This window comes from Sarcophilus harrisii, chromosome 1, assembly GCF_902635505.1.
Source record: "Sarcophilus harrisii chromosome 1, mSarHar1.11, whole genome shotgun sequence".
Taxonomy (NCBI): domain Eukaryota; kingdom Metazoa; phylum Chordata; class Mammalia; order Dasyuromorphia; family Dasyuridae; genus Sarcophilus; species Sarcophilus harrisii.
Window position 1 is genome coordinate 496,339,655 of NC_045426.1, and position 288,358 is coordinate 496,628,012.

Below are 288,358 nucleotides of genomic sequence, written 5' to 3' on the forward strand. Positions count from 1 at the left end.
ACTAAGTACATGTTCTGAAATAGAGAACTATCAATTCCATTGACTTAACACCTTGTAAGAAGCCTTGTTTCAAGTTCAGAGTTCTAACCCATAACAGATACCTAAACTAGGAAAGACAAAAACAGAGAAAGAAAATTATAGCCAATCTCCCTAATATATATTGATGGAAAAATCTTCAATAAAATATTAGCAAAGAGAATAAAGAAAATCATCTCCCCAGGACAATACTCCATGACCAAGTAGGTGTATACCAGGAATGCAGGCTGGTTCAATATTAGGAAAACTATTAGCATAATTGACTTTATCAATAACCAAATTAACAAAAAATATTATATGATTATCTCAATAGATGCAAAAAATATTTGATAAAATCCAACACCCATTCCTATTAAAAACACTAGAGAGTATAGGAATAAATGGAGTTTTCCTTAAAATAGTGAGTAGCAAGTATCATATGTAATGGGAATAAATTGGAACAATTCCCTATAAGATTAGGGGTGAAACAAGGCTGCACACTATCGCCATTACTACTCAATATTGTATTAGAAATGTTAGCTTTGGCAAAGAGAAGAAAAAGAGATTAAAGGAAGTAGAGTAAGTAATGAGGAAACCAAATTATCACTCTTTGCAGATGATATGATGGTATACTTAGAGAGCCCTAGAGAATCAACTAAAAAAATCTATTAGAAATAATCCACAACTTTAGCAAAGTTTCAGGATACAAAATAAATCCACATAAATCATCAGCATTTATATATATATATATATATATATATATATATATATATCACAAACAAAATCCAACAACAAAAGATACAAAGAGAAATTTCATTTAAAATAACTGTAAATGGTATAAAATATTTGGGAATCTATCTGCCAACAGAAAGTCAAGAACTATATAAACAAAACTAAAAAATCCTTTCCACACACAGTCAGATCTAAACAATTGGAAAAATATCAAATGCTCTTGGATAGGTCTCACAAATATAATAAAAATGGCAAGAATTTCGAGGGAATTAATGAAAAGAAAAGCAAATGAAGGTGGCCTAGCTGTACCAGATCTAAAATTATATTATAAAGCAGCGGTCATCAAAACCATTTGGTACTGGCTAAGAAATAGAGCAGTTGATCAATGGAATAAGCAAGGTTCACAGAACAAAATATTCAATGACTATAATAATAGAGTGTTTGACAAACCCAAAGATCCCAGATTTTGGGATAAGAATTCACTATTTGACAAAACCTTCTGGGAAAATTGGAAAGTAGTACAGCAGAAACTAGGCATTGATCCACACATAACACCATATACTAAGAGAAGGTTGAAATGGGTTTATGATGTAGACATAAAGAATGATATTATAAGGAACAGAGAATAGTTTATCTCTTAGATCTGTGGAGGAAGAAGGAATGTGTGACCAAAGAAGAATTAGAGATCATTATTGATCACAACATAAATAATTTTGATTATATTAAGTTAAAAAGTTTTTGTACAAATAAATCTAGTGCAGACAAGATTAGAAGGGAAGCAATAAACTGGGAAAACATTTTTACATTCAATGGCTCTGATAAAGTCCTCATTTCTAAAATATATAGAGAATTGACTCAAATTTATAAGAATTCAAATCATTCTCCAATTGATAAATGGTCAAAGGATATGAACAATTTTCAGAAGAAATTGAAACTATATGAAAAGGTGCTCTAAATCACTATTGATCAGAGAAATGCAAATTAAGACAATTCTGAGGTACCACTACACACCTCTCAGATAATGATGAGTAATAGAAGGCATGTGAGAAAACTGGGACACTGATACATTGCAGGTGGAACTATGAACATATCCAACTATTCTAGGGTAAAATTTGGAACTATGTTCAAAAAGTTATCAAACTGTGCATCCCTTTGATCCAGCAGTGTTTCTATCTATAAAGAGATATTAAAGAAGGGAAAGGGACCCATATGTGCAAAAATATTTGTGGCAGCCCTTTTTGTAGTGGCAAGAAACTGGAAACTGAATGAATGCCCATCAATTGGAGAATGGCTGAATAAATTATGTTATATCAATGTTATAAAATATTATTGTTCTGTGAGAAAGAAGCAGCAGGATGATTTCAGAGAGGCCTGGAGAGACTTAATGAACTAATGCTAAGTGAAATGAGCAAAACCAGAAGATCATTATACATGGCAACAAGAAGACTATATGATGATCAATTCTGATGGACATGGTTCTCTTTAACAAGGAGATGATTCAAATCAATTCCAAATTGTTCAGTGATGAAGAGAGCCATCTATACCCAGAGAAAGGACCATGGGAACTGAGTGAGGACCACAGCATAGCATTCATACTCTTTCTGTTGTTGTTTGCTTGCATTTTGTTTTTTTTCCCAGTTTTTTTCTTCATTCTTGATCCATTTTGGGGGTAGCAAGATAACTGTATAAATATGCATACATATATTGGATTTAACATATATTTTAACATATTTAACTTGTATCAGACTCCCTGCCATCTAGGTGAGAAGGTTTGGGAAAGGAGGGGACAATTTAGAACAAAAGGTTTTACAAATGTCAATGTTGAAAAATTATTCATGCATTTCTTTTGTAAATAAAAAGCTTTAAAAAATGAAAATAAAATATGGACTGGGGCCAAATTATGAGGGCTTTAAACACCAATAAAGGAGATTAAATTTTCCTAGAAGTAATATGGTATATCCACATATTTTAACATCATAGTCAGATCTGTGCATTTGGAACAGGCCAGATTGAGGAGAGACATGAAGAAGAGAAACCAAATTATTAAATGTGCAATAGTCTAGGTGATAGGTGATAAGTTCTGAACTATGTGGGCATTATAAGAGAAATAATACAAGAGATAATTGATGTAGAATCAGTAATAATTTTTAAATTATTAGTTATAGGGAGTAAGACAGGGTGATAAGAAAAAGATACTTCAGGATATGAACCTGAATAATTGGTAGGTTATGCCCTTAGCTTAAAAAAAAAGAGTAAACTAATGAAAAAAGAGATTTGGGAGAATTAAAATTAGGTCTAGTTTGGATATCTAGAGTTTGAGGTCTCTATGGCACATCCAATTGGAATGACTAATAGGCAGTCGGATTTTTAGGCCTAGAACTCAGGAGAAAGATTTGGGATACAAATACAGATGTCTGACTGATCTGCAGAGATGAAAATTGAACCAATAGGAACTTTAATAACTCTAAGAGAAAGTATACAGAAAGAAAAAGAAGTTATTTTCTTGATTCTCACAAGAGTTTTGTGTGAGGTAGGTGCTATTTTATCCTTATTTTGCAGAAAAATATACTAAGAATGTAAAAGGTTAACTGGCTTATCCAGGGTTACAAAGCTGGAAAGTATCTGTGGCAGGATTGAAGCCCAGTCTGGAGTCATGTTTAAATCTTTAAACAGAAGCGTCTATGTGCACACCAACTTGATTCTCTAAATGAAATTGCCTCAATATCTTGACACTCCTTCATAATAGGAAAAGGTGCACATAAAAATTGGAAAGGCTTTGAGAATACCACTACCACTCTGTAACTCATAGACCTCCTGATTAAAAAAAAAGTTATGAAATGGAAAATTTCCCTGGTTACAAACAAATTACATGAGACAGAATTAAATTTTTTCATCTACAGAAATGGTACAGAATTTATAACCAGTTTTACAGGTATTATGACAGTTCTACAGCATATTCTTAGAATTTTCAAGGGTGGTTTTCCAGTATAAAGAAAATTCCTTTATTTATAACATGGTCAGTAAAGCTCTTCTCCAGTTATCTTACCCTGACTTGAAACCTTAGTCGCAGCAACCTGGATGCAACAAAAAATTACGTTTTCGTCAAAAGTCAGGCCTTGAAAAATCACTCACTCATATAGAATCCAGAAACTTGCAAGGAAAGAAAAAATGTCAGACTTTTATAATACAATTTTTACCTTGCAAAATATTGCTTGGAAGTGATTCTTATAACTGGTGATGAGAATATGAATTTTTTGTAGTTGATCATTTTAAAAAATATAGCATTAAGATTGGAAGCAAGCAGATAGAAATAAGTATACATAATATTATTTTTGTTTTCATTTTGAGAAATGAAAAAAATTGAGTTATTCTTAAAAATGAGCACTATCTATGGAAGGAGGATGTTGCTATATTATTTTATTATTACAAAGTATTGTTACCTAAGAGGAGCCAAAGCAGGGTAGTGAAAAGAATATTTACCTGTTGCTAAGAGACCTGACTTCTTGTTCTAAATCTGTGAACTTTCACAAGTCATTTTCTTTTTCTTGAGTCTACATTGCTTCATCTACAAATTGAATGGTAGAATTCTGATCAGTAACCACAAAATTCAATTGGTGAGACTTCTGGAAAATACAGGAAAGAAAGAAAAACTAATGATATTCTGACTTGATGCTTTTAAACAAAATTGTTAATTTGGCTGCTAAAAAGTGAGAATTTGGAGAAAATATTATCAATAAGATGGGATGGGGGAAAAGGTACAGTTCTGATAAAGGTTAGTTTTACAATCAACCGATTTTGTTTCTGTTATTTCCATCAATTCATCATTCCTTCTGAGAGAGGGAGAGAGGAGAAGGAGATAGGAGGGGGAGAGAAAGAGAGGCAGAGAGGAAATGAGAGAGGGGGAGAGAAAGAGAGGCAGAGAGGAAATGAGAGAGGGGGAGAGAAAGAGAGGCAGAGAGGAAGGAGAGAGGGAGAGAGAAAGGATGGGAGGGAGAGAGAAAGGATGAGAGAGAGAGAGAGAGAGAGAGAGAGAGAGAGAGAGAGAGAGAGAGAGAGAGAGAGAGAGAGAGGAGGAAGGGAGGGTAGAGGGAAAGGGAGAGAGTGTCTAAAGACAAGCAAAAGAGGAATCAGAACCATTCGGAATCAATTTGAGTAAATTTGATTCAAGGGTCATCATAAACCGCCAGAAAAACTTAAGTCTGGAAAACTCCTACTCTATTCAACTGAACAAAATTTGTCTCAGAATGAGGATAGAAACCGTAGTTTTAAAAAAGAAAAGAATGGGTCTCACTATGTTCTCACCATGTATAATCATTCAACAGGCATTAAGCCAAGAATTGTGATAGGCTCCTGGGGATAAGAATACAAAAGAGAGAGAGATTCTTTCCTCAAAGAGCCTACATTCTACTGGGTAGAGAAAACACTCAGAACTAAGTGAGTATAGGATAGACAGATATACTCATGTATGACACACAGATCATGCTTATGTAATTACATACATGGATAATTTACCAGCCCATGCCAGAAAACTGAACAGCTTTTATTTGAATTGTGAGGATCATTTACAGATTAGGAGATCAAATTAAGCAGTTCTCTTGAGCTAAACTACCAAGTATTCAAACTGTTCTACAGAGATCACAAGTCCAATGTGCTGGCTGGCCATCTTATTCAAATGACAAAAGTATAAAAGATTATTTTTACCAAGAACTCAACACAAGGCAAGTATTCACACAGAAGGCAGAAGAAGTGAAGCAAGGACATTCTCAAAGTCTCTGAAGAACTTTGGTATCAACTGTGACCTATAAAAGACAATGGCATAGAATCATCCTGCAAAATGTGCCTGCATCAAATAAGGTACTATGCTCTATAAGTAAAGCAGAATTGAAGTAGCTCAAAAAAAAGGTGAGATGTACAAATTTAGAGACATCTCCATCCCAAATGTTCATATGGATTATTTGTGCCCAACTGTGGTTGAGTCTTCTGAATGTGTATTTGGTCTGATCAGTCATAGTCAGGCACATTGTATCTTGGCTATAACATTGTGATGTGATTGTGGTCCTGTTTAAACACAGATGACGACATAGACATAGACATATACACAGAGAGACTGGAAAGAGTGAACTAACAACTGGGAGTATCTAAAAAGGCTTCTTAAAGAAGGAAGTATTTGAACTGAACCTTGAAGAGAATTATCAGGGTTTCCAACCAAGGGTAAGTAGGGAGACCATTGACACCTGGGCCAAAAAAGCCTGTACAAAAGCATGGAAATCAAAGGTAGAATATTGATAATGGAAACTACTAAATAAGCCAATTTGACTGGAGTATATAGCATGTTCATTGTAGAGGAATGTGTAATCAAGCTGAAAATAAAAGCTGAAGCCAGATTGTGTGCCAATCATAGGGGTTAAAGGAATGAGATATAAAAAAATTCTTGACCTAGGGTCAGACGAGCCTCAGGAAAAGCATTTTAGTGAAAGATCAATTGTACTAGGGAGAGAGACTAGATGCAGGGAATCCAAGGTGAAAAGGGTGCAGAAGCAAGAGAGGGTGAAGAAAGAAATAAACTTGCCAAAGAATATGAATTAGAAATTGTTTTTTTTTTAACTTTATAAAATTTCCGTATGTGTGTGTGTGTTTTGCTAGGGAAAGACCCAGAAACTATCTAAAAGCTTTCATGTATCTGTTCGCATATAGAGATAACCTGGAACTTCAAGTACATAAAATTGCACAGTGACATTTAAGAGCTAAATAACACTGGAGTTTTGGTTGTGTGGGCGAATATGATGAGGACAGTAAAGCTATTTACCCAGAAATGAGCTCTTTCTCTCTCTTTCCTCTAAAATAGTCTTGAATTTTCTATAAAACAGCAAGCTGCCAAACAGTTTAAATGAATATGTGTACTCTTCAACTGAGAGCTGGAAAAGAAATTTTTACAATCCGCGTTACATTCCTAATTAGTCCCAATTGCTTAATTTGTAGCACTTATTTGAACTTTAAGATGAGGGAGAATAAATTATTTTTGCTGCCTTCACCCCTGTTACATGGATGCAGGATCTTTTAAAACCACCAGGGGAAAGAGTTGATTAGCATGTTTCTCAGATGCTCCCCTGTAGGTACAACCAACACCATTCATCACAGGTCATAATAGTCTAGTGTCAGAGGCAACAGATGCCCTAAATTCGGAGCAAGCTCCTTTCAAACACTTAAAAAGAGGTTTCCATATAGCATCTAGCTGACATATATTGTCTTCTTTCTTACTGTCACCTGAAAAATATGTTTAAAAAATCCCTCAAATATTGTTCAGGAAAAGCAGCAAAGCAAAAAATTGCATGTCATCTGTGGGAGTGAGAGAAATAGAATTAGCTAAGGAAAGAGAAGAGAATAGGATAAAGCAAGATGTAGGACATATGCCTTTCACACTTTCATTGTTAGCATAAAAGTCAAGGGCTTTGTTTTCCAATCAGTTCTAAAGAATCACATTTTCCCTCAATAATATGGGGAGGCTATATTAATAATGGCAATTACAAGGAAGTCAATTTGACTAGAATTCAAAGCAAAGGAATGTGTAATCAGCCTGTAAATAAAAGCTTTAGCCAGATTGTGAAAAGCTTTGTTTTACCAAAATCATAGTTATGAGAAAAATCAGTTTAACTTAATTCAAATCAGCTGGGGCTTAGGTTGGAGAGAGCAGGAAAGCTATTTGTGCTTCTCTTTGTGCTTCTCTCACCTCTTTCACCTTAAAACATCTAAAAAAATCCTAACTAAAAAAACAGGACCTTTTCTTTGACTGCTCTTCCAGGTGCAATGAATCTAGGACTGAAAATGGGGCAAATGATACTTTGACAAACTATCCTGGCTGAGACCAAAGAGCCAATCTGTTATAGAATTGGAATGTTTGTTAACAGAGTAAAAATTCTTTCCTGAAGCTGACTGCTTGCTGTTCCTCATAAAGATGTCTTCTTCCTACCTTGATCCAACAACAACCCCTTGAGTAAAAGTGGCTATTTATTCATTGTAATTCTACCATCAAAATTTGTTACTCTTCAGGACTTTAAAGATCTTCAGGGAAAGGAATACTGAACTTATTGTTGGTCAATCAATGAGAGCTAGAGTGGTTTGGATTTCAGGCATGGGTCCTAGCTCATAAACCCCAAGATATCTTTTAAGGTTTCAGCAATCAAAATTTAAACTTCTTTGGATAGAGCACCTGCAGGAAAAGGAACAATGCTCTGTGTGAAAAGAAGAAAGGGAAGGGAAAAAATAAAAAGATGAAATGAAAATAATGAGATTGTTAGAGTTTTAAAATGAAATGAAATTAAAATGTTTTTCCAACTATCCAGTTTCAGTTGGATTCCCAGTGGAGCACCACCTACTCCTACTCACAGACCTTGTTTGTCCCTCATTCTCTAAGAGAACTGTAACATTAAAGACCTAGATGATACCTAGAAGTGGAGAAATCAGAGCATCTCACCTAATTTATAACAGGTTTCTAAATTAAATCTATCCAAATATATGAGAAATAAGCATTGCAAGCAATATTATTCTTTCTCCTTGATAAAATTTTTTTTTAATTTTAAGCATTTATAATCTAATACTTACTAAATATTTAATGTGAAGTCTCTTTCATTTTGCTGATATAGATTTTAATTTACCCTATGCAGAATTTATTGGTATTTACCAATATATTTCACAAGAATTACTTTTTGCTAATTGTAATAACCATTTAAAAGTAATTTACATGAAATATGGATAATAATGATAGTAAACTGAGTGACAGGTTAAGTGAAAAATTGCTTGTTTACTCTGTAAAAACACAATAGGACTTTAATGTTACTATCAAGTTGAGGCGGCTGTGCATATATATATTTAAATTTGATTCCAAAAAGAACTTGCAGAGGACTTACTTGAGCCCAGTTAAAATAAACCAAAGTAGTGATTTCATGTGGAATGGTGACTGCTGTATAGCATAGCCAGGAGAGCATTAGGCCCACAGTTAAGAAACCTAAGTTCAAATACAGTTTCAGATACTTACTACCTGTGTGACCTAAACAATTCACTTGACCTTTCCTAATCTGCAAAATGGATTTAAAATAATAACACATACTTCCAAGGTTTGTTGTAAGAATCAAATGGGATATAATACTCATAAAACATTTAGTATAATATCTGACATATATAATGTGCTATATAAATAATAGTATTTATTATTGTTGCCTAGTCATTTCAGTCATGTCCAACTCGTCATGACCCCATTTGAAGTTTTGTTTGCAAAGATACTGTAGTAGGGTTTGAAATTTCCTTTCTTCGGTTCATTTTACAAATGAAGAACTAAGGCAAACAGGATCACATGACTTTCCCAGGTCACATTATCTGTGTAAGTGGCTGAGACTGGATTTGCACTCATGAAGATGGGCCTTTCTGATTCCAAGCTCAATGCTTTATCCACTGTGCTACTTAGTTGTCCTTCATTATTGTTATTGTTGTGGATAATGAAGGAGAAACTGAGGCAAGATAGAGATTAGAGAGTATTTAATAATTTATTAAATGGGAGAGATTTACTGGGACCAAATGGATCTATGGTTTGATCCCCGGGCTGAATGAGACTGTCGTCTCCAAGAATCCAGCAAGCAATGTGAGTTCTCAATGACCTATATACACGTGGTTCAGACTCGGGGTAGACTGAGGCAGGGGCGGAATCAGGGTGCTGAGGGGTCTGACAGGGTGGGGTGAGCCTATGGAGAGGGATGACATAATAGGGGGTGGCATCTCAGACATGGGGAGAGGCATCTTGATAAGAAGTTATCTGACATTCCTATAGCTTGGGATGGGGAGAGGCATTCTGATATTCTAAAACATAAGATCTTTTATCCTTATCAAATATTCTGATAAAGAGGGAGAGGAGATTTTGCAGGACTGAGCTTTGAGAAGCAGAGAAACTGAGTCAGAACTGGGTCAGGATAATTAGAGGAACTGAGAACTGTGGCATAACATTTGTTGTTGTTATATGGAAGAAAAGGAACCCCACAAGAATAAAATTAAAGCCTGTTTCACTTTAACCAAAGCCAGTTAGAATCTCTCCTCTTTATCCATGTAATGGGTTATTAGATTGGAAAAATTCCTTACTCTCAATTTTTTGGGTCCATAAAGACAAAGATGTGTGCTCTGGCTTCCTCCTAAAGGTGTATATATGATCAGAGACTACTGAATGGTTCCTTGATCTTCATGATGGAGATGCGGGAAAGGAGAAACTGCCAAAGATGATTTGTAGAGTTACCAGGAATAGATACACCCAGTCCTTAAGCCTTAATGATTTAAGAAATGACTTTTGGTCTCTTCTGAGATGACCTCTCTTTGGGTATACAACCAATGCCAAATCTCTTGTATTTTTTGAGAATAAGAGGAAGGGATTTTTCCCCATTCTTATCCTTAGTAAGCGCAAGGAACATGAGCTTATCTACATAAGACAAAGACTGGATCTCAAATCCAAGACTAATCCCTTCTACTTCAGTATACTTGTTCCTAAAGCCAAGTAACTAAACAGTTGCTAATTGTTGTTATTTAATTGTTAAATATGCATTGTTTAATGTAGTAAATATTTATTATTTAAATACCTTTTCTTATTTCCTTCTTTCTTGTCCTATTTCTTTGTAATATCTATGATAATTAGATTCTATCACTTCCCATTCCCATTCCCATTCCCATTCAAACAGCTAGAAATAGTCAGAGGTTAATTATATAATTTAATACAAAAAGTATTTATTAAACATCTACTATGAGCAAAGTATGTTAGTAGGTCCTGAAAAATAAAACTAAATTAAATCAATTAAAGTCCTTGCCCTTTAGGGACTTTATTATCTACTTAAAGGTTAGGCATGAAAACAAATAAAATATATAAGATCACTTGAAAAGGAGCATAAAAATTATAAATGCAGATGGGAGAAGAGGCAGGAAAATCTTATAGGAAATTATGTCTAGGCTGAGCCTTGAAGGAAGCTAGAAAGTCTCAGAGGCTGATATGAGGAAACAAAAGTATAGAAGTAAGGAATGAAGTCTGGGAGAATTACAAGTAAATTTGTTTGGCTGAAATATAGAGTATGGGCCAGAAGGAGTAAAATAGAAATGTTTATTAATACAGAAAGGGTAGGACAGAGAGAGATTTTTACAGCGCTCTAAATACCAAGTTAATGAGTCCATGGTTTTTCCCCAATACATAAAGAAGGCTTGTGAAGAGGATATTAACATGATAAGGCTTTAGGAAAACTATCATAGCAGTGGTATAAAAATATGCATTGGAGAGAGGAGAGAGAGAATGTAAGCCAGAAGACCTTTTAGGAGAATGTTGCAATAGTTACAGTTATGATGCACTAAAGACCTAAACTGGTCATGGTGGCCACATAAGTGAAAAGTTAAAGGATGAACTTAGTCAATATGCATTTTTTAAAAACATACTTTGCGCAAGGCATTATTCTAAGCATGGGGGATACAAAGAAAAGCCAAAGATAGTCCCTGTCCCTGAGAGGAGCTCACAATCTAATAGGAGCAACATTCAAATAACTACATGCAACCTGTATAGCATATGAATGAGAAATAATCAACAGAGGGAAAGCACCAGAATTAGGAGGGAATGGAAAAGAATTCCTATAGAAAGTCGAATTTTAAGTGGGACTTAAAGCCAAGAAAGCAAGTAGATGAAGATGAGGGAGAAGATTTCAAGTATGGGAGAAAGGAAGTAAAAATGCCTAGCACTGAGAGATTGAATAGCTTGTTTGAGGCACAATAAATTCAGTATCATGGGAACTAAAAGTATGTAGAAGATAGGGGAGGGATCGTGTAAAGTGTGTCAGCTAGACAAGAACTAGTCTCTAATCTGTGAGTTGCAAGTGCCAAAGTAGGCTATAGGCAGGCGAATCAGGAATCAAAGAGAAGTTTGATTTCTAAATGAGGGAGTTTCAGGGATGGGGCCAAAATGGCAGAGTAAAGCCCGGAAGCTGCTCGACTTCTACCAGTTTCCCTGAAAACCACATGAAACCGGCCTCTGAACACAGTCTAATGGGGAATGAAATCATTCTCCAGCTCAAAATAGACTGGAAAGACTTCACAAAAGGTGAGTCTCTCTGGGACAAAAGGGTATTCAGCCCAGCTCAGATAGACTCTGGGGTCTTAATCACAGCAAATGAGCAACTAAGCCCCTCAGTCTTAACTGTGCTCAGCTCAGCAGAGGAGCCAATCAGTGGGGCAGCTTCCAGTTCCAGCTCAGAAGGCAAACTCTGGGAAACCTACAATAAGATGTTTACAAGAACCACATTTGACACAGATAGGCACATACTGAGTAAAGATAAAAGATGGGAACATAATTTATTATGATTCAGCTGAAGTAAAAAAAAAAAGGGGGGTTAGCAATTCTGATCTCAGAGGAAGCAAAGGTAAAAAACTAGATCTTAATAAGAGACACAAGGAAAGAAAGTACATCTTGATAAAGACTATCATAAATAATGAAGTAGTAATGATACTAAATGTGCATCACTAAGTGATAGTGTAGGCAAATTCCTAAAGATTTTAAGTCAGTTACATGGAGCCAAAGACAGCAAAACTATACAGTGGGAAACCTCAACCTTCCCCTCTCAGAATCAAATAAATCTAACTACAAAATAAGCAGGAAAGAAACAAGAAAATTTTAATAGAATCCTAGAAAACCTAGATATAATAGACCTTTTGAAAAAAATGAATAGGACAGAAAGGAATACATCTATTTCTCAGAAGAACATGGAACCTACATGAATAGTGACCATGTATTGGGCAATACAAACCTCACAATCAAATGCAAAAAGGCAGAAATAGTAAAGGCTTCCCTTTCAGACTACAATGCAATAAATATTATATTCAATAAAGGGGTGGGTAAAAAAAGCCTATTGGGAAGTAAATAATCTAATTCTAAAAATGAATGGGTCAAACAACAAATCAAAGAAACAATCCATAATTTCATTGAAGAGAATGACAATAGTGAGATAATGTACTAAAACCTATTCATGTATAACTAAATGAATAAAATAGAGAAAGTGAAGATCAATAAATTGGATATGATACTAAAAAAAACTAGAAAAAGAACACATAAAACCCCCTCACTTAAATACCAAATTAGAAATTCTGAACCGCAAAGGAGAGATTAATAAAATCGAAACTAAGAAAACCATTGAACTAATTAATAAAATTGAATTGGTTTTATGAAAAAATACATAAACCTTTGCTTACTTTGATTAAAAGAAGGAAAGAAATAACCAAGTCACCAGTATCAAAAATGAAAAGGGTGATCTTACCATCAATGAAAAACAAAGCTATAATTAGGAGTTATTTTGCCCAATTGAATGGCAGCAAGTGTGACAATCTAATAAAATAGATGAATATTTATAAAAGTACAAATTGCACAGATATACAGAAAAGGAAATAATTTAAATAGTCCCATTTTAGAAAAAGAAATTGAACAAGTCATCAATAAACTCCCTAAGAAAATATCTCCAGGACAAGATGGATTAACAAGTGAATTCTACCAAAATTTAATGAAAAATTAATTCCAATACTATGTAAACTATTTGGAAAAATAGGTAAATAAGGAACACTACCAAATTCATTTTATAACTCAAATGTGGTACAGATACCCAAGAGTAAAAATAGAAAGAAAATTACAGACCAAACTTCCTAATGAATATTGGTGAAAAAAATATAAAATAAAATACTAACAAAGAGATTACAGCAATTTATCAGTATGATAATACACTATCACCAACTAGTATTCATACCAGGAATGCAGGGCTGGTTCAATAACAGAAGAACTATTACCATAATCAATCATATTAATAATAGAACAACAAAAATCATATGATAATCTCAGGAGATGCTGAAAAAGCTTTTGTCAAAATACAGCACATTTCCTATTAAAAACACTAGAGAGCATAGGGATAAAGGGAACTTTCATTAAAATAATAGGCATTATCTAAAACCAACAGCAAGCATAATTTGTAAAGGAGACATTATCAATAAGATTAGGTGTGATACAAGAATGCTCATTATCACTACTATTATTCAACATTTTACTAGAAATTCTGGCTTTTGCAATAAGAAAAGAAAAAGAACTTGAATTAGAAAAGGCAAAGAGGAAATAAAACTATCACTCTTTGCAGATAATATGATGACATACTTAAAGAATCCTAGAAAATCATCTAAAGGCCTATTGGAAACAACTTTAGCAAAGTAGCAGTATATAAAATAAACCCATACAAACAATCAACATTTCTAAATATGACTAATAAGAGACAGAAAGAGAAATTCCATTTAAAAATAATTGTAGACAAAATAAAATATTTGGGGATCTACTTGCCAAGATAAATCCAAGAACTATATGAATACAATTACAAAACACTTATCACATAAAGTCATACCTAAGCAATTAGAAAAATATCAATTATTCATGGCTAGGCGGAGCTAATATAATAAAAATGATAAGTCTGCCTATATTGGTTTAGTTGTTCAATGTCATACCAATCAAACTGCCTAAAGATTATTTTATAGAATCAGAAAAAATATAATAACAAAATTCATCTAGAAAAACAAAAGGTCAAGAATATCAAGGGAATTAATGAAAAAAATACAAATGATGATAGCTTAGCAGTAACAAACCTAAAACCATATTATAAAGCAGCAATTGTAAAAACCACTTGGTAGTGGTTAAGAAATATAGTAGTGGATCAGTGGTGGTTAAGAAATACAGTAATGAATCAGTGGTACAATTAGATTCACACAACACAATAATCAAGACCTACAGCAATCTAGTATTTGACAAATCCCCAAACTCTAGCTTCTGGAAGAATAACTTCCTATTTCACAAAAATTGCTGTGAAAATGAGAAAATAATATGTTAGAAGCTTAACATAGAACTATATCTCACACTCCTACCAAAATAAGGTCAAAAAATGGGTCCATGATTAGGGCAGAAAGGAAGATACCCTAAGCAAATTAGGAGAACAAGGAATAATTTACCTGTCAGATATTTGGAGAAGGGAGGAATTTATGACCAAAGAAGAACTAGAGAATATTATGAAAGGCAAAGTGGACAACTTTGATTACATTAAATTAAAATATTTTTTGCACAAACAAAACTAACAGAAACAAGATTAAAAGGGAAGTACAAAGCTGGGAAAATATCTTTACAGCTAGTGTTTCTGATAAAGGTTTCATTTCTAAAATGTATAAAGAACTGTGTCAAATTTATAAAAATACAAGTCATTCCACAGTTGATAAATGGTCAAAAGATATGAACAGACAATTTTTAGATGAAATTAAAGGCATCTCTAGTTATATGAAAAAATGCTCTAAATCACTATGGATTAGAGAAAAGCAAATTAAAACAATTCTGAGGTACCACTTCACACCTTTCAGATTGGCTAAAATGACAGGAAAAGATCATGATAAATATTGAAGAGGATATGGGAAAACTGGGACACTAATACATTATTGGTAGAATTGTAAACTGATCCAACCATTCTGAAGAACAATTTGGGACAATGGCCAAAGGGCTTTAAAACTGTGCATATCCTTTGACCACTAAGTCTGTGTCCCAAGGAAATCATAAAGAAGGGAAAAGAACTTACATGTGTAAAAATGTCTGCAGCAGCTCTTTTTGTGAAATGAGTAGATTCCCTTCAATCGAGTAATGGCTGAACTTGAATGGTTTCAAGTTGTGGTATACAAAGGTAATGGAACTCTTTGGTGAGCACTTGATGCTGGTCAAAGCCATACATTTTGTCACAGTATAAGTGCAATAGACTGTTGTTATCTTAAGCTCAGGGCATAATCTGCTTGCTGGGCCTTAGCTCTGGAAAACAGAGTGACTCAAAATAACTTGACAAATATAAGAACACTGGACAGATATGGGGGATAGTAAACATGTTTTAGAAGTGAAGGTGTCAATCAACAAATATTTATTAAGTGACTACTTAATATGCTGCAATGCATTATGCTGGACATTGGAAAAATAGATATAAAGATATAAAATAGATATAAAATCATTGAATACAAAAATAGTTTGAGAGGGATAATACTAGTAGTTAATGTGCATACCCTTTGATCCAGCAGTTTCACTACTCAGCCTATATCTCAAAGGGATCATAAAAGAGGGGAAAAAATGTTTTAAGTATCTCTTTCTGTGATGCCATTCAATTTATTGGATACCCCTCAATTGGGGAATGACTGAATAAGTTATGATATATGAATGTAATAGAATATTATTGTTTTATAAGAAATAATGAGCAGGCCAATTTCACAAAAGTCCAAAAAAGACTTACATGAACTGATGCTGAATGTATTGAGCAGAATCAGATAATGTTGTACCCAGTAACAATAAGATTACGTGATGATCAACTTTGTTAGACTTAGTTCTTCTCAGGAATACATTGATCCAAAACAATTCCAATACACTTGGAATGGAAAATGGCATCTGCATCCAAAAAGAGAACTATGGTGATTGCTGACTAATATGTTTAAAATAATTGTATATATAGAATCTGTATCAGATTGTTTGATGTCTTGAGGGGGGGGGGGAGGTAATGGAGAGAGAGAGGAAAAAACTTGGAACTCAAAATTCTACAAAAGTAAATGTTGAAAACTGTCTTTACATGTAATTGGAAAAATAAAATACTATTTTAAAAGAGCAATCCAATCTCAGACACTTACTACTTATGACTCTGGGCAAGTCATTTCAACTCAGTTTACTTCACTTTTCTCATCTGTAAAATAAGGATTTAATGAGATGATAATTGCAAAACACTATGCAAATCTTAAAGCAATACATAAATTCTAAAACAAAAATACAGTTAGGAGGTGAAAGGCTTCACAGATAAATTCCATAAAATGGGATTTTATAAACTAGAAGTAAGAAAATAATGAATTCTAATTCTGTGGGGCAATCAGTGTAAAAACCTAGAGAGGAGACATAAAGTGTTGTGTATGAAAAACAGAGAAAAGATAAGTTTGACTAAATCAGGAAAAGAGAAGTGTACAATAAATGCAGAGAGATAGATTGGGGGCAGGATTATAAAAGGGTTTAAATGCTAAATGCAAGTTTATATTTGCTTCTAAATGCAATAGGAAACCTCTGGATTTTATTAAATAGTAACATGAAATCATCAGATTATGCTTAAGAAAAATAATTTTTGCAGGAATGTACAATAAATGGAAAACAATAAGGAGATCAGGAGACCAATTAAAACATTGTTTTAATAATGCAGGCAAGAGGTTACAAGTTACTGAAGTATGTAAGCAAAAATGATTGGAAATGTTGGAGAGAGAGAAAAAACCAAGACTTGGTACCTGATTAGATATGTGATGTGAGGCAGAGAGAAGTATAATCAAGTCTATGAATAATAAGGAATGGTTGAAAGAAATGAGCATTTTTAGCCTAAAGAAACTATGACTCAAGGGGTCTTGCTAGCTATTTTTGAGCAGTTAAAGTACTTTCATAAGGAAGAGGGAAGAAAAATTAATTCTGTTTGGTCCCAGAAGGTAGGACTGCTGTTGTTTTATCATTTCAGTTGTGTCTGACTCTTCATGAATATATTAGAACAAATTTGATCATGGCTTCCTTTTAGATAATCTCACCTCAGTCACTTTTCTGGATAAATTTCTCTTGGTTGTCCTCTTATTTATCTGACTAACCTTTATTATTCTTCTTTGCTGGATTATTATCTATGTCTACCTCTGTCTATTTCTTCATTTGTAAAATGGAGACACACTCGAGAAGGAAATGGCAAATCATTCCAGTATCTTTACCAAGAATAACTCTCAGCCATCTAGCCAAACTCATACATGAAGACTATTCCCTTGTTCAGCTTTTGCACAAAGATGACTAAAGATGGGAGACCTGGCACCTTTGCAGCTCATTCTACTTTTTAAAAATTCTAATTGTTAGGGAATATCTAATTGGCTTATTTTTAAAGAGCACCTAAAAACAAAGATTATAGTTGTTACTCATTCAGTCAAGCCTGATTCTATATGACCCATAGCAAAGTCATGTAGAGTCAGATATGACTGAATGATTGAACAATATTCCTTGGTATTAAGACTCAGTCCTAGAATATATTCTCTTCTCTCTATATACTCTTTTTTTATCTTTTCAGCTTTCATAAGATCAATTATTATCATCTCCAAATCCTGATACCTATCATATTCCATTATTAAATGCTTGCTTCATAGCTCCAATTCAAGGTATCCTAGCATCTCAAAACTAACTTTTATCAGAAAATCTTCTTTCTTATTTTTAATCTCCTCCAAAGTTATCAAGTCACAAAATCTGAGAGATGGAAGGATTCTTATTAGCCACTGAGTCAATTCCCTAAATGAAAGGATTATCCACTTATCCAGCTTCTCTTTGAAAGTAGTTAAGGAGAGGAAATCTGTCACCTCTTTGTGCAGCTCATTCTACTTTTGGAAGGCTCTTATTTTTATGGGCAGCACATAGATGACACTGTGAATAAAGTGTCAGCCCTGAAGTCAGAAAGACCTGAGTCCAAATCAGATACCTACTAGCTGTGTGATTCTAGACAAGTCACTTAATCCTGTTTATTCCTCATTCCTTTAAAATGTAATGAACAAGGAAATAGCAAATCATTCCAGTGTCTTTGCTAAGAAAATGTCAAATGGGGTCAGGAAGATCAGAGCTGACTGAATCACAAATCATTAAAAATTGTTCTTTTAAATGTCTGATCTATATGATGCTGACTAGTTCATGATGCTAAATTTATTTCAAATAATATATTACTATGTCTATACTATACATAGTTAATTTTATTAACAGATATAATCACCTTAAACAATTTAGAAACAATACAATTACTTTTCTTTACCTTGGTATTCCAGCATATATAGAAAATAAATGCCTTTCAGAGGGACTTAATCATTGGTAGGTGGAGCAGAGCTTAAACAATATTGCAGAGGCCAATAAAGTTCAATGGGAAAAAAGTCAATAATTAGAGAATTATACTTGGAGCTATAACTTGAGTATGCCCACCAGAGAGTTGTCCTTGGGTGCCAACATCTAGTGGGTACATCCTACTTGCAGTCATCCACAGATCTTTATCCTTTTATTTTAAGGTCCTTTCCAATTGTTAGAATACTTTCTCTCTTAATACTACTTTATTGCTTTCCCTTTCATCACCTCTACAAGGACTATAATTCTAAGATGTCAAATTCATAATAGGACCCTCAAAACTCCCAAGTGTAGCCCAAATCAGATGAAAATGTAATTGAGAAATGTTTAACAAGATGAATAAAAATGATATAATGTAAATAATGTTAATTGTTGGGTTAAGTCAATATATGACCGCCCAGAAATCTGTTTCTTTTTGAGTTTTCCACAAATCCTCTCTCTTTTAAATCAATGCTAGCCCAGTTACTCAATCCTCCTTGATTCTAGTTTTAGTTCTCATCATGCTTAGTTAACTCCACCGTTGAATAGCAACAATCTGTAATCTATAAAATCCAATATATTTGGGAACAGTTCTAGTAATGTTTCCAGAAATATTCTTTTTTTTACATTGTCTTTGTTATCACAACTTGAAAAATGAAGGTAATTTTCTTGTCTGCAGACTTCTAAGGTCAGTTCTACTCCTCCACTTGCTTTCTCCAAAGAATTCTACTAATAATGATCTCTAACTTCAGGCAAAACAGCACACATTTTACATATGTTACTTTTTCACTCTTATTCTAAAGAATTTATGTGTGTGTTTGAAATGATGATCATTAGCTTATTTATTTAAAGGAAGAAAATATTAAGATCATTTCAAGCCTCTGATTTAAGGATACTGCAGTCAGACAGGGCAAGTGATTTGCTCAAGATTATGCAGATGATATCAGATCCAAAACCTGAACTTGGGTTCTCTGACTCAAAATCCAACACTTTTGTTTTCACAGAACTACACTAAGATGATTTGTGTATATGTGTATTATACAAATATGTGTGTGTATATATATGTAAATGAAATTAATAATCATATTAATAATAAGTAGCATTTATATTTTGCTTTAAGTTTACAAAATCCCTCACATATGTTACCTCATTTTTTTCTTCACAATAACCCAGGGAAGCTATTTTTATTACTAATTTACAGATGAGGAAAATAAAGAATTGATTTGCTCAAGGTTTCACAATAGTATGTGTCTGAGGTCAACTTTGAACTCAGTTCTTCTTGATTCCAGGTTCAATCCTCTATCCATTTAGCTGTCTTGGTTTCTATATTTATTAAAATAAATAGGAAATTTGGCCTAGAATAAATAATTATTTGAGTAGGTAAAGCTATTCTTATTTAAAGGTCACAGTATGGAACTTTCTTTTTCTTTTTCTTTTATTGTCATCCTGTCCATTCACACTATGTGTTTTCATCAATACATTGACAGGACAGCTTGGATTTCATCAGCTTGGTAAATTTTTAATTGTAATGTAAATTGAAACAGCTTCTCTAAATTGCATCATACTTCATCTTTTCTTTACCCTTTAAGATGCCTTAATAATAATAAAAATGACTTATATTACTGTATTCCTAAAGTAGGTTACACTTCTCAATGGGATTTCATATGCATTATTTGATTTAAAGGTAGGCAATCAGATTATATCTACACAATACTAAGGGGAAAGGATGCCAAATTCAGTTAAGACATTATAGGGAGATGTCCACACCACCACCACACCCCCCAAAAAAAGTGGTCATTTTGTGTCATCCAATTGACAAGTTTTTTTTTTTTCTTCAAGAATTTCCCAGGATTGTACTGTTAACTTTGAGGGGATACCTCCCACTACACCTGTTACAAGAGCAGACAAAACAGATATAAGTGATTTGCTTAGAATCACAATGTCTGAGACCAGATCTGAACTTAAGTCTTTGACCCCTGGTCTAGTCCTCTGTCTACTGAACAAATTAACCACATATAAAGTATATGCTTAATTTGTCTCCAAAGTTTAAGTAAAATAATGTTTTAGAGGATAGGCACCAGCAACTAGAAAAAGCCACATGAAAAGAAGACATTTGAGCTGAGCTAAGAATACTAGGGATTCTAAGAGGTATATGTGAACAGGGAGGGTATTCCAACAATGAAGTTGGTGTAGATGTAGGTAGAGTCAGCAAATTCTTAAATTATATAAACTAAATACCAAACTGGCTAATTGCTTTTAAGAAAAGTGTTGGCAGATTGCAAAAAGAAATTTTAATAATGCAAAAATAGCAGGCAATTTTAATATCCCTCTCTCAGAACAAGATAAATCTAACATGAAAATAAACAATATCAAAAATAATTAGGTAAATTGTTGGAAAAACTAAACATTACCAGCTTGTGAGAATTTCTGAATGAAAATGTTAAAGAAACACCACACCAAAATTTAGGATGTCTTGTTGAACAGTTGTCTGGGGTAAATTTGCATTTCAGAATACTTAAATTAACAAAATGGAAAAGAAAAGATAAATGAAATAAGCATGAAATTAAGAACACTAGAAAATTTAAATTGCCAACCCTAAAATAAGTACAAACTTTGAAATCTGGAAAATGGAGGAGACATAAAAAAGCTTGAAAATAAAAGGAGTGCAGAGATAATATATATATATATATATATATATATATATATATATATATATATACACAAAAGCAGTCAATAGGAGAGAAGAAAAAAAAGGAGATAAAGGAATTATCAGAAACCACTCTGCATAGTTACATACCAGTACATATATATATACCATTTGTAACATACATATAGTTACATACCAACTGAAAAGCCAAAAAAAGTGATACCCAATAAAAATAGAAACCTTAAAAAAACTGTCATTTAAAAAAACTCATAAATGAATCTCTGGGGTCAAGGGAGAATCTGTGACAGCAAGATTTACAAGTGAATTCTATTAGATATGTAAAGAGCAACTTTTCCATCTCACTTGAAGCTGAAATTCCTCATGTGATTGTCTCTGCCATTAAAATGTGAGCCTTTTAGAAACAAGAATCTGCCAAACTTTTATTTCTATCTGCAGCACTTAGGACAGTGTTCTGCACATGGTAATTACTTATTCATTCATTCAATGTAATAAATATGCACCAAAATGGTAACAGAATGTCCATTATAAAACTACTTTTATAAGACAAATTATCTCCTGGTAACCAAACCAAGAAAAGAAAGAAGAAACAAAGAAATTAAAGGCAAATCTCATTATAAAATATTGATGTACAAATGTTAAATAAAATTCTCACAATGCGCCTCCAAGAAATATATTTTAAAAATCATATAGTATGACAATTAGTGCTATGAATTAAAAGATGATTCACCATTAGTAAGATTTAGAAACCAATATGTTATTTCATTAAATTTAGGAAATCTCTGAAAGAGATAACCCTTATTGGTGCTAAAACCCCTAATAACATAAATACAGAAGGTCTGAAATAAAAATATTTTTGTTGTTGTTTTTCATTTATTTGTCTTCAGTTCTTTGTCACCCCATTGACCATAAAATGCCAGGCCTTTCTGTCCTCCACTATACCTGAAATCTGTCCAAATTAATATTTGTTGCTTCCTTGACACTTTATATCATGGGTCCTCAAACTATGGCCTGCGGGACGTTCATCCCCCTCACCCAGGGCTATGAAGTTTCTTTATTTAAAGGCCCACAAAACAAAGTTATTGTTTTTACTATAGCCCGGCCCTCCAACAGTCTTGAGGGACAGTGAACTGGCCCTTATTTAAAAAGTTTGAGGACTCCTGGCTCTAAAGCTTTATATATTTGAGAAGAAAGAACAAATAACAATTTACTTTGGATTTAATCTCCTGAGTCTCTGACCCTTGTTTTTCATTCTATATGAAGCAACAAAGATAATCTCACTTTGGTGGCCTAGACTATCCCATTGCTTTACATCGAGGATGATGGGGAATCCCCTTAGTGCCTATATCAGCCCTTGTTGTCAAAATGCTACTTTAGTTTATGCCCTGAGTGATTTAGGGCTCTTAGATAGGAGGAAATATTTCGCTCTTATTTGTAAGCAAGGTCTACAAGGCAAGAAAAAGTGGGAGGTAAGGGTCCCACCGGGGCTGCTCCCCAAAGATGGAGGAGGAAAGCCAGGAAGCTGCTGCAACTCTCCCAGGTTTCCCTGAAAGCCACATGAAACCGGGCCTCCGACCAGAGAGATAGAGTGAAAACATTCTCCAGCTCAGACAGACTGGCAGGACTTTGTGAAAGGTGAGTCTTTCTGGGAGAACAGGGTGTTCAGCCCCGCTCAGGCTGACTCAGAGAAAGCCGGTGAGAGGGTCTTAATCACAGCAAATCAGCAACGGAGACCCTGGGTCCTGGCTCAGCAGGAGCACAGCGTGCGGGCAGCCTCCAGTCCCAGAGCCAAAGGCAAACTCTGGGAAACCAGGCAGCTTCCTGAACACCGCAGGCAAAGCTACTTCCTGCAGACACTCAAAAGGAAAGTCTCAGAACTGCCCAGGAAGTGTGGGACAGAGCACCCTTTACCCCAGGAGGCAGAGCTCCACCTTCAAAGTAAATAACAAAGAAAATACCCAAAGAAAAGGAAAGAAAATGAACAAGAAACAGAAAAAAATTTTGACCATAGAAAGCTACTATGGTGAAAGGGCAGACCAAAACACAAACTCAGACAAGGACAGAGTATCCACAAAAAAAATCTCAAAGAGGGAGATAAATTGTTCTTAAGTCCAAAGAGACTTCTTGTAAATGCTCATAAAAGACTTCAAAAGGCAAATAAGAGAGGCAGAAAAATAAATAAATAAATAAATAAAAAGATATACAAAAGATAACTGAATTTATTATGCTTCAGCTGAAGTATAAAAAGCAGGGGTAGCAATTCTGATTTCAGATAAAGCAGAAGTAAAAATAGATCTTATTAAAAGTGATGGGGCGAAATACATTTTGATAAAGGGTACCAAAACAATGAAGTAGTAATGATACTGAATATGTATGCAACAAGTGGTAGAGCAGGATAATTCTTAGAGATTTTAATCCAGTTACAGGAAGAAATAGATAGCGAAACTATTCTAGTGTAAGATGTCAACATTCCCTGCTCAGAATCAGACAAATCTAACCATAAAATAAACAAGAAAATAGGGAGGTTAATAGGATCCTAGAAAACTTAGGATAGATCTCGGAAGAAAATTGAATAGAGACAGAAAGGAATCTCAGCAGTACATATTACCTACACAAAAACTGACCATGTATTCTCAGGGCATAAAATCTTACAATCAAATGCAGAAATAGTAAGTGCTTTCCTTTCAGACCGCAAGACCATAAAAATTATATTCAATAAAGAGCCAAGGAAAGATAGATTAAAAAGCAATGGGAAATTTATAAATCCAATTCTAAAGAATGAGTGGATCAAACAACAACTCACAGAAACAATCTATAATCTCATCCAAGAAAATGATAAAACATCATACTAAAACCTATGGGATGCAGCCAAAGCAGTTTTTAGGTGAAATTTTATATCTCAAAATAATTAAATAAATAAGAGAAGATTAATGAATTAGACAAGCAACCAAAAAAGTTAGGGAAAAAAAAAACAAATTAACTCTCTCCAATTAAATACCAAATTAGAAATGTTGAAACACAAAGGAGAGATTTATAAAATAGAAACAAACAACAAAAAAAATCCATTGAACTAATAGATAAAACTAAGAATTGGTTTTACGAAAAGAACAAAATAGATAAACCTTTAGTTAATTTGATCAGAAAAAGGAAAAGAAAAAAAAATCACCAGCATCAAACATGAAAGGAATAAATTTACGTCCAATGAAAAAGAAATTAAAACAATAAATAGGAGCTATTTTGCCCAATTCTATGGCAAAAAGTCTGAAAATCTAACACAATGGATGAATATTTACAATACAAATTGCCCAGGTTAACAGAAGAGGAAATAAAATACTTAATTCATTCCATTTTAGTAAAAGAAATTGAATGAGTCATCAATGAAGTTCTTAAGAAAAAAACCTCCAGGGTCAATGGATTCACAAGTGAATTCTACTAAATATTTAAAGAACAATTAATTCCTATAGTATGTAAATTATTTAAATAGGTAAAGAAAGAATACTGCCAAATTCGTAATATGACACAAATATGGCACTGATACTCAAAATAGGAATATACAAAAAAAGAGAAAATTACATACCAATCTTCCTAATGAATATTGATGCTAAAACTTTAAATAAAATATTAACAAAAAGATTTCAGCAATTTTTCAGCAGAATAATATATCATGACAGAGTTGCATTTGTACCAGGAATGCAGACCTAGTTCATGATCAGGAAAACTATTATCATAATCAACCATATCAATAACAAAAACAACAGACATCATATGATAATCTCAATAGATGCACAAAAATCTTTTGACAAAATACAGTATCCATTCCTATTAAAAACACTAGAGAGCAGAGGGATAAAGGGAGCCTTCCTTGAATAAGCAATATTTATCTAAAATCTGCAGCAAACATTATTTGTAATAGAAACGGGACACACTCCCAGTAAGATCAGGAGTGAAACAAGGATGCCCATTATCAGCACTGTTAATCAACATTGTAATAGAAATGTTGACTTGAGCAATAAGAAAAGAAAAAGAAATTAAAGGAATTAGAATAAGCAATGAGAAAATAAAACTATCACTCTTTGCAGATTATATGATGATATACTGAGTGAATCCTAGAAAATCATCAAAAAACCTACTGAAATCAATTCACAGCTTTAGCAAAGTTTCAGAATATAAAATAAATCCATACAAATTACTAGCATTCCCAGGCGTTACTGACAAAGCACATCAGCAAGAGATACAAAAAGAAATTCCATTTAAAAATAATTGTAGACAAAATAAATTTCTTAGTTGTCTACCTGCCAAGACAAACCCAAAAACTATATGAAAACAATTACAAAATACTTCTCACACAAATAAAATCATATCTAAATAACTGGGTTCTTCATGGCTAGGTTGAGTTAATCCAATAAAAATGACAATTCTACTTAAATTGGTCCACTTGTTCAGTGTTGTTCAGTGCCATACCAATCAAATTGCCAAAACATTATTTTATAGAAGTAGAAAAAATAACAATTCATCTGGAAGAAAAAAGTCAAGAATATCAAGAATATCAATAAAAAGAATACAAAGAATAATTACTTAGTTACAAACCTAAAACTATATTCTAAAGCATCAGTCATCAAAATTATTTAGTATTTCCTAAGAAATAGAGTTGTGGATCAGTGGAATAAATTAGATACACATGACAACAAAAGTCAAGGTCTATAACAATCTACTATTTGATAAACTCCCAAACTCCAGCTCCTGCAGTAAGAACTCACTATTTTACAAAAATTGCTGGGAAAACTGGAAAATATGTCAGAAACTCAGAATAGATCTACATCTCACATCCCATACCAAAATAAAATCAAAATGGATACATGATTTGGACATAAAAGATATCATAAACAAATTAGGAGAAAAGGGGATAATTTAGCCTAAGAGATCTTTTGAGAAGGGAGGAATTTATGACCAAAGAAAAACTAAAGAATAGTATGAAAGGCAAAATGGACAACTTTGATTATATTAAATTAAAAGTTTGCACAAACCAAACCAACAAACAAGATTAAAAGAAAAGTACAAAGCTGGGGAAAATCTTTACAGCCAATATTAGTTTATTTTTATTATTATTAAAGTTTATTATTTTTATTTATATTTATTTTTTTTATTTTTATTATTTTTAAAATATTTTTTATTATTTATTATTATTTATAATAATTTTATTATTATTTTTATTTATTTTATTATTATTATTTTATAATAATATTTATTATTATTTTTGTTATTTATTTATTATTAAAGTTTATTATTATTAAAGGGCTTATTTTTAAAATATATTAAGAACTATGTCAAATTTGTAAGAATATAATTCATTCCCCAATAGATGAATGATCAAAGGATATGAACAGATAATTTTCAGAGGACAAAATTAAAGCCATCTGTAGTTATATGAAAAAATTTTCTAAGTCACTATTGATTAGAGAAATGCAAATTAAAACAACTCAGGTACCATCTCACACCTCTCAGATTTGCTAAAATGACAGGAAAAAATAATGATAAATGTTGGAGGGGATGTCGGAAAATTGGAACTTTAATGTATTGTTGGTGAAATTATGAAAGGATCTAACCATTCTGGAAAGCAATCTGGTACTGTGCCCAAAGGGCTATAACTGTGCATATATCTTTTGATCCAGTAGTGCCCCTACTGAGACTATATCCCAAGGAAATCATAAGGGAGGGAAAAGGACCCACATGTGCAAAAATGTTTGTAGCAGCTCTTTTTGTGGTAGCAAAGAATTGGAAAAGAAGTAGATGCCCATCAATTGGGAACAGCTGAACAAGATGTGGTACATGAAGATAATAGAATATCATTCTATAAAAATGATGAATAAGCTGATTTTAGAAAGACCTGGAAAGATTTAGATGAATTATTGCTGAGCAAAACAAGCAGAACCAGGAATACACAATAATAGCAAGAATAATCAATAATCAACTATGAAAGCCTTGGTTCTTCTCAGTAGTTCACTGACCCAAAGCAATCCTAATAGACTTCGGACAGAAAATGACATCTGCATTCAGGAAAAAAAAAAACTAAGGAGAATGAATATAAATCAACACATGTTATATTCACTTCTTTTTTTGTATTCTTAATCTCTCCTATATTTTTTTTCTCTTCTGCACTGATTTTTCTCTCCCAACAAGAAAGTACAGAAAGAAAAAAATGCTGCTCTCCTTTTTTATTATCTTTTCTCATTAGTTCTTTCCCTGTGTCACACTGTCCCTCCTTAGGAACAGTTTTCTTCCTTTTTTCCAATGTTTAAATAAAACAGTCAAGAGAGAGAAATAATAGAAAACAGTATCTCAATGTCTGATCAACCCATGAACATATAATACCCAGGGAAGGCATATCTTTTGAGAAAAATTGCTGGGTAATAGGCAAACATAAACATCTTACATTGTAAGCTAAAATATGTTCGGAATTGATATGTAACCAAAATAGAAAAGATGAATTATTAAGAAAAATTTGAAGACAACAAAGAAAATTACAACTCTAATCAGTAAGGAAATTAAATAAAGCATAGGGGAGAGAATAAAACGATAAAATTATTGGCAATGTTGACTATGTAAAATTCTAAAGGATAATCCAAAAGAATAATATCAAATAAGACAAAATTAGAATAGAAATAGCACTATGATTTAAAATATTTGCATAACTAATAGCAATAAAATGTTAATATTTGAAATATATAGAAAAAAATATCATTATGCAATATCAAGAGCCGTTTCTTAAGAGATACATAATCAAAGGCAATGAAGAAGCATTTTTAAAAAGAAAAATTTTACTTTTAATTCTAGGGTTGCATCCTAGAATTGTTGCCCCCCATCAATCATTCAATTAATTAGCCAATTATTTGATGGATCTGATGAGTTCTAAATTTTAAGAAGATTTACAACCTGTGGTCTGTTTCTGAAGTGTGAATGTCTTTGACTGCGATTGATCCTAAAAAGATCATCACATTTTTGAGCCTGTGCATATATTAATTTTTTAGCCTGAATTTGTTAACCAATAGCATCCTATACATCTATAAGCTTTGTGTCATTTACAGATTTCACAAACGTGGTATAATTTAAATGTCTATGTTAAATGGCACAAAATAAACATAGTTCTCTTGAATATACCATTAGAGATAATCTTCCAAACTGACATCAAAATTTTAATTCCTATATTTTTGTCATCTAGTCATTAAAAAATTTTGAAATTCATCCAAATTTATGTGATATGTTTTCACTTTATGTGCAAGAGAGATAGTCAAATATTTTGTTAAAATCCATATAAGTAAACTATATCTATACTCCTCTGATCTAGTAATTTCTCTGCCCCGAAAAAAAGAGTTTATTTTAGTATGATTTGTTCTTGAAGTCATGCTGGCTCTTAGTGATCAGTGCTTCCCCTAGTTTTATTTTAGTCATTAATATCTTCTAAAACACATAGAAATATGATAGCTTTGATTTAATGTTCACTTGTCTAGGTAAGAAAATGTGAGTTTGTGGTGACCCATTGTAAATGAAGTCATCGAAACTGTTATTGGATGACCAGTTGGCTGACTGTTTACCTTTCTCCAGAGTTCTCCAAAGAATTGTATTATATGTTATATTATTATGATTCAAAAAGACTGAATGGGTTATTGGATTTGGGAACCAAAGACATGTAAATATATTATTTTAATTTTTTTTAAATTAACAGCTGAAAAATGTTCATGAAACAAAGAACTTGTCTGCATGTGGAACAAACAGAATGGATCTTTTAAATCTGCCTATATATAACTTCATATGGAGCTGAACATTCTCAGTTCAATTTTAGCCTCTTAATCAATTTCAAAGATGAATCTCTTTTCCCCTTGATTGTAAAATACTTCATTCTAACCAAGCAGTTCAAATTCCTTTCACCCTATTACCACGTTTGCAGAACTCTCTTCAAAATTGGCATTTGCTACTCTACAAGTCTTTGAGGAGGTTAGAGAAATGAATTCAGAAAAAAAGAATTTATCAGTCTAATCAATAATTAGAGCTATCCTCTTGTGAACTTGTGGGGGATACTTAGGATGATAATGAGTTCTTCCTTTTGACAGGTGATGATTTATTTAATTTTAAAGGGTACTTGAAAAATCTATATTCTTTAGCAAAATTCCTTAATAAGCTTTCTTAAAGACAGTGCCCAATTAGACTAATAGTATCCCAAATGGTCCAATTCTACTGTTCTCTCAGGCCAAAATCACTTTTAAAAAGCAGAGTTCCAATTCATGTTGCATATTTTGTTTATTCAGAATAAAAAGCATTTCCTACAATTGAGATAGTTGCTTTCTCATTTTTCCTCTCCTGCAAAGCAGACCAACTTGAGCAAAAAATCAAAATGCCTGAACATCTTCCTGAATTTCTCTAAAGAAACTCATTATCTTCAAAGTTAGAAATTTTCCTTCAATTTTCCTTCAGAACAATCAATGCTTAAGTGAAGTACTGCTATGGATCTATAGAGCCTCAAGCACTATGCAATATTATTGTGTTGTATGGTGTTGTTTTTTTGTGAAGAGTTTAATGATATTATGCCATCAAATCTGTAGAAGTCAGTTTTTATTGGATAAGCACTCTTCTAGTTCACACTAATTGTAGCCCTTTCCTCAAGGCAGACACAGAGTTACAGATCTGGGGGGTAAATTGTAGTCATTGAATCAGACATTAGAGATGGAAAGAATCTTATAGTCAACTTAGTCTATTTGTAGAGAAGAAAACAGTCCAAATATCACTAGGTGACATGTCTAAAGTCTGGGTTTTTTAAAAAATGTTTATTAATCACTTTCTATGATCAATACTGAGCACTGACTTAGGCTCTGGAAATACAGTTATACATAACATTAACCTGCTTTCAAGGACTTGAAGTTCAATATAAGGTAAAGACACACAAAGGAATAACTATAGTACAAATGAGAATGAAATAATGCATGAGAGAAGTACAGAAACCACAAGATCATAGATTTAGAACAAAGGACATTTGAAATTTAATCCAGGCATCTCATTTTACAGAAAAGTAAACTGAGACCTGTTCAATGTTAAATGACTAGTCCAAATTCACAAAGTGATAAAGTAAGTGATAAAATTGACATTTGAACCCAGGTCCTCTGACTCCAAATCCAGAATTCTTTCAACCACTCCATAAAGAGAAATTACTTTCAGTTGAGGGTAAAGGGTAGCCTGAAGTGAAGAAGAATTAGGGAAGACTTCATGAAGGAGCTAACACTGGAATGGGCCAAGAAAAAAAGGGAGGGTGGGCCAGGATTTTTATAATTACTTTCTAAAAACCACTTCCATGTTCTGACTGATCATTTCTCTTTGGCCATTTATAGTTAATTTTTGAATATTGTACATGCACTAAACTTTTAGTGTAATACCAACTAATAATCCATCTGTATTTATACTAATGTGATTAAAATCAAATACAGAAGCACACCAATTGAAACTACTCTGATGTGTAAACTGTGGGTGATCCAACTGATGTCATTCATTTCCATAGTTATATGAGTGCAGCATCCATTTTCCAGGTTTCTGACAATTGTAATGTTTGTGCTTATTTTTTGTTTATTTTACCTTGGAAGGGGGGGTATTGAGGTAGAGACAGGAAACTATTAAGTATGAGCTTAATGGAAATTATGGCTAAATTATCAGATTTTTTTCATCTAATACTATGAATGTGGGTAGACACTAAATTTGATGCTATTTATTGAAAGACACCTAAGGTATAGGTTCTGGCTTGCTATAGAAAACTGTTAGCTAAATCATATCAATTCAATTATAAACACTTATATAGTGTCTAGTATATTCCAAAAACTGGAAATTAAAGCAAATACTAAACAGCTCCTACTGTCAAAGAGTCCATATTTTATGGACATAAATGAGAGATACTCCACATGTACACAAGTAAATAAATATATCTAAATAATAATAATGTATAAAGTAATGCAAAATCCTTTTGAAATGAAGCTAATGAAGGAGTACAGGGAATCAGGAAAAACTTCTAATAGAACCCATCATCTTAGCTGAGCTTTGAAAGCACCTAAAGATTCTGAGAGGTCAAAGTGAGAAGAGCATTCCAGGAATGAAAAAAAGCATTTGTCCATAGACAAGAAGGCAACAGTTGGAGTGCTTTGTACAAAGAGGAATCAAACTTGTTTGAATAGAATAGCAGGCACTGAAAATAGAGCAAGAGGAAATAATATTGGAAAGGTGCAATAAAAACCAATATTCTACTTTTCAGAGAACATCAAGATGCTGATGAAGTATTGAGAAGAATTTAATATGTTGGGTATCACAGGAGATAAAAAGAGAGTTAAATGAAAATAATATATAATGAGTATCTTCAGCAAAATTAATCCTTAGTGATACAAAGGTATCGGGCATGATTTTAGGAAAAGGAACTATTTCATCACAAAACTCTATCCTTCTAAATTATATATTCATTCCATTGAAATAAATGCTAGTTTCCTCTATCTACATTTGCATTTGTAAAATGATCATTTCAACTTGGTGGTCCTTTTTGTGTTATCTAATGAAATATCCTTCAGAAACAAAAATCATCATGTTTACTTCTAGTCCTTTTATTGTACATCTTGAGCACCTTTACGAGGGTGATAAAAACAAATGAAACTAGCTCAATTTCTGCCCTTTGGGGTTGCAAAGTAACAGTAATTAATATGGACTCTTTTTCTCCCAAGCCTGTAGTATTGTCTGTATAGGACTCTACTCAGTGAAATCTGAAATTAAGGTTGCAATACAATCTGACAGTCTTGACTGTCTATCTGAGGTTATTCCTGTGTAAGAAAAGGAAAATTTCTTTTGGCAAAAAACAGGAAAGAATAACCTTCTCAAAACCCAAGGAATGATATTTCCAGCTATTCCCGGTACATCAATATGTCAAGAAGAGTAGGACATTGCATGATCCAGAAGAAGATAACCAGTGTTATGGAAGCTTTGGAAACTATGCTATGTGAGATAAAGAAAAAAGAAATGGGGATGGATGTTTCTCCTGAAGAAAGAGAATACTGAAGGAGTGAATCATAGTTGGACAATTATAGTTTTTTTTTCAAATATTTAAAGGGTGATTATTTTAAAAAGAGATTGGATTTATTCTGCTTAGTTCTGAAGGGAAGACATGCAAAAATGTATCATGGTCTTAGAAGCACAGCAATAGGCCAATTCTAGCTCAGAATGACCTGAGACTTGCAGAGGAAACTAAAGATAGCAAAAAAAAAGTTTTGGGGGTTATTTGTAGCTATATTGGGGAACAGAGGAGAATCAAATAAAGAATCAGAAAGAGGCAACTGGATGATGAGAAAATACTCTTGAATAAACCTGAAAAAGCAACCTTCTTATTTTATTTTGCTTCTATTTCATTTGCCAAGATGAGTGATATCTGCACAGGAAAATAAAGAACAATAAAACTAACTGGATATTGTTTAACCCAAAAATAAACCCTTGAAAGCTACATATTGATTTGCAAAATCACAAATCAATCTTATCTGTGTTGTATTGTGTTTTATTTTATTAAACATCTCCTAATTATATTTTAATGTGGTTCCTCAGCACTCCAGAGTTTTGAGGACAGCTTACTGCTAGTGGTCTAAGAATCTGATATTTTGGGACTAGATGATTATACAGTTACATTAATTCAGAACTTATTAAATGTATGGACCTCAAAAAGTTATCATTAATATTTTGATGTCTCATATAGAATTCTCCAGAAAGATGTGTTTGATCTTGTGCTGTTTAACATTGTCACTGATAAACTTGCAAACTATATATCAGATGTACAAATAATAGACAACTGAAAGCTGCTAACACACTGCATGACAGATACAATACAAAATTATCGTGAAAATCAAAAAAATGTTATTTAGAACATAAGATATGAAATTTAACAGAGGTAAATCTAAAGTCTAATACTTAGGTTTGAAAAATGAACTCCAGTTCTAAGATGTACTATTAAACATATTCCTCAAGCAATAAACTGGGAAAACATTTTTATATTCAAAATTTCTAATAAAGGCCTTATTTACAAAATATATAGAGAATTGACTAATTTATAAGAAATCAAGCCGTTCTCTGATTGATAAATAGTCAAAGGATATGAACAGATAATTCTGAGATGAAGAAATTGAAATTATTTCTAGCCATATGAAAAGATGCTCCAAGTCATTATTAATCAGAGAAATGCAAATTAAGACAACTCTGAGATACCATTACACACCTGTCAGATTGGCTAGCATGACAGGGAAAGATAATGCGGAATGTTGGAAGGGATGTGGGAAAACAGGGACACTGATACATTGTTGGTGGAATTGTGAATACATCCAGCCATTCTGGAGAGCAATTTGGAATTATGCTCAAAAAGTTATCAAATCTATTCCCCCAGCCCTCTCCCTAGCTCAGACCCTCATTATTTTAACAGTATTTCAGCAATAGTTTCTAAATTTATCTTTCTGTCTCAGCTTTCTTCCTTATACACACAGCTATTAGATTAATCTTCCTAATGTGTAGTTATCATCATGACTTTCCCCTAGACAAAAATATTTAATAGCCTCCTCTCTCTGCCAAATAAAACCCAAACTCTAGCCTGGTATTTAAGAAGCTCTTTCAATAGCATACCCCCAACCTATCTTTTCTAGTCTTACTATACACTATGTCCCTCATTTCATTTACACAATTCAAACAACTATTTTATTACTCTCAAAGTAGATCAAATTTGACCAAGAAACACTGTGGCTCATGCTTGAGATACCCTCTTTTTCTATACAAGGTGAATTCATGCCTAGTCATCAAAATTCAATTCATATAATACCAGTCAATCTTTCATCATTTCTTTCACCAAAACTGAGCCTTCCCGGTTCTGAATTTTCAAAGCATATTGTCCATCTGTCATTATACATATCAGTCCTAGCATATATAAAATTATTTGTATAATTCTTTTCTTCTTGACCATACTGAAAGGAAGACTTCTTTGAATCCCCTTCTAAACAGATGAATGGCTTTTTACTTAGCAAAAAAGAGATAACTTGACTGACTAGATTAGTAAAAAATTCCTTTTCCCTTTTTTTAATTTTATTTTTCTGGCTATAAATGTACCTTCATTTTTTTAAGCACATTGTGTTGGGAGAGAAAAATCAGAACAAAAGGGAAAATCCATGAGACAAAAAAATAAACAGAATAAAAAGAAACAATGAACATAATATGTGTTGATTTATATTCAGTTTCCATATTTTCTCTCTGGATGCTAATGGCATTTTCCAGCAAACTTTATTGGGATTATCTTGGATCTCTGAATAGCTGAGAAAAAGTCTTTTATAGTTGATCAAAGTGCAATCTTTCTGTTATTGTGTACAGTGTATTGCTGTTTCTTCTTGTTTCACTCAGCATCTGTTCATGTAAATCTTTCCAAATTTTTCCAAAATCACCTTGTTTATCAATAAATTCTTGGTTAATACTAAGAATTATTTAATGAGCATGTTCCAATGTTACATTTGCATTTTTCTACTCAATTTTATATTATTACATATTAGGCAAACATTCTAGGCTATTAATAATTTTTATATTTTTATGCAATACATTATCTATGCCACTTTGCTTTATAATGCCTGAAATTTGATAAGCATGCCATTTATGCCTTTATTCGAGACATTCATAAAGACAAAAATCCCTCTAGATTTCTATCAGTTTTTCTTGTAAGTTGATATCCAATAATTAATGACTACTTCTTTCATTTGGTTGTTCAACCAATATGAAATTCATCTAAGTGTTTTGTCATATATGTACTATATCTCAACCTGGTTCAGAAAAAAAATGGCAAGAGAAATTTCATCAAAAGCTTTGGTAAATTCTATAAAAGCATTTATATTTATTGAAGATATTCCTCTGATCTTCCATTATAGCAATAGTGTCTGTCACACACAAAATCTGGGTTTATCTGTCCTTCAATGTAATATCCCTGAAAGACATTCTAGTATTTTTCCATGAATTGAAGTTAATGGTCTATAGTTTTCAGATTCCATTCTCTCTGCTTTTTAAAAAAAAAAAATGGAACATGTGTCCTTAGAGAACCCTGGGGCAACATTTAACTGCACAGCAATTATCCAGTCCTGTAGTATCTCTCCTATTCGCTACAGAATTCCAAAAATCATTGATAATAATTCCACAATTTCATCTATTTCTTTAATTTGTTTATATCTCTCTAATTTATCTACTCTCTATGTCACATGGGTTTCAATGTTCTACTGGTCATTTTTGTTTTCACCTTTTATACAAAAAGTCTTACTTCTTGGAAGAGAAAATGAAAGCAAAATATGAATTGAGTAACTGAATCTATTTTCAGTCATCAGTTGCCCTTTTCTTACGCAAACTAAAGAACTGTTCCATTTCTTCTAATTTAAGGCTCTTTTCATATACATTTTGATATAGTTATAGAAATATATGGTATGTGAAAACATGTATACACACACACACACACACACACACACACACACACAAAGAGAGAGATGAACTCCCTCTTGTTGGAATTGCTGCTTCTTCTATCTTCAGAACTTCATTCTTGGGATTCATTCCTCTCAAACTGATTTCCATTGCTATATTTCTTTTGTAAGATGCTCTCTAAATATGCAAACTGCATCTCAAACTATACTATTTTCTTCTCCTCTGTCACAAATCCTCAGATGAAGTGGAAATATTCATTCAAATTTCTCATCATTTCTATCAATTGTGTTTCTTCCCCCATCTGTGGAGATTATATTCATAACAATCATTCTATCCCTACATATTTTGGGAGATTGAAATTATCATTGGGGCAAGATAACATTAACTTTGCAGTTTGGGACAAAGGGGGTATTTCAGCTAATGTTTGGAGAATGTGTGTTACCTCAGAATTACTGTATAATGCCTTTTTAATTTATTCATTTATTTTTAACACACATTGCTTTATGAATCATGTTGGGAGAAAAAAGTCAAAACAAAACGAAAAACCATGGAAGAGATAAAAACAAAAAAGAGCCCAACATAGCATGTGTTGATTTATAGTTAGTCTCCTTAATTCTTTTTCTGGATGCAAATGGCATTTTCTGTTCAAAGTCTGTTGTGATTGCTTTAGAACACAGACCCACTGAAAAGAACCAAATCTTTCATAGTTAATCATCACACGTTCTTACTGTTATTGTGTGCATATATTAGGCCTTAATGTCAGTTTTACAATGTTTCCCAAATTTGTCACATATTTCTCTCTTTTTTCTATGTGGTCTCAAGATGTCAAATACAGGATCCTCTGGCTACATGCCTTTCTGGCAACATTCTTGATTATGACTGAACCAGATTAAAATATATTTGGGAAATATTTAATAAAATAAATAAAATATAAATAATGGTAATATATGCTTTTTTAAGTCATTATATGATCCACAAATATTTTTATGTATGGTTTAGAGACCCTTATTTCTATCTGAATTTGACAAATTGTTTTATATTACATTCTGCTGATAATATTACTTCCCTCCTCATCTTTCTTGGTCTTCAACACAACTCTCCAGAATATTTCTCTCCTCTTGGTTTGAGTTAACCTGTTGCTTTTTTGTTGTAATTGTTTTCTTTTTTCCTGTTTTGTTTTTCTTGTTGTTTTTGGCAAGGCAATTAGAATTCAGTGATTTGCCCAAGGTCACACAGCTACTGGCAGCATTTGAATAACCTGTTGCTTTTGAAGAAGAAAGCCATATTTTAATGATGGATTTCACATACTTTGTATGAGTTTAAATGACTCCCTTCTGAAACATCTTTAGTTCTTGATTGTCATTCATAGATTTGAGTCCACAGATTTGTTTCTGGATTCTTATTTGAATCCTGTGTTATGAATTTCTGTATATCTTTACTACTCTACTACTTTTCTCATTATATTATAGTTCCTTTTTTAAAATGTAGTTTGATGGTTTGACATAACTATTCCTTGGAGAACACACCTTCCTCTTTGACTTGCAACACTTTTAATAGATTGCCAATGATGTGTCTAGCTTTTGAGGTCCTCCACAATTGACCACCATTCTAACTTTCAACCTAATTTATTCCCTCCTACTATATACCATATGAACCAGCCAAATCAAACTATTTGCTTTTCCCCATAGAAATCTTATGATTTCCTATGCCATTCCTCTCTTTACAATATTCAGTTGCTGAAAATATGTTTACCTTTATCTCAGCCTTGTTAAAGTCTTACTGATTGCACAAGATTCAATTCATAATTTGTTTCCTCCACAACATTTTCTTCCTCCTTTCCTCAAGTTGGACAGAAGCATCACAAATCACCAAAGTAAACTCCTCATTGGAAACTGAGTAACTCTCTAACTCAGAATCACTGTTGTAGTATCAACCATTCTCTTCTTAAAGACTTCTAGTTTTGGAGTAGTGTAATACCTGCTAAGGCATTTTATTTCATCTTTTCTCTCGTCTAATCTAGCAGAATATTTTATCTGTATTTTTCTTGGGTACTTATTATATATTATCTCATATCCTAGTTGTTTGTGTTCATGTGATATTCAACTGATATATTTGTACTTTCTTGAGGCTGAAAGGGACTTTGTCTTATTTATCTTTTATGTCTTCCCTAGAACCAAACAAAGTGTTCTCCACACAGGAGTTATTCGATAAATGTTTTAAGTTGAACTGAATTGTGCTAAGCTTATTTTAAATTGAAACTGACAGACTGCCTGATTTTGAGATTCACAAAGTAGGTTTTGATTGATTAATAAAGTGATTTAAAGTAAAAATAGATAGAAATTATTTCTATTTTGGTCAGAAATGCAAAGGGCTTTCCCTTACCAGACTGATTTTTTTGACTAGATAAGAGAAGCCATTCTCTACTGAAAGCTATTAATGTTTACAATAAAAGCATCTAAAATGAGAGGAATGAAATTATTGAAATTTCTGGGAAAATTCCCAAATATGTTGTTCCAGATTGTTCTCTTCTTTCTTATTATCAGTATTTCTTTTACAATTTAGTTATTAAGAATAAAACCTGTACTTGGTTCAGTAGCACATGTGATAAAATTGGAATGATACAGAGAAGATTAAGAAGAATAAAATTTTTAGTTCCTTTGCTCACCTATTTCTTGGTCAAAAACCATCTGGATAATTGGCATGATTGCTTAATAAATTGATAGGTTTGGAAGTTCGAACCTTTGTTTCCTCAGTCATTTTCTTTTACCTATCATATAAAGTACTTTAAATATATTGTTTAATTTGATTCCCTAACTTTCTGGCATAGGTGCTATTATCCTCCCCCATTTTACAGATGAGGAAACTGAGTTTAGCATAGATAAAATGACTTGCCCTGAATCGTATAACTAGTAAAATATCTGAAGCAGAATTTAGACTTAAGACTTTCTAAATCCAGTGCTCTTCTTTCTATATGATCTAACTGTCCTTAGGAAGAATGTATGTAAGAAGGCTATGCAGTATTTCTATAAATCAGCTCAGTAAAGACACCTAACACACCTATTCAGATGAAACAATTTAGGCTTCAAAAGACTTAACGACTTGCACAAGTCACAAAGATAACAAATAGAAGAATTGGATTTGAAGACAAATCCTGTGTCTCAAAATCCAGAATATTGTTCTATACATAATATACTTTTACCATCTTGTTTCCCGATACAGAGGTAAGATTAGAAACCCTATTGTTGTTTTTATTTTGTTTTGTTTTGCTTTTGTATTTTGCCCTAGGCCTAGGTACCTTTTTTCCTTAACCTCCACTGATTTGGTAGTCATAGGGACTAATGCAGTCAGTTAATGTCTCTGAAATCTAATTCTCCATATATACAGCCTTTGCATTCAGTAGAAAAGACAGAAAAATGCCCTTTCTCATGATAATCATCTATGTTCATATATTTCTTATAATCAAGTCTTAAGATAGTATTCATTAATTCATTTCTCTTCATAGAAAAAGGTTTACTCAAAGAAAAAAAATGCAAATACCCAATAACAAGTGGGGAAAATATATTCTATGGGCCTTGTGGGGAATCATTTTAAGCCTCAAAAGTGCAAAGGCATGAAGGCATGAAGTGAAAGATGTCCTCCCACCAGGTTGTTGAAATTCAAATGCCCATTAAACACTAAGCAATGTGAAGGGGGGGAAAGTGCTTCTTTTCCATTTTTCTATTGTAGCAGCTGGTGTTATCAGGAAATATGTTTATGGACAATGTACCAGATGAGTCACTCCTGTTCTAACTTTTTGGTTTCAGGATTAACAACTTCCTTTCCTGAACCCACTGGGAGAAATGTTTTCAGGGTGATTTTCTCATTCAGGTGTTAATGATATATCCCCTCATCTCCCAGTATTCCCCCATACCACATTCCCATGCTGCCTTCTCCCATCTCTGCACATTGTTCATCCAATCCCTCATCCCTAGAATGGATTTTCTCCAATATTCCTAAAGTATTGTGCTCAGTTCTAGTGGTACCATTTAGAGGAGGAAAAATAAATGCATGAAGAAGATGGAAAACATCGGGAAAAATAAACAGTAATTATAATAGTGGGGAGAGAGCTAACATTTATGGAGTACTTTAAAATTTACAAAGATAACATGTGCTATCTTATTTGATCCTCACAACAATCTTGTGAGAGATGTTTTATTTTCACTAATTTTACCAAAATATAACTGAGCTAAGCAAAGTTAGGTGACTTGTGCAGAATCACACAGCTTTTATGTGTAAGAAGCAAGATTTAAATTGCTTATTTCTGACTCCCAAGTCCCACACTCTATTCTATCTACTCTGCTACTTAGCTCTCTCAACCAAGATGGCAAAGTCCATTTCATGTGAAATTAGTTGAAGGAACTGTGGATTAGCCTAAAGAAAATAATCAAAAGGGATCTTATGACTGTCATCAAATATTTTAAGAATCGTCATGTGGAAATAAGTTGTGAGTGGAAGTTATAAAGAGAGAAATGTTATTATATCAAGAAAATCTCAATGACAATTTTTTTTTGTTCATTCATTTTTTGATCATGTCTAATTCCTTGTGAATCCATTTGGGTTTTCTTGGCAAAAATACTAGTTTCCTTCTCCAGCTTATTTTGCAGATGAGGAAACTGAGGCAAACAACTTTTGTCACCCAAAAAATACAGGGTCACAAAGAGCTAGTATCTTAAACTCAGAAAGATATCTTATTGATTCCAGGTGTGGTACTCTCCATCTATGTGCCCTTCAGTAACAATTAGACTTAGGTGAATGTGGACAAAGCAGTCTCAGAAAGTAGTGGGTTTCCTCTCACTGGTGAATTTCAGTTAAAGGCTAGTTGAAACTTGACAGATATGTGGAAATTTGTACTGTCATGGATATAAGTTAAACTAGAAAGACCATAACAAATTTTGGACAAATCATTGCAACCCAGCTAGAGAAATCAAGAAAGTTATGTAAAGCATGTGGTATTTTTAATTCTTAAAGGAAGCCAGAGATTCTAAGAGCATCAAGAAGATCACTATGTCTGGATCATAAAAGATATAGAAAGATGTAAAGTGTAAGGGTATTGGAAACAAAGAATATTTAGGTTGTAAAGAGCTTTAAATAGCAAAGGAGTTTATATTTAGTCCAGGGGAGGGGGGTAATATAACCATTATAATTACTCATTGAGGTGAGTGTGACATTTTCAAATTCATACTTTAAGAAAATCACCAGCAACTACATGGAGGGTAGATAGGAATGAAAGAGACATGAAGAGGGAAACCCAATTAGAAGACTATTGGAAAAATCCAGGCAAAGTGTTGATGAGGTATTGAATTTGAGTATGTATGGGAATAGAGAAAATGAAAGATAGGCAAGAAATATTTGGGAAAATAAGTGTCAAGATTTGGCAACTGTGTTAGATGTGTAGAGTTAACAAAACTGAAGAATCAAGGATACAAAAATTGTAGCTTAGGTGACTCAAAGGGTGTTGGTGATTGTGACAACAAAAGGAAAATTCTAAAGGGAAAAAGAAAATAGAGTTTCATTTTGAGCTTGAGGTATTTATAAAACACTCCATTTGAAATGTCCAATAGTCTCTTGACTTCACCAGATTTGTGTTCAGTGGAGTCATTAAGGAGATAGATAGCTATACATAAAGTTATAGACATAGTTATAGATATAAGTATGTACTATATACATACATACATACATATAATGCAAACATATAAATGGGAATTACCTGGAAAAATGCAAAGTTTAGGAAAAGTATTATCTTGTGTGCTCATGTATAACAGTGTAATAATAGTAGTAGAGGTTGATCCTCAAGAGACAGTAATTCATCTATCATTATCTTGTACTATCAATCATATGAACCTTCTTCATATGGTCAAAAAAATTACATGGCATATATGCATATATATAAATGTATATGAAGGCTTGCACCAATTCATTGTCTATCCGTACTGTCTGTCCTGGCTATAATGCTAACAAGTTCAGAACAAGGTATCTCAAAAGGTATATTAGAGTTTTAAGCAAAAATCCATTTTTATATTACCAAATTTCTACTGATGGTATTATGTGGAGCCATGAAATAAAATATAATAATCTCCAAAGAACTGAAAGCTAATACCACTCAGTTAGCAATGGATAAATTCATAGTGGCTTGGTACATACTGTAATATAGAACCAATGATGAATTCTAAAAAAAAAAAAAATAGGAATAAGAAAAGGGGAGCTTAAAGGATTACATAATAAGAAAATCAGCCTTATGAAAAGAGATGACAAAACAAAAAGTTCCACTGAATCTTTGTGTTATCAGAAATGAAGGACTGCCTTCAGCACGTTTACTAGACCTTGTGTGATAAATGTATGGGAAAATACAGTTAAGAATTGCCTAGGATGGGCAGGCATTGACAGATAACTTAAACTTTGAAAGAAAATTTTCAAAATGACGAAATTAACATTTCACTTGAATATGCTTCTTGTACAGGTTCTTACAGATGTGATTAAGTAATATAAGTTCCTACTTTCTGTATGAGAAACAAACATGGAAATTGGGTATGGAAGAGCCTTTATTTCATCTCCAATATTATCCTGCATAAAAAATTTAAATAAAGTACTCATTCATAGTATTTCTTAAATAAATATAAAGAAAATGAAGACTCAAAACATTCACCAGAGTACATAAGCAGACAGAAAAAAACATATAAAGCCTATCTTCAGAACCTGTGATCTCTGAAACACAAGTGGCCAAAAACGTATGTCTCTGGACCTTGTATCCATTACTTGTCAGACTGTAGTTAACATAAATCATCATTGTTTCCCTGAAGAATCAATTGGTCATTGCTTAGGTCAGAATTATTAAATATTTCAAAGTTGATTTTCTATACAATGTCATTTTCAAATAAACTATTCTTCTGGTTCTGCACACTTTGCTTCACTGCTCAGTATCTCTGAAATATCGTCTCTTTCATAATTTCTTTTGATATACTAATATTATATATATATGTAAAGTAGTTTTTTTCCTCCCATTTTCATAATCGCAAGTCTTGCTCATTATATTTGTTCTTTTTAACTACGGAAGAAGCTTATATTTTACAGTCTGCTCTATAAACTTTATGTTCCTACAAATCATATAAATACAGTAATATTTAGGTCCTAGTAATAAAGTACTTGTGACACACATGGATGATAGATATGGTCAATTGCCCGTTACCCTAAAAACTAAGTTTTGCATGGTGCTCTGTTCAGATATCACATTTATTAAGAGATACATGTATCTTTTCACCTGGAAGAAGCCTTGGGAACTCCAAAAATACTAGTCACTCTATACCAAGTCATAAAATATACCTGATCTAAAACCTCTAGAGGCTTTTCATTAATTGAACAATCATTAAACAAACATTTGTTGGTAAAATACAGTAAGAAAAACAGCCTTTAAGGATGCAATAGCAACTTTCTCTCTCTTTTATGAATTAAGTTTAATACCTAATTTCTTTAGGTGTGTAGTTTAATTTTGTGGGTTTTTGTTTTTAAGTTATAACAAGAAAGCAGAAATTCATGAGTAAAGTGTGTCTGAGTGGAAAAAAAAAATCCTTTAGTTCTTTTCTTATCCTTTTGAATAGTGTATAGCCTGGTCAATTGAAATGTCATGAAACCAACTTCTTTTAATTTTTTTAAATTTTATTTAAAAATTAATAGAAAAAGAAAAAAATCCTCATGTACACAGTAGAACCTAGGATTGAAAATATGAAATTTCCATTTCAAGAAAGCATTTATAATAATAGAAGACTTGTATTCAGAATTGTCCAGTCTTGATTCCTTATAGGTTTTTGTTATTATTCTTGTTCTTTGCTGTGCACTATTTGCTTTATTCTTTTTTCCCCTCCTTCCCTCCATATACACATATATACATATATACACATGCATACATACATGTGTATAGACATATATTTATAAATTTGCATATCTACATGTGCACATCTAAATATGCATATCTACATGCATATATATATATATACACATATACATACACATACACAGTTCTGTCTTCAACCCATTCCCAATATTAGTGGGATTTCAGAACTACTAACCCTCTTCCTCCAACTTATTGATCTATGTTGGTTCTTACTATCATACCTCATTCATATAGCATGATTGTTTTTACCTTTTGCTACACAATTTTCCTTTTTAGAATCACATCATATTCAATCTTAGCTCAATATTTCTTTTGTACAACCAATTACAAATGATAGTCTTAGACATATGGTTTACATTACCATGTATAAAACATAAAGTTTGTCCTTATTGACTACCTTGAAATTAGTCTTTGATATTGATTCTTATATGTCAGATTTTCTCTTGAGTCCAGATTTGTTTACAACAAAATCCTGAAAATCTAACAGTTCACTGAATGTTCTTTTGTTTCCATTCAATGCCATACTTAATTTCATAGATCTAATATTTTTTGACAACAACCCTAAATTTTTTGATAGTTAATATATAGTATTCCAGGATCTGTAGTCTTTTATGGTAGCTGCTGAAAGCTTTTCTGTAATTCTAATTCTAACTCCAGCAAATTTCAATTTTTGTTGTTGTTGCTTGTAAAATTTGCTCTTTGATCTGTGAATTTCAAAATTTAGCAATGATGTTCCTGAAGGTTTTCTTTCAGATAGTGATTAATGATTTTTTTTTTCTATTTCTATATTTCCCTCTTACTCTATCACTTTAGGACAATCAAGGTTCTTTTTGTGGTCATTGCTTTCTTGTAGTTCAACTATTCTTATGTTTTTTCTCTTCTTGGTTTGTTTTCCAGATCTGTTGTTTTTCTTAAGAAGTTTCACATTCTCTTCTATTTTTTTTTCCATTCTTTATATTTTGTTTTATTATTTCTTAGTCTCTTATAGCTTCACTGATTTCCCCTTGCCCAATTCCAATTTTACAAAAAAATCGTTTTCTTGGTGTTACGACTTAATGTCGGCCCCGCGCAGACACTGACTGGGCCGGAAAGCGGAGGCGCCTCGGGGTCGGAATCGGAGCGCGTGGGCACGGCTGGAGCAGCCCGGGGCCCACGTTCCGGCAGGTGGCCTAGCGGGTCCCGGCCCCAGAACCTCTGCCCCGCGGGCGGCGGGTCTCTGCCAGAGGCCCAGACAGACGGATTGGAGAAAGTTTCCGGGCCGGGCATGGCCGCGATCTGGCAGCAGGTGCTGGCCGTGGATGCAAGGTACAACGCATACCGCACGCCCACCTTCCCCCAGTTCCGAACACAATACATACGGCGCCGGAGTCAGCTGCTGAGAGAAAATGCCAAGGCAGGGCACGAACCGGCCTTTCGAAGGCAGTACCTAAAGCTGAGGGCCCAGCTGCTGGGGCACCGCTACGGGCCTCTGACAGAGCCCGGGAGCTTCCGAGCCTTCAGCAACAGTGTTGTCCGAAGCAGTCGGACCACCCTGGACCGAATGGAGGACTTCGACGAGGACCCTCGTTCACTTGGTGCCCGTGGCCACCGGCGCTCCGTTAGTCGCGGATCCTATCAGTTGCAGGCCCAGATGAATCGGGTCATCTACGATGAGAGGACGCTCGGCAGTGTCGTGCCCACGTCGGTAGCCGAGGCCAGCCGGGCCATGGCGGGGGACACTTCGCTGAGTGAAAACTATGCTTTTGCTGGGATGTACCACGTCTTTGACCAACATGTGGATGAGGCTGTTCCCAAAGTCCAATTTGCCAATGATGATCGCCACCTGCTAGCCTGTTGCTCCCTGGATGGCAGCATCTCCGTGTGCCAGCTGGTACCCGCCCCCCCTGTGGTACTGCGTGTGCTCCGTGGGCATTCGCGTGGCGTGTCCGACTTTGCCTGGTCCCTTTCCAATGACGTCCTCGTCTCCACGTCGCTGGATGCCACCATGCGCATCTGGGCCACGGAAGATGGCCGCTGCATCCGAGAGATCCCTGACCCGGATGGGGCAGAACTGCTGTGCTGCACTTTCCAGCCGATCAACAACAATCTCACTGTGGTGGGCAACGGGAAGCACAACGTGCACGTGATGAACATCTCCACGGGCAAGAAAGTGAAGGGCGGCTCCAGCAAGCTGACTGGCCGCGTGCTGGCTCTGTCCTTTGATTCCCCCGGACACATCTTATGGGCTGGGGACGATCGCGGCAGAGTCTTTTCCTTCCTTTTTGACGTGGCTACAGGGAAGCTGACCAAGGCCAAGCGGTTGCTGGTACACGAAGGCAGCTCCATCACTAGCATCAGTGCGCGTTCCTGGATCAGCCGGGAAGCGCGAGACCCGTCTCTGCTCATTAACGCCTGCATCAACAAACTGCTTCTCTACCGGGTAGTGGATAACCAGGGCACTCTGCAGCTGAAGAGGAGCTTCCCCATTGATCAGAGCCAGCATCCCATTCGAAGTATCTTCTGCCCTCTCATGTCCTTCCGCCAGGGAGCCTGTGTGGTCACAGGCAGCGAGGACATGTGTGTCTATTTCTTTGATGTGGAACGGACCTCCAAAGCCATCGTCAATAAACTGCAGGGCCATAGCGCCGCCGTGTTGGATGTCAGTTTCAACTGTGACGAGAGCCTTCTGGCCTCGAGCGATGCAGTTGGGATGGTCATCGTGTGGCGACGCGAACAAGAATAACCATCGCCTAACCTGAAGCAAGGTCCCGGCCGAGGCCCAGCGTCTGGTCTCAGGGAACTGAGGACGGGCATAGCGATAGCGGGGAGGGATGGAGAAGATTGGGGAGGCCCAGGATGAGCTACCCTAGGCATGGAATTTTGTAAATAATAAAAATCCATGTCTGGTGGGGGGAAAAAAAAAGACTCCGGATCCCCTTTTCTAGTTAGTTGACTTTCTTTTTGTAATCAACTTATTTTAGATTGTTCCTTTTTTTGGTTTTTGTTTTGTTTTTCCTGAGCCTCATTTGAATTTTAAAGTATTTTTGAGTTCTTCAATATATATTTTTTGGTCAGGTAACCATTTAACATTAACTTTTGGAATGGGAGAGGATTTTTTAAAATTAAGTATTCTTCTGTAAAGATAAACTTTACATAATAACTTTCTATATTTGGGTTATTTCTCCCTTTACCTGCTGTTTTTTTTTTTTTTTTTTTTTTTTTAAGAACTTGTTAGTATTATCACATCTAGTCCTGAGGGTGGTAGGAAATGGTGTCTCTAGCTTCTGGTCTTTCTTTAGTTCTTTCCTCTGGCCTAGAACCCTATAAGTGCCCACAGCCAGTAGCTTCCTTGTCCCACTGCTTTTGTACTCATCAGGTGTGTGCTGGTTCCTTCTCATCCAGGGCCTTGTCTTAGCAGCACAGCTGAGCCTGTGCTTATCAGAAAAGGTTCCCTCAGTATTCCTAGACTCCAAACCCAGACTCTCCATGCTTAAACAGCTGACTCCACAAACTGTCTGGGAGATGAAAGCTTCTGTGATTGGGGCTGAGACTACTCCAAACCCAAATCTCCCTGGGGCTCTCCACTTGTTACTTAAGTAGAACTAGCTGGAGGTGTTTACATTTCACATGGACCAAACTTCCGTCTTGGGGTTTTTCTTCAGATCTCCAGTTGCCCCAGGAGGACCAACTCATTTCTGCCTCAACAGTTACTTGTTTTTCTTTGTCTTTCTTTGTCTACATTTGCTCCAAATACATAATTTTATTTTGTTTGTGGTGATAATGTGGATGGTTTAGAATTTTCTGACCTACTAGCTTCCCAAAATCCTATTGCTATGAGCACTTACCAATAATAAGAGGACAGAACCTACAGAAAGTTTGGCTTGGATATGGAAAGAAGATGAGGAACAAAGGCAGTTTTTTTTTTTTTTACTCAAAATGAAAATAGAAAGTGACCAAACAAAAATCAGAAAATACCAAATCATATCCCTCCTTTTTTATTTGTTAAATATTAATGAGATATGTACATCAAGGCACTGAGGACATCTCTGATGAAAACATGACGAGAAAAGAAAGGTTTCCATAGACAATGTTTTATAGAACATTTTTTAATAGGCACACAAGTGACTGAGAAAAAATAGGAAATCCTGCTGTGTCTATTATTTATTGATATAAAATACACACAAACACACAATTTCAACAGAACAAAATGAAAATTTAAAAGATTCTTCTCAATCAAGACATCTCTGTGTCTTGATTCTGTGACAGATGTGATTAGTAAGCTTTGTTAAATAACTTGCCAAATATTAACTAGTGAGGTATAAGATAAGATGTGCTTACCTAAGTGTTTTATAAGATGTCCTTTGCAAAATGTAAACAAATGAGAGATTATTAATAGTGAAATTTTCTAAATATTCTAATTTGTTAATCAAATCTTTATTAAGGGCCTACTACATATCAGGCATTGAGCTAGGCATTTGGGATACACATACAAAACTGAAAAAGTCCCTGCATGCAAGAAGTTTGCATTATAATTTGTGGATGTCTTTTTAATAATGGTATCAACTATCATAACACCACACTACCGCCCCAACTTAAAAAATAAAAATAGCAATAAGAATGTTATAACTCTCCCAAATGGAAAAACTTTAATGAAAAATGAATGATGCTCAGATTGATGTGCTGCTAGCTGAGTATACAATCTAATTAGTCTGTCAATGTTTACATCCTAGATAGGCACACCTAGATAAGTAACAAGCAAATTAATTGCAACTTTCTCCATAAGCCAAGAGAGGAAGGAATCTAACTTCATGAATTAATAGCAATGAAAACTAATGTGTAATCTCTGCTAGGTTCACATTGTACCCTCTCCCTTACCTTTCTTACATCATGCTGTAGTTGGCTGCACAACTCAAATGATCATTTCCTTGATAGGTTTGTTATGGTGGAATCTTTGTCAATGTATCCTATCCCTACCTTCACTTTGTTATTATATGCCAATACTCACTTTATTATAATGTGACAATAAGCGGTAAATTTTCACACTACCCACTAAGTTGTAAAGAAAGCAGAGATATAAAATGGAAAATAATGCTTTGTTTAAAAAGAAAACACACTGTAGCACTGCTCATCCAGAGAAATAAGGAACAAAGGGAAATCAAGTAGCAAGCAGTGGCTATATCAAACCTAAAGGAAAAGGGACTGAAACACAACTGCTGCCAGCACTTCACTACCAGAAGTCTCTTAGGATAAGAATTTAGATAAGTTATTAGTAATTCCCCCCAAATGGAATAAGGCTAAATCAACTTTAATATTAGCAAGTTAATCTACCATTAATGAGTCAGAAAGTGAACAAGAATGCTGAACAAAAACTAGTCCAGATTGCATACAGGAAAAGGACCATATACTAAAAACTCCAAAACCATATTAAATTTTAAAATTGCAATAACAATAATTGACCAGGAGAATGACCATTAAATATAAAAAAGTAATTCAAATAATGTGAGACTATTCTGCAGAAGTCACAAAGGTAAATAATATTCAAAGAGCAAAGAAGCTCAAAAACCAAAATCAAAATGCAAATGTGAATCTGATTATATATGAAAAAGATGTTCAATAAAGGAGAAATATTTGGTGCATTTATAAAAAAAATACATGAGCATGTTATTTAGTTTGCAAACATTACAAAACTTGTATGCTGTAAAGTTAAATATAATTACCAAGGAAAACACAAGCACTGACATGTATTAGCTCATCTTTAGAATTAATTAAAAGATAAGAAAAGCATCTATGGGATTGATTTTTTTTTTGCATTTTCTATTCAAAGTTTATTGGGGACGGCTTAGATCATGCAAAGATGCATGTCTTCCATAATCATTGAGCAAACTTGCTGTTACTGTGAACAATGTTTTCCTGGTTCTGATTTTTTCGCTTAGCATCAATGCATGTAAATCTTTCCCAGGTCTTTCTAAAATTAGCTTATTTTTATAGAAAATTAATAATCCATTACCTTCATAAACAACTTATTCAGCCATTACCCAGTTTATGGGCATCTACTCATTCTCCAATTCTTTGCTATCATAAAAATGCTACAAGCATTTTTGGACATGTGGGTCCTTAACCTCCCTAATGATTTCCTTGGGATACAGAACCAGTAATGGCACTGCTGGGTCAAAGGGTATGCACAGTTTCTTTGGGGAATCATTCCAAATTGCTCTCCAGAATGGTTGGATTATTTCACAATTCCACCAACAATGTATTAGGTATCCCAATTTATATTTTAAAAATCAGGCCTTTATCAGAAACTGTAAAGAAACTGGCTGTAAATGTTTCCCCTAGCATTCTGCTTCCCTTCTAATCTTGGCTGTGTTGGTTTTGTTTGTGCAAAACCTTTTTGATTTAATGTAATTAAAATTGTCAATTTTACATTTCATAATGTATGTCATAAATTCCTCCCTTCTCCAAAGATCTGATAGGTAAGTTACCCCTTGCTCTCTTAAATTGCTTAAAGGTTTTCACCTTTTATCCCAAATCATGTACCTATTTTGACCTTATCTTGGTATGGGGTGTGAGATGTAGATTTAGGCTGAGTTTCTGACATATTATTTTCCAGTTTTCCCCTCAGTTTTTGTGAAAGAGTGAGTTCCTATCCCAGAGTTTGCGAGGTCATCAATTACTGTAGTCATTGATTATTAATTTCTTTTCTTTTCTTATTTCTAAAGCCAACATTTCTACTATAATATTGAATAATAGGGGTGATAATGAGCATCCTTGTTACACTGTTGATCCTATTGGAAATGCTTCTAGCTTCTTTTCATTACAAATAATGTTTGGTGTTGGTGTAAGGTACTTATTATTTTAAGAAAAACTCCATTTATCCTCATGCCCTCTAGTGTTTTTAATAAGTACTATATTTTGTCTAAAGTTGTTTTTGCATTTATTGAGATTATCAAATGATTTCTATTGGTTTTAGTATTGATATGGTCAATTATGATAATAGTTTTCTTGAAATTAAACCAGCCATGCATTCCTGATATAAATCCCACTTGGTCATAGCGTATTATCTTGCTGATAAATTGCTATAGTCTCTTTGCTAATGTTCTATTTGAATTTTTTACATCAATGTTCATTAGGGAGGTTGATCTCTAATTTTCTTTCTCTTTTTTGACTCTTCCCAGGTTTAGGTATCACTACCATATTTGTGTTATAGAAGGAATTTGGGAGGACTCCTTTACCTATTTTTCTAAATAGTTTGTATAATACTGGAATTAATTGTTCTTTAAATATTTGGGAGAAATAATTTGTAAATCCCTCTGGCACTGGAAAATTTTTTTATGAAGGAGTTTGTTAGAATCCTTACAAAGTGTTAACTGACTGGAATTGATAGAAACAATGCTTATGTATTTAAGTTTACACCTTTGAGAGTTCACACATTAGTTCACACATTAGAGTTCACAAGTCCTAGAGATTCACAAGTCAGAAACCCACAATCCCACTCTCTTGAAATAGGAGTCAACCTTTGAGTTCACAGCTTTAAGAGATCATATATAAGGAGTTCCTGGAGTCAGGTGAGGAGACTGAAAAGCCAGAGACTGCAGTTGGGCAGAACGAAGAATTCAGAAGAGGAGAGGCTGAAGCTGGCAGTGGCAGAGGCAAAAGACAAACTGCAAGAGCTCTTGGAACCAAGCAGAGAGATAGACCTCTAAAAAAGCTAAACAGGCTATTTTGAAGGAAACAATAAAGGACTGTACTTTTAACAGCTGGCTGCCTTTGAGGTGATTATTACTTTGAACTGAAACTAAGGCTCCCCAAGAAACCTGCTTCCAGAGAACGATCATATTTTTAGAAAAGAATATCGCAGGAGTTCCTTGATGGCTTGTTCAAACTCTTTTTCTAAAATAGGACTATGTAATTTACTTCCTCTTCTGTTAATCTGGGCAGTTTATATTTTTGTAAACATTCATCCATTTTGATTAGCTTGCCAGACTTACTGGCAAATGGTTGAGCAAAACAGCTCCTAATTATTGCTTCAATTTCTTTTTTATTGGTGGTAAGTTCACCCTTTTAAATTTTACTGCTGGCGATTTGATTTCTCTCAACCAAATCGAAGTTTTATCTATTTTGTTGGGGTTTTTTCATAAAAATCAATTTATTTTTATTATTTAGTTCAATAGTTTTCTTAGTTTCTATTAGTCTCTCCTTTGAGTTTCAGAATTTCTAATTTGGCATATAATTGGCTATTTTAGTTTGTTCTTTTTTTTAGCTTTTTTAGTTGCATGCTGAATGCATTGATCTCTTCTTTTCTATTTTATTCATGTAACTCTTTAGAGATATAAAATTTCTTCTAAGAATTGCTTTGGCTGCATCCCACAGATTTTGGCATGTTGTCACATTAATTTCATATCTTGGATGAAGTTATTCATTGTTTCTGTGATTTATTGTTTGAATCACTTATTATTTAAGATTAGATTATTTAATTGGTTTTTAGTCTGTCTTTCCCTAGCCCTTTATTGAATATAATTTTTATTGCATTATACTCTGAAAAGGAAGAACTTACTATTTCTTCCATTCTACATTTGATTGTGAGAGGTTTATGTCTCAATACATGGTCAATTTTTGTGTAGATACATGTAATGCTGAGAAAAAACAAGTGTATGACTTTCTGTCCCTATTCAAATAATCTCCAGAGAGCTATCATATCTAATTTTTCTAGGGTTCTATTAACCTCCCTAGTTTCTTGTTTGTTTATGTTGTGGTTAGATTTGTCTAATTCTGAGAGGGGAAGATTGTGGTCCCTCTTTAATATAGTTTTGCTATCTATTTGTTCCCGTAACTCGCATATCTTCTCTAAGAATTTGGATGCCCTAATACTTAGGACATATACATTTAGTTTTGTTACTACTTCATGGTTTATGGTGCTCTTTAACAAGATATAGTTTCATTCCTTAACTCTTTTAATTATATCTATTATTACTTTTGCTTTATCTGAAATCAGAATTGCTATACCTTCTTTATTTTCTTCAGCTGAAGCATAATAAATTCTGATGCAGCCATTTATCCTTACTCTGAATGTATGTCTCTGTTTCAAATGTGTTTTGTTGTAAACAACATACTATAGTATTTTGTTTTTCAATCCACTCTGCTATTCACTTCCATTTTATTGGAGAGTTCATCCCAATACATTCACAGTTATGATTACCAGGTCTGTATTTTCTCCCCTATATATGTTTTGTTTTGATTTTCCACCCCATCCCTCTTTACTAATGTTTTGTTTTTAACCACCCCATCTTCTACCTGTTCTGCCTTCTGTCACTGCCCCTCCCTTCTCTTTCCCCTTTTTCCTCCTACTTCTTTATAAGGTATGATAAATTTCTATACCCAACTGAATGATTGTTATTCCCTCTTTGAGTCAAAACTGTGGTGAGATCAAGCTTCAGACAATGCTCATCCTCCTCCCTTCTTTCCCTCTATTGTAATAGGCATTTTGTGCCCCTTGTGATCTAACTTGTCTCATTATAACTCCCTCTCTTCTTTTCAAGTCTTTTTCCACCCCTTAATTTCTTTTTCTTTGATATCATCACATCAGTGTCCATTCACAACCAAACCCCCATCCATGTGATGCCCCTCTAACTGCCCCAATACTAGATGCAATTGTCAAGAATTATAGCTAACATTTCCCCTTTGGAATGCTTCTCTTGAGTTTTGTTTTTGAAAAATCAAATCTTCTTTTTAGTTCTGGTTCTTTTTTCAATAGAAATGATTGAAAGTTTATTACTTCATTAAAGATTTTTCTCCTTCCCTGAGAGATAATGCTCAGCCGCACTGGGTAATTAATTCTTGATTGTTACCCCAGGTCCTTTGCCTTCTGGAATATGGTATTCCAGGCCCTCTGATTCTTTATTGTAAAGATAGATCCCAAGTAAACCTGTTACTCCTTGATATTTGAATTGCTTTTGTCTGGCAGCTTGCAGTATTTTTTCCTTAAAATTATATTATGGGCCAGAACTTGAAAGGAAAGCTGCCTCCAGAAGCCCTCCAAGAAACCTGTCCCAGAGAACATTGCATTTGAGAGAAGAACATTACAAAATTATATTTCTGAAGTTTTGCAACAAAGTTCCTTATGGTTTTCTTTATGAAATCTCTTTTCAGAAGTGATCAATAGATTCTTTCAATAACTATTACTCCCTCTGGTTCTAGTATATCAGGCAGTTCTCCTTGACAATCTCTTGAAAAATGCTGTTTAGGTTCCTTTTTTGATCATGGACTTCAGGTATAGCAATAATTTTTAAATTGTCTCTCCTTGATCTCTTTTCCTGGTTGGCTGTTTTTCCATTAAGATAGCTTACATTTTCTTACATTTTTTTCATTCTTTTTAGTTTGTTTGATTGATTCTTGATGTGTCCTGGAGTTATTAACTTCCATATTCCCCATTCTGGTTTTGAATGTGTGATTTTTCTTCGGTTATCTTTGGTATATTCAGTGAGGAAAAAAAAGATCAAAAAGCAACCCAAACTAGTGTACCCTACAAATATGAATCTAGCCATCAATGAAAAAGACAGATGTTCAATAAAGGAGAAATATATATGGCTCATTCCCACAAAAAAATACACAAGCATGTTATTTAGTTTTTAAACATTACAAAACATGTATGCTATAAAGTTAAATAAATATAGCTAACATGAATAACACAAACAACAAAATATATAATGCTTCATCTCTAGAATTTGTTAAAAGAAAAAAAAAGACACCTTTGGTATTTTCAAAAACCACAGAAATAGCAATATACTTCAGAAGAACACTACTCTAGACATTTCTACTCCCAAGAAATTAAAAGAACAAGAGGAAGATTATTAATATGTTAAGTTGAAACTGCTATGAAGCATCTACTGAAAGATAAGAAATATACAGGTTAAGATGGTATGAAGGAACTGTGGTGGATTTTTTTTTTCCTGAGGCAATTGGGGTTAAGTGACTTGCCCAGGGTCACAGAGCTGGGAAGTGTTAAGTGTTTGAGACCAGATTTGAACTCAGATCTTCCTGACTTCAGGGATGGTGCTCTATCCACTGAGCCACCTAGCTGCCCGCGTTGTGGTGAAAATTCTGAATGAACTAACCCAAACTTTAAGAAAATGTCATATCCATAAAGTCAAAGTGTATTTGAATGAAATTAATTCATTATCCTATTTCCTTAGTAATGAGAAATTTTCATATAGTATCTGAACATGAAAGTTAGGACACCTTGTAAAATTTATGTCATTTTCAGCAAGATATCTAAAAACAAATTTAGGGAGTAATCACTTTCAGAATATAAATATAGAATAGTGATAATGAACCCATTTAAAGACCAATTTAGACCTTCCCAGAGTTAAGGAAAATAGTTGGGAGAACAAAATAAGTGGTCTTCTAGAACATAAGGATTAAATGCTATTTCTTGAGTAGGTAAAAAGTAAGGAAGAAGCATGGGAAAAGGAAATCCAGGGGGTACAGAAATTATACATGTTTTAAAATATGAAGTTTACTTTTCTGATTCCTGAGAATATGGGGACCACAGATTTATGCATGTAACCATTTAAACCTATCAGGAAAACTCTAAAAGAGATGGATTAAAAGGGCAATGGAGATAATATTATTTTATACTGATGTTCATTATAATTGTCATAGTATTGGAGAGAAGTAAAGAACTCTTGACCTCTATCCTCCTAAGTAGAATCTTTCAATTCAGTGGCTTAGGTTTTATCAAATAAGAAGTGATTTTCCTGTGTTTATAAAAAAAAGGTAACTTTAAGTCTATGATCATCAAAACCTCTCAAGGTTTTGATATGCATAAAAAACCACATTGAAGTAAATACTTATGGGCTTTGTGAAATAATAACCTAGTGTGTTCCCCAAACTATACCTGAAGCTTATTTATATAGAAAGTCCAATAGCACTTGCCTTGTTCCTACTTATACTGCCTACTCTTTAGATAAAAGGTTTCACAATTACCAATAGAATATTATTCTTAAGATAGGAATTTTAATTAAAGAAACAAAGGCTAATGCTCAGTTCATTTAAGCTTGTGAGAGATGAAGGCAAGTTGATTTTTTAACTACAGTTTTTTTTTAAATTAACAGGCATAGTCCAAGTAATAAATGTTCCATAAATATGAAATATATAAATATCCTAGTAAAAGACAAAGATTATTGTGAGAATAGGTAGGAATATATGGAAACCAAATGCAAGGTAAATATAAAGTACCTAATGTACTTAAATATTGGGCAGATAAAGGAAATGTGAAACCATGAAAGTCTGTCAGTACAAATGGATTGTTTTTATACTAGCCTATTATCCAATCTCTCTGCAGGTGCAGAAAATGAGTGAATATGTTTTTTTAAATTGACAGTTTGAAAACACTATGAGATAGGACTTAAATCATCAAGATTCTCTCAGTGGTAAGTATAATATAATAACTAGGTTTTAATCAGAAACAGGATGTTATTTGTTAGGATACAGACCCCATGGGGGAAAGGGGAAGAAAATTACTGATTGAAGATTAGGTGACCAACAGTAAATAGAAGTTTAAGTAGGCAGGGAATCAGCAACAAGGAAGTATAGTGGTAGATTATAGAGTTATAATAACTGAGGTTTGGGTTCTAGATTGCTTAAAAAGATTAGGGAGAGAAATTAGGGTACCATCCCCGGAAGAACTCTGTTCCTGGGCAAGAGGAAATATAAGAACTGTATAGCATGGTAAGAATCAATTTATTAAAACTGGGATAAAAGTCAATACCCATGGTTGATTTGCTGTCAGTCCTCCACAATGATGACTAAAGGTTCTTTAAATTCTCTCACAGATTGATCTAGGTTGATAGAGATAAACCTATAGATTAAAGCTAAATCGAATCATGTGAAAAGGAATAAAACTCTGCATACCACTCATGCACATTAAATCTGACAATTCAACTATGAACAGTGGGAAAGACATAAAATCTGAAAGTTACCATTTTCAAGAGTAGTTTAATCAGTGACAGTCATCATAACTAGGAGGCCAATAGAGTCAGAGAAAAACCAAGATAGTAGAGTAGAGAAAGTAAGCACTCCCAACTTCTCAAAAACAAAACAAACAAACAAAAAAACTTTATATCAATGCTTCAAATTAAATTCTGGAGGGGCAGAACCAATACATCAGAGTCAGACATTTCTCCATGCCAAGACAATTTCGGAGTAAGAAAGAGAAATCTGTGACATGAGTATGAATGCCAGCCCAGAGCCCATGTAGATGAAATACCAGCATAGGTGGTGGTTACAGAAGCAGCATTAGCTAAATGGGAAACTAGGTACAAAAGTTCATTAATGTAAACCACTCCTTAAAAGGCAGAATTGACATTAAAATATTGGAGGACTTGGAAAATGATATTCTGGAATTCAAAAGATATGGGATTACAACCAAGAATAATCTGCCAAGCAAAAGGAATTTTTTTTTTTTTAGGGAAAAAGGATATTTAATGAAATAAAAAGTTTTCTATCATTCCTTATGAAAAGACCAGACTAAAAGAGAAATTTTTATTTTTAATACAAGACTCAAGAGAAGCATAAAAAGATAAACAAGAAAGTAAAATAATAAGGGATTTAATAAGATTAAATGACTTACATTTCTATATGGGAAAATTATACATGTAAATCCCAAGAACTTTATCAATATTAGGACAGTTAACCTCAGCCCTAATCTCAGGAACTTTCATCTTCCAGACAACTTGGGGAATTGGAGGATCTGAGTCTGGGAAAACTAAGGGAACCTCTCCTGATAAGGAATGCCCTGACCAGATGTACAGCAGAGACATGGCTCTGGATGAGAAGTAACCAGGCTATCTGATGAATGGACAAGGAGAAAACTGGCTATGAGCACTTTCAGGAGGATGGCCTTTTTGGTTAGGACTTCCAGGTTAGAAGAAACAAGTGAAGTGAAATGGGAAATGCACAGATTTAGAGAATCCACCTCAAATGTTCACAATGGATTAGTTGGGTTCAAACTGTGGTAACTTGTATTAGTCTAATCAGACACAACTGAATATACTATAACTTGATTATAACATTGAGATGTCAATTTGTTCTTCTTCAAGAACAAAGGACAACCACCAAAATAGGAGGAAGGTATAAGAGTGAGTTGGGGGGAAATAAGGGGAAAACCATTTGGAACACAAGTTTTTGCAAGGATGAATGCTGAAAATTATCTAAGCATATATTTTGAAAATAAAAACTGCAATAAAAAAATTTTACTTAAAAATATTAAAAGGGAAGTACAAAGCTGGGAAAAATCTTTATACTTAGTGTTTCTGATAAAGGTCTCATTTCTAAAATATATAAAGAACTGTGTCAAATGTATGAAAATAAAAGTAATTCCTCAATTGATAAATGGTCAAAGAATATGATTAATCTTCAGATGACAAAAGTAAAGCCATTTATAGTCATATGAAAAATGCTCTAAATCATGATTGATTATAGAAATGCAAATTAAAACAACTCTGAGGTATCACTTCATGCCTGTTATGTTGTCTAAGATGATAGGAAAAGATAATAATAAATGTTGGCGGGGATGTGGGAAAACTGGGACTCTATTAGAGTATTGGTGGAGTTGTGAAATGATCCAACCATTCTGGAGAGCAATATGGAGAGCAAGCCCCCAGAGAGCTATAAAATTGTGCGCATGCTTTGATACAGCTGGGCTACTATTGGGTCTGTATCACAAGGAAATTAAAAAGGAGGAGAAAGACCTACATGTGCAAAAAAAAAAAAAAAATGTTTGTAGCAGCTATTTTTACGATAACCAAGAATTGGAAATGATTAGATACACATCAATTTGGGAATGGCTAAATAAGCTTTGGTATATGAAGAAATTGGAATATTATTGTTCTATTAAAAAAATAATGAACAAACTGATTTTAGATAGGCCTGGAAAAATGTACATGAACTGTTGCTGAGTGACACAAGCAAAACAATGAATTGTACTGAATAAAAGTAAGAATGTGTGATGATCAACTATGAAATACTTGGTTCTTCTCAGTGGTTCAGTGATCCAAAGCTATCCCAATAGACTTTGGATAGAAAATGCCATCTGCATCCAAAAAAAGAACTATGGAGATTGAATGTAAATCAACACAAGCTATGTTCATTTTTTTATCTGTTTTTTTTTTTTCTTCTCCCATGGTTTTTCCCTTTTGCTCTGATTTTTCTCTCCCAAAATGATTTATAAAGTAATGCGATTAAAATAAATAAATATTTTTAAAAGCTAACTCTTAAAATATGTTGTTTACAAAGAAAAATTAGGGGTAGCATTCCTGGTCTCAGATAATACAAAAGTAAAAATAGATCTAATTTTAAAAGATAAGGATGAAAATTACATCTTGCTAGTTAAATTTTGCTCAAAGGCACTGAGAAAATGAAGTAATATCAATACTAACCATATATTTATCAAGTTGTACAGCATCCAAATTCTTAGAGGAGAAGTAAGGTACAGGAAGGAATAGACAACAAAACTCTACTAGTAAGAGACCTCAACCTCCCCTTCTCAGAATCAGGTAAATCTAACCATAAAATAAACCAGAAAAAATGTTAAGGAGATGTAAAGAACTTTAGAAAAGTTATATATGATAGACCTCTTGAGAAAACTGAATGGACAAAGAAAGGAATATTCTTTTTTCTCAGATGCTGTGGTATAGTAAAGGCTGTGGCATACCCAAAGATAGTGGGAGTGTCAAACAGCTGGTCAGAAGATTACAGATGGATTGTATTCTTTGCCCATACGCAGATCTAAGATACAATCCTGGCTCACAGTTCCAGGATGGAAAGGAGTAATAACACACTAGAACTTAGAACCTAAGTAGATAGGGGACCCTTTTCCCAATTCCAGGGTAGAAAAGAGTACTTGTAGTCACTCAAAGACCATGAGGGTAGTAAACACACTTCTCCTCGAATCTTACCATCTTTGAAGAACTGAAAACTTACAAAAAGATCTCTGAAAACAGATGCACAAAACCCATAAAGTTTAAGACATTGTACCCTCCACTTGGAAATGAGAGTAATGCAAAAGGAAGTGCAAAAAAAGCTAATGAGAATATTTTTAAAAGAAAAATTAGACAAATACAAAAGGAGATACAGAAGCTCAATGAAAAAGAAATAATTCTTATAAAATTAGAATTGAACAACTGGAAGCTAATAACTTAAAGAGAAATCAAAAAAGAAAACAAAATCAAAGAATGAAAAAATAGAAAACAATGTAAAATATCTCATTGGAAAAACAACTGGCCTGGAAAATAGATCCAGGAGAGATAATTTAAAAATTATAAGCCTATCTGAAAATTATGATTTAAAAAAGATCTTAGAGAAAATTGTCCTGATATTCTAGAACCAGAGGGTAAACTACCGATCATCTTCTGAAAGTGATCCCAAGATGAAAATGCCCAAGAATATTATAGCCAAATTTTAGAACTCACAGGTGAAGGAGAAAATATTGCAAGCATCCAGAAAGAAGCGATTCAAGCATAGTAGATCCACAATCAGGATAAAACAAAATTTAGTTTCTACATTAAAAGATCAGAGAATGTGGAATATGATATTCTAGGAAGTACAAGATTACAATACAAATAGAATTGCAACCAAAAATCATGTACCCAGAAAAACCAAGTATGATCTTTAAAGGGGAATGAATTCAATGAAATTCAATGAAATAGAGGACTTTCAAACATTTGTAATGAAAAGAACAGAGCTAAATGGAAAATTTAACTTTTAAACATAGAATTCAGGAAAAATATAAGGGGTAATTAGGAAAGAAAAATCATAAGGGATTTAATAAGGTTAATCTGTTTACATTTCTACATGGGTGAATGATACATCTAACTCAAAACAACTTTATACATGGGACTGCTTGCCATTTGGGGGAGGCAGTGGAGGGAAGAAGGGAAAAAGTTGGAACAGAAGTGAGTGCAAGGGATAATGTTGTAAAAAATTACCCAGGCATGGGTTCTGTCAATAAAAAGTTATAATTATTTAAAAAAAAAAAGAAGTATATATAGACAGAAAACATAGATGTGAATTGAATATGAAGAGACAATACCTAAAAATTAAGGAGTGAGAGAAGAATGTACTGGGAGAAATGGAAAAGGAGAGGTATAATGGCATAAATTATCTGTGATAAAAAAAAAAGCAAGAAAAATCATTTACAATGTAGGAGAGGGAAAGGGGGAACAAGTGAACCTCACTCTCATCAGAATTGGCTCAGAGAGGAAATAACATACATACACATTCAATGTGGTTATAGAAATCTGTCTTACCATGAAGAAAAATAAGGGGGAAGAGGATAAAAAAGGAGAGTGATAGAAGGAAGGATAAATTGGTGGAGGGGATGGTCAGAAGCAAAATACTTTTGAGGCAACATAGGGTAAAAGGAGAGAAAGAATAGAACAAATTGGGGATGGAGTTAACAAAAGTAATTGTAAAAAGAATTTTTGCAGCAAGTTTCTTTGATGGAAGGCCTCATTTCTTATGCAGAGAACTAAGTCAAATTTATTTTTTTTAAAAAGAGAGCTATTTCCATATTGATAAATGACCAAAAGATATCAAGTTTTCCAATAAATTAATGAAGCAATTTATAGCCATATGAAAATATTACTTTACTCACTATTAAAGAAATGCAAATCAGAAAAATTCTGAGTTATTACCTCATGTGTATTAGTTCATTATCCCATACCTAGATTGGCTAATGGTCCATAAGAAGAAAATGACAAATGCTGGAAGCAATGTGGGAAAATATGAGACATTAATGCATTGTTAGTGGAAATAGAAATCAAATGTATGATGAATGCAAAGATTCAAGCTTTTGGAGTAAGAGTTCATCATTTGACAAAAATTGCTGGGAAGATTGAAAAGCATTTAGGCAGAAAATAATACTTATAGAGCAACATCTCTATCAAGATAAGCTCAAAGTGAATAAATGATTTAAATATAAAGGATGATAACATAAGCAAATTAGGAAAGCATGGGACAGTTTACCTGTTAGATCTATGGATAAGGGAAAAACTTATGACCAAACAAGAGATAGAGAAGATCACAAGAAGTAAAACAGATAATTTTGGCTACATGAAATTTATAAGCTTTTCCACAAACAAAACTAATGCAGCCAAAATTAGAAGGAAAAAACAAACAAAAAAAATGGGCAAGATTTTACATAAATTTCTTTGGTTAAGGCTACATTTTTACATGGGGGAAATGAGAAAAATAGATTTTTAAAAAGAGCCATTCCCCAACTGATAATTGATCAAAGTAAATGAATAGACAGTTTTCAGGGGGGAAAAAGAAACGAAAGCTTTCAATAGTCATAAGAAAAAAAATGCTCTAAATCACTACTGATTAGAAAACTGCAAATTAAAATTAAAAAACTGACATACCACCACATGCCTATTAGATTAGCTAACATGATAAAAAAAAAAAAAAAAGGAAAATGGCAAATTCTGTAGAAGACAGAAAAATTGGGTGACTAATATGCTGTTGTGAAGTTGTGAACTTGTCCAACCATTCTAGGGAAGAATTTGAAATTATGCCCAAAGGGTTATAAAATTTTGCATACCCTTTGACCACATGATACCACTAGTAGATCTCTATACCAAAGAGATCAAAGAAAGGGGAAAAGAACCTATTTGTGAGCAAGAAAAAAATTATAGCAGCTTTTAGTGATACCACAGAATTATAAATCAAGGGGATCAATTGGAGTATAACCAAACAAGTTGTGTTATACGATTATGATGGACTACTATTATGCTATTAGAAATGCTGAGCAGGAGGGTTTCTGAAATACTTAGGAAGTCTCATATAAATTAATGCTGCATGTAGTGAGCAGAACTAAGAGTATACTGTACCCCGTAACACAAATAGTATAAAGATGACTAATTACGAAAAATATTAGCTACTTTAATCAACATAATCACCCAAGATAATTCTCAAGAGCTCATGATGAAAAAGTTATCCACCTTCAGGGGAAAAAAATCAAGTGATTGACTTGATTGAAGCATGCTTATTTAAACTTTATTTTCCCCTTATTTGTCTGTGTTTTCTTTTGTAACACTGGAAAAGATGGAAATAAAAACCATATTTTAGGAATGAGCATGACAAACTAAAATAAGTACAGAGGAAGACAATATATATAGTAATGGCATTGGAGATAATGGCACACAGTAACCACCGAAGAATTTTTAGCCTAAAAAAGAGGTGACAGGAAGAACATGACAGCCTTCTTGAGGTACTAAAAAGTCTACCATATAAAAGATTGGTATTCTAGTACAAGCAGAATAGTACTAGTGGTGGGAGGAAGTTTTTGATAAGTATATTTGGACTCAATATACAGCCCTGAAAAAGGCAAAGAACTATCTAATAATCAGTATATCCTATGTAGAATGGGTGGCACTAGAATATGAATTCTTTACTATTGGAGTTCACTGGAAATAAATAAAGACCAGATGAATACCTGTCAAGAATGAAGTAAAGAGAATACAGATTAGACTTTGAATGTCTGTTGAAATACTGATTTTTTTTGTGTGTGTGTGATTCTGTGAATTAGTCATAATGAACCTTTATAACTAAAGAGGTGGCTGAAATGACATATAGTCAGTAGATAGCCTAAGTCATGCAATTGTACCCTTAAGATAATAAAAGAACCATACAAAGATTTGAGCCCATTAGAGAAAGACTCATGAGAGAATTTGCAGGAAATAATGACTAGACTTGGGCAAGGTCAGAAGTCTAGAAGGGATTGGACTGGGCCTATATGAGGGAGCTACACAACTGAAATCAAGAGTATATCTAATTACCTAGAATAACATGACACTCTTGTCATAAGTGAAGTAACTACCATAAGTAGCATGACACAATTATCATTTATGTGAGTGTTATAAGTTTATATTCTAAATAGATTATCTTACAATATTTTTTTATTCTATTAATTTTGTTCAGCACAATTCTTCCATCTGCTGCCTTTTCATACCTTAAAGTCTTTTGAGTTAACAAAAATAAGCTGTCTATCCAAAATTGTTGTTGTTCAATTCTGGATAATTTTTCACTAGTTTAATCCTAAGTGCAAAACAGTCAGCGTGTTATTTTATTGCAGATTAATATTAAATAAAAAAAGATAATGGTGGGCATATGGCATAATGGAATATACATGTCACCCATAAGAAAACCTATGGTTTAATCTCAGCTCTCATACTTATTACCTATGAAGCAATTAGCCTAGAGAATCTCTGAGGTTTCCTTTACCTCTAGATCTCTGATCCAGGGCATAGGGTATTTTGAATAATTTATTTATTTCCTTGTGAATTGCATTGTTAGAAATGGTTTCTCATTTTTCCCAGTATGTAGTTTTTATACTTTGAGAAGTATACTCTATACTTAGTCTAATTATAAGTGTGATAAAAGCATATCCAAAATGCAGCATTAAGATTATGTCTCCACTCTCATTGCCAGTCTGGTCCAAATTGCTTTCCAGAATGGTTGGATAAGTTCACAATGAATTAATTTCCCAGTTTTCCCAATCTCATCCAGCATTTGACATTTTTTGGTTGGATCCATTCACAACTCCACCAACAATGTATCAGTGTATCAGTTTTCCCACATCCCCTCCAACATTTGTCATTATCTTTTCCTGTCATCTTAGCCAATCTGAGAGGTATGTAGTGGTATCTCAGAGTTGTCTTAATTTGCATTTCTCTGATCAATAATTATTTAAAGCAGCTTTTCATATGACTACAAATTGTTTTAATTTCTTCATCTGAAAATTATCTGTTCATATCCTTTAACTATTTATCACTTGGAGAATGGCTTGAATTCTTACAAATTTGAGTCAATTCTTTATATATTTTAGAAATCAAGCCTTTATCAGAACCCATGAATATAAAATTTTGGATGTTGGATAACAATTAATGTTATGGAATATTATTGTTCTTTAAGAAATGATCAGCAGGGTGATTTTGGAAAGCCCTGAAGAGATTTACATGAACTGATGCTGAGTGAAATGAGGAGAATCAGGAGATCATTGTACATGGCCACAGAACTATTATAGCCCGGTCAATTTTGATAAAAGTGACTCTTTCCAACAATGAGATGATTGATGCCAGTTCCAATGATCTTGTGTTGAAGAGAGCCATCTACACCCAGAGAGAAGACTGTTACAATTGAGTGTGGATCACAACATAACATTTTAACTTTTTCTGTTGTTGTTTGCATTTTGTTTTCATTCTCATTTTTTTCTTTTTGATGTGATTTTCTTGTGCAGCAAGATAATTGTATAAATATGTATACATATATGGATTTAACGTATATTTTACCATGTTTAACATATATTGTATTACTTGCCATCAAGGGGAGGGATTGAAAGGAAGGAGAGCAAATTTAGAAGACAAGGTTTTGCAAGGGTTTTGCAAGGGTCAGTGTTGAAAAATTAATCATGTATATATTTTGAAAACAAAAAGCTTCAATAAAAAAAGAATAAAAAAGAAGGGTAGATTTGAAATTGGTCAAATGGCAGACTCAAATAGTGGTTATTAATAGTTCAATGTAAACTTGGAAAAAGGTCCATCATGGAGTACCTCAGGGACAAGTGGCCCTGTGCTGTTAACATTTTTTTGAATGAGAAAGGGAGAAAATGTGGCATAACAAAAGCAAGTTGACCTAAGACCTAGGAAGACTTAGCTTTAAGTCCTGATTGCCACATCCTAGCTCTGTGACCCTAGGTAAGTCTATTAATCTTTCAATAAGTTTTAATTTACCCTAAAGATCCAACCTGCTTTGCCTAAGAGTTTTCTCATCTGGAACTTCTCTATGTTAATGAAGTTACAAGTTCAGTTCTTGTCTCTATCAATAATTTCAGATGACAAAAAGGAAAAAGGAAGAGATAAAATGGAGGATGTCAGATTCAGTATACTAAAAGAGCTTCATGGGTTAAAATGTTGAATCTTATAAGATAAAATAAAATATGGATAAATATAAGGTCCTTCACCTGGATTGAAAAAATTCACTTTATAAGTTCACGATAAAGTCCATCAGGACTAATAAAATTCACCTAAGACTTCATTTTGTTCATTTGTAACTGACTTATGGAATTGAAAGGGAGCCAAGTCTGGTCATAACTCCTCTTCCATCTTAATTAAACGTCTGAATCCCCTTATACTTTTGCCTAGCTTTAAAAGATACTTATTCAGAACCTCCAGTTCCATTCCTTTTGGGAAGAATGTCATATCTACTATATAGTTTCATGTTATTTCTTTTACTTTTCCTCCCAGAACACTGCTCAGTGCTTCAGACACTTGAGTCCACATTGTATTTCTGGTTTCGATTTCCTTTGATTCCTTAGAGATTTTTTCTTTTTATTTTCTGTCTTGGGCTGGGGGGAAGGGAGGTTGTGTTTTGGTTTTGGTTTTTGGTTTTTGGTTTTCCTATGGATCATTTCCTACCACCTAATAAATTAAAGGACTAGAATATTTTGGGGAGAAACTCGAATCCTTTAACTTCTCCTCTAGCATGAAATCCAATGTGCACAAAGGAATCATAAATTTATCTCCCATGACAAAAAGGTGAAAATGAAGTAATTGCTGTTGGCAATTAGGACAGCTCCCTCATCACTTCTACTTGTTGATTTTGAGATACTTTATCATTTGGCACTCTTCCAAGCTATCCCTACTGCTGGTTTTCTGCCAATTACTTCTTAGCCTATTGGTCAAGCCAACAGGTTTTTGATACTAGAGCTCAGCAGCCACTTTATTAATTGAAGTTTTCATCTAATTGCCTATGGTTTTAGTCATTAATCATCAATTAGCATACAAATGTAGAATAGTAAAAAAAATAGACAGTTGGTCTTGAAGTCAACAAGGTCTGATTCTGTGATCCCATCCAAGTCACCTTTAGGCTCTCAAGCAACTCACAGGACTTTAAATTACAGACAAATCAACAAAAGAATATTCCTTATTCCTTTCACATTCCTATACCAATGCAGAATAATATAGGGGAAATCACAAATCAAGACAACCCAGTACCTTCCTGACAAAAATCTCATCTACCCCAATGCTTGTTTCAACCCAAAATTTTAGATTTACCCATCTTTTCCCATGGTCCTCTCAGTTCTTTAGCCAATTTGCCTTGACACCCCAGGAGAGACAATCTTTACATTCAAGAGCCTTAATCCAACATGTTCAGAAAGCAAAAAAAAAAAAAAAGAGTTTTTCCCTCTATGTAAATTATATATAATTAATAGTTTTGCATTATGCTTACATTCCCCTTTCTAATTTCTCTTTTTTCCTCTAACATTCAAAGAGAAAACCCTCCTGTACAGCTCTAAGACTGTGTTTATGAAAAGAAAAGGGGGGAAAATAACTGTGATTAGGATATTCAGCAAAAACAACAATAACTATTTTCTAGAAGTAAATGAAAGAATTATATGTAATGAGGGTTTGAGTGAGGAAAAGAAAGTTTCTCTGAAAGTGGTCTAAATATAATTGCATTACTAATGAAAATAAACTAGTAAAAACAGCATTTTAATTTAACAAATACATTTTTCTTTTTTTCTATTTCATATCAAAACATGCCTTTTTACCCTCTGGCTTCTATTATTTATTATTGTATTATCAGAAGGAGTCTTTGGAATTTTATCAAAATATTGAAATTTGAAGAAAACTTTAAAATGAGGATAAATAAGCATTCAAATATAAGCTTAATTGTGAATTAAAATGCAAAAAAAACCTTCAGAGTTTGCCAGTCACTTCAAATAAGATTTTAAATTATTATAAATGAATTAGAAAAGCAGCCTTTTGTCCATGTTTCAAGATAATTGAATGCAAATAATCAGCTAAAAAATATTCTATCTTAGGAGAATTTGGGGGGGGAGGGTTTAGTACAGCTATGACCCCTACCCAAATTAAAATCAGAGACTCTCAAGGTAGAAAAGCAAAAAAGGATTTGTCTCACAAGAAAGAGTTAACTCCCAAAGACAAGGTGTCCTCAGTAAAGGAGTGCAAAGCATAAATTGCAAAATACAAGATTCTTTAGACCAGGGATCCTCAAACTTTTTAAATAGGGGACTAGTTCACTGTCCCTCAAACTGTTGGAGGGCCGGACTATAGTAAAAACAAAAACTGTGAACAAATTCCTAAGCACACTACATATATCTTATTTTGAAGTGAAGAAACAAAACAGGAACAAATACAATATTTAAAATGAAGTTAAATCAACAAACTAACCAGTATTTTGATGGAAACTATGGGCCTGCTTTTGACTAATGAGATGGTCAATGTCTGGTTCCATATTTGTCACTGCTAGTCATAACAAGTGATGCAAGTGTGCATCCGTTAGTCTTGATCTGGTTGGAAATTTCAAATTTTTCATTCTAGAAAAAGTCTGTTCACAGACATAAGTGCTGCCAAAGATGGTTACCATTTTGAGTGCATGGTTCCTGAGATGAGGAAATGTCTCAGAGGGGAGAGATGCATAGAAATTATGAAGGCTGCTTGACTTGAATGCGTTTTTCAGAGAGTCACAATTCTGCAGTTCAGCCAGTTCCATTTGGTAAATTGTATCCACATTTTCAATGACAATAGAAAATGGGTTACAGAAAAGCTGTATGTCCTGTTCATGGAGATGAACTCTTTAAATCTAAATTGGAACTCCTTTTGCAGTTTTTCCAGTGAATCCACACATGTTTTGTTTGGGAATGCAATCAGCAATTTTTCCGCTAACAGATTTTGAGTTGTGGGGAGATGGCAGAAGTTTTCATCCTTCACTTGTTTGATGAGGAGGCCTAATTTTACTTCAAATGCTTTGACATATGATTGCATATCAGAGATGAACTTCCCCTTTCCTTGAAGTTGCATATTGAAATTGTTGAGTAGCTCTATTACATCTGTCAGAAAGGCAAGGTGCCATTTCCATTCTGCATCACTGAGCTCTGGTACTTCTTTGTTTTTTGAAAGCAGAAAAGCTGTAATCTGTCAAAGTTAGTCATAGAAACGTTTCAAAACTCTCCCTCAACTCAGTCAATGGACTTCTGTGTGATATAGAACATCTTCATACTCAACATTTAGCTCAGACAGAAATTCCTGAAATTGTCTGTGATTTAGTGCATTAGCTCTAATGAAGTTAACACAAGATACCACAATTTTCATAACAGAATCCCACTTCAGTGATTTACTACACAGCGCAGTGTATGACTATTGAATGAGAATGGTTATGTTTGTCCATCTCTGATCAATGCGAGCAATTACTCCTTTCTTAGACCCCACCATGCTAGGAGCACCATCAGTTGTCACACTGGCTAGTTTAGCCCAGTCCAGCTCCAAACCATTCATAATTTGGCAAACTTTTTCATAGATATCCTCTCCTGTAGTGGTTCCTTTGATGCTTTGCAGTGCAGCAAGCTTTTATATGACTTCAAAATAATCATTTGTCCCACGAATAAAAATTAGAAGTTGTTCAGAATCACAAACATCATTGCTTTCATCAAGTGCCAAAGAAAAATATGAATTTTTTTTATGGAGTTTGGCAAATGCTGATGCAGATTGTCTCCCATTTCTTCGATCCTCTGTGTAATTGTAGGTCCTGAAAGACTCACTGAACTAAATAAATCGGCCTTCTTTGGAAACATCTCTTTGGCAACAGAAAGAAAGCATTCTTCAACAAATTCTCCCTCCATGACAGTGCGTGCTATTAACTTGGCAACTTGAAAATTTGCTTGCAGTGATGAAATATTTAGCTGCTTCTGCTTCACAAAAGTATTTTGCTGAGTTGTCAATGTATTTTTCAGTTTTTATATTTTATCTTTTCTCACTTCTCCAACCAAACAATCATATTTATTTTTATGTTGAGTTTTATAGTGTTGACACAAATTATATTCTTTGAACACAGAGTATAGTGTCTGGCATATCAGGCATACAGATCTTTCCTTGTACTACATGAAAAAGTAATCATAAGTCCACTGTTCTTTGAAAATCCTACACTCTGAGTCTATTTGTCTTTTTCTTGACATCATTACTTCCTAGGGATTCCAAATTGCTTTTAGTAAAATAAATATATATATATATATATATATATATATATATATATATATGTATTTTATTATTATTATTATTTTTATTTTTCCAATATATATATATATATACACACAGTGCTACAAAAACAATATACCAGCAATAACTTTGCCCACACAGAGACATGCAATGCCCAACTTCCTCAAAGCTACCTCTGCCTTGTGATGCCTCCATTTCCCACACTCTCTCTCCTGCTCTTCACGCTTCCACTTCCAACCTTCACTGCTGCAGTGAAGTCCCTCTGCAGCGGCCATGACATGCACAGCATGCACGATACATCCCCCGTGCCTGTCTGTGGTGGTGGCTGCCCTTACTGTACTAGGCCATGGGCCGTCAGTTCTCTGTCTTCTGCATCTCTCTCCCTTCCCCACACCTCACACCCCAGCCTGGGAACTCACCTCACCTCCATATCTCCTCAAACTCTGTCTCCACCCCTCAGCCCAGTGCCAGAAGTGTGTGTTGCTAACACAAGTTTAGATGGAATGTCACTTCTGGTCTGATTTTGCCATAACTCGGCTGGTCACATAAACGTCCTCAGCGGGCCACATCTGGCCTATGGGGCCATAGTTTGAGGACCCCTGCTTTAGACTCTAAAGCAGAAGCCCTTAGCCCCTTTTCTGACCTTTTCTCCCATTTGGCTAGGGGAGTTCAGTTCAGAGACTAAAAATACTAGTCAATAACATACTCTTTGCCATATTAGATATTTAAATGCTAATGAAAAAGGGGGAACAGGAGCGAATGTATGTTTATCTAAGATAATCAAACACTTGAGGCTTTAGAGTCAGGGGTCCTCAAACTTTTTAAATAGGGGGCCAGTTCACTGTCCCTTAGACTGTTGGAGGGCCTGATTATAGTAAAAACAAAAACTTTGTTTTGTGGGCCTTTAAATAAAGAAACTTCATAGCACTAGGTAAGGGGGATAAATGTCCTTAGCTGGCACATCTGGCCCATGGGCCATAGTTTGAGGAACCCTGCTGAGTTAGGCTATAGTACAACTTGTTCTTGCAAAGTCTCAAGTCACAAAAAGAGCATAGGTCGAGGCCATATTCTTATGAAAGGTCTTTACTCAGTTTATGCCATTCAGAGTGAAAGGAGAAAAAGAGATTTGAATAATGTTCATCTTCATACTCATAGCTATCCACTATTCAGTCCCCAAAGGAAACAAACTATCAGCTGCCAATAAACTTAGTGCAGCTGCCAATAAACTTAGTGGTTTGCAAATTAGTCACATCCCATTCTGAAACTCAGTAATACTAATTCAATTCCATTCTTTTGCTCTGATTCATCAATAGGGCTTATCTCTGATGTGATATAAACAAGTAGGACATTAAAATCTAACTTGCAGTCAGTCTCATGAGAACAGGGAGTTGACCTACCACATAATACGTCTCTGGTCAGTTCCTAGGTGGCCTTCAGTCAGTTTATTCACTGTCCTCTTTATTATAGAGTCTTTTGCAAAGGAGAATAATATGTTTGCGATTAGGCTGCAAACTCAGTGTCAATTCAATCATGTTTTTAAAGTGACCTTCAAGTACTATACATTATTCCAAAGGAAATGTATAATGTTAAAGAATTTCATTCAAAACATGTCCTGTTTCAACATGGCTTTATCCTGTAACTAGATGAAGGTCATTATATTGTCCTTAGAGATATTTTTTTTTTAAGTTTTGTCTTTTTTTTTTTTAATTGGAAATAATTTGATATTAACCCCAATTCCTCTTCTGAAGAATGGGAGGAGTGCTAACAACAGTACTCAATAGTTCTATATGCCATTTTGAGGGTAATATAGTAGTTTTCCTTGCAAAAAATTTGAGATAATAAAAAAAAATTTATCCATGTTTTGGTCCTTTTACAAATGTAGAAATTGAGGTCCAAAGAAGTTGATTCATTTGTCCAGAAGATCATATATTATTTACATGTCAAGGGAAAATATTTATCACCATTCTTAGAACATTTGCTTGTCAACATCATTGTGGGTATTCTTTCATTTAATAATAGTATACATTTGTAAGATGCTGTAACAGACATAGAAATTAATAAGATAAGATCATTGTCCTCAGGGAATTTACAATTCTGTAGGGGGGAAAAGCATATATATAAATAATTGTAATATAGGGTAGAATGTAACGTGGCATTTAAAAGATAGAAACCAAGAATTTAGGGAAAGAATATCTAAGCATCCTTGCTGGGGGAGGCAACAAAGGTGAAGGTACATATAGTAAGAAAGCAATCAAGGAAAATGGCAAGGCACAAGGTTTCCTTTTTTCCTGTATCTATAAACATTCGTGTTTTAATGATTCTTTTAACTTTCTGACATAACCCAGATGTTGTCCCAAAAAGCTTTCTTATACTAAGAGTATGAGTGAGTAACCTGAAAGCAGGAAAAGAGATGGGTAGAGACATATACAATTATGAAAGTTCACTCTCTTAATGCACAAACCTCTCACAGGATTTTTCCAAGCTTCATTTTAACCATAATAAAATCTGCAGTATCTGGTATGATCCCTGAGAGCTCCCAAAACAGAATCACCTAGCAGTGTCTAACTACTGAGTCATCTTAGAGGAAATTGGATTTATAAAAGATATTTATAGTTTGAGAGTGGAGTTTTCCTGGACAAAGGTTTGGCATTCACAAATATTCCAAGATTAAGAATAAGAGATATAATGAAAACAGCCTTTCACTGTGATATGAGCTAGCTAGAAAACAGACTTCATATCCCCAAACTATCACAGAAGGATGGATGGATAGAATCTGTCTGCAATACATAAGTACAATTTCCTTAAAGAATTTCCAATTTGGGGAATGATGCTATTAGATTTTAAAGTTTAAAAAGGTACTTTTAACTTAAATTTTAAAATATTTAATATTTTAGTTTTCCCCAATTACATGTTAAAATAATTTTTAACATTTCTTTAGAAGTTTTGAGTTCTAAATTCTATCTCTACCTACTTCCCTCCCTCCCTTATGCACTCCCTTTCTGAAAAAATAAGCCATTCAATATAGTTTTTATGTGTGTAATCATGTAAAACATTTCCATAAGTCATTTTGTATAAGAAGACTCATATAAGAAAAAAAGAATGGAAGAAAGAAAGACAATAAAAAATAGCATGTTTCAGTCTTATTCAAACAGTATCAGCTCTTTCTCTAGAGATGTTTCATCATGAGTCTTTTGGGATCCTCTTGGATAATTATATTGCTCAGAACAGCCAAGTTATCCACAATTCTTCACTGTTCAATAGTTTAATATTTCTGTTACTATATAATCTGATTCTGCTCACTTCACTTTGTATCAGTTATGTAAATCTTTCAAGATTTTTCTGAAATCATCCTGCCTTTCATTTTGCACAGTAAAATAATATGCTATCATCACTATCACATACCCACAGTTTCTTTAGTCATTTCCCAATTGATCGGCATTCTCTTGACTTATGATTCTTAGCCACTACAAAAAGAGCTGCTATAAATATTTTGTACAAATAAGTCCTTTTTCTTTTTGTGTCTTTAGGATATTTATTGAGTAGTGATATTGCTGATCAAAAGCTATCTACACTTTTATAGCCCTTTGGGCATGTTAACTTACATTTAAAATCAAATATGGAAATTCTTTTGAATAGTCATATCATTTCATCTTGCTATATCAGTTTCTAAAATTCATTATGAAAAGCTTAGAAATCTGGAAAGTATACAGTCAACTTACCCTTCTCTATCAATCAATATAAATGAAAACAGCAATCTAGTATAACTGATAGAGATGGCTTAAAAGTTAAAAAGACCTAATTTGACATCCTGTGTTTAAAATAAACCAACCATGTAACTCTAGACAAGAAATTTCTCAGTACCCCCCCCCCCAGACAAACATAAAAGATTCATATGATTGTCTCATTGGATGCAGATAGGGCATTTAATGGAATCCAGACCCCATTCCTATTGAAGACTCTGGAGAGCATGGAAATGAATGGAGTTTTCCTTAAAATGGTCAGTGGCATTTGTTTAACTATTGGTGGGTATCATGTATGGTGGGAATAAACTGCAGCCGTTCCTAATGAGATCAGAGGTAAGGCAGGGCTACCCACTATCACCATTGCTATTCAATGTTGTATTAGAATTGTTGGCTTTGGCAATGGGAGAAGCAAAAATCAGAGAAATTGGAGTGGGTAATAAGGAAACAAGGTTGGCACTCTTTGCAGATGATGTGATGGTATACCTGGAGAGCCCTGGAGGATCAACCAGGGAGCTACTACAAATAACTCACAACTTTAGTGGAGTTGCAGGAAATAGTCCAAATCCACATAAGTGATCAGTATTTTTTTTTTTTTTTGGTGATAAGCATTTTTATATGTTGTCAACAGAGTCCAGAATCAGGAAAAACAAAGAGAAATTCCATTTGAAATAACTGTCGATAATATAAAATATTTGGGAATCTATCTGATGAGGCAAAGTCAGGAAATATATGGACACTTTCCACTCAAGTAAGATCAGATCTAATCAACTGGGAAAGCATCAAGTGCTTGTGGGTAGACTGAGCAAATGTAATAAAAATTATACTACCACCTAAATTGATCTGCTTGTTTGGTGTCATGCCAATCAAACTCCCAAGAAATTATTTTACAGATCTAGAAAAAGTGATGCCAAAGTTCATCTGGAAGAATGGAGAGTCAAGAATTTCAAGGAAATTGGTAAAAACACAAAGATGCAAGTTAGAGTGACCTGACTATGCCAGACCTAAGGCTATGTTGTGAAGCAGTGATCATGAAACCATTTGGTACTGGCTAAGAGATAAGAATAATTGATCAGTGGAGTAGGTTGGGTTCACAGGACAAAATAATCAATGACCATGGCGGTCTGGTGATTGACAAGCCCAGGGACCCCAGCTTTGGTGATAGGCACTCACTATGTGATGAAGACTGCTAGGAAAATTGGAAACTAATGTGGCAAGGACCAGGTACTGACCCACACCTACTATTATGTGCCAAGATGGAGTTGAGATGGGTTCATAGTTTAGACATAAAGAATGATATTGTAAGTAAATTGGAAAAGCATGGGATGCTTGACCTCTCAGATCTGTAGAGAAGGAATGAATTTGTGACCGAAGAGGAACTGGAGATTACTGTTGATCACAAAGTAGATAATTTTGATTGTATTGAGTTGAGGAGTTTTTGTGCAAACAGGACTGGTGCAGATAGGATTGAAAGGGAAGCAATAAACTGGGAGGACATTTTTACATTCAAGGGTTCTGGTGAGGGTCTCATTTCTAAAATCTATAGAGAATTGACTCAGATTTATGGGAATTCAAGACATTCTCCAATTGATAGATGATCAAGGGATGTAGGCAGATGGTTTTCAGATGAAGGTGCCATTTCTAGGCATATAAAAATATGCTCTAAACTATTATTTATTGGGAAAATGCAAAGTAAGACAGCTCTGAGATATCACTGCACACCTTTCAGATTGTCTAAAATGACAGAAGAATATGATGATGATGTAAGTTGCAGGCAATGTGGGAAAACTGGGACACTGATGCATTGTTGGTGGAGTTGTGAACTGATCCAACCATTCTGGGACCGATTTGGAACTATGCCCAAAGGGCTATTAAACTCTGCATACCTTTTGATCCAGCAGTTACTACTGGGCTTATATCCCAAAGAGATCTTAAAGGCGGGAAAGGGACCCACATGTGCAAAGGTGTTGTGGCAGCCCTCTTTGTAGTGGCAAGAAACTAAAAACTGAGTAAATGCCCATCAGATGGAGAATGGCTGAATAAATTGTGGTATATGAATGTTATGGAATATTATTGTTCTATGGGAAACGATCAGCAGAATGATTTCAGAAAAGTCTGGAGAGACTTACATGAACTAACACTAACTAAAATGAGCAGCACCAGGAGATCATTGTACACAGCAATAAGATTATATGATGATCAATTCTGATGGACGTGGCTCTTTTCAACAGCAAGGTGATTCAGGCCAGTTTCAAGGTATTATGATGAAGAAAGCCATCTGACTGAGAGAGTACTGTGGGGACTGAGTGTGGACCAAACATGGTATTTTCACTTTTTTGTTCTAGTTTTTTCTTGTATTTTGTTTTCTTTCTCTTTTTTTTTTCCTTTTTGATCTGATTTTTTCTTGTGCAGCATGATAATTGTGGAAATATGTATAGAAGAGTTACACATGTTTAACATATATTGGATTGCTATCTAGGGGAGAAGGCAGGGGTAAGAGAGGGAGAAAATAATTTGGAACACAAGGTTTTGCAAGGGTGAATATTAAAAATTATCTCTGCATATGTTTTGAAAATGAGGTTTAATAAAAAAGTAGTAAGTAAATAAATCACAAAAAGCAAACAAGTCTTAGTTTCCAATTCATACTTATTAGATGGGTCAACATTAGAAAAGATTAAAATGATCTGTGATGAAGAGGCTATGACAAAATAGGCTCACTAAAATATTGGGACTGTGAATTGGTTTTATCATTCTGAACAACAACTATAACTATAGTTAAAAAGTTATTAAACTACATCTAATCTCTGCTTTTTTAACTACTCTATCATTAGGCTTATATTCTCAACATGATAAAAGAAAGAGGAAATGTACTCATGTATACAAAAATTCATGAGAGGTTTTTATCCTTAATACCTAAAACTAGAAACTATGTAAGTGCTTGCTTATTGAGGAAGGGCTAAACTATTTGTGGTATTTGAATGTAACTAAATATTATTGTGTCATAAAAAATGGTGAAATGGACAAATTTAGAGGAAAAAGGAAGTATCTATTGTTTGATGCAGAGTAGACTGAAGAGAAAATAGAATAACTTTTATACAATGACTGCTATTGTAAAGAAAAATGACTTTGAAAGACTTCACAACCATAGTTAATGTATTGATAAAGTACAATTCCAGAAGACTGATTATGGATTATATTATCTAACTTCTCCAAAGAGTGATGCTCTTAAAATCCAGAATAAGACATGAATACATGGACATTGTCAATATGAGAATTGGTTTTTCTGGATTATTAACATTTATTAGAAAGCTTTTAGCAATCATTCTATTGAGGAATGTGCAGTGTGACACAAAGAGATAAACACAAAATATATTGTTAAAAAGAAAAATAATACATTTCCAAGTTCTTAAAAAAAATTTCAGTCAAATTATTTTCAGACTCCGAAGTTAAAAATAAACTTGAGACGCATATAAATTTTGGCTATTTATAGAATCAAAGACATAGGTATGATACCACTAAAACAGAGAAAAAAATAAGACCATATACCTTGCAAAGTTAGAGTTAGGGTGAAAGTTTTTAAGCAAAAAATGATAAATACAGTCACAAAAGATAAAAGATCATTTTGATTAAATGCAATTGAAAAGCTTTTACAAAAATAAAGTCAATATAATTGAGTTAAGAATGGAAGGAATAAGTTCAAATAAAAAATATTTACATTAAATCTCTGATAACAAATATGATCTATAAATACATAAGACCAAGACAATCCATCATTTGATAAGTTGTCAAAGGATATGAACAAACAGTCCTCAAAAGACAAATTACAAATTGCCGATAACCATGTGAAAGAACACTCCAACTCATTAATAAGAGAAATGCAAATCAAATAACCCTCAATATTTACTCACTCTAAGCAAATTGTCCAAAATGTCAATAGATGAAAATAATCACTGCTGGAAGACCTATGAGAAACAAGCATATAGGCATATTTGATGGAAATGTAAATTGGTACAATTATTGGGGAAAACACTTTGGAATGATGGTTGGAAAGTGACTAAAATTTTCTTTCTCTTTGACCCAGAGACTCTAATATTAGGAATGTACCCCAAGAAAGTCAATGGCAGATTTTATACACACCAAATATATGTATGTGTGTGTGTAAGTATGTATCCACATATATATGTATGTGTCTATATTGCAGACAAAGGAGGCATCCTTGAAGTCCTGGGGCATAACTTCCTTTTGCTTACAATTTGGAAAATTTCAGTAAGCTTTTATATGAGCAATAGATTAAGTTTCCCACCTTATAAATCTCAGCACCCAATGCTTTAACACATGAAAATGGCCTAATGGCATTCAAAATCTCTTATTCAGTTGGAACTTCTTTATAAAAGGGTGTCTTTCTTAATCATTGTTGGCAGATTTCTTGCCAAAGTTCTCTTCCATAGGCTGATCCTACATTTAAAAAATGGTCATCTACCTGAGAGCCAGTATGGCTTCCAAAGGGACCGAGAAACAGTTGGTATGCTGTTTAGTGTCTGACAATTCCAGGAAAAATGCCAGGAGCAAAACAGAGGTCTTTAAACAGCATTTGTAGCTATGACCAAGGCCTTTGATAGTGTCAATCATGAGGGCTTATGGAAAATTATGTCAAAATGTGGTTGCCCAGGGAAGTTCATCAATATAGTACATCACATGGGCAATGTTCCCAAGCTTTCCCAGTCCAAGGGACTGAAACAAATCTGTATGCTTGCTCCCAAGCTTTTTAGCATGAGGTTTTCAGCCACGTAGTCAAATGCCTTCCATGTGGATAAATATGGAATCAAAGTCAGATATTGCACTGGTGGTAAATTCTTCAACTTGAAAAGGCTGAAGCCAAAACTAAAATGGAGGAAGTGTTGGTGCATGATTATTTTGTTTTCAGCCTCCAAAGCTGAGATGCAACAAAATATGAATCAATTATCTGATGCTTATGTTAACTTTGGTCTAACAATTACCATCAAGAAAACACAGGTCCTCCATCAGCCAGCACCTCACCATCCATATGGATGAATGGCTGGCTGGATGGATGGATGGAGAGCAAATAGTGAAATTTTGAATGCTGTGGTTAAGTTTCCTTAACCTTGGCAGTATATTTTCCAGAGTTGTCCACATTGATGTGTATTGTACATACGTATTTGTGTATATGTGTGTGTGTGTGTGTGTATACACAACTGTATATATTTATACAGCATTTTTAATAATAGCAAAAAAAAAAAAGCAAATCAGTATCCATCAATTGGGGAATATCTAAACAAATTATCTTAAATAAATACAATGTAATATTACTATAGTATAAAAATGATGAATATGAAGATAGAAAGAAGGATGAAAAGACAAATGAATTGATATGTAAGCAAAGAAATTTATATGTGACAACTAGAATAACGTAAATAGATAGAACAACCAGTCTATCTATAAACCATTTACTAAGCTACTATGTGCCCATTATAATTAAGAGGGATTGAGAAAGACTTCTTGTAGAAGATAGGATTTTAGTTGTGACAAGAAGGAAACCAGAAAGCAAGTAGATAAAGATGAGGAAGGAGAATATTCCAGGCATGGAGGATAACAATAACAATGACAAAAGATAAATAAAGAGTACAATTACTAACCTCAGAAAAAGAGATTAAAATACACATCTCCCTAACTCATCTGCAGAGTTGAGATACTGTGGGTGGGAGGAAATTACATACAAATTAGTGAAGTATACTAGATATGTTTATTTTACAGAAATGTTTTCTCTTAAATTCTTTGTTTCAAAGGATGGTTCTCTAGATTAAAAACAAAAAACAGGTACATATCTGAAAGAAAATGATTTAAAACAAAATGTATTTTTTTTTTAAATTCCAGATTCTCACATATTAAAGGTACTTTAGAGGTCTTTTCATCCAACCCAATCTGGTCAAAAATCAATTCTATGACCTTTTCAACAAATGATTATCTAAGCCCTTGCCATAAAGTGATGAAAAACTCACTGCTTCCTAAGATAGACCATTGCCCTTTGGTATGATTCTAAGAATTTTATAGTTTTTCTGTACAACAAGCCAGGATCTGCCTCTCTGCAATGTCCCGGATCCCAGTTCTGCCTTCTAGAACTAAGCAAATGTTTGGCCCTGTGTTATGGGCCAGAACTCTGAACTGAAACTTAATTCAGGAGCTAAGTCAGTGGAATTGATAGAGACAAGAGTTATCTAATTTAGCATGGTTCATTATGATTGATTTAATCCTACAAGATGTTATGGACCAGAACTTGAAATAAGGTGCTAAGTGGAATTGAGGAGACAATGGTTAAATCTAGTTTAGCATTGATTTAATCCTACAACAAATAATGGTTTCCTAGTGATATAATGATTGGGTTATACTCAGGGTGGGGCATATAAGCTAGGAGCCTCAGCCAGGATTCAGTCGGGGAAATTCAAAAGCCAGAGAAGGCAGGAGGGAGCTCAAGCTCTCAAAACCAAGGTCAGACTGAAAGGCTCTCCAGAAAACTGCCCAACCCCAGGAAGGAGATAATAAAGGATCTGGACTATAAGAAAGCTAACTGGGTGGCAGGAAAGGAGACCAGACTTGGAAAAAGACAATAAAGTATTTGGACTTTAACCCCTGGTTACTTTTGTGGTGATTACTGAACTGAAATGAAGGCTGCTCCCAGAGAACCCCAAGAAAACCCCAACAAGAGAAGAATATTACACCCCTGTGAAATATTTTCTTCTCTGAGCTAAATATTGTTTAATTGATCCTTAAATCATATAGATTCCAGTTCTCTCACCATCAAGGTTAGCTTTGTCTTGATATATTCCAATTTATCAGTATTCATTCTACACCCTGATATCAACAAATGAATCAATTAATACGCATTTCTTCATGCTGAAGTGTGGTGATACAAAGATAAAAAAGAAAATAATCCCTCAGTTTACATTCCATCACAGGAGAGAATAAGTAAATAGATAAACATAAAAACAAAAGATACAAAATAAATGAAATGTAATTTTTGTGTGTGAGACACAGCTTCACAAAGGCTGTTAGTATACAAGGAAACAATTTCATCTGCCATGTTATTCCAGGAGAAGAATTTTAAAGTGGAAAAAAAAAAGAATTCTTAATATCTTAATGATATGGAAATTCATTCCAGGAATGAGGGATGGCCACTGCAAAGGTTACAGAGACAAAGCTTAACCAGAAGGCCAATTTGGCTGGACTATCAGATAATTAGGAGACTAATATATAATAAGATTGAAAAAGTTGGTTGGGGGTCAAGTCATAAAGAATTATCAAAACTAAATAGGGAAACTCATAAAGACAATAAGGAGCATTTTGAGTTTATTAAATAAAGAAATGACATGATCAAAGTGTACTTTAATCATTTGGGAATCAATGTAGAGGATACATTAGTAAAGTAAGGAGACCAATTAAGAGACTACTTCAATAGCTAAATTAAGCAGGTAGTAGCCATGTGAATAGAAAGATTTTTGGAAATAAAAAGATCTAGCAACTTATTTGTATATGTAGAATAAAAAGCCAAGGAGAATAAGTCAGTGAACTACAAAGACCAAAAGGATGGTGGATACACTTGACCCAGAAGTTTAGAAGAGGAATAGATTGTTGTCTATATTTGAACATCATCTCTATTTCCAGCTAACCTAAGAGGCAACATACTTGTGTGTTTCAGAGGCAGAAGTGTAGTTCTATATAAGGAAGAGAATATGGGAATGAAAAAGAAAATAAATAAAGGAGTATACTTTGAAAAATGTGCTTTGAGAATTGTTTGTGAGCTTCTTTAATAGTGTTTACCTGAAAAAAAGTAATAAAATTGTTACCTCTCAAATGACAAATGAGTTTCATAAATTATCTAAATTTTCAACAGTCAGAATAACATCCTTAGAGCCTACAAATGATTTGCACACTGTATAGCAAATGTGTCCCATTGGGTATAATTATACAATTGTTTATTGAATAATTGCTGTCCTTGTCAAACATTTGATGGAATATTTGCCTGCCCTATGTAATATTTTCACTGAGTAATTGCCTGTTGTGGGTAATACTTTCACTCAGTAATTGCTTGCTCTGAATAATATTTTCAGTGAATCATTTCCCATTCAGCGTAATATTTTATTGAACGATTTTCTTGTTGTGACTCATGTTATTATAAGTTCACTGTGGATTAGTTGCTGAATTACATGTTTTATTTGTATTACTCAGAGCCCAACATCTGAGTCTCTCTGCCTCTTGGCATTGCTAAATTTCTTGGGCTTGATATTTGTACTCTCCTATTGAGTGATGTTATGAAACACCTTGCTGATTTTTCTAAAATGCTTTCTAAAGCTGTAGAACTTTAAAACTGAACTCTATGTCCATGTACAAACAAATTGAAATCACTGCCTTCACTGGTGGAGAAGGAGAAAATTCTCTAGGAAAAGATTAAGCTGAAGTAAATGCCAGCTTTTCTTAATATGATAGTTAGAGGTAGGTATGATATCTGATGTACAAACCTCTGGAATCATTTGTCTTTATAATCTATTGAGTAATCCACTTATTTTGTTTATTTATATTTTAAATCTCTACCAAAGCCTTCTTTTGTGATGTTAAGTAATGTAAATTCAGATTGCTTAAAACCACAATTACAAGCAAAATGTACTTTTAAGTGATTCAAGACAGAGAATATAGGATTACCAGGGGAAGATAAGAGGAGAAATGGAAAATCTCATTTTAACCTCTCTCTTAAACTTATTTTCCAGAATATCTCAAAAATGGATGGTCTCATTGTTTCATTTTGTTTTTTAATTTTACAATTCAATTGGGTTTGGGTTTGGTTTTTTGTTTGTTTTCTTGGTTTCAGGTTTGGGTTTGGGTTTTTTTCTTTCTTTTATAAAGTATTTGAGTGGTTATAGAGAGCAAAATTTTTAAAAATAAAAAGCCATTAAATATTTTACCTAAACCTTACTTACAATATGATAAAAAACATCTCTGCAGTATTGTTATTAAAAATATTTTCACAGTATAAAATGAACTGTCTTCTCTTTCTTTAAATCTTCATGAAGACACTGGTAATACAAGAGTACTCTATCTAACTGCCACTGAATCTTCATGTTTTAAATTTTGCTTCATGAGTTCCACAACTTGAAAGCTATCTACTAATGTTTTGAGGGTGAACTCCTTTATTTGCACATTAACTGCTTATTTAGCATTACTTCTTCAAACACTCATTGATCTAAAAGAAGATGAGCACCATCTATTCTTCAGAGGCTTATCAAGCAGTTCCCAGACAGTGTCATTTTTTTAGGTTATCAAAACTTTCTTCCAATATGTCTATAACAGTCTGCTTTGGAAGGAAAAACCTTCAAGATGACTATTTGCACAATGTGACAAAATGTCCTTCTATACTACATGCATGTTGTTTCAGTTAGTTGTTGCCAAACATAATAAAAGTTATCATATCTTTTCAAAAATCAGTTATAGAAATTGCATCATCACCTGTAGTTTTAGCAATTTCCTGTTCCATAGTTTGAGTTAGTAAATAAGCCTTAAATGTTGTAATGGCTCCTTAAGCCATTAAGTTTTCAACAAGAATATCTTGGTCTTTTAAAAATTACTTTTACATTCTCAACAATGAATTATTAGATGACCATGGGCATTATTTAAAATCAATAATAATTTTTAGTATTATATTGTTGTCTTGTAATCTTTTTCAACAAGCTAAAATAACCTGAAAACCACTCTTCAAAAATATCATTAGTCAACTATGTTTTCTTATTTAACCATAAAAGAACTAAAAAAAATATATTGTAGTAGCCCCTCAGAGTATAAAGATTTTCAAGACCAATAAATTAGCTTTTAAATTTAAAATTTAACTTTAAATTTAAAATCCCTTTCTATATTAGCTCCTAATGGTAGGTTTTATAGTAATTAGTAATTATTATTACTAGTAGTTAGTAATTATTATTACTAATTAATAAAAAATATTAGGCAATCTTTAGCTACTTTAAAACCAGGGTTAAATGTTTCTTTCTTTAGAAATAAAAGTTCTAGAAGGTATTTTTTTTCTAGAATAAGTCTTTCTTCTATATTGAAATTTTGTTGATAAGCATATCTACTTTCTTCAATAATTTTCTCCAAATAATACTTTTTAAATTTAGCTTTTCTTTCTTTTATACTGCTGCCTCTCTAGTAACTTCAACACTATGTAATTGAAGTTGATTTTTTAAAGGCAGTTTTAGTAAAAGTTTCTTTATTATCCATTTCATTTCACTATCTTTTGTAAACCTGAAGCATTTGTCTGAATGGCTAAGAGAAATTTGTTTTTGATTGCACTCCAATCCAAATGGCAAAAGAATCTCCATTTCTATTATTTTCATACTTCAATTCTTTGTATTTCTTTGCGGATCACAAAATTCAGATGTAAATGTTCTTGTTTATTTTAATGTTTTATAATACTCTATACTGTAGCTTCAGGCATTTTGATATCTTCATACTGTTTTAGAGTTACTCTAATCATGTTTATGATTAGAGTAAGAAATTTTTGGCCTCTTCTTTTGGGAATGTTTTTATCTGAAATATCCTTCTTTTCTTCCATTTTGTCAAAAATTCTTAAAAAATTAACACAATTGTTGATAATATGATATAAGGCAACATATACCACACCAACAAAAGGCAAGTGTAGACTTGAAATAATATATTAAAACCTTCAACCAGCTACACACACCACATTAATCCAACTGTGGTTTCTATTTCATTTGACCTGGAATCATTTCATAATTTGCACTAATGTGAATTTCATATTATTCAAACTCATATTAACTATGACATAACTGTTATTATACAGAGTCAAATTAAATCAAAAGCATTTATCAGTCCCATACTATGAGTCAGGTACTATACTAAGAGCTGCTGATATAAATTAAAAAACCATAATATTTGATGTCACGGATTTTGCATTCTAATAAGAATCCTTCCTCAAAATGGAAATTTCATTGATAGAGGAAAGGGAGTGGGGGGGGAGGGAGAGATGGAAAAGACAGTTGAGAAAGAATCATAATGTTAATAACTAACATTTATGTAAGTGTAAAAAATAACTAGAATTATGGGGTTACAGGTTTAGAGTTTGAAGAGGACTACTCATACCTTTTCCAGCCTAGTGATTCTGAATGCCTATCAATCATCACACAAACCCCATTTCATATACTCTTACCACCAATTTATTCATTTCAAACCCTCAGTACTACCACCTGAAAGTTTAAGCTTAGTTCTAACTAGTCTTTCAGTGTAGTCTTTAGGCAGCAAACTTGTTATTTGGTCATTCTTTCAGTCATTTCCAACTCTTTGTAACCTCATTTGGGGTTTTCTTGGAAAAGATACTAGAATGATGAGCCATTTCTTTCTCCAGCTTATATTATAAATGAGGAAATTCTGGCAAACAGTGTTAAGTGACTTGCCTAGTGTCTGAGGTCCCATTTGAACTAAAGAAGATGAGTTTTCCTGACTCTAATCCTGGTGCTCTACCTATTGTGCCATCTAACTGACTCTTACAGAAAGCATGGTCAAAGTCATTCTGAAAATCTGCAAGGGTAAGGTTTTGAACTATGGTCTTTCTTATCTCTGAAACAATGCAGAACAGCCATGACAACAAATTTATTTTTATCTTAAATCTTTTCCCCTTCCACTCCTTCCTTTTACTAGCTCTAATTGAAACTTAGATTCTTTCTGAAGAAAGAGACTCCCTGGCTACCCTTTTCATTTCTGACAATACATTCAATTGTTCTCTTTAGTTTATCCAAGAAGGAAATTTGAACTATGCTTTATTCCCCATTGACACTTCTAGGTTCTCACCCTATTTCCATAACTTAGGAACTTCTCTTTCTTTGTGGTTCACACTATTCATATTTACAATGCAATCAAAATCAAAAACTTCTTTTTTAACAGCCACCCCCCCCCAAAAAAAAAAAATAAAAGAAAAAGTCACTCCTCTTCAACCAATTTAACAGCTGGCTCACATTTTGTCTCCTCCTTAACTCCTTTCTTCTGACTTCAAAATACATATTGATTTTCCTTCAAAACCCACCACTAACTTCCTCAACTTACTCATCATCCCTGAGCTACTTCTTGATCCCACCTCAGCCACACAAAGATAGCCACATCCTTGATCTTGCTATCATCCACAAATGTACCACCTCTATGTTCAAGAATTCTGAAATCTTTAGAAAGGAAGCAATAAACTGGTAAAACATTTTTACATTCAAAGCTTCTGATAAAGGCCTTATTTATAAAAATATAGAGAATTGACTCGAATTTATAAGAGTTCAAGCCATTCTCCAATTGATAAATGGTCAAAGGATATGAACAGAATTTTCAGATGAAGAAATTGAAACCATTTCTAGTCATATGAAAAGATGCTCTAAATCATTATTGGTCAGAGAAATGCATATTAAGACAATTCTAAGATACCACTATATACCTGTCAGATTGATTAAGATGACAGAAAAAGATAATAATGAATGTTGGAAGGGATGTGGGCAAACTGGGACACTGATGCATTGTTGGTAGAGTTGTGAACAGATCCAATCATTCTGGAGAGCAATTAGGAACTAAGCCCAAAGAGTTATTAAACTATGCATACCCTTTGATCCAACAGTATTTCTATTGGGCTTATATCCCAAAGAGATATTAAAGAAGGCAAAGGGACCCACAAGAGCAAAAATGTTTGTGGCAGCCCTTTTTGTAGTGGCCAGAAACTGGAAACTGAGTGGATGCCCATCAATCGGAGAATGGCTGAATAAGTTATAGTATATAAATGTTATTGTTCTGTAAGAAATGATCAGCAGGATGAATACAGAGAGGTTTGGAGAGACTTACATGAGCCGATGCTAAGTGAAATGAGCAGAACCAGAAGATCATTATACATAGCAACAATATTATATGATGATCAGTTCTGATGGGCATGGCTCTTTCCAACAATAAGATGATTTCCAATGATCTTGTGATGAAGAGAGCCATCTATACTTAGAGAGAGGATTGTGGGGACAGTGTGGTTCACAACATAGCATTTTCACTCTTTTTATTTTATTTTCTTTCTCTTCTTTCTGGTTTGATTTTATTTTTCTTATATATCAAGATAATTGTATAAACATGTATGCATATATTGGATTTAACATATATTTCTACCATGTTTAACATATATTGGACTACTTGCCATCTGGGGGAGAAGGAGGAAGGGAGAGGAATTGGAACACAAATTTCTGCAAGGGTTTATGTTGAAGAATTATCCATGCATATGTTTTGAAAAATTAAAAGCTTTAATAAAGGGGAAAAAAAGAATTCTAAAATCTTTTATCTGACTGCTATCTATTAACTGTTCATCTCTCCTTCTCTCCTCCCTTAAAAAACCCTACTCTGTCTGCACAATGACTTCTAATCCTTTGATCCCTCAATTCTTTCCTAGACCATCTCCCTAAAACCAGTCATTCTCTTGTCTTCTCCCCATCTTGATCCCTTAGAGAACCAATTCAACTCTACATTATCTTCCTCTCTTAAATGTCTACTCCTCTTATTATGCTGCAAATTACACCCATCTAAAGACTCAGACTTGGACCACTCCCATCATTCATTGTCTTAACTTCTAAACACATGTTGCTGAATGATGGAAAAAATCATGCAACCTTTCTAACTGGACCCACTACAAATTTAAATTACATATGAGCCTTCAATGCTGTTAGGCACTCATACTATGCTTTCAGGCAAACTATCTTGTATTTCTTCTTGCCTTTGTAGGTAAACTCCTCAGAAAGATCATCTTTGATGACCTTTTCTATTTTCTATTTTCCCGCTCTCTTCTTTCAGATTCACCTCCTGACCTTATCATTCTATTTAAATTGTTCTCTCCAAATTTATTAATGATCTCTTAGTTGCTAAATCCAATGGCCTTTTCTCTATACACATCCTCCTTGATTTCTCTTCAGACTTTGATACTATTGATCACCCTCTTCTCCTTGATACTCTGTTCTCTTTCAGTTTTTAGAACATTACTGCCTCCTTTTTCCCTCCTATCCATTTTGGTCAATGATCTACAAATCATATATGAATTCTAGACATCCTCAGTAAAACCAGCAAAATACCAAATACTGCTGATAACTTTGAGATAATTCAGATATGTCAATTAATCCCAAAGGTATACGAATAAAAGTTAGTCTCTCCCCCACCAAAACTCTATAAAAATGAGACCTCAAACTCTTCCCAATTGAGTATTTCTCCATCTCCGAGTTCATACTGCTTGAATGCTCCCAACTCCAATCTATGATTACATGAATGACACTCTATGACACATACAAATACACACACACACACACACCCTGTCTGCCTTCCTCTACTACTCTACATTCTATGCCCCTGTATCTCCCTTTTTGTGCCATGTGTTGCTGTATATGCTGTGTCATTTTCCCCTGTATCCCCTATGCCTTATTAAAGTATGATTAAATAATTATTCCCTCCATGGTACATTCTTGAAAATATCCCAACAATTGGATGTTTTTCTCCATTTCATAATTCCATAAATTAACTAACAATCCAGTATGGGAGGGAGGGAGGGAGGGAGGGAAGGAGGGAGGGAGAAAAGAAGGGAGAGAGGGAAGAAGTTGGTTTGAGTCAAGGAAGGAATTGTTACTTACAGTAGTATTGAACTTTACAATCTACTTGAGATCTACATGCTATTGATGCTCAGCTAATAAATAATTTGAAAAGCTAGTGTTTATAAAACTGGTAATGAGTACATTATATATACTTTGACTCTGTAAGGCAATAAGTAAAAAAAGAAAGGCAATCTAGACTAAACTAGAAGATCAAATTGTGTTCAAGCAGTCAAAACATGGTTGTTGACATCTATTTTTAAGGGAGTAGAGATAATGTCCAATAGACTGGATAAAATTGTCTCAGAATCAACAGGCAAGTTCCTTTCATTCTCAAAACCTCATACAATTTAGTAAGTTAAAAAAAATTACATGTTACAGATTTACATTGATTGAAGGAATTTCTCTGTACTAATGACCACATTTGTACAAAAACCACAGAGACATTTATAAATAAATGGTGATATAAGGAAATTTTATAATTTCTCTGATATTTTGGTTATATGTTAAAAACATTTATAAATTATAAACATCTCAGAACAATGTAAAAGAATTAAAGTATCAATATAATGACTTCATCTGAAAGTTCATTCAACATTCCAAAACTGAAACACTCCTCTAATTCTCTAGTTGTTTCAATTAATTCTCTAGTTCTTTCAATTAATAGAAATTTATTTTCTCTCCTTTCCATTTTCCATTCCATTATATCAGCTTGATCTAAATTTTATTTAATAATTACTGATGCTTTTGTATAATAGCCTCATGCCTTTTTTGTCATTCACTAAGTATCAGGTACATACTAAAAATTGGGGGTACAAAGAAGAACAAAAACATGGTGCCTGCTCTTAAAAATTCTACATTCTAATAAGAAACAATTATATACATACCCATGGTATATAGCATTAATGGAAGGTAATCTCAGAAGAAAGGCACTTTCAGGAATTGTCTCTCTTGCAGAAGATAAGATTTTATCTTGACAGAATCCACAAATTCTAAAAGAGAGATGTGAGAAGAGAGAATTTGAAGCATAGGGGACAGTTAATGAAAAGCCATGGAATTGGGAAATCAAGTGTCGTGTGCTGAAAACAGTAAGGAAGCCCATGTTGAAAAACTGTGGAAGAAGTAAGAAAACAGGAAAACTATGAGTTGTAAAGTTTAAAAAAAAAAAAAGATTTCATTGATATTTGATTGTATGTTTAAAAAAAAAAAACATTTACAAATTACAAAGGTCTCATAACAATGTTAAAAATTAAATGAAAGTATCAATATAATGGCCTCATCTGAAAGTCCATTAAACATTCCAAATCTAATGCTCCTCTAATTCTCTAATTGTAATATTCTTTCATTTAATAGAAATCTATTTTCTCTCCTTTCCATTTTCTATTCCACTAAAAAAGTGTGTTTATATATATATATCTGTGTTTGTGTGTGTGCATGTATAATTTTGTATCCTAAATCTATCTCCTTTTTGTAAAGAAGTTGCTAGCATGTTTAATGACCAGAGATCATGTATTGAATGTAGTTCTTAGCTTTCGAATTAGTTCTTTTTTCCAGTGTCATAAATTGTTTTCCTGGTTTTGCTCATTTCACTATTTATCAGTTTATTCCATCCCTCAAAATTGTTCATTTTGTAATATTGATTAAAGAAACTTAGAGAAGTTACTTGTGAGTTTTAAATTGAATTGATTCCATTCACTTTTTTCTGCATTACCACATATAAATCTTTCCAAATCTCTTTGAAATCATTTATTTCCTCTAAAATTGCAATAATATTCTATCACAACTGTTCTTCAATTGATGACCAACTCTTTTGTTTCCAGATTGATTTGTTTGCTTGGTTGAGTTTTGTTGCTACTACAAAAAAAGCGGTTAGAAATATTTGCACACATATAAGACCTTTTCTTATTTCTTTTATTACTTTGCTATACAGGCATAAACTGGTTTGTTTGGATTAACAGATATGTCTTGTTTAGTTACTATGTATATTACAAATTTTGTGTACAATTCCAAATTTATTTTCAAAATGTTTGTCTCTGTTCAGAAGTCTATTTTTCTAAATCCCTGTAACACCATTTCCCCTTTCTGTAATCTTTGCCAATCTGATAAGCATGAAATTGAATCTTAAAATGACTTTATTTTATATTTCTCTAATTAGTAGTGATTTGAACCATTTTCAATATGGTTATATATAGCCTAGATTTCTTCTCTTGAGAATTTCCTCTTCATATTCTTAATCCATTTCTCAACTGAGGAATGGCTTTTATTATAATAAGTTTGAATCCATTCTTATCTAAATTGCAAATTAGGCCTTCATCAGAGAAACTTGCTGCAAAGATTTTTTTCCCCAAGGTCCCTATTTGCTTTTAAGTCTTATCTTTATCGGATCTGTTTATGCAAACACTTTTCAATTTTATGTAATCAAAATTATCCATCTTATCTTCTTTATCCCTTGTTTGGTGATGAACTTCTATTTATAGATCTCATTTATATTTTTCTGTGTTTCTCTCATTTGTTTATAATATGACCTTTTATATTTTGTGAAGAGCTTTCAAACCCAGATGGAGGATTTTATGTTTTATTCTGGATGTAATAGAGAGCCATTGGAGTTTATTGAATAGGGAAATGACATGCTCAGACCTGTACTTTTAGGAAAATCACTTTTCTAGTTGAGTGGAGGATGGACTAAAGAGAGAAGAGGCTTGAGGCAGGAAGTCCAATTAGAAGTCAATTGCAATAGTTCAAGCCTGAGGTGATAAGGACCTGCAAATGAGTGGTGACTGTGTGAATAGAGAGGAGGTATATATGAGAGATGGTGTGAAGATAGAAATTAACATCTAGCAACAGATTAGAGCAGTGGAATGAATGGGGATGAGAATTTGAGGATTAAAATAAGGTTACTAGTCTCTGGTAATGGAAGCTGACAAGTCAGCCAAGTGAAATGACATAGAAAAGAGGGAGAAGAGAAGAGGGACCAAGATTGATCCTTGGGGAAACAATTAGTGGAAATGACTTGGAAGAAGATCTATGTAAAAACTGGAATTTGAGCTAAACAAGAGAGCTAGGGATTTTAGGCAGCAGAGATGGGGAGGGAATGAATTCCAGACTGATTAGAATGTCAACTATTAAGAACAGCAAGGACATTTTAAGTGAAAAGTAGAGTATTTGAAAGGAAGCAATGTGAAAAGGGATTTAAAATGTGAATTTTGTCTTAGAAATATTAGAAATAGAAAATTGTCTTAGAAATGTCAAACCTGGGAAAAAATGATAAGAATCATTCCTACATTATGACAATGGCATCCATACATAATACCCACAACTTCCTTAGGGAATATTAAACTAATATTTATATCCTAATTATAATTGTCTTTACCTATCCTCCATGGGTTGATCCCTGATAGAAACAGTTTCTGCTAATCTCACATAGATTAACTAAAATCCAATGGACATTTAAAATTCAACTTCCAGCACAAGTAGAACATTCAGTATCTTCTGCACTGATGGTCACTTGTTATGAAGTCTTATGAATCTAATAATGGCTACTGATGGGTTAATGGGTATGTTGCTTAGAGATTCTACATCTAGAGCAACTCTCATTGCTCATCCTGACACTATTGACCTTTTCAGGAGATATCAGATACTACAAAACTAAGTCTCCATTGGTCTCCTAATTATGTCTAGCATATTTGTCTTTCTAGACCATATTTACAAAAGAAGGCAACTCTGTTCCCAAGCATTTGCCAACACAGGAAAGCCCAATCCCCATGAGACAAAACCAGAGCAGTGCTTACAGAGACCACACTCAATCCATGCCTTGCATAATGCAGTATGCAGGGTTCTGGGACCTGCCCCATTGTAGGAGAAAAATCAAAAAATTTCTTCATAGAATTAAGTCCAGTCTTACCTACTGGACTTAGCTACTATCCAAAAATGTACTTTGATCAAAGCATAAGTCCCAGATAGCAGTAATGCAAAAGATATGATAAAATTTTAAAATATTAAACATCCTGAGAATCAAGATCCCAGACAGTAATGCTCAAGGGGAAAACAAGAAGAAGAGACTAACTCCACTAAAAAAAAAAAAAAAAAATCCAAGCAAAGCCTCAGGGGGAAAAATATCCAGGCCACAAAAGTACATGGGATTGTATTTCATATTCATTGTATCTATATCTATTGTAATAAAAAGATTTAAAAATAGAATAATCAAGGAAGAAAGAATGGCAAGAAAAATTAATTCCTTCAAATCCAGGATTCAGCTGTAGCATGGATAGGCTTCCTAACCCCAAAAGTGATAAGCAAAAATAGGAAAGATCTTTTATGTAAAAAAAAAAAATTATAACATCTCTTTTTTTGTGGTGGCAAAAAACTAGAAACTAAGGAATTGCCCACCAGTTGAGGAATGGATAAATAAGTCATGGTACATTACTGTGATAGACTTCATTATTACTCAGTTGTTTCAATTCTGTCTGATTCTTTGTGATCCCATTCGAGATTATCTTGGAAAAAATACTGGAGTGGTTTACATTTCCTTTTCCAACTCATTTTACTGATGAAATTGAGGCAAACAGGGTTAAGTGACTTGCCAGGGTTACATAGCTAGTAAATGTCTAAGGACAAATTTGATACCAGGAAGATTAGTCTTCTTAACTCCAGACCAGAATCTCTATCCACTGTTCCATCTATATGACCCTAAGTGATGGATGACTATCATACAGTAAAAAATGAGGAAATAGATGATTTCTAAAAGACATGGAGGAGCAACTAGATGATACAGTGGATAGAGCACTGGCCTAGAAGTCAGAAGGACCGAGTTCAAATTCAGCTTATCAGCTATGTGACCCTGGGAAAGCCACAACCCCAAATGCCTTGCAGAAAAAAGACATTGAAACATTTATATTAAATGATACAGAATGAAGTGAAGAAAAACAGAACTATTTATAATAAATTACTATTATAAAAATGTATTATTTGAAGAATTTTATAAACTGATAATGAATTTTAAAATAGTACCAGAGAATAATTTATACAATAACAATATTATAAAATCAAATGATTTTGAAAAATATAAGACTTATAATTCATACAATGACTATTCATGATTCCAGAGTACTAATGCAGAAACATGTTCTTTATTGCAGAGAGGTAACAAAGGTAACAAATTTAGGGTACAAATATATATGCATGATTTTAGCCACTGAAGGAATTTGTTTTGCTTGACTAAGTATGTGCTAGTATGTATGTTACCAGGAATGTTCTTTTCTTTTTTACATTGGGGGGGGATATGGGAAAGAAAAACTGGTTTGTGTTAATTTTATCTTTTAAAAATATAGTGGAAGTGGCAACTAGGTAGCACAGTGGATAGAGCACTGGCCCTATAGTCAGGAGGACCTGAGTTCAAATTTGACCTCAGACACTTAACACTTCCTAGCTATGTGATCCTGGACAAGTCACTTAACCTCAATTGTCTCAAAAAAAATTAGTCGAGTGGGAGGGGGAAAGTAGGTTAGTAAATTTCAAGCTCTCCAGATTTCTCCCACAAATAGAACAAATTTGAACCTCAGGATGAAATGTAAACTAGTAAAAAATCAAGAAGTCTTGCGACAGAACAGGGATCCTCTTGGCACTACTCTTTAGAAGATCCACAAAAAGCCCCCAGGAGGGAGTTTTGATTTGGAGTTCCAGGTCAGAGGGGAGAGCTGAGGCACCTTCCCCCCCCAAAAAAAAAACATAATTAGAGGTGTTTAATATTTCTCATTAAAAAAAAAAAAAAAAAGATCTGGCAGGGAACCACAGAAACTTACTAAGGGTATGGAGAAGACCTGGGTTTTTCTTCAAAAAAGGACACTGACGTAAATGTTAAATGACTTCCTGCCTAGAAAGAATTTATAGAAGAGCTTTAAAAAGAATGTAAAAATCAAATGAGAAATATTGAGGCAGAACTGCAATAAATAAATGAATGAATAAATGAATGATCAAATAAACAAATGAAAATAAATAAATAAATAAAAGCCATTCAAGAATAACAAGATTATGGAGGAAAAAAATTATCCAGCTAAAAAAGAAGATCTATAGGGTTTTCTATGCTTTTTATTTTCAAAATATATGTCTAAATAGATTTCAACATTCACCCTTGAAAAATTTTGCATTCCAATTTTTTTTGTCCTCTTCCCCCTTTCTCCTCCCTTAGATGGCAAATAATGAAATATATGTTAAATATGTGCACTTCTGTACATATTTCCACAAACAACATGCTGCACAAGAAAAATCAGATCAAAAAGAAAAAATGAGAAAGAAATCTAAAAACAAGAAAACAATAACAAAAAAATGAAAATACTATGTTGTGATCCACACTCAGCCCCCACAGGCCTCTCTCTGGATGCAGATGTGTCTCTCCATCACAAGTTCATTAAAACTGGCCTGAATCACCTTCCTGTTGAAAAGAGACACGTCCATCAAAATTGATCATTGTATAATCTTCTTGAAGCCATGTACAATAATCTCTTAGTTCTTTATTTAATTGTTATTATTAATTTTTATTAATAGTTAATTATTTAATTAAATTATTTAATTCAATTAATTATTTAATGATTTATTTAATAATTAAAATCATTTAATTAATGATTTATTTAATATCAGTTCATGTAACTCTCCATGCCTTTCTAAAATCACCCTGCTGATTATTTCTTAGAGAACAATAATATTCTTTTTTTAATAACTTTTTATTGACAGGAACAATAATATTCTGTAACATTCATATGCCATGACTTATTCAGCCATTCTCCAACTGATGAGCATCCATTCAGTTTCCAGTTCCGTGAAATTATAAAAAGTGATGCTACAAACATTTTTGCACATGTTTAGATCCTTTCCCCTTTTTTATGAGGAGTTTCAAAGTCTTAAAAAAGAACATAATTCTTTAAAAATTTGAATTGGGCAAGGGGAAACCAATGAAGCTATAAGAAATCAATAAATAACAAAATGTAATATAAAGAATGAAAAAACAGAACAGATATGAAAAATTGTATAAGAAAAATCTGGAGAACAGATCAAGAAGATAAAATATAAGAATAATTGAACTAACTGAAAGTTGTGATAAAAAAAAAAAAAAAAAAAACTTGACACAATAATGCAAGAATAATCCAAGAAAATTGTCATGGTGGATTTTTTTTCTATTTTCATGTTCTATCACATGGTCGGGGGAACATGGAGGAAAAAGTAGAAATAGAAAAAATACTCCTATCACCACCTCAAAGAGATGCTTTGTTGTGAAGATCGTGTATTTTAAGATCAGCACAAGACAGGAATTCAGGTTAGGGGAAAATCGTCAGTCTTTATTCTCAGTGAAGAAGGATCGGAGGTGGAAGAGAATCGGCGATAGCAATGTGTGCAGCTGAGTCAAGAAGCTAGCTCGACCAGCAGCCACACAACCAGCAGCTCAGAGTCTCAAACCCAGCCCAATCTCTCCCAGCTTCTCTTCCAGTCTCTCTCTCTCTGCCTCCACCCACCAAAATCGTCATTTCCTATACAACACATCAGGACTTGCATGGAGAGTGGGCAGGGACCATTCTTTATCCAATCATGTATATTAATAGAGTATAGCCCAATTACTATCTAGCCTCATGTACTTGGGACCTCAGTGCATCAGCTCAAACCTCAGCCCATTACATCTCCCTTTCTTTTATTTTAGAACACAGTGGTCTGCCATCCCTACTCCTCAGGAGGTCAGAGCCCCAAGGGAGGTGATCACAGCCTCTAACTTCTCAGGAAGGAGGTGAAAGCACCGAAAAGGAGGTGATCACAGCCTCCCTGACTTCTCAGAAAAGGCGGTGAAAGCACTAAAAGGAGATGATCATGCCCTACCCTGACATCTCAGGAAGGAGATGAAAAGCACCAAAGGGAAATGGGGTTGCTAGTGGGTTTCTGGGCTGAAGGTCTTATTATGCACAAACCCATCAGCCTGGGAGGTATTACACAAGCACATAGCTTAAGAGAGGCTATTAGGGATGACCCTCCCTCCAGTCAGTGCAGGCTCGATGTGGTGTAACAAACATGAATTGTACACACAAGTAGCGGAATAGCAAACAATATAAATCAACATGGTGTTGGAAAAGATCACCAGAAGTCCTAGAAGGTGGGTATGTAAACAACAGTCACAATACACCTTCTTCAGCAGCCAAGAGATAGTCCAAAACCAATCTATTGTCCATTGTTTCAGTCAGGAATCAATGATCCCCTGAGTTTTGAAGTCCTGAAAAAAGTCTTTTTTATGTGTTAGGAATCCAATGATTCCAGCAGATTTTGAAGTGTTGTAAACAGTCTTATCATTTCTCAGAGAATCCAATGATTCCTGAGGGTTTTTCAAATCCTATGGCTCAGAGAATCCAATGATTCCTGAGGGGTTTTGAATCCAACAATCTTTGATGTCCATGAGTCAAACACCATAACTGCCACGCTCTTTCAATGGTGAGCACAATCAGCAACAGCACCACCCGATATTTCTTGGTCTTCTCCTTTGTTTCAAGGTCCTCGTCTCTCTCGATGGACAAGGCGAATATGGCTCTTGGCACCCATCGTTCCTTCTCCACCTGTAGAGATACAAGCAAGCCCTCTCCCCCAAAGCAGTTAGCCTATCTGGTCCTTTCCATTCACCACTTTCTGGGTCTCTCCACATCACCTGGCGATTATCTAAAGATAGTGGAGCTGCTTGTTGGACACTGACCTTCCGGTGGGTTATAAAACCTGTCTGCCGGAGCCAGTGCATCTTTGTCAAAAATCAAGAAGTTAATAGTATAAAGAGTAGATTTAGAAGTTCTCTAGGTTACCTGTGGCTCCTTTCTTTTGTTTTGGAGGAGTGTCTTAATATCTCTGTTTCTCCTTCCACTATTGCCTGTCCTTGAGGATTAAAAGGTATGCCCGTGTGTGTAAAATCTTATACTGTGCACAAAAAGTGTGCAAAATGTTTTGAAGTATAAACAGGACCATTATCTGTTTTTATTGCTTGTGGCATACCCATAATGGCAAATGCTTGTATGAGGAATTCAGTGACCACTCGGGCTGTCTCTTTTGCCCGAGTGCCCCTTTTTGAACTTTTATTGCAAAAGTGAATCCCAAAAAGGTGTCTACCACAACATGGATGAAAGACAGACGACCAAGATTTATAATGGGTCACATCCATTTGCCAGATTTCATTGGGTCTCAAACCACGAGGGTTCTTCCCTGGAGGCAGTGTAGGAGCGTGGAAAGGAAGGAAACGTACAGGCTTTTACTATACTCCTAGCTTCTCTTTTTTATTCCAAATTATGAACGTAAAAGCTCGGCAGCCTGATGATATTTGAATAGATGTCTGGGCTTCTTGGAACAAAGGGGTATCGACACATAGTTAGAAGGCTATCTGCCTTTGGTGCCATCAAATATGGGACCTGAAGTCCACTATGAGAATGGACATGTAATATATAGATCTTACCTGGATGCTTTCTCACTTGCTCTTGAATTTCTTAAAGAGCTGATATATATTAGAGGCTGCAATTTTATTTGGGCTGTAATTCTTTGTACCACACCTACTGAACAGGCCGAATAGATATTATATTTATGTCTCCTGGATAATAAGTAAGGCTAGAATGATCCGACAATTCATTCTGCTGAGTGGACTGAAAAGGAGTTCTGACTTCTCTCTTTATGGTTAGATCATGAGGTACACGCCAAATATTATGTTTGGATGCATCCATGAAGATTGTTGGTCCTTGAAGAGGGAACTTTAGAAACTTTTCTTCAAGAGTCTATGCCAATTATGTAATAGTCTAGTTATCTTTAATGGAGACCCATGTAAAAAATTTGGAGCCATGGCTAATAAAATTTGCCACTCTGGGATGGTCTCACAACACACATTAATTTGTGTATTGGTATAAAAGGTGTATATCTTATCAGGTCTTTCCCAGATAATTGTCTGTCCTTAGTGCCTTAATAAAATTCTAGCCACAAGCACTGGGTAGGAGTGTAAGGCTTTGATCTGGTTTTGCCAGGAGGTTCACCACTCTATCACCTGTGTCCTTGATGAAGGACTGCTGTGGGTGCCTCTTATGTGGCAAAACTGTATCTCCAAGGGTTTTGAGTGACTCTTTCAACCACATTGGATAAAAGCCAGTTCAACTCCTCTCAAAGCCTCTTGAAGCTTCTTTTGTAAGCTGCGTGGTGAATTTAAGCACTTCTCCTTAAAATGTCCATATAACAGTTGTAACTGATAGGTGTCAAACCTAACACTGGTCGATCCATTGGATATCTCCTATCAATTTCTGAAAATCATTCAAGTGTTTAGCTTTTCTGTTCTTAGAGAGTTTTTGAACTGTAAGCACCTTAGGGTATACTTCATATCCTAAATATTGAAAAGGAGCATGTCTTTGAATTTTTTCTGGTGCTATGTATAATTTGTAATTCCTTAGTGTTTCTATGGTCTTTTGTAGACATGCCTCTAACATTTGTTCCTCAGGTGCACATCCCAAAATGTCATCCATGTAATGTAATAGCATAACTTTGAATGCTTTTCTTACTGGAGCAAAAGCAGCAACAACATACATTTGACACATAGTAGGGCTGTTTTTCATTCCCTGTGAAAACTGTCCATTCATATCTTTTATAAAGGCTCAGCTAAGTTAACGCTGGACTGAAAAGCAAATCTTTTCATATCCTCCTTATCAGAGGGATAGAATAGAAACAATCCTTAATATCTATGACCCAAAGAGGCCATTCTCTAGGCAACTGGTAGGAGATGAAGTCCAGGCTGAAGAGTTCCATAGTTTCCATCTGTTCATTCACTTTTCTTAAATCCGTTAACATCCTCCATTTTCCAGATTTCTTTTCACAACAAACACTGGGGAATTCGAAGGACTTAGAAGGTTTTAATGTCCTTGGTCAAGCTGTTCCTGCTATATCTAATAAGGCCTGAATTTTTATCTTTCTTAAGGGCTACTGCTCTATCCACACTGGTGTATCAATTTTTCCATTGGATAGGAACAGGTGAAAGTGTTGGCAGGCCTTCAACAGCAGCCCTGCTTAAAAAACCGAAGTACTCATTTTTAACCCTAATTGCTGTAAAACGTCTCTTCCCCACAGATTGATGGGAATTTTTTCAACTATAAAGGAGTAAAAACTCCTGTTTTGCCTTCAAAAGTCCATCTCATAGGGCAGCCTAACTTCAGCTGCTATTGTCCTCCTACACCAAAACATGTAGGTGTCTGCTTTAATCTTTGGCCAGTGACTGGGCCAGCTGGCACCTCTAATGCATCCGATCTGCAAGTGTCTACCAACCTTCAATGGAAGGCCATTTATGTAGATTGTGAGCATGGTCGGTCAGTTGTTACAACTGCTGTCCAGTAAATTGCTGGATTTTGTGATCTGGAATCAGAATCTGGGTGACTATCACCAGCTGCTTATTAGGATTCTGTATGGAGGTAAACCTGATGTACTATTTCTCCTGGGTGATAAGTCACACATTGTCTGCCTGTATTGGTGACTGGGAATTATCTACACATTCCCCAGTTTCCCACATCAGTATGTGGATGGACACTGTTTTTTGCTCTCAGGAGGTAAAATGGTCGAGCCTACTGTGCCTGAGGCAAGGGATCCATAGGCTGGAAGGAACAGATTTCACCTCTCCAGGGGGTATCTCAGTTGTCCATGCATACAACTCTTTCTCCTAACTGTAATCCTTTCTTCCATCAGGTTGCTTCCTGGCTGATTGATTGTGTAATCCCTTTCTGCCATCATATTTCCTGGCTGATTGGTCATATTGGGTATTGGCCGTCTAGGCACTCTCTGGGTGCACCATTGGCTGCCATCATGCCCCAAGTGTTTTGGGAGCCCCTGGGGCTGGGCCCTCATCCTTTCTGAACCTGTCTACATTCTGAGGCCCAATGGAAGCCTCTTTTGCATTTTGGACATGGGGTACTAGGTCTTGTTCTCCCACCCTGTCCTCTCACTCTGCCTCTATACCAACATTGAGCTTTCAGATGCCCTACTTTACCACACTGGCATTGGCGTGTTCTCTAGAAGTCCCTTGCCTGAAGGGACCCTGTCTAACCATGTTGGGATCTTGGGAATCTGCATCATAGTCTGGCTATAAAAGGCATTTGTGCCCACTGTGGCTGGCGTCTTATGAACTCCTCTAAAGGCCATCCTACGCAGTCCTAGAATAATCCTTCTCGCACCTCATTAGCATTTTCCTTAGCAAGTTGCCTTATTAAAACATCTGTTGGATTTTCCCCATTAGTTCTTGTGATAGCAGTCGCAAACGTCCCACAAAGTCAGCAAAGGGCTCATCTGGCCCTTGCATTATTTTTGAGGCCCTCACCTTTGTCATTTTTATTGTGAATCGAAGCCACGCTTTGATAGCTTGCACATTTGCTCATAGCTGCTACTGAATAATTAACCTGTGCTGTGACATTGCATATGGACCTAACCTTGTAATAGGTCATAGGTGATCCAGCATAACAGCTTTTGACTATTTTGTTGGGCTTGTACCACAGAACTCACTATATTCAGAAAGCCACATGTAATTTTGTCCAGGTTCTAGGCATACCCTTGCTATAGATTTCCAGTCATCAGGGTCAAGACTTCGAAAGCCAAATTCTGTAACAGCATCTTAACATAAGCTGATGTAGCCCCATAAATAGTGCAGGCCTTTTTAAGATCTTTAATGATTTCTCCATTAAAAGGGGTATATCTTCAACTTTGTTGACCTGAGGCATTAGACTGGGAAATTACAGGAAACATAAGTGGCTGAAAGCTCCAGGATGTCCCACTTTTCTTTGGCTTCATTAAGCCCTCTTGGAAGCCTACTCAAGTTGGTCCTGTCCTGCCCCCACTGCCCTCCTCCATCCCGGGGGGTGGGTTGGTGGAAGGAGAGTCAATCCACTTGCTCCTGGGGTGGGGCTGAAGCCCTCCTGAGGGGAAAGGTCACCACACCCTTGCTCACGCCTCTCCATGCCCTGTGGGGGAAATGGTCATTAATCTCTTCATTGTCTTCCTCCTTAATCTCATGGCTAATTTGAGGAGGTGGAAGGCCACTGGTTTCTTTCTTCAGGGATTCTTAGTGCTAACTGAAATACATTGTATAAATAAAATGCCTCCATGGAAATTGAATGAGGACCTATTCTCTGAAATGTATGGACATCTCTTGTCCAACCGGGACCAGTTATCTCAGAGATCTGTTCCTCCTCTACGATCCAAGGGAGATGCAGTTTAATATACCCACAAATCTAGCTATCTGTTCCAAGTTATAAGTAACCCCATGTATTTCTGTCAGCTTAATCATCTTTCTATAGCACCACTTTCTTGGGTGGGGTTGGGGCGGGATGGAGAGTCTTTAGCTAGCATTTGTCCCATTTTAGCCAAAAAAAAAAAAAAGATTACTGGTTTAGTTTTAAGAAAATAAGTTCCTTATTTGTCTATTAACAATACTCACCCAAGTTCCTGGTCACCGGAGACTTCTTCAGTCCTTGGTTCCCACTTTTGGGCGCCAAATGTGAAGATCGTGTATTTTAAGATCAGCACAAAACAGGAATTCAGGTTAGGGGAAAATCGTCAGTCTTTATTCTCAGTGAAGAAGGATGGGAGGTGGAAGAAATCGGCGATAGAATGTGTGCAGCTAGTCAAAGAAGCTAGCTGACCAGCAGCACACAACCAGCAGCTCAGTCTCAAACCAGCCCAATCTCTCCCAGCTTCTCTTCCAGTTTCTCTCTCTGCCTCCACCCACCAAAATCGTCATTTCCTATACAACACATCAGGACTTGCGGAGTGGGCAGGGACCATTCTTTATCCAATCATGTATATTAATAGAGTATAGCCCAATTACTATCTAGCCTCATGTACTTGGGACCTCAGTGCATCAGCTCAAACCTCAGCCCATTACAATTTTCCTCAATGAGCTTTTGTACCTCTTTTCCTAATTGGCCAGTTTTGCTTTTTAAGACATTCTTCTCCTCCTTTTGTATTTCCTTTTGTACTTCTCAGTTCTTTCCCTAATTTTTCTCTATCTTTCTTACTTGATTTTCATAGTCCCTTTTGAACTCTTCCATGGCATGAGCCCAAGTCTTATATTTCTTGGAGTCTTCCAGGAAAAGCCTTGGATGTAGGAGCTTCAACTTTATTAACATCTTCTGAGTGTGTGTTTTGATGCTGCTTGTTACCATAATAATTTTCAATGGTCAGAACTTTTTTTGTTTTATGTTCGTTTTCCTAGCCTATTACTCTGCTTTTAACTCTTTGTTAAAGTGGGGCTCTTTCCAAGGTGGAGGGTGCATTGTACCAAGCTTAAGGGGGTTTGTGCAGCTATTTGCAGAAATCCTTCTAGGAATCTGACCACAAGCACACTTTTTCTGCCCTGGAGCTAATTGTGTCCCTGCCCCACTGTAACTGTAATATTTAGGGTACTGTCTGAGGCTGGATTTAGGGCTATTGACTGTTGATCAGGGCCTGTGTTGGGACTGCATACCAAACTCTCACCCCATTGCCACAAACCCTCTCTACTGACCTTCCCAGTCATGCTGGGGTTTCTGGGCTGAGAGATCCAGAAACCTCCAATACTGCTGCTGATTCAAAAATCCCACCTTGCTAAAGCTGGGGTCCAGGCTGGAGCTGGATCCAGGGCCAGGCCTGCACTGGGATTGTGTGATGGGTTTCCACTCTGATTCCACAGACATTTTCTGTTGACCTTCCAGCTCCTGTTTGGTGTTTCTGAGCTTAGAGGTCGGGAAGCCATTAGTACTGCAGTGATACAGAGATTGGGCCAGGCTGGGGCTAGGGCTTGGTCTGGGGCTACATGCTGGGACTCCCACCTTTTCTGCTGAGCGTCTAAGTTTTCTTTGGCTGGAAAATGTTCTACTTCTTCTTTTTGGGTGTTCTGATGCTTTAAACTTTGTTGTTGTTGTTTTTAGTCAAAGCTTTTAATTTTCAAAATATATACATGGAAAATTTAAAACATTTACCCTTACAAAACTTTGTGTTCCAATTTTTTTCCTCCTTTCCCCTCTACCTCCTTTCCAGATGGCAAGTGATCCAATATATGTGAAACATGTGCAATTCTTCCATACATATTTCTACAAATATCATGCTGTACAAGAAAAGAAAGGATCAAAAAGGAAAGAAAAGAGAAAGAAAACAAAATGCAAGCAAAGAATAACAAGAAGAGTGAAAACATGCTGTGATCCACATTCAGTCCCCATCCTCTCTCTGGGTGCTAATGCTTTTCTTCATCACAAGGCTCATTGTTAAAAAGAGCCATGTCCATCAGAATTGATCATCATATAATCTTGTTGTCATGTATAATGATTTCTTGGTTCTTTTCATTTCATTTAGCATCAGTTCATGTAAGTCTCTATAGGCCTTTCTGAACTCATCCTGCTGATCATTTCTTATAGAACAATAATAGTCCATAGCATTCATGTACAATAACTGATTCTCCATTCTCCAACTGATGGGTATCCACTCAATTTCCAGTTTCTTGTCACTACAAAAAGGACTGCCACAAACATTTTTGTACATGTGGGTCCCTTTTCTCCTTTATGATTTCTTCTAAAATTTATTTAAAGTCATTTTTAAAAGGAATTTGGAATAGTTTCGGGGAGAGGTTTGGCAAGTTCTTGCCTTTATTGCTCCATCTTGGCTCCACCTCTGAACCAGCAAAATTTTAAAGCTCATTTACTCCTACCTCCTGGTTAAGTAAAAGGTTAAATGATTTAACATAAAGGGTTTTCTGTACAGATCCTAGTTCAGTCAGTCAAGGAAAAATCACTAATGTCAGGCATTTTGCTAGGTGCTAAAGATATAAAAACAGAAATGAAAAGCATTTTGCCCTCAAGAAATTTTAAATATTCTCCAGGAATTCCAATTCCCAGCCCAGTATTGTTTTCATTTTGCCATGAGATCTCTTGATTGCTTGAAACACTACTCTCTATGAGTTATATTCTGTTCATGTGCTACATTATGATTTCAATAAGTTTTATCAAAAAATTAGATATGAGAAAACCTCTGAAACCATAACTGAGAATGATGAATAAAATAATAAATAAATCACTTAGTTATCATAGACTATATTAAACCTAATTAATAATGGAGGTGAGCACTCAACTATTGTGAAGGAAGAATAACAATACATAATAGTCACTGGAATTTATAAATTGGAATCTAAAGTTGCTTGATGATTAACAAAGTTCATTTTGTGGGGAAGTAGCTGGGGATTGCTATGAATTTCAGAGATATAAGTCTACATAATGTCAAAATGTGGTCATTTTAGTCAAATTATTGGAAGAAAAAGACAAGGAAGTAAAAGAAGATGAAGTAAAATGATTATTTAATATTTTTGAGACAAAACTACCAATTGATTCATAAGATTGTTTATTTTTCAACTGCCCAGTTTGGTTCAGGGTAGCTACATTATCCAATGGGTTAGGCCAAGGACTGAGAAATGTTGTGTTAAGCTTGTACTTTTTGGTGGTTTTAGGTTTCTGGTTAGAAAGGAGGAATAACAGGGAAATCTGCAAATTTTAGGATTCAGGTGCTATTGAGTACCATCTAGGATTGGTACATTAGTATCTCATTAGTTTCTCAGTGTTGAATCTTCAAGGTCCCAAATTTCAGCAAAATGGTTAAAGATATATTTGAGTCTCATTCTGGTTATATGGAGTTGTGTTTTTTATGTTCTCAAAGGATGCCAATGGAGGTAAGCTTTGAAAGGATCTAGCAAGAAGATTGAAGGACTTCTAATGTAGGCATTTTACCCTATACTAATGTAGAAAGTCTCAACATCAAATGGAGATTCATTTTTTTTTTTGTTATGGCAACTAATAGACTCTTCTCATGAAGATTCCTTGAAAGAACTGGAGATATTCAGCCAAGAGAAAAGAAGATTCAAAGGATCATGATAGTTGAATTCAAGTGTTTGAAGGACTGGAATGTTAAGGAGAAAGTCAACTTATTTGACTCCAGAGGTCAGAAACAAAAGCCACCAATGGGCAGAAATTGCAAAATGACCAATTTAGTTGTGATGTGATGAAGAATTTTCCAACAATTAGAGTTGTCCTAAAGTGGAATAGACTGCCTCAGGAAATGGTAGATGTAAACAGGGTGGATGACCACTTCTATAACATTTTATAGAGATTCTTCTGATAGGTGATTTGAAGCAGATGGCCACTGTGTCTCTCCCAACTTTCAGATTCCATAATTCTAATTATGGGATGTTTTTGAAGATATAAAAAAGGTTAAACTCTGTTTCGCTGGACAGAATAACCATACCAGACAACCAATTCATTGATCAATCAGCATGGATTAAGCAGATACTTGTTGCTAAGAATTATGCTAATTTCTGGGGATGCAAATACAATAAATGAAACAAGATACAAAAAATACATATAAAAAGAATAAATACAAAGCAGTTTGAGAGAGAAGGCATTGGTTGTTTAGAGCAACAGAACAGGCTTTATGTAGAAAATTATAGTTGAGCTACTGCCAATGAAATCATGGGTGTTTTGAGGCACTGAGATATAAGAATGGAGGAGGACAAAGTAGCAGACTTTTGAATTTTAAAATTATATCTACTCATGAAATATGCTCAGAAATTTTATCAGAAGGATAGACTGATATGCACCATTCACAAACATATGTACCCACAGAGACACATTCAAATGTTGACATCCATTCACATAATTAAACACAATCCACATTTACTAAATTCTTATGAGACAGCTATCTTAGTGATAATGTCAAGGATAGGGTAAACACTTTGAGAATGCTCAGTAGCTTTGGTGATGCATATGGTATTTCTCAAAAAACATATTTCAAAATATTTTGTAATAAAAATAGTCTTGATAAGAATTTCTTTTAAAAGTTTTCTTAAAATATGCTTTCTTCCCCAAAGCAATCTGTTTCCTACCCTACCTATTATTTGAAGACTTTATCATCTTTTGGGATATGAGTGAGTGTAAGTGAAGGGTTTTCTTGCCTTAATGAACTTCAATATAATATTTTTGGGGAAGGGGCATTTTAAAGACTTAATGATCTGTGTAATGTATAATGATCTGTGGCTGATTGGGATATTAATTGACTTTTGTGGGTTATTCTTTATGTCTTTATTCTTTATTTTTTATTAACAATTAGTTTATTAGTTGAAACACATATTTATATAGTTTAAATAAACTCTGCCTGTCACACTATTCCATCTTAGTAATTTACAGTTACCAAAGATAGTTCACAATGCATCATTGATTTGTTAAATAATCACCAGTCATTGCTCACAATTCCAACTATTGATCCTTCAAGGCTTAAGTTGTAGTCCATGAGACTGGCAGTTCTGTTTTTCGAGGCTTGTATTTTTCCATGTGACAAAGACAGAAAGAGTGAGAGTGAGTGAGAAAGAAAGAGAGAGAGAGAGAGAGAGACAGAGAGAGAGACAGAGAGAGACAGAGACAGTTTTGTTGTTGCAGAAATCTGTGGCTTTAAAACTTGGATTTTTCCACACTTTGAGCTATGTAACTTTTCACAAGATATGTAAGCAAAGCTTCTGCAAAGCTATTGATCCCTATTTGAGCAGAGGCAGGAAGATCATGACACTGAGTTAAGAACTCAAATCCCTGAGAAGTATCAATATTAAAAGACTGGCTGCTGGAGTTACCTAGTAATATTAAGATACAGAAGTTTCCTTACTGCAGAGTATAGTTTTGTAAGGCAGTTTTATAGTGGGGCCTGTGCCTCTGATGTAAGAGAATATGGTGGCAATAAATTAGTTTTCAATGTCATCCTGCTATGTCCAGATCTTTTCTGTCACCATATGGAAACTAAATAACCCAGCAGAATTTTAAAAAATCCTTCTTGTAGCATCATAAAGGTTAGAAAGAGCAGATAATTCTTAGAATCCGGTTAAACCAACCAGGTTCAACATTGAGGATTTGGGGCTAATCAGGAAGCATCAGTAAGGAGATTCTGAGTATATGAGTTGTTTTCAGGGTATATATTATATTATATTATATCTTATATTAGATAAGAGAGCACAATTATAGAGATCTACCTAAAAAAGCCTGGTTTGGTGTAAGGGTCCCACAATCCTGGAGAGACAGAACAGTTCCGGGTCTATGTTCCTAAGTAGAGAAGCAGAATCCCAGGATAACAGGCATTTTTATAATAGTATCAGACATCTAGTAATTAGAGACAGAAGGATCAGATGTCCAAATTCAAATTCAGCAAACACTTGTATTTTCTTTGTGTACAGCACTGTGGAAGAGACAATATGCACACAAATATAAAACGAACAAATGGGTGAATAAAAAATTGTTGCCATTTATTTTTCATCCAGTTTATTTTTCCAAAGTGAATGACTAGACTGATCTACTTTGATTGCCTATAAATCTCATTAGAATATGAGCACCTGGAGAACAGGGACTATATTTTGCATTTCTTTGCATCCTCTGCACTTATAGTGCCTGGAACATCATTGGCCCTTAATAAAATTTATTGCTTGATACTGCAGAATCTTGTATTTTCTACAAATTTCAGTAAATTACATTATTAAGAAGATGTATTCTATTATAGAAAAGAGTACACAAAGCCATCTAATTACATTCCTTCATGTCATAATTTTTTTCCACTTCATGATCAAGAGATCAGTTGCCTTCTCATAGTGTCATTAAGGATACCCTCAATGTGTGCCTAGAGAGTTTGTGCAGAGATTTTCTCAAGATAAGAAAGTGGCCATATGGATTGGCAGTTGATGTTTTCTCAGTGCCTTTTTTCTTTCCTTGCTTGTTTATTTATTTTGCTAATAGTGCTTTCAGTGATCTTTTTGGTTCCTTTGCTTTCTCTCTTCTTTTTGAAACATCTTGAAAATCAATCCCTTTTCTAGTTTTTAAATATTTTTTACTCCTCTGAATGGGTTTGTGTGTGTGTGTGTGTGTGTGTGTGTGTGTGTGTGTGTTTGGCTAGTTCCCATTGCTCTTCTTAACTTCCCCTTTTTAAAAGGCATTGCTACTTCCACATCTAGTACTTTAGGTATTGAGCTCTTGGTGGAGTTCAAATGCTATGTCATTGTTGATTGAAAAATAGATTTCGACTTGTTTGTATAAGCAGACCAGTTCAATTGAGTGAATAAAAAAGATGTCATAAAAATACAGGGCAAAAAAGAGAAGAAAGATATTGGAAAGCAAAGTAAAATCTAACCAGAGGCCCTTCAACAGTGAAACTGCATTTAGGAACTTTAATTCTAATTCCTAGAAACTAATCTTTTGCTTTTTTTTTTTTTTTTTTTTTTTTTTTTTTGTGAAAATCCCTCCTTAGTATTAAAAAAATGACATTCCTATCACCATTTATCTATGGCTCATCCCAAAAAAGATTTCCATTCTAGATCTCAACTCTAACTATATAACCACTATTATTATGTAATATTGGTCAAACATAATCCCTAAATAATATTATCTTTTCACACAGCATTGTGGCAGTGCAAAGATTCTTGGAGACATCTGTTCCTCATGCATATTCTCAAGCTAAAAATCACAATTCTCTTTTTTGACATTAGAATGGTTGCCGTGGAGAGTATGATGTCAAAAAGAGAGATTTCTGACTTGGGTAGGGTGTGAATAAACAGCAGGTGATTATGAATTCTAAATACTAAAGATTCTCTTTTAATAGAATGAGAATGTCACTATCACATTGTTACCATGAGTCAAATTTTTCTCTGCCAAGGGAAATCTTCCTTTCCCTTGTTTACTCTCCTTAGGTTAATTAGTTTCATAAAGAGAATCTGCAATAGAGTTTTTCCCAAGGCTCCAGGGGCCAGACCCAGCTGTGTGAAGAAACTATTACCTGAAAACCATCAGGTCTTTTGGATGCTCTGAGATCTCTTTCAAGCGACCAAGGAACATCTATTGTTTTATCCTATTGTGGTCATAAAAAAATTATTATGTGCTTAACATGCATGGCATATATGAGATATTAATTATTCTGATTATACTTTTAATATTGTAAAGAATGGCCATTATTCTATAATAATATTTCATGCTCTAGTAGGAAACCTTGGCTATGATAGATTCCAATGATAAAATTTCAGAGGTAGCATCCTTATTATAAAGATGGAAAATGTAAGGGATAGACAAAATGAAAGTTCTTTACAGAAAGCTGTAGAGTGAATTCCTATGAACATGTGTTGAGAGTTGTAAGAGGCCTTATGGATGCAATCATAGAGACTGATTTAATTGCCCATAGTCATAAGAAATAAATTGCTGACATCTGATTTATACTTAGATTTTCTGATTCTAAGACCATCATCTTTTCAAGGCCTCTTACAATGTTTTCTTTTCAGCCTTCTATTATCAATATATGATTACATGCCTTTCTGCCCTTATAATTGTTGATTTATTGATTGGTCCATTCTTTTACATAATATTCTTATTCATGATGCCATCTCAACCTTACTGTGATCCAGTGAGAGTGCCCTACACTTACTTGAATATGACATTCAATCTGCCATCTCTGTGCCTTTGCACTTACTGCTCCCTATATCTCTACCCACTTTGGTATTAGTTTCCTTCAAGTCTCAGATAAAATTCCACTTTGTTCAAAAAAGTATTTTCTGGTTCCCCTGGCTGCTAATGTTTTCCACTTTCAGATTTTCTTCATATCCTCTGAATATATCAAATATTTACATATTTTATTTTCTCTCTCCCCTGCCATTAGATGGGGAGGAACCATACTTGGTATGCAGTAACTACTTAATAAGTGCTAGTTGAGTGACTGACTTTTAAGATAGGCTTTCCCAAAGACAAGAAATCTAGTAGCCAAAAATATTCAAAACTCAACAACTAAACTCATCAGCATTTAGACTTTCAGGGATGAGGAATGCCTGGTCAGGCTATATATGGCCCATGAAATCATTTGGTAAGGCAGCCAGAGGTGATGATGAGCAGAAAGCTAGGTAACCAATTTCTCACTGCTTGAGTTCTAGAAGTTCATAATTTTATATGGCTATAAGTTCATAATTTTATATAATGTTATAAATATCCAAATGACCCTTGGCAGAAAAAAAAGATTCTCTATTCCAGAAGGAACCCAATTCTTTTTGAAATACTTGGGTCAACTATTCTTTTTCTAAGCTTTTTTTTCTTTTGAAAGGAAGAATTTTATACAAAAAGTCACACAAACCTTACTCCATGCAATGGAAAGAATTTTTTTTAAATCAGTATTTACATATCCCTTAGCTCTAACATAGAACTTCTTCATTTACTTTAATCACAGCCAACCATGGACTTTTAAACTTTGTGTTACTGACTTGTGGTTTCTTCTAATCATATATAACCTGCCTTCCAGGAAATCTCGGGGTATTTTGTATACTCAGGCATGTTCAGAGAGACTTGACTCTTGATTGGTTGAGCAAATACTGAATGTGACAACATATACCTGGTTAAGATTCTTACTAAGTGGGTTCCAGATAGTTGTCAGCAAGACAAGTGGACAGAAGATCTTATAGAGAAAAGAAATAAAAAAAAAATATTTTGAATGACTAACACACATGGGAAACTTGGTCTAAAATGTCTAAGATTTACTCAAAATTCTTGAGAATTTTAAAATAGATCTCTCCTTGTGGAAACCACATAATTACATCCCTATGCTGTGTATGTGGGACAGCCACTTACAAAAATGTGGATTTTGCCAAAACCCTGAGCAAATCACTTAACCTTTCTGGGTCTCAGTTTCCTCATGTATAAAATGGGAATTATAGTAACATTAGTTCAAAGGACCTAAAAAAGTTATGGATAAGAATTTGGGATACGTCTAGTATCTAGAGTAAACTCTTTTATGGACATCATTTCCAACTCTTGGTTCATTTTCTGGTTAAGTTCAAACTACTGCAGATGGCAATTTAGCATTTTTCTTGTATACTTATGGAGAAACAGCTTGAAGGCCCAAGGCTGTGGTCTCTCTCTGTGGCCTGCCTACGGGTTCTATGCAAGTGCATCCTAAAGGAGAGACAGGTGGTATGGGTGAAAGAATGCTCTGTTTAGAGTCCAGGAATCTGAGTGTGAATGGTAGTAGCACGTGCATGATTACAGGCAAGTCAGTTAACCTTTCTAATTTTTATGTATGTTATGGTTTTGTTTTTTTGGAAAATGAGGGGGTTGGAACATATAATTACTAAGTTTGTTCCAGTGCTGGCTTTATGGTCATATGAATGAAGAAAAAAAATCCATTTTGTATTAACATGCATAATTGACACATATTTTTAGAAAATGGAATTTCTATCAATAGATGTTATTTTGGTATAAGCCTATTTATTTTGAGACTATTTCCTTAAAGCAATTGATCTATATCTTATTAGTATGTGTTCTTTAAATATATGAGTGTTGTGTATCTTGTGGTTCAATTTATATTCTTTGTCTATTGTTCTTTTTATGAGATCAAATAGACTTAACTCTACAGAGAAAGTTGAAGTGCTTTGCTTTTTGGAGTTTGTGGCAGTGAGGGCACAGTATTGGACCTAGATTCAGGAAGATATAAATTCAAATACTGCTTCGGACACTTATTAAGTATCTGGGAAAATCACTTAATCTTCCTGAACCTTTATTTCCCCATCTGTAAAATGGGTATTATATCAGCTCCTATTAAAGAAATGACAAAGCACTCCAGTGTGTTTGCCGAGGAAATTCCAAATAAGGCAATAAAGAGTTGGATGAGATTGAATGACTGAACACCACCAGGATCTCACAGGGTACATTGTGACTATCAAATGAGATAACATCTAAAATGTTCTGCAAATTTTAGTGCAATATAAATGCTCAACGCAGACTATTATGGTAGTTTTGTCCAATTTTCCCATTCTTCTAAACTCCCAGGAATTCTTAGTAACAACAAATAGGTCTGGTACATTACTGACCATGGTCCTGGTCAAGTTGAAAGAAGTACAAATGAGAAAGGAATTTCTGAAGGGCTCTCCTCTCTTTTATTTGGAAAGCCAAAACATGTTCACACTATATAAGACAACAGCAGATCTAGCAAAATGATTAGATCCGTGGCAATACTCAGACAGATGTTAGCCAATGAAGATCTGCAGAGAATGAATTTTATTTAATGATTTGTTAATTTAAGTAAAAGTCTTAAAAAGTTTTGTACATAAGTTCTTTTTTTTCCCAACTTAGGGAAAAAATTGCCTATTGATATAACCTACAGTTAGAAATTTGACTTGGCTTTTCATGAATGATATATCTTATGCTGTGGGTGAATTATGATTATAAATACACATTGACTTCAAGATTACATCAGTGATTCAAGCATCTTATGATGTACTGAAAATTAGATTAAAGTAATTATCATCACTATGCCATTTTAAGCTATAAGAAAAATGGCTACAGTGTCATTTTGATAAATACTGCTTTAGCTAGAGACTATGCATATTTTAATTTTATACTTAAGAGTTGCAAAACCACATTCATTTGGAAGCTGTCTTGGACATACAGCTGGCATCTTATTTGCCAAGAAAAATCATTATCATATCTTTTAATAACATGCTGATAGCTACTACTTAGGAATTCCTCCTCCCCCCCATCTGCATCCTCAGCACAAGGCTATAATTGATGCTTAACACCTAATGTTCTTATTGGAGGGAGAACTATTTCGAAAATGATAAGACATAAGTTTAAAGTTTGTTGGAAACAACCTGGTACCCACAAAACAATAGCAATCCTACCAGTAAGGCACTTGGAAGAAGTGTCTTAAGGACTTTTTTCCCACTCAATTCAAACTTTAAAAACTGATGGATTTACTGAATCATAGTGCACAATGAGCTTATAGTGCCATAAAATATTACCTAAAGAGGTCAGTGAGATGCATTTTTTCTTTGGCATCTATTCTGGTCTCAAGTAGCCAAACTAAGTGTTCCAACACCTGCAAATTCTTTTATTTTAAAAATCTTCTGCAACAGGAGATGCTACAACTTAACTCATTGACCTACTCTAGTAGTGACAAAGTGCCTTTTGTTTGATGAGAAAGCAAATCATGGGTCCTAATAAAACTCACTTAAATAAGCTCCTTTCCTCCATTTATAACAATTTTTAAAACAACATATGTTTGATAAGGCATAAAGATTTCAAACCAATTTAGAAAAGATGTATAATTATACATCTTTGCATAGTAAACCTGATTTTTCCTATTTTATACTATACTTGCTTTCTGAATTGAAGGAAACCTGGGTAGATTGGATTCATTGATATAAGGGGCCCTTCCTATTCCATGCTGGATATGGGATAATTTGTACATATTCTAGATATTGTAATGAGGGGATTTGGGTGAGATTAGTTATGATATTTCAATCAACAAAAAATATTAATTGAACATCTACAATGATTATGTACTGAATACAACTAGTAAAATGTAAGATTCTCAAATACAGAGTCAATTTTTCATTTTTATTTTTGTATCTCAAGTATCTTTCACATAATAGGTGTTGAATATAATTATGTTAAATTCAATTTCTAGGTTCTGGGGGAAAGATAAAGTTAGATAATCTTTGGCATTTTCCCTGCCCTCATGGAACATAGTCTACAACATGAATGGCTATATCTCTATACACACATGTATACATATACCTATATATGTGTACATATATGCATATATGTACACACACATACATACAAATTAGATTGGTACAAAGATCAGAGGTACAATATTATATGAGACTGGAAAAGAAAAGGCTGGAGACAATCAAAGATAGATTTTTGAGAAAAATAATATTTGGATTGAAATTTAAAGGGTGTATGGAATTTTAGCAGGCTACTATTTCCACATCAGTGAAAGCTAATTCATGTTTTTCTCTGTGTTAAATAAAAACTCCTGTAGATATCAATCTCCACCATGACACTTCATTATTTGCCCATTCCTTTAAAGTGTATATTTCTCAAGGATTCTCATTTTACCTCTTCAACATCTTCTTGGTATTTCCTATTCCATCACCCTAATGCAGGCTTTTATAAGGAAATAGCAAGGAGGTGTGGAGGATATAAATGATATTTCAGATAATGAATTAATAGGACTTCGTAAATAATTGAATATGAAGGATTGGGAAGAAGGAAAAATTGAAGATAAGATTATGAACATATAAAGATAGTGATGATGAGGCCTCTAAGAAATAAGATTAGAAAGATATACATGAAAAATTACTAGGCTTGGTTTGGAGTATATGGACTGTAGGGATTTGGTGAGAGCTTCTATTAGTGATATGGGAAGTTGGAGTTTCTGAATCTCAGGAGAAAAGTTAGAGATGGAGAGATTTCAAATAGAATCATGGACTAGGGCAGGATGGGAATGAGTACTCTGTATACTTGAAAATGACTTTTATCGTAAAGTGAAAAAGAAGTGTTGATTGAAAAGAAAAGATGGCCGAATATAGACTTTTAAGAAATATCACTTTAGGAAATGTGAAAGAGAAAAAAGTGCAATAATACCTACAGAATAGGAAAGGCTGAATAAGTTTAGAGGAGAACCAGGAGGGTACCTTAAAGTCAATAGAAGAGTAGTCAAGAGTGACCAGTACCATAACGAGTTCAAGGAAGATAAAGGCTGAAAAAGACATGCTAGATTTTGTGATTAGAAAGACATGGCTGACTACTTGGAAAGCAGTTTCAGTAGAGTGGTGGGAGAGAAAGTCAACTTATAAGAGGATGAAAAGTGAGGGAAAAAGAGGAAACTGAGGAACTTTAAGAAAGCTTCAAGATAAAGGAAAGCTATATATATATATATATATATATATATATATATATATATATGATAATAGTTGATTATTATAGAATTATAGAATTTCTTATGTGTGTAATAGGAATTTTAAAAAAACTTTCCCTGTATAGCATGTATACAAATATATAAAGATAGCTTTACCTCACATGTAGAAGAGATTAAATTTTCATTTTTTTGTGGGTAGTTTGATAATGCATAAACAAAGGGAGAAAGCTATATTTGGATGATTAGCCTCTAACACTCCTATGTTCAAGTGGGTTATTGGATTTATAATTATCTATTAAATATCAGATATTAGAATTTTAGAGTATATGGTTCTTTTATGGTTCAGAATAAAAATAACTTTCCCTGATTGCTCTAAATTAATTTATATCATGCCTCCTTCTGCCAGAGAGGAATATACTATCCTATATCAGATGGTAACAATTTAATTTTGGCAGCTTTATCTTCCCTTCCCACTATACATCATACATAACAGAAAATCATGGGTAGTGAACAAGCCTCTTGCTTATTCAAGCAAACAAACAAAATAAAATCGATGAAGCCATATGCATTAGTTTATGTGATAGAATACATGAGAATTAGGGTCCTTTGTAATTCAGGAGGAAGATAGAATCTCTCTTTAACTGGGAAGAGAATTGTTTCACCCAATGAGTTAATTTAATCCTTGAGAGTGCAGACACTGGGAATTGAAAAGCTGAACTTTTTCAGTTACTCTGAAATCAAATATCCCTATATACAATCCCTTCAGGACTGTCCTCCAGGAGAGTGCCAAAATCATGGGAAGTGCAGGATAGAAAAGATATATTAGTACTATTTTCTCAGTCATATTAGTCATTGCTATAACTCAGCTGTCCAGCAAAACTCCCTTTTTTGTAATATTTATCTATGAGAATTACGACTCATTACATTGTATACCTAAAGGCTGTTTGAATAAAAGAATATTCCTTGGGCTTCTCATAAACTAACATAATTGAAATTATATCAAAAAGTTTCCATACTGGTGAGCATATCATGGGGACTTTCCAACAGTTTCCCCTTAATGGGAAGATAATCTCCCTATATGATGCTTTTTTTTTTTAAATCTTCAATGGAAATTCTTTTTGCTACAACACTGTGGTTTTTATCATAGCAGTGCTTCCAAGTTTCAAAGCCAGGCCATTCTTGGGTGACATTGAGTTACTAAACTGTTAGATCAAGGGGATTCAGAAGCTATAATAACCCAGATTTTAGCAATTCACTTGAGAAAGTTTGCCATGATATTTTTATGGAAAAGATGGAGAGATATAGTCTAGATTATAGTACAATTAGCTGGATTTGGAACTCTGAATGACCATATGTAAAGAATAGTCATTAAAAGTTCAATATCATTTTGGCAGGAAATCTTCATTGTAGGGCCTCCTGAGATCTGTGCTTGGCTATGGACTGTTCAACATTTTTATCAATGATTTGGATGAAGGCCTAGATGATGTGTTAATTAAATTAACATATGACATAGAGCTGGAAGGAACAGTAAATAAAACAGATGAAAAAGATGTTAAAGGGTCCTTCTGTTGGTGGAATAATCAAGCAGGGGAAATTCTTTTCTTTCATTTGGTTTCTTGCATCTGATAGTAATCAGGGAAGTTTCTGGATTGAGAATGATAAAAATCTTGAAGATGTGAGAGGTCGGTCTTTGATCAATCCTTCTTAGTATTAATGATATTACAAGGGAGGAAATCTGGTTAGCATAATGTAGCATTCACTCTAGATTTTGAGAGTAAAGATTTCAAAGGGTTGGTGGAAAGGTAAGTCAGATCCCTGAACTAAAATTCTGCCCATTAAAGATGGAAAACTCTCAAAAATGAAATTCAAAAATGAAATTTAGGACTCAAAAGAAAACAATTCTGATGAAAGAGAAAAATATAGGGTTTGTTTCAAGAGACTTATGGGTATACGAAAAAGTTATACTAACCAATTTAGATTTTTTTTAAAAAGTTATGAGATATGTACAAGAAAGGTAGCACGAAATAGTAGAGAATGAACCTTAATGGTACAAAAACTGAATTTGTACCTTATCTTTGACAAATCCTAACCATATGACTCTGAACAAGCCACATAATCACTCAATGCTCCAGAGTAGTTTCTACCTACTTCTGCACAGCAGAAGATGCTTTGCTTTGGTAGGTAGCTTCCCCAGCTGGGAGTTATCTTTGCCAACAGTCCATATACAAAAGTGAGAGCAAAAGCAGACTATAGAAAATACAAAGGTGTGTATTTTGATCATGTAAAACTAATTTTCAGGCATGCTAATGCTCAGAAGGTACTGAGGCTAGTAATGAAAACAAAGAAAGAGAAACATTTTGTTTTGTTTTTAAACTATAGTGGGGGAAACATAGGATTAATGGCTATCTCCGTTAAGTAGGATGTGCAGGGGACACATAATTGCTAATAGACAGAACTGCTCAATTTTTATATATATCTTCTGCTTTCTCTACCAGTGAGAATGACCTTTGGACTTGGAAGAACAGATCAAAAGTGACTAATGGAAAGTTTATATACAAAATAATCAAGGAAATAGTAAGAAAGCTCCTACCTATTCTTTAATTAATCCAATTCACCTGACCCAAACGAACTATACATTTGGTTGCTGAAAGAACTGGTGAATATGTTTGCTGAGCCACTGTCGATATTTCAAAGATCATAAATAATAAGTTTTATGTTAAAGGATTGAAAAAAGGCAAATATCTCAATTTTTTTGAATAGAGAGGGAATTGAGTCTTCTAATTATAAGACAGTAAGCTTAAATTTGATTCCTGGCAAAACTCTACCACAGGTCAATAAAAAAAGTCAATTAAAATCTACCAAACTTCATGATGATCACATAGAGCCAGTATAACTTCATTAAGAAGATACTTCAATATAACCTTAATCCTCTTTCCTAACCCCCTGTTTAATCTGAAGAAGAAAAGACTTAGATGAGAAGTTATAATTCTCTTCAGACATTTAAAATATGTCATATAGAAAGAGTAATAGATTGGCTCTTTTTGGCCCCAGAGCACAGAAATGGGAACAATAGGTTCGGAGTTGCAAAAAAGGGCAAATTTAGATTTGATGTTAGAAAAAGCTTCCTAACAATTAAAACTGACAAAAAGTGGAATAGACTATATCTGAGGTCATGGGTTATCTTTCAATGGATGTCTTCAAGCAAAGGCTAGATGGCTAATTATTGGGTATATTGTAGTGTTTCTGATTCCCTCAGCCCTCACTTTAGGTATGAATTGCAGTAGTTAACTACTAAAATTTATTCCAAAATTTAAAAAAAGCAAAACTTTGAAATTCTTTGGTTCTGTGATTTTGGCAGGTTAGAATGCCAGCAGAAATCAAATAAGATGAAACTGAATGGAACAGAATATAAAGTCTTATACATGGGAGGGGTCTATAACAGATGTCTTGTTCATACTATTGGGGTAATTGCACAGGTTGTTATTTCTCTGGGTCTTGGAACACCTTTCCAAGTTTGAAGACTGTAGAAGAGTTGCTGATTATATTGGTAGCAGGTGCTTTCTCACCTGGGTTCCCCTGCATAGATTAAATTAAAGGTCCAGACAAAATAATAAGTAGTACTTGTGTTCCAAAAATCAAATTCCTTGTTACAAAGGAAAAAGTTCATGACTGGATAAAAGTGTCAGTTTTTTTTTGGAAGGGTTTTCCTTAAATGTACAACCTGAGACTGGACTCCTATTGGGGGATATGTGTGTTGGGATTGTAGAAGGAAGGAAAGGAGCCAGGTCCAAGGGACTGAAGAATCTCTTAACTGAGTCTTTTCTCTTTCCTCCTTCCATTCAGGGCCCAACATAGGGAGGGCACAAAGAGAGATAGAAGCAGGGGTTCTACATTTTCTCCTTCAGTTCTTGTAGTGAATGAATCTGGAGGATAGAGCACCCTTTTAATCAGTCTGCCTCTCCTATAAGGCCTGCCCCAGCCTTCTTGAAAGGAACAGGGGACCCAGAATCTTTTATCTTTTGTAAGGTAGGTTATGAGCAGTCAAGTGAAAGACCATATTAGTCTGAGCCACAGTGGTCTCAAGGATTGCAAAGATGGTATATATTCCTGGCTCGATACATGTACTAAAAGTAGATAGCTAAGGCCATAAAGAAAGAGGTAAAGTTGACAATAAAAAGTCATTTGCAGCTGTGGGACATATATTCCTCCAAATTTACTGTGTTATTCTTCCTCAGAGCCACAGACACAGGTTACCAGTGTGTGGTCCCAAGCTGCTGTGACAAAGCAATGAAGGCATTCTCAGGGATGGTGAAATGCCTATGAAGAGGCAGAGGTGAGCAGAGAAAAGGACTCTCTAGGATGCTGAGGCTAGGTTAATGAAGCAGAATTGATGATAGTCAAGGCAGGGGGAAGGGCACCTCCCAAAGGGTTCTGGTAGATGAAGGCCATCATGGAGAGTCGGTAACATAGATACTCCAGAGAAACTTCCCCACCAACAGTGAACAAAGTTCACTGATGGCAGGCAATTGGGCATCCAACCATGTATGTGTTGTACATAAAATGGAAAAACAGGGACCAGATTGGGGCAGCTAGGTGGCTCAGTGGATAGAGCACCGGCCCTGAAGTCAGGAGGACCAGAGTTCAAATTTGACCTCAGACACTTAAAACTTCCTAGCTGTGTGACCGTGGGCAAGTCACTTAGCTCCAATTGCCTCAGAAAACAAAAATAAACAAAACAAAAAAAAACAGGGACTTGGGTGACAGAAGAGAAAGGCCTAGAAAGGGCAGGAGACAGAGGCCACAACAGTGAAATACATACTATTTGTACCAGTGCTGGAAGAGCCAGTGTCAGGTTTCTGGTGCTTCACAAACAGGTAGAAGAGTGGATTCAGCTTCAGGGCAAAGACAGCAACTTGTGGTTTTCCTGAACCCATTTGGAAGACTTTATAAAATCTAGCTTATTCATAAAACCTGAGGCCATTCAGTAACTGTTTTTAAAGAAGACCCTGGAGTTCACTGGTTTGCAACGCTGAATGTTATGTGATACAGGAGTCCAAAACAAAATGAAAAGAAACAATGTAGTCTTATACTTCACAAATTGAGGAATATTTTTGAAGAATAAAAAAGTCAAAAGTCTTCTGGATTTTGTCCTAGTTAAACCACAAGAACTATTGTGTTCTGTGTATTACATTTTAGAAAGGACTTTTTTTTTCTCTCAATAGTGATTTATTTTCCCAATTATATGTAAATATAGTGCTCAACATTCATTTTTATAAGACTTTGAGTTCCTGATTGTGGTTCACAACATAGCATTTTTACTCTTTTTGTTGTTGTTTGCTTGCATTTTATTTTATTTCTCTTTTTCTTGTGTAGCATGATAATTGTATAAATATGTATACATATATTGGATTTAACATATATTTCTACCATGTTTAATATATATTAGACTACTTGCCATCTAGGGGAGGGCTTGGGGGGAAGGGGGGGAAATTGGAACACAGGGTTTTGCAAGGGCTAATATTGAAAAATTGTCCATCCATATTATTTGAAAAATAAAAAACTATAAATAAAAAAAGATTGAGTTCCAAATTTCTCTCCCCCACTTCTTTACTTCCCTTCTTCCCAAGACAGAAAGCAATCTGATATTGGTTATACATGTATAATCATTTTAAACATATTTTTATATTAGTCATGTTAAGAAAGAAAAATTAAAACAAAAGATAAAAACCACAAGAAAGAAAAAGAGGTAAAAATAGTATTCCTCATCTGCATTCAGTCCCTTTAGTTCTCTCTCTGGATGTGGATGGCATTTTCCTTTCCATGTCTATTGGAATTGTCTTGGATCTGTATTGCTGAGAAGAACTAAGTCTATCATAGTTGATCATCATATATATATATATATATATATGTGTGTGTGTGTGTGTGTGTGTGTATATATATGTGTGTGTGTATATATATATATGTGTGTGTGTATATATATATATATATATATATATATATTTTTTTTTTTTTTTACTATATATAGTGTTCTCCTGGTTCTGCTCACTTTACTCAGCATCAGTTCATGTAAGTCTTTCCAGGCTTTTCTGAAATCAACCTGTTCACTCTTCTTATGATAAATCTAATATTCTATTATATTTATATGCCACAACTTATTCAACCATTCCACAATTCATGGGTATCCATTCAGTTTCCAGTTCCTTTCCACTACAAAAAGAGGTGCTACACACTTTTTTTTTTTTTACACATGTGGATCCTTCTTTTATGATCTTTTTGGGATACACACTCAATAGTGACATTGTTGGAACAAAGGCTATCTACACAGTTTGATAGTCTTTTGGGTATAGTGGAAGAACATTAGTTACTCAGAGGTTATACAGAGGGTGAGCAAGCTAGTGAAGGACCTTCAGGTCATCCTCCATGTGAGGATGAGTTGAAGGACCTGGGAATGCTTATCTTTAAGAAGAGAACACTTAATCAAAAATTATATAGGAATCTTCAAATATTTTAAAAGCTGTCACCTGGAATAGAGATTAAATTTGTTCTATATGGCTTCAGAGCACTTAGTTATTCCTAGAATAAGTAAGAGCATCTTACATTAGGTTTAATGTAAGAAATAATTGCAGCTTTTCAAAAACAGAATTAACTTCCTGAAAATAATCACAAATCATTGTAATTCTTCAAGTAAAGGGTTGACTGACCAAATAACTTGTGAGAATTCTTATTCAGGTATCAGTTCAATTATATGGTTTTTGAGATACTTTTTAATTTTAAAAATTCTGTGCTTCAATGACTAAAGGTGCAGACTAATAGGATGCTGAAGTTTAAAGCATAGTTATACTGTCTAGTTAGATGTAAAAAGGAAGTTTTAGACCTGAGGATTTTGAAGATCATATGGTAATATGAAAATCTATTTCTTAAAAGCCAAGCCCAATACTTTCTCCTTGGTTCAGCTTTATCTTCCTTCAATGCTTGGTTCATATAAGAAGATTTTCATGAGATCTTCTACCCTCAAGTAGTTATTACTCTTTCTTTCTTATCAGGTTTGACTTACATCAATTATTTCCCTAAAAGAATGTAAGATTCCTGAGGACAGAAAATGTTTTATCTTCCATTGTCTTCTCAGTAGCTGCCATGATGCTTAGAACATGTTTCAATACTTTAAAGATCGATTTTGTCATTCTGAGAAACCGAGGGGTATGTTGGTGTTTATCTATCTTATACAATTTAAAGTATAATCTGGATTATTTTATAGACCCTTTTCTTAAAAATCTAGAAATCAATAAAGTATTTGGATAATAGATTCAGAATTTTTTAAATTGCATATTTTTCTCTTGTTTTTTGTGTTAATTTTTTTTGGTAATTTTCTATTATCTTTCTCAATGAGATTTATACAAATAAACTTATATATGTCAGTATTGCTTTTAGCTACCAGAGCTATCAAGGGGTGTGTGTGTGTGTGTGTGTGTGTGTGTGTGTGTGTGTGTATGTATGTATGTGTGTGTGTTTGTGTCAAGGAGATAAAAATTTCTGAGTTGATTTCTAGGTTTTTTTTTTTATTCCTTGTAATTTTCTTTTTCAATATCAATAATGCTTCAATTGTTCAAGATGGAATTCTGTCAATTGCTTGCCACATCTTATTTTTATTCTCAAGTCTCTTCTGGAAGAAAAAAGCAAAACCATTCAGTATGTACAGAATGTCTACCCAAAAAATCTTAGTGAAATTTTCAGCTTAGTTGATTTAAAACTATAAAACTTTACAAAGACTTTTGGGGTGGTATAAGTTTCTGTGCTGTCTGTGCTATCTGTGCTATCTGTGCTTTGGTTTCTTTCATCTCTTGGTTCTGAGGCTCGGTGGATAGAACACCAGGCCCAGAATCGGAAAGACTTAATTTAAGATCTGGCCTTTGACACTTATTATCTCTGCTACTCCGCTACTCTGGGCAAGTGTTTTAACCCTTTACCTGTTTACCTCAGTTCATCTATAAAATGAACTAAAGAACGGAATGGCAAATTGCTTCAGAATCTTTTCCAGGAAAACCCCAAATGGGATGAGGAAGTGTCAAACATGATTGAAAAATAACTAAACAGCAACAGCAACATTATTCTAACATAAGATCATAAGATCACAGTTTTAGAACTTGAAAAGTATGTTAGAACTTATTTTGTTCAATTCTCTGATTTTACAAATGAAGACACTTAGTCCTAGGAAGGTAAAGTGTCTTCCCCAAGGTTACCCAGAGAATAAATAGTAGAATTTGGAATTAAACTAAGCTCTGAGGTTCCAAATCTAGAACTTTTCCCTGTAGGCCACAACACAACTCTCTTCCTTTAGGTCAAACTTTACATTGAAATAACAAAATAAGATACATCATGAATTTTTTGGAGAGAAGAAGAGCATCAAATTCTTCATAGACTATTTCTTCAGCCTGAACTCTTATGCATATCTTCATATCATTATCTATTATCTTCATAGAAGACTTTTCCCAAATGATAATTGCCATTTGAGATGGCCAAATTATTGGCAAATTATAATATAATTATATATAATAAAATTATATGTAATATAATATAAAATATAATTTTTGTAGCCTTTTGGTATATGATAAAATTGTGTTAATTCTTTATTTCCTTTTCTAAGAAAAAATTAAAAGTCATTCTTCTATTATCCTGCAAGTCTTTTTAAACTTACTTAATACTTAGAATACTCATGGTATGGGTTTTTTAGCTTCTCCCAAAATATGTCAACTCATTTTTATTGTATAAGAATCCTACTTTTAAAGTAGCTTCCAATTAGCAAATGTTTAGAGATGGCTAGGATGTTGTGATTAACTGAGAGTATTTTGTATGCATGTGCATTCTATAATTTAGCATGACTAAAGAATTTGCAAGGCAGTACACATCTTATAATAAGTTCCATAATAAGTTATGGAACTTAGGCTGATCCTCAAAAATATGGATAATATAAGTTTGGAAGTCTTTCTAGTATTGTAGAACCTGATAAAGCTTAAGGTCCACTGACATAGTCTTGCAAGAACCCATGGTCATGTTCTTGTAATGGTTATTCACCAGAGTAGAACTTTTGTTGAATTTTTGTAGAGCTTTGCTAAAGAAATTGCTATATTCTCCTGATAATCTAAAAGATTACTTTTTAATGAAAGAAATAAAGGTAGACATCACAGGATTTAGAGCTGACAGGATACTTAAAAGTCACCAAGTTCAATTTTCTCATTTGACTTGCTCGGGGTAACATAAGAAGTAAATATCGAGGCTAAATTTGAACATAGATTTTCTTGTCTCTGAATCTAGCACTCTCTTACTGGAAGAAGCCTACATCAAATAAGGTCAATAATAAATAAGTTGCAAAAATAACTGTATTTTGAATAGCTATTAAACTCATATTTGTTGAAGCAGGATTCATTTTACATTAATTTGAAGAAAGTGTTCACTAAGCAAAAATAAATTCCTGCCTACCTACTGACTGAATCTTAGAAATTCCCAATTAGCAAAGCTTGGAATTAATGAGCTTTTGTTATCATTGTAAAAATGATTTGAGAACTACATTAACAGAAAGAACAAGATAATCCAGAAGAAAGAAAAAATATCTCTCAGGTGCTTATAATTATCCCAATTGTTTTATGTAGGAATGGTGCTGAAGATCTAGGAGTCTGTTCAAGAAACCCCTAGTGCAAATGTGTGTATACAACAGTTCCAGTGAAGGCTTTTAACCATAGATACTAACGCAAACAAATAATTACATAGATTAAAATCAAAACCAAAATAAAAGTTGGTCAAGTATTTTTAAAATGATCAAGTCTTTCAGTGATTTGCAGTTTATGTAATCAGGAAAATAAGAGATTTTTGTTTTGCACTATAAATCAAAATTGTGTTTACTGTACATGATTTAAAGTAGACACAGTGAAAATTAGAAGTAAGAAATCATATTCTGCATTTCTGTGGCTTTCTAAATGGGAAACAATCCTGAGATAATGTATGGCCAATTCTCAAATTTCTATGATATTGAGACAAAGGGTTGTATGGGCCTACTTGAGGCTATTACTTTGCCTTCCCTGTCCAGCCTTCTGAGTACACAAACTTAGTCATGGCTCCTTGCTAGGACCAAATCAGTTTTACATAAAACTTATATGAGTCAATCAATGCTTGCAGCAATAGGCCCTTTCTTTTTAGAAATTCAAGGAAAGTATACATGGCTTAACTGTAGATATCCAAGTGGTAGAAGGAAGGACAAGTAAAGGATGCAAGGGTAATCCAATGAAATCTTCACATTGAGACACTCTGTGATTAGCTAAATAGGAGTAAGAAAGAATGAAAAGGAAAACAAGTAGGGATGTTGTCAGGAATCGTCAGTCATAATGGTCTGTGGAAGAGGAGAATTGTGAGAGAGGTTTTCCTTCTAGATTATAATTACTCTGGGTTGAATAGCTTTAACAGAGACAGATAGGTGGTGAAAATATTATGGTGTACTTTGAATCCATAAGACTTGAGTTTGAATCCTGCCTCAAATATTTATTAGCTGGGTGTTCTTGGACATGTCATTTTACTTGTTTTACACTTGATTTCCTTATCTGTAGAAGCAGGTTTATAAAATCACTTATCTGCCAGGATTGTGAAGAACAAATGAAATAACATGAAAAATGCTTTGTTAAAAAAAAAAAAAAAAAAAAAAAAAAAAAAAAAAACAATGTTTCCAAGATTCAAAGGAAAGCAGAAAGCTTGGAATTTTTTTTTTTTAATAAAAAAGTATCTCTGATGAAGGCCTCATTTTTCAACATACTGTGACAAATTTATTTAAGAATGCAAGTTATTCACCAATTGATAAATGCCCAAAGATATGAACAGGCAGTTTTCAGATTAAGAAATCAAAGCTATCTATAGTCAGAAATACAAATTAAAATAATTCTGAGGTACCTATAAGATTAAGCTAATAAGACAGAAAAGGAAAATAATACATATTGGAGGGGATGTGAGAAAATTAGAATACATGCATTGTTGTTCTACAATGAATTGATCCAACTACTCTGGAGAGCAATTTAAAAGTGTTCCCATAGGGCTACAAATCTGCAAAATCTTTGACTCAGCAAGTACATTAGTAGATCTATATATCCCAAAGAGATTGAAAAAAAAAAAAGAAAAGGGCCCCCTATATATACAAAAACATTTATAGAAGTTCTTTTTTGGAGGCAAAGAATTTGAAATTGAGATGATATACATCAATTGTAGAATAGTTGAACAAATTCTGACATGATTTTGATTGAATACTAATGTGCCATAAGAAATGACAAGTGGGATGGTTTCAGAAAAACCTGGAAAAACACCTACATGAATTGATGCAATGTGAAAGGAGCAGAATGAGAACATTGTATAGTAAAAGCAATATTGAGTGATGATAATTGTGAACAACTTAGCTCTTCTCAATAATATAGTGATCAAAGACAATTCCAGAGGACTCAGGATAAAAAATATTATCTACCTCCAGAGAAAGAACTGATAGAATTTGAGTGAAGATCAATGCATATTATTTTCACTTTATTTTTTCATGGACTTTTTTGAGTCTGTTTTCTTTTACAATATGACTAATATGGGAATATCTTCATATAATTGCACATGTATAATCTCTTTCAAATTGCTTGTGATTTCAAGAAGAGGTAATTTCAAGAAGAATTTCAAGAAGAGGTAAGGAAAGGAGGGAGAGAATTTGAAACTCAAAGTTTAAAAAAAAGAATATAAAATTGTTTATCCATGTCATTCAGAAAAAATATAATATTATGTGATAAAAAATGTTTTGTAAGATTTAAAGAAATATGTTATGTACTACTATGTACTACTAGTTATGTACCTGTTTGTTTAATTATTTAAGCACTGTTGACATTAAAATGATATTTATTGAAACTAGCTTAGATAGTTTAGATAGTTTGTTTTCTTCAATAACTCTAGAAATAATATAAATTATTTTTGAATGGTCCACAACTCATATTTATATGCTATTAAATTTACAGATTTTCTCTCTCCCTCCCTTACCTCCTACTTGAGATGGCAGATGATTTGATACATGTACAATAATATAAAACATATTCCCATATTAGTCATGTAGTAAAAGAAAGCAGACCAAAAATTTGTTTTTTTCACAAGAAAACCCCAAAATAGGTGTTAAAAGTATTTTATTGTTTCCATCTTGCAATAAGGATTGAAGAATCTAAGTGATTTGGTCAAGTTCACCCAGTTAGAAAGTGGAAAACAATGTGATTCAGCAATCATATATTAATACTTAAATGAACCAACAAGCATTTATTAAGCATCTACTTTGGGCCAGTCACTAATGTCAGGTCCTAAAGGTATTTTTACAGAAATCAAGAACTCTTTGCCCTTAAGGACCTTATATTCACTTGAGGAGGAAACATTTAAGCATATTTAAAATATTTTCAAAATAAATACAAAGTTATAATAAGCAGATATGAAACAGACATAAAATATATTGATTTCATATTCAATTCTCTGATTTCTTAAAGCTTGCTTCCAATTACCCTTAGGTTTATGGTAGTCCAATATTAACATAATTTTATATTTGTGGGGACCTATTAAACCAATTCCCCATGATTGGGGAAGGAATGTGATCTATGTGTGATTTTGGAAAATAGATTTTGTTTGAAATCTTCTATTTCTCAGTATAGAAGTCTAAGCCTCAGAGTACATATTCTCTTTCTTCCTTTTCTTTTATCCCTAAGGAAAAGCAATTACAAAGAAAAACTTGCTGTACTGAATGGTAAACCTCTATCTGCAACACAGTTATGATTGCTGGCAAGCTAACCCCCAAACTAGTTAGATGGGATTAGAGTTTGGTTTGTAAAAAACAGCTTTTTCCCAATTGAATTTCAGGGAAATGATGCAAACATCAAGTCTGCTGAATAGGTTGGAAAGTGCATTCTCGTGTGTCTTAAAACATTTCAGCTTCTTGTCAAACATATCACCCAGATCTCTTCTCTAGCTACATCCATTATGTAAATAGATGTGGATGGATTTGGAAGTATTACAGATTCTCTCACTCACAGTGGTCAGCAAAGCATTTCTGGGAATGCAAATCACCAGGAATAATACAGTCAGGTTCTCAGAGTCAATCACTTTTTATTTCCTTTCATTTCCTTGCCTAAAATACTTTGTTTATATTTCTAGACCAGGCAGATCTTGTGCTAGGCTGGAAATGGGATGACTGAAATCTTCCATTTTCTCTTGTTATGTTTGATTTTATTTAAGATAGGAAAATAGGGTTGAAAATTTGTATTGGTGTTTGGAGATATTACTGTATGTCACTGAGTCCATAAGATACCAAAATAACTTGTTAATTCACCCAATTAAATAGGGGTGAGGCACAAAATCTAGTTAAGTCATTTTTAAAAAGTTAATTTAGACATAATAATTGATTAGTGGAATGAAGTTTTCAGATGTTTCTTTTAGGTTTATTTAGATGACTTACAAGAAGCTTACAAAGTAAACTCAATTATCTTTTCATTTCAAAGGCTATGTCTTATTCAGGCCTCTGAGTGCCTTTTAAAAAGGTTTTTATTAAAGCTTTTTATTTTCAAAACATATGCACAGAACATTTTCAACATTCACCTTTGTATAAAACCTTGTGCTCTAAATTTTCCCCTCCCTTCCTTCACCCTCTCCCCTAGGCAAGTAATCCAATATGTTATGCATGTACAATTCTTCTATACATATTTCCACAATTACCATGTTGCACAATAAAAATCAGATCAAAAAGGAAAAAATGAGAAAGAAAACACAATGCAAGCAAACAGCAACAAAAGAAGTGAAAATGCTGTGTTGTGAGCCACACTGAGTCCCCATAGTCCTCTCTCTAGGTATAGATAGCTTTCTCCATCACAAATCCATTGAAATTGGCCTGGAATCACCTGAATCATCTGTACTTTCCCCTGTTCAGTAACTTTTAATAGCTCTTTGTTACTAATAAGATCAAATGAAAAAACTAATTCCTCTGTTTGGCATTTAGTATCTTTTTCAATTTGATTCCAAATTACCTTCACAACATTATTATATATTATTTTTTGACATACATTTTTATAAAGCCAAACTGACCCTTTTTAAAACCTCCCTTCCTCCTTCCTTCCTTCCTTCCTTTTTTCCTCTCTCTTTTCCTTCCTTCTTCCTTCCTCCCTCCCTCCCTTCCTTCTTTAAAACCTCTTAAAACCACCAGTCTCTCCTTTTTCTATGTCCTATTCTCAATTTCTCTCTCTCTCTCTCTCTCTCTCTCTCTCTCTCTCTCTCTCTCTCTCTTTCTTTCTCTCTCTCTCTCTTTTTCTTTCTCTCCCTCCCCCCTCTCTCCCTACCTTTCTCTTTCTTCCTCCCTCCCTCCTTTTCTTCCTTCCTCCCTCCTTCCATTCCTTCCTCTCCTCTTTTATCCCTTCTTCTTTCCTTCCCTCTTTTCCTCCCTCCCTCCCTTCCTCTCTTCCTACCTCCCTCACTTCTTCTCTTCCTCCTTCCTTCCCTCCCTTGCTTCCTCCCTCCATCCTTCCTTCCCTCCTTCCATCCTTCCTTCCCTTCCTCCCAGTTCTCAGTGTGGCTGAGGCAATGATTAATCAGTGATCAAGACTAGATAAGAATTAAGGCAATAATAAATTCCTGGAAAACAGACCCACAGGAACTGAGTGAACTTAGATCCAATGCTAGGTCTATATCTTCCCAAGAGGACGCAAAAAATCATTACTTTTTTTTTTTTTTTTTTTTTTTTACCTTTTGTCCAATTTGCCATACTTGATATCAGATCATTAAAGCTTAGGTTATGCTGATTTATTGTACCTCTCAGTATTATAATTATTTCTGCATAATGATTTTCCCTTATAAAACCTAGGGCTAAATAATATTTTCTCCTGAAGCATGCAAACAAACAAATTTATAGGTCAACCAAAAAAATATAAGTGCTATCTATGCTTATTTCAGTTAAGCTTCCTCTCCCAGTTCACAAAAGATTTCTTTATTTATTTTGATCAAACTCACATACAGATCCACATGCATATGACCAAAACATCCTATATCATTTCTAGGAAGACAGGTCATTTTTCTGCCTTTGCCCACCTTGAATATCCCCTGGAATATTTACTGATTATATTTTTACTATCATGTGACCCCAAAACTAAACTAAGAAGCAGTAAGGGCTCAATATGTGCCAAGCACCCAACCAAGTGCTGAAGTTATAAAAATTTAAAACAGCATATATAATATAATATATAATAATATAAACAATAAATAATATTATATATATTATATATATATATATATATATAATATATAAAAATAAACCTCAAGGAGGTTATATTCTACCAGTAGGTAAGGAAAAATTTATACTGAGCAAGAATCAAGAATATTTTACAAATAACTGAAAAATCTGGAGAGATCATTTTTCAGTTTAAATGGTGGGTTCAGAAGACAGATTTGCAGGGTTAAGGGAATGGGAGATGAACATGTGAAGGCAAAGAAAATGAGTAAAAAATAGCTTTTTTTCTTCTGTGTTTGGAAGTGAAAGGACAGAGAAAGGCTTTTAGGGCAGTCGAACAACAACTAAAGATTTTTAAAAGTAGAGAACATCTTGACATATTTGTAGGTAGTAAGAAAGGAACCAGTTGATAAAAAGACATTAAAGATTATAATGAAGAAAATGAAAATAATTTAAGATGCCAGTTTGTGGAGAGGCTGGGAGCAGTAGTAAGGGATTGATTTATAAAGCATAATCTTTTCCTCTAAGATCAAAGCAAAGGAGGAGAGAGGGAAGATTGATTGATATTGAGGATATTTGAGGAGTAGAAGTTAAGCCTCTATAACAACAGTTAAGAAGTAGCTGATACTATAATTATTTTCGACAATATCTGGCAGTTCTCCCCATCTCCCTTCCCAGAGGAAGTAGATATTTCATCATATGTACTTCAGAACCAAAATTGTTCATTGTCACTACTCAGTTCAACTTCCTTTTTTATATTGTTTTCTTTTTGATTATTGTAATTATTCTGTATGTTGTTTTTGTCTCTGCTTCCTTCACTTTGAATACACAGTCCCCAAGTTTCTCTGAATTACTCATATTTATAATTTATTATTGATTAACAATAACATTCCATCTTGTTCATATATCATTTCCTCAATCATTTCCCAATAGATGAGCATTTTAAACTAAGTACCTTATATTTTGAACATTATTTTAAAACAAAAATAAATTTATTATATTAAAATCAGATATATAAAATGGTTTCATAATTACATAGACATTTGAGAATTGGCACCTATGACAAGTACTGACTCAAATTTCTAGAGATGTAATAATTTTCCATATTTCATCAGATTTGGTTCTATTCTTTGTCTTCTTCCTTCCTCACTACCATAAATTTAAGCTGGAATGGAGCTTGGAGGAGATCTAGTTAGCTTCTTATTTTATAGACAAGAAAACTGTGGCCTAGAAATCTGAGTTGCTTATGGAAATATATTACATTTAGGTTGGTAGAGTTGAGAACCGAACTTAAATCTTTTGACTCCAAAACCAGTGTCATTTTTGATAAATCTTTATTTTAAGAACTCTATCCTATATTTGGACAAAAGACATTACAGGATAGAAAGGAAGGTAATAAGATTAAAACCAGTGGGAAAGCAGGGAGCTTCTAATTTTCTATTTATAGAAAGGTATATGATGCCTTTCTTGACTAAAAAAGGATAACATGACTAATCCTGAAATAAATAGGACATTTTGCCTACTGGATAAAATGAATTCACTAGTCAACAGTTTGCTAATAAAGTTGCTCAAATAATTACATCAATATTTTAAGGTTTCATGGTGTGGGTACTCCCACTATTGTTACAAATAACAAACCCCTACATGGTTTAGTTGTTGGTGTCCATGGTTTTTTGTGGTCAAAAAAGTTTCCTAATCTAGTGAGATAAGAAAGTGGGTCAAGAATTCATTTAAGAAATCATATTGATTATCCAGAGTCTCAAAAATAGATGCTTACCTTTCTATTGCCCACTAAAATAGTATAACTTCAATAATGAGTAATATCAGACTTGCTCCCAAAAATTACATTTAGAGATGAGAAAATGATTGAAAAAGAGTAGATCAAAAAGCAAGCAATCTAAGGAAAATGCTACATTAAAATAAGATCTATTTAAATTTGGTCAGTGCTCATGATTCACAGGATGACTTTATACATTGAAAAATAGTTTTCTTATAAACATAACTCCAAAGCAGTAAGCTTTTTGTATATAAGAGAACTTGTGTTTCTTGAGCAAAAGGGCAGCAAATAATTTTAGTTCTGACCTTCACATCTTTGTGATTTTTTTTCTTTATCACTTTTTACCTTGTCTTCAAAAATCATTTCCAAGAACTATTTTTTTTTTGAGGAGAAACTCTAATTTTAGAATATTTTCACTGGCTTTAACATTATTATAGAAATCATCTTTGTCAGAAGTCTGAGGTGATTTAAGTTCAATCAAATCCAAAGAGGAAAGCATAAAAGAGAAAGGAAAGAAACAAGCATTTACTAATCACTTACTATGTGTGAGACATTGTGCTAAGCATTAGGGATATAAAGATAAACAAAAATAAATCTAGTCCCTGCCCCTAAAGAAACTTATATTCTAAAATAGGAAGATAATACAGGAAAGGGAGATGAAAAGGTATCTTTAAGGAAGTTGGAGGAAGAAAAGTGGGAAGAAAGGGTGGAGATACCTGGCATAGGGACATAATTATGAAATTCAGAAACTAAGAAACAGGTTAAAGAGGTAAATGAGCATAGACTAGCCTGGGATCCTTTGCAAAATGGAAACTCCAGGAAAAATTCACTTTTGGGAGAAGGGAAGTCACATATTCCGTGATGAGTGGGCTTTAGGGATGGATCTTTTTAAGACCTTCAAGGGGCTAGGGTGGTTCATTGTTAGAGGGGTGATCTGAAGTGATTGTGTAAGTAGAGATAATAAAAAGGAGATTGAACTTTGATAAAGCTTAATTGCCAAGGCTGCCTGGTGCCACATTTTTTTTTAAACCCAATTAGTGACTAGTTTAAAACACTCTAATTTCCATCTGAACTGTGAGACACACTTCTTACCCCATCAGATTTCCTGATCAATATAGGGAACAAAAGACAAGCATCTCTCCTTTGAATTCTTATGTTCATTCATCTGGTAGATGCAAAAAAGCCAGTAGTCACCTAACTCCTGGTTACATGTTACTTCTGGTGGATAAAGATTTAAGGAGAAATATTTTTTGATACAAAATCCCCTTTTCACTAGGCTAAGTAAGGCTCAGGAAGAGATATAGGAAAGTATTTTCATGCAAGTAAGAAAATGTTTAATAAATACTAACCTACATAAGAGAGAAGGGATGATGGGGGAATTAGATGGCATTACAACTATAAGGTTGGGAACTGCCATTTTACCCTGAGACAGATTTTGATTGCAGGTACCTTAGCTGGCCACAAACTGACAATTCCTCCAAAACATACACAGGTATACAGCCAGCTATACAACTTATTGATAGAGGTTCTATTTAACCATGCAACTTCACTTAATATTTATTATAATAAGCTTTATTTTACTGTAACCTATGCCTCAAGGCCTATTGACATGGGACTCATTACTCACTGGGGGAGATCAGTGCCCTATGCCCATATGACTGGCAGGGTGGAATTACTAGAATAAGAAGAGAGATCTGTTTTTATTCTTTTTAGTCTTATCAAACTCTTCTGGCTTTTGATTTGGAGAGAAAGAAATGGACAAAGCCAAACTCTCTTCAGGTTACTGAGGGAGACAAAGAATCTGGGAAGAAGAAGCTGGCTTAATGCAACCATGATCATGTCCTTATTCTCAGATTGCTACACTAGAGATTGTAAGGAATTTTCCCTTTAATGAAATTTGTGGCTCTTACTTGGTTAAGCTGAGTTACCTTGCTCCTCATAGGAGTGCTACTTCAATTTATATTGTTTGGAATATATTTTCATATGTATACTACTTGATTTCTATTTCTAGTTTCTGTTTAACTATCATTCTAGATAAATGAGATTCTTTACTATTTGCTATGTGTATTCATTGTGGAACTGATATTTGTTTGGAAGGGAACCAAGTCTTGAACCAAGTAATGTTTGGGATCTTTCTTTGCTCATTGAGAAATAGTTATCAGGAATCTAGACTGAACTTGAAAATTATAGCTCCTAAACTAACAATATTTAATGGATTGTATAAATTCAATTCTGGCTCAGTAACCCCTCTATCTAAGGAAAACAGAGATGGTAGCTTCTGGTCCCAATTTCCTTCTTCTATTTCTGTTAGGAATTAATTTTTACCCTGGAGGAGGATGGGAGGAGACACTAAAGACGTATCCCTTTGGCCTTTCTATGAGCCAAATTGAGATAGCTTTGGTACACTGCTTTTTGTGAAAGATGGAATTTGGTGTGTATTACACATAGGAATTCTTGGTAGTGCTAGTCCTCTCCTCCTTCTAACTACTACCAAAAAATCTCACTATACATATTCAAAAGACAAACATTCAGATTTACAAAAGGGATATGGTTAAAAGAGAGAGGTAGCCCCCACTTTTTTTGGAGATTATTTTGGTATTATACCAGAACAATCTCAAATGTGGAATAGATTAAAAAATGATGAGGATAAGACCATGACTAAAATTATTTAGTTCTTATTTTGGAATGGCACTAAGCAATGAGGTAACTGTACTCTTTTGTGGTTAAATGTGGAGAATGCATCTATGTTTATTTTAAGATTCTAAATTTGATTTTCTAAATTGGTTTTAGAGAAGTTTACATGTAGCTTTAGAATTCTATGGATTTTCCTGCAGTTTTAAATTATGAATATTGAAAAATAATTCTCTTTGGTTTAATTTTTTATTTTTTTTATTAGGAATTCCCTTTTTTTTTTTTTTACAAAAGTGCTATATTTTATCATACCTTTATTTATAATCTAGTCCATATCTTAAGTTACTTAAACAGTTCTTATTTTCTTATTAATATTATAACTGAATGAATATTAACTTATAATTTACCTTGCTATTTTCATTGTGAGCATAATTCAAGGTAAAATAAGCAACACAGATATGAAATTTTTATAGTGTGAAGCATTTGAACTGAACTCCTATGAAAGGCTTTTGATAATTGGAATAACTCCTTGCAAAGAAGAAAAAGATAGTAAAGATTCTGCATATGGTATCATAAATGATTTGAGGTTATGTATTTATGAAACATTATAGGTAAGTAGACAGAATCCTGTCTGTACTCTCCAAATTACATGAACCTGTGACATTTTCAATAATCATTAGAGAGATAACAACTTGGGAAGATACAAGAAACTAGCTTTCGTACCTATATGTAAAGATAAACAAAAAAGTTGTTATATTGCCTATATACTTTGACCAATACCACCATCACATCTGATCCAAAGATGATTAGGGAAAAAGAAAAAGAACCTTTATGTTCCAAATATTTATAGTACCTTTCTTTGTGATGGCAGGGATGCCCATCAAATGGAAAATGAGGTTGAACAAATTGTAATATATGATTGTGATGGAATACTACTGTGTAATAAGAAATGATAAGCTCAGTGATTTTAGAACAGAGAAAGATTTGTATGAAATGAAGGAGAGTGAATGAACAGAACCAAAAGAACATTGCGTATTGTAACAGTAAAATTTTTTGAAGAATGAATTTGAGTAAATAAATCATTTTGACTATTATGATTACCCAAATTAATGCTAAAGGACATATGGAGAAAAACTCTATCTGTATCTAGAAAAAGAATTGATGAAAATATATATATTTATATATATATGTATATGTATATGTGTATATACATAATTTATGTCCAAGGGTAGTCATAATTTTTGGCAGATATAGGGAGGGAAGAAAAAAGGGAAGAAAAAGAAAATGTACATAATAATTTTGTTGTATATTTAAAAGGAATAACAAGTTGTATGTAGAGGATTTGGAGATTCATGTGTAAGCATCTTTTTTTGTTATACTATTGTTTTAGCCCATAAATTAAAAAAAAAAACAAAGGGAGAGATTATCTGTGAAGATGCTATGTGATATATGGATGAAAACAAATTGATGTCTGAAAATTGAGAGCAAACTGGATACATGCTGGTGAAAATGCTTCTCTATTAAGTCATCATCATCCTTCTCCAAGGGGAGGTAGGGAAGTTTCAGCAAATGAAATGAGAAATGAGAAACCATTCAAGTCCTAGAATAGAGCAGGAGATATTAAAGAAGTGGTATATAAATCAAGTGGAGAAATGCAAATCAGTAATGAACAATATGAAGGGACCAGCATTTGATCTGGCATGAAATTTAATATTAGAGGACCCTCATGACATAGTCTTAGCATGCTTTTTAAGACTACAGAAGTAATTTGGTCGTTGGAAAAAATAATTGGTAGCATATTTATGTTCAGCTCCTGACCACATGATTATGAAGGGAAAATCCTTCATATCTGTGCTTCATATGAAGTAATTACTTTAGAGGATAGTTTAAAAGTCAGGATTATCAGAAGGAGCAGACACATAGGTAGTTAGCCCTGAATAAACTCTGAGCTTATAGATAGTGCAAAGATACAGTTTTAGAGAAATCTAATTGAATCTGAAAATGTGAAATGGAAGGTTAGCATTAATGAGATGGACCCAGTGACATAATCTGAGGAAAACATAAACTGATTTTAAAGGAAGATGGATATATGATAAAAAAGTATTTTCTAAAATATTTTCCTATATATTGTTTATGGAAGACAGATGAAGTGTTAACCTTTGGTCAGATCTGAGCAAAGATCTGAGGGAGATAGAAACTCAGGTAAAGTGCTGAGAAATGGAATGATGAATCTAAACATTTCTCTTGGAAAGGAAAATTATTAGAAGTTGCAGTAGTTTCATAACAACAATTGTTAATATTTATAAGATGTTTCCTATAGATTAGACATTTCACTATGCTTTACAATCTTCTCATTTGGTCCTTACAACTATCCTGGGAGAGATAGGTGTTATTATTATCATACCATTTTACAAATGAGGAAACTGAGGATAACAGAAGTTAAATAATTTACCAGGGGCAATTTACCAACTAGGAGGTTTCTGTGGTTGGATTTGCATTCAGGTTTTCGTGACTTTTAATCCAGTACTCTACCTATTCTACTACCTAGCTGCCTAGATTTGTTGCAAAAAAGTATGTATAGCAGAACTTAGTCAAAGATCAGAATTGTCATTTAAAAATTATTTTATTATTTTACTCATTACAATTTTTAAATACTCTATTAATTACTAGATTTTCTTTCCCTTGACTTGTTTTCCAGGTCATTTGAATATATACATACACACATATGTATGTATATATCCCTTCCATCTTCTACTATTTCTTACCCTCCCTAAACTTCTGATTTTGTTTTACTATTTCTTCTGAGTTATTTTAGTTTCGGTCAACTTGAGTCTTTATAGAGTTCAATTCTAGGGTAATATTTATTACCATCTGTTTTTTCTTTTAAAGTTTTATTGATGTGTTTTGTTTTTATGTTACACATATTTATAGATAACTCCCACTTTGTGGGATATCACTTGTAACAAAAATTAAATTAATGATAATGGCATTTCCTTAAATTGCTTGTAAAATTTCATATCTATAACAACCTACTGCATTTTTTATTCTATATATTTCAGAGAAAAAAAAGTTAGAAAAGGAAAAATAAAACAAAACAGAACAGAACGTTATCATGTGCCCAGCAGAACATCAGGGAGGATTCAAAATATATAACAATAAATTTCTATTACAAGAAAGGATATATTAATAGAAGTAGAAGAAATTATATTCATGAATGTCTATTCTTTCTTTGTTTCCTTGTAGGTTGTTCTTTTGTTTTCTGCTGTGTACTTTTTTTTACTTTATGCTTTTTTCTATCTCTCCCACATCCTCCAAGAAGTCTATAATACAGATATATCTATATATACATATATAGAAATATACACAGAGACATGTACATTATAAATAAATAAATATGCACACACATATATATCACATCCACACACATATACATATATTTATATACACACACAGAAAGCTACATGCATATATATATATATATATATATATATATAATATACTTAGACACATATATATCCTGATACATTTACCCAAAAGTAAACATGCATGTAAAACAATATTAGTATGGCTGATAAAATGTAGATATCTCTCTTGGTTAAATCTTTAAGTTTGACTTTGTCTAAGATCAATGATTACTAGTTTTACTTTTTTTTTCCTAATAAATTCTATTCCTGATCCTTATTACGTTTGTGTATATTTCTTCTTTCCTATCCCTGAAAACTCTTCTACTTTAATTCTGCTCCTTAAATTGCCTTACTTAACCTCTTCTCACCAATAGGATCTCTCTTCTGTCTTCTTCCCCCAATCTTTCTTTCACCTTTGCCCATCCCTTCCCTTTATTTCTTTATAGATTTGGGGGGGGGGTGCTATAGCCTTTATAGTATATATGTAATTTGATCTATTTAACCCATTCTGGATGTTGAGTAGGTTTTCAGAACTACGAATCCTCTTCCTCCCTTTAACACCTGTGTGTCTATTCTTCTTCTATACCTCATTTGTATAACATAATTACTATTTTTTTATCTTTTCCTAGGCAGTTTTACTTTTTAGAGTCAGATCATACTCAACTCTGCCTCAATCTTTCTTTTGAGTTACCTAATTCCTGATGTCAATTTTAAACATATGGTATACATTTCTAAGTAAAAAACATAATTTGTCCATGTTAAGTACCTTGAAATTAATCTTGAATATAGGCTCTCATAAGTGAAATTTTCTTTTAAGTTAGGCTTTAGTTGAAAGAAAGTTCTGAAAATCTCTAAGTTCATTGAATGTTCATTTTTTTCCATTCAATATTATGGATAATTTTACTAGATATGATATTTTTGGCCGCAAGCCTAGTTCTTCTTTTGATTGCTGGTATATGTGATTCCAAGACCAGTGTTCTTTTATTGTGGCTGCTGATAAATCTTGTACAATTCTAATTGTAGCTCAAGCATATTTGAATTGTGTTTTTCTTGTTTCTTGCAAAATTTTATCTTTGATTTGAGGGTTTCAAAATTTGGCAATAATATTCTTATGTGTTTTTCACAAAGTGTAATGGGCTGAGGTTTGAGCTGATGCACTGAGGTCCCAAGTACATGAGGCTAGATAGTAATTGGGCTATACTCTATTTATATACATGATTGGATAAAGAATGGTCCCTGCCCACTCTCTGTGCAAGTCCTGATGTGTTGTATAGGAAATGACGATTTTGGTGGGTGGAGGCAGAGAGAGAGACTGGAAGAGAAGCTGGGAGAGATTGGGCTGGGTTCAAGACTCCGAGCTGCTGGTCGTGTGGCTGCTGGTTGAGCTAGCTTCTTGACTCAGCTGCACACATTGCTATCGCCGATTCTCTTCCACCTCCGATCCTTCTTCACTGAGAATAAAGACTGATGATTTTCCCCTAACCTGAATTCCTGTTTTGTGCTGATCTTAAAATACACGACCTTCACAGAAAATAATTCTTAAAAATTATAATTGAGCCAAGGCAAGCTAATGAGAAATCAAGGTACCAAAGCAAAACCAAAAAAAAAAAAAAATGTGAAAGATCTCATTGGAAAAACAACTGATCCAGAAAACAGATCCAGGAGAAATAATTTTTAAAATTATTGGTCTAGTTGAAAGTCATAATCAATAAAAAGAGCCTCCACATCATCTTTCAAGAAATCATCAAGTGGTCATTCAATAAAACAGAGGATTTTCAAGCATTCTTGATGAAAAGAACAGAACTGATAAAATTTGATGTTCAAATACAGGACTCTGGAGAAAGCATAAAGCAATATTGGGAAAGTGATATCATAAAGGACTTAATAAGGTTTATCTGTTTACATTCCTACACAGGAGGATGATATTTTTAATTAATTAGAATGTTCCCATTATTGTGGCAGTTAGCAGGAGTATATATAGACAGAGGGCATGGATATGACTTAAATATGAAAGGACAATATCTTTTTTTAAAAAATGATGAAATTAATGGGTGAGAGAGGAAGAAAAGGAAAGTAGGAAGTGTCATGGTGCAAATTATCTGCAATAAAAAGAGGCAAGAAAAAGCTTTAATAGTGGAGAGAAAGAGAAGGGGAAGAGAGGGGGAATGAATGAACTTTAATCTCATCAAAATTAGCTTAAATAGAAAATAACATACATACTCAATAGGAATATAGAAAAACAGGAGGGTATTGGGATATGGAGGGTGGACATAAAAGAGAGGGCATACTGGGGGAGGCAGTGGTCAGAAGCAAAATACTTTTGAGGAGCAGCAGAGTGAAAGGAGAGAATAAATGGAGGGAAATAGAATTAGCAATCATAATTGTAAAAAAATTCGAAGCAAGTTTCTCTGATGAAATATTATTGTTCTCTGGGAAATAAGGAGGAGGCTCTCAAGGGAAAAAAAGCCTGGAAAGTCTTCCATGAACAAAGTAAAATATACTGTATACAAAGTAACAGCAAAGTTTTGGGACAACCAGTGGTGAATTAATTTGTTATTTTCTGTAGTACAATTATCCACAATTACTCTGAAGGAATTATGATCAAAAATCCTATTCATACCCAGAGAAGGAACTGATCGAGTCTGAATACAGATCAAAGCATTCTTTATCTCTCTCTCTCTCTCCATCTTTCTCTTTATTTTTAACTTAATTTTTCATGAGAATTTTTATTTTCATCTAGGATGGTAGATCTGTTTTCTATTACAATTTGACTTTTTTGGAAATGTTTTATATAACTTCACATGTGATTTCTTAACTGTGGATGAGGATAAGGGAGAGAAACTAGAACTCAAAAATCTTAAAAACAAATGAAAAATGTTTCAGATGTATCTGGGAACAAATATTTAAGAAATAAAAAGAAAGAAAAAAATATAAAATTCCTCTGGTTATAGATCATAGGAGAAGTGCATTTACATTAGGCAAGCAACATTTTTACTGAAGTAAATCTACTCGGCAGATATAAAGCAACCAAACAAGATATATGTTCTCTGTCCCAATCTTTCAATTTATTTAATTAAATCCATCACTTTGCTATCTGAATTCATATACATACAAATTGTGCATAGTTTTGATTGATCCTCTCTCATATTCTAGTTTCAGTTCTTCCTGATGAATCATGGAGCTCAATTCTCTCAGATAGCTGCTGCCTGTAAAATCTTTGAAAATCATTGATTTTTAATAGGGCACTTGAATACTGCAATATTTAGTATTTTGTTGCTTTTGCTCTTACAGATTATAATGAGATAATGTCAGAGTAGGATAAGTGCTGGATTTGGAGTCAAAGGGTCTGGGTTTAATATTCAGTTCTTTTGCTCACCCTCTGTTTTATATTAGACAAATTATTTTCTCTTTCCCCCCCTCAGTTTCTTCATCTACAAAAAGATAATGCAACAGCCCTCACAAGGTTTCTATAAGGATCAAAAGAGATAAGGATGACATGGTTAAAAGAACACTAATTCTAAAAACATAGGACCTGGGTTCATATCCTAGATCTGATGATAATTACCTATTTGACCTTGACAAGAACCTTAAACTCTCTGGGTCTCATTTTCTTTCTTTGTAGAATGTAGAGGCTATAGGTCTATCATCTAATAATTTTTTGTAAGATATATGGTATTGTTTTGTTAACTTCCCAAGTTTTAAGTTACTAGAGAGAACATAATCTTGATCTGTGACCTCCCTATCAATCACCTATTTTTTAGAGGGACAGGGGAGGCACTCATCATTACTCAGTCTAGTATGCCACAGGAATGTGGGTCATTGGGATCAATGACATCCTGTGTAGTCAAACTGGGGTTGTGGAAGGCAGAGATTAGAGCCATCTACCATTAATATGCCTCCCTGTCAAAGAGAAGATAAATTTATTAACAGCTGGCTAGTTTTGTTCCTGTGTTACTTCTCAGACTCACACCCACATTGCAAAACCAGTAGACTCATCAGAACCAACAGATTTCTAGAAGTCAAGGAAGGGACCCTGGAGACACAATCATCAAGATGTCAAATTGATACCTTATCTTCAAGGATGAACTTACGTTGATGACATGTTAAAGAATGATCTGGATTACTCTTATGACTGTTTCTAACCAAAGAAAAGATGAATCCTTTCTCAAAAATTGTCATTAATATGCTATATGATCATTTTCTAAATTTCAGTCCACTTTCGGGGGGGGGGGAGGTAATGTGTTTAAGTATCCCTTTTCTTTCTTCTTGACACCATTCCATTACAGCTCATCATGTAACAATCTCTTGTCATTTTGGGCACATACCTAGTGAAATTCTAACAAATATTGCTTCAATACTGACAGAAAGGCTATATTGTCAAAACCTCATTTTTCATAAGCTATTTTTAATTATAGGATCTCCCCATTAATATACATTCCATTTTCCATTTAAGATTCTAGAGAATATTTACCATCTCTCCCTTGAAGTTGCAAGCTGAGAGGGGTAAAAAAGATAAAATGAATGAAGGGGAAGTTTCTTCTCATATAAGTTTTCCATCACCTTCCTATGTCTTCCATATTTGCTATCATTCAGGATAAATTCAATATCCACATTCTGGTTATATAATTCATCAACCTCCTAAAATCCTGACACTTTAGTCTCTATCTCATTTCACATGCTCAGGAATACATTTATATGTAGGACACTTTAATTATTCAGAATAATTCTACCCTTAACATCTCTAATATTACTTCTTTTACCACAAACCTCAAAGAAATCTCACAGAATCTTAGACGTGAAAAGAATCTTAGAAAACATCTTGTCCAACATTTCTGTTCTTCACAATAAGAAATTAACATCCAGATTTTTATGTGATTTGCCAAAGTTCATATAACTAGTTTTGTGCATCAAATTTAATAGTTAAGTATTGTGCTCAGCTATCCACAAAGTACTGGGCGAGGCACCACAGAAGTTTAGATAAGAAATAATCTTTTCCTCATGTATTTTACATTCTAATTAGGTAATACATAATAAATCACTTGTATGTGAGAAGAACATAAATGTACCACATGACATCTGGTAGGAAGCAAAGTTGACACTGACCATTACAAAATCTCAGAACTGGACCTTCATTAATTATACTTACCATCGTTTCAGTTTGTATCATGTCTCCTCTATTCTTGTTTTTAAAAATAATCCTCATAAGAACCAGAAAAACATTGTACACAGCAACAGCAAGATTGCATGATGATTAACTGATAGACTTGGCTCTTCTCAGCAATTTAATGATCCAAAGCAATTCCAATAAATTTTGGATGGAAAATTCCATTCAATCTAGAGAGAGAATTATGGAAACTGAATGTAGATCAAATTATACTATTTTCACCTTTTTTCCTTTTTTTATTTTTCTCTGCCAACATGACTTATATGGAAATATATTAAAAAAAATAATGTACATCTATGGTCTTAGAAAAAAGAAAGAAAGGATGGAAGGATAGAAGGAAGAAAAGGAGAAAATAATCCTTATCACTTCTACTTCTTAATTATTGTTACATTTTTCTTTTTCCCTTTCCATTTAAACTTCTTAAAGGCCTAATTATAAAGATAACTCATATTTATATAGCATTACAGTTTGCAAGGTACTTTCCTCATGATGAATTGATGAGGGAACTGCTCCAACTGTAATCTTTTTTATTTTAAGGATAATAAAATAAAACTGAAGCTTAGTGAAGTTGGAGTAATATCTCAAATGCATGAATAATTGGGGAAAAGGATACATTTGTGAATAAAAACATGTTGTCTTTAGAATTAAACAAAGGTATATTAAAAGCACACAACTATTCTGACTTGTTCCACTGTAAACAATCTTTTCACTGCTGCTAGGCAATTCTACTCTACCTTCCTCATCAACTCACTATCTCATTCTTCATAATGACTATGTCCAATATTTTCATTCCTCCTCAAACTTCCCATGACTTCCTCCACTGTCACTTTCTCAATTGAAAACTTTGCATTCTATTTTACAGAAAAATTAAGGTCATTTACCATGAACTCCCTCCTCTTTCCTCTCCCTCCTCTCCTATCAGAGACAGCCTTCTGTCACTATCTCCTCATTCACCTCTCTCCCATGATAGAGTAATCTTACTCCCGATCAAGGAAAAGCCCTTTATCTGTTCAAGCAATCTCATTCTATCCCATTTATTCCAATAGGTTGTCCTCTTTATTATCCTCACTCTTTCTCTTATATCCTTAAAGAACCACCAGATTTGGAAACTAGGAGATATTAGTAACTTTAGAGAGAGCAGTTTTGATGGAATAGTAATGTGGGGAGCTGTATCATAAGGGATTAAAAAGAGAATGAAAGAAGAGAATGTGGTTGGCCTTTTTGTGGAGTTTAGTAGCAGGGACAGAAGAGACATAAGAAAATAGTTTAACAGGGATGGAAAATTCAATTTTTTTTTTTCTGTCCATACTGGGAGTCAAATGGACACATCTTAATTGTTTCTATTTTACTTGATCTCATCAGCCTTCCTATAGTTACCATGTCTATGTTGATGATTCTCAGCTCTACCTATCCCAAACCATCTGCTGATTTCCAATATCCAACTGTCTTTCATGTTATATACACTCACTAACGCTTTCAGGATCCAATGTAAACTGTTTAACCTTTATAATTTAGCCCATTCCTACCTTTTCAGTGTTCTAACAACTTACTCCTTGACATTCATTCTTCAATCCAATGATTCTGGCTGTATCACAAACAAGATACTCCTCTGACCTCTGTCTGGTTACCCTCTACTCCTGGAATGTTCTTTCTCCTTAACTCTCACTCCTAACCTCCTTCATTTCCTTTAAATCCCAATTAAAATCTTATCTTCTACAAAAAGTTTTCCACAGATCCTCTTAACTCTAGTTCCTTCCTTCTGAAAAATTTTTTTCTAATCTATTATGAATATAGCTCATTTTGTTTAATTTCCAAGTATTGTTCTAAGTTCTGAGAATAAAATAAATAAGACAACTCATAAGTAGTTGTCATTAGGGAAGGCTAGGAAGAAACACAGTTAATAGGTAAAGTCAAAAGGCCTTTGATTGACATGCTTTTTCCAGAAATGGTATGTTGATTTGATTGCTATTCCAAAGAAGTAGAAAGCAATAGTGGGAATTTAAGCTCTTAAGCATGGTGGAAAGATTGTGTACAATATGGCTAGTATGAGAGCTAGTTGAATATGGAATTTCTCAGCCATTAGGAAAGCATATCAGGAGCTGGAAGACTGGTTCAACAACTAGAATAGTAGAGTCTTGTATTTTTGTGCTTAGTACATCATACAGTGTATGATCAAAATTATGTGAATAAAGATTAGAGCTTCAGGAAAATAACATTTGCAAAAGTTTGCCTGTTACTTCTCACATTATCTTCAAATATAGATTTGGTATTGTCTCCTAAAGTTTTTTATTAGAATGAGATCTCCTTCATCAGAGTAAAAAGTGCTATACTGGAAGATTTCCGGTCAGTAAATTGAGCAATTCTCATATATGTGTGTACATATATATATATATATATATATATATATATATATATGTACACACACACATATATATATACACATTGTATCAATGTGTATGTATATATACATATATATATATAAATTGATCCCATTCTATAATTTTTTTCTTTTCTTCATATTACAATCAAAAAGTCATCCCTCAGAGATGTGTACTCATGAAAAGCACTACTAAAAAGGCTTAACATTCTTTAGCACATAATGAATATTTTCCAAGAATTTTTATTTCAAAATTTATGACAAGGAGAGAAGTTAACTGGTTTTCAAAAACTAACTTTGCTTCAAGATAGATGGGATTCATTTAAATATACTTATACTTGGTACATGTGTGGGTAGAAAATCAGTCTGTTGTTGATAAAAATCGAAATATTTCTATGTCAAGTTCACTTTCCCTATTAGTGGTCTGTATATCTGGGTTTCTTACTCAGATATGCATTAATTATTTAGAACATTTTGTTCTTCTGTTACCTGTTGAAAAAAAAAGTCAAGTAATCATTACTCTCTGCACATTCTCTATTACAAAAAAAAATATTCTATCATCTTAAAGACTTCTATTATGTCAGGTGACGAGTATATATTATTCTGTCTCAATGTATGATAGCCATTCTTAAAGGCAGTGTGTTAAAGTAAAAAGAACAATGCCCTTATAATCAAAACAGACCAAAATTTAAATCAAAGCTCAGACATTTATTAGCTTTGTAATTTTGCAAAAATCCTATACATTTTCTAAGTGTTTGTTTACTTATCTGTAAAACAAATTTTAGAATCTGCTTTGGCATCTTTATTCTAGTTATATATATTTTGGCAGATCGAATCCCTACAAGGCAATACAATGACAACCGTACGTCTTCAAGTTACATGAGTTTCTCTGAGGAGCTACATTTTCTAAACACTGTTGTTCATGAAACCTCATCTGGGATGCTTCCTATTAACAATCATCCAGTAAAATTCTATTGACTTTTAGGAAAGGTCATTAATGAAAAGCTCTAGAAAAAACATTGATTACCCAAAACAAAAATCAAATACCCCTAAAAAATAGAGAAATAGCAAATTAAAATTCAGAGAGTTGGGAGACGGAATGTCTTGCAGAAGGAACATCAAGGAGACCAGTATAGCTAGCTTTCAGAGTAAGTGAGAACATGTAGAGTATAAGAATACTGGAAATGGAACAGAAGTGGGCCAGATTATGAAGGTTTTTGTAACTCAAATAGCATTTTATATCTGATCCTGGTAATGAAAAGAAGTGATTGTAGTTTATTAAGTAAGGAGATGACATAGTCAGATTTGTCCTTTGGAAAGATTGTTTTTTAATGAACACTTAAGAAATATATTTCACAGTAACATGATCTTTTAGATTTACTTTTATTTATTTATTCTTTTCATTGTAATTATTTTATTCACATCCCCAGCACTTAACACCATGCCTGCCAAGTAAAAAGTACATAATAAATGGCGTTTTTTGATCAATTGACTTATGTAAAGACTAGAGAGCTATAAGCTATTAAAACAAGAACCTGAGTAAATCTAACAACATTTACTTCAGTTATATAATTTCAGTTGGTTTATCTTCATTTTATATATTTATTAAATACATTTTCTCTTTATAATAACATTACATTCACTTTAAATAGCATATAACAATATAGTTATCACTTAAGTAATGAAAGTATTTTTTCTATTCTTAATTTAATCACCAACAGCATAATATGATTCAAAACATTTGATGAAGCAAATGTGCCTACTTTAGTATAAAAAACTTAAGTCAAAAATCACTATAACTATTTTTAGAACTTCTACAAAGATGAGTGTAAGAGTCCTTTAAATGGTCCAGCACAGTGCAACAGGAGGTTTGAGTGGCCCAGAAGTAATTTTCTGTAGCTAGGGACTGCCCCATGGGGAGGACTCTTGTCATATTGAGATAGCTTCGTAATGGGAGATGGCTCCCTCTCTGATTGGCTGTGTATGTGACCTCACAGACTCTTTTTAAACCTACTGCCAGCAGGAGGTCAATCTCTTTATCCTGGGGTAGCTGAACCAAGTGTATGGATAGCCGAGAGAGGTAAGGAACTTGATAGTGAACATGTGGGGAGTTAACAAGTTAGAGCATTATGTGAGCAAGTATAATAAAGGCTTTAAGTTTGCACATGGCTGTTCTTGAGCACGCTCTCAAGCCTCAGAGGAGGCGAGCCAAGTAGAATTGGTTGACACTGCAAAGGTCAGTGGCCAGAGATACTCTGATGCCCTGGGAATTAGGAAAGACTGGCAATGTGAAATATCGGGTAACACTAGGGCTTTTACAAATGAAGTGACTGCACAGGGTTAAGTAATAAAATGATATTTTATAGATGAGCATAAAGGAAATTCAAAGAAGGAGGAATTTAGGAATTTGAATAATTATTTTGCAGGTGGTGAACTTGCTATTAGGAATAAGCTATGTAGACCCATAGCTGGTCTCCAAAATTTGCTCTCTGATATAAGGTATACTCTGCCATCCAGCATGAAGTACATTAATCCCACTGCACTAGGAATATCCAAAGTTTAGAGTTTAAAAGAACATTTATGAACTAAGGTAGAGCAGAAAGAACACTGGTCTTGGAGCTATGAGAATTCTATTCAAGTCCCAGCTGTGACACCAATTAGCAGCAGAGTATAGGGATTTGGGGATTTTGAGGAACAGTTCAAGAAGAGTTCCTAATATACTGCATTGTCCTGTAAATGCATGTCTATATATTTTCATAATGGTGAGCTCTGAGAAGCCATAAAAAAGCAAATTTTAGAATTTTTGAGATAAATCAATATTTTATTTGAATTATCTGTATCATTTCCTTTTTTAACTTCCTATAACATGCATAGACATGAATTACCTATTCAGATGCAAATTTGATGTGAAAATGATTTGTCTAAAAAATAAAAATATTGTCATTGATTTCTGATTCAAAACACTAATACAAAATTTTCTATGACCAGTCACAAACACACTAAATAATTAGAAATTGATTTTTTTTACATCTTTAGTATTGACTTTTTTGTATACTTGAATAATATGTTGAACATAAGTTTTAGTACAAAATTGACCAAAAAAAACTTATTACTAGTTTTGTGTGCTAATTTAAAATTTATAATAATACAAGTCATTCCTCAATTGATAAATGGTCAAAGGATAAGAACAAAAAATTTTCAGATGAATGAAATGAATTCATGTATAATTATATGAAAAATACCCTAAATCATTATTGATTAAATAAATCCAAATTATACCTGAAGTGCCAACTCATATCTCTCAGATTGGCTAAGTTGACATGAAAAGATAATGATAAATGTGGGGAAACTGGGACATTAATTCATTATTGATGGAGTTGTGAACTGATCTAGTCATTCTAGAGAACAATTGGAACTATGCCCAAATAGGTTATAAAATTTTGAGTACCATTTGATCCAGTAGTGCCACTATTGGTTCTGTATCTCAAAAAGATCATAACCCTGGGGAAAGGTCCCACAGGTGTAAAAATGTTCTATGATGGCAAAGAATTAGAAATTGAATGGATGTCCATCAATTGGAGAATGGTTGAATAAAGTATGGTATATGAATGTAATGGCACATCATTGTTCTATAAGAAACAATCAGTAAGATCATTTCAAAAAGTCATAGAAAGACTTACAGGAATTGATGCTAAGTGAAGTGAGTAGAACCAAGAGAACACTGTACATGGCAACAGCAAGATTATATGATGATCAATTATGATAAATTTGGCTCTTTTCAACAGTGAGATGTTTTAGACCAGTTCCAATGGTCTTGTCATGGAAAGAGTCATCTGTATCCAGAGAGTGGATTGTGGGGATTGAGTATAGATCACAACATAGTATTTTCACTTTTTGTTGTTGTTTGCTTGTATTTTGTTTACTTTCTTATTTTTTCCCTTTTGATTTGATTTTTCTTGTGTAACATAATTGTGGAAATATGTATAGAAGAATTGCACGTTTGACATATATTGCTTTAATTGCTGTCTAGGGAAGAGGGTGGGGGGGGGGGGGGAAAGAGAGGGAAAATTTTGGAACACAAGGTTTTTCAAGGGTGAATACTGAAAACTATGCATATATATTGAAAGTAAAAGTCTTTAAAAAAAGAAATGAAAGTTACTTATAATTATATGAAAAAAGCTCTCTAAATCATTATTGTTTAGAGAAATGCAAAATTAAAACAACTCAGGTAATACCTCACATCTACCATAATAGCTATTATTATAGAAAATAAAAATTATGTGTTGCAAGGGATGTCAAGAATATTGGGACTTTGGCAAACTATTGATAAAGTTGTGAACTGATCCAGTAGTTCTGAAAAGCAATTCAAGAGTATGCCAAAAGGTTATAAAACTCTGCATAAACTTTGACCTAGCAATGCATCAATAGATCTGTGTCCCAAAAAGTCCCCAAAAAAAGGGGGAAGAGGAAAGGATGTATATATACAAAAACATTTATGGAAGATCTTTTTGTGGTAACTAAAACTTGGAAAATGAAAGAATGCCCATTAAGTGGGAAATGGCTGAACAAGTTGTAGTATATGGTTGGGATGGAATACTATTGTGCTATAAGAAATGGTGATCAGATGCTTTCAGGAAAAAATTTGGAAAGACATAAACTGATACAAAGTGAAGTGAACAGAACTAAGAGAACATTGTATACAACAGCAATATTATACAATGGTTAATTATAAATGACTTAGCTATTCTCAGCAGTACTAATTTAAGACAATTAAAAAGGATTCATGATGAAAATGCTATTAATCTCTAGAGAATGAACTAATGGGTCTTAACTGCAGATCAAAACATTCTCTTTTGTGACCTTCTTTAGATTCTTGTCTTGACATGACTAATATGAAACTATGTTTTGCATAATTATACATATATAACCTGCATCAAATTGCTTAGTTTCTCAATGAGGGAGTAGCTGGGAAGGAAAAAAAGAATTTGAAACTCAAAATTTTTAAATGTTAAAAAATCACATGTAATTGGAAAAATCATTTTTTAAAAGAATGAAATTCTGTCATCTAAGCATCATTAAGACTACCTCAAAGGTGACAATTGTCTGTCCAAAATTCTCTTTTATCATAAAGATACAGTAACAATATCCGAAGTTTCTGTGAAAGGAGCTATTTAAAATGGGATTATGTCTTCATATACATCTTCTTTTGGACCAAATGTATTTATGGCTATAGGAAACTTTCAGGAAGCAACTTCCTTCATCTGTGAAGATTGGCATATGTTCTGCTATTTGTAGTCCTAATACGTAGTTGCCTGAGGCATTAAGTAAATGACTATCAGCATATATATGTGGATGTATATCTATATATCTCTATATATATAGATATATATCAGAGGTCTTCTTGAATACAAGGCCACTTGTCTATCCACTATGCACTGATACCTTTCAACACCTACAATTACTGTTTATTGTCACAGGCTTAGATATAATTATATGCTTTGTTTGTTAGTTGTTCCCTATTCAATAAACCTATCAGTATTTTTTCAGTAACTTGTCCCCATATACCAATTTGTTGAATTCCTACCAATATTGTAAAGTCTAGTTTAAACTTTTCTTCTATAAAGCTTTTCCTGGGGCTATAAGTCTTCTGAATTTTCATAACATTGTTATCAAACTTGTCTTATGTTACTATATGTTATTATTCTATTATACTATATGTATTATTAGTATTTATTCACTTTTTTCCTACCCTACTAGATTACAAAAAGGAATAATCCCTTATTCATTTGTGCCTTCATAGAATTTGGCAAGTTTAATTCTTCCTTTCCTCCTCAAATTATGTTCCATTGACTTAACAGTTTATATATTTCATTCCTCAGCAGAATGGAAGCCTTTATAGGATAAATGCTATTTCTCACTTTTGCTTTAGTTCCCCAGGAACTTAGCATAGTATCTTATACATAATATATGCTTAATAAATGTAGCAAATTAAGTTGAAATAAATCTCATATAGAAATGGTGACAAAGTGGTAACTAAATGAACAAATTTTGAAACTAGCTAGCAGATGGTGTAGTATATAGATATGGTGGAGCCCAGCTCCCATATAGCACTTCAAACACAGTAATAAATGTTTAGAATGAAATAAAAGTAAAAGCCAAATAAAAGAAAGACTATCACAAAAAAGGCTTCAAAAAGAAGGGGAGGGGGGAAGAATTGAATGAAATGATTGAGTTTTAATAATGCCAATAATGAGTTTCAAACTAATTAATAATGAATTTCAAGTAGGTTCAAATACAATGAATAAATATTATGGGGTAAAATAAACTATAGAACAGACACCAGAAGAAATAAAAGATCCAGATTTGACAATAAATAGATTTTTCTAAATAACACATGTGCAAATATACTCAATGACATTTGAAAAACAAATGGAAAGATTGAATGGAAATATCAAAAAGTTTACTTTTTCTTCAAATGTACATGGGACTTTTCACAAAACATGATCAGGCTCTGCATTAATGGTGTCAAAATCAAGTAGAAATGGAATCCATAAGGCAGAGGAAAGGGAAGGGGAGAAGGGAGAAATATTTAGAACTGAAAATCTTGTAAAAGTGAATGCTAAAATTTTTCTTGGCATTTTTCTGGAGGAAAAAATAAAATAACTATTTAATAATTATAATTTTAAAAGAATAGTTAAAGCATACACAGTTTCTTTGATGTGATGGGGCATATAGGAATCAGCTTTAAAATATTTAGAATCGGGGGCAGATAGATAGTGCAGTGGATAGAGTACCAACCCTGAAGTTGAGGACCTGAGTTTAAATCTGGCCTCAAACACTTAATACTTCCTAGCTGTATGATCCTGGGAAAGTCATTTAATCCCAATTGCCTCAGCAATTTAAAAAAAAAAAGAAGAAGAAATTTATAATTTTAAATGATAATTAAAAATTAGTATTTAAAAATACAATTAAAATAGAAAATTTTCAAAAAATAACTTTCCATAGTTGCTTCACATTTCTTCATTAGTCTTGATGTGATTCTATTTCTTTAACATCACTCAGATTTACTACCATATTTCAGATTCACTCTTCACTAGCTTCTTTCCTTCTGATTTGAACTCAGACTTTCCTAACTCTGATACTCTATTTGCTCTATCTCTGACATTGCTAGTTAAAAGCTATATGATCTAATATTTTAAAAATTAAGTTTAAATTTTAAAAAATTTAATTTCAAAAACACAATTTAAAAACCCCAAAACTTATAATTTACAATTTAGAATTGTAAATTTCAAAACTTTAAATTCAAATTTTAAAATGTGAGAATTTAAAATTTTAATTGAAACTTTTAACTGTTTAAAATTAAAATGCTAGTTTTGTACTTTAAAATTTAAAGTTAATTTTAAAATAAAATTAAAATTAAGAACTTTAAATGTAAATTTTGTTAAGAATTTCAATTTTACATTTTTGAAATTTAAATTTTTTAATTTTCAAATTTAAGAATTCCACATTTAGAAATTTATTATTGTAAAGTTAAAATATAAAAAAATTTCATATTTCAGCTTAAAATTTTGAATGTAGAATTCCAAAATTTTACATTTAAAATAAAAAATATAAATTGATAACTTTTAAATTAAATTTTAAATTTTAAAAAATTATAAATTTATGAAATTTAGAAATTTAAAAATTAACTTTATGTTTCCCCCTTATTTGAGCAGTATTTCCTAAAATTTCCTCAACATTACTCATCCCTCTCCTCTCCACTAATATTATCACTATATTTCACACTTAGGAAATAATTTAATATTTTAAATATTAAGAAATTATTATTTAATAATTAATTTTAATTTTTAAAATTAAATTTCAAGTGTTCATATTTCAAAACAAATTGAAATACCTAAAATTTTATAATTTACAATTTATAAAAGTAAATATTATCATTTAAATTTAAGAATAAAATTAAATTTTTAGAATTTAGAATTTCAAAAATTTAAAACTTAAAATTTTCAACTTAAACTTTTAAAATTTATAATCAAACTAAAAATTTTAATCAGAATAAAATTAAAAGTTTAAAATTTTCAACATTTTAAAATTTTCAGTTTTAATCTAAATCATTAAAATTAACATTATCAAATGCAAATTTTAGAAGAGTTCCAAATTTAAATTTTTTGAAATGCAAAATTTAAGAATTCAAATTTAGAAAAATTTAAAATTTTTAAGTTTAGAAACTTATTTTAAAATTTAAGTTTAGAAACTTAAATATTTTAATGTAATTGTAATTAATTTAATGTAAAAGTTTTTTAATGTAAGTTTTAAGAATTTCACATTTGAAATTTCAAATGTAAAATTACCAAATTTTCAATTATAGGAATTGAAATTTTAGAAATTAAAATTTTTAATTATCTTCTTTATTTCATTTCCTCAATATTACTCACATCTCTCTTCATCTTTCCACTCACTCATACTTCCATCACTATATTTTAAATTCACTCTTCACTTGCTTCTTTCTTTCTTTTAGTTCAAAATAGGAACTTCTCATTTCTGATTCTAAGTTCTATCCTTACTCTGCTATACAATTGCTCCTCTGGCTTTCCTAGTTAATATGATCTTGTTTTAATATTTGTAAAATTAAGGATTTTTTTTCCTGAGGCATTTGGGGTTAAATGCTTTGTGAGGGTCACACAGTTAGGAAGTGTTAAGTGTCTGAGACCAGATTTGAACTCAAGTCCTTCTGCCTTCAGGGTTGGTGTTCTATCCACTGCACCACCTAGCTGCATGAAAATTTAAATTTTAAACATTTAAAATTCCAATACCAAATTTTACAAGAGTTTTAAATTTTTTATATTATAAAATTATAATTTTGATTTGAAAAACACAAAATGATGCTGTGTTGTATTATATTTTTATATATTTTGTTAAACGTTTCTCAATAACATTTTTATCTGGTTTACCCCACTATAGAATATTGTAGAAAACTGGCCCATATGCCAAGAGTTTGATACCACACTTGATATTTGATATAGGAAATTCTAAAGGAGAAAATGTACACTATCAGTATTACCAATACCAGTATAGTCTTCTAGTACTTCCTACAGAACTCAGAGGATACATGACCTGTCCAATGACATATAGTCTATTTATGCCAGAAGTGAGGCTCAAACCCAGGTCTTCTGGCCAGACTTGTTCTCTATTAGCTAATCAAGATTTCCTCTTTAGATCTTAAGGAACACAGAGAAAAGAATAAATATCAAGTGATTTTTTTTTTTTTTTAGAAAATGGTGTAATGTAAAGGAAATGTGAAAAATAAAAACATAAAGGAATGCTCAAACATATTGTGAGCTAGATACAAAAAATTATATCACAAATAGATTAGAGAAATATAGAAATATACCTATTAGGTCTATAGCTAGAGGAAGACTCTATGACCAAATAAGAAAGAGAGAGGATTACATAAGATAAAATGAATAATTTTGATTCCATAAAAATTGAAATGTTTTTGCAAAAATAAATCCAATAAAACTAAGATTAAAAGAAAAGCCATTAACTGGCAAGTTTCTTTGATAATGAAATCATTTCCAAGATAAATAATAAATGGATTCAAATATAAGACAAACTGATACAATTTTAAGTGTCTCTTAGCTAAGGTACACTAATTAATAAGTGACCTAACAATATAACCAAGATCTCAAGGAAAGAAATCTAGGCTATATATTGTCATATAAACAATTCTCCAAAGAACTATTAATTACAAGAGTTCAAATTAAAACAATTCTGAGGTTCTACTTCACATCCATTAGATTGGCAAAGATGATCCCCACAAAAAGAAAATGGCAAATGTTGAAGAGGCTATAAAAAAAAAAAAATAAACATACCAATATACTTTTGGAGCCATGGTGAGTTTAACACTTTGGCAGGCCATTTGGAATCATACACAAAAATTACTAAACAATGCATTTCCTTTGAGCCAGCTATATCACTCCTAAGACTTTGCCCCTAAAGATATCAAAGAAAGGGAAAAAGATACTATATGCATAAAAACAAACCTATCTCTTTTTATAAATAAAGGCATTTCCATCTTTTGAAAAATGACTGAACAAATTCTGATATATGCATATAATAGAACAATTTTGCTTTTGTAAATCTAAGCCTTTTAGATGTGTTTCTTGTAGACAAATTGTGAAGTTTTATATTTCTGTCCAATATGTCACTTATTTTATTGGAAAGTTAAGTCCATTCACATTTTTAATAGGCTTTTTCTGTTTCTCTTCTTCTTTAAGGATGTTATATAATCTCAATTTATTTTTGCTTAATCTATCTTAAGGAAACTTTATTCCCACAAACTCCTTTTCTTCTCACCCTGAAGCCTCTCGCTCCACTTCCCATTTGTCAATCCTTTCTCTAATTACGAAGTCATATCATTAATTCCATTTTCTTTCTTCCTTACATTAGGTCATTTAATTATTTTCCTCTATTTTTCTGTTGGCTAAGGAGTTAATTACAATCTCCCTTCCTCTCCTTCCTTTCAGTTTCCTCTGATTGCTAATTTTATTTTGAGTCTTTTCCTTAAAATGACCTCTTTCCCTCTTTTACTTCCTTGATTTTCTTCCTTTTCTATTTATTCTTAATTTTCATTAAAATTATAATTATTTATTCTTTCTCATATCTTTTTCTCTTATGGAATTAAATCTTCTAAAGGATCTTTTCTAAACAATGTCTATGTAACTGAATTATAGATATTGTTCTCTCCTTTGTTATGCTTCACTTATAAAAATATCAGGAGATTCAGAGATAAAAGGATTATTCTGTGGTAGAAATATTCCTTTGTTTCTGATCATTCAATCCATTTTAATTTTCTTTCCTTCCTGATTATTTTCATTCACATTTGCCATGAAATTTCCTCTCTGTGTTCATGCCCTCCTGTGTTATTTGCCAGTTTTCCTCAAAAACTCGATCTTTTTTTCTGAAAAAGAATGTTTTCGTGTATTCAAGAAGGCACAATATCTCTCATAAGTAATGGTCTCTCTAAGCAATGCTTAAAGATTATATACCTTGTAAAGAAGAGGGAAAAGGAAAAGAATAGAGAAAGGGAAAAGGAGAGACAGACACACAGACACACACACGCACAGAGAAAGAGAGTGAGAGAAAGAGAAAGAATAAATTTAGAGATATTTGCCATTGAGGACTCAAGTTTTTTATCTCCTAATTATTTCAGCTGTACAAGTCACAAGTTCTAAAACTAATGACTTGTTGACACTGAATGAGGGGAAGAGACTAAAGAAAGGGAGTTCTGGCAGAGATACCAACAGTAAAGAAATTGCTTAATGACTCCCAGAGCATAAGCCAGTGAAATAAATTTTGCTGCTCTCAAGGTGGGGATGGGATTGGGAAGACAATGCTAACTGAGAACTTTTAGGGATTATCAATTACCTTTTTCTGGTGTTACTTCATTTTGTTAGACTTCTTTGTATCTTGATCCATGGAGACACAATTGCTTTATTTTTTGCACATAATTCCTACCTGAAAAACTTTAGGATTTATGAAGACTAGAAAAAATGACTAGTGCTCCATTTTGCTATTAAAATTACTTTGTATTGTATCCTATATTTTGGCTTTGGTATTTGTATTCATATTCCTTACTTCTAACAGCATGCCTGCTCCCATGAGGGCAGAAACCACTTAATTTTCATTCCTGCTTATAATAAGTACTTGACAAATGGCTGGTGAATTTTTAAAAGAAAAAGTATTAAATAATAAACTAAGTTTCATTTAAGGGTATATGACAGGATTATTATCATATTAGGATTATAGTGGAATTATATTAGGAAAATAGTAGGATTACTATTTATTTATATAATATATATAATTATTGTTATATTAATACAAATATAAAAATTACTAATTACTAATAAATATTACTATTTATTTGTAAAATAGTAAAACATTCCGACCAATATCTGGAAAATACTAGCTTCTCAAGTTACTACAAAATGACATCTTTAATAACTACTGTAAAATATAAGGAATGTCCTAATTTTTATTAGTAGTAAATATGTTAAATGTTGCCATTATCAATTCCAAAGGTACTTTGTAATTTATCAACCCATTTTTTTTTCTCCAACAATGAGGAACTCTTTAATTTTATGTCTATAAAATCCTTATCCTATCTTTCAAAGTTCTCTTCTATTTTCACATCAGCTGGTTTTCTTGGGGTCTTATGGATCCTGAACTTCATTTTACTTAATTTGACTTTAATTGCATCTCTACTGAATGAATTGCATTTAAGAGAATTATTTTAAGAAAGCTGAAAAATACCACATATATATATATATATAAATCAGGTTGCCTTTTGAATTGGATAACTTATCTCTGACAGAAAAATTAAGTTTTTGAAAAGAGCAATAGAAAAATATGATACAATTTACTGTTTCTGTATCTGATTGATTGATGATTCCTTCTGATTGGTACCCTCATAATTGACAGACTACTGACCTGAAAAGCAAGTTTTATATTGATTTTCTCTTGGATAAGGTTAATAGGTTATTTGTTCTTTTATGTTTCTAAGTCCTAAGTGATGTTTGTTTTTCTATTTTTCTTTAATTTCTTTTTTTTATAAAAACCAGTTAGTAAATCAGATTATCATTATTGATGTCAGTAATCAGCTATAGGAACAAAGCTGCTAGGTTACATGCTGAGTTTCTGATCACAGTAAAAACCTTCTTCACTCATTAGTCCTTTTACAGCCAATTTAAAATATTCATTTCTCCCCATTCATCTAAAGTTAATCCCAAATTAATTACTATGCTGTGCAAAGTTGGAGCAATTCAAATAATTTCAAAGAACAAATAGGATTAGATCAATCAATCTAGTCATCTGAATCTTTCATATTCCCAATGTCCTTGCACAGACATTTGTGGCATTATTTATAGGAATCATTGGGTAATAATTCCACAAGAATGTGAGGTTTAAATTTAGAGCCCATAACTGAGAGAAGTGCCATTATCACCTGATAAAATAATTCATGGAATAAATATGAAGGAAATACTCATTAAAATGGCTAAATTATGCATATCTAGTCACCTTTCCAAAAGCTTCTTGATTGCAAACAGATGATTGATTGCTAAGTATTTGATAATAAATGAATCAGATTTAGTTCTTTTATTCAATGGGAAACCTTTACTTCTCCACGTCCCCCTCCTTTGGCAATTGTTTTTTAAAGTGTTGCTATGAATCTTGTTATATGAGTCCTCTCTTTCTGTATTTGAAGTCTTTGGGTTATATACCTCTTGATTCAAAATGTATCAAAACTTGTTGATGTCCATCATAACTCAACACTGTTTTCCAGAATGTCTATAACAATCCACAGCTCCACCAACAGTCTTTTATTTGCCTGTTTCAATAGTCTTTTCAATACTGATTTAAATATCAATCTTTTATGATCCTTGTCAATGTGATTGATATAAAGTAAAACTAGACGTTCACATCTGATGCTCTATCAAGACTACAAAATTTTCCTCTCTGGATATTATTACACTGACTTTGTGCCTAGACCCTTGGTAAGAAGCCAAGCTTATAAGCCTAGCTCTGGTATCAAAAATAAGAGATTACATGTATCTAGAACTTTGTGGTTACAAAATACTTTTAAATGTTTTTTGTCTCCAACTTGTCACAATAATATCTCCTTGTGAGGATAAATCATAGATGTAATATAATGTTCATTTTCTCAATGAGGAAATTGACCATGGCTCTTGTTTACAGTTAGTTAATGGGAGAGCTTAAACTCAAACCAAGCTTTCTATAATATAATTCAAATATATCTTTTCCAGCCTTTCTTCATGTTACTCTTCTCTTTCTTTGACACATGAAGGATAAACTCAAAGCTTCATTAGGTTTTGGATATTTATCCCACCAAAGAAATGTTATGAAGATATAGGAAGAAAAAATATTTAAAAGTTCTGTGTAAGTACAAAGTTTTACATAAGTATAATCTCTTATTTTCAAATACCAGAGATGAGAATATAAGATTGGCTGCTTGCCAAGACCATCTCATTTTAGAGACAAACAAAATCAATACACACAGGCACATACACAAATACATACATGTGTGTAGATATCTGTGTGTATGTTATATATTCATATATGTGTGTGTGTTTTGAGTTTTGTTTTGGGGGAATTAAGTAACTATGGAATCTCATGGTTGTTACGTTATTAGCCCCTATATAGGTGGTAACTAAGTACAGTGAAGCATTCAGAGATTAAAATCAGGAGAAATAATGTTCACTATAATACCCTAGAGTAAGATCTCTCATAGAAAGCTTCAAACTTAAGATCCAGATCATATACCAAATCTTCACTAAATCCCATGCCCAATTAAAAACAAAAAGTCACATTTAAATCCTCAGATTTTGCATGGATTTTTTGACACTGAGATCACATATTGTCTCTGTGCCATGCCTACCCATCGCACCATGACTGAAGACAGCAACTGTAGTATTTTCTATCTCTGTATTGTCTACCTAGAGCAGCTAAATGATGCCATGAAGAGAGCATTGGGCTTGGAATCAGAAAGACACGGTTTCATAAGTTCAAATCCCACTTCAGATACTTTCTATGTAACCTTGGACATGTCATTTAACCTTGTTTATTTCAATTTCTGATCTGCAAAATGAGCTAGAAGAAGAAATGGAAATCACTTGTTTCTGTGCCAAGAAAACCCCAAATGAGTCACAGAGAGTTGGACAGAACTGAAAACAATGATTTAACAACAATATTGTCTGTCTTTGACATTACTGTCTTACACATGGTTGGCACTTGTGAACTGGTCTCTGAATTTCAATGTGATATCATGTCTTCTGATTCCAAAGCAAGTGCTCTTTCTGCTATACATACATTTCTGCTACACAGCCACCCTTCTGTTCATGTGCAGAAAGCCCAATCAAAATGTGTATGTTAGCTTATTCTATCAATTGGATATCCCAGACTGAGAACTGACAATTTAATCACAGAGCTATAACAAGTAACAGGGATCTGATGCAGTCAGGCTGATGGAAAACAGAATGCCATTTTCCTGACAAAGTAAAATTAAAATGTCTCATCGAACAAAAAAGAATCCTTAAACAAGTATTTCAGATGAAAATTATGTTTCTTGTTGATGAACTTATTGGAACCACTTGGAAAAGCTTATATAGTGATCCTTCAAAAACCTCAGTGAACAATAGATGAGTGATGAACCATTGGGTAGGAACCAATGGTTAAGCAATATAGGTATAGTGTGCAACTTATTCCAGAAAGACGATTCCTTCAAAGATACTCAGGGTCAGCAATGAAGCCAGAGAAGGAAGAAGATTGAATAAGATATGTGTGAGAAGAAGAGGAAAGGCTGAGGAAGTTGAGAAAAATTTTCTTATTTAAATAGGAATAGAGAGGCTTTTGTAGTACAGGGGAAGAGATATCATAAAAATATGAAAGGTCTGGTCATAAAACAACCAAAAAAAAAGAAAAGATACAATCACCGTTTAAAAAAAAAGATAAATGAGTCACATAAGTTGTCAGACATTCCAATGACAAAAGATTCAGGACTCAGAGGACATAAAAATCAGAGAAGCTAGAGCAAATTCAGTATGTCTTTGAGTTATCATTCTGTCATACAGAACAGTTCAATTGAAATGTATGGCTCTCAGTTTCTATTTTGGATATCCTGGAGAATACAAAAGAAGCAGACAAAGAAATAGCCCCTTTCATCTGACTGCCTTGCAAGAGTGTAGTGATAATTCAGAATATTAGGAATCCCTTCTGCACCATGAATTCTTTCTTATCTGAACCAACTAACATTTGCTTTGCAACAATTTAGTTGAATTTAAAAATATATGTGTTTATATATTTGATAAATCTGTGAATATAAAAATGTTTATATATGTGTATGTGCATTTTTCATAGGTACTGAGAATTCAAATTTAAAATGAGACATGGTCCCTAGCTTAAGAAATTTACCCCTTCCTCTTCTATAAGATAGTAAGAAATGTACACAAATAAAAATAATAATATGTGTAAAAGACTGAACAGTATATGACTAAAACTGAATTTATTATCTTCTCCCTTCAACCTATTTCTCCTTTTAACTTTCCTATGTATATTGAAGGAAACACTATCTTCCCATTTTACCTGATTCACAACCTAAGAATTATCATCACCACTTCATGACCACTTGGATCCCCAGACCAATCAATGCCAAGCTTTGTTGCTTCTTTCTATATCTTCAAGAACTCTTGTGCCTATTTCCTTTTCTCTCTTTATACCATACTAGTTCTAATATAAGATCTCATCACCTCTTTTTTGGACTATTAGAATATCTTCCTAGGGAAGTAGAATATAGAAAGGACAATGCATTTGGAACCAAAGGTCCTTGCTTAAAATTCATACTAGTTTGAAATTCATTCTTTAGGCTTGCTATCTGTCTCTCTGGCTTTGGGCCAGTTTTCTCATCTATAAATTTAGAGAATTGAATTAGATGACCTTTAGGATCCTTTCTAACTCTAAATTTATAATTCTATGGCCTCTCTGCATCCAATGTTTTCTACTCTCCAACCCATTTTCCTAAATACCAAACTGATATTCTTAAATGCAGGATTGGCCACATTTTATCCTATTGAAGAAGTTTCATTGACTTCCCATTACCTCTAAGATAAAAGAAAAACTTCTACCTAGCATTTGAAGGCCATTATGTTCTAGCTTCAGTCTCTTTCGAGCTATTATTCTCCATGTATTCTATACTTCAACCAAACTGGCATACTTATGTTCACCTTAGGTGATGATCCATGCCTTATGCCTATATTTTTGCCAAGGCTTTTCCTCATGACTAGAATGCCTTCCTCATCTTCACCTCAACTTCTTGAAAGCTCTACCTCCCTCAAACTTTACCTCAAGGATCACTTCCTTCAAGAAGCTCTTCCTGATTTCTGAAGGTGTTAGAGCCCACTCAAATCATATATTTGGCATAAACCTTTTTGTTCCTATCTATGAACAAACACTTTTAGTCATACTAGTAAAATGTAAATGTCTTGAAGGCAAGAACTACATCACTTTTAAATGTGTATGACCAGGACATAGTGCAATGACTGGCACATAGTAGATACTGAATAAGTTCCTTATTAATTTGTGAACTCATTAAGAAATGAGCTATGGTTGACTTTTAGTTATTGCTTTCTCTGAAGATCTGGGTATATCCCTTTGATGCTTTCTGTTAGAGTGATTTTAATAATAGGGAATGCTTAAAATATTAGTTCATTTTCTTCTACTCTGGTGGGAAGAGCCACTCCTTTATGTTGTTTCACAAAAGGAAGCAGACAGAAAGCTAGCCCTTTTTCCATTTTCTCCTTTTCTCGCACAGAAATTTTGAGAATATAGTAAGGGCCTCACAAAAGAATTTTGCTTAAACTAAAAGGTAGCTTAGAGGGTGAGAGGGCAGTAAGGGACAAAACCAGAATTATGGTAGGTCCAACTTGAATCAGCTCATGAAAAATAATTTTAAATTTTTTAGTGGGAGCATTTATTTACACTTCCAAAATCAGAAAGTACTACAAATAAAAACTTCATTATTGATCTTTATTATCTAGTCTAAAGAAAGTATTGGAGAAAATGTTAATAGGAAATATTAACCTTAAAAGTGTATCATGTGTGTTCTGAGGGGAGGTTATTAAGCATACTTTGGAGAAAACATATGGTTTTGAACAATATAGTTCACTTGGAAGGGAAAGAAAAGGAACAAAAGATAGAAATGAAAAAGGTAGATGTATATATATATATATATATATATATATATATACATATATATGTATATATATATATATATATATATACATGGCTGCAAATGAAATTCAACAATTTAAAATTTACAGAACTTGTGAGAAGCTAGAAATACAGTAGCAGGAGGGGAAGATGAAGGGAATGGAAACTGTCCAGAATTAAAGTAGTATAAGTAAACTAATCATAAGGATAAAATATTCACATTAAAATTGAAGGGAATAAAAAATGGTAGAAAACATATGTAGCCATCATAACTTTAAATGTGAATATTAACTAACTAAACTAAACAAATAAATTAAAGAGAATGTAGATTAAAAAACAAGGGAACAATTTGTTTTACACAAGAAACAAATTTTAAAATAATAAAAACATGAAATTAGAATAAAATTTATTATGTTGATTCACTGATCCTGTTCAAAAACAAAGAATAATAGCATTATTTTTTAAAGGGATTGATTGTCAATCAACTAAGATATATACTTTTTATTTCCAGATGATTTTAAATTCACTCTAATTATGAAGAAAAGTTTCACCCTTGCTCTATCTTTGAGAAACAAAATGCCTCTGAGTAATTCCATCCCTTCCTTCCCTGACCATTTTGAAGGAATTGATCAAAGCATCCCAGAAGTAAAAAGTTAAACTTAAGGGATACTTGAACTAACCTCCTATGAAGTACAGAATCTCCTGAGGGGAAAAAACCTCAAGGATAGAAGGATTCTAGGAGGGCAGAGGAGGAAGAGGAAGAGCTTTGTAGGGGCTAAGAAAATGGGCAAAGTTTGTAAACTGGAATGAAAACAAATTAGAAGATTTTACCTAACAAGAAATAGCTGAGACAATGAAGGGATAATGGCCAGAAAAAAAAATAAGTCCGATGGAACAAGAGACAGAAGAGAATCTTATTGTACCCTTTGTCTAAATGCTCTTGCACCACACAGGGGTCCTGGACAAACAATAGGGTCAGCCCATCCTATTTATGACCCAAAATAGAGGAATTAAGGCCATAAAAATAGAAAGAGGGAAGAACTGAAGGCAGAAGATAATCTGAGATAGACCCTACTTTCTATCTTCTGTCTTTTGAATGAATATTTGTTCTAGGCAAGAAGACAAAAAGACAATTGCAGACAGAACTGTCTCTACCTGGTGAGTATCCCCAAATACATGAGTGGTAGCTGAAAAAGGAGGCTGAACAAACAGAAGATAGATGACAGTCTAGATATCCTGTGAAAATGAGCTCTGCCACTTAATTTCAAGCAGAGGCTAAAAGCAGATAGTTTCATAAAGGTATTGAGGTTTGGAGAGATCAACAAATCATATGTGAAGGGGGAGGAAGAATGCCAATGTGAAAGCTGACTTGAAGACAAAAGAAAAAGAGAGTAGAGTGGATAGTACTACCCAGAAATCATCCTCAGAGTATCAATACCAGTAAATTGCCCAGTTTCCTCCTCTGTAAAATGAGCTGAAGAAGGAAATGGAAAATCACTCCAGTATTTCTGCTAAGAAAACCCCAAATGGGATCATGGAGAGTGGAACATGACTGAAATAAGTCATCAATAATAACCAGACAACATCCAGTCTAAAATGTGGTGGGATGTTGTAAAAATGGCTAGAGAGAATTAGTGCTATCTTGGCAACAAATGTTATGGTTGGAAAAGAATATGAGATGTCTTTACAGAATCTTCTAAGCAATCCCTAGAAAATCAGAAAAAAAAAAAACTTTTTTCTTTCTTTCCTGGGTAGATTTTTGTTTTGTTTTTCCAAAAAAAAAATCTCCACTGGGGCTAGAATCAAGACAAAAGAATATAACTTTTCCTTCCCACTGTGTCTTTCCTCTATGTCCCACTGGAGCTAGGATGCCAAACAAAAGACAGCCTGCCTGAATAAATTAAAATAAAGTGAACATTCTCTCAATTTCTTTCATGATTTAAAGAGGGGAAACTGAGATTAAACATCTAAACCAATCTCTGCTTTAGAACCATCCAATCCTCAAAACTCAAAGTAATTTCTTTACACAACCATGTAATTGTAAACTGGATTATATAACATTTATGTCTTGGATTAGACTGTTGTCTTTGTATTCTTTCTCTCATTAGTAAATTCTTCCCTAATTCATTTTGGGGTGAATCCTATCTCTGGGAGACCTATAGCCTCGTAACTCTTCTTCTGATTCTCTAGACTTCAAAATTCTCCTCATCCCCATTTCTGCTGTCTTTTGTGTTTTTAGTCCATTATAAAGGTAGACTTTTTGTCTTTATACATATCTCCAATATTTAGCAAATTGTCTGGTACATAATAAGCAAATACTTAATAAATGTGTATTGTCTTGCCTTGCCTATATAATAAAATCCTTTGTAGGCAATATCAACTAAATATACTTATGCATGTTTATTTATATATATATTATATGGACTAATATTAATGGTAACAAAGAATAAACATTTCAAATACTAAAATATATTGTTTTAAAATAAATCCATATATTTAACTTCTGCTGAGAATATAAATGTCTGATTTTAGTTACATTTCTTTATATTATTTAGTTCTTGTTATATTTGGGGCCATCAAAAAATGTTAGCTAATGTTACTGCTGATACATTTACCATGGTTTGTAAACTTTGAAACTAGATGAGATGTTTTGATGAAATAAGCCATAATTCATTCCATTAAACTCTTTGTCCAAAAAATGTAGAAAGTGAAACATATACAACTTCTTCATGATTAAATAAGTTTTTTTTCCTCAGTCTTGAAAATATAAACATTCAGATATTAAATCCCAAAGTTTCCTAATTCCCTTTAATCTTAAAAAAGGAAAAATGTATGGTAAAATTATAATAGAAAATTTGGTGGCAGTTTCATGTACTTGTGTTCTCTTCTTAAACTTTCATTAATATAATTAATATTTTGTATACAAGCTTCCATTTCAGTTACAAATATGGTTCTTTATGTCTAGAAATACTCAAATGGCAAATGTCTTTTGGGAAGAGACTTAATAGAAAAAGAAAGAATTCATTTTGCATATTACTAAATACAAATGCCTTAGTGTCAATTTTTATTCCAAGCAATTTTTCTAAAGATTGAAAAGAAAAGAAAAAAGCATCAAGACAATATTCAGGGAATAAGGGACTTAGGAAAGAAAATGAATTTTACTTCCTAAGAGTGAGTTTTATAAAATGGATAATCTGAAATGAAATGAGTCAAGGGAGATTGTAATAGAACTTTTTAAATTTCCTCTAACATACATTTTTCTAAATATAATTATTTAAAATATCTTCTCTTTATGATTTGTCAATCTTAAGCTCATCTCCCCCCTGAATCCCTTCAAAATCCATTTGTTTTGTTAGTCAACTATAAATAGTCTGCTCTTTCCTATTAAGAAAAAAAAAAGCCTTATTAAAAAGAACTTGTCTTTCTCTGCATGCTCAGATAGGCTTTTTCACTGAGCTGTTAATTAAGATTACAGAATTTTAAAGTTTTAAAAAACTTCAGCAGCTATTTACTCTAACTTAAAAAAATTTTAAGCCTAGAGCAACTTTCTATTTTAGCTCATCAGTCACTTTTTTAAAATGAAGAAAAAGAAGCTTCTAAATAATTTTTTTCGCCCTGAGCATAATTTTATGAAATAAAGTGAAAAAAAAATGTCAGTATTAGAATTTTGTCAATGTTTTTTGTTGTTGTTTTGGTTTGGGGTTTTTTGAGTTCTTTCTGGGCGATTTTTAACAAAAGTGCACTTAAATTTTCCTTCCTTTTATTCAGGGAATGCTGAATCCTGAGAAAAATCAAGAGAACTGGGTCTAGAGAAAAGAAATCACTACTATAACAGATCTGACAAAAGGACATATATGTTCTGCTTAAGGAACTCCAATGAGGAAAAAAAAACATATTTTAAGATAGCTAGTTCTACTTCAAGGCATTTCTACATGGTAAGAAATTGTTTGGTTAATTGATTTTTGAAATGTTTGCTGGCTTTTCCCATTGTTCAGTCTTAGGTTGGAACTTGAAAGATAATTTTACAGTTTAAAATTAATATTATTCAAACTTGTATTCCAACATTAATAGCAGTGTTTAGCAATTTTTGCTCTATATTCCCTATAGGCAGTTAGGTGATACAGTGATTAGACCTGTGGGTTTGGAAGTGAGGAAAACTGGAGTTCAAATCTAGTTTCAGACAGATCATGGCTGAGTTAAAAAATGAATTTTAGTCTAACTGGTCATTTGGTGTGATTTGGAAAACTATCCAAGAAATATCAGTGTTGCGGTCATTCTCTTAAGGATGAATTTAATCAAATTTAGTTTGCACATATTCATTAAAAAATATCCCTGACTCTTCCATGCTCTCTGTCTGTCTATTTCTCTTTCTCTCTTTCTTCCTCTTTCTCTCGTTAAAAAGCTATGGTTTCCAGCCTGTTCTCATCTCTCTCCCGAAGGACATAGCAATTTGATGTAGTAATGATACAACTGTATTGGCAATTAGGAATTCTGGATCCAAGTCCCAGCTAGTTCATTAGGGAAGAGGAATGGAACAAGCATTTATTAAGTAGCTACTATGTGTAAGGAAGTTCCTAAACACTTTATAAATATCATCACATTTGATCCTTACAACAATAAAGTGCTATTATTATTATTATTATTCCATTTTACAATCAAGTTAGACAACAGTTATGTGACTTGTCCAGGGTAACACAGCTATGAAATCAATTAGATTGAAATAAAACAAATGAAATAATTTTTTAAAAGGTCATGGATTCCATGTTAAGAACACCTATCCTAAACTCTCTGAATCTATTATAACATTTTCATTTGTTTTATTTCAATTTAATTGGTTTCCTTTGTGGTCCCATATGTTTTATTTATGCATTTTAAAAAGTTATTCTAAGAAAGTCTTCACCACATTGCCAAAAAGATCCTTGATTACAAAAAAGGTTGAAAATATCTAATTTACAAAATTTTTTACAAAATCCAAAATGTTCTTAGGGAATAACAATTGAGAAAATAATCAGCATCATTAAATTTAGAAAATCTGTCTTAAAGGGGAAAAAAGAAGACAACATTTCTAAAAAGAAAAGAAAAAAACTATAGCATACTACCAGAGTAAAAATAGGGAGAAACCATAATTCAAGAAAAATTTGTTTATTGTTAATTACTATAGAGCTTTTGAAGTGGAATGAGAAAGTCTTCAATCTCATTACTTTCCTCACTCTTAAAAAAGAATATTAATAAAGGAGAATGAAGATGGTGGTAATAACAATAAAATTTAAGACAGAAGAATTGATAACTGAGGCTTATTAAAATGTAGCTCATATTTAGAATGAGCCATCCAGTCTAGGTGAGATCAAAGTGATATATCAATTTGTCTTATCTTAAGTTCTGAACCAGGAGCATAATATTCATTAAAATATTTCAAAGGTATTCTTATAGTATTGTCTAGGTCTTAAACATGTAACCCAGAAATTTAAAATACAAAAAGTGGAAAAGAACAGGCTATAACTCTGAAAGAGGAAAAAAAATTTTAAGCCTAGAGCAACTTTCTATTTTAGCTCATCAGTCACTTTTTTAAAATGAAGAAAAAGAAGCTTCTAAATAATTTTTTTGCCCTGAGCATAATTTTATGAAGTAAAATGAAAAAAAAAGTCAGTATTAGAATTTTGTCAATTTTTTGTTGTTGTTGTTTTGGTTTGGGCTTTTTTGAGTCCTTTCTAGGTGATTTTTAACAAAAGTGCACTTAAATTTTCCTTCCTTGCATTCAGGGAATGCTGAATCTTGAGAAAAATCAAGAGAACTAGATCTAGAGTCAATCAACCAATCAAAATTTATTAAGTACCTATTTTTCAGACAATATGCCAAGTACTAGGGATTTGAAAAAATGTCCCTATGCTCAATGACTGCAATCAAATCAATCTGGCTTCAATGCTTGAAACTCTAGGTAAAGAACTTAACCTCTCTGAGCCTCTATTTTTATATCATGTACTATTATTTCAAATTACCATCTTCACAACACTATTGAGAAGGAAGTGTTTTTTAAACCTTAAAGAACTATCTATGTATCTATCTATACATATATATATATATGTATATGAATGCTTATCTAGAGAATTATTCAATTTCTTTTTTGGGAAATAAACTTTTCAATTAAAACAAATATATGTAATGATCACACTATTAAAACATATAATGTTAAATTATGACTGGTGTTTATTCATTTATTCTTTCAGTTCTAAAATTCTATGATTTTATGATTTGTACTAATCAAATTTCAGTAATTCAATTATTGCTACCACTTCCTCCTGTTTTAGAAAATAAAATAAATAAAACCATTCTGATGGAACTATAATTAAACTAGCACTTCCCAAGCTGGTCTAGAATGGAAGAAGATGCACATTGCCACCTGTTTATAACTATGACATATTTTGACTGTTTAAGATAGAATAAAAATAAATAAAAAGGAATTTTCAAAAGTGTTGAAACCAAAAATTTTTAAAAATTGGTTAGCATCTAGAGAAAGTAACAAGACTTAGCTGGTTTACCATATCCATATAAACTGAATGCCAGTCCAAAATAACTTGTAGCTGTGTTTACTGCTGTACTTTTCAATGCTTTTTGCCTCTTTTTTTAATCCTAGTGCTTAGTACAGGGCATGGATATGGTCAGAACTTAATAATTATTTATTGATTCTTTGAATGACTGATATTTAAAAGATTTTAGGTAACCAAAGAAATGTCACAGGCCTCAAAAAGAACACATTCAGATCAGATACTCTTTGTAAGGAAAGTGTCTGAACCATAGGTTAATGGGCTTGACTATAATTTCTGACAAAATTTTAAATCATTTTATTAAAAGGATGGTTTGTGAGTCTTTCAAAAGAGAAATAATAATCAAGAACCAGAAGGGCTTCATTAGCAAAAGATCCTATCAGACTAACCTCATTTCTTCCTTCCTTCCATTTTTCTTTTTTTCTTTCTTTCAATACCAATACAACTTGGTAAATCAGATAAATGCTTTGGACAACTTAAATGGATTTCAGCAAATTTATTTACAAAAATTCTCATACTATTTCTTTCAGATAAGAAGATGAAGGCAGATCTAAAAGTGGCTTCAAGATTGAAACACAAAATTACAAATCTACATATATTCATGTGTACATATCATATACGTATATATACATAATACATATGGGTGTATGTATTATATGTATATTATGGTTATATTCATCTCACAAGAATAAGATGAAGAAGGTGGGGCTAGATAATTATTTTTATGTAAAAGGCTTTGAGTGTTTTAGTATATTTCAAGCTCTACATAAGAAAACATTTCAGTATTACAGTTAAAAAAGCTAAAACAATCTTAATCTATTTTAAGAGAAAGACAAGGTACAAGTAGTGCCAAGTGACTCCCCCCTACATTCTCCTCTGGTCAGACTTCATCTATATTTTTTTTTTCAGCTATGGTGTCACATTATAGAAAAGGTATAGAAAAGCTGAAGAGTAATCAAAGAAGCTCTACCAAGATGTTCATAGGATTATAGATTTAGAGCCAAGGCATTCATTTTACAGAGGAGGAAACTGAATCAGTATTTAAATTATTTGCCCAGAATCACACAGCTACTGAGTGCCTAACGTAGCCCTTCAATTAAGGGTTTTCTGATTCCAAATCCAGTGTTCTAGCCATGACACTACTAAAGGAATCTGTAAGCTGAAGGATGGAATGTAATAATTGTGGTGAAGGTTTTCTAGGAGACACCTAAACTCAAAGAAGAAAAGGATTCAACCAAGAAGAAAATGAAAAAGATATCTATTTAAGATAAACTACCATTAGGAGAAACCATGTCTCGTCTTCAGCAATTCACTCTTCCATGAGGTTTTCTCTTCCCTTCTAGCCACACTAGTATAAATGGGCCCAGGGGTATTTTTGGCAGAAGCTCAGAGAGGGGCTTCTGATATTTGTATATATGTATATGTGTATATGTGCATATATATGTGTGTGTATATATATATATATATATATATATATGCATGTGTATGTGTATATGCATGGATATATGTATTTATGTGTATGTGTGTATATACATATGTATGTATGTATATAATTTGTTTGCATATTGTTTCCCCCATTAGATTATAAAGTCCAAGAGGGCAGGGATTATCTTTTGTCTTTTTTCATCCCCTGTACATAGCAAAGCACCTCACATATAATAGACACTTAATAAATATTTGTTAATTGACTAAATAGAATATACTCTAGTTTAAGAGGAGATAGATAGGTTCATTCCATATAAAGCTTTCTTGACATTCCCAACTCATTTACAGTAAATATTCTTTTTCCATGTCCTCAATTGCTATGCCAGGAGTAGCTTCACCAAGAGGTAATTTCTCAACACCACAATATCAACCCTACCATTTTATTATATTTTCAATTTTTCACTGTCACTGATATTTTAATATGTGTATTCCCATTATCTAAATTACAGTAAACACTTAATATGCTTGCTCCATTACTGAAATCAATCCTTAATAATATCCTTGTAAAAGTAAATATCCATGGGAACAGGGAGGGAAGGGCTTAAATATCTTAAAATAACATCTCCCTGTGTGAGGACTAGTTGAAAAACAGTTAAAAGGAAGATTAGGGCACAGGATGGGTTGACATGGGTTGAAGGAGCTATTCCAAGAGAAAGAGAAAATGTGGTTGACAGAACAGAAAGGAGTACCAAAGATGAATTATTATATTTTCTTTACAGCTTTCTTCTCAAAAGCATTTTGACTTCTTTCTACATATAGCCTAAGTGCCCCAGGTTACCTGGTACATGTCCATACAAGGAAAAAGTAGAGTTCTCATTAGCAATTTGTTTTGTGCTGATCTTTGAAAGGCATAAACCAACAATTAGCTGCCTTTGAAATAGCAGCAGGAGCTCAATCTCCTCACTAACTGGCAATTTTTTAAAAGTCATATTCTTATTTCATGAAAGCATTCAATACATAATTACCGAAAAACATACCCAGTTGGCATTGGATTATGCCAGTTGGATTGAGCCCTATCTTTATAGGAGATAGACCACCCCAATAAAAAAACAACTTAGCTTGTGGAACAGTGTTAGGATACCACAAAAGTCCCAGTCCTTAAGAGATCCCAGGCTATCTAGCAAGGAAGGTTAGGCATTCGTTCTAATTAAACACAGTTCCTTCTAAAGCGACTTAAGAAACTATTAGAAACTTTATCCAGTAAACTAAGTGACATGAAAGAAAAGAAATTTCAGTAAAGTAATCCATACAAAAATACAAAAGATGACCCTAGAAGACAGAATGGTTCATGGCATAGGGCACTGAACTTGGAAGCACAAGATCAGAATTTGAATCCTCATTCTCTCCTTTACTATGTTTGAATTTGAATAAATTATATAAGCTAAGTGGTACAGTGGATAGAGTGGGGAGTCTAGACTGAAGAAAACTCAACTTTCTGAGTTCAAATCGAGCCTCAGATATTTACAGTGTGACTCTGGGCAAGTCACAATCCCATTTGCCTCAGTTCCTCATCTGTAAAATTAGTTGGAAAAGTTAATTCAAACCACTTCAAAATCTTTGCCAAGAAAACCCTAAAAGGACATAATAAGTTGGATGTGACTGACACAGCTAAACAACCTGTCATGTAACCTTTATGAATCTATTTCTTCATCCATAAAATGAAAAGATTGGCTCCAAATTTCAGAACCCTGAAGCTGTTAAAAAGAAATATATATGTGACAAACTCAGAAGGATTTTCCACAACCTGTATTCTTGTTCAGAAATCTTCGTTTCCTCCCCACTTTGTTCTGGTATAAGCTTTAATTCTGATTGATACACAAGGTCAGCTCAGTATGAAATGCTTCAAACTTATATTTTTTCTCTCTTGATCTTTTCATATATTTCCTATATTTGAAAATGACCCCTATTCTTTAAAAATTTTTACTAGACCCTATCATTCTCTCAAGCTATTTTTCTACCACATATTTTCCCATCCTTTCTCACCAGATTCTCAAAAGAAGCTGTTCACACTCATTTATTTCCTGTCCTTTAACTCACTTTTCAGCCCTTTGCATTCTACTTTCCATATTTTGCCATCTGTACTGAAGAACTCATTACATCATCTTTGCTCACAACCCAACTGTATCCCAAACTCTACTATTACTATTAACATTATTATAATTAACTATTATTAACATTAACTATTATTAAATAACATTACTATTATTTTTCTAGCCATCCAGGTTTTCAATATTGTTCTTAATTCTCACTAATCCCACATGTATCAGTTAATAAATTTTATCATTTTTAACTTTCCAACATCTTTTAATCTTCTCTACTCATATAGCCCCCTCCATATTTTAGGCTTCATTACCCTTGGCCTGAACTATTACAATAAGTGACTAAATTTTCTTTCTTAACTCGGGCTTTCTATACTCTAATCTATCATTCAAACAGATGTTAATCTTAATTTCTAATTCTCAGATCTGACCATATTACTCAATGAACTCAAGTCATTACCTAAAAGCTCTTGGATCAAATACCATGTAATATATGTATAATTATCCTTTTTAAAGTTCTATTTATAATGTATATAAATATAGTAGCATATATATATATGATTTATAATTTAAATATATATTTTTGCATCCATGTTCAAAAAAAAGTTTGTGAATTTATGTGTAAGATCAAAAAATTTTAACCTCCACTAGTCTATACTATCACAATGATCTCCAAATTGATCTCCCTGTACTATCATTCCCTCTATACACCTGTCAAAGTTATTTCCTTGAGTATTAATCTATCCAAATCATTCCCCACTTCATAAAATTTGTGTCTCCTTATCATCCTAGGATCAAATAGAAACTGACTTTTCACAATCTGAAGCCAACTTATATTTCCAACTTCCTATACTATATGTTATAATACCACTATACTTGTCTTCTGTTACTCACATATGGCACTCCATTTCTAATGATTCTGCCTTTGTGATGGTCACTCCCTTTCCTAAAATGTATTCCCTCCTCATCTACACATCATAGAATCCCTCTCTATATTCAACATACAACTGAAGAGCTATTATCTACAATAAGCTTTTCCTAATACTCCTCCCCAATACTGTCTTATATTTGATTCTGAATCAATATATTTCTGAATATTTATTCTGAATATATTCTGAATATATTTATTCTACATGTGCTTTTGCTCAAGTTGCTTTCCCAAAGGAATGAAAGGTTCCTGAAGGTAGAAATTATTCCATTCTTTGTGTTTGTATTTCCAAACTCCTAGTTCAGTCTAGGCCCATAAGAGGCACTCAATAATTGTTTGAAGATTGATTATTAATAGGGAATGACATGAAACAGAACAATTTAAAACATTTGTTAAACACATAGCTTTAATTAAATCATTTTATCTCTTTGGACCTCACTTTACTCACCTATAAAACAGGAATTAGAATACTGGCCCCTGAAGTTCCTCTTTCACTCTATGTTCTATCAAAAAATGGCTACCCCACTTTGAGCAAGGTCCACAAGGAGGTCAAAATCACATTGCTCTTCTGGACCATCCAATTCAGAACTGGAAGGCATACAGGGGCTTGATAGATTGTGCCTGGATCAGTATCCATTCCATCCAAAATTCTGAGAGCATAGAAGGCAAGAAGTGGGGCTTGTTCTTAGTTCTACTTCAGGTTAAGGATTGAGAGGTTGTTTGGGATGCTAATAGCACTTTTTGTGAGAGAAATCTTACCAATTATAAATCTAAAGAATTCAGAAGAAATAGTAAAGAGGACTAGGGCAAAGGACAAAATTGGTAATAGTAAATTTTCATGAGTGATTCCTAGTAAAAAGAAATGAAAAGAAAATGAACAAGTCCTTAACACAATGCAAAAAACGAACTCCAGAAGAAAAGAAAAATAGTAGAAACAGCACTGGATATGTAGCCAAAGGTCTTGATTTCAAATTCCAGTTCTCCTAATTATTTACCTATGTGATCTTGGACAAGTATTTTAGCTCCTCTCAACCTTGCTTTCTTTATTTATAAAATGAAGATGTTAAATAAAATTAGCTCTAAAGCTCCTTCTAGCTCTACAATCTATAATTACATGACAATGAAAGAGAAAGGTTTATGATGATGACATTTGAAAGCACTATTAAAGTTGAAAAGGTTAAAGGAAAACGAACAGAGAAGAAGGAGGAGGAGGAAAATGAAAAGGAGGAGAAAAGAAAAGAAGGACAATGCCAAGGAGTAGGAGAGAGAAAAAAGGAAAGAAAAATGAAATAAGTTGAAAAGAAAGGAAAAATATATGGAGCAAAGAAGGAGGAAAATATCACATTTCATAATTGCATATCTATTAGAGAAGAAATTATAAAAAATATATAATAAGCAAGTAACTTTATAAACAGCACTCTTATTTGATGCTTGTGAGGAAAGGAGACTAAAACAACAACAGCAACAACATACTATTTAAATTCAATAAAGTAAATAGGGAAGTAGGGCTTAAGGTTGAGAAGAGAAACAAGCAAACTTCTATTAGGGCTGATTTAGAAAGGCAGAGAGGAGAAAATAAGGATGTGGTCTGAGTCTGGTCTGGATAAAGTTAATACCAATAATAATAATAATAATAATAATAATTGGAAATGAACCATTCCATCTACAAATAAGTATTATTGATTTAATGCCTTTTCTTCCTTTTCCATTTATCAGTGGGGGAAGGGAATAAGGAAAATAAATAAACATTTCAGGAAATTGTGATATAAAAAACAAATCTAATGAACATAATTACAAATGTGAATGAGATGGATGCATAGGTCCCTTTCATAAAATAAATATAGATCTGATGAGGTGTGAGAATTGAGGATAAGAGATCCCTTCTGGTTGATGTTGCAGGTCCGCAAACCCGAAGTCTGTGGTACAAAGGGATTTATTTTCACTAAAAAGACAGCTTTCTTAGTGGGCAAAGAATCCTGGCAGGATAGTGTTGCAAAATGTCTGGGTATACAACATTAAATATATTGGGGCTACTTTGATCTTTGGCCCCAAGCTGGGGGATCTATCACTGGATGAATCTGAGAGACTTATTTTCAATTCAATTCATTTAAAAAATTGAATAAGATTACTTATCTTGGGAGTATCCTTTATGGACATGAGAGTATGCCCCTCCTAGGAGACAGTTTGAGACCCCAGTCACCTGTCCCCCACAGATTAAAGTGAATACAATTCACATCAGGGCCTCTCCAATCCTTCCCCCCAAAAGATCTCAGTTTGTATCAGATTTGATACCAATGCTGTGCCACAGTTCCCTTTTATTGTACTACCTCAGTTTCCCTAATTGTTCTGCCTCAGTTTCCCTAAATTGTTGCTCCTCAGTTCCTTGAATTGTTCTGCCTCAATACCCCTGGTTGCAAACCTCCCCCCCCCCCATTCCTGACCATTAGGACTGAGATAATTAGGTCTATAGATGGCCACTCTGACATTCCAAAAGATAAAACTCCAGATGTCCTATCTCAGATACCTAATTGATATCTCTATCTCTAAGTCCCAGACTTCCTGGCTTTAACTGGATACTTCCTAAGTCCTCCTAAGTTATCAAGAATTTATACTCCTCACCCCCTACCCTGTCAAAAGCCGACTGATGATCCATTCCTGCTCTCAATGCTCAGATTCCACCTTCTTGCTTTTGTCTATCCTGGTTGCTTAGAGCCACATGTATATATTTCTCATTAGAAACTCACATTCGCTGCTGAATGCTTTGAGACATCAGCCCTGAGAGCAAAATGGATCCTTTGGTCCCAGAAAATCTCTCCCTCTCAGAAATCCAAATAAAATATTAAAAACTCTCTAAACTTTATCTTGCCTCAGTTTCTCCAGCATAACACCTATACTGGTGAAAGATAAGAAAGACTATAATATACCATCACTGATGAATGCCATCAATATCAAACATTTGAAAAAATTAAAAAGAAATTACAAAGCAAAGAAATTAATGTAATATATTTTTAAAATATTCACTAAGATCAAGTTGCTTTTATATCAACAATTCAAGAATGATTCAGTGTTTGAGGAAACTACACTTTTGTAATAAAATTAATCAAAATAAGAGGAGATGAATATGGAAAGTTATTTGTAACCACTACAGTGGTTACAGTGTAGTAACTGTGATATATGCTAAAAGTACTAAAAAGCATAAAAAGAAATAGATTTTTCCAACATATGATAATTAGTAACAAATAATTACAGCTAAGAGTTAGCCTTATTTACAATGGAAAAATACAATATAACATATACAATATAAATCTTTTCAATAAGTTTCAGATTAAAGCAAGAATAACTATTATGGCATCCACTATTTAATATAATTCTGGAAATGCTAACAAGAAATTTTTTAAAAATTGATGGAATAAACATAAGAATTAGTACAAAAAGAAATACTAATTAAACTTCAGGAATACAGAGATAAAAATAAAGTTGCCTCTGCCTGAAAGAATTGGTGAGCCAGGTTGGAAAAAATAACAAAAATGGTGAATGTTAGAAGATTTTGGAAAGATATATACGAATGCTTCTTTAATAGAATTATGAAGTAGTCTTAATTCTGGGAAAATAAGTTTAGAATTGTTATTGAAAAATCAGTAAAATGAATGTAACTTTTGACCAGTGATATACCCACAAAGCATTTATCCTAAAGGGATCAAAAATTAAAGGTCCCATGTATTAAAACATACATATTTACAACACTACATTTTGTGATAGTATAGAATAGGAAACACAATGTGTGGTCAATGATAAGAAACCGTTTTGGCCTATCAACAGGATAGAATATCATTTTTTGTCATAAAAAGCAATAAATATAAAAGATTATGAGAATATTGGAAAGATCCATATGTACTATTTCAGAGCAAATTACAACCAGGAGAATAACTTATAAAATTATTCCAGTAATATAAGGAAAATAAAATTCATAAAAATAAGGAATCCTTTTAGTGAAGTGAACATTTTAAGTATATTTTTCATCTATTGCAGGTGGGCCTGCATTGCAATAGGGCATGCATTGTCAGATATAAAATAGCAATATGTTTTTCTTCACTGTTATTGCTTGTTATAACAAAGAGTGTTTGGAAACAGGGCAGAGAGAATAACTGGCAATTAATAATATTTAAAATCACTAATAAAACATATTCAAAGATGACAAGAACTATGAAGTCAATTTCAGACAAACTATGAAAATAAACAGGAATACCGCTGCATTGCTACTGAAGCTGTGAAATGGGCCAGTCATTTTGGAAAACAATTTGGAATCTGCAATTCATGAGTAAAATGCCCATCGCTTTTGACCCCAAGGCATATATCCCCAAAAAAGTTCAATGGCAAAAAGAAAAGCCACATCTGCACCAAAATATTTATAAAAACTGTTTCATAGCTACAAAGCACCAAAAGCCGAATAGCTATTCATAGGTTGGAGAATGGCTCAACAAAATGAGGTACATGAATGTAATAGAATATGACTGTGCTGTACAAAATGATGAATATAATAAATGCAAACATGCATGAGAAGACTTTTCATGTATTTATTTCTGAGAAGCAGAACCAGGAAAACAATTTATACATAACAATAATATTACTGGAAAGAGCAACAAAAACACAATCAAAACTAGAAGGCACTAGTAAAACTGGAGTTGAAACCATACCAAAACCATTTTTGCTTTGATAGTTTAACAAAAAGAGCATATTTCAATCAATCAATCATGAATAGACCTTAGAATAAATTCAAAAGGCCTTGGTTATTATTATATGAGGAGAATCATTTTGAGAGGATGAAGAAAGCTAATCATGCTCTAGGGATCATCTATAAATTATCATGAGAAGGGAAAAAATTCTAGAAATGATTGCTGTTAATATGGAGATCTAGCTGATCTCCCTGAAAAGAAAAATGTATCTGAGAAAGAGAGGTCTTGCCTTCAACCTTGACCACCCCCACAACTTTCTGACTAGAGAAGGATTGTATTGCACCTTCCATCTTTCTTTTCCCATATGATCTAGCATGCTATCCCTGGGACAATATTACCTTTTTTCATTGTTATCCTAAATGACATCTCAGTATCAGCTGGTGGTAATATCTATATTAACAAGAGCCAGGGAAAGATTGAACATCAAGAAGACCAGCAAAGAGAATATGCCATGCTTATGGGAAATTCCTGAGCACCCTACAAATGGGGGAAAAGGACATTCAGTCACCAAGAGCTATAAGTTAACTTTTGCCAATTTGTTCTTCCTCAACTTGAGTCCACATTTCCCTGGACCCTGTATTTGAGGGAGAATATGTTACAGACAACAAGGAAGAGGGGAATATTTTAAACCAACTACTTTTATTTGCCACTTTAGTAAATACTACTTTCTAAAGTTACTTGAAAGAGATGATTTGCCAGAAGTCACACAGGAAGTGTTATGAGTGTAAAATTTGAATAGCAACTAAACCTCTGATATTTACTGTTAGAAATGACAACTTGAGACCCAAATTCTTGGAGTGAGTAGAGGAAGGCTTTATTATATTTCTTACAGAAGCAAGTGCCATAACTTTTTGAGGGGACACAAACACAATTTGCAAAAGCTAAAACTAGCAGTAATATTCCATAATCTCATTCTGCTTCCTCATCCCCTCTTCAAAATTTCCATTATAGAAGAAGACTCTTCCAAAATTAATATTTCATGACACTCACACTAAATGCACTTTTTGATGTTTCCATACCCTCCTTTTGTCATATCATCATATGTTTAAAAATAATGAATGTCTCTTTCTAAAGAGAGGAGAGATTAATATACTTGAGGCTCAATTAAAAATTTAGCTTGCCTGGGGCACAAATCTAGGTGATTTGCATTCAACCAACACCTGTGGTTACTTCTGTTCACTTATGAAATTCTTTAATTCTCTTTAGACAGGATGTACTGACCCTAAAACTTATATCACATTCTTTTTACTATAGCAATGAAGAGGGAGACTGTGAGACTAAAACTTTTCAACAATGGAAACAAAACCTTACAATTTTATTTCTCACACTTACCATTTAAGTTTCTATGGTAAAGATATCTAACCCATATGAGATTGAGTTTCCTCATCCATAAAACGGTAATAGTCCTATGTATACTCCTTACCTATAAGACGTCCTTAGGAAGATTATGAAAAAGGGATAAGGATTTGATTTCCATAGTTATGAAAATAAAATTGGAAAAATGAAACTTAAATTATAAAACTGAAACCCACAAGGATATCAAAAGAGCATAAGCTCCTTTGGGGCAAGGACTGGCTATGAAATGAGGTATAGAGATTCATGCCAAGTAACTTCTGTAACATTCAAATAATGTGGAATCAAGGTAGAGACTTTTGCTTCAGGGTAGGAAATGCTGCCTTTGGAGTTTCAAAGATATATCTACTCATCTAGGCATCCATTCTTGCAAGAATGTAAAATAAAATCTTTCATGCATTCATCAGTGAGTCAGTGGAGTTCTTGGGAAGATATTTTTGTTTCTTACAAATGGGGGCTTGTCTGCGATCCAGACATTGTGAGTTGGCAGGTCCCTGTGGAAGAACAATGAGATGTGTCCTGTCAATTTCAATGGCCTTATGGCTCAGCTCCAGTGTCTTTTACTCACAGACTGTCCAAAATCCCAGGATCATGCTGGTAAATAAAATCATTGATGAATACAGGAAATCAGGAAGGGAACTACAGTAGGTTCTACAGCAGCCAGGCAACTCTGTGCACAAACCAAAGGTAAGACGATTAATTATCTAGTATTGCCTTTGGTGACTAGGGCCATCTTACAGAATCTGAAATGTCAGACAGATTGGTAAGATGAGGAATTTAATGACACCAAGGAGTTGAAACTTCTGGCACATATCTCTCATATACTCCTAGAAGAAAGGGGATATCAATAAATCTAGAGTTGAGTAAATATTAGTAATCTGGATCACTGGAGTGTGGAGATCTCCACACTGCACAAGAGATATTTACAAGAAATTCTAGGAGAGAAGTAAAGAAGTAGGGTCCCAGAAGAGAAAAGATTCTTCTCCAGATAGCAGGGAATGAACAATACTGTGCTAGACAGAAAGAAAAGGAATTTAAAAGCAGTTTGTGTTTGTGTGAATGTGAGTGTGTTTTGTCTTCTATGTTTTTCTAAGTCAGCTAAATTACAAAGTAAAAGAAAGGACCATTTTAGGATATAAAAGGACTCATTTGGTATCTCCATATTAAGTCTGTTTGCCTGTTAGGTATCTTGCTGCAAAATAATCTGAATTTTTCTTAAGCTTTCAAGGTTATCTCCCTAGAAGAGAATAGGCAAGGCTGCTGCATGTAGACTTATATCTAGTCCAGCCTCTCCAAAGAATGGCCAAAAAACCCATGTTCTAGAGTCAGTCTCAGTTTCTCTCTAGATGGGTCCCTACATTCCCCAACTACTTAGAGTCCCAAAACTCTTCTCAGAGGACTCTGGATTCTGTAAAATGATGTGGCCTATCTCCATGTGGCTTGCAGAAATCTAGGGAAATCCACTTTATATGTTAAAGTCTTTCCCTCTTCCTAATACAGCACTCTACATATGGAAGGGTATAAAATTTGGGGGAAGATAGGAGCCATTGCCATTCGCCATTTTGCTCCCAGCAGCCTGCTCCATCTCAAATCTCAAATAGTTTACCACCTTTTCATAGATTTCAGGTAATCTAAAAGAGTGAAGTTTTTTTTTTTTTTTTTGGGGGGGGGGGAGTTTTCTCCCAAAAATGTGACTTAAATCACTATGTGTTTAAATTTAAATGGTATATGACAGAATTACTTTCAAGTGATACATTTGGAAATAAGATTTTAGAAATATGTGTGCATTAATATTAAAGTAGTAAAGTATTTATGGTAGTTAATCTGAAATTTAGGATTGAATGCTACACTAATTATTTGCATGATCTGTTGGCTTGGGAAAATGAAGGCTTAGTCTACCCTTCCTCCACTGAAAGTAGTTGGCCCTTAGAAGTGAGAAAACAAATCCACTCACTAAATCCACTCACTAGAACTCATTCCCTACCTTCTGTGATTCTCTCCCCCTCCCCCCCTCAACTGATTAAATGGAATTCCTTTAACATTAATGCTCCTATTGTTTAAAGAACTAGCTTAGTTTACATGATGTTAATGACTGAATATTTAATTTTTATTTTTCAATCTGTGGTTGTTTCAAGGCAAAGAAATTTATGATGCTGTATCAAAAGTTCTTCAGCTTAGCAACACAAAGATAACTTTTTTTGATTTACCTGGAGTAGGATTTCAACCTAAGAGATCTGAATTTAATTTTGACTATGTTTGAGATGTTATGTTGAGATGAAATATCTTGGCATTATAATTGATACTGTTTTGAGTTTTGAATTTGGAAATGATTATCTGATGAAATTAGTAACCCATTTGAGAGCTGAATTGGCTATAAGGTAGAATTGTTACTGCATGATTGGTCAGCTTTTTGTGCCCTCAGGCTAAAGCCTTGAAGGATCAGTTTTAATGCCTAATGCCATTATAATCAGACCCTTGCTTTTTCCTCATAGTAAATTTCAATAATCAGAATAAGTGGTCAATAGAAACAATAAGCATGATTCAAGTTTGTAATATCTTGCTTTTTTCCATCTGAAAATATGTAGTTATTATATCTTATAATTAGATAAATGAGTATTTGGCCTAGTCTGTTGCTAGATGTGTATGTCTATATGAAATAAAGTCCTCAAAGGTTTCCAAATAATATAATAACAATTGATACAACTGTCTGTAGGACCTAACTGTTATTTTTTATATTACTGAAACTGAAGCTAAAACATCTTTAGTATGGTTTGGAGAAGAGGATTTTAGTATATTCAAGTTTTCTTGGAGGGATGTAATTAATGGAATATTGTGTTACATCACTGGGAAAGTCAATTTTACTAATATTTTTTTTTACTAATTTTACTAAATTTACTACTTTACTTTTTACTAATGTGGGAATAACATTTGTTTGTATAGTATGTCCTGTGGCACAAACATATTTTCTTTGGAGTAACTTATTTGATATGAAAAACTGCTGGCCTCTTCCAGTAGAGAAATACTTGTGTTGGAAAAATAACTGGCAGAGAGGCTTTACACATGCTTCCTGTAAAAATATGGATTAATTTCTATCTCAATATCCTGCTTTGGATAGGCAAATGATATCTGTGAAAGAAGGATTTTATGAATATCTGTTATTCTGATGGGATTCCCTCTTTCTTAAAATAGCTTTTGGGTTATAATGTAGTCTATTAAAAGAGATAATACTTAACTGAGTATTTACAGGATCTTCAGGGAAGACATAAACACATCTCCCAAGAATGAGAGTTCTGCTCTTAGTATTCTGTCACACTCTCACTAGTATTCTTCCTGTAGGCTCTGAGCAATTCACCTTCAAATGGCCAGCATTAGACAGCTGTGCTGACCAGTTTCAGAGGTCTGACTCAAACTTGTCCAAAGGTAGGCTGAGTCAGCTCAATGCCCATTCTCAGCAGGAAGTAGTTTCAGAAAATTGAGATCATCACCCCATACCACAAAGGCCATAAAAGACTTTGGGCCCCATTTGTTAATGAAGGAACTGGAACTGGTTGGTAAATGGACCCCCAAATTACCTAGAGTCCAAATGGGTTGTCTGTAGGAATTCATCAATTTTGTGAGGGGGGAAGGTTTTAGTAGTAGTAGTAGTAGTAGTAGTATTAATGCTACTCCTCTGTTACAATAGTATTTGGAAATCAGGATGGGGAAAATTAGGTTATCATTTGGGTTAAAATTACTGAGAAAACTAACTCACAAACAATTCAGCTTGATGCTTGTCAGATTATACAACTGGAGAGGCTTGACTAGCCGTAGATAAGAAGGTATTTGATTATTAGACACTAAGTATTTGTGTCCATTAGAGAAAAAGATCTTATGGAATTGACTGTCCAATTTGGAATAATGTTTGGTTTGCTATAAGGGCTGAACATTTTAGAAAATGCCGAAAATTTGGAATCAAGTTAATGACTTAAGACAAGTGGTAGACACCAGTGCCTAGGTAGAACTGGTAAAGTATTCTATAAAGAGTCTGAACAAAAATCAATTTATATGTTTATGCTATGGGTTGCCCCATGCCTCAGATAATAACATTCCCTTTAGGTATGGAAAAATATGAGAGTGAAGTCCTCCAGTTCCCAAAATGACATTCCTGGAGAGAATAGCAATGCTTTGTTCTCCCTTTCCTTTCTATGAGGGAATAAACCAGGCTGTACTAGCCCCTTAGCTCTGGAGATCAGTTTGCCTCTCATGGCAGAGTGAATGATTCCAAAATCTAGGGATGTACCTGATTTTGAAATGTAATCGAGGATAGCTCTGGCAATTTCTCAGGGATGAGAAAACCCTGAGCAAACCTTGGATAGTATCATGGAGGCAGCACTTTCAAACCTACTTTGCCTAAGAACTGATGCACAGGTGCCCATGTGCATTGATCCAAATAACTATTCCTTTTACCCTGGCATTTGATGAAGAAAGTAAAACTGAGTCAGAAAGAATGAAGTCAAGGATAGTAACTGATGAATTCAAGGCTAGAAATCTAGTTGTTCTGAATTCCTATTCTGGTGAGTGAATATTCTTGAATAGGTTACACCAGAGAATCAGTGAAGTATGGAATAGCAAAATAGTTAGATACCTCTAGCAAAATTGCATGAAAAAATAGAGTGACTCTAAAAAAGGTTATTGGCAAAAAGGAAGAAACACGTTACAACTGGAAGTAGTACAGCCCTATCAGAAGAATTAGCAGGGATTAATTATCCCTCCTGTGTAAGAAGATCTGTGCAGAGGTAATAGACTTTTATGAAGTTGGATGCAAAAAATAATAGCCAAAATGGAGGGGTTAGAAAAGGATGTGAAAACCAAATTATTTAAAAAAGAAAAAAAAAAGGGGTAATTGTGAGAAATGAATGGGCATTTGGTTTCCACAATTATGAAAATTATATTAGAGAAATGAAATTTAAATTAGAAAACATCAAAAGAATATAAGCCCCTTTGGGTCAGGGAGTAACTTTTGCAATCAGGGGAGGTGACCTGAGATTTGAAATGAAATTTTGGTTCTTTGCCCTTTGCCCTCCTCTCTTATCTTCCCCCTTATAGAATGTAAACTCCTTTGTGTTATGGACTGGCTATGTAAGGAGGAGTGGAGATTCATGTCAAGTAACTTCTGTAACATCCAATTTATGGAGAATCAGGGGAGGGATTTGTGCTTCAGGATAGGAAATAAAATGCTGCCTTTGGAGTTTCAAAGGTGTGTCTACTCACCTCTGCACCCATTCTTGCAAGAATATAAAATAAATGTTTTTCTGAATTAATCAGCAGTCAGTGGAGTTCTTATAAGGTACTTTGTTTCTTACAAAGACCAAATGAGATTACATAGTTTGAATACTTTGCAAACTTAGCTTTAAAATTCGTCACTGATCACAGAAATCATATTCAAGTCAGGAATTCTGACTCCAAGTGTCATAATTTCTGCTTCCCTATTACAACAGGTGATTTTATTAGGATCTCTTTCAGCTCTAAAATGCTGTGATGATGTGATTCTGTGGGTAGGGGCAAGGACAACAATTCATATTGAAGTGTCTAAGAGTCATGTCTCACAGTTGGTTTGAAAGAATTCAAAGAGATTCTCTTATAGTCACAAAAGACTTGATGAATGCCAGAGCAGAATGATCAAACTCTGAGAGAGTCTGGCAATTAGAAAAAGTAGGGGAGATCTTTTATATACTGAAATTTGAGGCTTCAGTCAGCTGTGGAGGCCAAGGTACTGATAAGCGAGGAGCCAGGATGTCTTTTAGCAAAGTATTGTTATTTTGGGAAGGAAATAGGTAAGAAGTCATGATGTAGCTTTTACAAAAAGATAAATAAGAAAGTAAGGATGGAGCTTGTATAGGAAGCAAATAAGGAGCAACAGATAAGAAGTTTTATTGCTCTACTTTCCTTAGCTAGGTATGCAGTTAGATCCTGGGCTCTGACCCATCATTTACTCCCATTTATCTTTTGGAAAAAGGAAATTCTGGGGACAAAAATGAGGGACCCATCAATCTAGGGGCCACCCCACAGGCACACTTACTCAAGGTCACATTTCATTCAGAATCAATTTACCAGTGTAAAACAAGTCTTGGGAATGGTGTTGCCACACAAAGAGTGAGCACAAACAATGAAAACACCTGCTTGGAAGCCAAATGTCAGTGCAGATCATGCCAGTGTTCTCTTTCCCAGGGTACCAGATGGCAGAGCATTTCATGGCTCTTCTTGAGCCATTTAAAAGATGGTGATTTCCATAGGGAAAATGAGATTTCAATTTGCAAACACACTTTAGCTAAACCCCATGATAGTAAATTGGGCAACTAGCCACTTAGAACTTTGTAAGAGCTCATCTTCTTCTGAAAAGTATGCCCTCTTCCTCAAGTTCATCAGAGACTCCTTTCCATTACTTCCAATGTGATATTTTTTAAAGCATGATGTACTCATTACAGTAATTTCTGACAATTCTTTGTGTGTCTGGCTCATCAACACTAGGCAATCAAGACCACTGTTTGCTCTTTGTCTCAATTCCCCTGACTCCAAAATAGGGTCCTTCTTTCTAATTGCTTAGGCAGAGTGAACTATTCAAATCACACATTCTCCATATCTACATTAGTGCTACAAGACTGGGAAGTGTTAGTCAAAAATACTGGAAACTGGGAGGACAAATGAAGATGTATGAGCTGATAATTTTTAAAATTCTGAGTGAGTTTCTGAGTAATTTAATCACTTTATTAATAAGGCTAGTATGTTTATTAATAAAAGGATGGTCAGTTAGTCATCTCTGTTAGATAAAAGACCCTTCATGGTGGTGAACTCAAAGTCTATATGTACTTTGAAGAATAGATCTTCCAAAAGACTACCAATCAACTGGCAAATACAATGGAAGGTGGACTATATTAAAATATGAGGGTCTTGGGATATATGACTTAGGTCACCTAAATCTTGGTCAAAAAGATATCAACCTCCATATCATCTTCCTTGATTAAAGGGAAAATCAATATTTCCCCAGACTTGTCTGAGCAAATATAATGAGCAGGAAAACACTCATTAGTCCAAACTTAGAAATTCTCTTACTGTCTGATTAGATTTTGGCCTGGTAAAAATTTAAGAGTCTTCCCACACTTGTTTGTTTCTGCATGAGGAAATAGAAAAGAGGAAAAGTCTTGGTCCTAATACAATAATTAGTTTTTAAATACAAGAGAGAAATATTTATTTCTCACAATAAAGAGCAATCCCACCAATATTTTTCATTAGATTAAGTTATCTCATCATATGTATTTAAATTGTTTGTTTTTAATGAATTGTTTTGCTTAATTAAAGCTTTGTGGGTACCTGGAGGCATGAAGAAGCAGATTTAAAAGACTTTCTAGCAGAAGACTGCTACAAAACCAGACTCAGCCATTTGCTATTGTGTTGCCTTGAATCAATTGCTTAGTATCTCAGGCTCTAAATTTATTCATTGTTCAAATCAGGGTCGTTGGAGTAAGGAATCTATAGGAACTTTTCAGCTCTAATCTCTAATATTATAAAACTAGAGGGAGCCTGCATCCATGGAACAAAATTTGATTAGCCAAATTTTACATGCAAAAAGAGATAAAGGCAATGCAGAAGCATTGGTTTACTTCTCAGTCAATTTCTTACAAGTGCTTGGTTTTGCAAAACGTGTATCTTCTCAAAAAAAATTACATAAACTCATCCTCATGGGGGTCTCAGAAGGAAAAGACCATGAGTTTGGTACCTCCTTTGCCCAACCCCTAACAAGAGTTAGGCAGAAGATGTGCTCCTACAAAATCTTTATGGCATTAAAACTAACATGAAGAACATTTTGAAAATGCAGAAATTGATATTTTGATATAAAAGGGTTTTTTATTACTCATGAATATGTATCCTTGTGGAATCATTTTAAATACAATTTTTAAAGTAGTCATTAACAAGAAGGCAATTAGCAGAGGCAGACACCTTGGAGGAGAAAAGAAAGGGCAGAGAAGCTTGACTTTCCATCCACATTCATTCAAGAGTGGAAACTTTAGTGTTAGTTACTTTCTGGGACAGACTAAATGCCACAGATGTGAAGGCTCAACTAGCTTGTTCTCAGGAATTGATAAACTCATCATCAGGCTAGTTCTCCCAGACTATCCTATTTAGAATAATGAGAGGCTGAATCTCTTCTCATTCAATCTCTATTACATCAAATTAGCTTTTTTGTTGTTGTTTTTCCTGAGGCAATTGGGATTAAGTGACTTGCCCAGGGTCACTCAGCTAGAAAATGTTAAGTGTCTGAGATCGGATTTGAACTCAGGTCCTCCTAACGTCAGGGCTGGGGCTCTATCCACTGCCCCACCTAGCTGCCCTAGTTAGCAATTTTAAAAGACAATTAAAAAAACCTTTGAGATCTTGATTAGATACAGGAAACCAAAGCTGAGAGGTTAAGTAACTTAGCCAGAGTCATACATTTAAATAAGTTGTCTGAAGCAGCATTTGAACTCAGGTCTTTCTGACTGCAAATCTAATTTTCTATTCACTTATTCATCTAGCTGTATATGAATGATCACAGGATTTCAGGAAAAGTAAAAATTCTGAAACTAGAAATGTTAAAGTGCACCAGCAATCAAACAGCTACATTATTGGCAGAACTGAGACTAAAATTCCCAGGTTAATACTATTTCCACCATGTCATGCTGCAGTGAAAAAATAGGCTTCAGCTTAATGGAATATATTCATTTCATTAAGTGAGGGGAATAGCACCTCCATTAAGTTTTATGTATTAACTTCTAATGTGGAAGGAAATTTCCACATCACCTAGATTTCTTATTACCAGCCTGTTTTTGTGATCAATAGCTGAATGTCATTTCTTTTCTATATGGGAATCACTTTGAAATCTGCCAAATATATTTGCTACTTTTAATGTCTCCTGATAAATAAATCTCTTTTTAACTCATAATTAATTTGTCTTGCTCTTATCTAAGTCATGATCTCCTTCTCCCCTTTTTTTTATTCCCTTCTTATTCTGCAATTTAGTTGTTTATAAAAATTCAAATGAAATGTTTCGTCTGATCAAAGGAGCCTGACACATTTCTGAGAAACCTATCCCAACCACATTTCACAGCTCAGATCTTTCATTTTAATTAAACTATTACATTCTAATTATTTGGATCCTAGCAGTTTTACATTTTTAAAGAATTAGCAGGTTTTACAAAATGGAGAATTTCATCTTCCTACTAATTATATTAAATGAGCTCAAATCTACCAATTAAACAACACTTTGAAGTCATGGCATTTCTCTTCAAAATATTCATCCTTATCTTAAAATCTTACATAACTACTGAAAAATAACACAGGCTATGAATGAACTTCAATAATAGATCAATATATTGATTTCCTGTCCTAGAGTCAAAGTTGAACTCAGTGTATAAATGTAAATAGTTAGATGTGAACCCAGTCTTTTTTTATTCACTTTGCAAATATAGCCCACAATGTCAGGTTATTGACAATATTTAGCAATGATAAATTCAGATCAGAGGTTGTCTATCATAAAGAGTGCTAGACATTCAAATCCAGATAAACAGGAACAAAAACTAGTGACTCATATTCAAGTAGCTTACATGACAACAATTCAAATTATTAGATGTTAGAACTCTGAAGGACCTTGGGAATCAATGAGTCTCACATCCTTATTCCAACAATGAGAAAATTAAAATAGAGAGACAAATGACGTGTCCCACCTTAACAGGCTTACTTGTGGAGTTACTTCATAATAATTTCTACTATGCCTTCTTTCTAACAGCAGTGCATTAGAAATAGTTCAAATTAAATATCTTTTAGCTTTATCTTTTCAATAATGCAATCATTACTATTAAAAATATTAGTAATAAATTTATATAGTAAGTGAGGTCTAGGAAAGCACTTTCCTCATAAAAGTCTATGAAGTAAATAATATGCTTTATTACATATATTCCCCCCCTTTTTTATTACAAATGAAGAGACTGAGACCCTAAGATGTTATAAGAATTGTTCATATTCACATAACTAAAAGGAATCTGAGGTATGATTCAAATCTAAGTCCCCTGATTCTGAATCCAACTTTCCATCCATTATATCAAACTTTCTCTTCACAAGGAAGTTATGAAAGCCTACTTGGTGTTTGTTCCTCACACATGGTGGACCATCTTCTTTGAAATGGATATTCCTCCATTCCTGGAGTGCTTTCTCTTCCTACCTATATCTCCAATAATCTTCAAAACTCATTTTAAGCATTTTAGACAAGAGGAATTTCCCAGGTCCATTTCTTGCTAATGCCATCACTTGTAAAGTTATTTTTAAACTATTCTACCTATATACAGCATAGATAGGCGTTGGCCTGAAGTCAGGAAGACTTCTCTTCCTGAGCTCAAATCTGGCCCCAGACACTTACTAACTGTGTGACTCTAGGCACGTAAATGAACTCTGTTTGCCTCAGTTGCCTCATCTGTTAAATCAGCTGAAGAAGGAACTGGAAAACCACTCCAGTGTCTTTACCAAGAAAACCCCAAAATGGGAGTCGAACATTTCTGAACAATAAATATTCAGTATGTATCTTCTTGTATCCAGATTGCTCCCTAATCAGAAGGTAAATTTTTGGGAGCAGGGACTTTTTTTTTTCTACTTTTTGTTTTTATTCCCAATGCTTAGTATTTAATAAACACAATACAATAAATACAATAAATTCTTGTTGATTCATGAATATCATATAGGAGACAGAATATTAAGAATCATCCTGTCCTACAAAGGGAAAATCAATTCTCTAGAAGAATGAAAACCCTTGTGACAAAGATAACCAACCCCTAGAAAACTCATGAGAAATTTAATGACCCCTATTCTAATTGGTCTTCCTTTTTTCAGGCATTCCCTTTCCAATTCATCTTTTACATGGCTTCCAAAATACTTCTTCTAAGGAACAGGCCTAACCATGTCATTTCCCTGATCAAAATTCTTCACTGAATATAAAATAAATTCTTTAATGTCTTAGTCTAGAATTAAGGCCCTCCCTTCTATCTCCCATCTATCTCTCCACCCTTATTTCAGAAACTTCCCTTCAGAAATTCTATATTTCAACCAAACTAGACTATTTATTCTCTAACTCAACAGTCCCTTTTTATCCCCATTGAATTTATGCAGCTTTTTCCTCTTGGCCAAAAGGCACTCCTTCTGTTCTGAGATTTTTGAATCCTTCAAGACTTAACTGAGTTGCAACTGCCTTCCTGGAGATAATACACATACCCAATTCCAGATTAAATATGATTAATATTCATTATTAATTAATCTTATTATGAATCTTCCTCCCCTGAATCTTCCTTGTGTAATAATTATTTTCATATATCTATGGCATACTCCATTAAAAATAGGACTCAAAAGCAGGAAGACTTTTCAAATATCTCAACTGGCATATAAAATGTGACTGAACAAGTTACCCAGTATTTTAGTGTGTTAAGCCAAAAACTCAACTAGAAATAGATCTTTGCAGGCTGCATAATGACTTTATAAATCATAAATTAATATAATCTATGTTATGTTTATATTTATTTTGCTAAACCTATCTTATTTATCCTTTAATCTGATTCCACAAGCACTCTGAAATTCTGAGATACCTTTGCAGTTTGGGCAGCTCTCTAAGGACTATAAATTTCAGAGTAGATGCTGTCCTACATTAGATACAGATTCTTCCATCTCGAGTTCCCTACACCACTTAATTCATAGGTCTAGTCCCTATCCTTATGCAGAATCCTAACACTCACATCTATTCTCTAACAATCAGTGAAGAAATTTCAGATTAACAAGGGACAGGATGAATGAACCAATGAGACAACTAGGTGACAACTAGAGGGCTAGGCTGGAGTCAGGGACACTTAAATTCAAATCTGGCTTCAGACATTAGCTGTGTTATCCTGGGCAAGTCATTTCAATCTTTGATTGCCTCAATTTCCTCAACTGTCAAGTGGGGATAATAATAGCATTTATTTCCCAGGATTGTTGTGAAAATCAAATGAGATAAAATTTATAAAGTGCTTAGCATAATCCTGGGCACATAATAGATGCTTGATAAATGCTTATTCCATTTTTCTTTTTCCTAAATATAAAGTGATCAGTAATAATTAAAAGTCTCAAGAAATCTCAAGATTTTCCTTAATATTAAGATCTTAAAATTCTAAATTTTTAAAAAGGAAAATCAAGTAAAATAAGAGATATTTTATTTGAATATTTAATTAAAACAAAAATCAGAACTATGCTAGTTTTCCTGATAATTTTCATATCATTTGGCCACATAAAAATAAGCGAAAATTCTAAGGTTTTTATGAATATGCCTCTGCTACTCTTCCTCCTAGACCATCATCCTAGACCAAAAAGTACTATAATATACTTCACCTACACATTTCATCTTCCTCATTCCTGTTTCCTTTTAAAACTTCACAATAATTATAAATAAAGAAAAGCAAAGGAAACAGTTATTTTGAGTAAAATGCTAAACACATTCATTTAAAAGTCTATTGGTGTCTCAGAAAATCACAAGTAACATAAATAGCATGTGATGTGAAAGTTGTCATAGTAAAAAAGAAAAAAAATTATCATTAGACCTATTTAGTTGGTCTCTAAATATCACACTAATACGGATACCTACATCCACATCTAGTAGCAAAAATCCTTCATGGTGCAAAAAACAACAACCACAAACATCCCAATGCATCAATTCAGATTCTTCTAAACCTTTTAATATAAAAACTAACAAGTGAGCTCTCAAACCTTATTTCCCTATTTAGGTCAGCTTTCAAAGAGAAGCAAAGCAAATGGAAAGATCATCTGCTGAAATAATAAAGAATTGTGTTCTTTCCAGCTTAAGAAATTCTGTCAGCTGCAGGAATTATATTGAAAGAATTCTCTTCATGCTTTTTAATCCCATTTAGAAATACCTGGCTGGTGTAATTCTAATATAAAATGTCAGACAATCTATTAAGAGCATTTGCAAAGTAACAGTTTTATGATTCAGTGTGGTATATTCAATTCCCTTTAACAAGCATTTATTATTTACCTACTATATGCCAAACTAATCATCTTTTATCAATGAACCTATATGTATATTTATTAAACACCTACAACATACTAGGAGCAGGAGATACACAATATGAGAAAATCTCTGCCCTTAAGAATTTACCTTCCACTATGTAAATATGTATTACGGAGAAGCTGATGGTTCAGTGCATAGAGCCTGGAGTCAGGAAGACCCAAGTTCAAATTCAGCCTCAGAGATTAGTTGTATGACCTGAAACAAGTTACTTAATCCAGTTTCCTCTATGTTATGTTTATATTTATTTTGCCTCAGTTTCCACATCTGTAAAATGAGTTAGAGAAGGAAAGTCAAACTACTCTAATATCTTTGCCAAGAAAACCACAAATGGAGTCACAAAGACTCAGACATGATTAAAACAACTGAAAAGTAACAACAAACAGGAATACATTGTTTACATAAGAAGTAAATGGAAAATATATATAATATGATCTCACAGAAGAGGAGGAGGACACAAATAACTGTGGAGATCAGGAAAACTCTTTTATAGGAAATAGTATTTAACATGAGCTATGAGTTCTAAGGGAGGGAATTAAGGAATGATAGTATTCCAGGCAGGAAAATAAATTAATGGAGATGAGAACATGAAATGTTATGTATGGGGAGAAATCAATAGATTTTTGGCTGGATCTTGGAGAATATGAGGGGAATTGATATGTAATTAGCCTGGGAAAATAAATTAGAGTCATATTGTGACAGGGCAGTAGCTTCCAAACAGAAGAGTTTGTATTTGATATTAGATACAATACAAAGTCACTCAAATTTTGGATGATGGATTGAAGGAGAGGTTGGATGAAAGAAGACCAATTCAGAAACTCTCATTATAGCCCAGGTAAAAAGCAATATGATCTTAACTTAGGGAATTGTGGAGGAGTGGAGAGAAAGAAATAGAAAGGAGAAATACTGTGGGAAGAATGCCAAAAGACCTAGATTTGAATCTTAACTCTATCCAAGTCATTTGATTTCTCTGGACTGTAATTTCTTCATTGGTAAAATGAGGAGGCTATAATAGATGACCTCTAAAGTAGCCTCTAGCTCTAAATTTATGATCCTATCATTTTTTCTGTCATCCACTCCATGGTGCATTACCTGAACTAAATGGCCTCACTACACTTGGAATAATAAAAACTGACAGTATTATCAGGCTTTAAAGTTTGTAAAATTCATGACATTCACTAACTCTTTTGGGTTTCCTAACAATCCTACAAGATAGATGCTACAGATATGCTGCAGATAAGGAAAGGGAGATTCAGAGTTTAAGTGCCTTGGCTGTGGTCCACTAAATAAGTGTCAGTTTTTTTGCAAGTCCATTGCCCTATCCACTCAGGCATGTACCCTCTTTGAGAAAATTCACATGTGGCCAGGCTACAAGGCAAAATTTTCCAGAAACCCAAGAGCAATTAGCAAATTCCCGATTGTACTCTGCACTATTGTCTGGCCCTGCTGTGTGGTCCTTAGAATCTTTTCTAATTTACCATTATAAGCTTCAGAACTTCCATAACAATAGGAAGACATCTATCCCTCAGGAGCAGGAGGTGGCAAGAACAAACATAATTATTATTAATAATAATACTTTAATGGTTTTTAATGGTATTCAAATTATTCTTGGTACTTAAGAACTTTAACCCAATTAATTCAAAATTTAATAAATTTTGGTATAAATTTGAACTTTGTTTTGATATTTTATTTTTTTCTGGTTATACATGTATATTAACTTTTTAAACATACATATCTTTATGAATCATGTTGGGAGAGAAAAATCAAAACAAAAAGGAAAAATAATGAGATAGGAAAAAAAAAACAGAAAAAAAAAAAAGGCAAAAAATAGCATGTGCTGATTTATATTCACTCTCCATAGTTCTCTTTCTGGATGCAGATGGCATTTTCTATCCAAAGTTTTTGGGACTGCCTTGGATTGAACTTTGTTTTGGTCAAAGCAAGAAGTGGCTCCCTGCAACAGAGGCAGCTCTGATATGTCAGAACCGTTCCATATCCTGAGATTTCTGAGACTTTACATAGTCAGAGCCTATACATATTTCCAGTCTTAAGAAGAGAATCTAGGGGTATGAGTCTTATTGGAGAGCACTGCCATCAACAGAGGTAGGCTACTAATACCATAGCCACCAAAGGAATTATTTATCACAAAAGGATGAACTGTGGCGAATAGATGAACAGGAAGAGGTTTACAAGGGAGCTAGTAGTTTAATGCAATGGAAAGAATCTTGGATTTGGAGAAAAAAGACCTTGATTTAAAATGCCAGCTCTCTCTGCTTTTTGAATAGTGCCTTATTGACAACAATGGTCAATCATTTTAGTATTGTTTCCAGCATGAAAGATGAATTGTTTCTTACATATTGACATTACAAATGCCCCACAGGATTTCACTAGCTTTAACTTAAGAGAAATAACTTTGAATATTATGAATACTCTTTATAATCCAAATTTATTTTGACAGATATTTCTTGGACATGTTTTATAAGCACAAAGAACTGTGCTAGATGCTCAAGGAAATCCAAAGATGAAGGAGGGAAGTTTGCTCCTGTCCTCAAGGAGCTTTTAACCTATTAAGATAGGGAAGAATTGTAGGAAGATAATCTAGATACATATTACAATATAATAAATACATCAGTTAGTGAGTCTGTATCATTTATTAAACACCTACAAGATAGTAGACATATAAAGAAAAATAAAAACTGTCTATGGTCTTAAGGAACTTGCATTCCATTGTGGAAGACAATATTTATAAAAATTGGTAAATTTGCAAGTATATATATATGTATTTATATAAATACATATATATAAAACAACATATCCATAAATATGTAGAAGATATATACAAAATAAACATATTATAATTTGGTGGAGATATAGTTGCAAAGGATTAGAGAAGACTTTATGTAGAAGTATGACTTGAGACCAGAATGTAGCAAGAGGGAGGGATTATTCATCCAAAATGATCCCTGTCTATTCTTTCAGAAATACATATCTTGTATTTATAAGATAAATTGGGGGTGGTGAAATGTGGAGCTGTTATTTTTTTCATGATGAAACTCTCTCTATTGATCCAGATGGCCAACTTTTCTGTAATTTACAATCTATGAGAATGGCCTGGAGCATTGAAAACTTAATTGCCTTATTCATGGTCATAGGGTCAAAAGACATTACACTTCAAAATGAAAGGTATCTCCAAAGCCATCATCTAACACTCACCTTACAATTGAGGAAACTGAGGCTCACAGAGTATAGGTGACTGGTCCCCAGCTAGTAAAAGTCAAAAGCATGACTCAAAACCCAGGCCTTCCCAGTGCTTTCCTTCTCCATTCAGCTTCTCTTTTTGACTGATAAATAACTAAAGTGACCTTTATGCTTATCTTATTAAAGTTACTTCTACATCTAAGAAACAATGATACACCACCAAGTATATTTGCTTAATTTTTTAACTTATTTTTACTATGAATTCTGTTTCCATTTACTGGGAGAGAAGGGAGGGAATGGATCAGGGTTTCATCAGCTGGCATTAGAGCAAGCTCTAGTGAGTGACAAGTAGATGGAAAATCTGAAAATGGCCTTAACAGAGTTGTTCATGAAGAAGTAACTGGTCTTGTCTGGAAATAGGGATGGCTTGAGGGCAAAACCACATTCAGAGGATCTCTCTTTGTCTCAGGAGCTACAGAATGAAACCTGAGTCAAACTCAGCCACACTTTTAGATAGCTCTAGTAGCAGTCAATAACACCCTCCCACAGTACAATGATAATTAGGTTTGCATCTCAAAATCACTTTACAAACATTAACTAATTAACAGTAGTCATCAGATGTACAAATATCAATAGGCAATTATAACAGAAGTACAGGCCCACAAACTCCCAGACTAAGAGTTTTATCCATGCTTTGTGCCAAAAAACTAATTGCAATAAATAGATTTAGACAAAACCATTCTGGAAGGCAACTATAGTGCAAGACACTAAAAACCTTGAAAAGAACAAAAGAGACAGGCACTAATGGTATGTTCTGAATAATACTGTTAATAGCAAAAAGACATTATTTCCAAGACCTTGCTTTCATTTGTCTGCTAGTAAGAGTATGTTTTAAATTTGATTTGATTCAATAAATATTTATCACGCACCTGATATATGTAAGGCTCTCTGCAAGATCCTAGGAAGATAAAGGTAAAAATATGTAACTTGAGCTTGATAAAAGAGAATAAGATAGATATACATATACATATTGTTATAGAAGAGCATGAATTTGAAATCAGAATATGTGACTTGGAGTCTCAATTCTGACATTTACAAGCTGATCATGGACAAGTCCCTTAATATTTTGAACCTTAGTTTATTAATCTCTAAAATGGGGATATTAATATTTATATTGTTGATAGTTTTGTTGTAAGGAAAATGCTCTATAAAGTGCTATAAAACTGTGAATTATTATGAAGCAAGAAGAATGTGATATGGACTAAGAAGAGGACCAAACAACTTGTTCTAAAATATTTGAGGAAGTCCTTTTAAGTCAGAAGAAGTAAGAAAGAATTTTTAGAGGAGATAAAACTTGACTTAGACATCAAGGAAAATTTCAGTCAGCAGGCATGTGGAAGAAGGGAGTTTGTTAGGGGACATGAATTATGTAAATGCATAGAGGCAGGAAAGGATCAGGTGAGACTGGGAATCAAGTTGCTTTGGAACATAGAGTATAGCGATTGGATGAGCACAAAATAAGACTGAAAAAGTTGGTTGAAGCTAGGTTATGGAAGGTCCTAAATACCAAACTAAGAAATCTGAATTTTTATTATTATGTAATAAGAAGCCATTGAAGGGTTTTGACCATGGTAACAACATGATCATACCTGTGCATAAAGTTTAATTTGCAGTTGTCTAGAAGACCAATGGGTAAGTGAGATATTAAGGCAAGAAAGCAAATTAGGAGGCTAAATAAAAATAAGTACAGCAGTTAGATTCTGAGCAGAGAATAAAATATGAATGCAGGAAAAAAATATCAAAATTAGAATGGACAGAATTTGGTCATTGATTGAAATGAAAGAACTTAAACAAGGATTTAAAAAAAAATGATGAATTTGAATTTTTTAGCCTGGGCAAAGAGATGAAAATAGTGAGGTTAAGTGGATGAGAAAGTTTTCGGGGAGTGGATGCTTTTTTTCTGTTATGAATATGTTATGCCACAGTTCCCTTTTATTGTCCTGCCTCAGTTTCCCTGAATTGTCCTGCCTCAGTTTCCCTGAATTGTTCAGCCTCAGTTCCTAATCTGCTCAATCCTGCAACACTACCCCTCCCTCCTAATCATCATGATCCAGAAAAGAAGGACCTTCTATCTTAGACATCATGACCCCAGCCCTTCCCTATTTGCCAGAATGTCCAGTGCCTTCCCCCATTCTGACATTGTTCTTCTGGTGCCTTCCCCCACCCTGTCAGAACCAGATTGATAGTCCATTCCAGCTCTCAGTGCTCTGACTTGGCTCCTGCCTCGACCGGCCCCTTGTAGCTTGGAGCCACATGTATATTTACTTCATAAGAAGAACACATTGAGGCTGGATGCTTTGGACATCAGCCCTGGGGACAACATACCCCCAGCACAATCTCTCCCTTTCAAATAAAATATTAAAAACTCTCTAATCTCTATTTTGCCTCAGTTTCTCTAGCATTACAAATATATTGAGTTTAAAATATAACCCAGGTATCCTGCATCAGGAAGCAGCTTTGTAATTCTAGACTAGATCTCAAAGCAGAGACTAGCACTTAATGTAAATAAATAGAGGAAAGGAAGAGGAAAAGAGAGGAAGAGAGAAAGAAAGGGGAAAGGGGAGAAAAGAGGGAGAGAGAGGGAAGAGGAAAAAGAGGAAGGGAGGAAGAAAAGTAGAGAGAGAGAAGGAGGGGGAGAAAGTCATCTACATAGAGATGGAATTGAAGCCATGAGCCATTACTAGGAAATTAATGTAGACAAAAAAGAGAAGTACCTTGGGCATGAACTACCCTTAGGGGGTAAAACAAAAGAAGCTGAACCAAAAAAGAGTTTTAGAAAAAGGGATTTAAAGAAGCAGAAAGAGAACCAGGAAAGAACTATTTCCTGGAAGTCAGGGAAAGAAAATGAGTACAAAAGAAAGGGGGCATTCAGCAAATGTTAAATGCTGCCAAAAGGTCAAGGAAGATGATGACTGAAAAGGAGCCACGGATTTGGCAAATAAGAAGTCACTGATAATTTTGAAGAAAGAAATTTCTGTAGAATGTGGGAGAGAAAAAGTTACAAAGCTTGAGAAATTAATGTTTAGTGAGGGATTGGAGTAGATATTTTGCCTAATAATCTATTCCTCCTGTAAATTTGACAACTAAGGGGAGGAAAGATCTGGGGTGATGACTTAAAAGTTCAGTCAAGATTTAAAAAAGGGGAGATCAGAGCATATTTCTACTTCAAAAGAAAAGAAAAGAAAAGAGAAGGAGAGCTTGAAGAGGAGAAAAAAGAATGATTTCTAGAGCAAGGTTCTTAAGCAGAAAGATTAGGATGGGAAACAAGCTGAGAAGATATTCTCAGCCAAGATAAGGAACACTTCATTCTCTGAAACTAAAAGAAAAGAGGAAAAAGAGCAGGCAAAAGCATAGAGAGGATCTGACTTATACTTATCATCATCATAATGACTAACATGTATATTACACTTAATATATGCCAGGCTAAATGCTTTACAATCAGTATTTCATTTCATTCTAACAACTCTTAAAGTAAGAAGCTATTATCTCCAGTTTACAATTGAAGGGATCCAGGCAAAAATGGGTGAACTGATCAATGCCCTTTTTATTCAAAGCAGTTTAATAGCATCGGAACAAGTCATATCCTGTGCCATTAAAAACGTTGCTTCTTTGGGCTACTTAATGTTAATATATTAATTGCTATTTTTAGTGCTCATCATTAATGAGGCAAATTAAAACGATAGGTTAAATGGGCAAAGATAATGCCAGTTTTCTTCAAGAGTTTCATAAGAAATGAAACAAATTGCCACATGGATATCAAACATATTAACTGAGAAACAAATCATTTAAAAGTCACTGGGCATCTCTTTATTATTTATTCCTATGATTTCAAGGACTCTGAGGGAGGCCACATTCTGATAACAGAGCATATATGAAGCATTCTCATTCAGAATCAGTATAGACACTGCCCAAATGGGATTAAGCCTAGGAGTTAGAGAACCTAAAATTAAATCCTGGCTCAACTTTCACTACTTAATGACCTCAGGTTAATCACTTAACTTTTCTAGGCCTCAGTTTTCCCATCTGTAAAATAAAGGGGTTTAAACTAGATGGCCTTTGAGGTGCCTTCTAGCTCCAGTTCTATAATAGTATGATCTATTGATTCTGGCTGTCGTTCTTGAAAGAAATATAAGAACTAAGTGATGAGGTGAGTGAATAAAGGTCCCAGCAAGGTTGGAAGTCAGGAAGATCTAAGTTCAAAAGTGACTCAGATAGTGACTAGCTTTGTGACATTGGACAAGTCACTTAACTTCTATCTGCCTCAGTTTCCTCAACTGTAAAATTGGGATTATTATAAAATTGACCTCATAGAGTTATGAGAATCAAAAGAAATATTTGTAAAACAGCTGGCAAATAGTGTTTCTGTTCAGTCATTTCAGCCATGATCAACTCTTCATGACCCCATCTGGTATTTTCTTGGCAAAAATTTTGAAGTGGTTTGTGATTTTCTTCTTCAGATTATTTTATAGATGAAAATATCGTATATTTTATATACTGAGGCAAACTGGGTCAAGTGACTAGTTCGAGATCATAGGCTAGATTTGAATTCAGGAAGACTTTAGACCCAGCACTCTATCCATTACACCACTGATGCACTGACAAATAATAGATGTTTAATAAATCCATGTTTCTTCCTGTCCTTACTTTAAACATGTATTATGGGGAAATGAATGTAACTATAACTCTGGTCTTTTGAATTTTCTAATTTCCTTAAACATTCATATTATTAGATGGATTCCATATGAACCCAAGCTTATCCAACCCAGAAATATGGATCAGAAACAAAATTTGTTTTTATTAACAGCTATTTTCTCTTCTGTGACCTGACCACCAAGGATCCATTTTTTGGGCTCTGCTTGACAGATCTGCCAATTGCATATGAAATGGTATCTCTATCCCCTACTGGGTGAGGCTGATATTTGTTTTGTCCCCTCTCTAATACTCCAGAGATAAATATAAGAGTAATCTCCTCAGCACATCAGAAGCAGAGAGATTCTTTTGAGGGAGAATCTCCTAAATTGAATCTAGAGGACAGGAAACCAGGATTGACTCTGTCAGTAAAGTCTGGTTCAACAAGAAAAGCAATATGGGGTAATGGATAATATGTTAGACTTGGAAGCAAGATGACCTGGATTCAAATCCTACCTCAGGTTGTTAGCTGTTAGACGCTAAACAAATCACTAAATTTCTCTTACTTTTCTTAGTTTATCTATAAAGTGATAGGGTTAGATTCCATTTCTAGATCAAAAACTCTATGGTTCTATAATACTCCAAAGATGGCTTAGGAGAATAGTGAAGAGTAACCAAGGCTTATAGATATTAGTGAATTTAGGCTGAAAAGTTATATGATATGTCTGAATTAATGAAACTTGGGTTCTAAATGCTTCATTCATCCCCAAGGCTTCCAAACTAGGGCTTTTATTTAGGACTCCAAAATTACCAAGACATAAAGCAATTAAATGAGACTAAATACCAACAAAGGAACAGTGGCTTTTCTAGAAGAGCAGGGGAATTTACCTTCAAAACTGCATTTTTTTTTACTTCCATGGAATTTACTTTATGACTTGATTAAAAAAAAAAGCATATAAAGAGAAAAGAAGAAATGTTGCTATGGTAAAACATTTACCAGGAGGCTTACTTAAATGTGCTCTAAAATATCCATGATATTATTTCCTAACCATTTCTGAAAAGTATATTTCTTAAACCTTACTTCATTTAAGGTCTGAATGTGAATGAGGGAAACAAGAGATGTATATGTATATGCCATTTTATTAAATGGCTATATTTTATGCTATTGGGACTGTGGATCTAGCTTTGAAAATAGCAATCTCTCACACTGGAATAGAATATTCCTCTACAGCCACAATGTAGAGAAACTGGTAGAATGATGCTGAAGACAATAATGAGTGGTACTGATCTGTATGGAGAGAGGGAGTTTAGTTCCCTATACCAATGAAATCATCTGATATAGAAGAATTAGAGGTTAATGGTATTCCACTTAGCTGAAAACATGTGAAATATTTAATTAGATATATACAAGTGCAGAAATACCTCAATAATGGAAGCTGCTTTACGGTGTTAGCTTCTAAATATTTCCTTGGGCTTACTCATTAGGAAACAGAGCAGAAGGGCTTGGTTCAAAAATTTCCAATGAAACAAACCTTTGGGCTCCTCCTTTCAGTTTTAAAGTGAGATATTTTTCATGAGAATCTTAAAATATTAAAAAAAAAAAAAACAGCTTAAGAGACTCTCCCTTTCTTTCCGTGTCTCTCCTTCTTTGTCTTTGTCTCCCTCCCTTCCTCTTTCCCTTCCCCCTCTCTCTCTTCCTCCCTACCTCCGTCCTTCTCTATCTCTATCTCTCTCTTTTTCCTCTCTTTCTCCACATATACATATGTATATGTATGTATACATATATATAGATATACACACACATATATATATATATAAAACTTGTTATGTGATTTATGTAACATATAATCATCTATATTTGTTAAAAGTTTATTTTATTATTAATTATTTGTTGTTCAGTAATTTTTCAATTATGTTCAATTCTTCATGACCCCATGGACTTTCCCTGGCAAAAGATACTGGAGTGGTTTATTATATCCTTCTTTACCTCCTTTTACAGATGAGAAAACTGAGGCAAACAGGGTTAAGTGACTTTCCCAGGACCACTTGTCACACAAATTAAGTCTGATCTAACCAATTGGAAAAATATTAAATGCTCTTGGATAGGGCGAGCAAATATAATAAAGATGACAATATTACCTAAACTAATCTATTTATTTAGCGCTATACCAATCAGACTCCCAAAAAACTATTTTAATGACCTAGAAAAAATAACAACAAAGTTCATATGGAAAAACAAAAGGTCAAGAATTTCAAGGGAATTAATGAAAAAAAAATCAAATGATGGTGGCTTAGCTGTACCAGATCTAAAATTATATTATAGAGCAGCAGTTACCAAAACTATTTGGTATTGGCTAGAATAGATTAGTTGATCAGTGGAATAGATTAGGTTCAAGGGATAAAACAGTCAACAAATATAGCAACCTAGTCTTTGACAAACCCAAAGATCCCAGCTTTTGGGATAAGAACTTACTGTTTGATAAAAATTGCTGGGAAAATTGGAAACTAATATGGCAGAAACTAGGCATTGATCCATACTTAACGCCGTACACCAAGATAAGGTCAAAATGGGTTCATGACCTAGGCATAAAGAATGAAATTATTAATAAATTAGAGGAACATAGGATAGTTTACCTCTCAGACCTGTGGAAGGGGAAGGTCTTTATGACCAAAGCAGAACTAGAGATCATTACTGATCACAAAATAGAAAATTTCGATTATACCAAACTGAAAAGTTTTTGTACAAACAAAACTAATGCAGACAAGATTAGAAGGGAAGCAATAAACTGGGAAAATATTTTTACAGTCAAAGGTTCTGATAAAGGCCTCATTTCCAAAATATATAGAGAATTAACTCTAATTTATAAAAAATCAAGCCATTCTCCAATTGAAAAATGGTCAAAGGATATGAACAGACAATTCTCAGATGAAGAAATTGAAACTATTTCTAGTCATATGAAAAGATGCTCCAAGTCATTATTAATCAGAGAAATGCAAATTAAGACAACTCTAAGATACCACTACACACCTGTCAGATTGGCTAAGATGACAGGAAAAAATAATGATGATTGTTGGAGGGGATGCGGGAAAACTGGGACATTGATGCATTGTTGGTGGAGTTGTGAACGAATCCAACCATTTTGGAGAGTAGTTTGGAACTATGCTCAAAAAGTTATCAAACTGTGCATACCCTTTGATCCAGCAGTGTTACTACTGGGATTATATCCCAAAGAGATTATAAAGAAGGGAAAGGGACCTGTATGTGCACGAATGTTTGTGGCAGCCCTTTTTGTAGTGGCTAGAAACTGGAAACTGAATGGATGTCCATCAGTTGGAGAATGGCTGAATAAATTGTGGTATATGAAAATTATGGAATATTACTGTTCTGTAAGAAATGACCAACAGGATGATTTCAGAAAGGCCTGGAGAGACTTACACGAACTGATGCTGAGTGAAATGAGCAGGACCAGGAGATCATTATATACTTCAACAACAATACTAGATGATGACCAGTTCTGATGGATCAGGCCATCCTCAGCAACGAGATCAACCAAATCATTTCTAATGGAGCAGTAATGAACTGAACTAGCTATACCCAGAAAAAGAACTCTGGGAGATGACTAAAAACCATTACATTGAATTCCCAATCCCTATATTTATGCACACCTGCATTTTTGATTTCCTTCACAAGCTAATTGTACAATATTTCAGAGTCTGATTCTTTTTGTACAGCAAAATAACGGTTTGGTCATGTATACTTATTGTGTATCTAATTTATATTTTAATATATTTAACATCTACTGGTCAGCCTGCCATCTGGGGGAGGGGGTGGGGGGAAAGAGGTGAAAAATTGGAACAAGAGGTTTGGCAATTGTTAATGCTGTAAAGTTACCCATGTATATATCCTGTAAATAAAAGGCTATTAAATAAAAAAAAAAGTGACTTTCCCAGAGTCACACAACTAGTACGTATCTGAGACAAAATTTGAACTAAGAAAGATGAGTTTTCCTGACTACAGGCCTGTCACTCTATCTATTGGACCACTCAGCAGTCTCATTAATTATATATTAATATAAAGTATATTGACATATAATCTTGAAGAGCTTCCTGAGGTACTGAAAGCTAAGTTACATGAGCAAGTATAAGTCAGAATAAGGGCTTGAACTCAAATTACCTTAATTCAGAATTTTAAAAATTACAGAATGTGAAAGCTGGGAATGACTTTAGCAGCATTCTAGGTTAACCTACCAAAGAAAGGAACCTCTTCTGTGCCCTACCCAACTATGTCTACTTGAATGTGTACAACAAGACAGAATCTTCCACCACACAATACAACTGGTTTCATTTATGGATAGTTCTGTTAGAAAGATTTTTACTGGCATCTGAATTCTATTTTCCTCCATTTGTGTCCCCTTGAGACCAATACCTTTTCCAAATGACAACCCTTCAAAAAAAATCCTTATTTTATACTAAATATTTTCTTTTCCAGATTAAATATTTCCAGTTCAGTCTCTTCAAGAAATCCTCATACAAAATGGCTGCAATGCCCTCTTTGAACATTTTAAAAATACTGATGTCTCTCTCAAGTAAGATTCCAGGAAAGCAAAATGACAATGAGCCAAGTTGTCTCTGGGATCAAATTGCTTCTACATTCAATAGAAAACTTGGGCTTTGTGAAAACTAACTCTTTTGGTCACAATCAAGTCTTTAGGAAAATTATATGAACTGCTACAAAATGAAGTAGACAGAATGAGGAAAACATTATACTCAATATTTTACAATGATGAACTGTGAATCACTTAGCTATTTTCAACAATACAAATATCAAAACAATTCCAAAGGACTTCCTACAAAAAACAATACCCACCTCCAGAGAGAGAATGGATTGAGTCTGGATGCAGATAGAAGCATACCTTTTACACTAAATTTTCTAAGGGATTTTTTTGGGGGTTTATTTTCTTTTGCAACAAGACTGCTATGCAAATATGTTTTTGCATGACTGCACATGTATATATATAATTAATATAAAATTGTGTGCCTTCTTTGGAGTTTTCATTTTGGAGTCTCTTTCAGGAGGTATTTGATGAATTCTTTCGATGGCTATTTTATCCTATGGTTCTAGGATATCCAGGCAGTTTTCCTTGATGATTTCCTAAAAGATAATGCCTACGCTCTTTTTTTTATTATGGTTCTCAGAAAGTCGAATAATACTTAGATTGTCTTTCCTAAATCTATTTTGTAGGTCAACTATTTTTCCAATGAGGTATTTTTTTTATTTTCTTCAATTTTTTAATTTTTTTAGTTTTGTTTGACTGATTCTTGAAGTTTCATTGAGGTATTCATTTCCATTTGATCAATTCTAAATTTTAGTGAGTTATTTTCTTCAGTTAGCGGTTTTATCTCCTTTTGCATTTGGGCAATTGAACATTTATGTGAAGTGTTTTATTTGTTGGATTTTTTTTCCATTTCACAAATTCTGTTTTTCAATAAATTGATTTCTTTTATATATCTATTTTGTAAGAAGTTATATGCTTTTTTCATTTCATCAAATCTATTTTTTAGGAGTTTTCTTCTGATAATTTCTGTAATCCATACCTTTAGTCATAAGGTGAGTGGTGTATCAGGTAGGGAGGAGGAGAAGCTGCACATATATGAAATCACACTAATGTATGTATAGTACAAATTCAATACTATAATTGGACCAAAAGTCTCAAAACAATAATTTATAAATATTACATCCATAGAATTGATCTCATTTATTCCCATTATCTAGGAATTTCATAGATTATTGTCAGATGTATCAAAAGAATTTTAAAGGGGTTTTAAACATTTTATTTAACTTCACTTTCACTTTTGTTTTTATAAATCATGATTCTCTGCAGATGTCTTAGAAATAGTGAAGGACAGTTTGATTAAAAGTTTTCTGGTCAGCTTCAAAGATTAAAATGTGTTAAGGTGGGGAACAAAATAAAAATCCTTAAATAAAATACATTTGAAGTCAGTTTGGTCCCATCAACTTCTCTGAGAAATATAGACTGTCACAACAGTCAATTTCATGATTCTATATTACCTCATAATGACACAGCAGAATACAAAATAGATATTTTATAATGAAGTTTTTCCTTTCATTATATGTACTAAATTTGGCTGCAATAATTAATTTTTAGATTCCCACTAAATATCATATTGAATAAAAGTTTTTCTTCATTAAATACATATAAGGTAATAAACTTGCTAAAAAAAATTTACCAGTGGGGTGATATATTTACATGGTGTTTTACTTTTCATTACACCTTAGGAAGGAAGATTTGCCTTTAAAATGAGACTAAGAAAGATGACCAAACTTGACTAAACTCTTGCAAGAATCTGTAGGGGAATAGCCTCGAATTTGGGGATATTTAACTGTATCTACAACTTGATCCAGTTCATCTAACTGCCAATCATAATGCCTTAAGAAAAGACAAAGTTAATTGATATCATTCCTAGATTTCACTTTTATTTTAAATATAAGGGATTCTAAACTTTTTTGTGCCATATGCCCTTTAGTTAACCTAGTAAAACCTACAGATAATAGTTTAGCATTTAGCACCACTTAATTGGAGGGACTAGAAACATTTCAAAAGTGTATTACCATGCATTTATTGGGGCAAAGGGAAAAGTCACTGTATAATAACTCAAATGGAGAAAGAAAAAGAGAGAGACAGAGACAGAGAATAAGAAAGAGAGAGAGGAAGATGATCTTATTCAGTATTCCTCATGAGCAAGGTAAAGAAGAAATCACACAAATACAAAGCTACCACTGTGCCCTGTGGATCAACTCCCACAAGGAGAGGATGTCATTATACCAACTTTCACAGCACAGATCTATCAATAGTTCCCACAAGTAGTGGGAGTAAAGGCTTAGGGGGAGGAGTGGAAGCAACAATTGGCACATATCCCATCTTCTCAAGCACATCATGGCTCACTAATATCTCTTTTATAGGTTTGAGCTTATAAGACTAGCACTTCAGAATTTGTTGTTTCTTTCCAGATATTATGCCAAAGATTAGATAGATCAGGTAGCTTCTTATTCTAAACTAAGTTTCACATAGTTGTAGTTTACTAAAACATATGGATTAAAGTTTGTCTTTTAAAACACTTGTAAGCAAATTTCCTCTTCTGCTCCTACATTCCCTCTCTCCCCCATTTCCATCTTAAATCATTTCTCTAGCAAGATACCTGTGTGGTAAGATCATAGATTTAGAGGACAGATCTTAGAGAACATGTGGTTTAGTGGATCTTAAAATGTGGTCTGAAAACCCCTAAAAGTCACAAGAATCTATCAGAGGGTCCATCAGGTCAAAACTACTTTCATAATGACACTAAAATATTTTAATTTTTGATATGGTAAATAATGAGAAAGATAGTACAACTAGATAGAACAGTGGATAGAATGCTGAGCCTGTAGTCAAAAAAGCCTGAGTTCTAATACAGACAATAGATTCTTCTCTGTGGTTCCTGGTTCTGGAGTGTTTCTTCATTTCAGATCCATGTACTTTTAAAAAAATGTTTTACAATTATTTAAATATGATTGGTTTCCTTTAACTGTGTATTTTATTTATGCATTTTAAAGCATTCTGAAAAGGACTCCATATGATGCAAAAAAGGACTGAGAATTCCTGCTCTAAGTGATTGAAACAAAGGTGAAATCTAGTAGTTATTTGTAATCTGTTTAAACAATTCTCTTAACAGAGGAAAATTAAGTGACTTGTCCAGGGTTAGACAGTCAATATGTTTAAGAGTTGGAACTTGAATACAAATCCTTTCCAGTTCTCTAATTACCATTTTGCCCTCTCTCTCAAAGTCAAGATCTAATTCAAATTTATTTCTGATTTTACCTATTTTTGAAATTCTGGGGAAAAAATATTTAATTTATATGTGCTTCAGACAACTCCTTAGGATTTATCTACTAATAAAGTCACAAATGGATTGAGATTATTTTCAGAAAAAGTCCCTCAAGTTCCCCACTAGAAAATGACTCTTATAACACAATATAATTATTGTATATTGTAGGGGGGAAAAACTAAGCATAGTTTTCTGAGTTGGTAATTAGATATGTGATCTTGATTAAATTAAGTAAATAAGTCTTAGTCTCCCCATCTATAATTTGGGATGAGAAAGCCTAGATAACCACAATCTCTTCCAGAGCTAATATTCCATGATTCCAACTCTTGAATTCTCATGCTGACCTAAGACCTGGCTTTTGCTAGTTTAGAAAAAACTTACAATGTTTAATGTTTCCATTTCCATGTCTTTGAGATGTAATTAACACAATACATTCTGTTCACTAGGCAAGCTCAGCTATAGCATAAAAATACAAGTTTTATTGTTTTAATCTATGTTAAATTTTTCTGGGAAGCAGGATAGGACTAGAAAACAAATAGTAGAAAAGTAGAGATGAAGGAAATCACCTACCCTGATGGTTAGATCTACAATATAGCCCACTGTAATTCTTCCACTTTAGCCAGAATTCTTCCTTGATCTGTTGTCTCTTGTGTGAGCCTCTAGTTGAACTGATGCTACTGGGGATGCTTTTACAATCAGCATTGTCTTTAGTCTTGGGAAGACATGACTTTCCTGATATTAATCAGTTGGAACTGGATATTGTGGGTAGCTATAGGACATTAATAAAAGGCCATTAAAAAGATCCATGTACTTTCTGCCAAATCTGTACTGATCTGCCAAATGAGAAAGTGATGAAAACAGTCAACTCTGATGGCCCTGGTAATCAGATAAAGGGACATAGAGATGCAAATTTCAGGAAATATATTCTTTTATTGACATACAGGAATTCAATATTATATGTTAGAGAGTAGGAAATTTAGCAAATCCTCCCCCCAAAAAGGAGTAATATGTAGAGAAATACAAGGTTTGATCCTGAAAATGCACAATTTCACCATGTGCAAAAGTTATTAATTATTTAAGAGAACCAATTGTAGGTCTTACATTAAGGTGTTATCTACACAGTGAAGAATAGTTATAATAATAGATTAGTGATAGATTGATCACTGAGCAATAGACATAGTGCTAGTAAGACTTGAAAAGGTCACTCCTTGACCTGAATTCAAATCTGGCCTCAGACACTTAACACTCCCGGGCTGTGTGACCTTGGGCAAGTCACTTAACTGCCTCAGCAAAAAAAAAGAAAGAAAGAAAGAAAGAAAAAAGAAAAAAGTCAATCCTCCTAGGGCCACTACAAACTAGGAAGACATCATGGAAGAATGGACAAAGCAATGAATTTGGAGTTAAGGGACCAGAGTTCAAATTTTGACTCTACTCCTTTCTATTTGTATGAAGTTAAATGAAAGCATTTAAATTCTAGGCGTCAGTTTGCTCATCAGTGTAAATGAGAGTATTAGCATGGATGACCTCTGAAGTTCTTTTTGGCCCCCAATCAGAGGATTATATGACCACACACAGCAGAAAAAATGCATAGCTGGACCCTGACTGAGAGATTTGACTGGAATTGACCATCAGAAGAATTTCCTGAAATCATTCTGTAACCACAAAGTCAAAAATAGCAGTTTGAATCACTTCCTCTCTGACACACTGCTATGTTTAAGCTGTTCTCTCCCACAGAGTTTGACTTCATATCAACATGAAGCAAGTCATTTCTCACGAGTCACCTTTCAAATCCATCCTAAAATTTTAATTCAGTGCAAATAAGACAACTACACTCCTGTTTCAAAAGTAGAGTTAACCTAAATATTTCACATTTTATGAAAGCACAGAACTTCATTGTTCAGTACATTGCCTCAGACTACTTTTACATTGATAGTGGAAAATGTCTTCAAAAGATTATGAGGTAAAGTGTACAACTGTGAATTGACAAATACCCAGTTGACAAAAAACCAGTTGGGATATACAGGAAGAATTAATTGTTAATTCTCAGTGTGTATACCTAAAACTCAGAGATCATTAAATACTATAATTCAGACCTTGATTTAATGTTTTATTGATTTTTAGACTTTAGAAAATGATGGAGAAAATGTTAATGATGCAGTCTCATGAATATTTTTTTCAGATAGTCAATTGTTAATCATCTATGAATGCTTCAAGAACAAAACAAATCAGAACTTGGAATTGATGATTATGTTGAGTGACTTTATTTTGTTATTGATATAACTTTAATTATGACATTTAAGGATAGATAGATAGAATATCAACCCTTCTGGTAAATGCCAAGTGTGGGTAGGTATTTGGAGACACAAAGGATCCTTTAAATTCCAGTTTTTCCAACTAGATATTTTTTTTTCATTTTCTCATACTAATAACATATATTTTAATTAATTAATAATTTAATTAACCCATAGACTTTAATTAATAATTTAATTAATTCTTTGAGAATGTTAGAGAAAGTTTTCATTCAGAAACTAGTACTTGCTATGAAAATTTAGTTTCCCTTTGATAAAATAAAAATTATTCCACTGTGCCTCACCATGCTATAAAGAGAAACTTGGATTTTCAAAGGTTATATAGGTCAGAAGAGACCAAGCTATAGCAGGCCTTCATGTAACAGTAAGGTGATGAACTGGATATTCCATTAGATGTCTGAATATTCTCACCACAAACAGAGTTTTGTTAACAGGTTAACAGTCAAGCAAACAAACATTTATTATGTACCTAGCATGTACTAGTCACTAGACTAATAACTAGGGATACAAAGGCAAAAGTTAAATGTTTCCTGCCCTCCAGACCTGCCCAGAAGAAACTTATGTTCTAGTGGAGAAAAAAACAAATAGTCAGACAACTAGCATTTATTAAGAAAACCACTTAGGTGCCAGCATTGTTATAAACTCAGAGAATACAAAGAAAGGAAAAATAAACAAACTATACCAAAAAACGTTCCTTCTCTCAAGCAGCTCAAAGTCTAATGAAGGAAACAACATTTAAACAACTGTGTACAAATAAGATATAAAAAAGAAAACTAGGGTTAATCTCAGAGAGAAGTACTAGAATTAAGGAAGATTAAGAAAGTATAACTAAGATTCAAAAGTCATCAGGGAAACTAGGAGGTGGAAAAGAGGAGAAAATATTCTAGGCAGAGAAGAAAATCATTGAAAATGCTTGATGTTGGACTACTAGAAACAGAACCAAAATGGGAGAGTTAAGAAAGGACTTAGACAAGGTCTCCCAATAATCCCCTCCAAATAACTTTAAAATAATGCCTCAAATTCATTTCTGGAATGGAAGTCAACACAATCGCCACATGATATATTCTTCCAAATTCAAGAGAACTTACAAGATCAGAGATAGGTGTAATACTGAGATGGAGGTTAGCCAAAGCACATGTAAATAAAACATCAGTAGTAGGACTAGGTGGTGGCAAGAGAAGCAGCAGTAGCTCTGGGAGCTCTCAAGCCAAAGACTGTAAGGGAACTTGGCAATTAGTCAGAAAGAGATTTCAGGGAATCTCTGTGCTAGCACTGAATTCAGGACCAGACACTGGAAAATCCATTACTTTTACCTACTTCATACTTTACTACTTAAAGGCAGAGAAAAGCATTTTCAATCAAGAGGAAGTAGAAACCCTGAGGAACAATATTGCCTTTTGTCACAAGGGATCAGACATCCATAGGGCCCCTGAGGAGCAATATGAATTACAATCCCAATGGATCAAAGATATTTTCAATGTAAGAACCAAAGTACAAAACAGGGGAGCACTGACTCCTTCTCTCCCCAAATCACACCACCTTACCATCCTAAAAACTTCCTAACCCACAGACTGCATTGTTTAGTCATGTTCAACTCCATGGACCACAGCACACCAGGTCCTTCTATCCTCTCTCTCTCTCTTAAAGATCAAACAAGTTCATGTTCATTGTTCCCATACTAGTTATCCATCTCATCCTCTATTGTTTCTTTCTCTTTTTGTCTTCAATTTTTTCCCAACATCAAGGTCTTTTCTACTGAAAGCCTATCTTCTCATTGAATAGTCAAAGTACCATCTTCCAATGGATAGACTAAATTAATTTCTTTAAGTAAGGATTGATTTGACCTCCTCCATGACCAAAGGAGTCTCAAAAATCTTCTCTAGTGCTACAGTGAGAAAATTTTGATTCTGCATTGAGTCTAAGTTCAAATTCAATACAATTTTCTCACTTTTAATTTTTCTTAATTTTTAAAATATGGCTAATGTGGAAATATGGTTTGCATAATTTCACATGTATTGATTGTCATATTGCTTGCTTCTCAGTGAGTGGCAATGGAAGTGAGATGAAGGGGAAAAGTTGGGGAGTTAATTTTTTTTTGAAAAGTTAAAGATGAATAAAGCTTTTCTTTAAAAATAGTCTCATAAAACAAAGCAACAAAACTTCAAAGAAAAATGTAAATTGGACATAGGCTAAATAAGATTTACTGGAAGAACTAAAAAAATCAAAGTGGTAGAGGAAAAAATAGGCAAAGAAATGAAAATGAAAAGAAAAGAAAATGAAAATGTAAAAAATTACAAATAAACAATAGCTTAGAAAAAGAGGCACAAAAATGGTGAAGAAAAATAACACCTTATACATAGAACTGGCTGCATAAAAAGAGAGTTACAAAAGCTCACTGAAGAAAATAATTACTTAAAAATTGGAATTGGCCAGGTAGAAGCTAATGACTTTATGAAACCTCAAGAAACAATAAAACAATGAACTCCCTAAGAAAAGAATCCCAAATAATGGATGGATTTGCAAGAGAATTCTATCAAATAAATATTTAAGGAACAATTAATTCCAAAACTATTTGGAAAGAAACATGCATCTGCTATCTAAAACAGAAAGAGCAAAAAGAGAGATGGAGGGAAACTATAAACAAATTTCTATGACTACCGATGCAAAAAAATTTAAATAAAATACTAGCACAGAATTAGTGATATAACAATCACATAGATCATAAATAAACTATGAACAAGAGAGATTTAGTTCAGATATGAAGGGCTGGTTCCATATTAAGAAAATTATCTACATATTTGACCATGTCAATTACAAAAACAACAAAGATCATATAATTATATAATAGATACAAAAAAAAAAATCTTTGACAACATATATCACCCATTCCTACTAAAAACACTAGAAAGCATAGGAATTAATCAGGAATTTCTTAAAATGATAAATAGCAAATACAAAAAAATCAAAAGCAAGCATTATTTGTAACAGGTATACATTTGAAGCCTTCCCAATAAAATCGAAGTAAAGCAGCAATGACCATTATGACCACTATTATTCAATATTGTACTAGAAATATTTGCCTTCTCAAGAAGTGATGAGAGGAAGAAGGGAGAGATAATTTAAAACTGATTTTTTTTAATTAAAGCTTTTTATTTTTCAAAATATAGGCATGGATAATTCTTCAGCATTAACCCTTGCAAAATCTTTTGCTCCATTCTCCCCCCCCCCCATGCTCTTCCCTAGATGGGAAGTAGTCCAATATATGTTAAACATGATAGAAATATATGTTAAATTCAATTTATGCATAATATTTATACAATTATCTTGCTGCACAAGAAAAATCAAATCAAAAAGGGAAAAATGAGAAAAAATAAAATGCAAGCAAATAAAAACAAAAAATGAAAATGTTTTGCTGTGATCCACACTCAGTTCCCACAGTCCTCTCTTTGGGTTTAGATGGCTCTCTTCATCACAAGATCATTGGAACTGGTCTGAATCATCTCATTATTGAAGAGAGCCATGCCCATCAGAATTGATCATCATATAATAATGTTGTTCCTGTGTCTAATGATCTCCTGCTTCTGCTCATTTCACTTAGCATCAGCTCATGTAAGTCTTTCCAGGCCCCTCTGAAATCATCCTGCTGGTCGTTTCTGACAGACCAATAATATTCCATAACATTCGTATACCATAACTTATTCAGCCATTCTCCAACTGATAGGCATCCACTCAGTTTCCATTTTCTTGCCACTATGAAAAGGGCTGCTACAAACATTTTTGCACATGTGGGTCCCTTTCCCTCCTTTATTATCTCTTTGGGATATAAGCCCAGTAGAAGCATTACTGGATCAAAGGGTATGCACAATTTGATAACTCTTTGGGCATAATTCCAAATTGCTCTCCAGAATGGTTGGATCAGTTCACAATTTCACCAAGTCATCAGGGTCCCAGTTTTCCCACATCTCCTCCAACATTCATCATTGTCTTTTTCTGTCATCTTAGCCAATCTGAGAGGTATGTAGTGGTATCTCAGTTGTCTTAATTTGCATTTCTTTGATCAATAATGATTTAGAGCACCTTTTAATATGATTAGAAATGGTTTCAACTTCTTCATCTGAAAATTGTCTTTTCATATCCTTTGATTATTTATCAATTGGAGAACGGCTTGAATTCTTAGAAATTTGAGTCAATTCTCTCTGTATTTTAGAAATGAGGAGTTTATCGGAATCCTTGAATATAAAAAAAAAGTTTTCCCAGTTTATTGCTTCCCTTCTAATCTTGTCTGCATTAGTAAAACTCAATTTTTTTAAATGTTAAAATATTTTATATGTAACTGGGACATATTTACTGAAATAAATATAAAACAAAAACTTAAAAAAGAAAGAAAATGGTTGATGTCCTGAGATGCAGTGTTGTGTTCATTACACTGAAAAGGGGCCACTATCACTAGATTATAGTGGGTATGGGGGGAATACACCCATATATACACAGAATATGCACAAAAATGGATCTGTTAGTTTTAGAGATGGAGTTCACTAATAGCTGAGAGAAAATGTTTCCTGCAAAAGGTCACAATGAAACCATCTTGAAGGGAACAAGGAAACAAGTATTCAAGAGACTAAGATGGAAAAGGAGTATATTCCAGGTACTCAGGACAGAGGTACAGCCAAGTCAAAAGCAAGGAGATACAGTTTGGAGATGGAAGATGATATGTGAGGAATAACCAGTATGACTAGGTTATAGAAAGCATGGAAGGGAGTCATTTGTAAGAAGATTGGAAAGGCAAGTTTGAGCTAGTTTGTGAAGCATTTAAATGTTAATACAGGAATTTATATTGTATTCTAGAGGGAACAAAATGCCAGTGAATACTGAATAGGCTGATGCCATGATAAGACATACATTTTTAAGAAAATCACTTTGGTACACATGCAGAAGATGGATTGGAGTGAGATACAAAGGAAACCAAAAAGAGGGTATTTCAATAGTCCAGGAACAAAGTGATTGGAAATGAACTAAAGTGAGAGTTATATAAGTAGAGAGGTGGACATATGAGAGATGTTATGGAAATAGGATATATGAGATTTAGCAAATGATTAAATATGTGGGATAAGGAACAGTGAAGAGGAAGGATGAAAGCAATAATGTAAACTGAGCAGACTGGAGGGATAGTGATGAAGTTCAAAAGAGGGATTGGGTTTGAGGAGAAAGATAATGGGATCTGTCCTGGACATTGCCAGTCTGAGATTCTTAGAGACAGAGATCCAGTTGTAGCTCTCCAATCTATAATTGGTAATATTGCACTGATGTGAAGGAGAGAATCTAGGACTGGATATTTATAAATCTTCTTAGGAAATTCTAACTGAACACATGAGAGCTTTCACTAAGTGAAAGACTGCAGAAAAAAAGAGAAGAAATCCCATGATAGAATTTTAGAGGTGACCTAGATGATGATTCAGGAAAGGAAATGATGTTTTGGGCTATAAAAATGCATGAAGCCATCTATTAAGGTGTAAAAAGGACTGTGAACTGAATTGATGGAGAAAACACTCTGAAGAAATTCAAAAATCCTTGAAGTATTAAAATAAGTAAACTAGGAAATACCACAATGTTTCTTAGATTTTGAAAGTTTCTAGCATACTATGTAAGTAAATAGCAACTAAATCAGAAATTTCTTTCCTCCATTTAAAGTGTCATTTTTCTTTTTCTCTGGAAAACTATTTTGATAAATAAAGAGGACAGGAACAGAGTCAAGGAGAAAAACTATAACATGAGGGTATTTTTTATTTTGGTAGCAAGCTGCCAGTTTTCTTCAATCATATAAATAATGGGCAGCAAAACATTCAACAAGCATTTATTAAATAATCACTATGTAAAAGATACTCTGGAAGATTATTGGCCTATACAGATAAGAATAAAAAAGCTCATAACCTTGAGGAGTTTACACTCTATTGGGAGAAACAAATATGAGGCAAAAAAAAAATCTGTATAAAATCTGTACCAAAAAAAAAAATACAAAGGAATTTGGGGAGGGGCAGCTGGGGAGGGCAGAAAAAACTTCTTGTAGAAGGCTCCTCTACAAGGTAGTGCTTAAGAATTGAAGAAAATAAGAGCTTTTAAAATATGAAGATGAAAAGGGAGTGAATTTCAGGCATAGGTGCATAACATATAATAAGATTGAAAGTTATGTCAACCAACTTATAAAAGACCTTATATAAACAACAAAAAGGTTTGTTTATATATATAAGAGACAATAGACTACCACTGGAATTTATGAAGTAGGAAAGTGACACAGTCAGACTTATATTTTAGGAAAATTAATTGGTCCTCTGTGTGAATGACTACTTTGGAACAATATAGCCAAATGCAAAATCGGTTCCAAAATCTTTGCCAAAGTCATTGGCATTGTTTCTTAAAGGATGTTTTTCATGAATACAGACCAATTGAAGCATTTGGCATCATTTAATGGCGATGTAATATAAGCTTTGTGATATGGCAGCTGTGTGGTATAGTGAATAGGGTACAGGATTCGAACTTAGGAAAACTTAGGTTCAAATCTCACCTCAGACATTTAACTATATGATCTTGGACAAGTACTTTAAACTTTCTGTGCCTCAGTTTTCTCATTTGTAAAGTAAGGATCTCTCCCAGCTCTACATCTATCATCCTGTGATAAAACTGGGAGAGGACACCTCACAGGGAAGAATTCAACTCAGCACATCAATTGCAAAAAAAGGAACTTTTTAGTATTCAACTCCCCAAATTCATATAGAACATGCAATTTTACCCAGAATATAGGGCTGCTTTATTCCATTTGAAGGAAGTGATTTTTTTTTTGTTCAACTTAGACTAAATGCTACAGTTTTGCTTTTATGTGCCAATTTTTTGGAACAGTTCTAAAACTAACATCATGAAACGTGAGTTATGTGTCCACAGAGGACTGTTTAAATTTCCTGAGGGAGCTTTCTCCTCACCCACACCATATGGAGAGCAGTGCTGCAGCTCCCACTGTAGGAAAGTTACCTGGATATATTTAGTTTAGGGTGAACTCCAATTTCCTCAATCAATTCAAATACTGACCACCTCTCAATAACATAATGTTTTCTTCTCTTGCCTCTTTTTCATCTAAACTCTAGTGAAAATTTTTTATAAGTTTTACTGCTGAACTCAACTGTTTTTTTTTCTTAAAACCCAGATGGAACAACAATATGCAATGCAGACAACAAACCTTTGACTAAGAGATGCTATCTTTGGAGGTTTCTGATTTGTCATAGTATCCTTAATGAACTGTTCATTTCCTTCACGTCACATTTTTTAAAAAAAAGACCTCCTGGTTATTTTTCTGTAATAGTGGCTTACTTTGCAGTTGCTAGTGTTGAGGTGATTTGAATTTTTACCTGCTGTTATTTTAATTTTGTATAGACTCATTTTCCTCAATATTACATGGGGTCAGCTTTTTTACTGGGCTCTTCAAAAATCCGTTATTTTTTTCACACTTTCATTTAATTTTATTAATTAGATAATGACAATATCAAAACTAATATAATGAAAACAAAAAGCCTAGGTTCATATATTTAGAGATGGAATGAAGCCTGGATCTCATTTAGCATTAGCAATTGCATTTTTTTGTTTAAAAAATCCTAGTTATTTTATCACTTGAGTTTCCAAAGAAACAATTTTTCTTGCCTCAGCTTCATCTTGGGCTACTTCAACTAGTTCATCCTTGGCAACTAGTAAAGGCTACTCAATCATAACTCAAGTTCTTCACTATCACAAGGACTGAAAAACTCTTGATAATATCCATCAGTCTTCAGAACCTTCTCTTTGCTTGTTTCACCATCAGATTTGCTGTCTACTAAAATAAAATCTTTGATAACATGTGGTAGCCTCACACAATTACTTTTCCATCTTCCATCACTTCTCTGGCTTGAGTTAAACTTAATGCAATTAATTTATGAGATCAATTTACCATCTTGTTAGCAGCATTCTTTTTTCTTTGTCTTTCTGTCTTGGAGAGTAGGTCATGATAGCAATACAGCACAGTTTAAGTAATAGGACTAGAAAAACATTTTCTATGAAATGGAACTACTCAAATTAAGCATTTTTTGTATGAAGGAGAGTCCAGGTTTAGAGATGGAGGATTTGCATGATATACAGATACAAAGATATAAAACTTACAGATATAAAACCCTAATAAATAATGATAACACATTTAGATAGAATAATAATCTGAAGCTAAAAGGTTCTACAGTTTGCCTCAGAGCTAAGGAGGGAATGCATTTCAGGTATAGGAAATGGCCAGTGCAAAAGCACAAAGAGTAGAGGGCAGAATGTATAGTAGAGATTTTTAATTTAATATCTAGTAAGTATCTAAATCTTTGATTCTGCATAGAGAAGACATTACAAGTAGATGAGTATTGATTTAGAAAGAGATATTAGGATTTTAGTGTTAAATTGATTCCAATTAATAGCCAGTAATTCTAGAAATCTTTTAAGCAAGTGCCTGCTTTACTTGTCAGAGAAAAAGGAGAGAAGCCACCGAAGACAGAGAGACCTGTTCCCAGCTAAATATTTCTTACATTCTTTCCTCTATTTACAATCTGAACTGTGCATATTATGAACCTTCAAGGATTTCCCATTTTCCTATATTCTCTAAAACTTATTCCTCAGATCTTCCTAAAGGTTGGAGGCAAAATAGCATATCCTGCAACCCCAAATGTATGTCATACATACACATAGAGTTAATCAATATCAGAGCCAAGATTGGCACCCAAAGGAGCAAGAAATTTAGGGGAATAATTCAGGAGTGCTACCTGCCAATGTTGGAGAAGAGAAATGAGATTTAATGAATCTAAGGTGCTACAGAGAGAATTTCATATCCTTTACTTATTTATGAACAATACAATTTGCTGATAACCAAAGCTATGTGAAGTCAATGGATTACTTAGTTTCCTCTCTGTTATTCTGAACCCTTAAAAGTATATGATATGTATAGGACTGCTTGCCATCTTGGGGAGAGGGTGGAGGGAGGGAGGGGAAAAATCGGAACAGAAGTGAGTGCAAGGGATAATGTTGTAAAAAAATTACCCTGGCATGGGTTCTGTCAATAAAAAGTTATTTAATAAAAAAAAAGTATATGATAAAAGGAACATCAGACAAAAAGAAAGAATACATTTTTATTCCTAGACAAAGCTCAACTGAACTCAAATCAGACAATACCCACTAGACCATATGTTCTTTAGGGCACAGTCAACATGTTAATCAGGAGTAGTCCCTTGAACACATAAGTACTTGATAAATATTTGTTCATTGATGGTTGCTAAGATAAAATTTCAAAAAGTCATAGGGTTATGGATCTATACCTAGAAGGGAACTTAGAAGTATTCTACCTCAACTACTTTACCAGTAAAGAATCCCTAAGATCTTATACCTTTTGAAGGTTAATATAGGATGATCTCCAATGAAATATAGTCTTTATTAGCATGTGACCTGTCTAATACTTTTCAAATAACAGACCCTTCATAAATGTTTGATGACTGAATGAATATTCAATCTCTCCTTCTCCACTAGCTTCTTCATTTGCTTACACACATATTTATCCCTCCCCATTTAGAAGAAGCTAGGTGGTACAGTAGATAGAGTGCTAGATCTAGTCATGGAAACCTCCTTTCAAATTCTACATTTACTCATTATGTAACTTTGTTCAAACACTTGGTTTCTGTCTATCTCAATTTCTTTAACTATAAAATGGGGATAATAATAGCAACTATTTTCCATACCTCCAAGAGTTAGTGTGAGGATCAAATAAAAGAATATTTGTAAAACACAGTGCCTGACACATAGAAGGTGTTTAATAAAAGCTTAATTTCTTCCTTATTTCCAGCTTCCTCTTGATTTTGCTATTTCTTTTAATTGCCATTCCAACTCTCTTCTTTTTATCTTGAATTTCTTAAAATAGTTTTCTATACAGGAATCCTCCACTTCTTTATCATCCATTTTTTTCCATCAGCCTCTTGTAATCTAGGTTTCCGCTGCAATACTTTACTGAAAAATCTTTCTTATGTGTCATCAATTAGGTCTTAATTCTCACACTCAATGCCTTTTTCAGTCTTAATCATCCTTGATTTCTCTGTAGCTGTCAACACTTTTGTTAAGAACTTCCTATTATCCCTTAACAGGCAGCTCTTTACTTCTTAGTTATTTGAAAGGGGAACAAAGTAATATCTCCCATTCTTTCTATTTGCTTTACCATAATAGTAGATCTAAGGGAAAATAGCAATAATGAATAATGTTACTGTAATGAGAAATCAATTTTCTAAATGCTAAAAGAACAGGATCTCAATTCCTTTAAGGACTTTTTCCTTAAAAATAGGCAACTCCCCCAAAAAATATGAGTACCAAATATGACATATATTTGATATTAGAGGAAGTATTATTTTGCCTCCAACCTTCAGGAGAATCTAAGGAATTAAGTTATGGAGAATATGGGAAAAATGGAATATCCTTGAAGGATATATGCCTAGTCCACATTGTAAAAAGAGGAAAGAATGCAGGAAATATTCAGCTAGGAACCAGTATCTCTCCTTCATATTCCATAACTTCTCTCCCATTTCTTGACAAGTAGAGCAGCCACTTGCTTAAAAGATTTCTAGAATTACTAGCTATTAATTGGAATCAATTTAACCCTAAAATCCCTTTCCAAAACATTAAGTATCTGTTTAAAATGTCCTTCTTATTTATGCAGAATCACAGGTTTAGAATTGGAAGGGATCTTAGACGTCATCCATCCCAAATGGTTCATTTTATAGATAGGAAACTAGAGCCCAGAGATATTTAGATAGATATACAAAGTAAAAAATGGCATTAGCAGTTAGCAGAATGATCTGCTTCTATAAAAAACTTCAGGTTTTCTGAGTTCATATCCATTGTTCTTTTTCACTGCATCTTGCAGGCTTTCAATGCATTCTTCTTGACTTTTGAAATTTTATCCATTTTTAAAAGCCCAATCTTAATGTTACTTCTTCACATAGCCTTCCTTTATACCTTTAACCATTAACTACTTTTACACACACACGGAGGGAGAGAGAGAGAGAGAGAGAGAGAGAGAGAGAGAGAGAGAGAGAGAGAGAGAAAGAGAGAGAGTTCTTGCTGTATCTCCCTGTTACACTTTTATATTGTGTTATGTTTTGTATATTATTTTGTATTATAATTCTTTGTGAACATATTTTATGTATGAGGTTGTAAATTACAGAAGAGTGGGGACTATGCTAGATCTCATCATTGTATCCCATTTACTGCTGAGCACAGTGCTCTACTCTGCTTACTTAAATTACTTAATAAATGTTTGAGAATAGAATTCAATTTGGTTGTTTTTATTTGAATGGAATTTTGAGGAGCAAAGTCTCTACAGATTTTAATCACTATTACAACCTTCAGATCAGTCTTCTTTCACTCTGTTCTTCTCAGAATACTATATAGCCTGTTCTCCAAGCTATATCTCATGATGAGTCATTCTTTATATAGGAAGATGTAACTGACTCATTCATCAAGATGGATATAACTTGAATTGCTATTCCAATAGTGGTGGATCAATGAATTAATGAAACATTCCTTTTCTTCCTCTTCTTGTTTCTCCTCTTCCTTTTACTCGTTCTCCTTCTCCTTCTTCTTTTCTTCTTTTTATTTGTTTCTCTGTGTATATCTCTCTCTCTCTCTCTCTCTCTCTCTCTCTTTCTGTGTGTCTCCCATTCTGTCTCTCTCTCTTTCTGTCTCTGTGTCCTTCTCTCCATCTCTCTTCTCTCTGTGTCTCTGTTTCTCTCAGCACTTGTCTCTATCTCTGTCTTTGTCTCTATCTTTCTGTTTCTGTCTCTCTCTATTTCTCTCTGTTTTTCTCAGTCTCTCTCTGTTTCTGCCTCTGTCTCTGTGTATGTGTCTATGCGTGTGTGTCTCTCTGTCTTCTTCTCTCTCTCTCTTTCTTTGTATGTCTCTGCCTGTCCACCTCTTTTTCTCTGTGTGTGTGTGTGTATCTTCCTCTGTCATATTTCTGTTTCTGTCTCTTTCTCTCTTTTTCTCTCTCTGTCTCTCTCCCTCTGTCTCTCTATCTCTGTTTCTGTTTCATCTGTGCCTGTTTCTGTCTCTGTGTGGATGTTTCTCTTTATCTATCCCACTATCTTTCTGTGTCTGTCTGTCTGTCTCTGTCTTATCATCATCTTCATCATTTATTTTGGGGACAGCTCAATCTGTAACAGTACAATTTGAAGCCATGAAACAATGGAAATCTCACTAAACCAGTGCCCTTAGCCTCATTACCTCAGCACTTTAACTGTGCTAACCAGCCAAAGACACTCCTCACATTAAAACTAATAATGTCAATTAGTATCAGAGTGTCAAGCAGCCAAAAAATTTGGCATGACAGAGCTAGCATCTGTTACCCAGCCTTAAAATAATAATAAACAATGAAAATACAACCTTCTTGATAAATCTCACTATGTAAAAATGAAAAAGCACTATACAAAGGGAATATTGGCATATGTAAAAAGCTGCTGTACTTACCATGGTTGAAGAATTAAGACTCATACCATTTTAGAAAGACTACCGAAACAAATATGGGTCCCACCTAAAAAAAAAAAAACACTTTCTTATCCAACTCTCAAAGCTAACTAAGCACATATAAAAATGTTTTGTCTCCCTCATATATTTAGTATTTTGACAGCAGCTGAAGAAAAAGGACTTAAAGTAGTAAAATTTTAGATAGGACAAGTAACAATTATGCTACAATACAATTCTAATCTAAGAACAAATATGTAATTTAATGAGGCTCATTCCAAAACTACTCTAAAAATCATAGAAGATGCATCTTATATATAATTTTGCTATTGTCCCCCTTTTTTTCTCCTATCAAAGTAAGGAAATTTATGTAGTCAGCCAAAAGTTAAAAAGCACAACAAAGAAGGTAGAGATAAATTCAGATCATCTCACTCATATGAACTACACTGTTGAGTAAAAAATAACTATTGATCCAACTATCTGTAATATTTGATAAATAATAGAAAACGGAAGAAATACCACAAAACTGGAAAAGTATAAAAAAGAGGAGACTAAAGTCTGTAACATGTAGATTAATTCATTTGACTTCAAATCATGGAGAAGGGATGGAGTTCTAGAATGTATTCTAACTTTATTTCCCCTTTTTGTAAGATTATTAAATGATAAATGACAGCATATTATAATAAATAACATTTATCTAGATTCTATCAAAGCACTTGATAAAGTACCTGATGCTATTCTTGTAGAAAAGACAGAAAGCTGGGACTAGATAAGTTTAGACAAACAATGCTTCCAATGTCCCTCAGTGTAGTGGAACCTAATAAAAATGTAATTCAGTTATATTTAATAAAAGAAATTAAAATAAAATAGGACATAGACAATATTAACATGTGATTGTCACTGATTATAACAGAGATTCTTATGTATGGTTCAGTGGTCCCTCTTGTATTTGAATTTGATAAAGAGAAAAAAAAAGATTAAAGGAATTAGAGTAAGTAATGAAGGAACCAAATTATTACTATTTACAGATGACATGATGGTATACTTAGAGAATCTTATATAATCAACTAAAAAACTCCTAGAAACAATTCACAACTTTGTCAAAGTTGCAGGATACAAAATAAATCCATACAAATTATCAGTATTTTTATATATTACCAATAAAGTCCAGTAGCAAAAGATATAAGAAGAAATTCCATTTAAAATAATTGTAGATAATATATTTGGGAGTCTACCTGCCAAGGTGAAGTCAGAAATTATATGTATACAATTACAAAACACTTTCCACACAAATCAAATCAAATCTAATCAAATGGGAAAATATCAAATACTCATGGGTAGACAGAGCAAATATAATAAAAATGATAATACTACCTAAATTAATCTACTTATTCAGTGCCATACCAATCAAATTCCCAAAAAATTGTTTTACAGATCTGGAAAAAATAATGTCAAGATTCATCTGGAAGAACTAAAGACCAAGAATTTCAAAGGAATTAATGGAAAAAATGCAAATGAAAGTGGCCTAACTGTACCAGACCTAAAACTATATTATAAAGCAACAGTCATCAAAACCATTTAGTACTGACTAAAAAATAGCGTAGTTGATCAGTGGAATAGATTAGGTTCACAGGACAAAACAGTCAATGACTATACTAATGTAATGTTTGACAAACCCAAAGACCCCAGCTTTGGGGATAAGAATTCATTATTTGATAAAAATTGCTGGAAAATTGGAAATTAGTATGGTGGAAATTAGGCATTGACCCCACACCTAACATTGTATACCAAGGTAAGACTGAAATGGATTCATGATTTAGACATCAAGAGTGATATTATAAGTGAATTAAAAGAACAAAGGATAGTTTATCTCTCAGATCTGTAGAGAAGGAAGGAATTTGTTGCCAAAGAAGAACTGGAGTTCATTATTGAACACAAAATAGATCATTTTGATTATATTAAGTTAGAAAGTTTTTTGTACAAACAAAACCAATGCAGACAAGATTAGAAGGAAAGCAAAAAAAAAAAAAATACATCCCAGGTTTTTAATAAAGGCCCCATTTTAAAAATATGTAGAAAATTGACTCAAATCTATAAGAATTTAAGCCATTCTCCAATTGATAAATGATGAAAGGATATTAACAGACAATTTTCAGATGAAGAAATTGAAACCATTTCTAGTCTTATGAAAGGGTGCTCCAAATCACTATTAATCAAAGAAATAAATGCAAATTAAGACAACTCTGAGGTACCACTACATACCTCTCAGATGACAGGAAAAGATAATGACAAATGTTGGAGGGGATGTGGGAAAACTGGGACATTAATACATTGTTGGTGGAGTTCTGAACTGATCCAACTATTCTGGAGAACAATTAGGAACTATGCTGAAAAGGGCCATCAAACTATGCCTACCCTTTGATCCAGCAGTGTTTTTACTAGACTTTTATCCCAAAGAGATCCTAAAAGAGGGAAAGAGACCTGTATGTTCAAAAATATTTGTGGCAGCCCTCTTTGTAGTGTCAAGAAACTGGAAACTGAGAGGATGCCTATCAGTTGGAGAATGACTGAATAAGTTACGGTATATGGATGTTATGGAATATTATTGTTCTATAAGAAATGATCAGCAGGATGATTTCAGAGAGGGCTGGAGACACTTCCATGAACTGTAGTTAAGTAAAGAGAGCAGAACCAGGAGATCACTGTACCTAGTAACAAGATTATACAAAGATCAATTATGATGGACATGACTTTTAAACAATGAGATGATTGAGGCCAGTCCCAATGATCTTATGATGAAAAGAGCCATCTACATCCAGAGAGAGAACTGTGGGAAATGAGTGTGAATCGCAACATAGCATTTTTATTATTATTTTTATTGTTATTTCCTGAATTTTGTTTTCTTTCTAATTTTTTTCCTTTTTGATCTGATCTTTCTTATGCAGCACAATAATTGTATAAATATGTATGCATATATTGGATTTAACATATAATTTAACTGTTTAGTATATATTGTATCAGTTGCCATCTGGTAGAGGGTGTGGGAGCAAGAGGGGAAAATTTTGGAATACAAGGTATTGCAAGGGTCATTGTTGAAAAATTATCCATATATATGTTTTGAAAATAAAAAGCTTTAATTAAAAAAAGAAGAATTCACTAATCACTTCTTCAAAGAGATCCCAAGCTCCTAGATCAAGGAGAAAATGCTGCAAGTAGCCAAAAAGAAACAATTCAACTATTGTGGACCCACAATCAGGATAATACAAAATTTAGCAACTTCTACATTAAAGGATCAGTAGACTTGGGATTCCAGAGGACAAAGAAGCCAGGATTACAAAGAATCACCTACCCAGCAAAATCCTTCAGGAGGAAAAATGAGTATTTACTGAAATATAAGACTTTGAAGCATTCATTATTAAAAAACCACAGCTGAATAGACAATTTGACTTTCAAATACAAAACTCTAGAGAAAAATAAAAAGTTCAACAGGAAAGATATATCATAAGAGATTTAAAAAGATTAGACTGTTTATATTTTTACATAAGAAGATGATACTTGTAACAAAAGAACTGTTAATTTTAGGTCAGTTTGAAGGAGTATGTATAGACTGAGGGTGCAGGTGTCAACTGAATGTGAAGGTTGATATTTGAAAAAATTAAATTAAATTAAAAGGTGAGAGAATTACAATAGAGGGGAGGAGGAGGAAGATAAAAGGGAGTGAGTAAACCTTATACCCTTTATCAGAACTGGCAGCATACTCACACTCAACTGGGTATAGAAATCTATCTTACAGTATACTATCCTACAAGATAGTATCAAAGAAAGGGGATGGGAAGTGATAAAAGGGAAAATAGATTATGGGAGGGAATAATCAGATGCAAAACACTTCTGAAGAGTGACAGAGTAAAGAAAGAGAGAATAAAATAAACAAGGGAGAAATATAGTTATAAAAAGTATGAAAAAAACAATTTGAAACAAGTTTCTCTGATAAAACTTCTTATAGACAACTGAGTGAAATTTATAAAAATCAATTCTGATGAACATGGCTCTTTTCAACAATGAGATGATCCAGGCCAGTTCCAATGATCTTGTGATGAAGAGATGCATCTATACCCAAAGAGAGGACTGTGGGAACCGAGTATGGATCACAACATAGCATTTTCACTGTTTTTGTTCTTGCTTGCTTGTGTTTTATTTTCTCTTTCATTTTTTCCATTTTAATTTGATTTCCCTTGTACAGCAAGATAATTGTATAAATATGTATGCGGATATTGGATTTTACATATATTTTTACCATGTTTAACATGCATTGTATTACTTGCCATCTAGGTAAGGAGGTGGGAGGAAGGGGGGATTTGGAACACAAGGTTTTCCAAGGGTTAATGTTGAAAAATAATACATGCATATGTTTTGAAAATTAAAAAGCTTTAATAAGAAAAATAAATAAAAAATTCTCTAATTGATAAATGATCATAAAATATGAACAGTTTTCAAATAAAGTAATCAAAAATATCTATAGTCATATGAAAAAAAATTTTCTAACTCTCTATTGATTGGAGAAATGCAAATTCAAACAATTCTGAAATTGTTATTATGAGATAATATGTATCTGATATTATTATTATGTGATAATATGTATCACATATATATTTGGTTGACTAATAGGACAAAAAAGAACAATGACAAATGGTGGAAGGGATGTGGGAAAAATGATACATTAATACATTTAATTGGTGGTGGTGTTATGAACTGATTTAATCATTCTATAGAGTAATTGGAACGATGCCCAAAGGACTATAAAACCATGTATTCCTTCTTACCCAGCAATACTACTTTTAGGACTGCATCCTAAAATATATATATATATATATATATATATATATATATTTAAGGAAAAGGATGTATATGTACAAAAAATATTTAGAACAGTTATTTTCTAGCAGCAAAGAATTGAAAATTGAGGAAATGCCCATCAATTTGGGAGTGGCTAAATGATTTCAGTATGTAATTATGATACAACACTTATTGTGATATAAGAAATGATAAGCAGGATGCTCTGAGAAAAACCAAAAAGACTTCTGTGAGCTCATGAAAGGTGAAATGTGCTGTGTACAAAGTAACAACAATATTATGAGATAATCAGCTATGAATAACATAACTATTCTCAGTAATACAATGATCCAAGACAACTCTGAAGGACTTATGATAAAACATGCTATCCGTAACAAGAGAAAAAACTGGTGTTGTCTCAATACAATTTGAAGCATACATTTTTTAAACTTTCTTTACTTTTCTTGAGAGTTGAAGTTTTAGAGATTTTTTTTGTTGTTGGGTTTTTTTTTTTTTTTTTTTTTGGTTTGGTCTGTTTTCTTTCGCAACAAGACTATTATAGAAATGTTTTGCATGACTACATATGCATAACCTATATGGGATAGCTTGCTTTCTCAATAAAGGGTGGTAGACAAGGAAGAAGTGAGAGTATCTAGAATTCAAAGTTTTAAAAAAATTTTTGAAAATTTTTACATGTGGGGCAACTGGTTGATATAGTGGGTAGAGCACCAACCCTGAAGTCAGGAGGATCTGAGTTCAAATGTGACCTCAAACACTTAACACAATATCTCCTAGCTGTGTGAGCCTGGGCAAATCGCTTAACCCTAACTGCCTTTGGGGAAAACAATGTAACCTTCACTCTGCTTTTATCTGTGCATATGTTTTGAAAATAAAAAAAAGTCTTTTAAAAAAAAGAAAATTTTTGCATGTAACTGGGGAAAAATAAAATACTAAATAAGAAAAAAATGGGTTTCACAAATATGAGATGAAAAAGGCATGCTTCTATGGCAATTTGTTTAAAAAGAGGTGGATCATAAATTCAATAGGGTGATTATCAGCTATACAAAAATCTAATAAAATCTCAGAGAGATTTTGAGAAATATTTTTTTTCAGGAAAAAGGAAGTGATAGATCATACTCTGCTCTGATCAGACCAAATCTACAATACAATGTTAAATTCTGGGAGACATATTATGACATATTAAGAAAAAATTTGATAAGCTTAAAAGTAAACAGAGAAAGATGCCTAAGAAGGTAGAGGGATTCAAATAATGCCATATGAGAACCGGCTGAAAGAACTGGGGATATTTAACCTGAAAAAGAGAGGACTCTTCTGATTGTTGTCTTCAAATAAAATAAAGATTAGACTTGTTTTCTGTGGCCTCTGAGGGCAGAGCCAGAATCAATAAATGAAAGCTGTAAAGGAGAAAATGTTAGGCTTGATATTAGGAGGGAGAGTGGGAACTTTCATAAATGGAATAAGATGGCTCTGGAGTTCTTAGATTCTCCCTTATTAAGGAAGATAAAATTAAGGTTACCTTAACCATTTGCTAAGTGCATTGTTGTGGAAACACTTTTTTGTCTAAGTTTAAGTGTTTAATGAAAGCTTTTCCACCTCAAAAAATTCTGATTCTGGTCTAGATTAAAGACCCCCCCCCATAAACATTCTGATTCTGATATGGGCTAATCAAGTTCTTTGATAAATTATTCCAAAGATTAAAATGTTCACTTCTTGAGATTCCTCTGAAATTAATCCAGTACTGAATCAGTTTTTTAGAGTCACAATTGAATAAATTAAGACCCAAAGTCATCAGTCAACTTGGGAGGGAAGGGCAAAGTATAGAAAAACACTTTATCCTGAATTAGCCTGATGCATTGACCTCAGGTTATCTATAAAACATGGGACTTGTGTCAAGAAAACCTGAATTCAAATCCAGCTTCAAACACTTCCAAGTTCTATGAAAAGATAAGCATGTCAGTTAGAACTATCTCAGTTTCTTCAACTGAAAAAAAGGAATCATAATAACACCTACTTATTGAGGTGGCTGTGAAGATAAAATTAGAAAATATATTTAAAGCACTCCAAATCTTAAAGTGCCATATAAATGCTCTTATTAATATCTGTCTCCTTGACTTTGGTGTTAATTGAACAATTTCCACATTGCTCTGTGAAAAAGGATATTAAACTGCCCCCCATTAAATGTGTGATTTTATATCACTGATGCAGACAGGGTTAGTCATTTTTGTAACAGCAAACTACTTGCTAAAGAGCAGAATTAGAGAATTCAGAGACCAGATGTTTTGTGACTAAATAGCTCCATATCCAAGTACCCATTTCATTTTTTCTGGTTCCCTAATATAACTGTGTTTAGGAAAGATTTATTTTTAACAGAAATACTATTGGTATAATTTGAATCAATTGAATAGATCAGTCTAAACACTTTAACAAATTCATAAAAATTCATATTGATTCTAAAAAACAAAATGCATGGTTTCTTTGGACAATGTTTTATTTAACCCCAAAATTATAAGTAAAAAAATGAAGATATAAAGTGGTTTCCTAATTGTTTTCTCTCTTCACATTCACACACATACACACACACACACACACACACACACACACACACACACAGAGTATGTCAGTGGAAGTAACTGTTTTGGCCCCTGGACATACCACTTGCTCTAATTATTGTGTCATTTCAACCATACTTAAGTCTATTAGTAAAAGGGAACAAATAAAACAATTTAATTTTCTTCAAAAGGAAATAAAATGGTTGCCTTTCTTGTAATTAACATTTCTAAAACTTGGAATTTGATTACTCAGTATTTCCTGAAGAGGTCTAATAAATTGACATAAATTTTCACTCCTAACCTAGTTGACATCTCTCAATTTCTTTGAAATTCAAGACCATTCTGTCACGACCTTTTATTATGATTCAGTGAAATTGAGGTGGCACTGTGCATTCTGTAGGTTCTTGGGGAAAAGATTTAATTTCCTTGGTGCTACCAGATCTGTCAGGTAGAGTCATCCATCATGTTTGGTCTGTAAGTTTCAAAAGCACCATCTCTATACAATTTTACCATCATAAATAGTTACCATCACTGAAGTTTTATGCAAACAACTGCCTGGCTTAGGCATCAATAATTCACATGGAGAATGTTTACATAGGTGCCTATGCTTATATATGTCTGTACATCTGCATTCTATAAAGAGACTGTTCAAACAAAAGCAGCTTGAGTCACTATGGAGATAATATTCCTCCACTGCTATCTAGAGAAAACGAAATTTTGCCTTTCTGCTACCTGGATAATATAGGATTGCTATTTCAGGATAACAGATGACAACTCTTTCATAGAAGCATATCTTTCATTTAGTCAATAAAAATGTCCTCCCACCCCATCCACCTACACTGAACAATCAATAGGAATGAAATTTTCGTCTACACAGACTGAAAATAGTGGACCAAAATCCAGGGAGGAAACTAGAAGGTTATAAAATATGAAATCTTCATTTTATTTAGCAATGTTATATTTGAAGAAGCATGTAAACCAACGTTGGTGTTTTCACATTAAATCAGGGACATTGTTTAGTACGTTTAAAAGTTGTTCTTCCTAAGATATAATGCTAAACTAGTTTCATATAAATCATTACTGTTTATGCACAATTAATTCAGGCAAATTCAAATTACAGAGACTAATGAGGCTGGCTCTGTACATTTGTTCAATAACTAGATAGGCCAGTTAACTTCTCTTTGGTCTGAGAAACTGCACTGCTTGATCCCAGACGGCTGTCTTTTTTTTTTTTAATATAAAGATATATGGTTATTTAAAATGGAAATCAGGTAAATGGACCCTACTAAGAATGAGCCAGAAGCAACATAGGATCACAGAACTGCAAAAAATCCCAGAGCTTAAGTCCTTGAGCTAAAAATATTTCTAAAATATCCCTAATAATTGGCCAGCTATTCTCTGGTAGTGATGGAAGCATACTATTTCCCAAGAGTTTTTACTTCTGATATATTATGTTTGTTATGAAAATTTTCCTTATATTGAGTTGAAATAGGTCTCCCTATAACTGTTACCTTTTGGTTCTTGTTTACCAGAGAGAGCTCATGATTTAGGGCAAAGAATCCTGATTTGGAATCCAAGAAGAAGAGTACAAGTGTCACTGTCAACCTGAACAAGTTGCTTAATTGCCCTGCCTCAGTTTCCTCATCTCTAAAGTGAAAATGTTGGATTAGAATATTCCTAGTGTTCCTCCTAGCCCTTAAATCCATTGTTCTCTACAATTCATAAGACAATATATTGTCATTATCATTGAAAGGGATTTTTTCTATAGAAATTTCTGTATAATGTATCAAAGAGGAAAGTATGTATGTATGTATGTATGTATGTATATATATATATATATATAGAGAGAGAGAGAGAGAGAGAGAGAAAACAATGGTCAAAATAGTGGTATCTAATATAATAATAACAATGATAAATATTTGTAGAGGAAGTGTAAATTTATATAAGACAAGATATCTGCCCTCATAGAACTTATATGCTAATAGAGGATTGAAAAATGAATAAAATTATTAGGCAATACTAATTAGCCAATTAATTGATGCTGATATTACATGATGATAGTATACAAAATTCAGAATAAAGTAGTAGATAAAGAATTGGCCTTACAGTCAGGAAGACATTTGCTGAAATGTTAACAATGAAAGAAACTGACTGTGCAAACCTGGATAAGTCATCTCTCAGAATGGTAGATTAATAGAGGGAAGTTTCTTCAAAAAGACTTACTCAAATCTATAAAACCTAACTCTGCACCCCAAAAGATGCATTAAAGAGGTTTTTTTGTATACTTTGCATAAATACAGAGAAGGAAGGTCCTTTTGCCAAAAAGCTTCATGGAAGAAACGGTTGCACTTCTGTGAAGTCTCAAAGGATGTGAAGGATTTCAAGAGAAGGACATTCCAGACAGAGAAAATAGCCTGAGAAAAGCTCCATGTAGCAGTTCAGTTTGTTCAGGGAATATAGAATTACCCCCACCCCCCGCCCTCTGCCTGTGGTAGAGCATTAGGAAGGGTAGTAACTTAAGAAAAGGTCAAAAAGATAGCATGGTGTCAAATGGTGGAAGGCTTTGAATACTAAGCAGAGGAGTCTAAACTTCATTCACTAGGCAATAAATAATCAATAAAGATTTTTGAGTAAAAAAATGACATGACTAGATCAGTGCAAAAGGAATATTAGTCTAGTGGCAGCAAATGTTGGAATGACGGATGGATTAGTGTGTGGAGAAAGGAGAGGCAGAAAAACTTGCTAGAAAGCTATTAGAATAGTCCTTGTGGGGAGTGGTGATGAGGATCTTTCCTAGGCATTTGATAATGGAAATAGAAAAAGGTTGGGTAGGCTAGCATCTCTTCAGAGACAGAGTAAACAGGACTTGGTCATTGATTGGCTTTCAAAAGTACATGGCGGAAAGAAAAGTCAAAGATAATCCAGTTATAAATATGAAAGACAAGGTGAGTGCTGATATCTTGGAAAGAGAAAACCTGCCATTCAGCTTCATCTCTTATATAACTTTTACCTCTTTAGGCCCATGCTTTTGATTTGTCAGAGAAATCTTACATACATAGATAATGTCTATTCAAGCATTCTTGTGAGATCCTTTTATATTTAAAAAAATTTTTTTACACAAATTGAGGGAGGCTCAGCACATAAATATGTCTGACAGGTTCTATGATGGATGAATCCACTCCATGAGCAGTGTAATATTCTATAAACATGTACAAGGGTTTAAACAATCTATCACCCCATTCTAAGGAGGTCAGGCTGTGCTTGGAATCTTAAAGGATGTGATATTAATGTCTATCTAATTGGTGAATTTATCAACGCAGCATTGCCAGTAAACAGCCAGCCATCTGGACCCAGAGTTTTGTGATTACTGCTGATTGTCAAAACAATGGCATTTTGCTGACCTTAAGAAATTTAATTTAAAATTGTTGCATTGCTTACCATATAGATATAAAATATTAGAAAAGGCTAAGATTCTAGACTGAGATTGCTTTCTATCTTTCAGGTTTTATTAGAATCATGTTTGACCTACAAATATAATATAAGAACATACAAAATCTTAAAAACTATGAGGGAAAGATAAAAGAAGGAAGGAGACAGAACACCAATCATAGTCAAATGTAAGTCATATAGGTATACTACTTCTATCATTTAGGGGCTCATTTGGCCACTGGGCAGAGGCTTGGGGGAACAAGTTGTCAGAAACTAGAAATGAATAAGTAGAATAAATGGAAATCTAAAAGCAATGCTCAGAAATTGATCAGTTAATAAACATTCATTGAGTATCTACTATATTACAGGAATTATGCTAAGCCAGTATCACGGTTTATGGCAGAAAGTCAAAGTTGAAAAACAGAAGAACCAGACAAGTATCAAATTCAACCTTGAACATGCTACCTCAGGGCTGGATTTAATATTCTTCCAAAACCAGTATACAAAGAGTTTACTGCAACAGACTTTAAACCCAAGAGAAAACCTACAAGTTAGTACAAAAGTCAATTTAGGAAAAGAGAAGCAGCATAAGTCAGAACATCAGGCAAGGTAACCAAGCAAATACTGAACTAAGAAAAGGGAGCTAGTAGGGCGGGAACGAAGCAGAGGGAGATAAAGGTCCTGAAAGAGGAGGGTAGAAGAGAAGATGGAAGAAATGAGGATGGGGGACGAGAAGAAAGGTAAAGAGGAGGTAGGGAGGAACAATAGGAACAGAGAAGGAGAGAGATGGACAGACAAAGAGATAGAATAAAAGAAAGGATAAAACAAAAAAATAGAAGGTAAGAGGAAGAGAAAAGAGGAATAGCTCATAAATGACCTGGAACCCACTATTAAACAGGGCCAGTATAGGAGAGTAGGTGTGTTAATCAGTCATGTAGCCCTTCTTGGGGGTTGTGGTCCTTAAGGTTCTATTGCCATTAGCCAAGTCCTGTGGCAATGTTTCAAGAAATAGTGTGTTATTCTTCTGTGACACTGCTAAGGAATAAGTTTAAATATGGAATAGAGGAACTGTGACATAATGTAAGGTATCCTGGATTTGCAATTGCACAGCTGAGGTTTAAATTGTTCCACTACTGATTGCTGCTTTTTATATGTCCTTGGCAAGTAACTTAACCTTTGTTTCCTTCATTCCCCATCAGTCAATTGACAGGAAACAATGTATGATAGTGGAAAAAGCATTGGGTCTGAAGTCAGAGAACCAGAATTCAAATTCCATCCCTGAAGCTTACTTCCTATGCTGTCTGAAGTAAGTCATTTACCTCCTTAGTCCTTAGTTTCTCATCTATAAAAATGAAGAGTTGATATCGATCAAAACTTATTAAACTGTAGTTCATGGCTCCATGTAACTGAATGTGGGGGTAGAAAAAAAATTGAAAACAATAAAAGGTATCAAATATTCTACCACAATTTAATTAATACACAAGCATAGTCATCTCATTATGTATACAAATTTGCCTTTGTCTTTAATAAATTATAAAATTACATTTATAGCAAAGAATTGTTTTAAAATAAATTTCTTTATGATTTATTATCATATCTAGTTTATATAACCATATACACAACGTTGCATAAAAATATCCTGGATAAACAGGAGTCATGAGTGGGAAAAGTTTACAAAGCCCTGATCTAAATGGCCTCTGAAGTCCTTTCCATCTCTAGGTCACTGGTTCTACAGTTTCTCCCATAACAAATGATCTGTAAGGTCTTTTTAAATGCTAAATTTTAGGAGCTTGTGAAGTCTATAGCCAATTATCACTACAATTCTCTGGAAGTAATAGTGCAGAAAGTACAGCTTCGTTTCAAAACACAGAATAATTATGCCCAGATATTATCTGAGATATCCCAAGAATTTATGTAGCCTAGTCATCTTATCTTTAAGACTTTCTCTTTTAATTTCCAACCTGGGATGTTACACTGTACAATGGTGATGAACTAAAAATCCCAGGATATCAGCATGAGAACACTGTGGAAGAAGCACATAGGGAAGCAGAGTGAAAATGAGTAAGGTTTTCACTGTAATGTGCCACCTGATACCTTCCTGTCTTAACTAGTTATTCTTGATAATTAGATGCTAAAATCTATTGTTTCTATGCTGGTGAAAGAATGTAAATACTATTTATCTAAAATTGGCACCCCCTAACTTCATTTCCCTGAGATAAAACCTTGGTTGTTTGACCCCAGTTATAGCTCTGGTTGATAAATAGATTGCTATTTGCTGGTGATATCAGATTTCACGTAAACTTTCATCTTATAAAATAATGTCTAAGAGATTTTCTTTTATTCAAATGTCAATTCCTACCTAAATATTCAGCAAATATTGGTCAGATGGCTGACTGATTACCTCAAGAAAGTTATTATCTACTTTTTGATAAATTGTTTATTTTTATATGGTGCAGTTAGTCTTCAGAACAAAATAAATTGACTTCTTAAAATATTTGAGGACAGCCTGATGTTTGAGTCAAATGTCTATTTGTTTTGTTTTATTTTTCCACAAATTTGCTTACTAGTTTTCTAAGACAAAGAGATGTGTAATGAAAATTGAGTTTGTGGGAGGATTTTGGGAAGAAGACTAAATGGATTGGTGCTCTCAAGATTTCCCCCCACACATAGAACAAGTTGTGCCTCAAGGAGAGCATAGACTGGTGAAAAACGGTAAGACTTGGGGCAGAAGAGGAATTTGCAAACAACTCAGGGGCTAGCTCCACAGGAGGATCAAGTGGGGAGCCCTAGGCTGGCTGGGTTTGGCTGGTGCTTATGGGGGGAATCACAGAGATTTTTACTTCCTGAAAAGCTTGAGGAATCAGGAGTCTGAGTACAGGCAGACTGGGTGAACCTCAACTGATTGGGAATGACAAGCCCAGCTGTGCTACAAGGACAAGACCTTGGCCAAGAGGGAGCCACCATATCTATGAGTTCAGAGGCAGTGGGATAGGGATGCTGCTGGCTATGGGCACTTGCAGAAAAGGGGAGTTTTTGGTCTGAGGCTGTGGTCAGAAGGGGAAGCTAAGTGAAGCAATAGGCAACATCACCCCATCCCACAATTAGATGTGCTTATACTAATACCTCTTATTTAAAAAATAAAAATGAACCAGCAAAGAAGACCTGTACCACAGAAACTTACTATGGCAGTGCTTCTCAAACTTTTGTTCTCAGTATCTTCATGTTGTTAAAAAAAAACTATCGAGGATCTGTTCAAAGAGTTTTTGTTCACATGGGTTATATTTATAGCTATTTACTATATTAGCAATAAAAATAATTTTGAATTTGTAGACCCCCTGAAAGGGTTTCAGAGACCCAAACAATTCTTTGGACTGTACTTTGAGGACCACTGTACTATGGGAACAGGAAAGATCAGGATTCGTCTTCAGAGGAAGACACTGAAGTAAAAAAAGCTTCTATCCCAAAGAGTAATGTGAAATGACTCCCTGCACAGAGAGAATTTATAGAACTCAAAAAGAATTAAAAATTAAATGAGCAACTTTGAGGGAAAAATTATAAAAAAAAATAAAAATCATTCAAGAAAAATAAGAATATGAAAAAAGTTAACCAACTAGAAAAGGAGATACAGAGTTTTAAAGATAAAAATAACTCTGAAAATTAGAATTGAGCAAGCTATGTGAAGCTATGAGAGACCAAGAAATAACAAAACAGATTATAAACAATGAAAAAATAGAACAGAATGTGAAACATTTTATTTTAAAAATGACAGATTTGGAGAACAGATCGAGAAGAAAAAAATATAAGAATAATTGGAATGCTAAACCTTGTAACCAAAAAAAAAAAAAAATACCTTGACACAATAATGCAAGAAATAATACAAGAAAATTGTTCTGAAATGATAGAACATGAAGGGAAAGTCAAAATAGAAAAACTCCTCCAATCATCATTTCACCAAGATGCTTTGTAGAAAATGTGACAACAGCACTAGCACCCAGGACACCCCAGAATCAGCCAGAGTCAAGATAAGCAAAAGTCCTTAGTCTTTATTCTTGGTCTTTAGATGCAGGATTGAACAGGATGGAAGCAGAATCTCCGCAACCTTTCTTCTCCCTCCTCTACTGCCAAAGTGTGTCTCTGGCTTGTCTTACTCCACTCCCTAGTCCCTCCTACAATCCTCTGTATACACCAATCATTGAGCCAGCACAGGATAATGGGAAGTACCATTGTCCAAGCATATGCCCATAGAGTATTATCCAATAAGTAATTAGCCCTAAATGGTGGAACTGACCGCAGTGCAATGATTCAAGAGTTTCAGCCCTCTACAAGAAAACACATAGGAATATTATTGCTAAATTTCAAAAACCCCAGATGTAAGAGAAAAATTTGTAAGAAACAAGAAAAAAAAAACAATTCAAATATGCTGGAGCTATAATTAGAATTGTACAGGATTTATCAGTAGACACAATAAAAGATCACGGGTCCTGGAAGCATATCTACCATCAAAAGAACTAGGTCTGGAGCCAAAAGTATCATATCCAGCAAAATTATCTATAAATATTGAATGAGGAAAAAATAGACAGATTTTCAGGACTTTCTATCAACCAAACCCGAACTTAATAGAAAATTTAACATATAAAAGCCAATATCAAAGATCAATCTCAAAGAACTCATCATAGACAGATTGTTCATGTTTTTTTATTTAATATGGGAAATGTGTACCATATATTTAAGACTAACATTAGCAATAGGGTAGCTTAAAAGAAAAATTGGCAGAGTTAAGGTAAAAACAGTAATAATGTTATACAAATGAGGTGCAGAAAAAGAATAGACATAGAGGCATTAGAATGGGGAAGAGGGCTTATCATTCTGAAAACCTACTCACACAAGCAATGGGTTAAATAAGCAACCCTACACACACACACACACACACACACACACACACACACACAAATATATATATATAGTGAAGGATATAGCACCCTTCAAAATCTATAAATAAAATAAGGAGGAAGGGATTAGCAGAGGGGAGGGGAAAGCAAAGAGTAAAGGAAGAAGATGAGAGGGATCCTAGAGGAAAGTTTAGTAATAGCAAGGCAAATTAGGGATAGAATTAAAGCAAACAATCAGAAGCAAAAGGAAAAATATGTGAGGGTCAGAGGGAGGAGCAGAGGGAGGAGTTTTGTACGTGTATGTGTATGTGTGTGTGTATATATAAAAGTATATATCTACATAAGTATACATAAACATATCTTTTCTTAACTTGGGAGCGGTAGGAGAAATGAAAAGAAGAAAAGGAATAAAGTAAAAAAGTTGCACAGCACAGAACAAAAGAACAATTTTCAGGAAAGTAAAGAAAAGATGGACATTCACAAATATAATTTCTTTTACTAATATATGTACTTTGTTGAACTGGTATTTGTTGTTATATATTTTAAATCCTCCCTAATATTCTACCGGGCTCATGATGATGTTCACTTTTGCTTTGATATTTCTTTTTTGTTTTCTCTTTCTTTATTGTGTTTTTTTAATAAAATAAATTTTAAAAAAAGAAAAAAGGAGTTATTTCACCCAATTATAGGCCAATAAATCTTATGATCTAGAAAAAGAAGGATGTTGAGTTTGTAATATAATTGGAGGACTAATGTTTTGTCTATTTTAAAAGTCAGAGTAGTCCAACATACTCAAGAGAACATATTCCAAATTCCTGAATTCTTAAACCACATCAAAAAATTAATCTAGGAATTTGAAAAAGCAAGGAATCTATAGAAAATATGAAGTAAAATGTATGCAATTGGAGTGACCTGTTTGAGGTTTCCTACAAAGTGTCTAATTTTTCTTTACTTTCCAAAACCTGCATATGATCAAGGTTTATATCCAATCCAAATGTGGAAGAATCATGTCTACTATAGATCTGCACATGTTAGGATTAGGAAGATTCAAAAATCTTTCTAAAGAAGTAATCCTAAATCCTTTCTTAAAAACTCTCCCTAAATAATACCTGCTAGTATGTTGGAGCTGCCAAATGATAATAAGAGTATTTAACTCTCACTCATTCTCATAATCAGTTTACAATTTCGTCCAAAGGTAACAAGGTTGTATTGTCTATCCACTATGGACAAAATTATGTGGGACTCTATAATTTCTTTCAATAAGCACAGGTAGGGGAAGAGAAGGAGACAGTGAAAGACAGAGGTGGGGAGGGAGAGCAGGGATGGAGATACAGAGAAAAGAAGAAAGGGAGGGAGGGAGAGAGAGAACACTATATATATATATTTGAATTTTAGTCTTGAATCTAACCCTAAAAATACTCTGGATTATTTCAATCTATTAAGTACTACTAATAGTAATAATAATCATGTTTATATAGTGATTTAAGGTTTGCAAAGTGTTTTATATCTGTTCCTCATAAGAACTTTATGAAGTAGATACTATTATTCTCATTTTACAGATGAGAAAACTGAGACAGAAGGAGATTAAATGACTTGTCCATGATCACACATCTATAAAGTATCTAAGGCAAGATTTGAACTCTGGGCTTTCTGACTCCCAAGTCCAGTCAGCGTTCTAACTATCATGCCATGTTGCCACTTTCTAGCTGCCTTCTCAATAAATAGACATATTTTTACACAAGACTAAAACTAAAAGAGGGTAAGGTAAACCATCTGGTCACAATCAATTAGTCAGTAAATATTTAATCTTGATCCTCACAACAACATTGGGAAGTAGATGCCATTATTATATCCTTTTATAATTTAGGTTAAAAGAGATTAAAATGACTTGCGTAGAGTCACACAGATAGAAAGTCCCTGAAGTGGGATTTGAACACCAATCTTCCCAAGTCCAGCCCTTTGCTCTTTCCACTAAACCACCTAGCAGCAGCAGCAGGTCAAAATTAGGAAGGTGATGCTTGGTGGAGTGGAAAGAAAGCCAGCCTTGGAGCAGGAAGATCTGAACAAATCATATAATGTTTAGATGCTCCAAGCAACCTTCTGAGACTCTTCTGTTACAAAGCAAATGCCAATATGCATTGGTGAAGGGTTTCCTAACTGGGAGTTACCAACACTATTGAAATCTTAGATCCAGTCTTAAAAAATGTATTGTAATGCTGGAGAAACTGAGGCAAGATAGAGACTAAAGAGTTTTTGATATTTTATTTGGATTTCTGAGAGGGAGAGATTTTTCTGGGGCCAAAAGCATTCTCAAAGTACTCAGCAGCAAAAGTGAGATTCCAATGATCTTTATTATATGTGGCTCCAAGATCAGAGGAGACAAGGGCAATGGGTAGAATCAGAGCATTGGTGAGTCCAGGAATTTCCAGAAACGGACCATCAATCCAATTCTGACAGGTTGACAGGACTATAAATTCTATATAAATTGGGAATGAAGGGGGTAATTAGAGACAAAAAGTCTGGAACTTAGAGATAGAGGATACCAATTAGGTATCTGAGATGGGACATCTGGAGTTTTATCTTTTGGAATGCCAGATCTCTACAGCCCTAATTATCGCAGCCCTAATGAACAGGAAAGGGGGGTTGTAACCAGGGGATTTGAGGCAGAACAATTTAAGGAAACTGTTACATTATATTACATAAAACATCCCTTTTTTACATTATTTGAAATGAAAAACTCCAATTTTCAAAGCTAAGGCTCTTGGAAGACAGATAGACAGCCACCCATACTTCAACTACTGATGTTCTCTTTATTTATAATACATCTTTTTTCTTAGCCCTGCTTCCGAAGTCCCCTAAGTGCCCAAAAAAGTAAGAGAATTCATGATGTTTTCCAAAGTATCTACCTTTTGCCCTCAATTAGACCCTAGAACTTATCTCGCATTTTCTCCCCAAGGTAGCTGGAGAAAAACAGGTTTAAAATTAATTTGCCAGAGCAAGCACTCTGCTCCACCTTTTTTCTAGTAAAGAAGATAAAATACCAAAGTTTTAGCAAGAAAACTTTCCACAAGTTTAATAAAGCAATAAAATTTTAACTTAAGTTAAATGCAGTAAAATTGCCAAAAATGGAGAAAAAGTTATAATAACTAGTTTGCACATGGACAGTTCTATCTAATTATAGATTTATAGATATCTAGATCAGATGTTGAATAGAAAATTTGACCTTCAAATGCAAGACACAAAAGGGCAATTAGGAATGTACATAGAGAGCATGGCTGTGAATTGAGTATGATGAGATGATATCTAAAAAATAAAATTAAGGGGTAAGAAAAAGAAATGCACTTGGAGAGAGAGTCATAATGGGGTAAATTATTTCACATAAAAGAGGCATGAAAGAGCATTTACAGTAGAGAGAAAGATGGGACAAGAAGAGAAGAGACTTTGAACTTTACTCTCATCAGAACTGGCTCAAAGAGGAACATTTCATTAGGTATAGAAATCTATCTTACTCTACAGGAAAGTAGGAGAGAGGAGAATTTTTAAAAAATGAGTTAGGATTGGAAAAAAGGAGGGCAGAGTAAATGAGGCAGTAGTAAGAAAACAAAACTTTTGAAGATTGACAGAGTAAAAGGAAGAAGAGTAGGATAACAAAGTTGGGATGGGAATAAGGAATAGGATAGAGGGAAATACACAATTAGTCATTGTAGGTGTGAAAAAAATTTCACAATTCATTTCTCTGATAACGGCATCATTTCTCATATATTGAACTGCGTCAAATTTATAAAAAATTAAAAGGCATTTCTCAATTGATAAATGGTCAAAGGATATGAACAGGCAATTTTCAGATGAAATAATCACAGCTATGTATAATCATATGATAAAAATGCTCTAAATCACTATTGATGAGAGAAATGCAAATTAAAATAACTCAGAAGTATCACTCCCCACGTTACATATTAATTACATATTAATATGACAGAAAAGGAAAATGACAATTGCTGGAGAGTTTGTGGGAAAATTGAGACATCTACTGTACTGTTGGTGACATTGTGAACTGATTCAACCATTTTAGAAAACAATTTGGAGCTATGCACAAAGGACTACAAAACTGCATAACCTTTGACCCAGAAATACTATTACTAAACCTATATCCCAAAGAGATTTTTTTTAAATATCCTATATATACACAATACTATTTACAACAGCTCTTTTTGTAATAGCAAAGAATTGGACATTGGGTGCTCATCAATTGGGCAATGGCTAAACAAATTGAAATATCTGATTATGATGGGACATTATTGTGCTATATGAAATGACAATCATGATACTCTCAGGAAAATCTGAAAAGGCTTACATGGATTGATATAAAGTGAAATGAGCAGTATCAGGAGAACAATGTACACAGTTATAACAATATTGTATGATGATCAATTGTGTATGACTTAGCTATTCTCAGCAATACAATAATCTAAGACAATTCCTAAAGAGTTATAATGAAAAATGCTATCCATCTCCAGAGAAAGAACTTATGAAGTCTGAATGCAACTCAAAGCATACTTTTTTTTTACTTTTTTTTCTTGGGTTTTCTTTTTTTTAGTTTGTGGTTTCTTTGATAACATGTCGAATATGTTTTTTATGATTTGCAAAATTTGCATGATTGCATGATATATGTCTTACATGTGTATAAACTATATCAAATTATTTGCTTTATCAATGAGATAGCAAAGAGGAAGAAAGAATTTGGAACTCAAAATTTTTAAAAAGCAATGTTTAAAAAAATTTTTACATATATTTGGGAAAAATAAAATATTTAAAAAGAAGCAGTGATAGTCCTTAGACTTTCATGATATATAAAACATTTTTCTTTACCATCTTTTGAGATAGAAACTACAGAGATTATCATCCTCATTTTAGAAATAAGAAAACTGAATCATAGAGAACTAGTGTGACTTGCCTACAACTGAGAAGTATTAGAGCTGATTTTTGGAATTGTCCTGTTGACTTTAAGTGGTGCTTTTTTTCAATCAGTACAACAACAAAAAGTTGTTGATGATTCAAATATACTACTAATTCTTCTTCAAAAGTTACTATTAAAAATACCTCAGAACCAATAGAAAACTAACACTGATTGAAATTCTTGACCACATATTTAAATGTTATTAAGAGTTAGCCAGTTTTTCTTTATGGATAATTATGCTACAAACCTTAAAACTTTAAGGTCAAATATTTGGTTTGTCTTTCCCCCAACCCCATCCTACTCTCTCACCCTCCCAACTTCCTACCACTGCCATTCTTCACTCTAAGCTGGTCTGCTAAGAATAAATCACTGATGTACTTCCACATATACCAACTAATTACCCTGTGGAGACCAGTCAAAGATTTCTTGAAGGTGTCAGGTAATAGCCTCCAGGGAATTTAGGCTTGTTTCTATTTGCATTGCCTCTTTTTAACAAGAATTCAGACTCTTCCTTCACTATCTAAAAAAGGGTCAGAGTTCTATCATCAAAAGCTTGAAATAGAGATTGTAACATGGAGGATTTTTAATGATAAAAGTTAAAGAGATTGAAAGCAAACAAATTTAGTAGAAAACAGGGTATATAATGATATACCATTAGCATGTTCCTCATTACTGAGCTTTCTTACAAAACACATTTGCTGAAAGTAGATCAAGTCAAATCCTATCATTTATAGCAGTCACTTATTAATTCATTACCTAGAATCACCTTTATTAAATCTGAACTCCTATAAATGGCATTTCAATATGATAATGATATTTTTATGCACATGGTCACTTCCATACATGGATCTCCAATTTACAGTTATCCATATTTTAAAATGTCTTTAACATAATATTTTGAAATGTGGTGAAGCCAAACTAGCAGATTCTATTTTCTTTTCTATTCAAATCATGAGATATAGGTTCATATCCTTTACTAGTATGTTTTCAAACACCAAGTATCAATTTTACTTGCAGTCTCCTACAAAACATATATTCACTAATAACATTTCTCTGAATTCCAAGAGTACATTGAAATAGGCATAGTTTATAGAAAGAGAAAGGTGATAATTCCAATGTACTCTGATTAATCAGGATGTTTCTGTTGTGGGCACCTCATGTAAGGAAAGATGTAGACAAAATGCAGTATGTCCTACAGGGTGGGATGATGAGTGGACTAGAAAATATGATGTATAAAGATCTTCTGAAAAAACATCTAAAGAGATAGCATAGGAAAGAGAGACTAGACTTTCCACTTAGACCCAAATGGCAGAATAAAGATATATGTAGAAGTGGAAAGAGAAATTTAGATTAAATGGAAGGATACAATGTAACCTATTCAAAAGTAGAAAGGGGTATCTTAGGAAAAAATACTTCTGCTTAAGGAGAATCTTCAAGAAAGGTACTGTCAAGGATATTATAGAGAAGCCTTTTAGTAAAATAAAAGTGGAGTACCAGATTTGGAGTCAAATCTTCATAAGTTCAAATCTGTCCTCAAACACTCACTAACTGTATGACCTTGTATGGCAAGTCACTTAACCCTGTTTGCCTCAGTTTCCTCATCTGTAAATGAACTACAGAAAGAAATGTCAAACCATTCATTCCAGTATCCTTGCCAAGAAGACCCCAAAATGGACTCACAAAGAATTGGACATGACTGGGATCACTGAAAAAAAATATGACAGAAAAAAAAAAAAAAAACTCTGACCTCTAAGTTCCTTCCTAAGTCTGAAACCCTGTTAGTTAGTGCCATCAATAGTCAGATCTTTTTGGAAATCAGTTTAAAGTAAAGGGTAGCCTTCTTTTGACTGATTTCAGCCATAATGTTTATTGTATTGATAGTAATAGTCAAAGCAAACATTTTTTTTTCTATTTGGCCTTCCCATGAATTCAGTTTGTTCTCTCTTTTTCCTACTCCCTCTCCATCAATTTTTATTTCCTTCACTGTCTAGGCCATCTAATTGTACCTTTATGTAGCAGTTGAATGTTTTTAAAGTTCTGAACATTTTTATAAATACTAAAGGAAAAATTGAAAGCATATTTATATAAATTAGAAGATACTTCAAATCCATCCCATTAATGCAGATCTGTATGATTCCAATTAATAATTATCCTAACTAATTACATTAATGGCAATGTCATTTGTACATACCATTTAGCACAAGTCATTGTTCCTTTCTGAGTCTGTAAGACCAAGTTCTCCCTTTGCATCCAGGCTCATCTCCAATTGTCCTGATCTATATCTTGCTGCTGAACCCATCCAGAGGCTGATGATCTTACTCACCCCTCCCTCACTTAAATCCAATTCACTTGCAGTTCATGGCCTGCCCTCCTTATATCATGGTCCTCTTCCAGAATGAAGGACCAACAACAACAACCCCTTCCCTAAAATGGATACAGAACTACGTCACTTCTTTGATTTTGTTTATTTCTAATAGAAAGAACTTTTCAGACCATGAAGGACTATAAAAATGTATTCATAGAAACTGGAATTAAACCTGTAATTTCCTTATTATAGGAAATTCCCAACTTCTCTATTAATGCAAGTGGATGCCTTTGTGATTTTTAATCTTGGAGAGCTACCTAAACTACTGAGGATACAAATGATTTTCTTACAGTCACAAAATGAAGTCTTCCTGGTTCTTAGGTCAGCTTTCTATTCATTGTATAAATAAACACTTATCAAATACTATATCTTAAGCACTATGTTAAAAAAAAAAACAGGAGCATTTAAAATAAATTGTAAATGCTCCAAGAACAATTAAGTGATGTAGTTGTAATTGTTGGAGTGTTGAGCCTGGAGTCAGGAAGATTCATCTTCCTAATTAATTAATCTTCCCAAATAAAATCTGGCTTCAGACATTGTCTAGCAGTGTAACCCTGAGCAATTCACTTATTTGCCTCAGTTTCCTTATCTGTAAAACGAGCTGGAAAAGGAAATGGCAAACCACAGCAGTATCTTTACCAACAAAACTCCAAATGAAGTCAAAAAGAACTGAACAACAATAACAAAAAATACCATATGCCTGTATAAGAGCTATACAGAGGCTATATGCAAGGTTGCCAATCTCATTCCAATCTTCACAACATCTCTTACTTCAATTCCCTTCTTTCTGTTCACACAACATCTGGTTCAGACTATCATCACTTTTTATCTGTTCAATTATAATAGCCTCATAATTGGTCTCCCTGACTCTACTCTAGTTCCTTTCCAATTCTTCCTCTACTCCATTGCCAGGTATTCCAAAAATGTACTTTGTTTTTTTTTTACCATGTGACTCCTGTTTCTTCCTTTCAATAACTATAAATTGTTTTAAAATGAAACAGGAACCTTATAGCCTAACACTCAAAGTCCTCTACAATTTAATTCCCTGTCTTTTCCTGTCTCCTGTCACACTACTCCCTTTCCATACATAGTTCATTCAAGTCAAAATAGTTATTCTCCCTACATGGCATCCATCCTCTGCCATTGTGTCTTTGTACATTAACTCCCAAAGCCTAGAATGCATTTTTCCTCAAGTCCAGTGCATAAAATTCCAACCAAGTTTTCTTCAAAGTACAACTCACATGCTCTCCTCCTACATGAGACTTCTCTTGATCTCCTTCATCCCCCATTACTAATACTCATTCATGAAATTCTTTTGTTACACTCTATATTTATTTAATTCTATAATATGATTTTTTAAAAACTTACCTAATAGAATATAAGCTTCTTGAGGACAGGGGTTTTGTTTGGGGTTTGGGTCCCTAGCTCCTTGAAAAATGCCTTCCAGTGGTAGGTGTTGAATAAAGATTTACTAAATGGAATTCAATTAAACTGAAGATACCACCCCAGTTTAGGTCAAATTCATTGAGCAGTGATTGGTGAGTAGGAATTTCAAAAAAAAGAGCACAGGGAAAAGATGTGACATGTAAAAGTAATGGAGAATGGAAAAGAAGATGAAGAAAAATATAGAGAGATTAGAGGAAGTTAGGCAATAATTCCCTCCCAAATCTAGAAGGTGCCAGAATAGCTAGAAAAATCATTAATATCCTGCATAACTATAGAACAGTACACCAAAAAGAGATAGTAGGAGTGGCAGCTAAAGTTCTTGTGACAATCTGAGATGTCCCAGAAATTAGAATACCCTTTCTCTAACTGCCAAAGCCACTTCATAAAAGTTTGAGCTATTATCTTTTTTGTTGTTGTTCTTTACTGTCAATTAGTGAATATAATAATTGAGTTTCATTTTTGACAGTGATAGTTTTGTTGAAAAAAGTTTATAAATATATATATATATATATGTACAGATGTATGTATGTGTAAAATTACTTAATCCCAATTGCCTTGAAAAAAGAAAAAAAGAACAGAGTTCCTTATTGTCAATTAATGAATATGCTATGTGACTTTCATTTTTGTTGACAATGACAATTTCACTAGAAAAAAGTTTAAAATATATATATAAGAATTCACTAAAATATATAATAACTATAACTACTGATATGTATTTTTTCCTCAAGAGTACACTTTGGAAAATGATGTGATAAATTATGAATTTGTAAATAATTCAAGTTATTTGCAACAAGCTCAGATAAATGATGTCTGAATAAAATGTTTAAAAAAAAAAATTAGAAAATCTCATACTTATCTCAAACTCACATCCTGGCTAAAGCTATCCAAAGCTAGGCAGCAGGATTGCCCCATGAGCCAATCAGGACATAAGGTATTTCTTTATGGCCAGGCATGGCATTAAGTGTCAGGGATGCAGAGACAAAAGCAGAAAGGGCCACCAAGAACATTTCCACTGAGTCCTCATCTCTGACCTAAAGTATGTTCTGGTTTAAGGGCTGCTTTCTCCATTCTGATTTTTTTTTCCCTTCTCACAGTGCTGCTTTATTTTGCTCAATTCTGCTGAAAAGTGCTAAGCTCCAAGAGAGCCTCAACACTCAGCATTTATATGAAGGCTCCTGACAAAATTGGGGGAGCAGCCTGCCCTCCCTTCTTTCTAGGACTTCTGGGTAAAAACAGGGATGGACACAGAGGGCTTTTGGGAAAACCTACTTCCCCAGTGAATCCAGGAAAGCTTCTCACTACTGCCTTTTTTTTTTTAATGGATTGAGAGAACAAAGAATTTATCAGGAGGCAGGGGAACTGTCTTCTAGTCTCCTTGAAAGTAAGTAGAATGGGAGTGGAGAAAGGATGGATTCCAACCTAGGAGGAAAAGAAAGAGGGAGTGAAGAGAACATGTAGAAAAGAGAAGATGGGTATCAGGGAGATACATTGAGGGTTGAAATTAAAGTGACAGCATGTGCTATCTATTGCTGAATTCTTTTTATATTATCATTTTTTCCTAAAACTAAACAATTTTGCTCTTGTTTATATGAAATCCAAGATTTGTGTTAACAATAGATAAATCTAGGAAGCACAAGATTCCTTGAGATGGAAATTAAAGCAATATATATTTTTTTTAATCTGAGCTCCAAGTAGAATCTGAGAGATAATGGGCAGAAAAGGGGGAGATCATCTCTAAATCATTACTACATTTATTTATTGCTTTTTCTAAGACCCCCTAAATGAATCATTTTGTCATATGTTTTGAGAACTAGATTGGTCCCTAGCGATCACATAATTTGAACATATATGACAAGTGACAATAGTCTTCTAAAGCCATTTCTTTATCTTTTCAATGGTCCTATGACTTTGTTATAAAAAAAATTGAAAATATTATTTGCTAGCTTTGCAGATGAGGGAAAAATGTAAATATTAACCGTAGAAAATGACTTGCTCAATGATTTAAAAAAATAATAATAATAAATTAATGGAGAAAAACTTTTACCCAATTTCCTTATTAATCTCCAAATTAATGTAAAGGAATTAGCTAATTGGCTTGCTAATAAAAATCTTATTTGATTTGATGTTGCCCTTAACTTTTCAAACGTGTAGCAGTGCATGTTAAATATTTATTCCTTACCTCAGGAAATTTTTTTTGTTGTTGTTACTGGGAAATGAGTATAAAGTTTAAAAAAAATCCCTCTTCTATTTATTTGTAATTTCTTAAAATAAGAGTTGGGGGTAGGGAATAAAACTTTCCAGTTCCGTGCTTTTTCTCCCATTGGACTCAGCTGTATTTCCTTCACAGCCATGTCTGAGCATTTAAAAGAAGATTACAGAAAAAAAAAAAAAAAAACTCATCCTCTAATGAAAAAGCACTCTAAACACTCTATCTCTGGAACCCTAAAAGTGCTAAAACTATAAAACTTCAGACTAAGAATCATTATAGATCACAGCAGGAAGTAAATAAAAGTTATCCACATTCAAAAGAAAAAAGTAGTTAAATATTAATTTAAATTATAATTTTAAGAATCCCCAGAAGAATCTTATTTTTTTCTTTTCCTAGGAATGTCTCAAGCAAGGATATCCCAAGACAGCTTCAATCCATTAGACAGCTAGCTAATGTAATGCATTGCTTCTTAATTCCATTTCCTTTTGTATTCTTCTACTTTTCTTCCTTCTTCAAGTACTTTTTGAGCATCTACTACATACAAATCATTGTGCAAGATGCTAAGGAGGATATGGGAGAAAAATAAGATGTAATTCCTATCACTTATCAGGGGAAACAAGATGTTGGCCATAGTACCATGAGATTTAGACCTTAGGTTGTAGGAGTCAGAAGAAACCTTTGAGATAATTTAGTTCGACATTTTTTATGAATGAAGAAATTAAGACTTAGAGAGCACATAGTACTCAGTAAATATTTTTGATTGAACAAAATGATCAATCTAGTGTCCAACACACACACAGGAAGTTAGTAGAATAGATGGTTATAGAACCTAAATCACCTGGTTCTAAGATTAATAATCTTTCACTATACCAAGTTGCCTCTCATAAACACATGAACCATTTAAGTAACAATAGAGGAAGATAGTACATGGTAAAGCACAAATGAATAATACTTATAATCATAACAATGATAAGAATTGTATTTATATACCACCTGTTTGGTTATGTTAAGCAGTTTACAAATATTATTCCTAATGATCCCCATAATTGCCTTAGAAGAAAGAAGCTACTATTATCCCCATTTTACAGAGGAGGGAACAGAGGCAAACAAGTTATAATTTTCCTAGGGTCACATAGCTGATAATTGTCTATGGCCAGATTTAAACTCAGATATTCCTGATGCAAGGTCAGAAGTATAAATGACATTAAGTTTTGTGACAGATCATGAGGAGTTCAAATTCTGTACTCTCCACAGTGGACTTTCATCATTGCTCAGTGGTTTACTCAAGACTGCCCCTCATCCTCAAAAGAAACTCCCATTCATATTTGAGGCATCGTGCTGCTCTGCTAATGAATGGAACAAAAATAGGATCATTGGCAGTCACTGAATAAATTTCTATCACTGATTAGAATGAACACACACACACACACACACACACAAATCCCACCTGTACTTTCCAAGAAGGCAAGTTTCCTCTGCATTTTCCAAAAACTGCATTTCCCAACTTCTACATCATTCTTTTGCTATTCAGTATTAATGGACGGTTAAGTAAATGACAAGAAAATCCCAATTTAGTTTTTAAACAGCCTTCGCACAGGAATGAACTTCAATTTGATCATGAATGACTTATACTTTGCAAGAAACCAGAGGTCTTCAGAAATGACCCCTTAAATCTTTGTTTTTCCTCTCAAGTTATATAGTTTGCTGATATTCCTGATCAGAGCCAGAAGAAGGAAAAATTCTGCTGGAGGCAAGTTTGAGGGTTCAAGAAAGGAGATCATTTCAGCAACAATTAAGAATGAAGTTTATGTTTAAACATGTGGTTTTGACGAGTAGAAAAAAAAAATAAGCCACAGAAATAGAATTCTACTGCAATGGAAGATTGCAAGAATCATAGGCACATGGCAAAGCTATAGTTGTCCTATGCTAATTAAGGTTCTGATCATGTTTGCAGAACTCTGCCCCAATTTCTGGTCAGTGAACAAGTAGATGATATGTTATATGTATCCAGTCAAATATAATTACTTAGAAAGTAGAAATCTAAACACACACACACACACACACACAAATGTACACTCTAAAAAATGAAGTGTTGGTTCTGATAAAGTTTTAAAGAAATGTCTCCTTAAAGTAGCTAAGAGATCTCTGATTTACCAGATACTGGAATATTTTGGATTGACTATAGTGATAGTCACTTATCAATGTTAATTAGTCTTTTCCCTTAATTGAAACTACTCCCTTCCTCTTTGTGGTCTTTCTGTTCTTATCTCTTCCCAAATACATTTAATCATCTTCCTAATAACTGACTTTCTTTCATAGAAAATGTTCAGCTCAAATAACATTCATAAATTTCAATTATGTTAAATGCTTCTTTTCAAGTTAAACATTTTAAGATTCGAAAAGTCATAAAGAATAACAAGCACTTAGAAAATGATCTACAATAATAGAAAGTACCACTTAAAAACTCATGTTTTCAAGCAAACAAGATTGTAGAACTGAATATAATCCTTTTTAAGGTAAACAAGGTTTATCACATGACTTCTCTGGAATTTTGTTTCCATATCTATAAAATGATGAATGGACTACATAACCTGGAATGTTTCTTGCAGTTCTAATTGTATGATTTGGTGATTCAGAATAGACTTGAGGGCTATGTAGCTCAAAGTCAAGGATTTGACTAAGTCACACACACACAGTCCACTCCAATGATTTGTGGTGTGATTCTCAGACAACCACTTTACCTTAGATCCTTCATCTCTAAAATGACCAAAACATCTTCCTTCTTTAGATAAAATGCTAGATTCCAGAAAAACTTTCTAGGAATTCAATATATACTCCCTCCCCTACTCTATATCATTCAGAATGGGCATTTCCATCATCATGCGGAGAAAACAGATGTCTCCAAAGTCTAATTTCTCTCCTCAACTTGTTTAATCTCAAGTTCTTCAGAAAGTTCTTTAAATTGACCAAAAGTCCTATCATTCTTCATCTATATCTCCATTAAACAAAGTAATAGATTTAGAGCTGGGAGGAACAATTTAGGCCCAAATTCAAAGAAGTGACAGTATCATTTTTAAACCCCTCTGATTTCAAATTCAGTGTTCTTTCCACTGACAAAAATCATCTGGTCCACTCCTGTAATTTTAGTGCTGAAAAAACTGAAATACAGAAAGAATGAAGCACTTCTCACAAGGACACTTAGGTAGTGAGTTGAAACAAAATATTCTAAATTTGTTATATTTGAAATTAGTTGCTAAGACCAGCTAAGAAATAACCCAGCACAAAAAAAGCAAACAAACAAACAAAAACCCTTCATATAAAGTTTCAAATAAAGAATATCTCAAAGAAAAGGCAATAACAATCCAAAAGCCCAAATCCCATTAGTCAATGCAAATAAATGGCCCACAATCCTATGATCCACAACTCCAAAGGCAAGGAAAAGAAGTTTTTGAAGAGAGCAAATGCCCTGGTCTGTTTAACCATATCTCGATAGTATATTGAATCTAACTCCCTCATTTTATGAATAAGAAAACAACCCTACTGAGATGGAATACACTTAATTATTTCAGTGCTTTAAAAGAGCAAATGATTTGATATTGAAGGACACAAGTCCAAATCCCAGCTCCTCCCAACCTGTGTGACCTTTGGCAAGTAATTTCATCTTCTCTGGATCTCAGTCTGTTATCTATAATATAAGAATATTGGACTAGATGTTTTTTATTCTTCCTTTCCAGCTGTAGATCTAATGATTCTGTGATTCTTTCCGATTATAAATCCTATAATGTTGCCTTATCAACCAGTGTTTCCCAGATCTCTGAAGTTATGTTCCTGGCTTCCCATTTTAAGGTTTAATGAATCTACAAAGTCAAGAAATTAAACACAATAACCCCTCAGGTCATTCTTACCTATGAGAAATGATTACACAATGAGAAATAAAATCATACTACAACCAGAAAAGTTATCAAGTAGTACTCAGAAAGGAAAAAAAAGGAAAAGTTAAATTTCCTTATTCATTGGAATGTAATATAATTGTAAGAGTTAGCACAATTTTGATATAAAATAGCTCAGAAACAAGGGGGTTAGGGTTAGCTTAAGAGAGTCATCCACATTTCTAATTCGGAGTATATGTTTTTTAGCAGAGGTCCTAGTGAGTGGGAGGCATATTGCTGAAGGGGAAAAAAAGCAAACTAGAAAATATTGTTTTTTAAATCTATTATACCTAGAACCAGCTTGTATAGGTTTTACTGAGTCTATGCCACTGTGATCCTTATTCTCAATTCACATTCACCTTTCACAAACAGAAACCTGGTTTTTGATGTCATTCTAACTTCCATTTGTCAATAATCAAGCAGGGGTTATGCTCTCAGGCAAGAAGCCAACATGTATTATTGTTTAACTTTGGTGAATCATTTAATAAACTAATATCCCAAATCTGGTTTATTCATTGACATCCCAGTATCTTGCTTGTGGCTTAATTTAGAACATTGTAAAACAATTTGGTTTTGAGCCTTTTTAAAAAAAAAATGGCTCATTTATTTTCCTTTCTTCAAGGTGATAGTCAAAATGTACAGAAATAAAAAATGATAGTCCCATTGAAGTCTATCACAGTTAGACCTCATCTGGAATATAATTTATTTAGTACTAAATCCTAGCTAGGCAGCCCAGTGGATAGAGTACCAGGCCTGGAGTCAGGAAGGCTCATTTTTTCTGAGTTCAAATCTAGCCCCAGACACTGACTAGCTATGTTACCCTGGGCAAGTCACTTAATTCTGTTTGCCTCAGTTTCCTCACCTGTGAAACAGGCTAGAGAAGAAAATGGCAATTCACTTCAGTATCTTTGTCAAAAACAAAAACAAAACTTGGGTCATGAAGAGTCAGATACAGCCAAAAAATAACTGACAAAAAAAAATTAAATCCCATTTAGGAAAAAAGTGACCAACTAAAGTATACTGAAAAAGGGAAACCAAGATGCTGAAGAATCTCAAGGTCATGCCATATGAAGCTTCACTAAAGAACCTGAAGATGTTTAGTTTAGAAAGAAAATAAAAGATAGTTTTGCAAAAAGGCATTGGATCTATTCTATTTCATGCATAAGAATAGGACTGAAAGCTATGAGCAAAGATTGCAGAAGCAAATTTAACTTTTGAGAAGAAAAGCTTCCAAAAGTTGAAAGGACTCCTTAGGGAAATAATGGATTCCCCATCACTATGTTTCTTCACGGGGAGATTGGATTACCAGTTCTTGAATATGGCATAAAAGTAACTCCTGTTTAGGAATTACATTAGCCTATGGGCTCTATACCAACTGAAATTTTGTGACAGAGTCAGAAGAGATTTCTTTCCTATATTCATAGCTATTGAGCAAGCTTCTGTCAGAGAGAAAAATTACTTAATCTGATGAGCTCTAAGAGGCATTAATTGTTTCAAGTTAGGAGTACAATGAGACAATATGTAGATCCTTGTGTCTTTTTGGGTCTGTGCTCCCTTTCTCTATTTTCTTAACCTAAATCCTTTTACAGTGACAATGGCCAAACTATCAGGAAACCATTTGATTTGAAAGTGGCAAATAAAAATAGGTAAAAGTAGCCAGTATGTCTATATTCTGAAAAGAGCATCATTTCATTCATCTATCAGAAGTCTAGACACCCTCTGGAGAATCAAATTTCAAAACTCAGACAATATAAGAGGAAACTGACAGGTTCTTTATGTCTATTAGAAATTTTTCAAAGAGTTTTCCTCACAAAGTGATCACATCAGTCACATAAAGTACCATGAGCCTTCCTTCTGCAGCTATTTTAAAAAATTGAATAGTTGGACTAGAGAAGTGAAAATGAATAAAACCAAAACAAGTGAAATGGGGAAAGTAACTCAGAAAGTGAGGTCTCAAAATGCCTAAAAATATTTTTTAAATTTTTTGCTCTGAATGATTCATCAAGCAATAAAATAATCCTTCTATGAAAGCAAAGGATTCTGGCTACCAACAAGGAAAGGGAAGAAAGAGAAAGATGCAGAAAAGTAAAAGAAAAATAAAAAAGTGAATTAACATATTAAGTCTTTTTTAAATTAGTATTGGGGGAAAACAAGGCCATAAATCTGATCTTAAAAAGACACTTCTCACTTCCAGTTCCTTAAAGTTCAAAAATTCAGGAACCTTTGCCAAGACTGCCACCACAGGTTACATCTGCCAAAGAAGCATCTCATAAGGGATCATATAGAGAAACAAATATAACTAAAGTAAAAAGTATAGGTCAAATGTCCTACTTTGGAGTAAAATATGCAAGTCAGTATATATGAGTAAGCTCCCAGATTCTCCAGTCCAGAGCTAAACCTACAAGTATAAGTATAGCTTGTAGGTTAAAGAATGTCACTAACAACAGAAAGAAAGGTATTTCCCATTCTAAACTTAAATCTATCTCAGTTTTAAAACAGGTCAAAAATATTTAGAAGCCATAGGATATTAAATTGAGAATCATTCAAATCTTGCCAGATATATTTCCTAAATATATAATCATTCCCGACCTCAGTTAGCCCTTATATAAAATGAAGATAACCCTTGTTATCCTGCCCACTTCAATAGTTTGTTGTGAGGTGAGTACTGTGGGAAGAAAGAAAGAAAGAAAGAAAGAAAGAAAGAAAGAAAGAAAGAAAGAAAGAAAGAAAGAAAGAAAGAAAGAAAGAAAGAAAGAAAGAAAGAAAGAAAGAAAGAAAGAAAGAAAGAAAGAAAGAAAGAAAGAAAGAAAGGAAGGAAGGAAGGAAGGAAGGAAGGAAGGAAGGAAGGAAGGAAGGAAGGAAGGAAGGAAGGAAGGAAGGAAGGAAGGAAGGAAGGAAGGAAGGAAGGAAGGAAGGAAGGAAGGAAGGAAGGAAGGAAGGAAGGAAGGAAGGAAGGAAGGAAGGAAGAACCACTAAGAAATAATGTCATTTTTATGATTAAATGCAGAAATAGAAGTTTTCCAGCAAAGACATTGGAGAAAACAAGCAGCACAAGGAATAAGTAGTCATAAAGCTAAGTTATAAAGCAAGAAGATTGACTTATGTACCAACATCAACCCCAAGTGATCATGCATAATGAACATAACTAAAATATTTCTGAACTAATTTTGAACAATGTACAAAAATCACAAAACTAGGGAGACACTTTAGCTCAGTGATCCTACTACTATGCCTAAATCCCAAATTCATCAAACAGGGAAAGGACCTATACATACAAAAATATTTACAGCAGCTATTTCATAGTAGCAAATAACAAAAACAAAAAACTAGAAACTGAGGATAGAACACTTCTTGAATAATGGCTAAATAAATCATGGTATCCAAATATTGAATCTTGAAGATTATATATCATAAAAAAAATGAAATTAACTGTCAGAAAAATGGGAAAACCTACATGAACAGAGTTAAGTGAACAAAACCAGAAGTATAATGTATGCAATAATAACATTACAAAGAAAGGGGGAAAAAAGCTTTGAAAGACTTTAGAATTCTGTTTAATATAGTGACAAACTTTAATTCCTAAGGACTATAGATGAAGAACACTAGCTATCTCTTGATTAAGAAATGATAGGTGTAAGATGTATGGGGGAAGTATATGTATATTCCCCCAGACGTGGCCAATGAGGGAATTTGTTTGCATGATGATGTATTTTATAAAGGCTTTCTTTTTTTGTTTGTTTTTTTTTCTTTTTATTGGAGGCAGTACAGAGAGAGTAAATGTTTTGTAAATTAAAGAATAACAAAACAATTTTAAAAAGATGTTTTGAACTGGAGGCCAATAGTGTACTTCAAATGACCCACCATAGGTACAGACACAGCTAAGACAATCTCTTTATGCTATCAGCCAATAAAGGAATCTTAAGTGGAAGATTTTATGTGTTTTTTTGGCCTATCAATGATGATCAAATGCTTTTGGAAACAATAGTGAGGTCCTAAGGATATGTAGAATTTCTAGATGCATCAGCCTTCACATGATGTTCCTTATGATATTATTATTCAATGGGTATTTTCTTAACTCTTCATCTGAAGAGCTGAATACCTTGATAAACCTTCAAGTGTTTTTTCTTGCTTCAATTATTCAAAAAGCATTTATTAAGATGTATACCAGACACTAGGAATTATTTCTATCCTTTCCTAAAACAAATCTCTCTTCCTGTGCTCCTATGCCTCTCAGCCCCTTTCTTAGAGTTATGCCAACAATAATTCCCTTTTGCCCAAATATCTTTAGTCACATCCCTTTCTGTTGTCTTCTATTCTGCCTATAATCATATTTAACTTAAATATGTCCAGTTTTTAAAAACAATCCCTCCTTCAAATCATTTGTTAAGCAAATATTTATTAAACTTGTCCCATATTGATGGAAGAATCTGCTACCTCCCAAAATCACCCATTCCATTTTCTGGAAGTCCTACTGTAATTAAAAATTGATAGTCAATTTTGTTCTGCTTTCTGATTCTTTTGCATTGCTATGGTTTCTTGTGGCTATCCTAGTCCTATTAGCTGTCCATCAAATGTTATATCTTGATATAAAGGACCAAGAATCCCTATTCTTTCTCTCCCATAAGTTTAAGACACCACATTTAAAATAATTATAGGAATAATGATAACTTGCATTTATAGAGAGCTTGATTTAAAGTTTACAAGGCATTTTATAAGAACAATGGTTCATTTGATCCTCACAAAAATCTTCCTGAGATAGATGCTAAAGGTATTATTATTAGGAGTTAACTTGGTATAGTATAAAGAGTATTAAATTTGAAATCAGTAGATGTGAAATAAAATTTTAGTTTTTTCATGTGTGTGATCTTGTGTAAGTTATTTAATCTTCCTGGCCCTCACTTTCCTCATTTATAAAGTAAAGAGATTTAAATTATATCGCCTCTATATTTCTTTTCAAATATAAATGTTATCCCTGTAAATATGTTACATATTATATTATTTTGTATTTTTATTTATGAGAAACTCTGAGAAGAAAAGGAAGAAATGAAAATGAAGGAGGAAGAGGAGAAAAGAAGCAGCAGCATTTATTTATATAGGACCTTAAAACTTACAAAGCACTTTAAAATTTTTCTCTTATTTTAAGAAATTTGCCATAACCACACAGCTGAAAAGTATTAGATTCAGAATTTTGACAATGATTCTTTTGCCTCCAGATATAGAACTCTTTTCCATTAACTGGCTTCCTGTCAAAACAATAATAAGTTCTTAAAGCTATCTTAGTTATTGCAAATAGTATTAAAGGATTCTATTGAGGGAGAAAGGTTATAGGAAAGATTACTAGAAAGGAGATTATTGCTAAAGATTAGATGAGAAATAGTGAATAATAAAAATAGGTTGGTGAATATAGGAAGACATACATTTGAGAGATTTTTAGGGATATAAAACTGATAGGATTTGGTGACCAGATGTGAGGGACAAGAAGTTATCTGAGGTTATGAGTTTTGGTGACTTAGAAAATTCCTGTTAACAGGAATAATACATTCAAATAGGAGAATATTTTAAAGGAAAGATGAGTTTGTTGAGGTTTTCCAGTTTGGACAGTTGAACACTAAGCTGGAAGAGGAGGGGATTAATGATTTTGAACTTATACAATAGAAATGATTCCTCAAACTAGATGAGTGAAAACTATCACCAAAGGAAAGAAAGTAGAAAGAAAAGCCAAAGGGTTTAAAAAGAGCCTTAAAAAACATTTGAGTTAAGAAAGGAGGAAAGAGAAGAATGAATGAGAGGAGTGGTCAGCACATAGGAGAACCAGGACAACTAAATAAAACAGAAGCAAAAGGAGGAAAGAGTGTCAAAAAGAATATGATCCAGCTATGCCTTTAAATCAGATTTCTAAGTTACAAGCAACATTCTGGAGCTTCTTTCACAAGAAAATTACATACAATAGCTACTTAATACAACATTATTCTTGCCTTAACCTCAGCAATGAATCTTGTTGCCCATCAATATTTTGAGTCCCAAAGAAAATAGAACAAGATCAAACCAAAGATAACAAGCATATCTAAAACAGTATATTCCGTATTTGTTCAGATCAACTCAATAAATAATTATCAAACATCTACCATGGATAAGTGTTCATAAATGTGGCATCTCTTGCTTTTTGTGTTCATTATGATGCCAGAGGAATACTGCACTTGTGTAGATCAATGAAACAGAACACAACCAAGCATTTTTTGCCCATACCTATGAAGCTCTTTATATTCTCCATAAATTCAACACAAGGAATATACCCAATATGTTGGCAGCTTTCTTTGTATTCTATTGGCATTATATGTATACTACTGCTATACATGTACACTGTACATTGATTATTATTGCTCATAGATGATTGACCTACTTTCTTTTCTAGTCATATGTCTCTAATGACAACCTCAATATCACTTTTATTGAATAATTCCTCTTTCTTAATGTGTTTAAAGAGTAGTCTGCACATAATCACCAGGTGATTCTCCAGTAATCTTTTAGTGATTCTGAATTTCATCTGTTGGTAAATTCTACAATTCATACCCTTACAACACTACTGGAAGCATATTGGTATTAAAAAGATGGGCCTTAGTTTCAAGAAGAAATTTGGATTTAAGGGATTGAACAATTTCATAAAAGAATCCAACCCAATTTCTGAATCTCATTCAATTTGGAGTCCAATTAATTATTTATTTGCAGTGTCTCCCAATAAAGAGGAAGACAAAATAATAAAATTTAGCAAAGTATTAGGAAAATGAATTACCTGACAAGAAGGGGCAAGCAAAAATATTCTAACTTTGCCTAGCATCATAAGCTGATTTATCCATTTATTTATGCATAAAATTTTATATCAGGCTTTGAATTCTATTCCTATTCCAAAAATAACATATGCTCAGTATTTAAGCACTATCAGTAGTTTTTACTCATCTTGATCAAGCTACCATTAGACCATTCTGTTTCCCAGATTGTGATCTCTGATTATAGGATGAAAGTCAGACAATTTTTTCACGCAAATCTTATCTGGACATTTTCAGCTAGAATGAATCTTTCAATAATATGGTTTCAAAATCTTCCATTACAATGATGCAAGCAAAAAAGGTATAATACTCACCTGAGACCATGATTACAAATTCATTTTTTGTTGGATATCCTGACATTTTTGTTTACAAAGGGAAATGTACAGTAAAGATGCTGATCACTATGTCTTTTGTTTGGGGCATTGGTGTTGCTTAAATAAAGAATATTGTGCTTGAATGAAATCATTGCTTTCAAATCAAGTTTCTTAGCCTCTGTTGAGAATGGGATTAAGAACTGACAAAGGACTTGTCAAACTTTGCTCTCCCTAGGGCAGATCAATTCTCATATTATGTTTGCCTTTGAAAGTTTTTTCTAATCTAAAGAGCAGTTCCTGCATAGATAACTCAAAAGATATAATGTTTGTTTACTACTCTTTCAAGAACAGAGGAAGCTTTGAAGTTGTATGAATCATAGAATAGCATTTTTTCACAAACACATTCCATATCACTTAGGAAATGCAGTTCAGTACCTGAAGAAAAAATTTGGTAACTAAAAAAAATTCTCTTTTGAACTTACAAATGTAGCTTTATTATTTCCTCATAATAAAAACAAAATTTATTCTTTATATCACTTAGGAGTATATTGCTTGGTACACATTAGGTACTTTTAAAATGCCTCTTGACTTATCTTATTTTAATGTACCAAAAAAAAAAAAAGCATGTAAAGAGCCATAAAATGAGTTTATGTTTCATTTAAAAGTAAGTACTATATGTAATGCCTAGATGCACACATTTTTTAAAAATTGGTCAAGTATACTATACAGATTTCCTGGATTCCTTTTAAAAGCAAATGTGAGAAGTTTTAATCATTAAAAATTTCAATTCTCTTTACTCAGATTAAAATTATCCAAGGTAAAGGACTTAGGAACAAGTTTAAAGTGAAACTCTGGAAAGGGATACAACCAACTAAGGAAGTTAGGAGTAAAGGCATGTCAAAATAAGTCAGAAATCCTAAATCAAGAAATACACAAAAACAATTCCAGAATAAAGTGTGGATCATAATTCAGGCAATTAGATGAAAATTAATAGATTATGTAATGCTGGAAAAACTGAGGCAAGATAGAGATTAGAGAGTTTTTTAATATTTTATTTGAGAAGGAAAGATTTACTGGGACCAAATGGATCCATGTTTTGATCCTATGGCTGAAAGAGACTATCATCTCCAAGAATCCAGCAGCAAATGTGAATTCTCAATGACATACATATGCACATGGCTCCAAGTGACCAGGGTAAACTGAGGCAGGAGTGGAGTCAGAGCACTGAGAGTGGGAACGGACTATCAATCTGGTTCTGACAGGGTAGGGGAAGGCACCAGATATTCTGATAAGTAAGGAAGGTCTGGGGTTATGATGTCTAAGATAGAAGGTCTTTCTCCTTATCTGGATCATGATGATTAGGAAGGAGGGTGGTCCTCCGGCCCACCGAGGCAGGACAATTAGAGAAACTGAGTCAGGATAATTAAAAGGGAACTGTGGCACAACATCCCACACTCTCTCTTCTGGATATTCAAATCATTGAATTACCTTCCTCTAGATACCTGGAAGGTCTTAGCACTATAATTTTGACCAACCTTATGTGAAGCAAAGAAACTTAGAAAAATACATAGACTTATGGCAAAGACAAGTTTATCCTTGATAACTCCAGAGTTAACAGCAATACAAAGGCTCTTTGTTGCAAGCATGTCAGGTACTCTGCAGTTCAATCTGAGTTAGATCTGTGGTCATTTGTGCACTTAACTCAGCATACCTAGAACTGCCGATCAGGAGGGCTATGGTGCTAAGGGTGTTGGGAAAATGGGACTGAAAGAGGCTCTCTCCATTCCCTCCTGGGAGAACAGACAGACTGGGAAACCCCGCTACCAGGATACAGAAAGGATCCAGATTTCTGAGCAGAGTTATCAGACTATGCACAGTTAGACCATCAAGGCAGGCAAACCTCGAACTTTTAGAGGTATGATATCAAACTGCAATGTCCTTTGAGAATTCTGAAATACTAATTAAGGAACTGGAGTTACAGGACTGGAGAAACGGATCAGAGAGACTACCAGTCCCAAGGCAGGTGTCTGTATCTTGGAGATTTCCTTAAAAATAGGTCCAAAAAATAAGTCTGCCAAGGCAATTCCAACAGAATAAGGGGTTCCAAAGCTAAAGCATAACCAGCAATCATAGTCCAATAAGTTTAAAGGACTGTTTGGAAGGACTCCCAATTAAGTCTGAATTGGTGAGATAGGGGGTGGAGCAGAAGTGCCAAAGGCAAAGTGAATAAAAACTAGGAGTTTCCACTCTTTCAGGTATTTTTGAGAAAAATCCACCAGTTTCCCCAATTCCCTATCTCTTCCGCCCCTTTTTTGTTTAGGCAAATGGAATCATCCAAAGAAAAACAAATAATTTATCAAATAACCATCCCACATATAAATCCCAAGAGTGAATTAAATTCCTATACACATCAGACTAATACAGTAGGTTTACTAAAAATATTGCAAACATAACAGCAATAGTTACACAATTTTAACATTTCCATCGCAAATCTTAAACATACAGTAAGAGATAACCCAGTCAGGGTTTTACAGTCATTCATCAGCCATTCCCAAATTCTCCCATATCACTCCAAAGTACATTAAGAGCAGGGGCAATGGTCTCTATCCAAGCTGCTTCAGGCTGAGAATGGGCAGAGAACTGGCTCTCAGTCCAAACAGGGAATAGGTGTGGTGTGCTGAGAACTATCAAAGCTGATCCAGGTCCCAGAAGCCAGTCAATATAGCTGTAATTCAACCAAAATCTAGAACACAAAACAAATCTAACAAATAAAGGTTAGAACAGTCTGAGATAGAAAGACTGCAACAAAATGGGAAGAGTCCAGTATGGCCAGCAGCTTCCTATATAAAAAGAAACAAGTTTTCCTCATAGGACAGGCAAACTGTAGTCTCAACAAAGAAACAGCAGTTAGGTTTTACAGACCACTGTTAATTGTCCTCTCATTAGCAGAGCTCTTTAACCAAAAAAATAGACAAGTCACACAGAACACAGATCACACAGACACAGATGGCACAGTTACAATATTAAACAAAATATTTAACACACATAACAGAGAGTGCCCAGAAAGGTGCTCAGAGTCAGATCAGACCAGGTGTGTCTTAGGAGACAGCCAGAGTGCCACACTGTGTCCAGTGGACACTACTCAGAATTTAACACCCGTTGGTGTCTTATAATTCTGAGAATCCAGGTGTTAGCACAGGCAGACAGAACAGAGAAACAAATCATATTGTGCCCTAAGACATCCAGACTTACTTTCCCATGGCCAAAATGGAGTGTCCACCGTCAAGCTTGGCTGTGGCTGAAAACTGGTCATTTTCCCAGAGACTCTGGGGAAAAAATCCAGAGGGCCAGCTTCTCCAGGCGAACTCAGATCTCCAGCTGCCTCAAGGCCCAAGGTGGGGACCCAAAGGTCTCTAATCTCTAATCGTGCTCTCACATTTCACTGGGAAACCTCCAAAATGTAATGCCGGGGAAACTGTGACAAGATAGAGATTAGAGAGTTTTTAATATTTTATTTGAACAGGAGAAATTGTGCTGGGGGCATGATGCTCTTAGGGCTGATGTACAAAGCATCCAGCAGCGAATGTGTGCTTCCCATGAAGTATATAAACACATGTGGCTCCAAGCTACCAGGGTAGACCAAGGCAGGGGTGGAGTCAGAGCACTGAGAGCAGGAACAGGCTATCAATCCAGTTCTGACAGGGTGGAAGGAGGCACGGGACATTCTGATAAGTAGGGGAGGTCTGGGGTCGTGATGTCTAAGATAGGTTTTTCTCCTTATCAAACATCCTGATGATTAGGAGGGAAGGGTGGTGTTGCAACCAGGGGGACTGAGGCAGAACAATTCAAGTAACTGAGGCTGAACAACTGGAAAACTGAGGCAGGACAATTTAAGGGAAATTGAGGCAGGACAATAAAAGGGAACTGTGGTACAACAATTACAAACAGATATTTTATAGTATCTGTCTGCTGCACTGAGAATTGAGTTCGAGATGACCTATAAAAAAAAATCCAGATTTAAAGAGACTAATGGGAAATGGAACTATGATTGGGTTGGGAAAGAATTAGCTGTTACAGGAGCAAGTAATAAGATGGTAGATCAAAATCTGATCATACCATATTGAGTCAGTCTTTGCTAGTCAATGCCCCCCAAATCGTAAATGCCATCTGATATATTGTCTTTTACAGCTTCCAGAGGGACTAAGAAGAAGGAATTTAAGACCACCGAGAAGGCCCTGCCTGACACATACATTCTTTATATGATTTGAACTTAGGAAAAAATGTTTTGAGGTCAACAAGGAATATGAAAGCCAGCTTACACTCATCTCACACATCATGATCTAAACCAAAAAAAAAACAAAAAACAAAAAAATGAAGGTTGTGATAAACCCAAAGCCTTGAGTCAATGAGATCAATGTGAAGCTAGACTCCTTCACTGGTCAGTACTACAGCAGAGTTCCATAGTTTTTTCTGCCTGTCCTGACACTGTTGTCCCTCAGGGACAGGGGTAGCAAATGTAATGTGAAATTATAGGACATTATCAAAACTCAAACTCATTCTCCAAGACCTTTGGGCTAGAACATCTCTAGTTTAAAAATAGGGACAAGATGTCAGATGCTCACACCCTCATCTCACTCTCTCATTACTATTATTTAAATGTATACAGTAACTTTTCTATTATTTTATCTCAGAGTCATTCCTTGAATTTAATAAACAGTTGAAATGCCTTAAAATGTATAAGGGAAGAATATTTTTTTAATGCAACAAGTCATAAACTAGTGAAAGAATTTTTTTAATGCAACAAGTCATAAACTAAAAAAAAGGCAAAAAGCAGAGACATTCAAGGCATGAGTACTCAGGAGAAGTCAGGAAAGATATCTTCAAGACAGGTTTCCTAGACTGAGTTGATTTTTGATGATGATACTCAATTTAATTTGACTTAACATGAATTCATAATTCATGTTTAAAGTACCAGTTGTGTGCTAGTCAATAAGAAGGGAATAAGCATTTATATAGAATCTACTATAATGCAGACACTGCTAAGTGTCTTATTTGACCTTCACAACACTCTTTAAGATCAGTACTAGTGTTGTTTGTTCAATTGTTTCAGTCATGTTTGACTCTTTATGACCTCATGTGGAGTTTTCTTGGCAAATATTCTGGAGTGGTTTGCCATTTCCTTCTCTAGTTCATTTTATAAATAAGGAAATGGAGGTAAACAAGGTTAAGTGTCTTGGCCAGGGTCAAACAGCCTAGATGATATTATTGTCCCCATTTTACAATTAATGGAAACTAAGGCAAATAGAGACTGTAATTTTCCCACAGCTATTTAGCATGAGTCCAAATTTGAACTTAAATTTTCCTGACTCAAGGCACAATACTCTGTCCATTATATTAATTGCTTCAAACAGTAACAAAACCAAAAATAAAAAATTACCTTGGTCAATAGGTAATGAGCAGATATTTGAAAATATTTAACTGAGGTGAGCCTGGAAAAGACTTTTATAATTTTTTCATGACACAAGTTTCACTTTTTGCTGTTATTTGGTGTTTTTAGAACTGATATCTTCTACTTTAAATATAAGTTTTTATGAGCTTGAGTTCAAAGTTCAAACCCAAATTCAAAGAAAATTATATGAAAAGGAGCTAGAAAAGAATTCAGCAAAAAAGAAAAATACAATGCCAACTAAGATTTAGCAGCTACCACTTTTAAGGAAGAAAGATTGTGGAATGTGATATCACAAAGGAATTCATATATACATATATATATGCATATGATGTGTGTGTGTGTGTGTGTGTGTGTGTGTGTGTATAAAACTTTAAAAGCTAGAATAACTTACCCAAAAAGTGATTATGATCCTTAGGAGGAAAAAAAAATTAGACAATGCAATGAAACAAATCTTTGCAAACATTCCTAATGATTAAATTTTTAAATATAAAAATACTAATTAAGATAATAAAAAGATAACTATAAGTGATCAATCAGAAAAAAACTATATAGGATGAAATTATTACATTCTAATAGGTGGTACTGATATACTTCTCTGTAAAAATCTAATATCATCAGGAAGTCACAGAAGGATTTGATAATACAGAGATTCTGGAAGTGATTTTTATTATGTTTTGGTGATTTTAAAGAACAGGAAAGGAGAAGAGAAAGGGATAACATGAGAAAAGACAAGAAAGCAATGCTGGAGAAACTTATCTCATACAATTGGTGTTTACAAGTAGAAGACTCTACAAACAGGGAGGATGGAAGGGATAGGTATCAACTGAATCTCATTTTCACCTGAAACAGTTAAAAAAAAAGAGAGAGAAGAGGGGGTGAGAAAGAGAAACAGAGAAAGAGGAATGGGAGAGGGGGGAAAGAGGAGAGGAAGAGGAAGGGGAGAGAAGAAGAGGAGGAAGAAAGGGAGAGAGGAAGAGGAGGGAGAAAGGAGGAGAGAGATAGAGAAGGGGAGGGGAGGGAGGACGGGAAGGAGAGGTAGGAATATATTTAACTTGTCAGTGAAATAAAAGGAAATGGGAAGAAAGAAATGGATGTCATGAGGATAGTAGATGCAGAGAAAGATTAATGTGAAATGCAATAAGCTCTAACCTCAGATAATGCATTGTGAAGAGTACTTTAAAAGGAAAGAAAGGTTAAAAACTGTTACTGGACTCTGAGTTAGTAAAGTAGAAGAATGATAGAAGCTGTTTTCAACAAACCTAGAATACTTATGCTGAGCACATTCCTCTCTCAACAGTCTTTTCTTTATAAAGTGAGAGAGGGAGCAAAAAGAGAAAAAAATTACAAAATTAGAGGAAAGAAATGAACAGATAATGATCAAAATTATAAATGGAAATGAGATTAACTCACCCGTAAAATGGAAGATAATAACAGAAAACACTGGAAAGTGGGATCCAACAATATATTTTTACCAAAAAATATAGAAGGAAAAGCAAAAATTGAAAAAAAAATCTACCAATCACCTCCTGAAAGAAACTCAAAATCAATACTTCAGAGACCATCATAGAACTTTCAGATCAAATTAAAATCAGCCATAAAGAGTTTAAATATTTTTTAAAAACCCTTTAGATATTATTTAAGATTTAGCAGTTACAAATATAAATGAGTAGAGAACTTGAAATACAGAATTCTAAAAGTCAAAAAACATATAGGCTCACAACCAAAAATAAATTACACAGAAACACTGAGTATGTGGGGAAATTGACCTTCAATGAAATAGTGGAGAGCCAAGTATCAATAATTAAAATACTAAACCTGAGTAGAAACTTTGAAATATAAACATAGGTATAAAGACAATAAAAAGGTCAATACAAGCAAACTACGAGAAAAAAAATAATCAGTAAAGGTGAAAATTATCCCCTGAGAACTGTATTTTCAGCAGAAATCACAGAGAGAATCCAATAAAATGGAGGATCTGGGAGTTATTTTTGTTATGTTTTGATAATCTTAAATGACAAAAGGGAAGGAAGGAAGAAAAGATACTCTAGGGCAAAGCTTAAACTGTGAGTCACAACCCTATATTGGAGCATGTAACTGAATATGGGAGCTGTAAAATTATGATATATTATCAGTAAATGTTTGATTTGTATACCTATTTTATATACTTATGTATCCCAGGGTCACATAAAACTTTCTCGGGCAAAAACAGGTCAGGAATGGAAAAAGTTTAAGAAGTCCTGGCTCTAGGGAATAGAGATATCATTTGAATCTCATCTTGAAATGATGCAGAGTGAAGGGAAAATAACTAAGATAATAATTTATACAAAAACAAATTGTAAAAATGATTTAGAAAGACTTAAGAACTCTGATCAGTACAATGATTAACTATTATTCTGAGGATCAATGATTTAGAATTTTATCTATTTACTCCCTTACAGAGACATGATAAACTAAATATGCAGAGATTATATTTCTGGACAAGACCAATTTTTATTTGTGTGCATTTATGGTTATTGTTGTTTTTATTTAATTGTGTGTTTATTGCAAGGGATACAGTTTTTGTTTTCCTCCTCACTATGTGGAGAGAATAAATTCTTGTTAGTTTAAAAATAAAAGCAAAGAAGATGAATTACAAACTAAATAAGCCATCCAAAATAAATGAGGGTTAAGTATAAAATAAACTGACCCCCAGAATTTCTAAATTGACCCAAAAGTGGAAATACACTATATAAGGAATTTAATGATCAAGATAATCTCATAAAACACCGCAAGAGATGTAAGCAGCAAAAGGAAAGGAATGGAGAGTAATAATAGAATTTAAAGAATGACTTGGAAAAAGAAAAAGGATATTACAGCCAGTTTGGAATATCAGATAGAGAGTAATATTCTTATAGACATGGTATGTATTAATAAGTGATTGCCTCACCAGCAAGTCAAGCCAGCATGGATTTATTAAGCACCTACTCTGTGCCACTGAACAAAATGCTGGGGATACAAAAAAAGTGAAAAGAGTTCACTGTCAAAGGAATCAGACAAAATGCAAATACCTGTACACAAACAAGTTACATTCAGTATAAACTGGAGAGGAATAGAAAAGACTTCTTAAAAGAGGGTTAACTGATAACTTGAAGGAATCCCTGGAAGCCAAGTGGTTGAGATGAGTAAGGGAGTTTCATGTATAGGAGATAGCCAGTTAATGCCTGAAGCTGAGACATGTTTGAGGAACAGCCAGGAGATCAACATTATTGGATCACACAGGACATGGAAAGGAATAAAGTATAAAAAGGTCTGGAAAGATAGAAAGGGGCCATATTATGAAGGGCTTTAAAAGTCAAACAGAACATTTTATAATTGATCCTGAAGGGGACATTGGAATTTAAATGAATGAGGGTATGACTGTGATTAGACTTTTGTTTTAGGATATTAATATGATAGCTTAGATATAGGGTGAAATTTGAGGCAAGTAGACCAACAAGAAGGCTATTGAATTAATTAAGGTGTTTGTATTAAATAAGGGTTTGTATCAGAGTCAAAGGAGAGAAGGGTACACATATAAGAAATATTATAAATATAGAAACAATAGAACTTAGCAATTACTTGGATATAGGGAGAAAGAGATAAGAAAATATAAGTTGAGTACCAGACCTAGGTTGTAAGGCTAGATAACTGGGAAGATGATGATATCCTGAATAGGAAGAGAGAAGTTAGGAAGAAAGAAATTGCTGAAGTGTAATAGAATTCCCTAAAAACATTCTGCTTTAAAAATAATAATAATAAAAAACAGTAATTCTTGATTTCATAAGAACCTACAAAGGATAAATAATTAGTCAGTTGTTTATGTCCTATTTGGGAAATAATTTCTATCTTTTCCATTTTCTTTTATAGATAATAAAGAATGTTAATTTCCAGTGAATAACAGATTCCATGAGATTTGTCACAAATACAATTCTGTCAGGCACATTCTGTGATTAAAGCACTTAGTCAATAGCTATTGTCAACAATTTCTTTCGCCTATTATTGCCTTTTACAACCCTTTACCCAAACATAAATCAAAAACCAGTCACTTATTTATCATGAATTTTGACATTTGAGGAGGTCACTGGCCTTAATTAAAGTTTTTTAATTTCCAGTGCCTGAGTAAGAGCTGTGGAATGTTTTTCTAAAAAGAAGTATTATTTTTTAGTGCTTAGAGGAGGTATAGAATTGTTGTTTGAACTGTTTACATGTAATCTCTATTCTAGAAACAGCAAAGGTACTGAAAGGTTACAAGGATTGATTAGATGTTCAAACCCTTACAATCGTGTATATGACAGTTTCTAACTTTTGTACCCAGATAATTGATGAAACCATAACAAATAAAATTAGACTTAGTCTGGATGGATTTTATTAAAATTGATGTTTTTTTTAAATGAGAGAGAAATAAAGGAAAAAAGGGAAACAAAGAGGGAGAAGAAAGAGTTTGAAACAAATGTTAATATCTGAAAAAAAGTTACACTAAACTAGAATATACATTCTAAGCATATTTTTAACCTTGAAACACAATTTTTCTTACAATAGACACTGATAAATTAGCTATGTGAACTCTGGTTATACTTTTTCAAAATCAGTGAAAGCTAAATAACATTTTAAACAGCAAGTAAGAAAAAAGAATTTACAATTGTCTGAAGAAGAGTGACATTTTCCAATAAGCCAAGCTTTTGCTATTGCACAAAATTTGTAGAAATTTGTAGTTTCCACTTTCCAGCTGCCTGTAGGATATCTTCACTTGGATAGATCACTGACACCTGTACTTTAACGCTGGTTTCCAAGTGCTAAAGATTCTGTTCCATAATGTATCTGGAATTTTTCCATTTTTATATCCATGACACAAAATTTGGGTCTTTGTTATCTTTCTACAAAGCAAAAAGAAGGCTATGCTTTTCTTCCCAACTCCAACTCCAGTTTTTCTACCTTCTGATTCATTCTTCTTTAGAAACACAGGTGCTGATTGCTTTTTTGTTTTCAGGATGGGAGAGGCCTATGATTTCATTCACATGGAAACTCTCAAGTATAGAAATTCCTTTTTTTAGTGTATATTAAAACTATTTTGTTATTTACCAGTTTAATGAGTTGTCTGACACAGGGAAAAATTAAGTAACTTGCCCAGAGTTACATTGCTAGTATATGTCAGAATCAAGTTGGTCCTCTATCCAATGGTCAATAATGCCTTTATGCATCTGGAACTTGATTTTCATCATGTTCCACTGTTAAGAAACTTACAAAGAAATCCTATTGATAACTATCAAAACTCCAGAGATTAGCATTAATGTTTTTCTATCACTTATCTTTCTCCACTCTAACCCTATTTCTCTAAAATTGTATCTCTCGATTCTGAGAGAGAAATAACTCTCTCTGTTCCAACTGAATTATGCTGGTAATTGATCCCTCCATAAAATTTGAAAAATTATATCTCACACCATTCATCTTATTCTCAAGCTCCATTCACTTTATTTAAATCCTCCCTTCAAAAGATTTTCTCTAGTAAATCAAGTCCCATTCATTCTGTTCCATTCTGGCCTCTCTTTTCTGGATATCTCCTTGGTACATATGCACTCTCCCTATTCTGTCTGAGCAATTTCAGGGTTGTTTTTTTTTTCCTTTTTGAGACATAGTCATGCTTTTTCTCATGTCTGATATATTTTTATCTACTTGACCAGATGATCATGAGTTCCTTGAGGACAAGGGTGGTACAGTCTTTATTTCTAACATCTAACACATTGTCTTGGTCTCTCCCAGCAGGTGCTCAGTAAATGCTTAGTAATTAAATAAACTTGATGATTACAGTATTTCCTTAATTGGATACATGGGGGGAAAAGCATGAATTTTCAAATGTTATTTCTTAATTCAAATCTTACCAGACACTGGCAGACATTTGGTTCAATGTGGAGGTATTTTAAGAATTCTCAGAATTGAACTAATGTAATCAAGCTTATCTTTTTCTGTTATTTTCACTTTTGTCCAATTCTTCTAATAAATTGACCACACAAGATATCCTCAAAATTCTGAGATAGTTTTTTTTTTTTTTTTTTTTTTTTTTTTTTTTTTTTTTTTTTTTTTTTTTTTTTTTTTTTTTTTTTGCTTTTCTTTGCTATTCTGGAGCCAACTTTAGCAGGTTTTCAAGAGAGAGTGTTAAATTTTTCTGTGAACATTTATACAATGCAAGTCAGCAATTACCACAAATAAGAACGTGATATATTATTTTCTTAATTATCTAGAGCAGAAAGTGTTTTAATATAGATTAAACTTAAAAGTTCATATGCATTTTTTTCCACAGAGCCTGGTTGTTAAATATTTATTAGCAACACCCCTGCCCCAACCCTGTCCCGGCCCATCCTGCCCCATATGGTTATATAAATGTTGCTCAAATTTGTCAGGAATAGAGTAGAGTTTTCAAGGAATGAAATCATCACCAAGCTAGAAGCCTGGTAAATGGAGGCTAATAATAATTATAACATTTTGTCATTTATATTGCACTTTAGGATTTGCTGATTTATTATCCATTATCTTTTTTGAGCCTCATATCCCTTCCAGTATATCTCTCTTTTTTTTAAGCCAGCTATATTTATTCTCAACATTATGTATCAACACTTAAATGTTTGTGAAAAATAAATAAGATTCTTTCCCGGGTTTATACCTAACTGTTCTTGAAATTCAATGTGTGTTCTTTGTGTTATAATTGTACCAGCATCTACTCCACTCTGATTCTTTTCATTGCTATTCAGTCATATTCATTTCAGAAATGTCTGACTCTGTAAACTCATTTGAGGATTTCTTGGAAAAGTGCTAGAGTTGTTTTCCATTTCCTTCTCTAGCTCACTTTACAGATAAAGAACGACAAAAAAAAAAAAAATAGGATAAAGTGATTTGCCCTGAGTTACACAGCTACTTGAATGAAGCCAAATTTGAACTAATAAAGAAGAATCTTCCTCACGCCAAGCTCAGCACTCTATCTTTGAAATTCTGCTTCAACTATTGGATTCACAAAGATAATAATAAAAGGAATATGACAATTTTATTTTTTTCCCTAAGGCAATTGGGGTTAAGTGACTTGTCCAGGGTCACACAGCTAGGAAGTATTAAGTGTCTGAGACCAGATTTGAACTCAGATCCTTCTGACTTCAGGGCTGGTGGTCTATCCACTGCACCATCTAGCTGCCCCTATGACAATTATTTAAGAGACTATGGGAAAACAAGCATACGGACGAACCTTTGGTGAACCTATGAATTGGTCCAACCAGAAAAATCATTTATACAATAGCAACATTGACAAATACCTTTTAATAACTTAAAAAAAAAAAACTTTGAGCAATGCAATAATACTACAATTCCAGAATACATGATGAAGCATACTACTGCCCTATTAACAAAGAACTGATAGGCACAGGTTGCAGAATGAGACATATTTTTTTTTATTTTTTGCTTAATTATATTTATTTGCTACCAAGGTTTTGTTTTTCTTTTTCTCAAGAATAGTGGATTTGAAAATAAAGAGCTTAAAAAAAAAGAGTAGTGGAGGTGGTAGGTAGGAAGAAGAAAGTTAGAACAGTTTCCAAAATAATAAAGAAGTTTTGAAAGTGCTCATCAGAGAACAAAAGGTAGCACAAACAAAAAGGAAACCTTTAAAAGTAACATATTTTCAAAGAAAACCATGTTATAAATAATATAGTCATGACTTCATGTACTGTGCTCCTTCTGTTCTACTATGCATATGGAAGTACTCAATTTAGGACTTTTTCAGAAATTTTAAAATGGGAAAAAAAATAAAATTTTAAGTGTCATTATGGTTGTGGAATCTTCTTCCTTTAAGATGTTGTTATAGTCTTCCTTTGATGCTCTGAATGTTAACTATTATCCTTTTTTGATAACATAAATAGGGAGATTCTTCATTCTCAAATAAAAAGCTAATAAAATATCTTTGAGGCAATATCTCAGTGGTCTCCTTTGTTCACAAGTCTACAAAATGTAGTGCTAAGTGAGACCTTAGATAATTCCTAGTCCAATCCCATAACTAAGACTTAGAGAAGTTAAGTAATTTAAATTAGTCCATAGATATTTATCAAGTGTCTTGTATGTGCTAGGTACTGGGGATCCAAATAAAGTAATGAAACAAACTCCATTTGTAAAGAGCATATATTCTAAAGAGGGAAATAAGTACAAATGTATAAATATTGCAGAGTTAATGTCAGCTTGGAACAAAGAGCTGATAGGGGAAGGAGAAAAGGTTTCACATAAAAATTCATGCTAGAGCTATACATTAAATGAAGAAAGGATAGTTAAAAGACAAAGATGAAGACAGGATTAATTACAAATATAAATATAGAGTATGTAAGCCATGCAAAAGCAGGAAAATCACAATAAAAAACAAAACAGAAATCAAACCTAAGTTCTCAGCAAATAAAGTATTGTTTTCAGTACTTCATTTTGTCTGTAACAACTTAGATCAGTCTCATCACCTAGTCATTTAAAGATAAAAACAGATTAAAAGGTCTCTGCACTTCCAATCAATAGCTTCTACCTTTCTCAGGAACACAAGTGCACAACCTGTTTCCTTTCGGACAATATTAAAGCATTCCTACAGAGAGAAACACAAACTCACATGTAATCAATTTAGAAATAGTTGCCAGATACTGTAATAATGGAATTCCTCAGTCTCAGGTCTTGCAAAAATATCATAACTATAGAATAACATAAAGTCTCCATTTTGAAAAAAAAGGAGAATAGGGAGAAAAGAAAATATTGAAAAGATATTTGTCCCGGTCTAAGGAGGTATTGTTGTTCAATTATGTACAACTTTTTGTAACACCATTTGAGATTTTCTAGGCAAAGATATTCAAATGATTAACCATGTCCTTCTCTAACTCATTTTTATAGATGAGAAAACTAAGGAAAACAGGGTTAAATGACTTGCCCATGGTCACATAGCTAATAAATATCTGAGAATGCATTTGAAATCAAGTCTTCCTGACTTCAGGCTTGGCACTTTATCCACCCAAAGAGGTGTTAGGATTAGTGTTACTATATTTTTCCCTGTTCACACAGTATGTGAAATGTTATGTTGACATTTTAGAGTACCACATTTTTGAAAGAATGTAATCAGCTGAAGATGAATGTATAGCTTAGAAAAGAGAAGACTAGCAGCAATGGGGAGAAACATCATATCTGCTTCCACTCATGAGTGTGATAAATACAGGTCCTACTGTGCAGAATGGAGAGATAAGATGAAGAATTTACAGGAATGTTTAAATTCTTTTTCTGTATTTTTTATTATTTCTATGTCTCTGTGACCTATATGAGTACAGTGTGTGCAAGTCAATATTTACTTAAAACTTTAGATATATTTACTTAACCAGAAATGATGACATTTATCCTTGTTCAATGTTATCAATATTTAGACTATTAGTTTAAATGATGTCAACTCAGTAATCTGAAGTTTGAAGGTCTAATTGATGATTCCTTTCGGAATCAGGGAAACAAAGCATTCTGTTCTAATCTTCCTTTGGAACCAATGTTTAACATTCAATTAGGGGAGAAGGCACCTATTTCTCAATGCTCCCCAACCTATGATATAATCCTTTATAACAGAACCTATAAAAGCTGTATATGTTTACTACTTCTTTAGCCCTCCTACCACAAGCTTTCTCTTTCTTATCTCATGATGGGACAACTTATCCTCCAGAGGTTTTTCAATAAACAACTTTTCTGCTTTTTACTGAATGATCTCTGAGTAGTCATTTTGGGTAAGGTCTTCTACATCCCTCACAGTACTGATTCTCTAGATAATTGTTAAATTTCCAATATAAGCATTTATTTATGCCCCAGAAATCAGCAGATACTATAAGTCAGAGTTTGATTTATTGTTTTTCAGCTTCCTAGACTTAAGAAAGTAAAAGAGAAAATGTTTTTAATGTAAATTAAATTTCAAAGCTTCTAAAAAATGTACATTCTGCACACATTTTAGGGAAAGAAATAGTTGTTAAATGAACTGATGCTAAGTGAAGTGGTAGAATTAGGAGAACATTGTACATAGCAACAGCAAAATTATATGGTGATCAATTCTGATGAATGCTTTTTTCAACAGTGAGGTGATTCAAGCCTGTTCCAATGGTTTTGTGATGAAGAGAGACAATTGCACCCAGAAAGAGGACTGTGGGAACTGAGAGTGGATCACAACATGTATTTACACATTTTTGTGTTGTTATTTGCTTGCATTTTGTTTTCTTTCTCAATTTTTGTCCTTTTTTATCTGATTTTTTTGTGTAGGATAATTGTGGAAATATGTATAGAAGAACTGCACGTGTTTAATATTTATTGGATTACTTGTCATCTAGGGGAGGGCATGGTAGGAATGGAGGTATAAAAAAATTTTGGAACACAAGGTTTTCACAAGTGTGAATGTTGAAAATTATCTATGAATATATTTTGAAAATAAAAAGTTTTTTAAAAAAGAAATTAAACATTTATTAACATAACTCTGACTTGAAGTAATTCAAAGACTATCACAATAAAGAGGGACTGAGTGTGCTTGGGTCAGGATGACGGGGATAGAGATCATTGGTAGAAATTTAAAAGGTAAAATTTAGGGTTGACATAAACAGTTCATTAAAAATAAGTGTATATGTATACACACACGTGTGTGTGTGTGTGTGTGTGTGTGTGTGTGTGTGTGTGTATTATACCAGATTTAAGGTAAGTGACAAACCACAAATCCATGAATGTATTAGGGGTATGTGTCCACAAGCAGAATAGAAATCAGAGAACAATTTATTCCAATAGCCAAGAAGGTGGCTGAAGGAGAAACTATGGAGTGCTTAGAACTTAAGCAGACATAGAAGATGCCCACTACATCCCAGGCAATTGCCAGTTGTCTTGCCACAGGACTTTGATGACTTTGCAAGAAAGAGTGAGGCTGACAATTTTTTGCAATTCTGCTTCACTTAATTCCAATTCACCCAAGTCAAGAAGACATCATCCTCATAAAGTCATTGCTCCTCTTCAAAGACAAAGGACAAACAACAATATGCCTTTCAACTTTGTGGTTCTGTGATCAGATCACAAGCACCAGATTCTCCCTCTGCATCAGTTCAAATGAAAACAGTGTTAATTATCACTGGAGCATGAAGTGACTGATAAGCAGCAGGAACAGAACTGAAGAATGACTTGTTCATTTTTGAAGTGATAACTGTGGGTCAGATTCTACTGACCATTGTTGATTGTAAGACATATCACCGCTTGCTAAGCTTCTGTGTTTCTATTTAAATACCATGCTCCAGCGAGTATTTGATAGGAAGCAGCTCTATTACTGTTTTGCAGACATTGAACTACTGACATTCAGAGGCTGCATCCTTTGAGTGACAGAAGTGTTTGAGGTCTAGAAGGAGAATTAGCAAAACCAAGATTAGTTTATTGATCTAATCATTTTATCTATGGTTTTTAGTACTAACATCCTTAAAAATATGGATCATTGTTTAAAATTTTAATTGATTTCTATAAATATATATATATATATATATATATATAAAATGAATACAAATTATATAATAACCATTGTAATTGTTGAGTATATGATTAGTCCCTAGGAGATCCATCACAGTTTTCAGAAATGTTTATAAAGAGCTTATTATACATATACATACAAATATGTTTGAATATTTTTCTAATTATGTTAGAATCTTGAAACAAGTTATTTAAATCATTAAATGCTATAATGAACTTAGATTTCTTTTTTATTAAAGTCTCTAACGGAAAGCAAAGGAATTTAATACTGTACTGTTGAGGGTTGCTAGGCAACCATTCAATGCAAATTAGGCTTCTTAAACTAAAAATTCAAAGGCTAGCACTAAAGAAAAGAGAGGCGGTAAAAGGAAGAAAAGGATTCCTGACTAGAACAATCGAACAATATAAGGGTTGAATATACAGGCAGTGTGTAACAATATTCTTTTTATTTTGCTCTTGATCATGAAGGGAAAAGGATCAGAACCTTGAGCAATGGGAAGATGGCCTAAGCTCTTTCCTAATTTAGTTAGTAAAGGAAGCACTAGAGATATTATGGGAGGAGGAGGAATTTAGTTCTAGGCACTAGGGAAATAAATTCTATGATAAAAAACATTGGAGTTTTTTTGTTTTAAAGTTTTGAAAGAGAATAGACAGGAAATGTATTAAAATTCACAACTGTCAAAGTATATAATAATTAAATGTCTGTATTTCCATTCTACTCTAAATTTTACATCAATGATTAAAAATAGAAATTCATAATTGCTTTGTTGGAATAAAGAATTTTACATAAAATTATGGGGGAGAAACACAATTCTCTTGAAAGGCATCCTGTAATCTTTGATTCAATTAATCAAGGTTATACTTAGATCATGAGGAAATAAGGCCATCAATCAGGGATTGCCATTCATGCACAGATTTCATCTGGAAGACCTAGGATGATGAAGAAAATAACTTCCTATCTGGTAATCTTGGAAATTCAAGGCTAAAATAATTTGAAAAATTACTTTTGAAACTGAGACAAACAGGAAACTGAGGACTTCTCAGAATAACCTTAGGTAGTATAAACTCAGCATTAAGGATCCATTTAATTATTAAGACTCTGGGAGAAAAGCAAAGATTTACTCTTCCAGCAGAAAATACCTGAGGTAATCCCTTTTGACCCTTGTTCAACTGCTTAGAGAAAAAACCTGACCAACTGTTTAATGGCCAGAGATATCCGAGAAGTCGCCAAACTGGCTATAACTATCTGATTGATTGAGAAAAGCCTAAAACAGACCAAATCCCCTTAGTTACTAGCTCAGTAATTTGGAAACCTTTAACCCCTCTTGCTTAATTGATTACTTGCCTCTGAAGCAAAATAAACCAAATCCTCTTAGTTACTAGCTCAGTAATTTAGAAACCTTTAAACCCTCTTGCTTATTTAATTACTAGCTTTTGAAGCAAAGACTTTTTCTTAGTAACATTTTGAAACATTTATTGCTTAACCAAGACCCTGGTACCACAAAAAGCCCACCTGTATTCCAAAAACAAATAAGGTATAAAGATGGAGTTTGCCAATGATTTTAAAAGAATTAACAAGAGATGGATGGGTGAACTTTATGCCAATAAATCTGATAACCTAAATGAAATGGATGACTTTGCAAGTCCTCCCTCACTTAAATCCAATTCACCCAAAGACCCCAGCTTTTGGATAAGAACTCAATGTTTGACAAAAATTGCTGGGAAAATTGGAAATTAGTATGGCAGAAACTAGGCATTGACCCACACTTAACACCATACACCAATCTAAGGTCAAAATGGGTTCATGACCTAGGTATAAAGAATGAGATTATAAATAAATTTTAAAAACATAGGATAGTTTACCTCCAGACCTGTGGAAGAGGAAGGAATTTATGACCAAAGAAGAACTAAAGATTATTGATCACAAAATAGGAAATTTTGATTATATCAAATTGAAAAGTTTTTGTAGAAACAAAACTAATGCAGACAAGATTAAAAAGGAAGCAATAAACTGGGAAAACATTTTTTACAGTCAAAGGTTCCAATAAAGGCCTCATTTCCAAAATACATAGAGAATTGACTCTAATTTATAAGAAATCAATTCGTTCTCCAATTGATTAATGGTCAAAGGATAAGAACAGACAATTCTCAGATGAGGAAATTGAAACTATTTCTAGCCATATGAAAAGATGGTCCAAGTCATTATTAATGAGAGAAATGCAAATTAAAATAACTCTGAGGTACCACTACACACCTGTCAGATTGGCTAGAATGACAGGAAAAGATAATGCTGAATGTTGGTGGGGATGTGGGAAAACTGGGACACTGATGCATTGTTGGTGGAATTGTGAATACATCCAGCCATTCTGGAGAGCAATTTGGAACTATGCTCAAAAAGTTATCAAATTGTGCATACCCTTTGACCCAGCAGTGTTACTACTGGGCTTATATCCCAAAGAGATTTTAAAGAAGGGAAAGGGACCTGTATGAGCAAGAATGTTTGTGGCAGCTCTCTTTGTAGCGGCCAGAAACTGGGAAACTGAGTAGATGCTCATCAATTGAAGAATGGCTGAATAAATTGTGGTATATGAATATTATGGAATATTGTTATTCTGTAAGAAACGACCAACAGGATGATTTCAGAAAGACCTGGAGAGACTTACATGAACTGATGCTGAGTGAAATGAGCAGGACCAGGAGATCATTGTATACTTCAACAATAATATATATAATGATCAATTCTGATAGATGTGGCCCTTTTCAACAATGAGATGAATCAAATCAGTTCCAATAGAGCAGTAATAAATTGACCCAGCTACACCCAGCGAAAAAACTCTGGGAGATGAATATGAACCATTATATAGAATTCCCAATCCCTCTATTTTTGTCCTCCTGCATTTTTGATTTCCTTCACAGGTTAATTGTACACTATTTCAAAGTCCAATTCTTTTTGTACAGCCAAATAACTATGGACATGTATACATATATTGTATTTAGCTTATACTTTAACATATTTAACATGTATTGGTCAATTTACCATCTGGGGAAAGGGGTGGGGGGAAGGAGGTGAAAAGTTGGAACAAAAGGTTTTGCAATTGTCAATACTAAAAAATTACCCATGTATATATCTTGTAAATAAAAAGCTATAATAAAAAAAAGAGAGAGAGGTAGGTGGGCAAATAGTTTCTGTAAATTTTGACTATATAACTATGCTCCTTACTTCTACAAAATTGGCTTTTCCTACTCCAGACTTTCTGGTAAAGGGACTGCCCCACTTATCATGAGAATCTAAATAAAGAAACTTTTCTCTTTGTACCTAGAGAAGTCTTTGAGTAGTCAATTTTGAGTTAGGATTTTTGCATTCCACATAAAACTACATGTAACTGATATGATTTACAAAATTCTTAAATGCATTACTGTATATAATGCTCAATATATTGGTGAGTATGCACTATGCATTCAAAAAATCTAACAATTTTTAGAGTAATTTATCTTCATCACCTTTTATAATGAACAACCATATTTTGAGGCCATCATTTCAATGTCCAGGAAAAGAAATGAAAATTGTACTTCAGAAGATGAGCAATTTATAGTGATAATAATAGACAATAGTTCCCACTGTGCTCTAAATTGATATTGTTACTAAACACCATAATTGAGGACAGTAGTAGGTCAGACTAGAATACATTTGAAAAATTATGTAGTACTTTTAATTATCCCAAACTACTTGCTTCTATTTAAAAAAGCCCCTGGTTTTATTATCAATATTCTCCAACTCATTTTATGTAGTTGCATATTACCCATTTCATTCAGTGCCATCCCCTGTCACCTTCACCTAGATCTTGCCACTGGATTCAGATGGCTCTGGAGAGGAAAATGAGGCAGGTGACCCTGCAAGTCCTCCCTCACTTAAATCCAATTCACTTGCGTACCATGGCCTCACCTCCAAAAGTCATGGTCCTCTTCAAGAATGAAGGACAACAACAATTGTGCAATATCACAATCTTAGAATATTTTAAATAAAATTAATCTAAGAGTAATGCAATTAAAAATTAGTTTGGTAAAAATAAGGTTTATACCAATATCTTATATGATACATCCAATTATATATACATTGGATATATAGAGAGAAAGATTATCCATTTCACATATACATAAAAAATAAAAATCTACAGATGAATTGAATATAAAAAGTCATACCATAAAAAATTAAAAGAAAATGAAACCTAGAACTTTTATACCCATGACTAGGGGAGCTCTTAAATAAATAAGGAATAGAAGAGACTACAAAATACAAAAAGAAATTAATTTAGATTATGTTAAATTGAAAGGTGTTTGCATAAACAAAATGGATACTTCCAGGGTAAGAAGGAAAACTGCTAAGGGAAAAATATTGCATTCAATGTCTATAAGAACAAATAGCAAAATTAAATGTGGAATTAATACAAATGTATGTCATGTCCCCATTAAATTGTAAGCTTTCCCCCCAATTAATGATTAACTCTTTTCAGGCAGGACAGTCTTTTTGCCACTTCTTCTATCCCCAGTACTTAGCCTAGGGCTTTACCCTTAATAAACACGTTACAAATTTTTATTGAATTAAAGTTCTCTGAAGGATAAGGAGTCAAAAAACAAGAACAAACAAATTTCGAAAGAAGTAATTAGCACATGAAAGATTGTTGTAAGTCATTAGTAAGACACGCAAATTAAAGAAATTCTGAAGTTTCACTTCATACCTAGCAAAATTAGCAAAAAAAATTAAAAGGGAAGGGGGGGAAATCAATGTTGGATTACCTTTGTCATACTAATATACTACTGGTAGAGGTGTGAATTGGTCCAACCACCATACAATTGGTGGTTATGTGCCTCACAGTCAAAAAAAGAGGGGAGGGAAAACAGATATTTATAGCACTTGTTATTGTAGCAAAAACTGGAAACAAAGTAAATGATCATCAATTGAGAAATTACTATGCAATTGGTGATATAGAAATATAATAGAATGTTAATGCATCATAAAAAATATTTAATATGAAGAAAAATATGTATAAACTGATAGATGCTGATATAAATAGAACCCAGAAAACAATGCACACAATAAAATAACCGTATAAATAAAAATGATAAAATTAATCCCTATTACAACTTTAGCATGTACAAATTTCACCAGTAATGCATTGTTTTAGGGAACAAGTCTAGGGCAAACCCATGTTAGTACAGGATTTGGAAGACCTTTAATTAATTTAAATACAAAGTCATTAATAGAGTGAATAAATAGACACACCTCTATCACAAGACTCATACTTAAAAACTTTCTAGCTTGATGAGCCTTTCCAGAGCTTGCTCTACCATAGATTAAAGGTATGTGACAATGAGGTTTGAGGGTAAGGCTTCAGTGAAACATGATGAATATATATTTTTGAAATGTATTCTCCTCAAAACTATTCTAATGGTTACAATACTAAACATGAAGAAACTTGTACTTCAATAGTCTTTGTAGTATTGTCTTGTAAATTACATGTTTCTACCTATTTAGAGCTTGATTTAAAGTACATATTTTCAATTTAATTCCACATTTTTTTTTTTTTTTTTGCATTTTACTACCTGCAGATCCACAATTAGTAGATGACTTTGCATTTAGAGGATTTTTTTTTTTTCTGATTCAATTTGTGAGTGGTGTTTACATAAGATCCCTGTAGTCTAATTGGAACTAGGACACATCCTGAGGAGTATATGCCTGTGGCTTAGCAAAAATTCAAACTAACAGGACATAAAGAAGGGCACTAACAATCTAGATCAAAGCAAATCCAAAGAGAATATTACTTAGTATGAAACATCTTTTTTTTGAGTTTTAACTTAGTTACATTAGAAAACAAAAATATTAAACATTTCATTTAAGAATCACCCCAGCTTTCAAATCTTCTTGTATTAGAATAAGAAAATCACAGACTCAAAATTGGAAGGGTCTTTAGAAGAGCATCTAAACCAGTTCTCTGTTTAATTCATTTCCAGAGAAGTGACTATTCAGCCTCTTTCCTTGACAAAGAACTCACTATCTCACAAGGTTAAGATATTCAGTTTTTGGAAATTTCAATTGTAGTTGTAGATAGAGAAACAGAGATAGATACAGTATATGTGTGTGCATATATACATATGTATGTATTCTGTGTACATATGTGTGTGTGTGTGTGTGTGTTCTACATCTCTATAAATTCTATCCATTCATTCTTATTCAGCTCTTTGGAGCCACATGGAATAAATCTATTCTCCTTTACATAAAACAATACTTCAGATATTTGGAGATGATAATCATATACTTTCTAAATTCTATCTCTCCCACACTAAGGTCCCCTAGCTCCTTCAATCAATTTTCATGTGGTATTGTTGTAAATACCTTCATTTTTCTGGTCAACCTCCTCAGAATATGCTACAGAATTTCAGGGTTTCTCTTAAAATATGTGCCCACCACCACTGGATATAGTATCCATATATAGTCTTAACCAATGCTGAGGATAATAGGATTGTTACCTCATATTAATGGAACCCATATTAATGGAACTTTCCTGAGTGACAATACAGTTGCTATATAGTTCACATCAGTTTTTTTCTTAGGGAAACTGTACAGCACTGCCAACTAAGAGTAAGCTTTTATTTGGCTAATGCCATCAGGTATTTATAATATAGAAGAATAGTTGACTATTCTTCTACCAATGGCACTGTTTCTGGCAGATCATCGACCTAGAAATTCTGAAATCAAGATGACTGATAAATCTCTCAAGAGATGATGTCTATCACTACCAACAAAAATTTTCAGAAAGAAATTCTTAACTCTTATATGCACATTATTCTACCTCCTTTGTATAGCAGAGAGAACTGCCATGGAAGGAACTTTCCTGTTAGAAGATCAAAAATGATCCCCATTAACTTCAAAAATAAGTTTGATTATACTCTGTTGCAATAAAGTGACAGAAGAAGAATTAGGAGAGAGATGCCATAGGCTATGAGCTGATTGAGTAGCATGAGCAGTAGACAATTGGAAAGGTTAGAGCTGGAATAGCAGAAAGTTCTTTGGAGTGAGGTCAAAGGCAGCAAGGAATGGATGAGCAGCTTTATCTAGCTTAAATTATTGTCAATATTCTATTGTCCACATGAGGACCATACTGTTTGTGGCAATTTCAAATACCACATCAACTTTCCTTTGCCTGAAAGGTATCATTCAATCAATCAATAAACATTAATTAAATATCTACTTATTGCCAGATATTTTGCATTTATAAACTGCTTCACCATTCATTAATCTTCTCAGAATGTTTAAATTAATTTTGCCTAAGTTAAGAACCAAGATAGAATAGTGCCTAGAGAGCTGGTCTTAGAGTAAGGAAAACCTGAGTTCAAGTCTTGAACATATAATGGCAATGTAAATCAGGAAAAATTATGTAATCTTTAAGTGCCTTCCAGGAAACTATATAAAATCATAATTTGGAAAGCAGATGATGATCTGCATTGGTGCTGAACTCCATCACTGAAAACACAGATCTAGTTAAAAAGAAATTTATCACCAAAATATAAAGGAGACCGTGGTGCAGTAGCAAAGGAATTTTTCTAATGCATCTATCCTGCCCCAGATATTTCACAAAGAAGCCTGTTTAATTTAATTAACTCCAGCTAGAAAAACCCAATTCTAAGAAAAATTAATATTTGAGAAACTTCTGTACAGAAAATGTGATCCTTTAATAAGTGTCTAGATACATGCAGAGTGTTTACCTGGACTGAGCACAGAACAAAGACTAGTACACAAGAAAATCCCCCAAATTGCCAGCATTAACCCTCTGATTTCAGGGCTTGGATATAATCCTCTTTCAATTCTCTTCTCTCAAATAGAATTTGCAGCATTAGGATTCCTCTGCATAAAAGGACTCTTTTCATATATAATGGAGAGAATTGGTAAATGAAAGGCAACAAGGGCTTAACTTTAGAATATGTTTGTATTTGCCCTTTCTGAGCTCACTTCACTTTGCACCTACTGCTCTGGTTGTTTTCAACTCCACAGAACAAAGTTCTCTTTCCAGGTTAAACTAATCTTCTATAATTTCATCACTGGGCTGCTAAATAAAGCCTTGATAGACATCACCTCCCTCAGCCTCTCCCATGATTGGAGGGCCGAAAAAAAGGGTAACAAACTCCTCCTAATGTCTTTCTTTACAAAAGGAGAAACTGGAATTTTTAATGCAGTGCACTATGCATCTACTGTTGTGTTTAGTTTCGGTTCCATGAAACAAGATGCTTAATTGCTGGATAGTCCCTAGTTTCTTCCTCCCATCTACTTTCCTATTTTTCTGTGTTGTCTGCATCCTCTCCCCCTCACCCTCACTATCCTTTTAATACTATAAAATCCTTGAGAGTAGGGACTCTTTTTATTTATTTCTTTATTTATCTATTTCATTCCTTCCTTCTAATATTTAGCAAAGTATTTCTATATTTAGCACATAGTAGGCATTAATAAATATCAATTAAATTGAATTGTTGGGTTATGGGGAGGAGGAGGGCTCTACAGTCAAGTTTAATTGACTATTGTTGCATTTTTCCAGTTTTGATGGGGCATGTGAGTTAGAGAAGTCACCACTGAGAGGTGGCAAAAGGTCCTTTTTTACCTACAGCTTTGTATAAGGTATTTTTTTTAATCATACATTATGCTGAACTTCAAAGGAGCACTGAGGAGGTAGAGGCTATGTAAAGCACTTGAATCACTTGATGGATTTTTAAAGATTTTCTGAGGAGCGACTTCACTCCAATGATAACCATTATCAAAAGAAAGGTGTCATTATGTAGTTCTCACTCTCTCTCTCTCTCTCTCTCTCTCTCTCTCTCTCTCTCTCTCTCTCTCTCTCTCTCTCTCTTTTGTGAGACAATTAAGGTAAGTGACTTGCCCAGGGTCATACAACAAGATGGTAAGTATTAAGTGTGTGAGGTTGGGTTTGAACTTAGCATTGACACTAGGGCTAGTGCTCTATCTACTGTACCAATCAGCTGGCCTCCACTGAATAGTTCTAAGATGAATAATAATGGTTTAATAGCTTAAGGAAAATCCTGAAAAGGTTATCTTTTTAATTAGTAAGTTTAGTACCTGGCTCACAGTCTTCTCCACCCCAACCCCTATCCTTAGATTTGAGGACCCTAATTCAGACTCCCATTTAAACATGCAAACGAAAAGCATAATAAGTGCTTATTGATTTATCAGTGAATTTCCCTTACACTTTAATTTCTTCCCTTGAATCAAAGTTTTGTCCAGGATATTCCCAATATGTCACATACTTTCCCATTTCAACTCTACTTCATTATGCAAGACAAGTGCTACCTCCTACACAAGACCTTCCCTGGTCCTTCCTGGCACATAGTGAACATTTAATGCATATTCATTTATTTTCATTGACCTTGAAGACATTTATGAAAGGCAGTGTTGCTTAAAAGGTAGATG

The 288,358-nt window shown here is 33.6% G+C and overlaps 1 protein-coding gene and 1 long non-coding RNA gene across 4 annotated transcripts; both read left to right on the plus strand.

Annotated features, from left to right (window-relative positions):
• The first annotated feature begins 5,148 nt into the window (after positions 1-5,148).
• LOC116420610 lies at positions 5,149-170,603 on the plus strand. 3 transcript variants are annotated; one of them, XR_004230976.1, is made up of 6 exons: positions 5,149-5,601; positions 5,820-5,958; positions 56,096-56,183; positions 119,190-119,287; positions 167,101-167,267; positions 170,405-170,603. It is a non-coding gene; the product is annotated as an uncharacterized LOC116420610 (long non-coding RNA). The 3 variants fall into 3 exon arrangements; XR_004230977.1 differs by lacking the exon at positions 56,096-56,183 and having other exon boundaries at positions 5,152-5,601; XR_004230978.1 differs by lacking the exons at positions 56,096-56,183; positions 119,190-119,287 and having other exon boundaries at positions 5,156-5,601.
• On the plus strand, positions 44,933-49,761 carry LOC100918859 (WD repeat-containing protein 13). Its single transcript, XM_031946570.1, has one exon. It carries the CDS (start codon positions 45,041-45,043, stop codon positions 46,496-46,498), a length of 1,458 nt encoding a protein of 485 aa, XP_031802430.1. The 5' UTR covers positions 44,933-45,040; the 3' UTR covers positions 46,499-49,761.
• Positions 170,604-288,358: the final 117,755 nt, after the last annotated feature.

Excerpts from the sequence above, each read along its gene's own strand:
- LOC100918859 (XM_031946570.1), top strand. The coding sequence starts at position 45,041 with ATGGCCGCGATCTGGCAGCAGGTGCTGGCCGTGGATGCAAGGTACAAC.